This window comes from Balaenoptera musculus, chromosome 10, assembly GCF_009873245.2.
Source record: "Balaenoptera musculus isolate JJ_BM4_2016_0621 chromosome 10, mBalMus1.pri.v3, whole genome shotgun sequence".
NCBI lineage: Eukaryota > Metazoa > Chordata > Mammalia > Artiodactyla > Balaenopteridae > Balaenoptera > Balaenoptera musculus.
In genome coordinates, this window is record NC_045794.1 from 65592051 (window position 1) to 65880408 (window position 288358).

The 288358-nt window shown below is 35.8% G+C and overlaps 2 protein-coding genes and 1 non-coding gene across 4 annotated transcripts in view; 2 read left to right on the forward strand and 1 right to left on the reverse strand.

Moving 5' to 3' along the window:
• Positions 1 to 1421: 1421 nt before the first annotated feature.
• On the forward strand, positions 1422 to 149138 carry OTOGL (otogelin like). Of its 2 annotated transcripts, XM_036866495.1 has the most exons (58): positions 1422 to 1500; positions 2557 to 2596; positions 3551 to 3599; positions 10385 to 10451; positions 12107 to 12205; positions 16033 to 16187; positions 22481 to 22602; positions 25701 to 25906; positions 29198 to 29325; positions 29683 to 29789; positions 36033 to 36139; positions 36923 to 37048; positions 38300 to 38408; positions 39506 to 39552; positions 40155 to 40300; positions 42143 to 42266; positions 44161 to 44338; positions 47485 to 47609; positions 50093 to 50302; positions 52212 to 52377; positions 53137 to 53211; positions 54449 to 54501; positions 56104 to 56266; positions 60638 to 60745; positions 61491 to 61629; positions 70603 to 70737; positions 76037 to 76186; positions 79257 to 79376; positions 82016 to 82132; positions 83003 to 83159; positions 83832 to 83858; positions 89636 to 89803; positions 91554 to 91832; positions 93823 to 93940; positions 97971 to 98050; positions 98359 to 98427; positions 109140 to 109213; positions 112362 to 112539; positions 112799 to 112941; positions 113188 to 113211; positions 113304 to 113396; positions 115391 to 115580; positions 118325 to 118539; positions 122129 to 122270; positions 127646 to 127831; positions 129233 to 129445; positions 129925 to 130029; positions 130655 to 130762; positions 132131 to 132232; positions 132737 to 132841; positions 132926 to 132966; positions 137171 to 137234; positions 138321 to 138499; positions 138959 to 139063; positions 141605 to 141724; positions 143129 to 143174; positions 148181 to 148260; positions 148815 to 149138. In XM_036866495.1, the coding sequence occupies exons 1-58, from the start codon at positions 1422 to 1424 to the stop codon at positions 149013 to 149015; spliced, it is 7062 nt and encodes a 2353-aa protein (XP_036722390.1). In that variant the 3' UTR covers positions 149016 to 149138. The 2 variants fall into 2 exon arrangements, with proteins under 2 accessions (XP_036722390.1, XP_036722391.1); XM_036866496.1 differs by lacking the exon at positions 70603 to 70737.
• A 19407-nt stretch (positions 149139 to 168545) lies between these two features.
• The window catches only part of PTPRQ (protein tyrosine phosphatase receptor type Q), a 269344-nt gene continuing 149531 nt past the window's right edge, over positions 168546 to 288358 (forward strand). The window contains exons 1-33 of the mRNA XM_036865712.1: positions 168546 to 168627; positions 169045 to 169180; positions 169658 to 169915; positions 171512 to 171726; positions 175128 to 175317; positions 175425 to 175730; positions 177311 to 177586; positions 181008 to 181277; positions 194545 to 194805; positions 200777 to 200907; positions 201080 to 201209; positions 202444 to 202594; positions 203049 to 203155; positions 206190 to 206287; positions 224298 to 224463; positions 225508 to 225768; positions 232573 to 232733; positions 233548 to 233659; positions 234331 to 234557; positions 234896 to 234965; positions 239559 to 239758; positions 247118 to 247367; positions 248943 to 249071; positions 252459 to 252605; positions 258261 to 258433; positions 267102 to 267270; positions 268655 to 268816; positions 268920 to 269099; positions 269704 to 269811; positions 269956 to 270237; positions 280062 to 280244; positions 280602 to 280703; positions 284440 to 284560. Of these exons, the coding sequence (XP_036721607.1) occupies positions 169780 to 169915; positions 171512 to 171726; positions 175128 to 175317; positions 175425 to 175730; positions 177311 to 177586; positions 181008 to 181277; positions 194545 to 194805; positions 200777 to 200907; positions 201080 to 201209; positions 202444 to 202594; positions 203049 to 203155; positions 206190 to 206287; positions 224298 to 224463; positions 225508 to 225768; positions 232573 to 232733; positions 233548 to 233659; positions 234331 to 234557; positions 234896 to 234965; positions 239559 to 239758; positions 247118 to 247367; positions 248943 to 249071; positions 252459 to 252605; positions 258261 to 258433; positions 267102 to 267270; positions 268655 to 268816; positions 268920 to 269099; positions 269704 to 269811; positions 269956 to 270237; positions 280062 to 280244; positions 280602 to 280703; positions 284440 to 284560 (5474 nt within the window). The 5' untranslated portion in view covers positions 168546 to 168627; positions 169045 to 169180; positions 169658 to 169779. The remainder of the gene's footprint in view (positions 168628 to 169044; positions 169181 to 169657; positions 169916 to 171511; positions 171727 to 175127; positions 175318 to 175424; positions 175731 to 177310; positions 177587 to 181007; positions 181278 to 194544; positions 194806 to 200776; positions 200908 to 201079; positions 201210 to 202443; positions 202595 to 203048; positions 203156 to 206189; positions 206288 to 224297; positions 224464 to 225507; positions 225769 to 232572; positions 232734 to 233547; positions 233660 to 234330; positions 234558 to 234895; positions 234966 to 239558; positions 239759 to 247117; positions 247368 to 248942; positions 249072 to 252458; positions 252606 to 258260; positions 258434 to 267101; positions 267271 to 268654; positions 268817 to 268919; positions 269100 to 269703; positions 269812 to 269955; positions 270238 to 280061; positions 280245 to 280601; positions 280704 to 284439; positions 284561 to 288358) is intronic.
• On the reverse strand, positions 199071 to 199177 carry LOC118902981. Its single transcript, XR_005021691.1, has one exon. It is a non-coding gene; the product is annotated as a U6 spliceosomal RNA (small nuclear RNA).

Genomic DNA, 288358 nt, shown 5'->3' on the forward strand with positions numbered 1-288358 from the left:
CAAGTGTGTGTGTGTGTGTGTGTATGTGTGTGTGTGTGTGTAGGCATATAGCTACTTATATTTTGGGGGAATTGGTGTGGTTTTCCTGCTTTAAAAATGAATTTATAGGCAAACATCTTCTCTTGGCTCATAGAATCAGCAATTATGTAGGCAATGGAAAGGCATTAAAATCATGTAAAGCAAGAGTAAAAGATTATTGAGTTTGAGACACAGAAAAGAAACTGTTTATATAGTAGATGTTGGGCATGCAATACATCAGGATGTTAAGGATATTTTCACAGAAAGGACCAGGAAATCAGTGCACAAAAAGTGTCTGAGTACAGCAAGGTATTAAGAACTGCTGTGTGTTTTTGTCTCATAAGGTAGTTCCTGTGTAGTTAGATATTCCTTACCACTGTGCCCCCATCTGTTAAGTGAGTCTGATACTTTGCATGTAACTGATGGGATCTGCTATAGGAAATGTGCACCCATTATATAATCATGGCCTTCCCTCATTTATGGGGCTTAGATCATCTCTATGGAGTTCATTACGAAATATTAGAGCTGTTCTCTAATGCCAATCCAGGTAGTCAATCGCTTCCAGAGAAGAGTGCACTTAGTGTTGGATTAAGAAGTTCTTTTTTGTTGTCTAATTGGATACTTGTCCCAGAGGATGGAAAAACAGGGTGTGAAGGAAGGTTTTCAGGATTAGGTGAGTTACTTTATTTTCTTTTTAAAGTCAAATATTAGAATATCATCTTTTTGTGTTATTTTCTGCTTCTGTTGCAGAATGTTTAACAGAAAGATCTCTGGGCACATGTATATGTCAACTTAAACTACACTGAAATGGGACTGGAGTTGAAAATATATGCACATAATTTTAGTTTACTTATAATTCTTAAAGAAGAGTTTATGAAAACATCTAGACATTCTAGGAATGATTGATAGGATTTTATTTCAAAGGACAGTAATTATTTTATGAATAAAACAGTCTTCTTTCAAAGGACAGTAATTATTTTATGAATAAAACATGGAATAGATCACTAATTAGGAATAATGCTTATCTCTTATGACATCAGGAGATAACAGGGTTTTTTGGTTTTTTGTTTGTTTGATGCGACTGATTTTAGAAGTCATAAAAGGCTAATATAGGCTAAAAGGCGTATGATGTGCAGGAGTGGAGTAGGGTGTAACTAATACCGGCTCAGGTAAGAAGCTGCCATGCATTGCTAATGAGAGATTCAGCCAAAGGGTTGCCTGCAAGTTCTAAAGCTTCAGATGCTGTATGTGTTTAGAAATCCTGGAATTCCTTTTTGAATTACTTTATTACAAAGCTAAATTTATAAGAATTTGAGCACTCTACAAGTACTCATACTTCTAAGATGCCATCTTAGTAAAGACCAACAATTTGGTTACATTTCAGGGAGAAAGGCTATACTGAAATGAACATTGTGAGAAAACTCAATTTAATGATACCTTGGAGTATATTCTTGCTTCATATACTGCTGTTTTCATTACAAGGTAAGAACTCATATTAAACTTTTACCTTATTTTATTGTATTTTAGTCTTCCTTGTAAATTGTAGAAACTGTTTCCTCTTATACTGTAAAACATTTTGAAGTCATTAGGATGGGTATATACTAAATGACACCCAGATCATTTTTTGGGAAAATTTTTAATAATATAGATAATTTGGAACTTTTAGTTTTCATTTTCTGAGTCTCTTTTTTAAATGTTAAAATCATGATTTTATCATAATATGCAGCTGTACTGGAAGAAGCTCTGATTCTGACTTTTTCTCTTCTAAATAATGATTTTAAACAGTTGTGTAATTTAAACATTTGAAACTTTATAAAAGATAAGGAGACATTGAGTACTTAAACTTTCTTGATGCCATCAACCCAAAGAATGGTAAAGGAATGTTTTAAGAAGGACTTCAATGTTTGAGACTAAGAATTGATTTTCAATTATATTATAGCAATATTTATAAATTAATTTTTATAAAATATTTTTATGGCAGAAAGCATTTATTTACATTCAGTTGTTAATTTTTAATCCCTGAAAAGGGCTGTATATTTTGGGGCTTGTAGAGGAAGTGGGAGAAATTACTGAAGTGTAGAAGACCAGCGAGGTCACAGACACTATCTTCCAATCCTAGTAGTGACTGAAACTCCAAGGAGAAAATGTCTTAGAGCATTGAGAGCTGGAGGAGACTTTGAAGATCAACTTGGCTACCACTGTTATTTTGTGATGTGTTTGCTTAAGTTTGGCATTTACTAAGTCATAGGACTGGGAGTAAAACTTGGATCTCTGACTTCAAGACTAGTGCTTATTCCACTGTGTCATGTCTCTGTGTAAATCAAGGTACACTGCCCATTCTTTCTGAATTACTGGTCACCCTGATGTCTCACAGGGAATTTGCTGGTCAAAATCCTCTAGAAAATGTAAAATAACTAATAGCAAACTCAGTCTAAGTTTCAGAATTCAGGTTTAAATGATCTGTTTTATAATCAGATCATGTGATCAAGATATTTGGATAATTTTTTTCATTCATATATATATATTTATCTCTGGCAGGTTATATTTGTACTTCATCCATCTTGACGAGAACATCAAAGTGAGTATTTCTTGTTCTTTATGTCCTCTAAAACATAAAGATAATGGGAATGAGCAAAGCTCAGCAGGTCAATATATCTGCTTTTGAAAAAATAAATATTTTACAAAATAAGGGCATGAGATTTAGTTCTTTAAAACATTTCCACAAATTAAAAATTACTAGGCATTCAGTTCCTTATTTATGAAACAAAAATATTTCCTTTCATTTTAATTACAAGAGGAGTTTTTGGTGGTGTCCAATGACTGTAGATACTAAGGAGACATTTTCACTTCAAAGATTTGAAAAGAAGTTATATTCAGTAATTTCCTATTGTTATTATTAATATACATTGTTGATTAGAAATGTGCTGTATTCTTAACATAGAGTAAAATAGTTTTTAATGATAAAAGAATAAAATGTTTCTAGCAGTAAATAATGAAAATCATTTTTTGGACTAAACTGATCTGCTTAATGAAAAGCGGAATTCTGCTCACTGTTTGATTTTGATAACCCACAGTTTGATGTGCTTATGCACATTAATGTTAATCTGCCCTTTAAGACATGGAAAGAGGGAGAATTGAGTATTATGTTTGAAAAATGTGAACCTGCACTTGTCGAATACTTATCTCACCAGTTTTATGAAGGCATGTGGAGAAATTATCATGCATGTTAGTGCTACAGTGTTACACTATTTTGTTTATTTCTCTATCTCAAAGTTCCTTCCTAAAATTCAGTTTACATCAGAGACTGGAGAGATCTGGGGACACTCCCAAATTTTGTAAAATGAGACAGTGCCACCACCCAAATCTAACCCCTCCAAAGGGGGGAGGGGGACCTTTTCAATGTTAAACCAAGAAAGACCTCTTTGATAAAGTGATGGAAATCAGGAGGAAAACACCAGCTCTCTCTTGGGAAAGGCTTGTTCAGGTTGCCTAGGGGCCTTTGACTATACAAGTTCTTTTTGTTTTCTTCCAGAAACGGGTTTAATGAAAATCAACAGAAAAGAGCTCTTTTAGCAGCCCAGGTAGGTTATGCCTCAGATGGAGAGAGAGGCAGAGAAATAATCCATCCTGCTTTGGGCCTCTGCTGTCACTTCAACAATGAGACCTTTGTGGAGGCGAATAAAATGCTAAAAACAAGACAGGAAAGAGGAGGAAGAGGCAAAGTAACTTCTCTAGTGCTGTTCCGTGACCCTCCAGTTCAGGCTTAGCTCACATTTACTTGTTTGTGGTCAAATGCTTTTTGCTATTCACCTCGGTTCCCTACTGATAGGCTCCCAGAATCTGTGGGAGATTTAATCTCACTACTTGCCAGAACATTTTAATTGGTTTAAAAATTAAGCACAATGATAATAGGACAAGTACAAGCAAACAGGGGCAGAGAAAGGTGTACCTGATCTGAGTAAAGTACCACAAAAGGGCATCAGAGGTGTCCTAGTGTCCTGACAAATGGGTTTTATATTATCTAATAAATCTAAATTACAGGCATTGATGAAGAGGTGACCTTTCTTTTTTTAGAGGGGTGGGGTAGCACTGAATTTGAGGAGGCCTTTTTGCTTGGGTCCCTCTATATAAAGGATATTGGATAACATAATTGCAATATCTTCAAATTATGGTTGGAATGTTTAAATGGGTGGATTTTAAAAAATATTTCTCCATTAAAGATGGATGGTAAGATAGAGAATCCTAACTCAATATTAAGACATTTCTTTGGAAAGTAATATGATTTGAGTATTTATGTAGCAAACAGCTTATATATTCAAGGTCTTTGTCAAATGCTGAATTGCAGTCAGTTTCTATTAGCATTTTATGATGGATGCCTGTTTTTTTTTATATTTTGTGAACTTAAAGAGAATTGAAAAAAAGAATAGATGACAGATTTGATACGCTGTTGTGACGATTCAGAAGGCAGAACTAATTTATTCTTATCAAGAGTGGAGCTCTTTCTTTGCACTAGAATGGGCAAAGGATTGTCTATGGAAGGGAAACACTTTTTTTTTCTTAAAAAGAGTATTTTGTGTACTTAAGTACCTATGTATAATGTGAAGTGGTTAAAATGACTTTTCTCTGAGAAATGTCAAGTTGGCCAGTAGACCATATCAGCCACAAAAAGATATCAACGTGACTCAGCAGAAAATCCAATTTTGAGACAAACTGCATTCTGGTAGAACCCCCTAGATTGAAGAACCTGTGAAATATACCCCACAGGTGTCACATGAAACAGCCTGTGGATGGGCTTCTACTGTTGACCATTTGGATGTTTTTAGAATTTGTATAATTTACCCCCCCCCCCCAGAATTATCTTAATACCTCCCTTTTGTTAATAAGTGAGGAACACACTTGCCTTGATTTCCCTTTTAGAGACAATGAAGAGCTGGACACTTGCCCTTCTCTTTCCTTCAGCTAGAGAACACGCACCAACATTACTTAACATCTGAACAAATTTTAAGGGAAGAAATGTTAAAGAAGGGCAGTGAGGTTGCAATCATGCGTTTCACTGTTTAGGATTGAAATTTCATCCGTTATGAGGCCATTCTTGTCCACAGATTCACTCCCCTGCTCTAGGAAGACGGAGCACTGATGGACAGATAAATGTGCACATAAGGACTCAGGAATATGTTGGCAATGAGATAACAATGACCAGAGAAAGGGTAGACAGAGACTTCTGTCAATGGTGTAATTGTGCGCTACAGTGATTTCTCATCTAAAGACTGTATTTCTCTGTGCTTCTCACCCTCCTGTGGAGATGTAATCAGCACGGAGGAAGAATGGGTTGTCCTCTTTCATCGGTTATGTGACTATATGCACCCACTGCTTGGAATATTTTTGCAGTTGCATCACATTTCAAAATTCTTCTCCTGAAAGCAGGGGCAGATTATTTATTTATTAGAGGTTGCATGCAATTTGTATGTGCAGGAGTGAGGGAGAGAGGAAAGGGAGAGTAGGAAGGGAGAAAATCCAGCACAGCTCTGTTGATGAGGGGCCTTCGTGCTTTAGGCATCTGGGGCTCAGCCTTGCTGGTATCCCTCTGAGGAACTGTGTACAGTGTTTCAGAATTGTTTCTCCAAGGGATGGGGGAGCTGGTCTACTTATCCACCAACACCAGCCTCTCATTCATTGAGGGCAGCTTCTGGGGGGACTTAAATCCCCTGAAAGTCATTTCTCTTGTCTATCCTGCTTGGACTCTACCCTAAGGCAGAGACAAAAAGAAGCCGGTGCTTGAGGGTCTCAGTGTGCACAGAAACCCAGATGCAGGTGAAGTCCAAGGTGAGCTGAGAGGATATGTGGAGGAGCAGCAACAGAACATTTTATAGTCATGGTTCTAAACAGCTCTGGGAGGCAGATCATTCCCATTTGCATAATGTCTATTTCTGGTTTAGTTGGTATTTGTTGACAACACACAAGGGACCGTGCTAGAGGTATAACCATGAACAGCGGTGTTTGTTCTCTAGAAATTCAGTGCCTAGTGGAGGTAGACCTGTAAAGAAGTCATTTCTGTGTAACATGTTCATCGAATCTAAGACACCACCAATTTTTTGCCATTATTTGTATGATATAAAAAAATGAAAGAGCTCCCAATTATAAATGTAAGATGTGCCATTCTGAGTTCGGATCTGTTATAAAAATAAAAGCTGTGTGTCATGTCTTAGCATTAGTGAAATGTTGTAGCATGATGAGTGGAATGCTGCAGCGATTAGGATGCTGTGGTAACCAGGAGGCTGGTGTGCTAAGTACTTATTGTGATTTCCATGGAGGAGGTGTAGCCTGAGTTGGGTAAGAGGATATGGAGTGAAAAACAAATTATGTATTTCTGCCTTGGTCTAATGTTGTCAAGTGTATTCAGTTTTTGCTTAATAATAAAAGTAGGTAACATGTTTACAACACTTATGTGCCTTGCACTATTTTTGGTGATTTACTTATCCCATTTCATTTAACCCTCACAATTCCGTGAGGCAGTTATTGTCATTCTGTTTTGCAGACTGGGAAACTGAGGCTGAGCAGGTTAAATAATTTGTTCTAGTTTATAAGCCTGTATGAGACAGAGTTGAAGTCACTATACACTCTTAGTGAGCATCAGTGATGATTCGTTAGCGCCAAAGGAAGAAGAATTTGGTGCCCAGTAATATTGGTTGTTGTGTTAGATTTAGGCAGTTGCAGACAATATAGCTAAAGAGAGAATAAGACTTGTCTTGAGGGAATCCAAGTCATAGACTTTTGTGAGTCTGACTTAGTTTGAAGAGAGAGGAAAGGGAAAAAAGAGGAGATTGAACAGTGAGGACAAAACCTTGGAGGAATGAAAGCAGGAAACAATGAACTTGGAGACATGATGTGGGCCAAGGACTTTAGAAAAGAGCGTTGAAGTGGTGAGAGAGTGTGGGAGTCCTTTTGTCTGCCATGGGGCAGGTTTGCCCTTCAAAAGAAAAAGTACTGCAGTGCAAATTGCCAAAATAAAACTTTTACCATGTAAGAAGGAGACCAGAATCTGTTGAAAAGAGGTTTGTACCTGAAGTCACATTCTTTATCACCTTTTTTTTTTTTTTTACATCTTTATTGGAGTATAAATGCTTTACAGTGGTGTGTTAGTTTCTGCTTTATAACAAAGTGAATCAGCTATACATGTACATGTATCCCTGTATCTCCTCCCTCTTGCGTCTCCCTCCCACCCTCCCTATCCCACCCCTCTAGGTGGTCACAAAGCACTGAGCTGATCTCCCTGTGCTATGAGGCTGCTTCCCACTAGCTATCTGTTTTACATTTGGTAGTGTATATATGTCCATGCCACTGTCTCACTTCATCCCAGCTTACCCTTCCCCCTCCCTGTGTCCTCAAGTCCATTCTCTATGTCTGCATCTTTATTCCTGTCCTGCCCCTAGGTTCTTCAGAACCTTTTTTTTTTTTTTTTTTTTTTTAAGATTCCAAATATATGTGTTAGCATATGGTATTTGTTTTTCTTTTTCTGACTTACTTCACTCTGTATGACAGACTCTAGGTCCATCCACCTCACTACAAGTAACTCAATTTCATTTCTTTTTATGGCTGAGTAATATTCCATTGTATATATGTGCCACATCTTCTTTATGCATTGGTCTGTTGATGGGCACTTAGGTGGCTTCCATGTCCTGGCTATTGCAAATAGAGCTGCAATGAACATTTTGGTACATGACTCTTTTTGAATTATGGTTTTCTCAGAGTATATGCCCAGTAGTGGGATTGCTGGGTCGTACGGTAGTTCTATTTGTAGTTTTTTAAGGAACCTCCATACTGTTCTCCATAGTGGCTGTATCAATTTACATTCCCACCAACAGTGCAAGAGAGTTCCCTTTCTCCACACCCTCTCCAGCATTTATTGTTTGTAGATTTTTTGATGATGGCCATTCTGACTGGTGTGAGGTGATACCTCATTGTAGTTTTGATTTGCATTTCTCTGATGATTAGTGATGTTGAGCATCCTTTCATGTGTTTGTTGGCAATCTGTATATCTTCTTTGGAGAAATGTCTATTTAGGTCTACCCATTTTTGGATTTGGTTGTTTGTTTTTTTGATATTGAGCTGCATGAGCTGCTTGTATATTTTGGAGATTAATCCTTTGTCAGTTGCTTCATTTGCAAATATTTTCTCCCATTCTGAGGGTTGTCTTTTGGTCTTGTTTATGGTTTCCTTTGCTGTGCAAAAGCTTTTAAGTTTCATTAGGTCCCATTTGTTTATTTTTGTTTTTATTTCCCTTTCTCTAGGAGGTGGGTCAAAAAGGATCTTGCTGTGATTTATGTCATAGAGTGTTCTGCCTATGTTTTCCTCTAAGAGTTTGATACTGTCTGGCCTTACATTTAGGTCTTTAATCCATTTTGAGTTTATTTTTGTGTAAGGTTTTAGGGAGTGTTCTAATTTCATTTTTTACATGTAGCTGTCCAGTTTTCCCAGCACCACTTATTGAAGAGGCTTACTTTTCTCCATTGTATTTTCTTGCCTCCTTTATCAAAAATAAGGTGACCATATATGCGTGGGTTTATCTCTAGGCTTTCTATCCTGTTCCATTGATCTATATTTCTGTTTTTGTGTCAGTACCATACTGTCTTGATTACTGTCGCTTTGTAGTATAGTCTGAATTCAGGGAGCCTGATTCCTCCAGCTCCGTTTTTCTTTCTCAAGATTGCTTTGGCTGTTCGGGGTCTTTTGTGTTTCCATACAAATTGTGAAATTTTTTGTTCTAGTTCTGTGAAAAACGCCATTCGTAGTTTGATAGGGATTGCATTGAATCTGCAGATTGCTTTGGGTAGTAGAGTCATTTTCACAATGTTGATTCTTCCAATCCAAGAACATAGTATATCTCTCCACCTGTTTGTATCATCTTTAATTTCTTTCATCAGTGTCTTATAGTTTTGTGCATACAGGTCTTTTGTCTCCTTAGGTAGGTTTATTCCTAGGTATTTTATTCTTTTTGTTGCCATGGTAAATGGGAGTGTTTCCTTAATTTCTCTTTGAGATTTTTCATCATTAGTGTATAGGAATGCAAGAGATTTCTGTGCATTAATTTTGTATCCTGCTACTTTACCAGATTCATTGATTACCTCTAGTAGTTTTCTGGTAGCATCTTTAGGATTCTCTATGTATAGTATCATGTCATCTGCAAACAGTGACAGCTTTACTTCTTCTTTTCCGATTTGGATTTATTTCTTTTTCTTCTCTGATTGCTGTGGCTAAAACTTCCAAAGCTATGTTGAATAATAGTTATCACCCTTTTTTCTTATCCTTCACTCTTTCCAGTTTTTCTAACATCATCTGGTACTCAATTTGACAATTATGAGGCAAATTTTGGGAATGTGTATTCTTCTGGTGAATGTAAAAATGCTGTTGGAAAGGACATTGCCCCAGATGATACACTAAATTGGCATTAAGTTGGAGTAAAAATCTATAGTTGATTAGTTTTAATAATCCACAGTTATTTGCTACTATTCCATATTAACCTCTAAAAATCCTATGGTTTTATCTGGGTTGCTTAGATTAATGTAAATCTCTTTCTTGCTAATTTTTTATGTGTGAGGCATTATGCTGGAATCTTTATATACATTATTTTATTTATTGTCTTAACTACCCAGTGAAGTATATATGTGTCACTGTTCCCATTTTACAGACAAGTAAAAGGAGGCACTAAGCAGTTAAGAAACTTGCCTTAGAGTAAGTAATGGCAGAATCAGGACTCTAATCCAGATCTGTTTGATTCTATAATTCATGATCTTAATGATTACCCTGAAGTACCTTGGGCTCTATAAAAAGATACATTTAAATTTCTGTGAACTTTAAAGTGTCAGCTCTTTGGAGACTGAGGGTGTCACACTCACACTTCAGCAGCAGAGGCTTCTGTGGATGGTGTCTGCACAGATGGGGCTGCAGGAAGTGGGTACATCACTGTCTGTTGGTCCTTTGGTCCCATGCATTTTCTCCAGACCCATCTGCACCTGGAAGTATTAAAAAATTGCTACTCGTGCAGGCAAAGCAGTCAGTTAATGCAAAGATTAGATTCTGACCAGGCTCTTTTCCAAGGAGGGCAGGGAGGCAGAACTGAGGTCAGAGAGCATAAAGGACTTGTCAAATTCAGGTAAGAAGCAAAATCAACCTTGAAGTCAAATCTAACTACAACCTTAGAGGAGCCCGTTCTGCCTCTCCAAGATTTTGCCTCAATAACCCAAGGAAATATGGAGTCATCTCTTTATAATTTCTGTGTTTGTAGCTGTTTTCCAGATTTTCCAGTTTGCATGTTTGTGTTGAATTAAATAATTTAATTCTCTTGAATTCTGATTTCTTTCTTTTAAAGTTTGAAGCAACTTCTCCAAGATATTTCTTCCATGAAGCTATTAATTGGGGTGAGAGTAAAATAAAAGGTTAGTGCTACATCTATGTTTTTGTATTTGCTTTCTCAAAAGACCCTTTTGGGGGATATAGTGAATCACTCTCTATGATTTCCACATAATGCATGAGGGAAACTGAGCCAGGGTGGTAATAGTACTTAGTAATAGTTTGTTTACTTCATATAGAAATTTGAATTATATTTGGAAATACACAAGGTTAAGCCGTTAGACAAAGCTGATAACTATACGACCAGGAAAGGTATCACTGGGTATCAGGAGCTTTTTTTCTGAATCAATTACTGGCTCCTCGATTCTTTGACGTTGCTATTTTTGCTTACCAATTTTCCATTTCCATTTAGCAGAATGCCAATGGTAGTTTGAAATTCAATTTGAATTTTTTGTTGCATTTAAAATCGCAGGGATTTCTGACTAGTTTTGTTTTGATATCTGTTTTCAGGAGAATAAACAGGGTTGTAACTAAATTTTTGAAGGAGATACATTTGCTTACCTAATTACTTTGACACTTATTGATTGGAAAAATACAAGATTGTGACCTAAGATAAAATTTGAAGATATATATGCCCCCCTAGAAAAAGAAAACTGCATTTAAATTTATGAAAAACATCATTTTCATCTATATTTATGATTAAAGTTAAAGCAGCTCATTTCTCCTCAGTTAAGATATACTTAGGGAGTTGTATGTCTTTAAACGTAGAGACATTTTAGATCAATGAATTTTAAGGTGAAAGGATAATAGAGTTTTAAAATTCTTGCCTTCTGCAGAACTATGGTTAAAATACTGCAATTAGATAAGTGCCTTTCATGGCCTGACCATATTCCGGAGAGGGCCAATCTTTAGTAAACACTTTATGGTCACTCAGAGATGTTCTCTAGTTCTCTTGATGTGTTACTTAAATCCTTTCTGCTTGAGTTTTGCCAGTTGTCTCTTGTGTTCTCCTTATTACAGGAAAATTTTTCACTGTGATTCATTTGCAGTTTTTAAACTCACTAAGGAGCTCATAGTTTCTTTCTTCCTCTTTTCAACATAATCCTTTGGGGTGATTTTTCTTTCCATGAAAGAAAATATTTTTGGTGACAACCAGCAGTGGCGTTGGCCTCTGCCCCATTAAAATTAACTATGGGTCAGAAAGAATGCATCCATTTGTAATTAAGCCTGAGGATTAATACACAAACTTAAAATGGAATGTTTAATCATTCTCTTAAAAAAGTAGTTTCCTTGTGAGTTCTATTATATATTGTGCCTGATCCCTTGAGCTAATGATGGGCGTTTTTCTTTAATACAACACTTGCTCCTGGAGAAGTAGCTGATCAGACGTGCCTAACTCCGTCAAGGGAATCATCTGCAGCTTGTGTATTTCTGGTTCTCATCATCTGGGACAGGGATTCCTTACATGGGAACTTGACCTTTCAATTGCTTGAAGGAGGCTAACCTTTGCTCTCAGGGTAGTTTGAGATGTGAAAGCCTGTCTTTCTTGTTTCACAGCACACATAATGAAATGACCTAGATAGAGACTTAAGGGGCTTAATTCTTTAGCTCATCAAGGCAGTAGGCCCAGGGTTCTGTTTGAGTTAACAGAGGTTACTGTTAGTCCAAGCTATATCTTGACAGATTTATGTTTATAAAAACTGATGCACGCCAGAAGATAACTTATTTTTTTGCCCTTCAGGTTCTTGTCCTCATGAATGCCTTAACGGAGCTTTCTGTTCTAAGGCTGGTACATGTGACTGTCAAATATTTCAGGCACTTGGGACACGGTGCCAGATTGGTAAGTTTCAGGGATACTTATGAGAGAATTATGAGATGCCGTGGAGAGCATGAAGGCATAATTTGCTGTATTAGTGTTCATTCTTTGGGAGTTGGTACAATAATATTGTGTATTAACTAGAGTATCCACAATTTATTTCCAGTAATTTTGAAACAATGTGAAAGAAAATGAGTATGCCCACTTTACCTTCTCACTGAGCTCTATTTCCTCAAGTGTTTTTTCTTTTCTGTTTTAAAATTTTTATTTAATTTTTAAATTATAGTTGATTTACAATGTTATTTTTTCATATTCTTTTCCATTATGGTTTATTACAGAATATTGAATATAATTCCCTGTGCTACACAGTAGGACCTTGTTGTTTATCCATTCTATATACAATGGTTTGCATCTGCTGATCCCAAACTCCCAATCCATCCCTCCCCTGCCCCCCTCCCCCTTGGCAACCACAAGTCTGTTCTCTATGTCTGAGCCTGTTTCTGTTTCGTAGGTAGGTTCATTTGTGTCATATTTTAGATTCCACGTATGAGTGATATCATATGGTATTTGTCTTTCTCTTTCTAACTTACTTCACTTAATTTGATAATTTCTAGGTCCATCCACGTAGCTGCAAATGGCATTATTTCATTCTCTTTTTTTATGGCTGAGTAATATTTCATTGTGTGTGTGTGTGTGTATGTTTGTGTGTGTGTGTTTGTGTTTCACATCTTTATCCATTCATCTGTTGATGGACATTTAGGTTGTTTCCACATCTTGGCTATTGTGAATAGTGCTGCTATGAACATAGGGGTGCATGTATCTTTTTGAATTATAGTTTTGTCTGGGTATGTGCCCAGGAGTGCGACTGCTGGATCCTATGGAAACTCTATTTTTAGTTTTTTGAGGAACCTCCATACTGTTTTCCATAGTGGCCGCACCAATTTACATTCCCACGAACAGTGTAGGAGGGTTCCCTTTTCTCCACACCTTCTCCGGCATTTGTTATTTGTAGATTTTTTTAAATGATGGCCATTCTGACAGGGATGAGGTAGTACCTCATTGAAGTTTTTTTTTTTTAAACATTTAAAAAAATTTCTTTATTGTTGTATCTATTTTATTTATTTATTTTTGGCTGCATTGGGTCTTCGTTGCTGCGTGCGGGCTTTCTCTAGTTGCAGCGAGCGGAGACTACTCTTTGTTGCGGTGCATAGCCTTCTCATTGCGGTGGCTTCTCTTGTTGTGGAGCATGGGCTCTAGGCACGCGGGCTTTAGTAGTTGTGTCACATGGGCTCAGTAGTTGTGGCTCATGGGCTCTAGAGCACAGGCTCAGTAGTTGTGGCACACAACTACTTAGTTGCTTAGTTACTCCACAGCATGTGGGATCTTCCTGGACCAGGGCTGGAACCCGTGTCCCCTGCATTGGCAGGCGGACTCTTAACCACTGCACCACCAGGGAAGCCCCCTCACTGAAGTTTTGATTTGTATTTCTCTAATAATTAGCAATGTTGAGCATCTTTTCATGTGCCTATTGGCCATACATAGGTCTTCTTTGGAGAAATGTCTATTTAGGTCTTCTGCCAATTCTTTGATTTTTTTTTTCTTCTGTTATTGAGTTGTATGAGCTGTTTGTATATTTTGGAAGTTAAGCTCTTGTTAGTCACATCATTTGCAAATATTTTCTCTCAGTCCGTAGGTTGTCTTTTCATTTTGTTTATGGTTTCCTTTGCTGTGCAAAAGCTTATAAGTTTTATTAGGTCCCATTTGTTTATTTTTGTGTTATTTTTATTGCCTTGGTAGACTAACCTAAGAAAACATTGGTACGGTTTATGTCAGAGACTGTTTTGCCTTTGTTCTCTTCTAGTAGTTTCGTGGTGTCATATCTTATATTTAAGTCTTTAAGCCATTTTTGTGAGGGTGTGTTCTAACTTCATTGATTTACATGTGGCTGTCCAACTTTCCTGACACCACTTGCTGAAGAGACTATCTTTTTATCCATCGTGTATTCTTGCCTCCTTTGTCAAAGGTTAATTGACTGTAGGTGTGTGGGTTTGTTTCTGGGCTCTCTATTCTGTTCCATTGATCCATATGTCTGTTTTTGTGCCAGTACCATGCTGTTTTGATTACTGTAGCTTTGTAGTATTGTCTGAAGTCTGGGAGGGTTATGCCTCCTGCTTTGTTCTTTTTCCTCAGTATTGCTTTGGCAATTCTGGGTCTTTTATGGTTCCATATAAATTTTAGGATTATTTGTTCTAGTTCTGTGGAAAATGTCATGGGTAATTTGATAGGAATCACATTAAATCTGTATATTGCTTTGGGTAGTATGGCCGTTTTAACACTATGAATTCTTCCAACCCAAGAGCATGAGACATTTTTCCATTTCTTTAAATCATCTTCAGTTTCCTTTATCAATGTTTTATAGTTCTCAGTGTATGAGTCTTTCACCTCCTTGGTCAGGTTTATTGCTAAGTATTTTATTTTGTTTTTGATGCGATTCAAGTATTTTTTCCATTTTAAATGGTACTGGCCCATTAAAACCAGGTTTCCAATTCATCTCTCTTTTGCTTTATAAATTAGATTTGTTATTTGGAGCCACTCATTCTTTTTGACTTTGAATTAATGGAACATTCTGTACATAAAAGAGAAATAGTGTTGAGAGCTCTTCAAAGGCAGAGGGTTCTTAAAAATATTTTTATCCATGGTGTCTAGGTTAGGACCCTACATCAATAATGACTAAAAAACATTCATTTGTTTAATGAGTATTTATTGAGCATCTACTCGATCCCAGGCTGGGCACTGGGAAGAGTGAATAATATAGACATGTTTCTGCCCTCTTGGAGGTTATAGTCTAGAGGAGGGGGACCAACACATAACAGATACACAGTAATTACACTTGTGACGTGCTGTAAAGGGAAGTGCAAGATTTTATGAAAATATGCAACAGAGGTAAGGCATACTATCAGAGAAGACTGCCTGAATAATAAATAACTCTGTTTTTTCTTGAAAAGGCCAAAGTTGGCCAAGCCTAATACATTTAGGTAAATTACAAAAAGAAAAGATAAAGTGATTGTGCCTTATCTTTATGCTCCCTATAGAGTATATTAACACATTTTAATGTCTTAACCAATATGTATTACACATTTTGAGTGCTCAGTAAATGTCACTGATTTTCATATTAATCTAGAAGGAAGGGTCTACAAAATCAAAATAGAATAGAAGGTGACCCACAAAGGTATAAAGGGAGATAGGCATGAAGGCAACAGGAGATGAAGTTGTATGCTTTAAGACAAACACTGCTTACAATGTGACCAGTTTGAAGTCATGAATTCCTAAATTCCAGCATACTTTGGATGACTAATGCTCCCCATCCCCAGGTCCCAGACTTCTAAACATGACTTTTTGGTCAGTGGTTAATTTTCTCTGTGGATGCTATTATTTTCGGAAGAATTGCAGAGACTAGAACACTGTCAGTGTTAATTTTTAGAACACTTAGTGGTGACATTTCTTTCTTTCTGAGCCATTATATTTGTTTTATCACTATCACCTTCTTTTACTTTATCATTCTCTCCTCTCTTCCTCTCTTCCAGAGTCTTTGTTTGGAAGCAAAAATTAAGGAAGTTTCTAACATAAAACCTTTCTTCAAAACAACTTGGAGACCATGTTTTTCTTCAGAAGAGTTTGATAGTTTTGAGAGCAGTTGGTAATTTTGTTAGGTATTTTTCCCTGTGATATTGTCTACCTAAGAAGAAAACATTTATTTTAATGAAAATTAGAATCACCTAGCGTGACTGAACCTTGCCAGAAACAGGTATAATTTGTTTTATTCTACTAAATATTATCCTATTTCTTTTCAGTGCCAAACATGGGCAATGGCAGAGATGGGATTTGCAAAACCTGGGGACAGTACCACTTTGAAACTTTTGATGGCATCTACTATTATTTCCCAGGAAACTGTTCTTACATTTTTGCGAAGGACTGTGGTAATTTGGAGCCTCGGTACACTGTATGGGTAGGTGATCCTAGGACATAATTAACTTAAAAATTATTTCTGGCCAAGTCTGTATTTTTAAAGTACTGGACAAATCATGGAAAATATATAGTAATCATAGCATGAATACTTAGGGCCCTGACTAGGGAAGGAGAGGGGCTGGTTCTGAATGGGATGGGCCATATTTGTAGCTATTTTGAGTATATTTCTATAAAGATGGAGCCTAGGACTAGGAGAAGAAAGGTTTGCATCCATATGGTTGGGACATGTAGGCAACACAGAAATGTCTATATCATGGATGTCATAATATCAACTCCAGTTGACATACTCATTCTTCACATTTTATTTGATCATTTTGAAGAGACGGTAGGTTGGCATCAATCATATTACTCGTATATGTTTCCTTCTTGACATGTCCAGTGTGATGGCCATCTGGATTTTTTTAAATGACATACCTCAGTCTAATCTGGGGGCTGGAATTTATTAAATGGAGTGTATGAATTATATAAACACGGGCTAAAGGATGTGGAGACAGGCAGCTAATTTCTAGGTAGATTGATACTATATGATTGAGCTCAGAGAGTTAGTTCTTAGTTGCAGAGTTCTTTCTTCAAAAGAATTCATAGGAGACATCTCAAAATGCAAGCTGCAGAGTAGCTCTGGTAGAAGTAAGGAAGTAGGGACCTCTTTCCCTGCTGTTGTCTTCCTCTGAATTTTCTGGTATCTCAAAACACAGCCAGAAAACTGCAGTGCTGTCCTGTTCTAAAGCTAAAACCCTCCATAACCATCATTTGTTTGAATCTCTGTTGTTGAATCCCTCCGACTTATGTTGGAGTTGCCTAAATTTTCTTCCTCTCTTAGACGAGGCAAATATTCAAAAGTAGGCCCTAAAGCTTTTCAACAGCAACAAATCCTTGTGCCCTCAAAAGGAAATGAAGTCTATTGAAAGTTAACTTATGGGACATAAGGATAAAAAAATTGGAGGTCTCTTTAGGTCAGGAAGTTAGTGGCATGCGTTTTTAGTTCATACAGGGCTCAGTCCCCTATTGCCCTTTACTCATCCACTCTAGGAAGGAGTTGCTGGGTTTATCGCTCAAACATCTTCTGTTTCATTGAAATGTTCTTATTCAGTATCTGATCCTTTTGAGGACTAAGGTGTCAAGGAGATAATTGTGTGATCATAACACACAATGTTCAACTGTGCTTCCAGAGTTAATAGATAATTGTTTTTTTTTTTTTTTTAATTTTTTTTTTTTTTTTTATTTTTTTTTGGTTGTGTTGGGTCTTCGTTTCTGTGTGAGGGCTTTCTCTACTTGCGGCAAGTGGGGGCCACTCTTCATTGCGGTGCGCGGGCCTCTCATTATCGCGGCCTCTCTTGTTGCGGAGCACAGGCTCCAGATGCGCAGGCTCAGTAATTGTGGCTCACGGGCCTAGTTGCTCCGCGGCATGTGGGATCTTCTCAGACCAGGGCTTGAACCCATGTCCCCTGCATTGGCAGGCAGACTCTCAACCACTGCGCCACCAGGGAAGCCCTAGATAATTGTTTTTACTTGGCCCTCTTTGGTTGGTGGAATTTGCTTTCACATTAACAAATCCATTTACTTTAAATGTCATCTTTCCCCGATTGTAAAAGTTGTTCACCTCTTTTGTAGAAAATTTGAAAAAATTCAAAGAAGTCTAAAAAATACTATCAGGATGATCAGTCAAGGCTTATCAGTGCTAATGGCTTCATATATTTCCTTCTAAATTTTTTCCTCTGGATTTTATACACATAAATTTGACATTTTACTATGCATAATTTTATTTCCCGCATTTTCACCTAATATTATATGAAGAACTTTTTTTCCACGTCAGATGTTCTTGACAAACACAAATTTTGTTAGCTGTATTTGTTCCAACTATGGAATACTGAAATTATTTAATTGTACCCTGTTTTAGAAATTTAGATTTAAAAAATATTTTCAGTATTTTAAAAGATGCGTATTAATAAATATCTTTTTGCATATATCTTTTTTATGCTCTTGATTCTTTTCTTTTTCTTCTTTAAATTCAATTTTATTTTTATGAAAATAATACATGTACTTAGTTTAAAAGATTTCATCAAGATATATGAAGCCAAAAAATAGCCCCTCTTTCCTTCACTCCTTGACCCCATCTGAAGTCTGACTCCCCAAAGGCAATTACTTCAAGTTTTTTAGATGTTTCTTCTGGCTTTTACCTAACATGTCAAAATGTGCTATTATTTCTTCAAAGTTAGGACTTATTTCTTCATTTCTTACTATGGAAAATGGGAAGTCATCTGTTAAGTTATCCTTCCTGCCCCTAACACACACACACACACTTTCCTTTTCTCCTCCTAATAGAGTTATATCACCGTTATTGGTTAAATATGTGGTTTTTATATTATTGTCATTTACATATTGTACATATATGAACAATATTTATATAAATATTGTTGAGAGCTGAGCCTAATATGTTATTGTGATTTTATTTCTCTGTACAATTTTATAGAATTAACAGTTATCCCATTTTTCATTTGCTGCATTTTCTATACTTCAATCATTTTTTCCTTCAAAGTATCTCTAAACAACTGTTCTCAACATTGTCAGATACATCAGACAATCTCTCAGTTTCTCTTTCCTTCCCATGAGATGTCCCTTCCTCAGTTCTTCATTTTCCTGTTGCAACTGAGAGTGGTTGCTTTTGAGCCTACTGTACACCTAGCACTCAGGATTTTATTCACCATCTTCCTGGAGAATTTCATTCTTCTCTCTCCTATATTGGTTTCCCTGTTTCTTAGGTCCCGTGAAGTGTCTAGCAGTCCTTGAATTTTGTTCATACTTGAGAGGTAGGCTCTAAAAAGCTTATTGGATGCTCTGATCATGTGGGCAGTGCTTGTTTGTAGTGCTTTCTGGAAAGGGAAGATATTTTCCTGGAAAGAGTGTTACTGAACTAGGTTCAGTTTGCCCATCTAGCAGCAAGCCAAAATGCTGAGGTGCCGGGGTTTGCAGCAAAGAGAGGGTTTATTAGGCAGCTAAGCGAGGATACAGGAGAACAAATCTCAGATCCATCTCCCTGAAGGCAAGGGTCTTGGGGTATTTATTGGATAAAGAATAAAAAAAGCAGGGCGGCCTGAGGCGTGGGAGCCTGGGGAAAGGTGACTGGAAAAAGGTGTGGGGAAGCGTTGTTCCAAAATGGAGGCCCTTAGCATCATCTGAGGGTGTTTTCAGCCCTCTGACATCAAAAGGTCACCACACTTGCACATTGGAGCAAGTTGGAGGGGAAGGGGTCCTCTCCAGTCTTGACCCGCTAACTCAAACTAGACACCCCTGACACCAAGTTCCTGGAAAACAACTCGGGCAAACATCTTATTGTTTAGGCTACGTGCTGCTTGGAGTACATGCAAATCTTTGGTAGCAACAATTAAAACGACCTTGGTTAGTGAAGGCAGGTGAAATGGATTTGACTAATGATTACCCATGTTTCAAGAGTGCATAGGAGGGAGAATTTTGAAATCTTGATTATAGTTTGGAAATCACTTTCAGAATGTTGAAATTCAATTCATTCTGATTTCTGATCATTTTGCATATGGTCTTTTAAAATTTCCCTTCTCTTTATAGAAATTTTTAGTTGTCTTTATCCCCAGTGTTCTGAGATGTCATATGTGAATTTTTTTTTTTTTTCCATTTATCGTGCTAGGTACTTGATAGGCCCTTTCTAGCAATCCAGATCCTTCAGTTTTGGAATAATATTTCTTTCTTAATTTCCTCTCTTTCTCTCTTTCAGAAATTCTGTAATTCAGATATTGGAGCGCCTGAACTAAGTGACTGATTCCTTAATTTTCTCATGGATTTATTTCTCTTTTCCATCTTTTTGCTTTTTTGTTTTACATTGTGGGAGATTTCTTTCCAGCCTTAAATATTTATCTTCCAGGAGTTCTATTTCAGTTATAAGTTTTTCCTATCATATTGTCAATATCCAATCACTTATTTTTATTCCTTGAATTTCACTTTTAACATCATTTTATTCTTGTTTCATGAATGGCCCTTTCTCACTGTTCTCCCTGAAGATATCAATTATGGATTCTCGGAAGTTTATTTTTCTGACTTGTTTTTGATTCCTTTGATCTCCTTTCTTTTGTTTATTTGGCGCCTGCCTTTCACATTGCAGGCTTTTATCAAATGATCCATGAATGTTTATTCACATTTGAGAATTAGGCTCTAAAAGCTGGTTGGAAGATCTGAATACATGGATCGGGGCTTGCTTGCATAGTGGGAGACTGAGCAGGGAGCCTCTGGTTTCATTAAATAAGCCCCCAATATTAGTATCTGTACATCTTTTTCAATTTTGTTTCTTCAAGGAAAACTCCTCCAGTATCCTGCCTGGGGTCATATGTCTGGATTCCTGGATACTGAGAACATTTTAGTTATACTCCTACTTTAGGCTTTTTGCATTTGCTATTCCCTTTGCCTAGAATGGTCTAAATATCCATATGGCTTGCTCTTATCCCTCCTTCATCTTTACTAGAATTTCCCCTTCTCAGTGAGGCTTTTGTTGTCCATTCAGTCTAAAACTGCCCCCAACCCCCCAACAACCCTCGATACACATGCTATCTCTTTTCTCCACTTAATATTTCTTCATGTCATGTAGCATGGTGCATATTTTAGTTACATGTAGTTATTTTTTTTTATTAACTGTTCTTCTCTAATGGAATATAAGATTCATGAGGGCAGGTATTTTTGTCTATTTTGTTGACTTCTACATCTCCAGAATCTAGAACAGTGCCTGGTACATAATAAGTGATCAATAAAATTTGCTGATTAGTCACTAAATTAATATATATTACATTCTTGCAATATTAAAAATCTATCTTATCATTGGTGATTTTTCTTATCACTTTTATGCTTTGAAAGTTCTTTTCCATCTATATAGTTATATGTATTTTCTTTCAGCTATTTTCTGCTGTCATTATTTGGACCTTTTAAAGTTTATTTTGGTGGTAGGGTAAGAGAATCTAACATTCCTCTTCTCCTTTCTTACTTTCCTCTTCTCTTTTCTTCCTTGCTTTCTTTTTTATTTTTACTAGTAAACTAATTTTCCCATCAGTTTTTTGAGAAATAACCTCTCTTCCCTAAAGTGTTTGGACAATTTTATTTTTAGAGTTATAGTTACTTTTGCAACCTTTAAATATTACTTTGTGTAATATATATATTTTTAACATCTTTATTGGAGTATAATTGCTTTACAATGGTGTGTTAGTTTCTGCTTTATAACAAAGTGAATCAGCTATACATATACATGTATCCCCATATCTCTTCCCTCTTGTGTCTCCCTCCCTCCCACCCTCCCTATCCCACCCCTCTAGGTGGTCACAAAGCACCGAGCTGATCTCCCTGTGCTATGCGGCTGCTTCCCACTAGCTATCTATTTTACATTTGGTAGTATATATAAGTCCATGCCACTCTCTCACCTCGTCCCAGCTTACCCTTCCCCCTCCCCATATCCTCAAGTCCATTCTCTAGTAGGTCTGCGTCTTTATTCCCATCCTGGCCCTAGGTTCTTCATAACCATTTTTTCTGTTTTTTTTAAGATTCCATATATATGTGTTAGCATACGGTATTTGTTTTTCTCTTTCTGACTTACTTCACTCTGTATGACAGACCCTAGGTCCATCCACCTCACTACAAATAACTCAATTTCATTTCTTTTTATGGCTGAGTAATATTCCATTGTATATGTGTGCCACATCTTCTTTATCCATTCATCTGTTGATGGACACTTAGGTTGCTTCCATGTCCTGGCGATCACACCACATAGTTTTATTTTTTTATTTTTTTATTTTTTTTATTTGAGTCCTCTCCCTCTTTTTCTTGATGAGTCTGGCTAACGGCTTATCAATTTTGTTTATCTTCTCAAAGAACCAGCTTTTAGTTTTATTGATCTTTGCTATTGTTTTCTTTGTTTCTATTTCATTTATTTCCGCTCTGATCTTTATGATTTCTCTCCTTCTGCTAACTTTGAACATCACATAGTTTTAGAATATTAACATCCTGTATGTAAAGATTAAGATCATTTAAATAAATATGCTAAATTAACTTGTACTTTATGAAGTTACTTCTGTTGTCCAATTTCTGAAGCTAATATCTTTTTTTCTCTTGAAAATCCTAACTGTACTTATAATTTTGTAAAGTGTCATGGGACTAATGATGCTATAGAGCTGTAGACGTGCATTGTGGATTTAGTTAACTCAAATGAAGGCAAGTTTGTGTGTTGTTGTTGCTTTCTATGCTTTCTCTTGTTTTTCTCCCTTTAAGGTTCATAATAGCCCTAAATGCCTTGGTTCAGTGTATTATTGTTATCGGTCGATCAGCTTGTTCTTTTCAGACCAAGAGGAAATTCAAATTTATGGGCATGAAATAAAAAAGAATGGAATCAGGTAAGATATGATAAATGATATAATGAAAATAATACAACGGATTAACAGAATTTCTAAACATCTCACTCTGGAAGTGAATGTGGAGGAAGGGAGAGGATTTCTTCAATAGTAAACTTTAAGTTATAGCATAAAGACATAAAAATTTCAGTAGGCTCCAAAGCCAGCCAGGTGGCCAGGAATCTAACAGTTTAGCCTCCCTAATGTTTGTGCAGGATACAAATATACTTATATAGGTAGAGGTAAGATTATTACATCTACTTGTAAGAGAGATTCAGGAGAAATCCTCATAGTTCAACTCAAATTATTTTTGCCCCCTTTCTTAAATCTTTTCCTGTTTTTTTTTTTTTTAAACAGAAAATCAAAATAAAACTAAACCTCTGAAAATCCTTTCCAAATTTGTGTGAATGAGGTTTGGGTGTCACTTAGGATTTTCTGTTAGTGTTCTGACGAAGAGTTGAGAGTCAATAAATAACTGGTCTTCTTGAATAGATAAGAGAGGGGCCCACTTGTAGAACTGAAACTTTAGGGGAAGCAGATGTTTATTTATTTGGTGGAAGGTTTCGTACATTTTAAACTAGAAGTACTGTGGAATAATCTACCATCCAATCTAAATAAGTATAGAAATACTCAATTTTAAGTTACCCCCCATCCTTGACACACTCTCTATCCCTTTTCTCTGCTTAATATTTCTCCTTCATGTCATCTAGCATAGTACATATTTTAGTTACATTTCATCATAAATTTTATTAACTGTCTTCCTCTAATGGGATATATTTCATGAGGGCAGGTATTTTTTCTGTTTTGGCTGACTTATGCTGAGAAAAGTAAATTGTGTGATAGCTCAATTCTATCCATCATTCAGAATTCACCAGCAAGTGTTTGAACCATGGGAATTTTTTCCAGGGCAATGGCTATACCAACCTATGTGCTTTGTTTTCAGTTTAGATTCCTCAGGAGGCAGCAGATGATAGCAGGAAGGGCTTTGGATGAAGCACCAGGGGAGCCAGGCACTGACCCAGGTTTTGTCATAGTCAGGCAACCCCAAGCAGCCCCTCTGCCTCTCTTGGGCTTATTTTCTTCATCAACTGGGTTCTGTACTTTTCATTTTCTTATAAAAGAAAGATTATCCATTTGAATGGGAAGGTAATGCACTTACATATGTAGTTCTTGGAGCTGAATTTAAACAGTGGTTTAGGATTTTTATATGGGATTTGGGGTAACATAATGGGCACTTAAAAATTATTGTTTTATAAAACAAAAACTCCATTTAAGTAGATTTTCAAGAATACTAACCCTTTGTTAAATATAGGACATAATATTTAAATTTTAAGTCAGAAAAAAAATTTCTTTGAAGATTTCCATTTGTATAATAGAGAGAAGATGGTTTTCTTATTATTCAGCTAAATTGCTTATAATAATGCTATACTGGGCCTAGGGCCTATCTCATAGCAGATGCTAGAGAAATGTTTACCAAAATGAAGTCAAATGTGTTTGGCTCTGCACATCATACTTTACCTTTCTGGACTTCAGTTCTCTCCCCTGTGAAATGCAGGGTTTTGGTACATATGAACCTGTGAATAATTTTCAGTATTAATCTGTGCATTCAGTTTAGTTTGCATTGTTAATGTTTCAAGTTGCATGGAGGTTTTCTTAAACTTATGGGAGATTATCTAATTTTTAGTATCATCACCCATCTCTACTAGCATCTTTTAATGTATAGACATTTGGATAATCACAGTTATGCACCTTTTGTTTTCAAAAATTGTGTATTTAATCAAATTTACTATGAAAGAGATCAAGTGACAAATGACCAAACCAAGGAATACCTGCAAAAGAACAACTATACCTTGCCGCAGTGAACATCCCATTGCTGTGGAATATCTTTATAAAACATGACTCACTTTTTTTAAGTATAGCTTTTATAAACTTGCAAACTTAAACAATATTATTCGTACTAACTTTTACTAGGAATTGAAAATGAATTTCTTATGTTTATAATTTTTAATAAGAATAGATTATGACAGTAAAGTCATTTATTCTCTGGTATAAATTCTAGTTATTTTCCTATTCTTATAACTAAATCTTATGACTAAAAAATTATCTGTACACATACTTGTGCAAATGATTACAGATATTTTGAATTGTTTCTTTAGGGACTATCCCTTTGTTAATGAGTATGTTTAATTTTATAGTTTTTATTTCATGTAGCCATATTCTTACTGGAAAGGAACTCACTAATTTGAAGCTTTTGAGAGAAATGTATAAATGTACCTACTAACCTCTCACCTCACATTATTCAGTTAGCATGGCTAATTTTCTTCTGTCCTCTTATGTCTCTCACTTCCTCTGTATGTGTACATGCTTGTGAAAACTGGAAAGACTAGACACTGGATCAGGAGTTTAAATATTCAACGTGACCCTTGCTTAAATAGACCAAATTGTATGCAACTTAAAAATTATGAATATAACCCTTATGAATACTGTATGGAAAGTATTTTTTATTCCTAATAATGTGCTTTGCAGCATTAAAAATATAAATTATAATTAACATGCCTAGACATTTTTCTTTTGGAAAACAATGACTTGTACCAAGGTGACATTTTGGGAATAGAAGCTCTTATTTCTTTACAGCCAAGTTTAAAACAAAATTAAACAAAATCATCACTCAAAAATGGTTTACATACTTTGAGTATTGTTTGTTCTTACTTCAAAATTGTTGAGCAGCATTTTTAGATTATCTTAAACTCTCTAGATAAAAATATAAATACATTCAGCTCTCATTATTCTAAATAGACAAGGTTATTTTCCAGATTTTAAAAATCACTGATATTTAGCAGAAGTATGCTTTTGGTTGGTTGAAAGAAGCATCCAATTATAAGTATAAAATCTTAATCAGTATGCAAAAATAGGTATCATTTTTGCTGTCTTTTTATTTCAATATTAAAATTTCAAAAATGTTGAAAATCTAACTGCATAGTTTATTCAATAATTTTGAATAATAATTACCTTTAATTCTCAGTCACTTCAAGAAAGAAATAGATCATCTGTAATTGATGTTTCTTCATAATTCTTAGATTGCCTTTGTTCTATTTTTCAAGTTTAACATTGCCTCAGACAATTGGACAGGTTTTCATTGAGAAACTAGCTGACTATATTCTGGTGAAAACAACCTTTGGTTTTTCATTGGCTTGGGATGGAATATCTGGAATTTACCTGAAGCTGTCTGAGGAGCATAAAGGGAAATCATGTGGCCTATGTGCAAACTACAATGGCATTCAATCTGATGATTTCATCATTCAGCAAGGTAAGTGGAGCAGAAGAAATGGGTGGGTACTTCTGAGCTCTTCTTCCTTCACTGATCACTCTGTTTATACCCAGAAGGGTACAACTTGTCCTAGGTTGGGTAAAAATAGTAGCTATCGCTTGCCTGCTTATGTGATTTTAAGTGAAGCTTGAGCAGGAAAATATTTTTGTGTCATTCTTGAAAGCCATGAGCTAGCTTACATTTACTAAATTAATACAAGTCAGGTCTTACTCATGTAACAAATACTAACTGAGCATTTACTTTGTGTCTGGCACTGTTGTAGGAGCTTGGGATATATCAGTGGAAAAAAAAAAACTTCTCCCTTCTTGGGGCTTATATTGACATTTTAGTGATTCAGACCCATTTGGGGCAAGCTTGTCTACTTTTGGGCAACAGATATTTTGCTTCCAGTCTTGATAGGAATAAATTAAATGACTGCCACATAATAGTTTTGTAAATACAATAAAATGTGAGCAGAATTTATAAAAGTTGAGTAATAACTTGGAGTGGTTTTTGTCATGTATAATGATGTACATATCATTCATTCATCTATTCATTCTAAGTCATGAAACTAATCCCAATGAGCTGTTAAAAATGGGTTTTGTTTCAATATGGGTACTAGTTTGCAGTGGCAACAAAATAAGAGAATTACAGGACACAATCATGATTTAGGTCCACATATAAATGTGCAATAAAAAAGAATATTGTTCTTAGTACCAGAAGACCTACCTGGCTTTGAATCTTGTTCAACTCTTACAAGTTTTATAATTTGAGGCATCTTAATTAATCTCTCTGATACTCAGTTTCTTCAGCTGTAAAATAAGGATTAAAATAATTTGGAACTCAGAGCATTGTTAATAATAATAGCATAGCTTGATACCATTTAGTAGCAGTTAATATGAGTACATAGCTGTATTATTCCCAACACTTACAACATCCTGTAAGGTGGGTGTATTTTCTTAATTTTACAATGAAGACACAAGGTGGTGTGCCCAATGTAACACAGCTTGTAAATGGTGCTATCAGAGTTGAGTTACAGATCCAGCTGGCTCCCAATTCTATTCTTAGATAGATGTGAGAGAAATTGACTTTTAATCTGTAATTTAATCTGTAATAATACTGTTTGTTTTATATTATAAAATTAATAGAGAAGAGTTGCCCATATGTTGTGTTTTAAGGGAATGAAAATGCTACTTAGAGTGTGGGTTCTGGAGTCAGAATTCATATTCTGCTTTGCCACTTGTTGAACTTTCTAAGTTTAACGATATACTAGTAGTGTATACTTCATAGAGTTGCAAGGATTAAATGAGGTAATCCCTGTAAAATACTTAGTACGGTGCCTGGCTTGGCACATAGTTAATACTGAATACATTTTAGCTAATTTATAATCATCTCCAAGTGTTCTCAATCAGCCTGTAATGGAGCTAACGTGAAAATGTTTGATTAAAGACATTGCTAAATAAGAGGCCCTTGTCAAAATGCAAACATTTTCCCAGGATGCATAATGCTTCATCAGTATTAGTTTACTAGTAGCTAAAGAGCAGGGCTTCAAGGAGTCAATTTTCTTACATGCAAAATGGAGATAATAATAATGACCCTTAGAGCGTCCCAGCCTCTGAGAATCTAATGAGGAAATGTAAGTGAAAGTGTTTAAAAGTCTGTGAGCACAGTACAAATGTACAGTATTGTACATTTCATCATGAAATGGTGTTTTGCATCCAGTTGGGTATTTAGAATGAGAGAGTTCACAAACTTGGAATCTTGAGACTATATTAGGAAGTAGGGTTTTGGACCCAGGCAGAACCAATCAGATGGCAGTTATTGATTTCTTTTTCTTCTGTATCAAAGCTTTATGAAAAAAATAATACTCAATTCAATTCTCAATGTTAGAGTTAAAGACTGCCATGGGCAACTTCCCTGGGGACATCTAGGGAACATGGTATAGAAGCTGGGATAGAAAATAGCATCTGCTCTTGTTAGAGGCAGAGAGACTCAGATTAGGATTTGCGTTAAGAGTCAGACAGACTTTGATAACCTGGAACATAAAATGGTTGCTTACAGTGAGATAATTGGGCAGCACGCAAAGGAGTGTTAGCAGATTATTTGTGGGAGAAGACCGGAAGGAGGCAATTTGACTGAATTACGGCTGAACTGGCAGAAGGCAAGAAGGACCCTGGAAAGTACATGGAAGGAGCCTAAAGAGAGATTTCAGCTTTTTCACAATTTTATTTAGTGCACAGAGTAAAGCAGAATGATAAAAAAACTAACATGATAATTTATAAGGACGTGACTAGAACCTGCTTTCCGATTTTCTCTCATACCATAATAATGCAAAAATATGTCTACAGGTGAGCTGTATTACCTTTAGCTTAAAGATGCCTAGTATTTTCTTGAAACCCAGCCTGTACTTTGCTGATTAGATAAATCTTTAGAGGCAGAGAGGTAGTTTGATTGAATCCCATTGAATTAATAATTTCTTAACAGTGATTAAAATTGTATTTCTCTTTGCATTCCTATGCATTCTTCAGGCATGACTTCACAAAGAAATGAGCCTTTTCAGAATTTCTGTAGATATAGAAATAATTAAATTTGTTGTCTAGTTGAGATTCTGGTTCCATAATTCATGTCTATAGCTAGCTACTCATAGAAGCCCTGATTTACTCTTGTTTTTCCCAGCATAATAATTAATACTGCCTCTCTTTCACTCTTAGAAGTGTTCCAATATGGACAGTAAATTGCTCCGTTTGTAGTACATTTTATATGAAACATTTTAATTTTAGTTTTGCAGGCTCCCAGACCACTGACTGATATGGATTTAAAGTCTCATAGTAACCAACATTTGTGACTTTTTTGTTAATGCAATGTAGTGAAAACAGCTGAATATGTGGTTAAAAGCTGGAATTAAAGCGAACTCTAAGGGATTGCCCAGGTTGTTTAGTTACATTAAAATTTGTGCATAAATATGGAAATAGGTGGGCCTCTAGGAAATATTTTTGATTCTGCAGATCTTTAAAATATGATGATGCTTTGAAATGAAATGTGACTATAAATTTACTTAAAAGGAACATCAGTTTTTCCTTTTAAAAATAAGTATATTAGACCAGACCCATGCTTGGTTCAGGGTGTAGCATTTCCATTTTATGCTGAAGTAATGTTATAGTCTAATATCATTGGTAATTAAAAAGCTATTGAGTTGAACTTTTTGACCAGGAAGTTTATGTTGGTGAACTGTGTCTTTGTGGAAAGTGATCCTATTATACATATTTTTTTGTATGTGTTTGTGTGAAATAGAGGACTATACAGAAGACATTGCTATGTTTGCAAATAGTTGGTTGGTGCAAACTCCAGATGACACCAAATGTGTACCCACACCCTCAGATTTTCCAAATCCATGCTCCAGTGGAATGCCAGCATTTGAGGTAAATATGACGTGAAAAATTTAGGCATGTTGGATACACCACACATATACTGTATTTGTATATTTAACACTAAGCATTTTTAGCGTAAATACTACATAAACACTATTAAAATCAGGAAATGTAATGCAACAAGAATAACTTTATGATTATTTCAAAAATGGTGAATACGAGTTTCATAAAAGTAGTACTCATTATAAAAATATGTAGTTAGAAAAATGTTGTTTAAAATTTATAAGCCTACATACTTTCTCTTTCCTAGTAAGAACAGAGTGTCTTGCAAACAGATCAGTAGAAAACAATGAGAGTACAAGCATATCATTCAGTATGTTCTGCTGACCGCCATCTTTTTCTGCATAGGCAATCTTCTTCAAGTGTCAGATACTGTTGCAGTTTCCCTTTTTGAGCTGCCATGAATATATTGATCCATATTTATATATTGCTAGCTGTGTTAATGATCTTTGCAAGTAAGTGAAATGATTTTATTTGCAATAAAATTTTCTTTATCCAAAAAGAAGAGCAAAAACCATTCTATAACTTCATCATCTCAGCAGTTCACAAAATGTAATGGGAAATGTAAAACATAAGCTGTACTAACAGCTATTAAAAGCTTACTGGATAACAGGTACAGTCTGAGTGTTTTATACTAACAGCATGAACAGAATACATTAGTTCTTATACACTTTTTGTGCCACTGATCCCTTTTCGGGAATACTAGAGAGGCTATAGGCTCTTTTTCAAAATAGTGTTTTGAAATGCACAAAATAAAACATATAAGATTACAGAGGAACTAATTATATTGAAATAGAATTACTGAAATAGTAAAAGAAATGAATTTCTGATCCACGTGCTCTTTTATATGCATTTCAGGTCTAATTAATGTAGTTTGATATAGTGATGAGTATAAACAATATTTTGAGATATCTGCAACAATTAAATGAGAATTGAAAATATGGAAAAATGAGATATGAGTTACACTGATGACAAAGTTACAGATTCTGCTAAGAACATTGTGATGTGTTGCCATGTGTGTAACTGAAAGAAATGCTAAATATCAGCTGGAGATTAGCGAAAATAAACATGTAGTATTTTTCACATCCAAGGTCACAGACTCCTGCCTTCACTCCTGGGTTAAGAACACGTAGACTAAGGTGGTTGTCTAGGGAACAAATTCAGTGAGACTCATCATAATGTGTTCATCAATGTAGAACTTATAAATTACCCATTATTGAGGTGAAGTCCTTTTTATTTTAGTTTTTCAAAAATTTACGAAGTGGAAGATACAGGCACCCTGATATTCATAGCAGCACTATTAACAATTGCCAAGACATGGAATCAACGTAAGTGTCCATCGACAGATGAATGCATAAAGAAGATGTGGTATTTATATACAATGGAATACTAGCCATAAAAAGAATGAAATAAGTCTGTTTGCAGCAACATGGATGGATCTAGAGATTATCAGACTAAGTGAAGTAAGTCAGAAAGACAAATACTATATGGTATCACTTATTGTGGAACCTAAAATATGACACAGGTTAACTTACTTACGAAACAGAAACAAAGACATAGAAAACAAACTTGTGGTTACCAAAGGGGAAAGGGGGTGGGGAGGGATAAATTAGGAGTTTGGGATTAGCAGATACAAAATACTGTATATAAAATAAACAACAAGGTCCTGTACAGAGCAGGGAACTATATTTAATATCCTGTAATAAACCATAATGGAAAAGAATATGAAAAATAATATGTATATATATGTATAACTGAATCACTTTGCTGTACACCAGAAACTAACACAACATGTAAATCAACTATACTTCAATTAAAAAAAATTACCAAGTGTATGTGATTAGCTATTTTGAATGTTCAAGAATATCTCAAGAAATTTTTATGTTTGCATCTTTTAAGTATCCCAAGAAGTTTAAATTGTACATGGGAACATTGCTGTAAAGGACCAAACCAATTTTTGGTTGACTAAAACCACTGAAATTATATCTTGGGTAGCTTGTTAAGAGATCTAAGTTTATCAAAAGTGAAAACAGAGAGGAAAGGTTGAGGTAATGTGAAGTTATTTATAATCACTCTGCTTTATTTAAGTTAAGATTATTATAAAAATAATGAATGTAATAATATTTTCCAGATATTAAAATGAGATTGTTTGGGAAACTTGTTAATTTTGAGTAAAGTACAGTTATACCTTTATTTGTATGTATAGTCTCAGGGATTTGTGAACTAATGCAGGAGCTTTGAAAGAGCATTCCCTCTGCCTAAAATATTGAGTATTTTACAACATTCTGTCCTCTATTTGGTTTTATTTTTCATTTAAGTGCTATATTGTTCTACCTCTGTTCTATCACTTAGTCTTTTTTGTGGATCTCTGTAGGTAGTCCATTGTCCTGATTTAGCCATCTATATGGAATTAACAATTGTTCTTATTCCATGGTGACTCATTCTGGGACCATTCTCCAACAGTCTTTTCACTTGTCTTATCATCGTTAGCACTCATTTCTCAAGTAGGCTGAAGGGAAGGATCATTTGGCAGATCCAGAAAAGTCATTCACCATTTATTAGTTGGGATATTGTTTGGTTGCTTCAATTGCCAAAGTATCAGTGGCTTCGATTCAACTGAATGCTTATATTTCTCTCATATGAAGTCCCAGCTGGCAAGTGGTCCTGGGTTCGGACCATGTGTCTGCTCCATGAGTTTTCCATTGACTCAGTGATACTATAGCTATGTCATCCCCCAGGGCCTAGGGTATTATTTTCAATTTCATTGTCAAAACTGGCTCACCACTGCCATGCTCATATTTTAACCCTTAGGAAGGGAGAAAAGGAAATAGAGGGCTGTCAGCATTTTTAAGGAAGTGATCTGGAAGTTTCATTCACATTCTTACTTTTAACACTTTGGCCAGAACTTAGAAACATGGGCCATACCTAGAAATAAGGACAGCTGAGAAATGTTGTCCTTGGCTGGGCAGCCATATGCCCAGCAAAACCTTGCAGGTTCTAATACTAAAAAGAAGAGGGAACTGGGCATGAAAAGTAGCTGGCCATACTTACTTCATCTGAAATTTCATCATTAAGAAGTTAACATTTTTGTCTTTTGAAATTTTGTCGTATTTAGGCTTTGGATTTCAAAACCTAATTGCTTTCTTTAGGGCAAATAAAAACAGCAGGATGGTGGAACACCTTTTACTGGTTGAAATCAGCTGACACCTTAAGATACATACTTGAGGTGAAGAGGCCGGCCAGAGCAGGCAGTTAATACCAAAGAAAGGGCTTTATAATGGAATAAGTGGGCATTGATAAAATGGAAGTGAGAAGGTACCAGGGTTAGCCTTTCACTCCCCTCAATATTTCACCCAGGACTATACCTACCTACATTCTTTTTCCCCTAAAGGAGATCCTCTTCATTTCTTATGTTAAAGGACTGCCTACAGGGATCCTATACCATGATTATATAATTGTGAATCTGCTGAACAAAAATTAATTTCCTGCTTAGATAGTGTATTGAATTCAATTCAACACATTTTCTGAGTGTTTATTCCGAGTTGAGCATTGTGCCACATCTTGGTGAAATAGAAACAATTTATTGTGTTGATTTTTAATTTATTTTATTTTATTTTTAAATTTTTTCTTGAAGTATAGTTGATTTACAATATTATATTAGTTTCAGGTGTACAACATAGTGATTCAATATGTTTATAAATTATACTCCATTTAGCATTATTATAAAATATTGACTATATTCTCTATGCTGTACATTACATCCTTGTATCTTATTTATTTTATACCTAGTAGTTTATACCTCTTAATTCCCTTCTCCTATCTTGTCCTGCCCCTCATCCCTCTCCCCAGTGGTAGCCACTAGTTTGTTCTCTGTGAATCTGTTTCTGTTTTGTTATATCCATTCATTTCTTTTATTTTTTAAAATTCCACATATAAGTGAAAACACAGTATTTTCTTTTTCTGTCTTATTTCACTAAGCATAATACCCTTCAGGTCCATCCACGTTTTTGCAAATGGCAAAATTTTATTCCTTTTTATGGCTGTGTAATGTTCCATTTATAATATTCCATAATATCTTCTTTATTCATTCATCTTTGATGGACACTTAGGCTGCTTCCGTATCCTGGCAATTGTAAGTAATGCTACTATGGCAAAACAAATTTGGGGTGTTTACAGAACACAAAAAAGTGTTGCTGGAGCATGGTGAATGGGAGAGAGAGAGGAGATGAAGTTAGAGAAGTAGGCAGGGTCTAGATTACCTAGAGTCTTAGGGCTTATAGTAAGGAGTATGAATTTTTGCTTGATCTTATCTCATACAACTTGACTATTCCCAGCAGATCTGAATTTGCCCTTTGCCTTGTCTCTTATCCTACTCTGCTTATTCTGGGTAGGCTGACTGTGCTTTAGCCTGAATTATGTTGGAATGTCAGTTAGTTCATCTGGGATATAATAAATCTGGGGGGAGGCAGTAGTACAAAATGAAAATGCAAGGCCCCCTGTTAAAAAAATTGTTGCGAATTTCAAGATAGTGACAGCAGAGCGTGAAACCGAGTACAGGGTCCAGCTAAGTGAAGGGCCTTTTTAAGAGCAGGGCCTTGTGTGACTGACTACACAGGTCACATTCCCATAAAGCTGGCCCTGATCTTGATAAATGTTGCTGAAAAAAATGAATGCCTTCTACTGATGAAAAAAAATAATGCTGCTGTGAACATTGATGTGCATATATCTTTTTGAATTAGTGCTTTTGTTTTCTTCAAATATATACCCAGGAGTGGAATTGCTGGGCCATAGGGTAGTTCTATTTTTAGTTTTTTGAGGAACTTTCATTCTCTTTTCCATAGTGACTGCCCCAATTTACATTCCCACCAACAGTTTACTAGAGTTCCCTTTACTCCACATCTTTGCCAACATTTGTTATTTGTTTTTTTTGACAACAGCCATTCTGACAGGTGTGAAGTGATAATCTCATGGTTTTGATTTGCATTTCCCTGATGATTAGCGATGTTGAGCATCTTTTCATGTGTCTGTTGGCCATCGAAACAGAAACAATTTAGAAATAGTCGCTGTCCTAGGAACTCAGATTCTAATGGGGCAGAGAAACAGGCCTTCAGCAATTACACATGCTTTAAATGCAAACTGCAGTGAATGTGGAGGAGAGAACTACTAACTTTATCAGGGAGTGCCTAGAGGAGATGACAGCTGAGTTGGAATTTGAAGGATGATACAATACCAGTCCTTGAACTTGTCGTGTTTCTGCTTCTAAGAATGCTAAACTTAGCAGCAAGGAAATGCTTCTAATTTTGCCACACCCAAATCAATTGATTTATTGATAAAAACAACTATTATTTAATGCTCATTTTCCTTATTAAAGTTCACATCCAAAATGGAAAAATAAGCTTATTTTCCCCTCAGTAAATTGCGATAATAATTTCTTTCTTGCCCGATTGTTGTTTTTATGCAATGCCAAATGTAATATGCCCAGTAGAGTTCCTAGCATAACATAGTCACCGTAAATAGTAGCTATTTGAATAATAGTTGCATTGGGTTGGAAAACCAATATTCAGTTACTTTGTTAGTTTTCAGAGCCTCCATTAATTGTAGGAAACAATGCACATATTTAAAGTAAATCATAGGTTTAATGTCTTTCTAGGAATTCAACAGTTTTAACTTACCTTGTTTTTCAGAGACTTTTCTAATTCGGAGGTTTAGAATATTTTCTGAGTTTCTGAAGTTTATATGCTCAGTCCTTTTTTTCCTTCTAAAGCTCGGTTAATTGGACTAGATAAGCTGCATGACTCAATTACAGTAGCACAGGATAAGTGCAATTTGATATGGGTGGCTTTGGCTTTTACAACAGAGATACTGAAAATGCTAAGGCTCACAAAATACAACATTCATAAGGTCATTATCTTGAAAGATATTTAACTATTTAATTTGAGTTTCAGTTGGGTTGAAAAACAAGCCCACTACCTTATAAACCCTGTTTAGTTTATAGATGCCTTGTTAATCTGCTTTGGGAATTGGCAGACCTCTTATATTTGTTTGGAGGAGTTTCTAAGGTGATTATAAGAAAATACTTAGAGGTTATTCACTCTTGGCAGCATTATAAAAGTAACTAGCTTTAGTAATTTAAACCTGAAAGAATTAAAAATCTTCTTTTAAATCTTAAATTAAATGCTATTTATTTAATCTTTCAAAGGTTCTGCAGGTTATTAGTATTGGTTTTATTCCAGCATGTATACTATCAAGAGCATGGTATCTTAGAAATAATTTTCATATTTGTTGTTTTTGCTGTGATAGAATTTTATCTCCTCTAATAGGATTTGTTAAATTCTGAAAGGTCTAGGATGCTTTGTGTGGGAACAAAAAAATACATACAAGGATTCTGGGAAGAATGTCATAATTAAAATAGAAATCTTTTTCAGTGTAGGTACTCCCTTGAATCAAATGAAAAGTGGCCAAATTATTGAAAGACTTAGATGAAACAATTTACCTAGGCCTTTTTAGCTGGGATCCCATGTTTATCTGTTTTCTGCATTATTGTACATAACATATTATAATGTATTATATACAAGCTGACATCAGCTAATATTAGAATATTCACCACATACTCAGCATTTCTCGAGATCAGGAGCTCAAAGGTATGGTTTCTGTCAGTATTTCCTGTGTGATACTGGATCTGTCTTTTCACTTTTCAGAACTCACGATGATGAGACCTATTGTCGAGCAGCCACTGAGTACGCTAGAGCCTGTTCCCATGCTGGCTACCCTATTCAGGACTGGAGAGATGACTTTCCAGCATGCAGTATGTTTCATTATTTTCTAGCCCTGTGCACTTCTATTAATTTTAGGCTTATCCTAGCACTCAAAACTTACCCTAGTGCTCAAAACTAATGAATTGCAAAGACTTGTTATTGATGCAATAATGTTGGTAAACTTTTGCTTACTTTTAAAACACTGTAATCTTTGTCTTTCTGTGTCTGCCTTACTTCACTTAGTATGATAATCTCTAGGTCCATCCATGGTGCTGCAAATGGCATTATTTCATTCTTTTTTATGACTGAGTAATATTCCATTGTGTGTGTGTGTGTGTGTGTGTGTGTGTGTGTGTGTGTATATACACACCACATCTTCTTAAGACAAATATCATAGGATGTTGCTTATATGTGGAATCTAAAAGAAAAAAAAGACACAAATGAACTTATTCCAAAACAGAAGGAGAGTCACAGACACAGAAAACAAACTTATGGTTACCAAAGGGGAAAGGGAGGTGGGGGAGGGATAAATTAGAAGGCTGGGATTAACATATACACACACTACCATGTATAAAATAGATAACCAACAGGGACCTACTATAGCACAGGGAACTATACTCAATATTATGTAATAACCTATAAAGGAAAAGAATCTGAAAAAGAATATGTATATATATATCTCTGAATCACTGTGCTGTACACCTGAAATGTACACAATATTGTAAATCAACTACACTTCAATAAAAAATTTAAAAAAAACCAAAAAAACCCACTGTAATCTTTTTGAGTGTTGAATAAAGTTGATTTACAGCTTGCCTGTTTGCCCATTTTAGTTGATAAATGCGATGACAGCTTTGTCCATCGGGATTGTATCAGTTGTTGCCCACCAACCTGCACATTTGAGGAACAATGTCTTGGGAGTAATCTCCATTGTCTTGACGGATGTTACTGCGCAGATGGTAAGTGCTTCATGAAAGAAACCATGTCTGCAGTCATGGAAACTAGTACCCTGTGATCCAGAAATCATGTCTTAATGTCATCTCTCAGGATGTTAGGGCTGTTGTGATTTTCTATCCTTGCAGGATTTGATCCTTGAAGTGACTAGAAGGAATGGCTGCTTTTCTTTAATAAAAGGCTTATTCCTTTGTAAATTTCCTAGGAAGTTTGGAACTTTGTCTTGAAGTTACCCATGGCAGATCTTTTGTTCTCTTGAGTATTTAAAGATATTTAACAATTTATATACTTTCATTTTTTAAAGATGAAATCAAGTTCAGAAAAAAAAACCTTCACATTTTGGCAGTACAAGATTTTAGTCCTGATGTAGTTTTAATATTTGAAACTAGAAGTAACATAGTAAGTGATAGAAACGGGATTTAAATCTGCTATACTGATAGACATTTATAAGAACATTGAGGATTTACTCAAACCCTTTTATTTTTACAGATTAAAAAAAAAATAGAATCCCAGAGATATTAAGTGATTTTCCCGCTGTCATATACTTAATATGAGTGAGGACTACTTGGAATCAGATCTGTTGACCTCAGTCCATTGTTCTGTCAGTGCTACTCTAAGTACTTTGGACCCGTGCCAGGCCTGTTTGTTACCAGCCAATGATGAGATAAGGAGTTTGCACCAGAATATAAATCTGTGCACCAAAATATAAGTCAATGCTTCTTTCATCTAGAGAGTCTTACTCTGAAAACCAGATCAGCTGCATCAAACAGTGTGCTTAGTAACACTGGTTCGACCACCTTTCTTCATTAGAGAGAAGTACTAAATGCAGTTCTGCTGCACTAGCCCTTTGAGAAGCACTGCTTGGCTCTTTATTCTCTGTGTGATGATAGTGTAAATCTCTCACTTTGACATAAACAGAAATAAAGCCAAGAATATACGTTCTCCCTCTTCTCCTCCCCTCTTCCCTCAAAAGCAAAGAGACATTAGTTGCCCTAATTCTGTACTGTGAATCTTGAATTTCTGATGGCAAGTCATGGGATAAGAAAGTTGAAAATCACTGAAACAGACCCTTATAAGGTAGCTGTTGATTGAGACAGAGCCAGGCTGTTGGTAACCTCCTTGAAAGTAAAGAAACTTGTTATTTCCAGCACCTAGTGTAAGCAAGTGTTCAATAAAAGTTGGTTGAATTACTATATTCAAAGAATACAATCTTTATTATTTCTTTTGTGAATTTGATATGTATTTTTCTTAAATAGGCCTCATAATGGAAAATGGAACTTGCATCTCCTTGGAAAATTGCCCATGCAATTTTCATGGATTAGCTTATTCAGTTGGTTCAAAAATTGAACAAGAATGTACTGAATGGTATGTGATCAATGTACAGCTAATTATTTCTGGATACCTGACTAGTTGACTATTTTACCATGACAAATGTTTAAAGAAATATACTTTTTATTGATTTTTTCTTCCAAAAATTCCAAGACACAGTTTTCCTTTTATTTAAAGGCTTACAGGGACAGGGTGGTGGGGGGACCATCTGTATTTTCTTTTATGATGTAATTCTCCTCACTTCCCTTGGTAGTTTTATAAAATCTTATATCCATGTGATGAACGGTTGAATTGTCTTGTTATTCATAATCACCAATTTGCACAAACTTTTACTCTTAGAACTTGATGGTTCTCTTGGCCTTCTCTATTGAGTACCTTAAAAAGTGACTATCCAGTTTTTGGCCATGATTAGAGTCTTTCAGAAATTCTTCTTAAATTAGCTAACTAAGACTATTATAGCCAAAGATTAAATCCCTTCAGGGCAATCTAAAAAGAAACAGAGGTGTAAACGTTATTAGGCAATTTTCCCTTAGGTGTCTGTGTATATAACTGAAATGCAATTGAAAACTAACCCTGTTCTTAGATACTGATTTGAGTTCCTGCCATTCTGAGACTGCTTCTGTCCTCCAAAATTCATACCTGTTTGATGGTAGAAGGCAGAATTTATCTTACAAAGGGAATATCTTTTCTCTCTCCTTAATGTCTGATGATGCTCAAAGCCAGCTCATTTTAGTAGATGAGTTAACTTATTAATCTTAACTCTCTCTATATATATTTCTCTAATGATATGGGTAAATACTTTGTTGTGTGTGACCTTTTTTGGTTTAAGCAATGAGGGAAGGACAGAAACAGACGTTCTCTGCTTAGTGTTTTTGTTCTTGACTAATCTATACTCCCTTTGTGTCATCTTTATTGATTTTTAAATATGGCATGCACATACAATAAATAATAATTTAGGTGCTTGCCAGTCCAAATTTATCAGTTAACTTAACTTTTGGAGAGATATTTTTCAAGTCAGATTATTCTGAACCTAAAAAACATGATACATTTTGGTACATTTACCAATACGTTATTGCAAATATTCATACAGTTTCTCTATACAATTAGATTAATATTTTTATCATTTCATTTAGTGTATGTGTTGGTGGAGTTTGGAACTGCACTGAGCATGACTGCCCAGGTAATCTTTTAAAATGTTTTTAAAGACAATGTCTTGATTTTCTTGAAATTGAGGAGGAAGCTAGCACTGATTTTTTTAAGGTCATCTCATATAAGTGCAATGATTTCTAAATCCAGATATTAATAAGATAGTGGAAAATTGAATAAATGATAGCTCTGAGCAGACAGCTTTGGGAAAAATTTACTAAAATAGTAGAAATATTCTAAAAAATATGTGGGACAGCTATCATTTAATAAATTTTAAACTAAATTGAATAACATAATTTAGTAAGTTTGTCAAACTAATAAATTTTAAACACTTTAGTTATTCTTTTTGATACCTAAATATTTATCCTAAGTTGACCTACTTCTTTTTAAGAGTAAACATAATTTCTTCCTCCTTCTTCTCCTTTTCTCCTTCTTCTTCTCCTTCCCCTTCTTCTTCTTCTTCCTCCTCTACTTCTTCTTCCTCTTCTTCTTCTTCTACTTCTACTTCTCCTTCTTCCTCTTCTCCTTCTTCTCCTTGCTCCCCTTTGCTCCCCCTTCTCCTCCTTCTCCTCCTCTTCCACCCCCCCACCCCACCTCCTCCTCCTCCTCCTTCTTCTTCTTCTTCTTTTTTGGTAGTTCAATGCTCTGTTGTAGGTGATTCTCATTTTACTACTTTTGATGGTCGACATTATTCTTTCATTGGAATGTGCCAATACATCCTTGTAAAAGGAACTGGAAAAGATAAATTCACAATTACTTTACAGAAAGCTCACTGTGAGCAGGTAAGAACATTTCAAAATGACCAGAGGAATGTTCATTTTTTTTGACTCAAACTTCTTATCTTGGTTAAGAATGGTAACATGAATGGGTATAGTTATTTTCTTCAAAAATAAGATACCATTGATTGTTAAGATGCATCATTATTCTATATACTACAAAGAAAGAAAATGTGTTGATGATTAATCTGTTATACTATTAATTATATCATGCATCCTGATTTCAGATATAAAAAAATATATCTTAGATTAAATAGTGTGTATTTATTGTACTTTCTTTCTTAAAAATGGTATTTGTTTATGTATAGGTTTTTGGAACATTTCATGACTGCACAGTAGACAATAAGCTTTTTTTTACTTCCAAACTGCTCTCTCTTTTTTTTTTTATATTGGAGTAAAATTGCTTTACAATGGTGTGTTAGTTTCTGCTGTATAACAAAGTAAATCAGCTATACATATACATATATCCCCATATCTCCTCCCTTTTGCGTCTCCCTCCCACCCTCCCTATCCCACCTCGCTAGGTGGTCACAAAGCACAGAGCTGATCTCTCTGTGCTATGCAGCTGCTTCCCACTAGCTATCTGTTTTACATTTGGTAGTGTATATATGTCCATGCCACTCTCTCACTTCATCCCAGCTTACCCTTCCTCCTCCCCGTGTCCTCAAGTCCATTCTCTACGTCTGCGTCTTTATTCCTGTCCTGCCCCTAGGTTCTTCAGAACCATTTTTTTTTTTTTTAAGATTCCATATATATGTGTTAGCATACAGTATTTGTTTTTCTCTTTCTGACTTGCTTCACTCTGTATGACAGACTCTAGGTCCATCCATCTCACTACAAATAACTCAATTTCATTTCTTTTTATGGCTGAGTAATATTCCGTTGTATATATGTGCCACATCTTCTTTATCCATTCATCTGTTAATGGCCACTTAGGTTGCTTCCATGTCCTTGCTATTGTAAATAGAGCTGCAATGAACATTGTGGTACATGACTCTTTTTGAATTATGGTTTTCTCAGGGTATATGCCCAGTAGTGGCATTGCTGGGTCATATGGTAGTTCTGTTTTTACAAACTGCTATCCTAAAGGTGATTTTTGACAGAATTTAACAAGTTTCACATCATTCTAAATAGATATGACGGATTTTTTAGCATTCTGGAATATTTATTTTAAAGACATTTTCTTGAAATAAGCACATCAATAATTTGTAAACAAAGAAACCCAGATCTTTCATTCATCTCTCTCTAAATCAGGTAGTCAAAATTTTGCCAAAATCTTTTTTTCTACTTTCATTCCAACATAAAATGGTTGTTTCCAGCAAAATTCCAGTCTACTTTGTTAGCTTTTTTTTAGTTTGATTTTTTTTTTTTTTCTTTTGCAATATGTCAGGTCTCAGTTAACCTTCTGCACGGAACAGTAATTCTCTTTGTTCTTTTCTACATTGAATTTTTAAAATAGTTAATATACCACAAATGAATTTGGAAAGATACTTTAATTATGCACTATGGAAAACATAATTATTGGCACTTTATTGAAAACATTTCTATTTAATAATCTGTGTAAAGTGTATGTATGTATATGGTATATTTAATGTACTACATAAAGATATATTTTATTAGTAATGGGGCTACATTAGATTCACAATAAGATGTAGTAACTAGTTTATTATATTGCTTATTCTCAAGTTTTCTATATACCATAAATTTTTATCCATGTGCGCTCTCTCCTTTCTTTTCTCCTTTCTCTCCCTCATCTTCTCCCATTTCCTTCTCCCGTTGGTCCTGTCTCTTTCTATGTCTTTCTCTCTCTCTCTCACTCCTTTAATTGATAATTTGATTTTTATGCAGAACCTTGGCTTGGTCTGCCTTCAGTCTGTAACTCTAATTCTGGAGGATGATTTCAACAAACAAGTGACCCTTAGTAGGGGAGGACAGATCCTCACCAGTCCTAACCAGGGCTTCAGTCTGAATGGTAAGAAGCAATGCTGATGGTGTACTTTTCTTACATGAAAAACAACAGCAGCACAACTTCAATGGAGTCCTTTCCCATTAGCCGACTAACCTAACATTTATTGCATGACGATGTGTTGCCAGCTCCTCAGCCAGATTTAGTGGAGACCGCCATGTTTATGGGACCTAGTGTTTATCTCAAGTGGACTAGAGTTTGGAAGAGGAGAGATACAAGTAAACAGCCACTTAAAAATATGATAAACCCAAAGATATGCATAGGGACTTTGGGGGTCTAAATGATTAGGTACAACTCACTCAACCCTGCAGGTATGGTCAGGAAGTTTTCTTAAGGAAGGGACTATCTCATTGAGCATTTACAGCTGAGGAATTGCCAGGATGAAGGAGATGGGGGAAGTGTTCTAGGCATAGCAAAGAGGAGAACTATGCAGTATGTTTAGGGGGAACTGTAACTACTTTGGCATTGCTGCAGCATGAAGAGGGTGAGTGTAGAATGTCCAGAGATGAGAAGAGGGAAAGAGATGGGGATGAGAATGGGGAAGGCCTTATTTTTTAAATTGAAGTATAGTTGACTTACAATATTATATTAGTTTTAGGTATACAACATAGTGATTCAATATTTTTATAGATTGTACTTCATTTAAAGTTATTTCAAAGCAATGGTTGTTATTTCCTGTGCTGTACCATGTATCCTTCTTGCTTATCTGTTTTATACATAGTAGTTTGTATCTCTTAATTCCATGGGGAATGCCTTATATACAGGGCATCATACTTTGTGGTTTTCCTGGGAGGCCCTGTTCATGCCTGTGTTCCAGTATAGTTACTAATAATAGTCTGTTTTGCTTTCAGAAATGTCTTGAATTGTGATATAAATTACATGGTCACAGTCAATGTCGTGCCAGGATGTTGATTGAACTTGATATGAAATTGAATATGCAATTGTTATTATTTGACCATTTTTATGTACAAAGATGACAGTCTCATATGCTTCAACCAAATAAGCAATGAGTTTTAATGAGGAGACTAACTTTGTCTTTTTTTTCTTGGTAGACTACTATAACAACACTATGGAAATGGCTTTGAGAAATGTTAGACAGGAGGCACAGTTAACAGTTAGGGTATTATTAGAGGAGGGCATACAAGGAATGAGGAGGAACTGATACAAGACAGTGACAGTACAGATGGAGAGAGGAAAACAGATTGAAATTTTATTTAGAAAAAAAGTGCTGTCAACTCAGTGATGGATTGGATTGGGGTTGGTTGGGGAAGGAAAACAAGGGGAATGAAGTGATCAAAGAATGATTCTCAGATTTCTGGGTTTGGTGACCAGACTGATGGCAGAAATTGTGATAGGGATGCAGGAGCAACTCTTCTGGTTGCAAAAGTCAAATTCAGTCTTGAGCACAAGTTTCTCTTCTCTAAAGATGTCTCATAAAATGGTGCTTCTCTAGTGCTGTGCTCCCCTTTTTGCTGACAGTTTCAAAGGAATGGGGAATTTTTGAAAAAGTGCCCCTTCCTTATTGAATCATGACCAATTCGTGGGAAAACACACACACACACACACACACACACACACACACACACACACACGTTAAGGAAAAGAGATCAGATTTCAAATGTCTAAGGACTGTCCACCCCCACCATGAGATGCTTGCCAACCGAAATTACATGTGCACCTGACAATCTATTAAAAATATCTGCTGAAGACCCAGAAAGGAGGACAGAAGGGAAATGGAAGAAAAGAAAGCAGGCACAAGGTGGTGAAAATTGGCGCCGGGGCAGAGGAGCAGGAACTGGGAAGAAGTCTTTTGGAAGAAGACTCCTGATGTTGTACATTAGCATTTCAGAACACTGCCTATGAATCTCAAAGCTGATTTATGTATGTTCTTTTCCTGCAGGAATTGTTGAAATTCAGACTCTGTCATCCTTATTTATTCTTCTAAAAACCACGTTTGGTTTAAAGATTCTGTTTGCTATAGATGGGGAAAGAATTTATATTCAGCTCACTAGTGCGTGGAAAAGAAGAACGTTAGGTCTGTGTGGCACGTTTAATGGGAACATAAGGGATGATTTTCTGTAAGTATGATCTCTGTATAGCTAACATAATTTAATGACTAGTAATTTAGAGGATATAAATTCTTACATTAAAAATGTTTACTTAACTAATAATAGCTTAGTACTCACTGTTCCAAGAGCTTTACATGGATCATTGTATTTAAATTGTGTAGCAATCCCCTGATTAGTATCTCTGTTTTATAGTTAAGGAAGCTAACTGAGGCACCAAAGTGACAAATAAATAGCTCAGTTACATAGCTCAAATACAGTGGAGCTGGACTTTGGATTTAGGTAGTGAGACTCAAGAGCCTGAAGGCTACCCACAGAATAACTTCCCGTTATTCTCTCTCTGCCACCTATCCTATCAAGCTTAGTGGTATTTTATGTAGAAAAAATTTTGTTGCCTTTAAAAAGTCTTAGTATCATTTGGTATGAATGATATCTCTAAGGCAACATTGTGGCATCTAAGTTAATTGGGTTTTATGATAGTTGGTGTTTCATTAGGAGAAAAGACAATAAAATACATTTATACCCCTTGTATCAACAAAGCACTTTCACCTACATGTGATAAGACATGGTGTATAACTTAGTGTAAATGCTTTGAGCACCTGTTATTGTGCTAAGCACTGTGGGACAATAAAGGCAGTAAGACATGGTTCCCATCCTCAAGGAGCTTATATTGTGGATTGGGAGGGGACAACCCTCTTTCAGAAATAATTTGTTCTAGGTGAGGTATTAATCACAATATGTATAAAAAATACTGAGGTGAATTCAAAAAGTTAAGTGTTAACTTGTGTGGTTGTGGCTAGAAGCACAGCAAAATTTTGAGTAGGTCAGTGTGGGCGGGGTAGGCAGGGAGCATTTCCTGGAGAAGCCATTCTCCAAATGCCATTTAAAAAAACACTTCTGCATATTCTTCCTGCTTTGGGTTCTGTCCCCTTCCTAATCTTCCCCATTAACTCCTATTTATTTTTCAAACCAACTCGGTCATTATTTGCTTCAAAAAGTGAGTTTGTGTCCCACCAAAGTTAATTTTGACTCTGTTATCTATGAAAATCTGCCATTTATCTGTCTGGTTTCCACTTAAAACTGCAAAGGCTTTGAGAATAAAGACTGTGTCCTTAATCCTTATATTCTTAAGAACTAGCATAGTACCTTATATGCACTAGACAGTTGAACTGAATGGAGGTAGGACTTTTGATGTGGCACCAAGAAGAGAATTTGGATTGGCAAGGAGAAAGGGCATTTAAATTTTTTAATTTTAAAAGAGAGTTTCTTTTACCTTTTCTCCTGTGTAATTAATTTGCTTTTAGGTCATTTATGGGTTTTTTTGTTTGTTTGTTTCATTTATTGGTAGATCAGAATATTGATTTCTTATCAATTTGTGAAACAGAAACTATATTAAGTGACTTGGTTAAGATGTGCAGAGGAGACATTAAGCCTTTTCTCTTCCTGTTTGTCAGAATGGGTTAGTAGTCAATGTTTAACAGAGGGCAGATCTGTCTGCCTCTTTCTGAGGCACCAGTCTCCTCCATGTATAAACATTCAGGCCTGATAACAGTGCAGGATAATATTTCAGAGTCAGAGATAATTTTCAAACATTGTTTAGCTTTCCAGGATAAGCAGTTAAAATTCCTTGTATCACAAAAGTTAATGTGAATCTGCAAACATAATGAATGGAAAATATTAATTACTTGAAAATTTATTTTGTATGCCTTGTTTTAGTAAGTTAACTACGGTGAACTGAAAGGCTATTTTATAAAATGAACGCAATAAATAAATGGATCTACATTTCAGCTCCTTTTTTTGGTATTTATTGTTTTAAGTGAATTAAATGAAATAAGAGAGCCAAGCTCTGAGTCAGTTCCTCCTGGGAATCCTGAGTACACCTATCACCTTGACCTATTTTATTGTGCTTTGTAGGGATGAAGAGGGATGGAGAGGGAAAGAATGAGAAGAGCTAGTGCAAGTCATGAAATTTCTGTGAGTCTTCGTGTTCTCATTGGAGCAAAATTAGATTTTGGATTGGGTGTTTGTTATAATTCTATACATTTCTAGAATAGTTTCATTTTGAGGAATAGGAAAAAGAAGGAAAGGGTGGCTACAAGGGATGAGCATGGTGGAGTAGCTTGTGTGGCTCCCTCTTTTCCTCCTGTCTTTGTGGTGAGAAGCTCCATATAGCCTCATATTGGTGATTGAGGTAAATGGTAGGCAAAGTAGTTATGTTTATTTGGACACTAAGAGAGTGAAGATAAATGCTACTCTACTGTTTGGCCGTGTTGTAGCAGTTCATGCAGTTGTGGCTTGCATTAGTGAAGTTTTGCTTGGTCAAAGCTTCCTACAGGAAACCTAGTCCAACCTGATTCTCTAAGTAGTTCTGACAGTGTCTGGCACAGCTCCAGCAGGGATTGTCACTCACTATTGGCTGATGAGTTACTAAATCTTGATGACTTCTGGAGGGGGCATTTTAGTGTCTGGCTCTTAAACATTGTTGTGGTTTATAAGCCTGAAGGGTAGATATTTCTCTTCCATTTTGGTTTGCTGAGGGAACTGAAGAAGTGAGAAAACTTGGGTGAAGAGTGCCTCTTATACCATTTCTCCTTAATTTTCACTTGGTTTGTTTGCCCAACCTCACAGTGGAACCTCAGTATGTCAGGCCTCATAATGAAAATTGAAATACTGAACCAGCAGTGTAGACTATTTCTTCTTTAGGACATTTGTCTTTACCCTGAAAGGAATCACGTGAGCTCCCTAACTCCACCTCCCTAAACCACACGCATTCATGTTTTGGTTGTTTGAGTGATATTTCATCAAAGTGGTGTGGACTACGTTTGAATCTCGGCTCTGACACTTAGCAGCTGAGTGAACATTAATATTTCTCTAAGCTTCTGCTTTGCCTTCTCTCTAAAATGGGGATAATGGTGCTTCCTTCACAAGGCTGAAATGATTATTAAATAAAACCATGTATGTCTACAATTTGACACATTGTAAAGTCTTAATAATAGGAAGCTAACACCGTGTATATTTAAAAATGTAATAAAACATTTCAAGCTCTAAGATTTCTTTGTAAATTAAAAAAAGTAGTATTCTCTTTTTTCAATATTTGAAGACTCTGAAGGAAGGAAATGAATGGGAGAGGCTAAGAGAATATTATATTTGCTTTCTAGTTCTCCCTCAGGCATGATAGAAGGTACCCCACAACTTCATGCAAATGCATGGAGAGTTTCCTCCACTTGTTTTGCACCTGTTCATGTTCCTATGGTGGACCCTTGCAACATTAATCAACAAAACAGTAAGTCTTTCTGCATGTAAACCTAGGAAAAAGTCCTCTTTATTACTGTAATTTTGTAAAATTAGATAGTGATTTTAAATTCTGATTTTCTTCATTATGATAAAATCGATGCCATTCTTTATGTATTTTTGTTTAATACATATGCCTCTTTATGTAATCTAGGTTACTTTAAAAAAGAACTCCAGAAAATGACTATTTTATTTACTACTCTGCATTCATAAATTTACTTATTTTAGGTGTTCAGAAATCCCTCAACTGTTCCCAGATGTGAGCTAGCATTTTGGGTATTTCAGATTATTTAAATGCTAAAGAAAAATCTCTGGAAGTATTCTAATAATGCTCGTATAGTCTTGGGATATTCAACTTCCGTTCCATAGTGTGACAGTGCGTGTGAATTCTCCTGTTTGATGTCACCCTACGAGTTCCTACTCACAGAACGTATTATGGCTTCATAAGCAGGAAGCCAGTGATCCAGAGAAGCTTTGTGCCGTCAGGTGTGTAACAATTTGAGACGGTCATAGAGTTCCAATTTACAATGACAGTGCAACTCACGTGCCAAGAATTTTTGGCTGTATTGTTTTTCTTACTAAAGCCACAGCAGACCATGTGAAAGGCTATTTTACTGTTCAATAAAAGAAGGCGTATTTTTTTTTTTTTGTAAAATCACTTTGTGAAAGAAAATTAATGTGCATGCTTAAATGAATATTTTTATAATTTAAATTTGTTCCTTTAATTATTTTGGCTAGTTTACTGTTTTTATGTAGTTTTAAAAATTCATTATTAATATTGATTGAGTACCCATGAGAAGTTAGTAGAGTTTCTGGATTTTGTAGTGGTTGTTTGCAAGGATTCTGTTTATTGTTCTATGGTCCTTATTATTAACTTATACTTTTAGCGTCCTGGAAAGAAAACAAGATAATTTTGCTTTTAGTGATTTTTTTTTTCTTTAATCTAGGCCAACTTCTAATTTATCAGTTGGACTCTACTTCAATTTTCTCTGGTTGTTTCTTTAATGACCTCCTTTATTCCCTACCATTTTGTTATATTTTTTTTTTATCATTTTTGTCCCCATATCTTATGTCGTCTATGACATATATATTTTAGATATTATTTTTGTTCATCTTTGCCATGAACTATTATTTTTTAATTTCAAATAGGTAAATTCAAAAAGATCCCCAAAGAAAGGAAAATAAATAGATGAAAGTCAACTCTGATATGGATTCTGAAGGATATTTTTAAACAAGGATTTTCTGAGTCACCCTTTCCCTTAATGTCAGTAGGAATGTTTTTTGATCTACAAATCTTTAGGGCACGCAATAAAAGCCCTTGCTTGGAGATCCTGGGAATTAGGAGTATATATGCCAATAGTATGCTGTTATAGTCTGTCATTTGTTTTCATGTATTATGTGCATAACAATGCAAAAATATATAATACTCAGGTAATTACTTAGATAATTACCATGTGTTTCCAATAATAAATATATTTACAATGGTCAACAAAAAAAGTTCAGTATAATTCCTCAGTAGTGAAAAAATTCTGATCTCTAGCAGCTCATCTTGTCTCTCAAAGACAATGACAACTCAAAGATTGATTAATTTTATCTGTGAAGAAATCAATGCAATCAAGGTCCATTGCACCAAGAAATCACAGGACGAGGCTTTTTCAGAAAGATGAAATCCAGATTGTTTTGTCAAACTTGGTTACTCCCATAAAGAATTATATCTGATCAGTCATTCTCAAGGAAAAGTCAACACATTTCAAGAACTTATTATGCACATCCCCTCAAATGTCTTGGTAGTGATAGCTCATAGCCTTTAGCATATGTTCCATTACCAATTTCTATTCATTATTCATTTATTCATGTGTTCGTCATAGATTCATTTATCAAACATTATTGAGCTCCTAGTATTTATCAGGCATTGTGCAGATATTGCGTTCAATGGCTATGTGGCATCTACCTCATTACCATTTACCTCAGAGACTCCATTGGAGTGAGATGATTCCTAGTCCTTCCTCCTGGATAATTGTGTATCCCAGGGAATTGCCATAACAGCCACAATTGGCACTGCTTTTATTGTGTGTGGATGTCAGGAGATAAACCTTCTAATACTCATTAGTTCTTTAGAGCAGAATTATGGTGATTTCCTAAGATGGTCCTCAGGCGATGGGGTAATTGTAGCCACTTCTGTCAGTTAACCCTTCTGTTGCTCAAGTTATTCAGGTATAACACAATACTTTTTTTTTTTTTTTTGCCAGAAGAATATTAAATATGGATTAAGTGCTGTTACCAATATTACCGAAAGTAAAAACAAACCAAAAAAGTATACGCTGAAAATATTGGCTCTTATTGAAAATAATATGCAGTACAGTGTATTTCTAGGAAAGCAAGATGCTTGGATAGTGCTGGAATTTGACACTTTAGGGGTATTTGATACTAGCTAGACTAGTAAATGAAGTGCTAATGGGGTTCTTTGTCTGTTAGTTGGATATGCAGCACACTGTGATGTTATCCACCAAGAGCTCTTTGCTCCTTGCCACATCTATATTAGCCCTGGGCTGTACTATCAGCTATGCCGCCACGATGCGTGCAAGTGTGGAAGCGCCTGCCTATGCAATGCTCTTGCCCACTATGCCTACCTCTGTGGCCAGCGTGGTGTTCCCATCGATTTCAGAGCTCAGATTTCATTCTGTGGTGAGTATGATGGCATTGTCACTGATAAAGATGATCAAATAACACTTTAGAGATTTTTGTATTTGTAATTACCGCTATTTTTTTAAATAAAAAGTCAATATTTGCTTAAGTTATTTGACTTATTATAATGTGCAAACATGAAAAAAAGTGAAATACTTTATTTCTTAAAATTGGAGCTCTGTTGGATAAGACCAATGGCTTTTGACTATTTTTACCATAAGCAAAATTAGAGTGTAGTTGTATGGTTTGAAATATGCAACAGAAATAATTTGAAACATTTGAAAAAATTCTTATAGAAATGTTCTAAATATTGGAAAGTATGGGAAAACATTATGTGGTATAGTGACACAGATTTGTAGGTAAATAGGTAAATTACGCAACAGGCAATTATTATCTCAAGTTCTTAGGGCTCGAATCTTCCTGGTTATGATGTCTGTTGTTATCATGTGTGGTAGATTGTTTCCTTTCCTTACTGTTCTATAATTTCTTTTATGAGTTAATCTTTCATTATCCAGGCTGCCCATTCCCCTTACCCCTGTTAGAATCTTCTGTGACCTGGGTTTCGGGAGCATCATTCTCTCCATCTCTTCATCCCTCAGTGGTTTCAAAAAACTTTTTCCTATTATTCCAGGAGTAACACTGGCCAGTTTTGATGTTAATTTCTCAGCTTGGGCTTTCTAAGACAAAAATAATGTAAATACAAAAGTAATGTAAATTCATATACCAAACCTGTGCAGGAATTTGGTTTCTCAGAGGATACTTTATTTCATCAGAGACCCCACAGAGTTAGAGAAGCTTTCCTGGCATCTCCCTGTACTATGAGCAGATTTCTTCTAGTCCAGAAGTTGGCAAATTACACCCTTGGGCTTCCCGTGTTTTTGAAAATAAAGTTTACTGCCCATATGTTTGCATATTGTCTATGACTGCTTTTGAGCTACAAGGGTAGAGTTGAGTAGTTGTGACAGAGACTGTATGGCCAGAAAAGTTGAAACTATTTGCCATTTAGCTCTTTACAAAAAAAGTTTGCTGACCTCTGCTGTAGTCCATCTTTTCAACTGACGATGGAGATATTTTTGGAGGTCCAAGTTAAGGGTCTCCCAATTCCTTGCCCTGAAAAGGACCAACTTTCATTTTCCATTTCCTTAAGAGTTAAATATCAGGTCCAAGATTACTGGGACCCATCCTCCCTTCCTCTACTTAAAGTTCTGAATTTTATTTCTCTCTTTACTTCTGACGTATGGAGAAGTTACCCTCCAGCCCCATTTTTTTCTCACAAGATCAATTATACATTTAACATTATTTCAGTTGTGTTTTATCCAGCATTTTTGTTTGTACAAGTGTGTTTTTAGATTATTTTAGTTTGCCTACTGTAATCAGTTCAGTTTGTTCTAAAAAGAAATTGGAGGGTTTAGCAAAAAGTACAAACATGATTAAAAAGGCACAAAACAGAAGCTGTGAGTACAGATTGATAAAGTCAAGTTTTGTGTTACTTGTAGAGGACTAACAGTTTACTTAGGATTAAATAATGTCAAAGAAGAAGGTGGTGTCAATATAGCAGTAAATAAATTTAAAATGTGAGGAAAGGAAGTTTATTTAGATGGATAAAATACCTTAAAAATATTAAAAAAAAATTATAGCACAGGCTGTTAAAGAATGTTATGGAATGTCACACTTAAATATAGTTCACATAGAAATTTTGTTCTTCAGTTACACCGAGGCAAAGAATTGTTTAATTAATTAATTAATTTATTTATTTATTTACGATATAGGATTCCGTAATGTTCTAGGTTTATTGATTTAAGATGTCTTCTTTTTTCATGATTTATGTCTATCATAGACGTATAACCCAGCATAAAATGCTTCTCGGCCCTGTGGAGATCTTTCTCAACTGATGCTTCTTCGTCCTCAGGGGTGGTGTGCCAGAAAGGCATGATGTTCCATCAGTGCTCCTCCTTCTGTCGCCGCTCCTGCATCTCTCTCTCTTCCCCAGAAGAGTGTCACGATGACTGTGCTGAAGGCTGCAACTGTCCCGAAGGCAAATACTATGAAGACACACTTAGCTTTTGTGTGCCCATGTACGTCACAGGAGTGGGTTGACAGCGTCCAGTTTTTATCTCTTTTCTCCCTTACAGGATAAATGGGCTATCATGCCTCTTTCCTTTCTTTCTTTTTTTTGTCTAATTGACTCAGCACCATAAATTTTTTCCACTATTAAACAGTCACTTTTTCCATGAAATAAGTGTGCGTATATGCAAAGATCTGCTTGTGAGTTGTTTCTTTAATATTTCTTAATGTCTTTACTTTTATTTATTTGTTAGCCCTGTATGTGTTCACAAAATCTCTATAGAAAGAGCTAAGGAATCTGATGGTTAATCCTGAAGTTTATTACCACTTGCTTTTGCCATATCAATAATGATAGCAAGGTTTATGTTTCACGGTCATGTGGCAGATTTTAGTAGCAGGATTTTAATGTCTCTCAGTGCCCAGAAATTTCTCAAATCTCATATGACATAAAGACTTTTGTTGTCTACATAAGGCTAAATGATATACCAGTTGTGTTTCTCTGAAGTGCCTTCAGGGACTTTTTATTTGGTGACAAAAACAACACAGTCTGTTCTGTCACTAAAACAATACAGAGCTTGAATTTAGAAAACAAAATCTAAAGCTGCACAAGGCTTCACATTTGTATAACAGAATTGCATGGAATCTCATGGAGTAATGTTAGACTGTGCATTAAAATTACCAGTACAGAGCATATGGTCTGCTTGAATTTCAGTGTTTTTTAAAAAATTTATATCCTATTTTGTTAATTTAACCCTTTCTTTTCCTTACAGATTTCACTGTCGGTGTCATTACAGAGGCAGCATTTACCAACCTGGGGAGCTCATCCCAACGCCCTCAGGCTTATGGTAGATTTCAGTGATGGTGATTGTTCTTGACAAATAATATGTAGTCATATAACTTCTTAACCAAAACCATAAATTGAAATATGACACCTATAATTTGAAAAATACAGATAACCTTAATATATAAACTTTTAAACCATATATATTACATTTATATATATAAAACCCTAATATATACATATATATATATATTAAACCACATGTATATATTACATCTCAACGTGGAATGCCTAAGTCTTGTGCTCATAACTGCAGAAAAGAGCTATGAATTGAAGTGTCAAACAGTGAAATGGAAGGCCTTTGATCAGTTTGGTTCTCAAATAAAAGTTAAGGATGAGATGAGTGCTCAAATACTGTAAGTTCCTGAGGGGTTTTAGTTTTGTGGTTTATCCGCTGGCTTATTGAGAACTGGTGTGTTTTTCCTTATCATGATATCTTCTTAAGGGATTTTCAAGGTTCACATTGCCTGAATTTGGTTTTTGCCTTATGCCCTGACTTTCGAACTCAGGTTGCAAGATTGGACTTCACTCTATCTTCCACACTGCTGCCAGAATGACTTTTCTAGAATTCAAACCAACCATATCACATCTGTGTTTAAGGTTTTTAGTGACTCACTTCACAGATAAATTCTTAGTGTCTTAATAGGAGCTGGCCTTTGACTCTTTGCAGGTGGCCTTTGCCATCTGCATCCCCTGTCATTTCCCACATGGCACTCTGTCGCATGGAAAGCTGTCCTACCCCTCCATGGCTTTGTACTGCATCTCCACTCAGTGTGACAGCCTTCCTACTTTAATCTATATCGTAACCTCCATCCTTTCTTCAAAATCTTCCCGACTTTATCTTCTTTGACTGCCCTGATGTCAATTTTTAACAGATTTTTAAACATTTTTTGGTGCTTTACTTCTATGTCTTAAACGTTTCTATGTTGCATGTCACACTGGCTAAATTATTTATTTGTATGTCTTTCTCTCCTACTAGTATATAGTAGGCACTTGGCTAAAGACTGTGAATTTTGGTCTTTGAATTCCCCATGCCTGTCACAGTGCCCCACACATATATGAGCGTTTGATAAAAATGTGTTGAACTGAAATAGCTCTCTTCCAATTGGGCCTAAACCAATAACTTATTTGTAAAAAGGAAAAATCGTATTTGTCAATTCTTGCATGTTATATTGTTTCTGAAATACAGAAAAAACTCGAGGTTTGGTTTCATGAATTAACTATTTGTTTACTTCTACCAGCCAGTGTTCAAATGGGACTGTGAAATGTGATGAATTAGCAACACCCTCTACTGGTAAGATCTAGATAGATGTTTTCCTTAAAGAGAATGTGCCTCTAGTACTGCTCCTACTCTTAGGGCAGAAGTTATTAATCTGTCACAGCCCTCCTTGCCAATGTGCGTGGAGGAATAGCCTTAGAATGTTTCTCAACATGGTACTCTGGCGCTTCCTAACTTTTTTCACATTCGAAATTATAATATTTGTAGGACAGTGTGGGGTGGACATATAAGGCTGCTTAGGGGCAGAGCTGATCAACCCAGGGATGCTGCCTTGATGCTGCCTATCCCAGCACCACCCCAGGTGCCCCAAAGGCTTTAGGGATATGTATCCAGACACCTGTCGGAACTCACTTGTGCAACAGCAGTTGGGAAACCCTACTCCAGACCAGCAGCTTCTCATGTACACACAGTCACCTGGGGATCTTGTTAAAATGCTGATTCTGATTCAGTAGGTCAGGGGTGATGCCTGCAACATCTCTGTTGATGGCCGAAGTGATGCTAATGCTACTGGGCCCTGGGCTACATTATAAGTAGCAAAGCTTTAGCACTAGCAGCCATCAATTAAAAATGGCAGGTAAAATGACATCGACTGCCATCTCTCTTGAGAGTATCATCTCATGATTGCATATCATTCCTGAAGATCGTATATATTAGGAGACCCTTTATATTATTTATTTTCACCACACAGAAAGCCTCAAATTTTTGGTCACTGTGGAGAAATTCTAGGCAAATACTAAACAAAACTACCTTTTGTTGATTTTAATGGGCAGGAAGAGTGTAGGCTGCTAAAACTAATTGTGAGCTATTGCTCTGTTATCGATTTGCACAGTTATGTAATATATTTTATAAATTAGCTTTAAATTATATGCCCTGGATTCAATTTATGAGGATTCAGGCTGTCTAGGACTTCTTTACAGTGTATGTTCATGGACCACACACATATTCAGTAGCTACTAGGCCCTCCCTGCCTTGCCCCATTTTCGTCAGGGTGGCTCAGCATTGAAGAAAAGGATGCCCAGGTGGCCAGACTTCTCACAGAGGAATCCCCAAGATTCCTTTTGGCCCCAGATAAGGGCTGTTATTCAATCCCTCTGAGCTCAAAAGTTTCTGGAGCAATATGTAACCCCTAGCCTGCCTGTAATTATGTCCATTTTCTGCACTTCTACATTATAGTGAGGACTAATGTAAATAATGACTCAGAGGTGAAGCAAGGTCTAAAAGTATCGTGTTTGTTGTAAACATACAACTTTGTAAAGTTTAAATATACTGTACTGTCAGTCATCAAAAATTGATAATGTATGTTTGGATTAATCAAAATACCCTGGTTCTTGATCTCAGAAAATTATATACTAGTTGTTTAGTTACTGCGTTATGGAAGGCAGCTAAAGTGTTCAAACTCAAAATAGATTTTGGAAATTTAGGTGATGAAAGGAAATCTGTCTAGGGAATGTTTGTAAGCTCATGAACCAAACATCACAGAGTAAGATCAGTTATTACTGTTAAATACACTGTATTCTATGGTGAATTGTGTTTTGATGACAAATGTATGTCAATAAGATTAAATGTATGGAGCAAATACAAATTTAAGGGTATTTTATCTGCGCCTTGTCCCTGAAGTTCACATCTGCCCCGAGGGAAAACAGTATTTCGACTGTAGGTTTCCTGACCCTGAATTACCAGCTGGTGGTGTAAATTGTGAAACTACATGTGCAAACCTGGCTATGAACTTCACTTGTGCCCCATCATCACCCTGCATAAGTGGCTGTGTTTGTGCTCCAGGGTAAGCCTCTTTTTCTTGATAATACAGAACGTTTAGAATTTGATAGAAAACACAAGAGCACTTAAAAACATTATTTATAGGAATAGCTAAAATTGTGTTCTGACTAGTGGTTCACTTTGAGTTGGTAACTAGAAGACTGTTGTAATTATTTTTCTGTGCTCATGGAACATATCACATATGTTATGTGTGAGATGCATATCACATATAACACATGACTAAATAATGTCACAATATGTTACGTATACAATATAATTAAAGTAATGCAGTGAATCGAGGAGGGAACTCATTTCAGGATAGACTTGGCATTTACCTCCTAATTCAACTGCAGTTTTGGGAAAATGATAGTGAGCCACTCTGTATTCAAAACACTTGAAGTACATATCTTTTGTATATTCTGTTGTGCTGTTACTCTTGTTGATTTTAAGTTATATCATTGATGCCAACTGATCTATCTAATGGATGTTAGAGAAAATGGTGTGTTGAGGCTACTTAGGGCAGTGGCTAACAGTGGGAGCTCTGACTTCAGACACACCTGTTTCAAATCCCAGCCCTGCCGATATCAGCTGCATGATTTTTCTGCAAGTTCCTTTAAAGTCTCCGTTAGGCATTGTGAAATGTGGTGTGTGTGCCTGTGTGTGTGTGTGTGTGTGTACACTCAATAAGTATGGGTCACTATTTTATGGCAGCATAATTTACTCTTATCTTTGTAAATTTTCTTTAGTAGCAGAAATGCCTAGTATACATGGAAGGTAAATACAGAATCTGGTGGCTATTTGCTTCCTTGCAGGCACACGTGGAATCTGGCCTCACTGGCCTTCCTTCTTCTGGTAATGAATTGAGGCAGTGCACAGAGGGAGGGCCACCTAAGGCAAAGAGGTCACCCATTCTTTCTCGATGAACGTACTCACACAAAGCGATTCCTGGGCTCCATTCATATAAACCAGGAGCAAAGAAGAGAGAGGTTTTGTGGTCTGTTTCCCAGGAGAGTCACATTTGTCTAAATGGTCCCCATCTGGAATAGGTTGAAGAGCCAAGTAATGGGACTGTATCAATCTCTTTAGAAAGAAAGGACATAGAAGCAGTGTGAAAGAACAAGGCCTTGCCTGGGAAAATAAAAGCAGGTAGAAATCAGGTCATACAGCAGATGAGCAAGGAAGACATTTTAGTAAAAAGGACAAGGGAAATAAAACCTTTATTATAGTAAAATAATTGAACCCTACAACATTGCTTGATTTATTTGATTTGATTACGATTCAGGGATGCATGGCTGATTAAATAAATCTACATCCTAATTTTGTTTCATGTGCTTGTGGTTGATGCTATTATTTAAAAAAATATCTATTTGCTGTCACCTTTGACTTTTAGTTCAACAGTGATTTATTAATTTACTGGTCAAATTTTATTACAAAAACTTAAAGTAATTTCCTCCCGCCTTCTCGTATTTTATTGACATAAGTATAGTTGGAATTGACTAAGAGGCCTCTCACTGTTTGGAAATAATTTTGTTACATGGAACTTTCTATTATAAAGTTGTTCTTGGTAGTATGATGTGTATTGACTTCCACGCGACCTTGGCTGGCTTATTTTAGGACAATAAGCCTGGTGTCACTTGTTGTCATGGGGCTCCTTGTAGTGCCAGCAGTTCATCCACTACAAACGGACCACATACCTTAGTTTAGAAATCATTGTGGATTAAAGAAATGGAAAGTAATATAGTGGAAAGAGTCATATAGAAATGGGTTAAAATGTTGGCCCTCTTTCTTATTAGGTAAAGTACCTCGGGACAAATCTTAACCACTTGGAGTCTCAACTTTATCTTTTTTTTTTTTTTGAAGGATTTTAAATTTATTTATTTATTTATTTTTGGCTGTCTTGGGTCTTCGTTTTCGTGCGAGGGCTTCCTCTAGTTGCGGCAAGCGGGGGCCACTCTTCATCGCGGTGCGCGGGCCTCTCACTATCGCGGCCTCTCTTGTTGCGGAGCACAGGCTCCAGACGCGCAGGCTCAGTAATTGTGGCTCACGGGCCTAGTTGCTCCGCGCCATGTGGAATCTTCCCAGACCAGGGCTCGAACCCGTGTCCCCTGCATTGGCAGGCAGATTCTCAACCACTGTGCCACCAGGGAAGCCCCTCAACTTTATCTTTTTAAAACGGGTGTAATAATATCTACTTCATAGATGGTTGAGTATATGCAGCACACTAGTCATATGGTAGGTGCTCAGTAAATGTTTATTTTATTACTAACCCCACTTCCCAAACCTGCTTAAAGCAGACAATTCACAGTGATTTACAGCTCTCTTCCAGTTTTGATTAGTTATGAAAAACTCATCAGTCATCAGTGTAACCATTTAAAACCACTAGTTTGGCTGGTTATGTAAGAATTGTGCTTACAACATTTAATGGAGTATAACCTGTAAAAATACTGAATCACTAGGCTGTACACCAGAAGCTAATATAATATTATAAATTAACTATACTTCAATTAAAAAATTAAAAATGTGAATAATATTTTAAAAAATAAAAGAAATGAGAATTGAAAAAAAAAGAATTGTGGTTCATTTCGGTGAGGCATCCCTTATCTAAACAATTCAGCAGCCAATGTTTATGAAGCACGTAATATCTGGGACATTGTGTTAAGACACAGGGATGATGGTGCTAAAATAAATATATATAAGATAACAATAGAATCTACCTTATGGAATTGTCACTAGGATTAGATGAGTCAATGATGTATTTAAAGCAGGTGGAACAGTGGCTGGGCCATAGTTAACACTCAAAAATACTAGTTTTTGTTATTGTTCTTATTTTCTCTGTAAGACGTTTAATGAATTACTTGCAATTCATTGTGGTAAACCCTCCAATAAAGGTTTGTACATATTGCTATATATAGGGAGTGTGGTACATAAAAGATTGCACTGAAAAGATTGCACTAAACTGAGTCTTGAGTGATGAGAAAAAAATCTTTTAGTTTTCTAGGCAGAAGAGAGATGCAATGCTCAGGGAAAGTGGCTAGAAGTTTGGGAAGGTTGAGGGGAGAAATTATGGACTCTAGGGCACTGTTGTCTGAAAGAAAGAAATCTGAATGAGTTGATGCATCATTTATATAAATAGTTTCATTTCTTTACCTTTACTCAACAACTGAGTGTCTGCTATGTGCTAGGCATTGGAACACAACCATTAACAAGATATTCATGGTCTTCCGGAGTGAAACTTAAAGTCAAATGGATAACATATACATTAGATAAACTATGAGCGAGGAAGCAGAGCACTAAAGGAACATATGTGATTATTTCTATTTGAGAGAAGAGACAAGAAGTCAGGATTCCTGACTTCTATGTTAATTTTGACAACATGGAATTCTCACATTTTAAAGCAAGTTCAGAAAAAAACTATGTATTTTATCTATTTTTACTAGCTAGTTTTGAATGTTGCTATTACTATTTTATTATCCATTATTTATTATTTTAATTTCTTTTATTATTATAGTTATACTATTATATATTTAAATTATTGTATTTATTAGTATTTTATTATTATTTATGGAAGCTCTTTTTGAGAAAAGATTTTAGGAATATTGAAAAATATATGTATATATTTATATTAAGGGTATTGAAATATTTACTATATATAATATGTATTTATTTTATCTTCATATCAAAATATTTTGATAATACACCCAAATTGATTTCTCCTTGAGATTATGAATAATGATTTTGTTTTAATTTTTGTATTCAGAGATATTTTAAGATACTTTCTTATGGGGTAATCTTTCATGAAGGAATTTACACTTTGAAGAAACCAACATTCAAAACTTGATATGTTAATAATAAAATGTGAAACACTCGATACAATGGTTTCTTATTCAAGACACACCTAAAGTCTCATGGTTTTTAACTTTAAGCACTAACAAAAGAAGCTTTTGATTACTCTCTCTATCCTGTAATAGAAAAGGTTATCCAGCTCATACTTCACTATTTTGTAAAAAAATTTCTTAGACTCACAGACTCTTCTATCAAGTAGCAAATATTGAAGAAAGGGAGCCTTACTTCCTCTTTAATTGTTTTTTCAGAATATCTCACTTTACCCGGAAATTTAGGCTTCTGTCTCCCTTTTGTTGTACTAAGTGATAACAAAAAGTTTAAAATTTTGCATCCAGTCATTTGCCTGGCATTTATTTATTTCTGTGATGTGAAAGGTACTGTGTGGTAAAATAGGGGAGAAAGACTGGATTCGATCCCTCCATAGGTCAGATAGAACATGCTTTCAACAGCTGTAACAAATACAGATGGTTTGGAATATGACAAGATTGCTGATTTTTTAAAAAACCGAAATTAGTAGTTTATATTAAATAGCATTTACTTCTTCACTTGAAAGAATGGCAGAGCACAAAGGAAAGTGTTACGTTCCTGAAAGCTGTCCGTGTATCTGGAAAGATTGGGAGCACCTCTCAGGAGAAGTGATTGCTACACCATGTTATACCTGGTAATGAGATCTGTTTATTTCACAGTTTTCCTAAGAAATTGTATTAGTTTCAGTCATCTTGTGTTTCCTTAATGTGACTGATTTCAGCAAAAAGCAAACCAAGTCTGAGTACATAAGATTTTAAAGGCTTTCAGGAGTTGGTTGGGAGCTACTACCTTCAGGGGGATCATTATTTTTACTCCTATTTGTTCAACCCAGGAGAAAAAAATGAACTATGACAATTTGAAAATTTAATAGGAAAAACATATCTCAAGTTTATAAGAAAGTGATAAGTGTTCCAAAGAGAAGGTCACATTTGATGGAAAGTTTTCTGTTTGGAAATAAGCCATAAAATAAAATTGAAATACAGTTTCCTTGAAATGTGGATAAAAATTCTAAGTTCATGAACAAGTCCTGTCTAAGGTATTTAAATGGACTCCAGTAGATGAGATGGCATTGTGGTCTTCTAGCCACCAGCAGGCGTATGTTTAATTTTTCATTCCATCACCTGTTTTCTGTGTGACCGAGGCACAATTTCCAGGCTTGGTTGTGATGTCTGATAATTTATTTAGACAAAGTGGTAAATATATGCCTTATCTATCATTGTAATAAAATGTTATCAGAACGAATTGGGCATATTTATAAGGGCTATTGGCTTAGTGAATGCTTTTGAATACAAACCTTCCAATATTTATGCTGCTTGAAAAATACTAATTAGAGCCAGGTTTCTTAGAAAGGTAACAGTGTTTGTATTATTTTCTAATAGTGTTTGTCGACGAGGAATGTTCAACTGCACATATTATCCATGCCCAGCAGTGTGCACAGTATATGGGGACCGTCATTATCATTCTTTTGATGGACTGGAATATGATTATATCAGTGATTGCCAGGTATTTTTGATAAAGGTATGTCACAATTACTTCCTTTTACTTAAAATTATGTAAAGACAATGTAAAAAACAAGTATGGTGGACCATGGCATATCAAATCCACGTATCATTAGTAAAACCTATAAAAGTTATAGCAATTTTAAATTAATTTCCTTGACTCACTGTAAAGTTTTATTATGTATAAGTAATGGGCTAATTCATAAACTTTCTGTGCCTCTGTTTTCTCATTTGTAAAATGAGGATAATAATTGTACCTCTCTCCTGGGGTAGTTCTTAGGATTGAATGAAATAAATATATGTAAAACTCTCAGAGAGTGCTTGCTATTTAGTAACTGCTCAATAAATGTCAGCCATTTTTATTTTTATTGCTTTAGTTTGGTGAATACAAATATAAGACATTAAATCATGTATTGGACCACATATTGTTTATAGTTGTAGCAATCAAAACGACATTGTTCTCAATTCTAGACATGCTATTTTGATGATATGCTTTGGTAAACCCTGGACTTTGTATATCTGATAAAATCCTTAAAATTTCCCATATCTTTAATGCATTCGGATTTTCTGTATCCCTAAATTTTATTTAGATATCATTGATCCCAGAATTAAATTTCTAAATGAAAAATGTAAGCTTTAGGAAGAAGTTGCACAAGAATAAGCAAAATAACATCTTTTTCTCCAGCAAGGTAACCTGTGATTATCTTGAATGTGTGTTTTTTTCTGGGTAAGGCTTTTATGTTTTTAGAGGTTCATGTATGATCCTGTTCTTTAAGCATATGTCAAGAAAGTAGACATATTCCCATTTTGTATTAGTTATATTAAATAAAAAACAAACAGTAAAATCTATAGCCTCAATGGAAACCACTGAGTTTCCCTTTCTGTGCTATTTTTAGCCTTCTTTATGAACAATTTTAAGTTTCTTAAAGAATAAATCCCTGGGAATGAATTTGGCAGTTAGATAATTATAGAAGATGACAAGTTGCCTATAGGGGTTGTGTGTGTGGTTTTGATACTATTTGGAGCATAGGAAAAGCACAGTGATAACATATACATTCTATGAGTATTTGTCCTCTTAGAACAAGCCTTATTTAGCAAACAATTTTACATGAGAATTTTCTTGTCCCCTGAAGTTTAGGTTGTAAATTGAGAAGCTTGGAAAAGTAAATAACAATTTAGAGATTTGAATACATAAACAGATACTTTTTTTCTCAAAATGTATCAGACTGATTTTATACCAAATCCTTGCTTCCCTTGATATTTAGGTGTCTCTGACATTCCTTAAGATCCCTCTTCCTTTGACTTTCTAGATATTATGCTGTTGGAGCCCTTCAGTGTCTCTTCTGGTTTCTCCGTTGTCTCTTTGTTGCCTTTTCATTTAGCATAAGCCCCAGACCATAGATGACTGAGTTGGCTCCTTCAGGGCAAGGACCAAACCTTAGTCACCATTGTTTTACCAGTGTAGAGCATTGTGCTGGGAACATAGTTGTTCACTGAATGTTGACTGAACTGGACGTCTGTTCTTGGCTCTCTGCCCTTTTCTCCTAATGCTTGGTATGATCATCCCTCTCTACAATCTTAACCTCATCTACAAGCTGCTGAGTTCCAAATTGACATGGACAGCTCTGACCTTCAACTTCTAGGCTCTTCTGACTCAAGTTCATCCCTACAATAATACATTTTTTTCATTCTGTTAATCTTTCTAAGACTCACATTGCTATCATGTCATTGCTTTCTGAGAACTACGGTTGACTCCCAATTACCAGCTTCCATAAAATCAAATTTCCCTTGAGACCCTTTGATAATCTTTCAAGGGTCTCAGTTAGCTCCACCCCTCCTCTATGTCTTTTCTCAGGGTATTTTCCTGTACCTGATTGCCTCTACTCCCTCAAAATAACTTTTCTAGTTCACATTTACCTGTTCTGCTCTTACACATCCTATTGTATTTAATAGTCATCATGTCAAAAGTAAGCAGCCCATTATATTCTGATTATTTTATGTGTGCTCAATTAGATTGTGTATCATTTTATATCAGAGCTCTGCGTTATACTGCTTTTGGGTTCCTCATAAGGGCTAGCACAATTACGGTTGTACTATAAGAGCTGAAAAATTACGTGCTCGGTTTTTTAACCATTTTTTTAGAGGGCAGAAATCACAAGCTTACACTTAATTAGTAATCTTTGTTATAAACGCATATACATGCCTTTAACATGAAGTATGTAGAGCAGTGCTTCTTAAGCTTTAGTATGTATGCACATCACCTGGAAATCTTGTTACAATATAGATGCTGATTTTATGTGTTTGGAGCAGTATCTTGGATTCCGCAATTTTTAATAAACTACCCTGATGTTTCACGTCCATAGTCCACTCTTTGAATAGCAAGGATGTAAAGCATTTTCTTCTTTAAAAAACTAATTTTAACTATTTTTGAAATTCTCTTCTTCTGAATAGTAAACTTTGTCACATCTAGAAAAAACAAAGTATCATTGACAATATTGTATCAAACATGACATGTTCCCATTGGATATGTCACTGAGGTTAATTAATGATGCTTTTTATGGTTTCATTTTATGTAGCAAAACAAAAATTCTTCCAAACTTTGTCTTCATTTTGTGTATGGAAAAAATTATTTAGAAGTATTTACCAAAAACATTTTAAACCTTGTTCATGTATCACCGTCTTTGCAAACATTTTCCAATGTGTGACAATGGTCTTTGCTCATGCATTATCATTTCATTCATTTAATAAACAATTTTTAGGGCCTATTAAATGTAAACTGTGTTAACAAAAACATGCCTTCTCTATTTATTAAGATAGAATTTTGCAATAAACTTCTAAAGTTTTGAAACAAGGATCAGGACCTACATTTCTTTTTTCCTCCCCCCAGTCATTTTGCAAAATGCTGGGCATTCGGTGAACTCTTAACAACTATTTATTTGATCTACCTGGCTTTTCCTTAACTCCTCATTTGTCTTTGCAGTAGAGAAATCATAGTATTTACCACTGAATTTTCAAACAATGATTGTTTTTTTTTAATTGAAGTATAGTTAATTTACAATGTTGTGTTAGCTTCAAGTGTACAGAAAAGTGATTGTGCAGAAAGAATATTTGTCTCAACTCTGATTCCTGACAAAATGAAAGTATCTTCTTCTGTTTGATGCCGAATGATGGTAGCAGTCTTTTTTTATTGGTGCTGCAATATAACAGTGCCATTTTATTTAGCAGGCAAGAGCCATTAAGGTTTGGCTTTTAGGTTTTATAAACCTGATTTCTTATCATCACTTTAATTTTCTACTATATCCTTCTGTAAAAATGTATACATAATGTTCAGTCTCAGATTTTAATGAGACATGCCTACCTGTATATGAGAAGACATGTTGCAGGAAATGTTATTCCAACATTTGGATACCTAATTAAATATCTGGGTTAAGATCTGTCATTAGGGTTCATGTGGTAAAAATAAGATATAAAGAATACTAAAAGTCTAAAGCTTCAAGTTTTAGAATTGTATATGCCTTTTGTTTTTCAACATCGTTATTGGAGTATAATTGCTTTACAATGGTGTGTTAGTTTCTGCTTTATAACAAAGTGAATCAGCTATACATATACGTATATCCCCATGTCTCCTCCCTCTTTCATCTCCCTCCCACCCTCCCTATCCCACCCCGCTAGGTGGTCATGAAGCACGGAGCTGATCTCCCTGTGCTATGCAGCTGCTTCCCACTAGGAATTTTACATTTGGTAGTGTATATATGTCCATGCCACTCTCTCACTTTGTCCCAGCTTACCCTTCCCCCTCCCTGTGTCCTCAAGTCCATTCTCTTTGTCTGCGTCTTTATTCCTGTCCTGCCCCTAGGTTCTTCAGAACCTTTTTTTTTTTTTTTTTAGATTCCATATGTATGTGTTAGCATACAGTATTTGTTTTTCTCTTTCTGACTTACTTCATTCTGTATGACAGACTCTAGGTCCATCCACCTCACTACAGATAACTCAATTTCGTTTCTTTTTTATGGCTGAGTAATATTCCATTGTATATATATGTGCCACATCTTCTTTATCCATTCATCTATTGATGGACACTTAGGTTGCTTCCATGTCCTTGCTCTTGTAAATAGAACTGCAATGAACGTTGTGGTACATGACTCTTTTTAAATTATGGTTTTCTCAGGGTATATGCCCAGTAGTGGGATTGCTGGGTCATATGGTAATTCTATTTTTAGTTTTTTAAGGAACCTCCATACTGTTCTCCATAGTGGCTGTATCAATTTACATTCCCACCAACAGTACAAGAGGGTTTCCTTTTCTCCACACCCTCTCCAGCATGACCAACATATACTTGATAAGCCAAGAAATATTTTATTCGACCATGGAGTAATTATTTCATACCAAAGACAAATTAGTGATTAACCAATGCAACCTAGTAGTCATGGTTTTGAAATATTATCATTCCAGATAGTAAATTTCTCAACACTTGGAGATTTTCTGCTGCAATTTTAATTAATTAATTAATTTTTTAAGAATCAGCATTTCCTTTGAGAAGGATAGAATGGCTGCCAGCACCATTCATTTACTTGCTGCTTTTTCATAGGCAAGAATCACTTCTGTGAATATCATATTTAATTCCTTCTTCTTTGTCAAGCAGCTCTCTTTCCTCCCTGTCTTGATTACAAATTCCAGACTTTGTCATTTGTAACTCATTTTTATCTGGTAAAACTTATCATTTATTTTTTTGGGCCCTGTGAAGGATCTAGTAATAAAATTCATAAAAATTTCCATTTTATTTGCCAATTGGACTTTTAAAAATTAATACTTACTCAACTTTATCTTGAAAGTATAATGTTACTTGACTCTGACACACTGAAGGAATTGTAAAGGTTTTTGTTTTCTTCTTAATCTCTGGATTGTGGAGCTTTTTTGTTTTTTTAATGTGGACCATTTTTAAAGTCTTCACTGAACTTGTTCCAATATCGCTTCTGTTTTATGGTTTTTTTTTGGCCACAAGGCATGAGTGGTCTTAGCTCCCTGAGTAGAGATCGCACCTGCACCCTCTGCATTGAAAGGCAAAGTCTTAACCACTGGACCACCAGGGAAGTCCCTGGATTGTGGAGTTTTAAATGTAATCTGATTCCAGCGAATACTTACCCTATCTTTGTTGATGTTTATCAAACTTTAAAAATTCAAGTTCTCTGGTATTTTATTCATTTTGGAGGCTGTTTATGCTATAATTTAAATAGCACAAGGAATATAGCACATTATTTTTTAAGTGTGTTGAAGCAAATCTAGGACAAAGTTCATAATTGTATTTCCTGAGGTAAGACTTTTTTAAGAGTAAAAAGAGTTGAGAAACCAAACAGCAACTTGACCTGTGCTATAAGCTCAAAGAAAGAGAGGACACTGGATGTTTTCAGCAAAAGTGGGAAATTTAATATTCCAACTCCCAGATTTCAGAGCCAAGCTCTACTTCCATTATCTATGACAGGCCCCTGTCACTGCTAGGTTTCTTCCTGTAACTTGTTTTAGATTAGGTTTTTCAACATTCTGTTCAGTTGATAGCTCAAATGTTTGGTGCTCTCCTTAAGTCTCTGAAAACCCTTCTAATTTCATCGCTCTCAAATTTTTATACCTTGTATCATCATTTTTCATGTCAATATTTCTTGTGTGATTTCTATGTGTCAGGCCCTATACTGAGAAGTGGAGGTACAGAGTATGCAAACAGAGATATCAGTCTAGGGTCCTTTGAAACTTAGGCTGGTGGTGGAGAGTTATTAATCACCAAATCACAAAATTCATATAAAATTGCCACTGTAAAAGTTAATGATGACCTATGCAAAATCCAATTAAACCTTTTAAATGTTTATCTTCCTTTTTTGAAGTGATTCTTGCTTTGTCTCCTCTGAGGTAATTCTACTGCTTCTGCTGGTCTTTGACCACTCCTCAGTCTCCTCTGGTGGCTTCTTTCTCCAAGAGTTTCTTAGAACACTGGGTCTCACAAGTTCCATATTTTCATGTCTGTCTCCTCTATAAAACTCTTAGTTGCTTGTAATCTCATAATATCTTGAAGGATAAACCCTGTATGCATTTATGTATGTACCTAGGTATGTATTTATCCATCCATCCATCCATCTGTCCATCCAGCCACAGAAAATGAAAACAGAGAGGAAAAGAAGTCAAAGGAAATCATTACACCCTATTTAGGCAAATGTAAAGATCTAGATAGAATTAGATAGAGCTTTCTCTGTCAAATAAGAGTAAAATGCAAATTAATGGCATAGTAATTATACAATGGTATGGCACTTCAGGAAAAAAAGAAAGAGAAAGATAGAGAAGAAAGAAGGAAAGAAAGAAGTAACGTAAAAATTAGATGAAGATTTCACTCTGAATAAAATTTACTCCCCATAAAATAAAAATATTTTCTGCCTTCCAGAAGTTATGAAAGAGATGATGGAATTAACTAATAAGAATTTAAATGTATGTTAAGGGAATAAAAGTAAGTGAAAAAGGAAATGGTAAAATTAAGGAACAAATTAAAGCCCAAAACGCATTATAGAGTTGAGATATAAGCATTTCTTTTAAAAAATGATAAGTATACCATCTTTTGTTTATCTTCCCTTCCTTTTGGTTCAAATGTGAGAGATAATCTAATTGTCTAGAGTTGCCTTTTTTTTTTTTTGCCTGCATTAAAAAGTCCCTTGGCCCATCAAAGAATGTGCTGCTTTGGGGCCATTCAGCTGTGGAACATAAATCATGGCTGCCTGAGGCTACTGTATCAGCAGGGACTTTCTGTGGGATAGTTACCGTTAAAAGGGGCTGGGACTATGACAGGTCTTAGACTGACATAGCAAGTAAAATAATATACTACCTTGAGAGGTGCTGACATTTTATGTTTTGGAATCACTTGGGAGAATATTCTCTATCAGTGTTTTCAGTACCTGAGCATAAAGGGTTTGAGGAATCTATGTGGCACATTGCTGTTGACCTTTTTCCTCTAGCTTTGTGTTACTTACTGTGTTGCTTAGCAACTCTGTAGCATTATCTCCAAACCTAATATTAACTTGAAATATATATTAGAAATGGAAATTGGAGAAACGTGACTGTTAGGATTTGATAGTTTCAAGTTACTGTCAGCCTAACATGATATTACCAGGCAGACGATACAATACAATATAGAATATTTCTTGGCATTTCTGAACATGATATTACCAGGCAGACTATACAATATAGAATATTTCTTGGCATTTCTGAATTAATATAAAGACTAAAGATAACATTGGGGCACTTTGATTAATAGTAATAGAAATGTAATGGCAATAGAAATCCTTTCAGCCAGCTTTTCACATCCCTTAATCTCAAAACTCTTTCCAAGAGGAAGAGGAAAACAAAACCCTTAATTATATATATATTTCTTCTTTGAAAATTGTTCATAAAGGCAGAAAAGTGTGGCATTATTTTTTGAGTAATACAATGCCATAATCATCTTGATGACCCTTATTATTCTCCTTTTCAAAGTTTAGGCAATACTTTGGAAAAGAATTGTTTAAGAAGAAGAAAAAACTCTTGGTTCCTATGAAGTAAGGAAAATTGGGTCACAGAGGGACAAATTAATTACTCTGTCAACAGCATTCATTGAAAACCTATTCTCTAGGCACTATGTTGTAGTAATTCCTAATAAGACAGGAAGAATTTGGCCAAACCAAGAAATATATTGAGCTAGTGTTCATATTGTTGGTGATATAAAAAACTAAGTATGGAGAATTTACATCAAGACCTATATGATTTCCAAACATTTAAGGACTCTTCTCACTTTGAAAATAAACACTGACCCATATATCTAAAAATGAAAAGGATTCAGGAAATGTATGTGAGCCTTTGAAAATTGGAATTTGAGTTCAAAGAGAATTGTCACTTTCCTTCTGATGAAATTCCCACCTTCCACTAGGTAGTGGAAGGACTCATGGCAGTGTGGCTTTAACTTTTGGGGCGATAAGGACCACTTCAAAAATTTGATGAAAATCATAGACCTTCTTCCTAGAAAATACAGATACTCAAAAACAGCATTTTACAATGAACTTCCAGAGTCTGTAGAACTATTGAAGTCCATCTAGTAAAGTGGGATAAAAATTAAAAACCCTGTTTCCAGAGAGAGAGTTCTTAGTGGATGGAGAGGGGAGTGGCTGAAGGAAGGTGAGGGTGAGGTAACTGGTGAAAAGGTTAGATTTAGAGTGTGTGGGATTAAATAATAGTCTCTGGAACTAAGGATTTCCTATAACCTACAACTGAATTTTCTTCTCAACCATTACTAAACTCTTCCTAATTTCTCTGCAAGTGGCATTAAAAAAGAGGGTTTTGAACTCTGTCTCTGCCCTTATTTAGCTAAGTGACTTTGGACATTCATTTAATCCTTCTTAACCTCTGTTTCTTGATCTGTAAAATGGAGATAATACATAATTCAAGAATTATCATAAGAGACAAATGAGACAATGCATGTAAAGTTCAAAGGAAGCCCTCAAATGATATGCATCATTTTATTTACTAATACAGTGTCAAAGTTTTATATTTATTTCAGTTTTATCTTGTAGGCAAATAATTATTTAGCCAGAAAACTGGCTTAAAATAAAACAAAAGATGTTGTCTAAAATGAAAATATTTCTTTTAAAATTCCCCTAATTGACATGTCTTGTTGGGTATTTTATGAGAATAGACTGGTTGATAAATTTGAGCTGTAATAATAAAATGGAAAAAAATCCTTGTTGGAACAACATTTTAACAGGAGATATTATAGATAAATGTTTAAAGATTGAGCTATCTTGGTATACTTATATTAAATTCTTCACATTATTAGATCAAAATGATTTTTATTTTAGAGGTAAGTTGTATTTCAATTTCAATACAATTCATTGTAAATCTTGGACTTCTTTAAGATTTGTTAATGAAAAATAAGTAAACATTATATATAATATACGTTTGTATTAATATAATATTTTTGACATTTCAGAGTACAGATGATTCAGATATATCTGTCATTGGCCAGAACAAGAAATGCTTTGACAATGATATTGTTTGTTCTAGAAGTGTTTTGATTTCAGTTGGGGACACTGAAATTTACCTGAATGATACTCCTTACAAACAGGTTAGTGAATTATTTCTTGTAAATCATTTTAACTTGTCCTGAGGATACTGAAAATAAAATAGAAACATTTTGGGGGTACTTTTCTTTATAAGTGGTTACTAGGTTTGAATTTTTTTCTTTGTCATTTTATGTAGCTTCAGTAAATCATACTTGATTTGTCTCTTTTGTTTATACTCCACTTCTCCATTTGCTGATTCTTTCCTTGTCACCTGTTACCTGGAGTACTTCAACGTTCTCCAAGCTAGACGCCTGGCCTGCAGTCTTAGTTTTTCCCCTCTGATCCATCCTGCCACACTGCAGCCAGGGTGGTTTTCCTAAAATGGAAATGTAATCTCCTGACACCCTAGTGCTTCAAACTTTCAAGTGACCTCCCATTGCCCTTACAAGGCCTCACCAATCTGGCCATTGCTGCCTCTCCTGCTGTACCTCTCATCACTTTCTGCTTCAAGCCCATGTTCCAGAAGTTGGAGCTTTTATCAGTTCTTCAAATGCTCTATATTCTTTCTCTCACCTCTGGTTCTTCATGAATGTCATTGCTCCTACCTGGATCAACCTTTCCATTTAACTTATTCTTATGTGATAAGTCTCATCTTATCTTCTTCAAGGAGTTCCTGCTCTTGCCCTCAAGCTCCCTGTCAGGACATGCATCACACTTTAGTGAAATTACTTGGTGGTGGCAGTGGTCCCCAACCTTTTTGGCACCAAGGACCGGTTTTGTGGAAGACAATTTTTCCATGGACCCGGGGGTCGGGGGATGGTTTAGGGATGATTCAAGTGCATTACATTTATTGTGCACTTTATTTCTATTATTATTACACTGTAATATATAATGAAATAATTATACAACTCACCATAATACAGAATCACTGGGAGCCCTGAGCTTGTTTTCACTTGCCACTCACTGATAGGGTTTTGATATGAGTCTGCAAGCAATTGATTTATTATGGTCTCCGCACAGTCAGACCTCTCTGCTAATGATAATCTGTACTTGCAGCCGCTCCCCAGCGCTAGCATCACTGCCTCAGCTCCACCTCAGACCAGCAGGCATTAGATTCTCATAAGGAGCACACAACCTAGATCTCTCACATGCGCAGTTCATAGTAGGGCTCACGCTCCTATGAGAATCTAATGCTGCCGCTGATCAGACAGGAGGCGGAGCTCAGGTGATAATGCAAGTGATGGGGAGCGGCTGTAAATACAGATGAAGCTTCGCTCGCTCGCCCACTGCTCACCTCCTGCTGTGTGGCCTGGTTCCTAAGAGGCCACGGACCGGTACCAGTCCAAGGCCCGGGGGTTGGGGACCCCTGTGTGGTGGTCTGTGTCTTTTCTATTTGTCTATGAGTTCTGTGAGAATTGAGACCGCTGTCTTATTTGTTCATTCTTGTATACTTGGAGCCTGTGCAGTTTGAAAGAATGAATAAAGTTCATTCATTCATTCATTCGAGCATTCATTCATTTATTCATAATGTCTACTTTGTACAAAGTTACCTGTTAATTATTGGGACTACAACAGTGAAAAGACACTCACTGTGCTTGCTTTTAAGGAACTTATACTGAGGTGAGGGGTACGTTTCAAGTAAATGAGGCTGTGCAGTGTGGTGTGCTATGGTAGGAGTGTGTTTAGGAAAGCAGGAGAATCCCTAAGAAGAAGACCTAAGCCAACCTGGGATGTTCAGGGTAGTTGTGAAGAGCATAGACTGGAGTCAGTTAGTACTCACTTAGAACCTCTGTCCTGTCACCTACTAACTCTGTCACTTTGGGCAACTTTATTTAACCCCTCCAAGCTGCAGCTTTCCCATTTGTAAATTTGGGATGATTATGGAATCTACTTCCTAAGTTCACATGAGGATTAAATGAAAGAATGAATTTCAGGAAATAGCTCTCCTCCTCTCCTTCACCCTCCTTATTTTTGAAGGCTCAGAAGACATGCTTTGGGGGAGATGATTTGAACTGAGTCTTAAAGGATGAGTAGGTATTAGGCAGGTGAAGAGAGAGAGTAGGAAGGCAATCAGTACAGAGGAACAGTCATGTTGAAAGGAACAGAGTTCAAAGATAAAATGGCACGTTTGGAGAACTGCAAGCAGTTTAGTTTGGTTGAGGTGGATGGGGATAGTGGAGGGAGGGTGAGGCAAAGATCAGGGAGGAGTGTCCAGATTGACTTTCATGCAGGAAGCTTGGGGACAAGGGCAGTAGACCAGGAGGCTGTGTAATATAATATTAGAACTTACTCTACAAGGAAGAAATTTTGGAATTAAGTGACATGATCTGACATATGGCCTTTATAAAGTGACCTATTTTTGAGTTTTTAGACTAGCGTTTCTCAGTTTGGTTTGCAAAACTTCTGCATTAGAATCATCTAGAATATTTATTATAAGAGCTGGTCCCTAAGGCTCCACCTCAGGAATTAGAATGGCTGAAGTTGATGACAATCAATATTTCAATGGTTCCCCAAATTCTGCACACTAAAGTTTGAGAATCGGTGCCCTAGATCATAGCTCATGTCTCAGTAAGAAATGTTGAGACCAACCAGGCAGCAATCAAGATTTGAGCAAAACAGAGTTTGTACAAGTCATGCTAACATCTTTTTGAAGTAATTACTGCAGTTTGGTGTAGCCATCAGCTGGATATTCATTTATAGGTGAAGGTTCTCTCTAAGAGAAAGGATGTGTTAAAAAAAAAGAAAAACTGAAGAGAAAATAGTAAATGCTCTTATAAAGACTGTTTGACACATTTTTGAAGTGGTAATTGCAGTTCTGTGTAATGTTCATCTTCCAATTTTCACCTGAATGCAGGTGCTGATGAATCTCCTTCATATCAGTAGTGAAGTATAAAGTAAGATGAAGAAAAATCATGAAGATAGTTTGACCCTAACAAATCTCTGGCTAATATTTTTTCTTGAGCATCAAAAGTGAAAATAAGTACCATTTGTTTTATGGCATATGGATTGCTCATTCAGGGGAAGGAAAAAAACCTGTTATTTTTTCAATAAATGTACCACTCTAATTTTACCAAATATGTAGCATATAAACATTTTATGAATTTAAGCTGTATTTTAAAAGTTTTAATTCTCTGCTTTTTATAACTTACTTTTCTAACATCACTAGAGTTTATTTATAGTGCAATAATTCTCCCCTGAAGTGGAGGTCCAATTCATAATACCTCAATCTTATAATGAGAAACATCTTTACTTCCTAATCTGAAAAGTAAGGAGTACACCATCTCCTTTTGACCAAAGAGTATTGTTCTCTTGTAGCAAACTGCCTTGTCTAATAAAAATGAAGGATTTAGCGCTACAGGCAAATAGAGAGGATGTGCTTTTACAGCAGGATAGCTAATACAAAACCAACCTGAAGGAAGTCCAAAAATGTTGGACTTCCAACATTATGTTCCAGTGATATGTCAACCAGTCTGAGGGGAGTTTAATAGGAAAATACATGAAAGAAGTATTTCATGGATTGAAAAGGAGCTATAAGCTACAAACATTTCACTTACTTACTTTGATTATTGCTGTTCAGGCTGGAAGCTGAGAACTAAGAACAGGCCAGTGCAGGAAGGTGTTAAAAATATATGTTACCCTTGATCTAGAAGCTGCAGATACTGCCATAAACTTGACAAAGTGCGTCTTTCTAGGAACTAACGTTCATGTAGGGGGGAAGACAGATAGTAATGCCAAAGACAAATCAGATAATAGAAAGGTCCTGAAAAGTGTAATCAAAATGATAAAAATAGGTTCTATGGCAGAGGGTGATATGGGGGCCTGGCAGGCTACACATTTTATGGACCTAGTGAAAAATGAAAATGTAGAGCCCTTGATCAAACAGGGAAAATTTTTTTCCTTTGTTTTTTAGTCTTTCTTGACCTGCCGTGGTGTTTTTTATTTATTATTTAATGCCTTGCTCACTTAGGCACAGGGTACTTCCAGGTTGAGTGCAGACCCTCACAGGTACTGAGGGCATTGCCCTGTAACTCCAACTTGGCACTTGTAAGTAGAAGGAAATGAGGTTAGCTAGAGTCCATTAAGAATTCATACTGTCCTATACAATATACCGAGCGCTTATATGTATGACCTTGATCTAGGAGACTGAAAACTCCTTATGGATGTGACTGAGTTTATTTAATTTGCCCTATGAAATATTTATAAAACTGTACACTGTAGTACAGTGTTTCCAAACTATACTTTTGTTCTTACTTGGGGGAGAAAAATAACCAAAGGATTTCATATCTCCTTCACAATTCTTATTTTGCTCCTGGTTAAATTTGTTTTATTTACTTTGACTTAACCATGTATTTTTAAAGTTATTATGTGAGTTAATTTCAATGTCAGATTCAGCATAATCTTTTATAGGGTATAGCCCTTGCCCATAAAGAACATTGCATATTCTCACTTTAGGTTAAAGGTACTCTAAATTTTCCCAGTGGGTTCTGTCTCTAGTTTCTCCCTACTATTATCCTTTCTAGCACACACATTATTTTCTTTTAATATACAAACATGGTCTGTCATTTTACTATTCAAAAGCCTTTATCGAGGACATTTTGCACATGGAATAACAGCCATTGATTGTGATGGGTAACTTGATGGCAAAGGGTCTCAGACTATGCTTGTCATGGAATCCATGCTGTAGCTCTCTGGTGCTCTCCTTAGTACTGAACAAATTAAACTTCCTGCCCCTAAGCCTTTATTCAACTGATTCCCTTTGCTTGGGATGATTTCTTCCTCATTCTCTTTTCCAGCCCTTTATATCTTCCCATTATGGCCTCTTACATATCAGTAATATATGTTCCACCTCTTGCAAAGAGCCTTCCTAAGTTCCTTTCATGGAAATTCATCTCCCTGTCCTCCTTAACACCTCTTTCTCTCTGTAGACACACACACACACACACACACACTTTGTGCTTTTGTTTTTCAATTATTCAGGTAAAGTCATACATTTTTAGTACTCAATCATATTTATTCACCATCAATATAGAATGTCTGGGTCGGCAGGTATATCCCCCTAATGTACTCCATGTCCATGCCTTGTTTGTGCTCTTCTCTATAACTGAAATACCTTTTTCCCTTTGCTCATTTATCCATGTTGAGCCTATCTACCAGTTTGTATCTTGTTACCAATTTTATGATTTTCCTATTTTATACACTTGTTCTGTCTTTCACTACAAAATTCAGGAAAGACAAGGCTAAGCAAAAACACTAGTACATAGATAATTATTGATGGATATTAATTAATGTTTACATTTTGGTGAGAAAACAAGAAATTCGTTTTTTTCTTTATTATGCTTTTTCTTTCTTTTTTTTTTGAAGAAACGATCAGGTTTTTTTCTGGAAAATAAACCAACATACCAGCTTTGGAAGGCAGGGTACTACATGGTAGTATACTTTCCAGAGAAAGAGATCACTATTCTTTGGGATAAAAAGACAACCATCCATATCAAAGTTGGACCACAGTGGAGGGTAAGTCAGCCTATTTGGTAGGTCAATCCAAATGAGATGCAAAAAATGAAATTACATTTACCTTTTTGATGTTTTACAGAAATAAAATGATTGATGATTTTCTTTAAGAAATAAGTTATATTTTCAGAATTACTAACTCAGACCCCAGAGAAGAACAACTTTACCAAATGCTGTATACAGTTCTTTTTTACTTCAGCCTTACAGTATCCAGTTTTCCAAAGTTACTTAGGTCAGGTTCTTTTTTTCCCATTCCCTGCAGCATGGTTATTTGATATGTTTGTAGTAGAGTTAGATTCATTTATTACAGTTTGCATTCCATCTTTTCCTCCATATTCTGGATATTTTTTAAGTTTACATACAGTAAAATTCTAAAAAAAATGTAAAATAATTTACTTTTGTTGTCTGCAGTTCTGTGGATTTTAACAAATGCATGGAGTTGTGTATCCACCACCACAGTTCTAGATAGAACAGATCCATCAATTCCCCAATTTCTCACATGTTGCCTCTTTATTGTCAACTCCTACTTCCAACCCCTCACCCTTGGCAACCATTGATCTATTTTCCATCTGCATAGTTTTGCCTTTTCTGGATACAGTAGAAATGAAATCATGCAATCTATAGCCTTTTGGGTCTGGCTTCTTTGACTTGGCAAAATACATTCAAGATTCATCCATATTGTTGAATGAATTAATTGTTCCTATACACTGCTAAGTGGTACTCTGTTGTATGGATGTACTAGTTTGTATTATCCATTAATGGTTGAAGATTCAATCTGGGTTGTTTACAATTTTTGTCAATTTATATTTTACATTGTTTTAATTATTGTTTACTGTTAAATATTGTACTAGATATTATTAAATATTTTTATTATTTTAGATATTTAAAATTTTATTAAACATTTTAAATTTATATGTTAAGGTTGTTTTTGAAACGTTGATATAGTTTTTTTTTTTTTTTTTTAAAGAACTGACATCTTTATTTATTTATTTATTTATTTGGGCTGTGTTGGGTCTTCGTTTCTGTGCGAGGGCTTTCTCTAGTTGTGGCAAGCGGGGGCCACTCTTCATCGCGGTGCGCGGGCCTCTCACTATCGCAGCCTCTCTTGTTGCGGAGCACAGGCTCCAGGCGCGCAGGCTCAGTAGTTGTGGCTCACGGGCCTAGTTGCTCCGCGGCATGTGGGATCTTCCCAGACCAGGGCTCGACCCCGTGTCCCCTGCATTAGCAGGCAGACTCTCAACCACTGCGCTACCAGGGAAGCCCTGATATAGTTTTAAAAATCCACTTTATCTGAAATTGAAATTGAGACTCATGGATATAATCTGTGGCAAGTTAGGGAAAAATGGGGATAGTAATAACAAATTCTCATAAAACTGGAAAATATACATATTTTAAAATATTTTAAAATGTTATAAACTTAAGATATGATTGTATATTGAAGTCATTTTCTTTCAGCCCTAAGTAAAATAAAGCCCCCAAATCTATTCCTAGGTGTTTGCTGGCATCTTGCATTTCTTTGATGAAGATGAAATAATTTAGTCATTGCCATACTTCTTCAGCTATGTTTTCTGCCATTGTCTACCATGTATCCTCCCCTCCTTACTTTTTTTTTTTTTAAATTTTTTAAATTTCAGATAACGAATACTTTTTAATTTATTTTATTTTTATATTTATTTTTGGCGGTGTTGGATCTTCGTTTCTGTGCAAGGGCTTTCTCTAGTTGTGGCAAGCGGGGGCCACTCTTCATCGCGGTGTGCGGGCCTCTCATTATCGCGGCCTCTCTTGTTGCGGAGCACAGGCTCCAGACGCGCAGGCTCAGTAGTTGTGGCTCACGGGCCTAGTTGCTCCGCGACATGTGGGATCTTCCAAGACCAGGGCTCGAACCCGCGTCCTCTGCATTAGCAGGCAAATTCTCAACCACTGCGCCACCAGGGAAGCACCCCCTCCTTACTTTTTGAAAACAAATTAAACATTTATTCTTGTACATCTTCCCTTAGTGTTACTGCTGCCTTAAATTTTGGGGTGAGCAGTAGAGGAAGAGGCCACTGTCTTTGAATAGGTATTGCGGCTTCTGAGAGCAGAGGCACCATGGTAAGCAGTGGCCGTGGCAGTTGCAATCCCAAGATTATTGTCAGCTTTGCTGGAGGCATGGGCAGCCAACTTTACCATTAACAAAGGGCTGCGTTCCATTCTTCAGTACATGAGGAGAGAGGTCAGTTTGTTTAATTTCAAAGCTTGAGGAGGATTTTCATTGCTTTTGGAATCTCATTCTTCCCTGTACTCTTAATCCATCTCCCTCCCCAAGAGAAAAGTTTTTCACGTTATTTGAGAAAATGCAGTGGATATTGTTGATGTGGATAATCCATATGGCACTTTCAGTAACCACTGCATAACCCATAACAAACTTTATAAAAATGAGGTAAGATGTGGATTTCATTTATTGTGTCTCATGGTGGCATGATATATGAATATAGAGTTAACTTTTTCTTTAGAAGTTATGCTTTGAATGTTTTGGCTTTTCAAAGTACGACCTAAAGAAAGATAAATTATTTCTATGGTTTCAACATTTATAGTCTTAGAAAACCTTAAACATAACAGGAAGTGGGTCTTTCATCATTAAAATGTAAATATGTAAATATACACAGAATATGTATATATATACACATATTTGTATATACACACTCAGACATATACTGTAATGTTTGTATTATACTTGTACAGACACTGTAGTGTTTGTATTATACTTTTCCAAGTTACTTATATTATTAGTTTTATCAATGCTAAGACAATGGTAAGTGTGAAAAGATAAAATTCGGGGGATGGAAAAATATTTTTGAGAATCTAAAATAATTATAATTAAATTATAATTAAATTATAATTAAATAGACATGAAATTTCTGTTAATTATAATTAAATAGACATGAAATTCCACCTTCTTGAAACATTTTTTAAATGGTTATTGTGGAAATTCTTAAAATGTCTATTTTAAATCTATTGAAAATTTCAGTGAATATTAGTCCTTAAATGTTAAAATGAATATAGAATATTTCATGATAATTTTCTTTTACTTTAGAACAAATTATCAGGATTATGTGGAAACTTTGACAAATGTACTTCAAATGATATGACCACATCCAATAACTTAGAAGTGAGAAATGCCCAGGTATTTGGAGATAGTTGGGCATTAGGACAGGTAAGTGGAATATATGTATTTTAGAAGTAAACAAATATTTTTTGTTGTATTTATCCACTAAAACATTTTATCCTTACAGAAAAATTTATTTAGGTAACACTATTTTATGTAATATTTGTGCAGTAATCCATAGTTGACAAACTCAAACTACTTTCACATTTAATTTCTCATGTAATCAATCCTGTGACAGTCTTGTAATGTAAAGGGTGTTGACTCCATATTATAGATGAAGAAATTGAGACTCAGGAAGGTTAAATGACTTGTCTAATATTATATATCCAGAAAGCAGCAGGAGTGACTTTCCAATTCACATCTTCTAATCACATGCTTTTCCTTTCACTGCAAAATTCTCTTTCAGTGTATTTGTATTTCTAGTGATGTATCTTTTGTCAACTCAAGGTAATGAATAAATGAAGGCAGAATTTCTTAACATTTGTTCTCCAGACATGGCTGGATGTGGGATGGGGAGGGATAGGGAATGGATTTGTGGCCAACTTACCTTTGGGAGCAGTCAGAATAAATTAAGTCAGGCATATTTCTTTTTTGAAGGATTTCTTGAGGCATTATATTCCTCTAAGGGAGGGATGTGTTTGAAGGCATTCCCGAACTTACTGACACAGAACTTACGTTTTTGTGTATTAGTTATCAAGGAAATAGTTTTCTATGGGACACAATCTGAGAAATGCTGAACTAACTCAGAAAACAGTCAAACTGGAAATTTGTTATACTCTTTTCTTCTACTTTTTTTTTAACCTATTTTTTTTCTAACTGAAAGTAGTGTCTGCAACTGTAATTTCCTGGTTGGTTAGTATTTGGTTAGTTGCCTTACTATTTTGCCTAATTTACTAACATATCTAAATCTTTTTATAAAAATAAAAGGGGATTGGGGTTAAACATTCATCCAATTTAGTAAAATTTAAGCAGTATATTTCATTGTGGTCTACATTGGAAAGTATAAAGATTTTATTTTTTAAAATATAAAATGAATTAAGGAATACCTAATTTATAATAATACTTAAATATTTGGACTCATCAAAGAATTTTAGACTCATTAATACCTAATGGACAAAGCTGAAAATAAAAAAAAATTCATTCAGTAAGTTCTATTTAGCACTTAATGTTTTCCAGGATATATGAACACATAATATTATTAAAACATAGCCACTGCCCTTAGGAATTTAGAGTCTAGTTTAGCAGACGAGGTAGAAAAACTTAACAATGGAAATATGAGACAGGTGCTTGGATAGAGGTGTATACAACATGGAGTTCATGATGGTCAAAGGAAGGTTCCCCAAGAAGGTGCCATTGAGCTGACTCCTACAAGACTCATAAGAGCTATACAAGTGAAGATGATGGGAAAGAGTGCAGCAGCAAAGGAGGGAGCATCCCTTTAGAACGTGTCAGGAAGACTGGAGTGAGTATGGTGCCTAACAGGAATTTTAAGAAGTTCAATATGGCTGTGGTGGAAGGTGTGAAGTAGGGAATGGCTGGAATGCAAAATATAAAGCTGCAAGATATGTGTGCTAGGATCTGGACTCGAAGGCCCTAAATTAGTTAGGCTCTTATAATCCAGCTAAGAAATGTTAAATCAGTGAAGATTTAGAAAACTATCTAAATCTGACAGACATCTGAAACATCAGCCTCTGTTGAAAGGACTGCATAGGAAAGATGAATTTGGAGAATTCAAGAATGTCTCCGATCTTCCTGGCTTATTGCGTAGACACTGGTGCTCTTCCAGGAGACAGGGCACAGAGGAAAGTGGGTGGTAGGGGACGGTGGGGACAGGACAATGGTGTAAGATAAGTACATTTTAGAATGTGTTGAGAGAGAAGTGACAGATATTTATGTGGAAATGTCCCAATTTTTGAGATATCAGAAAAGAGATATGGGCTGGAAATATGGATTTGGTAGTTACTATTATATTCAGGTTGCTGAAGGCATGAGAAGTGTATAGAATGAAAAAAATAGAGATTTGAAGGTCAAGTCTTGCAGAGAAAAGAGGCGGAAGGAGGATGAGGAGTAGCAGCAAATGAACTAGGGGGAAACCCAGCAGAAAATGGTGCCACCGGAAACACATGCGAGACACGTGAGAAGGGTAAAGTATGAAACAGAATCAAAGACAGCGAAAGGGCAAGTGAGATAAAGACTGAAAAGTTGCCTTTTTTTTTAGTATTGAGGAGATCAATGATGGCCTTCTCCAGGCCAGTTTCAGGGAGGTGGATTCGAAGAGGCAGAGACCGAATTGTTTAGTATATGGGAGGTGAGCCTGTAGACACTTGAGTGTATGCAACTCCTCAGAGGATGGCTTGTGACAGAAATGAAGGACGTGAAAGTTAAAGGAAAGAGAATAATTTGCTTAGGCAATTTTTTTAGTCATGTAATGCTGCACTTGACAGTTTAAAAATGATTTACCTTCACTCTCTAATATTTTCATGATTTTAATAGTAAATTTAGTTGCCTTCAAAAATACTATATACTATTAACACTGAGTTGGCTGAGCACAGGTGCTTTAGGTAAAGTCTGTCTAAAAGAATGAGAATATATTAGATATGATTGTGGTGGATAAAGTCAGATTAGGTTACTCTGGTTTCAGCTTCAGAAATCACCCCTTAAAAACTTTCTTTTCTCTTTTTCCACAGTGTGAAACCCCAAGTGAATCATTTAAACCCTGTGAGGCACATCAAAACAAATTTCCTTACGCCAAGAAAGAATGCTCCATTTTGTACAGTGATGTCTTTGCTCCTTGTCGCAATGTGGTAAATGAACGCTTTACTAAACTTCCCAATTTAAACAAGTGCTGCTGTATCTATAATGTTGAGATGAACAGGACAAATAATTTAGCTACCCATTGGCTTTTCAGGTATACTACCTAACCCTTGTTAGGAAGACAAATCTGGTAGTTTGTTTTTCTGTGGCACTGACACATTTAGTTGATTTACTCTTCCTCACTCCATCCTATTTAACAGCATATATAATGCTTGTTAATGATCTGTTTCAGTTTATGAAACATTTTTACGTCCATCATCAAAGCCATAAATGACTGATCAAAGCCATAAATGCTTATCTTTCTTCAGAGGACACTACCAAATGGGCATTCTTCTCCTTAACCCAAAGTATAGTTTACAAATATTATTAGTGACACATTTAAAATGGTTTTACAAGCACATCCTAAGATTGAATGTAATTTATTTAGAAATTTAACTTTTTAAATGTCTTTCCAACATAATAATTTTAGGTTCCAATAGAAGTTTTAAAAATAGTTTAAGATATTATTAAAAACTAAGCAAAAGTACATTTGGAAGTAGAACATTCTTTTAATGCCATGCAAATATGCCAATAAAGAAACAATGAGCTTCTACAGATATTAATCTGTTGTATTGCAGATGTTGAAGTTGTATTTGTTAGTCCCGTTACCTGTGTTGCTAGTTCTTTGATCTTACATTTGCCTAATAAATTCCTTTGGATGAATAGAAGTTTGAGATATTGAGAACTCTCTAGGTGGCAGTGTTAAGCTGATAATAGCAAATTTTGAAAATCTACCAGTTAGTTTTCTTTTAGAAGGTTGAATTTTAATCAGCTGTAGTTAGTACTTTTTGAAATTAATTTATCTTTCACTTCATTTTCAGATTGATGTTACTTCTTTTGCCAAAAATTGTCATGAAGACACGTGTAACTGTAACCTTGGTGGGGATTGTGAATGTTTATGCACAAGTGTAGCAGCGTATGCGTACAAGTGTTGTCAGGAAGGGGTTTCTGTTCACTGGAGATCATCTACTATTTGTTGTGAGTACCCTCTCAGGGCATCATCATTAGGTGGGAACATTATGAAGAGATTCATATTGTCTCATCTTAGAAGCGATACCATGGACTCATGGAAATAGAATTTCTTTAAGATGAGTAAATTTTATATTCTTTTGACAATGCAGATAAATTGTAGTATAGCTAAAGGATTTATAAAAGAAACTTTGAAGTAAGTTTTTCTGTTCTGTGTTAGACTGTTGTGACTGTAACATTTGAACTACAAATTATTTACATACCATCTTCGGAGATACTGTTTATGCCTATTTCTCTTATGGCTATGAAATTCCACTGTTCTAATGATAAGAAACATAGTTTTAAAAACATCATTTTGAATTTGTGTTCAGATTTGACTCTAAACTTTTCATTTACTTGTGTAGATAGTAAGTCATCTGATGAACAGCTTATGATTTTAACACTTTCAGTGGACATTTATAAATTGGCAGATATACTTGCCTACCTATAAAATAATCTTAGGAAATTTAATGAATTATTACAGAGCACTCTTAAAGAATCCTCTTTGCTCAGAGAAAACTCCCAAATAATGATGTCATTCTGAGTTCTTTCACTTTGTCATTGATAAACCATATCTTGCATATATTCAGATAAGTGGTGAGATCCTTATTTAGTTTAACATTTCTTCTTTTTTCCTTTTAGCACTCGATTGTGAATATTACAATGAAGGTATGTGACATTTAAAGAATATCACTATAGTATTCTATTAAATATATCTTCAGATTCAAAGTTCTTGAACAAGTTTGCTGGGAACAAGGTATGAAGAGTTCATAATTTGGCATACAGTTAACCCTTGAACAAGGAGGGGGCTAGGGGTGCCAACTCTCTGCGCAATTGAGAATCCATGTATGGCTGTGTAGAGAGGAAAAGATGATTTTCAGGAGAAGAGGATACAGTCTGAAGGTAGGAAGTTGGGAACATATACATTTAGGGTATGGCAAGTGGGCCAGGAAGGATTAGAGACGTAAGAAGGAAACTGAGGTAGAGCTGAGTCCCCTGGGCTGAGTCACAGGACAGTTTCCAGGACTTTCTGAATGGAGATTTAGTGGTCTTCTAATAACGCACTACCTTTGCTGGGAACCAAAAGCTATAGTGTGGTTGTCATTAACTGCAGCTGAAGTCAGATCTGGATTAGAGTCCAGTCTCTGTCATGTATAAACATTGTGAACCTGGTTAAGTCATTTAAGTTTATTTTTTTTGTTTATTTATTTCTATGTTTGTTGTGAGCTTAAATGAGACACTGTATGTCACCTATACTGCTGGAACAAAATAAACCCTTATTAAATGGTGCTGTTATGATAACTAAAAAAAAAAAAAAAGGAAAATCCATGTATGGTTTATAGTCACCCTGCGTATCTGCAATTCTGCATCCTCAGATTCAACCAGCCATGGATTGTGTAGTACTGTAGTATTTACTCTTGAAACAAATCTGCATATAAGTGAACTTGCACAGTTCAAACCCATGTTGTTCAAGTGCCAACTGTATGACTCAATGAAAGCCATTGCCTTCTAAAATGTATCTAAATTTCTAAGTATTTGTGTTAAAATTTATTCCCTGTAAAATAAAAGTGTTGTAACTAAGTTCTCAGCACCTAGGAGGCTCTCAGTAGTTTTTGAATAATATGAATGAATGAGTGAGTAAAGCTAGCTAATTTTTTAGGTAAAAAGGATGAAAGATATATACCAAATGCATACCTTTTATCATTATGAATAAATATGGACATTATTCAAACTTTTATTATGTTGTGGAAATCAAAGAAACAAACTATAATATAGGAATTTATTTAGCCATCATTTTAGGCAAAATAATTATTTATATCTTATCAGAATGAGAACTTATTGATTTAGTAATAATGAAAATCTCCTAGTCTCCCAAGCATTCAGATTTGCAATGGGAAGTCTAAGAGGAGGTGCTGCCTAAAACTAAGGCATAGATGTAAGAGACAGGGAATTATATCCTCATTGAAAATGCCAGACATTAGCGGAATTGAAGCCTGCTTTTTGTCAAACCTATTTAATGAGGAAGGCATAGCCACTTAAACCTAATTCAGACAAATAAGATGATCCAGGGAGGTGTCCATTTTGACAGTAACTGGACAAAAACCCATGATGAGTAGGTTAGATTAATAGTTATAGGAAAGCTGATCCATTAAAGAAAAAAACCAACCAACCAATGCAAAGTATTTTCCATGACTTATTGAGCCACGAAGAAATCTGTCAGCTGTAAAAGTACAAAGAAAGCCAGAAAATTTTAGTAAAATAGAGATGATGAATTAAAAAGAAAATGGACATTTTAGTCTTTGGTTGTTTCTGTTATATCTTTGGAAGTTTGAAGAAGAAAAAAATCCCACATTAAAAAAATTCTGTGTTTGTTAAAGAAAATCTAAACCAAACATATTTCCCACACCACACCCACTCCACATCAATCCTTTGGATTCCATGCTTAAGATAAGACTGATTGCCTAATATTAAGTACCTAATAATAAAAATGGCTTTTGTTGTGTTAACTATACCTATATCATATAATTTAAGCTTCAAAATATGCCTGAAAGGCATAGCGTTATTATTATCATTATTAACACAAAGGAGGAAATTGAGGCATAGGTGAATTAAATAACTTGGTCAAAGTCGTTTAGCCAAAATGTGGTAAATGGATTTATAAACAATCTAAGTTCAGAACCCACGAGCTTGATCTCCATGCTACACTGCCTAGTAGCACATCCTAGTCTAGGAATCATCACCGCACATCGTTATCATATGCTCTACACAACGTACACAGACAGCAAGTTGAGAAAATGCTCCAATAACTTCCTCGTTTAAGAATTCCTGCCTCACACAGTTCTGCTGTGAAAGTCTCCATCTGTGCCTTTGTACTTTCTGGCGTTCCTTCTGCAGGCCCTTGGAAACAGAAGCAGAATTTTCTATGAATATTGAATTTCTACCTCTTGCTGCTTGGTACATTTTGCTTTTTGTCAGTAAGTCTGCTGCACTTCTACTGATGGTTTGTTTCCCTAATGTGTTACAAGATTCTTCAAACCAGTTCTTCTAGTTTCATTTGTAATACTGTATTGGTAGTATTCAGAGGGTGAACACGGGGCATTCGGCCTTCATGAGACCCACGAGAGACAGAGATTCTGTTTCCTGTGATCAAAGTAATAGGGAACAGAGTCAGCCTGCCAAGGAGAGGAAGAGTTGTGAAAGTAACGTGATCAAGGTAGATAATTGAAGGGGAATAAAGAATTGTGGAAGTTGTTGATAGTAATAAAAAGAAAAAAGTTTTAAATGAGTATTCTTAATTTGTTTCATCTCAAATAATTTCACAACTATTGTAAACTTACCTAGTCTTCTTTGGACATTCATAGCTGGCATTTTTCTCTGGACACTGTTATTAAAATACTTAAATTATTCAAAGCAGATGCAGAGATAAATGATTGTGATTCTGTAGGAGGAAAAAATTTTTTAAAGTAGGAAAATTCAGAGGTTACTACTGAGATAAGTTCAGTAATCCTTCACACAATGACTGTCTCTAGTATCTTCATTCTTATGGCATTTGCTAAAAATATAAAGGTTCTATTGCTGTAGGGAGTAAGACTTCAAGATCCTGCTAAAAATTGTTGTGCAAGTTTTAAGTTCAGAGTGATTTTATTAGATCAGATATTCTTTTTTTTTAATTATTTGCTTTATTCTATTTATTTATTTATTTATTTTTAAAATTTTATTTATTTATTTATGGCTGTGTTGGGTCTTCGTTTCTGTGCACGGGCTTTCTCTAGTTGTGGCAAGTGGGGGCCACTCTTAATCGCGGTGCGCGGGCCTCTCACTGTCGCGGCCTCTCTTGCTGCGGAGCACAGGCTCCAGATGTGCAGGCTCAGCAATTGTGGCTCATGGGCCCAGTTGCTCTGCGGCATGTGGGATCTTCCCAGACCAGGGCTCGAACCCGTGTCCCCTGCATTGGCAGGCAGATTCTCAACCACTGCACCACCAGGGAAGCCCTAGATCAGATATTCTTAATACTGTGCTTAAATAATCACTACAGGAAATGATTGCTTTTAGTAGACAGTGAAATTATAATTCTCCCTGCAGAAAATTAATGATAAAGTCAGTGACTTTTGTCCCTCAATTGCTAGTGAAAATGCAGGAAAACAATTCAGACACAAGATATCCATCAACTGGGAATCAATTCAGGAGCTTTCGATTTTTATACAAATGGATTTCTCAGATGACAGTTGTCTCTTCAGGTTGCTGTAGGAAGGTACTTGTGCAGTAGGGGAGAGAATATTTTGTTTAGTGGTCTATCTCCTTTCTCCTGTTCTTCTCTTGGACATCTGTGAGGGTGCTTGAAGCCCACAAGCTGTAGTTGTATATGTCGTCTTCATTTTGAATTGAATCTCATAATTTACATGTTTATATACCTATTTGTACATTATTTACATATTCACACAAATCTAAATTGGTGTGTATTTTCATCTTGGAAGCTTATGTTGCTCTTGTCTTCCCTAGAAAATGAGCTAGTAGGTGGTGGAGACTAATGATATAGTTTTCTTGGACGTTGTAGACTTTGGCTCATAGAGAAACTGTGCAGGGTATATATTTGTAACAGTGGTGGGGAGTCCATTGCTGCCAGGCTCATAGCGAAATTCTTCACTGCATCTGCTCAGTTCCATCTTGGTGTGGGGGGCAGAGGTTTTCAAAGCTCCATGTGCACGCAAGGTGTCTGAGTCCCTCCTAAAGCTCCTTCCCCATGGCTTAGAAGTGTCCCTAGCTTCTCAGTGGTGAAATGTCTCAGCTGATGAGTCAGTGGATGGGACAGCACTTGAAGATAATTCGTCCTATAATCCCTACCTTCTCCTGTTCCTCATGATGGAAATTTTGGTTCTTGCTCTCCTTCCGGTTTGGGAGACTTTGTAACCCTCTAATCCAATTATCTTCTCCCCTTCTCTTAGGCTTGGTCTTCATCCTGAAAGGGAAAAAACCCAGGTTGTGGGTTTCTTTGAATTTTTTTCCATCCATCTTAAGAATAGGCTGGGAAAGGAAAACTGTCCTTGAGATAAAAATTGGAGAAAAGAGGAAAACTGAAATTCACTGAGAGCAACCAGATTGTTCTTTTCTGAAACCACCTATATTAGCATTTTACATAACCTACAACGTAAATATCTACATATACCTGTAAAAGTACACAGCTAATAATTATGCAATTTAGATAATTCAGAAGAAACCTCAAAGTTTTATAGTACCTCACTTATTTTAAAACATTAAACGTCATAGAGGTTGTGTTGAAGGTAAACTGACGTTATTATCATAAAACTTAACGCATCAATTTATTTTTAATATCAGTGAATTTTAAAATTAATTTATATAGTTTTCTTTATAAGATGAAGTTTGTAGGAATACTACTTTGACTGAGTTTCAGGTTTGGTTCTACACTAAGTAGTTTTTTTACTATAGTATATATTTTTCACTTTATATGAAACCATTGAAGTGTATGGAAATGATAGCATAAGTAAAATGACACTTGACTTCTCTGTTCAGCATCATCTTATTTTCTTCTTTATAGACATACCTCACTGATGAAATTCAGTAATCCCCAAAATAGTAAAATATTGTATATCATGTCTGTGAATTCTGTGTTAATGTAATGCAACCTATTAAGGAGAGATGATTTTTAGAAGACTATCAAAATACCTTACCATTGATAGAACTAAGCTTAAGTTTGTTGAGAGTAGATTAGAGTCTTGGAATATTAGAGTGAAAGGTTACCTAGACAAACATCTTCAAATATGTGAGAAAATTTGAGGTCTAGAAAGCTTAAGTCAACCTTTTTTTTTTTTTTTTTAATAGGGAGCATTTTCTTTTTTCTTTTTTTTTTTAAATTTTATTTTATTTATTTTATTTATGGCTGTGTTGGGTCTTCGTTTCTGTGCAAGGGCTTTCTCTAGTTGTGGCAAGCGGGGGCCACTCTTCATCGCGGTGCGCGGGGCTCTCACTATTGCGGCCTCTCTTGTTGCGGAGCACAGGCTCCAGACGTGCAGGCTCAGTAATTGTGGCTCATGGGCCCAGTTGCTCTGCGGCATGTGGGATCTTCCCAGACCAGGGCTCGAACCCGTGTCCCCTGCATTGGCAGGCAGATTCTCAATCACTGTGCCACCAGGGAAGCCCTTAAGTCAACCTTTTATCCATCACCGCTAGGTATACATGTACATATACATATACACATACACAGTCATGTATATATATATTCTAAACTGCATATTCTAAATATGTATATATTCCAAATCAATATAATATATTCTTTTTGAAAAGAGTTGTTATTATGTTACTGATGAATGTTTAAATGCTCAGTAATTTTCGGAGTATTTTTTGGTATTAGAATTTATTCCATTGAAATGACAGCTTGAAATGTAAAAATCCTATGCCAACTTATAATTCTCTCATTTGCATTTAACTAGGGCTTGGAGAAGGACCATATATGCTGGCAAGTTATGGGCAGACTGGCCTTATTCTGGGGGCCAATATGACCAGTAGAAGCATTTTCTCTCTGCCAAGAAGTAGTATTCATGGTGATTTATTTTTTAATTTTATGATCACTCCAGGTCTTTTCAAAGAGAAGGCATCATGTAAGTATAATTTCCAACTGAAAATAAGAATTTAGTTTTCCACTGACCTTTTTTCATTTATTCATGCAGTAAATATTAATTGGGGAATCTAATATGTTTACGACATTTTTCTAGGTGCTCTAAAGGATTTGAAATAAAATAAGACACTGGTATACGAACTAGCTCTCTCTTTTGTATATAAAATCATTTCTTTGTTTATCTATTGGCATATATAGATGCAATTAGAATGTAATTGTTTGGTTGAGTTTTTGGTTCCAAATAAAGCACAGCTTCAGTTTTCATAGCATTAATCACAGAACTTAATTTGAAATTTTTGAAAAATAGTCTGCTGATAATTAACATGTGAAAGATTTTAATGCCAGATTAAAGTAAAAGAAAAAAAGTTGTGATTTAATATCAAGGAAGTTAAATTAAGACCATAAATCAAAGTCTAGATAGTCATTGAGACAGTCTGTTTTTCTTACATGGCCTTGTCTGTCGTGGCACCTGGCACCACATTTACTGGTTTGCCCCTGTAGATCTATACTGGTCGTATCCACTTGGCACCTGTTCTGCCTGGTGGTTGGTGTTCCCTTCTGATCCATGATGTTCAGGCTACATTGTTACTATTCTTACCCTGCTTAGACCCATGCATGGTGTGTTCTATAAACTTAGGAAATATTTATTGAATGAATGAATCCGACTTAAGTTTCACTTATTCAGAGAAATCTCCTGATTTTCCAGTTAAAATAAATTGCTCCATTCTTGTCAAAAGAGCTCCTTTAATTCTTTTTAATCTGTGAAAACAGCTATCACAGTCTAAAGTTCTAATTTATATATTAGTTATATATTTTTTCTCTTATAAAAATATCTTTTATTTTTCTTTGCATCTTCCAGTGCTCAGCAGAGGGGTTTGTAAGTTTTAGGACACAATAAATGCCTTTGGAATCGTTTATTGGATTTGAGAGAGCTCTTCATTGTATGATTTACAAAAATTAATTTTTTTAATAGAAAAATCCTAGTACATTTAAATTAAGGGATTGAGACCTAAAGAAATTAAGGTTTAAGAAATTAAATCTAAAATCTCAATGAAGAAACTTATGCCATGGGTTTTATAAATATAAGGGAAACTTTTAAAGCGCATAACAAAAAAGCATGACACTTCTCAAATGCTTTGTAGTTGTTCATTAGCTTTCTCATCATCTCTTGGGAAATAGACAATAATGTTGAGCAAATAGTCTTTTCTTAATGCAGTAAAATCACTTGCAAGAACATTTGCTCATTAAGAATCCAGTGATATTGAAATGCAGCACCATGTTTAAATTGATCTGTTTCTCTATTCTCTTTTTCTTTTCTATCATCCAATTTAGCCATTTGTAGATTTTGTACATTTGAAAATGTTAAAGCTTGCAAGTACAAATGTGTGTCCAATTAACTGTTCAACTATTTGTATGGGATTGTACATTCTGGGGTCCTAAGTTGATACTTCTTTTTTTCCCCCAAAGACATGATCAATTATTTTAAAAATGGAACTTATCAAAGACTGATTATTTTTGGAGCTGTCACTTTATGCATTGCATTAAAATACTATTTTTTCCTTTAGAGATCTTATAATTCATTTCTGAAATCTTTGAGATTGGCATTAACTATGTATGATAATTGTGCAGTTCTGTTTTTGTCAGCTTTATAAATGAATTTTATAATGCCAGTGCTGATGATCTGCCTTCTCCAGAGAACCCAGGGAGTTGTCAAACACTGCTCTGTTTTACAGCATTGGCACTTGTTTCCTTGGAATCTGCCGAAAGGCCAAACTACTTTCTCTATGTCCATGATGATGACACTCTTAGTCTGAAACTGTGGGAGGTGAATTCCGCCTTTCATCGGAGAGCCACATTTTTTCACCATCAGGGCCTCTGGATTCCTGGTTACAGTGCTTTTGAGTTATACAGCAAGAAAGGCTTCTTCATCATATTGACAGATTCTAGTGCCAAGGCATCAAAATATGATGATTCTGAAGAATTTAAACATTTAAGTAGCTTCAGCATAGAAGGTATGTTTCCTGAGATCTTCAAATACAGATTAAGTAGATAACTTAAATAATGACGGAATATTTATTAGGTTTTAATTTAAAAATCATTTTTAATGTGTATAATTAGTTGCATGACCTTTTATGACCTTAGTAAGTTTCTTAACCTGTCTCTCAGTTTACACATCTGTAAAATGGGAGAAATAATAATACCTACTTCATAGGGTTATAGTATTACATAAGTTAATGTGGTAAATTGTTTAGAATAGCTTTAAATGATGTTATTTTTATGATTGCCTCAATGATTACTTTCAGTGCTGTCTGGGCTTTGGAAATAGAACTTACCCATGTCTCCTTGTTGTCTAGTTTTGTATCTACCTTTTCCTTCATTAGAAGGCAACTTCTCATATAATTTGATTCTTAATGATAAAGACAATGTGTTTAACTCTGTTCTTTGAATACTACGGAGTCTGGTTCCACTGACCTCTAGAAGATTTTTCTGGTTCAGCAGAATCCTGGTCTTATTTCTAGAGATCCTTGCTGTTCTATAGCTATTGAATTTTCGAAATTTCAGAGAGGAATCCTCACTGCCTTACCCAGTGTTTAAAAGTCATGCTTTATTTTCAAAACCTAAGAGCTTGATATCTGCCTTGGGTCTCCCAAACAATTTTTTTTCATTCTAACAAACTCTTATAAGTCAGTCTAAGAGAGCTAATCATTTGCCTTTTTTTGTTGTGGATACGTTTCTATAAATGTCTTTGGATTTTAGAAAATTCAAACTGAGCTTCAAATTTTTGCCTATTGAATGGGGTTCCTGGACTCATGAGAAAAAGAGTCACTGACATGGCTATACAACATTCTATAGAGTGAGTGTGATATTTTTACTTGAATTTACTTAAAAGTTGAATTTTACAAGCCTTTATTTCCTCTCCAATACACAAATCTGCTCCATTAGAACCAGACCCAGTGGCCTTACCTGAGCTTTGGACAACTGCAGCCAATGGCATCATCAAAATCTCAGAAACTCATCTTTGTGGGCTTCCCAAACCTAGGATACACTAGGGGTTTATTCTAGTCTCGGAACCAACCCTCTCTCATGCCCCATGATCCTAGTAACCCAGGTCTAATGAGTATTTTAATATTTAGATGCATAGATGCCTTCCAGAAAGTCTTATTTTCCTTCTCATACCTTGGAATTAAATTCTATATCTGAAGTCCAAGAAACAAAACCTGCTTCCTGAACTTTCTCCCTTATGGAGTGCTCTCCTTCAGAGATAGTTTTGGACTGCTGCAGAAGGACAGGTCTATGATGTGAGAAGGGGAAAATATTAGCAGAGTGTGCAGGAGAAAAATCTTCAGTCAAGGAAGGTTTTTATAGCTACAAGCATGTATTACTAAAACCTATTCATTCATTTTTGTCATTAGATAATACTTACCATGTACAAGGCAATGAGCTAAATTCTGTGAGAAGAACAAAGATGGAGTGTTTTCCTAACGTCTGATGTCAGGCAATAAATATGTCTTTGGTCTTGCCATTTTTCCAGTTGTTTGAATTTGGCAAGTCACTTGGCTCCTCTTAGCCTCAATTTCTTCATTTATAAAATGGAGGTAATACCCACTCAACAGGATTGTTGCAAGGATAAAATAAAATTATGGACAAAAAGTTATTTTGCAAAAAATAAAATTCCGAACAAGTGTATGCTATTATCATGATACATAGATCAATGAACACCCACTAAACATAAAGAAAGGAAGAAGATTTAGAATTTTCCTTGGCCTCCTGCACCTCTTGCTTTTTTAAATGTTTGGAAGATAAACTAACATTTTGATATTCGACCTGAGCATGAAATGCTTTGATCAGCAAACAATTACAATGCTTTTTATTCCCCATAGCCCTGTCTTTTCCACAGTATTATAATCAAAGAGAGATCAAACCCTAAAGGTTTACTATCATAAATCATTATTTTTCAAGCTGTCCATTTTTGTACACAATCTAAATTTCATTTTTCCCCAGAAATCCAGGCAGCAGTGCCTTACAGGAGGATGTGTGAATGGAGATATGAACCTTGTGCCACTCCCTGTTTTAAAACGTGTAGTGACCCTGCAGCTCTAGCATGTAAATTTCTTCCACCGTAAGTCATGTTTAACCATTCATGAACAGATTCTAGCATTAGCAGATTCTGCTCTCAGTGATTTTTTTTGTTTTTAGATTAAAAAAATTCTTAACAATAATTTGTTCTAGATACTCACTCATGAATTTATTTTGTTTTATTCAAGCAGTAGTTATTGAGGGTCTGCTATATGCCAGCAATTCTTCTAGCTGTTAGGGATACAGTATTGAACAAAGTATTTACCTTTCCGCAGCTTAAACATTTTGTTGCACTGAGGCAGAGAATAAAAAATAAAAATGTAAATATATAATGCAATATATTGTTAAATGGACTTATGTATTATGGAGAAAAATAAAGGAAGGTAAGGGAAACAGGGAGCATAAGGCAGGTGTGTGTGTGTTTGCTCATTAATGTAGGGTGGTCAGGGAAGAATAGGCTGACAAGGTGACATCTAGTAAGAGATGCGAAGGAAGTGAGGGAACTAGCCATGTGGATATCTGGGGAAAGAGCCTTTCAATCTGAGAAACGTGTAAAGGTCCTGAGATGGGAATTGTTTGGTGTGCTTGAGGATGAGCAGGGAGGCCAGTTAATTGGAGCAAAGTGAACAAAATTTAGAGGTAGGAGAAGAGAGCAGAGAATCATAGTGGTGGGCGAATCATATAGGGCCTTGTAGCCTGTTGTGAGGACTTTTTGTCTCTGAGTAACGTCCTGGTGTATTTTGGGCAGAGGAGTGACAGAATCTTTTAAAATGTTTACACTGGCTATTGCACTGACTTTTGGTGAGGGGAAGAACAAGGGCAGAACTGGGTAGTAATACAGACAAGACACAAAGGGGATTTGACTAGGTTGGTAGCCCTGGAGGTTATGTGGGAAGTGAACAGATTCTGGATATATTTTGAACTTAGGGCCATAAGGGATGCTGATAGAATCAACGTCAGTTATGAGAGAAAGAGGAGTTAAGGACTCCAGTTCAGGTCTCAGCCTTTTGTAGGTTTCAGAATCATATGAAATCGCCATTTTTGTGGTCAAAACTGGTCAAATATCAACAAACTCGAATGATTCAATTTAACGGAAGGGCTGAGTTGCCATTTACTAAGATAAGGAAGATGTTAGGAGGAGCAGTTTGGAGGAAAAGCCAGGAATTTGGTTTTGAGGATTTTAAATTTCAAACTGAAAATTGTTCGTTGGATTTGGTGATCTGGAGAATAGGAAGAGGCAAAATGGAGATAAGCAATGTAACAGCTTTTTTTTTTTTTTTAAGGAGTTTTGTTGTAAAGGAGAACAGAGAAGTGCAACCGTAGTAGGAGGGAATATTTTTAAAAGAATCATTTTCTATTAGTCATTTATGAGCTTCTGCTCTACAACAAACACTGGCACCAGAAAAGGTTCTGGCATATGAGTAAATGAGATGTAGCCCTTATTTCAAGGAGCTCACAGTCTTTAGGAAGAAGACAGGAACAATAGCAGATAATTGACAATACAGGGGAAAGAGGGCTGGAGGAATAACCACCACCACAACTAGCACATTGAAGTATTTACAGCATGACACACACTGTGCTAAGTGCTGTACAACTGGTAATCTCATTATTCCCATTTTCAGAAGAGAAAACAAACCGAGGCACAGAGAAGGTAAGCAACTTGCCTCAGACCACACAGTTTGCAGGCAGTAGAGCCAGAGTTTGAACAACTACATCCTGTTGGGTAACAGGTGCTATGGGAACAGAGAGAAGGAAATGAAATTTCTGTTTATTTTCTTAAAAATGAAAACAACCAGTTCTTTCTGAAAAGAAGTCTTCACCATTCACTTGGACCCCTCACATTCACAAACCTATTTCCTGTCTCTTCTGGGAGCCATCGGGAGGAGGAGAAATAACAGGGGCCCCATAGGAAGGAGAGCACGTGGGGGAGGAAGGAAGAAAGAGGGGCAAGGCCAGCCCTGGCACTGGGGAGGAAACGGAGCTATATTCTGAAGTGGCATTTGGCTAGTTTATTTCTCGTGGCATACCCAGTCTCCAGGGTGGTGGAACCCAGATCCTCAGTGCTTCCATTGTTTGGTCTGTAGCTCCCCCGAAGTTTCCTTTTTGGTATAGTTAGAACGCAGAGAAGAGACTCGGCGTGAAACTTCACCCCTGCCAAGCTGTTTCTCATCTCTGTCTTGACCACTATTTCCTTTCTACTTCTTCCGGTTCCCTGGGCTGAGGCACCTCATTATGGCTCCTCCTGGTACTTGAGGTCCTGAGGGGAGACTCAAGTACTGAGCTGGCATGTCAACATAGCCCTGCACGCCTCCTCCAAGTCCCCAGCAGAACCACCCTGCTTGTTCTAGATGATTTCAGTTTCTGGCACATAGCAAGTGTTGAAAATAAAAATATCTAGTGGAAATGAGAACTTTTATGAGAAAAGATGCCAACTAGCGTACCACAGAGCCCATATGTAAGTAGAGCTATCCCTATTACATAATATACCTATTATAAGAACTGTTCTACATCTGAGGCATATTTATCAGTCAGACGTTGACTAGATTACCAGTTGTATGACAAAATAAAGAGCACCCTGCTGTGTGCAACCATGACGACATTTTAAAGGAACAAGTTACTGGGTTTTGGAAGATGATTTTAAAACGATAGCTGTGGTTTTGACTTGCATAAAGCAACTGCAGGATAATTGAGTTGCATAAAAAATGAAGTTTATTTAATGTGAGGATAACCAGCTGGCCCTAGTATTTTCAGTAATCTAGTAACTTTTTCTTTTTTGCTTGACAGAGTTTAGAGTAGGATAGGAATATCATATACTGGTTAAAATTTTATTATTTAAGTTCACTTTATGAAATAAATAATTGGTCTTATAAGCTGAGCTATTAATGTTTTTAAAAAAAATATGTGAAGGAAGCATCCAAGAGATGGCCAAAGGGGCTTCTGTTAAAAGAGAAATTAGCTTTTCTTGGTTTTGGATTTCCTTCCATGAACGAGTGCCCTCTGGTGGCAACACGTGCCCCTAGTGTCAAGTTAGTTCATTTCCACACTGAATTGGAAAGGGGCTGTATTTTTGGTCCAAATTTTTTACTTTATAGGTAAGGCAATTGGAAATGTTTTAAAATATTAAAATTAGTATCATAGCCTGCCGGTGTATTTGAGAGGCAGATAAGCAAGCCTTTTTTCAACTATATGTACAGTAATTCTCTCTAGTATGTATGAATCTAATAATTGGTTGTACATGAAGGATATATTTCTTTTGAATCAGAATAAACTGGACTCTGAGCCCCAACTGAACGAGAAGGAAGACTTTATCTCAGTCATTATCTTGGCTTCATTCCCTTAGAGGATAAGCATTCAGGATGGTCCTGCCCGTTTTTGGCCCCCGATTCCCAAGCCCATGCTTCTTGAAATGTGGGCCTCCTGATTTCATGTGCCCACACACAGGACCAGACGTTTTGGGGCTTGAAATTCAGTCTCCTTAGGCTCATATACAACCACCTCCTCCCAGAGCACAGCCACTATTTTGGGCACAGGCCCTGAGGCTCTTGAGAACTGCAGCCTCTGCCACCCCCTTCCCTGTTCTCAGAGAAGAGCATGTCCCACCTCCATCTCTGCCACCCAGAGATTCCTAATTACTTTTCGATGACTTCAGGGCTTAATAATCAGCAGGGAGAGCCCCTGAACATCCTGTTTTTGTTCTACCAACGTCCTTATGGATATTCAAAGAGTGTGTCTCTCTGCTTATATGTGGGGGAGTATAGGAAAGTAACAGTATGATGAATATAGAGTAAAATCACAATTACAGAACATGGCCTTAGTGTGTCCCAAACATAAGTGTATGTTTTGAATATTCTGTGTTCAGATTCTGCCTCAGTCATGAATATTTCTTTATCATCCACTAGCTTGTGATTTCATACAATGAGGTATGATGGAATAATAGCAAGCAGAGCACTGCTTAGTGCTTGACAAGGAGAACAGAAGAATTTTAGGAAAACTGTATCTTAGTTTCCTATATTAAATGTAATATATTTTTATATTAAAAGTTTTTTCTTACTTTAATTTTTTTTCATTTAAAGGGTTGAAGGATGCTTGCCCTACTGCCCTAAAAATATGATCCTTGATGAAGTCACTCTCAAGTGTGTTTACCCAGAAGACTGTAAGTGTGGACCTTACTTCACTTATTCTGAAAAGTAAAATACTTGAATATTTTTTATATGATGGCAAGTGACTATGAACAGAAGTTTTAGACAGACAATAAACCTTCATGACATTCTTATTCATTGTCCTTTTCAAAGTTTTTGGATTCTGAATTACTTTCTAAACCATGTAAGTCTTTGCTCTCACATTCTTCCTGCATCCTCTCTCCCAAAATATTTTCCTTAAAGCTAAACATCCTTATATGAACTATGTGGGCTTCACTTTAAGCAAAACAGATTAAAGAAGAGTATCTTTGCTTCTTTGTAGGCATACCTCTGATTCCCACAGAACCAGCATTAATTTCTCCAGGTAAGCCATCTCTACCCATGTTTACAGGTATCGTTACAACTTTAGACACTAAACTTAGCATCATGTAATTTAAATATTGGCACTCCTAAACAGCTGCTGGTGTTAGTACTGTCCCATCCACGAGAGAACCCAGCAGTCACTTTGGTCTCACTAAGTAGCTATTCACTGGATCAACAAGCCACATTTTCAGAATGGCTTCCACCTTTGGTCCACCTCTGTCCCATTTCAGTTAGTATAGATAATAAGAACTTCCCTCATGTCTTTGCCTAGAATTTAGCTTTTACTAAATCCTGATTAAATTTTCACAGTGACTAAGTTGACGCTGAAGAGACTTTAAGGCAAATGAAGTCATCCTTTAAGCACTTTTATTCTCATTCCTGTGTTCTCTCCCAGCCTCTGGAGGAGGCATTCTGGGCTCAAACCCTCACTTCGCTCCCTCCCTATGAAACTTGCCTCAGGAAAGGATTGAATAAATCCACTCACAGTGAGGCTTGACAAACCTAATGTATTATATCTCCTGGGGTTATAATTTAGAAAAATTCAGATATTTATTCTTTAAATATGTTTGACAAGCTTTCATTGAGTGTCAACGCTGCCAGGTACTGTCCTGACACTGGGGGTGGGGAGCGGAGAGGAAGGGAGAACGGTAAACAAGTCACAGCCCCAACCCTAAAACAGCGAATAGTCCATAGGCTGTCGTGATATTACAGTAGGAGTAAGTACAAGCGGTAAGCAGGAGGGGTCTTATACTTATTTTGGACGTGTGGTCTCAGTTGGGTAACAGAAGGTCAGAGGTGGATAGCTAGGAGAAGGAGGAAGTGTGTGCACATGCAAAGGCCTGCAGCCGAGAGGGAACCTGTCACACAGAGGGGCTCCAAGCAGGTCATCGCACCTTGAGAGTGTGGTGTGGGGGAATTGTGCCAAGAGATGGTGTGGAAGAGATGTTTAGAGGCCAGATCACAAACGGCCCATGACAGGAAATTGTTGGGTTTGTGTTTTTTTCTGAAGGCCATGGCAAATCACTGGAGGATTTTAATAAGTCCTGTGACATCTTCCAAATAATAGTCTCACTACAATCATCGCTATTACTACTATTCTTTTTCTTTTCTTTTTTTTTTTTTTAAGAAATTCACGTTCTTTTCTATTTATTTATTTATGGCTGTGTTGGGTCTTCATTTCTGTGCAAGGGCCTTCTCTAGTTGTCGCAAGTGGGGACCACTCTTCATCGCGGTGCGCGGGCCTCTCACTATCGCGGCCTCTCTTGTTGCGGAGCACAGGCTCCAGACGCGCAGGCTCAGTAATTGTGGCTCACGGGCCCAGTTGCTCTGCGGCACGTGGGATCTTCCCAGACCAGGGCTCGAACCCGTGTCCCCTGCATTGGCAGGCAGACTCTCAACCACTGCGCCACCAGGGAAGCCCTCTTTTTCTTTTTAATTATGATATTTATTTTTTATTTTTACTTTTATTTTTTTCACACACACACACTGTATTTTATTTTTACAAGAGATAAATAAACTGACACCAAGCACTGTAAATGGATGACCACGACAAAAGCAACATAGTTGCAATTACCAAACACGAAACACACTCATACTATGTCATAATATTGACATTCAGTCCAGTAATCCTCCACTGTAACAGCTCCTTTACTTTGCAGTGAAAATTGATTTGTATAGTTTTTGCCTCTGAGTCCTTGTGGGATTTTTTTTTTTTATTCAAACAGAAAGTCACAAAGATTATAATCATCCTCATCAGTTCACTCAGTCCCATGTAATTAATTTTTTTTATCTTGATCTTTTGTTAGCACTTTTATGAATTCATCAGTTTTCCATTAGAGTTCTGAAAATGCTTACTCATTCAGTTCAGCAGTATAGTCAGTTACCAGAAACCTGTACTTGTCAGAGTCTTTTCCATGAATTCCTTGAAGATGAAACCCTTTTATAGGAACATTTTTGCAAAAGCATCAGAGTACACCCAGAACTGTCTGTAAATGACAAAAGACTTAAAAATGACCACGGTTAAAGATTTGATGAAAGTTCATAATAATGCAATTGACAAGGAAATTTAGTTATTTCTGAGATATACATTTTAAAGTAATAACTAGAGTTATGACTTATAACATTATACCAGAACATATAAGATTTTTAGAAATTTCATGTAATATCTGAAACATTTATATTAACATATTTCCATACAAATAACCCAAAGAAAGTTTAGTATTAGTTGTTTTTATTGTTTGTTTGTTTTTTTATACTGCAGGTTCTTATTAGTCATCAATTTTATACACATCAGTGTATACATGTCAATCCCAATCGCCCAATTCAGCGCACCACCATCCCCACCCCACCGTGGTTTTCCCCCCTTGGTGTCCACATGTTTGTTCTCTACATCTGTGTCTCAACTTCTGCCCTGCAAACCGGCTCATCTGTACCATTTTTCTAGGTTCCACATACATGCGTTAATATACGATATTTGTTTCGCTCTTTCTGACTTACTTCACTCTGTATGACAGTCTCTAGATCCATCCACGTCTCAACAAATGACTCAATTTCATGCCTTTTTATGGCTGAGTAATATTCCACTGTATATATGTACCACATCTTCTTTATCCATTCCTCTGTCGATGGGCATTTAGGTTGCTTCCATGACCTGGCTATTTTAAATGGTGCTGCAATGAACATTGGGGTGCATGTGCCTTTTTGAATTATGGTTTTCTCTGGATATATGCCCAGTAGTGGGATTGCTGGGTCATATGGTAATTCTATTTTTAGTTTTTTCAGGAACCTCCATACTGTTCTCCATAGTGGCTGTATCAATTTACATTCCCACCAACAGTGCAAGAGGGTTCCCTTTTCTCCACATGCTCTCCAGCATTTGTTGTTTGTAGATTTACTGATGATGCCCATTCTAACTGGTGTGAGGTGATACCTCATTGTAGTTTTGATTTGCATTTCTCTAATAATTGGTGATGTTGAGCAGCTTTTCATGTGCTTCTTGGCCATCTGTATGTCTTCTTTGGAGAAATGTCTATTTAGGTCTTCTGCTCATTTTTGGATTGGGTTGTTTGTTTCTTTAATATTGAGCTGAATGAGCTGTTTATATATTTTGGAGATTAATCCTTTATCTGTTTGCAAATATTTTCTCCCATTCTGAGGGTTGTCTTTTCTTCTTGTTTATGGTTTCCTTTGCTGTGCAAAAGCTTTGAAGTTTCATTAGGTCTCATTTGTTTATTTTTGTTTTTATTTCCATTACTCTAGGAGGTGGGTCAAAAAAGATCTTGCTGTGATTTATGTCAAAGAGTGTTCTTCCTATGTTTTCCTCTAAGAGTTTTATAGTGTCCGGTCTTACATTTAGGTCTTGAATCCATTTTGAGTTTATTTTTGTGTATGGTGTCAGGGAGTGTTCTAATTTCATTCTTTTACATGTAGCTGTCCAGTTTTCCCAGCACCACTTATTGAAGAGACTGTCTTTTCTCCATTGTATATCTTTGCCTCCTTTGTCATAGAATAGTTGACCATAGATGCGTGGGTTTATCTCTGGGCTTTCTATCTTGTTCCATTGATCTATGTTTCTGTTTTTGTGCCAGTACCATATTTTCTTGATTACTGTAGCTTTGTAGTAGAGTCTGAAGTCAGGGAGTCTGATTCCTCCAGCTCTGTTTTTTTCCCTCAAGACTGCTTTGGCTATTCGGGGTCTTTGTGTCTCCATACAAATTTTAAGATGATTTGTTCTAGTTCCGTAAAAAATGCCATTGGTAATTTGATAGGGATTGCATTGAATCTGTAGATTGCTTTGGGTAGTATAGTCATTTTCACAATATTGATTCTTCCAATCCAAGAACATGATATATCTCTCCATCTGTTTTTATCATCTTTAATTTCTCTCATCAGTGTCTTATAGTTTTCTGCATACAGGTCTTTTGTCTCCCTAGGTAGGTTTATTCCTAGGTATTTTATTCTTTTTGTTGCAATGGTAAATGGGAATGTTTCCTTAATTTCTCTTTGAGATTTTTCATCATTAGTGTATAGGAATACAAGAGATTTCTGTGCATTAATTTTGTATCCTGCAACTTTACCAAATTCATTGATAGCTCTAGTAGTTTTCTGGTGGCATTTTTAGGATTCTCTACGTATAGTATCATGTCATCTGCAAACAGTGACAGTTTTAATTCTTCTTTTCCAATTTGTATTGCTTTTATTTCTTTTTGTCTCTGATTGCCATGGCTAGGACTTCCAAAACTATGTTGAATAATAGCGGTGAGAGTGGACATCCTTCTCTCATTCCTGATCTTAGAGGAAATGCTTTCAGGTTTTCACCATTCAGAATGATGTTTGCTGTGGGTTTGTCGTAAATGGCCTTTATTATGTTGAGGTAGGTTCCCTCTATGCCCACTTTCTGGAGAGTTTTTATCATAAATGGGTGTTGAATTTTGTCAAAAGCTTTTTCTGCATCTATTGAGATGATCATATCGTTTTTATTCTTCAATTTGTTAATATGGTGTATCACATTGATTGATTTGCATATATTGAAGAATCCTTGCATCCCTGGGATAAATCCCACTTGATCGTGGTGTATGATCCTTTTAATGTGTTGTTGGATTCTGTTTGCTATTATTTTGTTGAGGATTTTTGCATCTACATTCATCAGTGATATTGGTCTGTAATTTTCTTTTTTTGTAGTATCTTTGTCTGGTTTTGGTATCAGGGTGATGGTGGTCTCATAGAATGAGTTTGGGAGTGTTCCTTCCTCTGCAATTTTTTGGAAGAGTTTGAGAAGGATGGGTGTTAGCTCGTCTCTAAATGTTTGATAGAATTCACCTGTGAAGCCATCTGGTCCTGGACTTCTGTTTGTTGGAAGATTTTTAATCACAGTTTCAATTTCATTACTTGTGATTGGTCTGTTCATATTTTCTGTTTCTTCCTGGTTCAGTCTTGGAAGGTTATACCTTTCTAAGAATTTGTCCATTTCTTCCAGGTTGTCCATTTTTTTGGCATAGAGTTGCTTGTAGTAGTCTCTTAGGATGCTTTGTATTTCTGCAGTGTCTGTTGTAACTTCTCCTTTTTCATTTCTAATTTTATTGATTTGAGTCCTCTCCCTCTTTTTCTTGATGAGTCTGGCTAATGGTTTATCAATTTTGTTTACCTTCTCAAATAACCAGCTTTTAGTTTTATTGATCATTGCTATTGTTTTCTTTGTTTCTATTTCATTTATTTCTGCTCTGATCTTTATGATTTCTTTCCTTCTGCTAACTTTGGGTTTTGTTTGTTCTTCTTTCTCTAGTTCCTTTAGGTGTAAGGTTAGATTGTTTACTTGAGATTTTTCTTGTTTCTTGAGGTAGGCTTTTATAGCTATAAACTTCCCTCTTAGAACTGCTTTTGCTGCATCCCATAGGTTTTGGATCGTCGTGTTTTCATTGTCATTTGTCTCTAGGTATTTTTTGATTTCCTCTTTGGTTTCCTCAGTGATCTCTTGGTTATTCAATAACGTATTGTTTAGCCTCCATGTGTTTGTGTTTTTTACATTTTTTTCCTTGTAATTGATTTCTAATCTCATAGCGTTGTGGTCAGAAAAGATGCTTGATATGATTTCAATTTTCTTAAATTTACTGAGGCTTGTTTTGTGACCCAAGATGTGATCTATCCTGGAGAGTGTTCCATGCGCACTTGAGAAGAAAGTGTAATCTGCTGTTTTTGGATGGAATGTCCTATAAATATGAATTAAATCTATCTGACCTATTGTGTCATTTAAAGCTTGTGTTTCTTTGTTAATTTTCTGTCTGTATGATCTGTCCATTGGTGTAAGTGAGGTGTTAAAGTCCCCCACTATTACTGTGTTACTGTCTATTTCCTCTTTTATAGCTGTTAGCAGTTGCCTTATGTATTGAGGTGCTCCTATGTTGGGTGCATGTATATTTATAATTGTTATATCTTCTTCTTGGATTGATCCCTTGATCATTATGTAGTGTCCTTCCTTGTCTCTTGTAACATTCTTTATTTTAAAGTCTATTTTATCTGATATGAGTATAGCTACTCCAGCTTTCTTTTGATTTCCATTTGCATGGATTATCTTTTTCCATCCCCTCACTTTCAGTCTGTATGTGTCCCTAGGTCTGAAGTGGGTCTCTTGTAGACAGCATATATATATGGGTCTTGTTTTTGTATCCATTCAGCAAGACTGTGTCATTTGGTTGGAGCATTTAATCCATTCACGTTTAAGGTAATTATTGATATGTATGTTCCTAATACCATTTTCTTAATTTTGGGGGGCTTTGTTTTTGTAGGTCCTTTTCTTCTCTTGTGTTTCCCACTTAGAGAAGTTCCTTTAGCCTTTATTGTAGAGCTGGTTTGGTGGTGCTGAATTCTCTTAGCTTTTCCTTGTCTGTAAAGCTTTTGATTTCTCCATCAAATCTGAATGAGATCCTTGCCAGGGTAGAGTAATCTTGGTTGTAGTTTCTTCCCTTTCATCACTTTAAGTATATCATGCCACTCCCTTCTGGCTTGTAGAGTTTCTGCTGAGAAATCAGCTGTTAACTTTATGGGAGTTCCCTTGTATGTTATTTGTCGTTTTTCCCTTGCTGCTTTCAGTAATTGTTCTTTGTCTTTAATTTTTGCCAATTTGATTACTATGTGTCTCAGTGTGTTTCTCCTTGGGTTTATCCTGTATGGGACTTGCTGCGCTTCTGGGACTTGGGTGGGTATTTCCTTTCCCATGTTAGGGAAGTTTTCGACTATAATCTCTTCAAATATTTTCTCTGGTCCTTTCTCTCTCTCTTCTCCTTCTGGGACCCGTATAATGCGAATGTTGTTGCATTTAATGTTGTCCCAGAGGTCTCTTAGGCTGTCTTCATTTTTTTTCATTCTTTTTTCTTTAGTCTGTTCCACAGCAGTGAATTCCACCATTCAGTCTTCCAGGTCACTTATCCGTTCTTCTGCCTCAGTTATTTTGCTATTGATTCCTTCTAGTGTATTTTTCATTTCAGTTATTATATTGTTCATCTCTGTTTGTTTGTTCTTTAATTCTTCTAGGTCTTTGTTAAACATTTCTTGCATCTTCTTGATCTTTGCCTCCATTGTTTCTCCGAGGTCCTGGATCATCTTCACTATCATTATTCTGAATTCTTTTTCTGGAAGGTTGCCTATCTCCACTTCATTTAGTTGTTTTTCTGGGGTTTTATCTTGTTCCTTCATCTGGTACATAGCCCGCTGCCTTTTCATCTTGTCTATCTTTCTGTGAATGTGGTTTTTGTTCCACAGGCTGCAGGATTGTAGTTCTTCTTGCTTCTGCTCTCCGCCCTCTGGTGGATGAGGCTATCCAAGAGGCTTGATGGGAGAGACTGGTGGTGGGTAGAGCTGACTGTTGCTGTGGCGGTCAGAGCTCCATAAAACTTTAATCCACTTGACTGTTGATGGGTGGGGCTGGGTTCCCTCCCTGTTGGTTGTTTGGCCTGAGGCAACCCAACACTGGAGCCTACCTGGGCACTTTGGTGGGGCTAATGACAGACTCTGGGAGGGCTCACTCCAAGGAGTACTTCCCAGAACTTCTGCTGCCAATGTCCTTGTCCCCACGGTGAAACAGAGCCACCCCCTGCCTCTGCAGGAGACCCTCCAACACTAGCAGGTAGGTCTGGTTCAGTCACCCCGGGGTCACTGCTCCTTCCCCTGGGTCCCGATGTGCACACTGCTTTGTGTGTGCCCTCCATGAGTGGAGTCTCTTTTTCCCCCAGTCCTGTCGAAGTCCTGCAATCAATTCCCACTAGACTTCAAAGTCTGATTCTCTAGGAATTCCTCCTCCTGTTGCCGGACCCCCAGGTTGGGAAGCCTGACGGGGGGCTCAGAACCTTCACTCTAGTGGGTGGACTTCTGTGGTATAAGTGTTCGCCAGTCTGTGAGTCACCCACCCAGCAGTTATGGGATTTGATTTTATTGTGATAGCACCCCTCCTACCGTCTCATTGTGGCTTCTCCTTTGTCTTTGGATGTGGGGTATCTTTTTTGGTGAGTTCCAGTGTCTTCCTGTCGATGATTGTCCAGCAGCTAGTTGTGATTCTGGTGTTCTCGTAAGAGGGAGTGAGAGCACATCCTTCTACTCCGCTGTCTTGGTTCCTCCCCAACTCATTAGTCCTATTCTTAATAGCTGCCATTTACTGAGTACTTACTATGTGTCAGGCATTGGAGTACAGACTTTGCATGTATTTAATCTTTTTGAGAAAACTAAGAGAGAGGTCTTGTTATTAGCACTGTAGAGATGAGGAATTACTCTACTGCTGTAAAATTTTAGGCATCAGTGAATTTAGTATAGTTTAAAGCATATTTTGAGAGGGGCTGGTGGTACTTTCCCTGTGTTGTATAATCTACGGTGTGAATAAGTTTAGAATAACACTGCATGTACTAAATCTGGGACATACACTGTTAATTCCTCTAAGTACTGCTGTCTACTTTGCATTCTGTAATATCCCCCCAAAACAATAGTCATTGTATATTTTAAACATCTAAGACAATTTAAAGTACCGTGGTCACTATATTGGGGAGATAGATTTTACTCCATGACCCTCAGGAGTAAGAAAACTACCGTGTAAAATTATTTTTATTTGTAGATGATATGATCCTGTATACAGATTATTCTAAAGAATGCACTAAAACCTGTTAGCACTAATTAATGGGCAAATAATAATACATCAACAAACTTGCAGAAAAAGAGACCAGTGACTAAAATCAATTGTGTTTCTATGTACTAGCAATGAACAATCTAAAAATGAAATGAAGAAAGCAATTCTATTTACAGTAGCATAAAATATGTAGGAATACATTTGGCAAAAGTAGTATATGACTTGTACAGTGAAAACTACAAAATGTTATTGAAGGAATTAGGAAGATCAAAATAAATGGAAAGCCATCTCATGTTCCTGGAAGACTTAATATTGCTAAAATGACAATACTCCCGAATTTTATTTACAGATTTAATGCAATACCTATCAAAATCCCAGTTACTTCTTTGCAGAAATTGACAAACTGACCCTACATTCATATGGAAATGCAGGGAACCTAGAATAGCCAAAATAATCTTGAAAAAGGACAAAGTTGTAGGACTCATACTTTCCAATTTAAAACTTACTACAAAGCTATAGTTATTACGACAAGCTTGATTATTATAATTCTACCCCAAGACAGTGCTTATAACCCATTGATGATTTTAGAAAACAATGGACTACTTTATTGCTGAGACCACTCAGACCCCCAGTTATCAGAATTTTTCATGACTCTGTGCTTGCTCTGGGCTGGAACTTTGTCTGCTATTACTATGCTCAAACATTTATGATGATGGAAATGAAGATATTTAAGTCTGTAAAAATATCATATTCTCTAGAAGATACAACATCTAGTATACCATGAACACTGTTTATAGGACCAAGCAATGGGAATTTTTATTCTACTTCATTTATTTTGTAAGTTAGAAGCCATAAAATAAGTACAAAATTAAGGTTATTTATGGAATTTATTTAACAACAAAAAAAGTTTTGTCTAATGTCATTGTGGTAGGCTGAATAATGGCCCTCCAAAGATGTCCATGTCTTAATCCCCAGAATTTATAAATATGGGACCCTACATGCTAAAGGGACTTTGCAGATGTGATAAAGTTAACAATTTTGAGATGGGGAAGTTATCCTGGATTATCCATGTGAGCCCAATGTAATCACAAGGGTCCTTATAAAAGAGAAGGAGGAGGGTCAGAGTCAGAGAAGGTATCACATGTTAGATGTCAGAATCAGCAGGGAAGGAGAAAGGGAGGGAGGGAGAGAAAGAGAGAGAGAGAGAAATTGAGATTTGAAGATATTATTCTGTGGCTTTGAAGATGGAAGAAGGGACCATGAGTATTCAGGCAATCCATAGTTGGAAAAGGCAAGGAAACAGATTCTTCCATAGGGGCTCCAGAAGGAGTACAGCCCTTGCTGATATCTTGATTTTAGGACTTCGGACTTCCAGAACCACAAGATAATAATTTGGTAATGTTTCAAAACACTAAATTTGTAATCGTTTGTTTACAGCAGTTATAGGAAACTAATATAGTCATTTTTAGACGGTATCAACAATGGACACTGCAGTTACAGCTAGACAAAATTTCAGCCATTCATTTTCACTCTTCTACAGTCCTTCAGACTTTGAATATTTTAGAGATACCTTTAGTACTAACAAAAAGCTTTGGAAGAAGTCTTACAAATGTGTTTACCAGTTGTGTTTTCCCTTTCCATGGATAACTCCTTCGCCACACCCACCAACTGGGGTCTCCAGTGGTCCACAGCATCAACTATTCTGCTTGCAAGGAAAACATTTTAGAGATTCACCAGGGAAATGAATCAGCCTCACTACTCATTTTAGAAATGCAACAAAATTTGTAACTCCTGAGCAATCTTTAGCGATCCTATTGATATTTCTACCTGTTCAAACAATTGTGTTGACACCAACAAGGCAGTGAAGATGTTTCTAGGATGGTGCTTAAAAGCTAGTGCTCTGGAATCAAAATTGCCAAGTTCGAATTCTGCCTCTGACACCAGCTTACCTCTCTACACCTTAGTCTCCTTATCTGTAAAATGACAATAATATTATTATCTACTTCGCAGGGTTCTTGTTAGAATTAAATGAAATAATCTATATAAAATTTCTTAGCATGGTCTCTATCACAAATGAGTTTTATATATGATCAATACCACTTCACTAATGCAGGGGACCTCTTCATTTCCTTCAGGTCCAGAAATGATTACTCCATCAGACTTCACTGTGTTTGACAAGCTAACACCTACGACAGGTTTGGAATGTGAGGTATGACTGAGTAATCTCTTCAGCTATTTGTCATTTCCTTATTGTGTCTATTCATGTTTCTGTATCACTATCCAGATGCTATTAAACTTCTTTTGGTATGCTCTCTAGTCTTTCTTTGCTAAATTAAATAAGCATTACATTTTAACAATTTTATTTCCTTAACTGTCAGATATTTCTTATTAATTAGACTCTGGTCACACTAAGAAAAACAAATACAACGCAAATGAAGTCTTAAGGATGATTCCTTAATAGTAGTAATTGTGTGATAGTTAGTTGTAATAATAATTATGTGTGATAACTTAATACTTTTATTTATTGATTTATTAATTGGATAATTTATTAACTTAATAATAATTATGTTTCTTTAATAATTCTTTAATGATAATAATTCTTTATAATAATAAAGAGTATATTGTGGGCTTCTCTTTGGGCATTCAAAAATATTTATTAAGCAGCTACTATATGCCGGGCACTGTGCAAGATGACAAATATAAACTAGTAAGCAAAAAAAGATAAGGTCATTGAATCCCAGAGCTAGTAATTGTCTGGCTGAAATTTGTGAAATTATCTCCTTACTCCAAATATGCTACTTGTTCTGATAAACCAATGATTTATTCAACCAGTATTTATTTAGCACTATTTCTGGCTAGGAACTATTCAGATACCATAAATAAAACAATATAAAAGCAGGCAAAAATTCCTGCTTTTATGGAGTTTACATTTTATTGGATTCTGAAACAGCCAATAAGCAAAATAAATTACCAAGTTATGTAAAATTCTAGAGATTGCTGCTCAGGAGAAAAATAAAACTATTTTCAATGAAATGATCCTCACTGAGAAAGTGACTGTTACTTCAGAGCAGAAAATCTGAAGAAGTGAAAGAGTGAACCACACAAAGAAGCAGGGCAACAGCATTCCAGGCAGAGGGGCCAGCCAAGTGCAAAGGCCCTGAGCTGAGAATGTACCTAACATCTTAAAACAATAAAAGAATAGCAAGGAGTAAAATAGTATGGAGTAAAATAGTAGGAAATAAATTAGATTATGTAATAATAGTAGGAAATAGTAGGAAATAAACTAGATTATGTAAGGCCTGGTGGATGATTGTGAAGACTGTGGCTTTCATTCTAAATGACACAGGAAGAGAAAAGGGAGATTTCTGAGCAGAGGAATTATATGATCTGATCTGTTTCAGGATCATTTTAGCTGCTGTGTTGAGAGTAGGGTGTAAAGAGATAATAGAACCAGTTAGGAGGCTACTGCAGGAATTTAGGTAAGAGATTGATGATGATCTGGACCAGGTGATAGCATTGGAGATGGTGAGAAATGTCTGGGTTCTGGATCTATTCTGAAGGTAGAGGCTACAGAAATTGCTGAAGAATTAGATGTGAGGTGTGAATGAAAAAGAGGCATTAAGGATTCTAAGAGTTTTGCCTTGAACAACTGAAGGATAAAGTTGGCGTTAATCAGGATGGGGAAATTGTGGGAAGTGAAGGTCTGGGGTGGGTATAGCCAGGAGTTCAGTTTTGCCACGTAAAGATTAAGATTCCTCTTAGACATCAAAAAGCTATGGGTATACAGATCTGGTGAACACAAGTGGAGTTTAGGGCAGAGATCAAGTTAAGATGAAATTTTTATAATTCTCAGTGGATAAAGGGTATTTAAAATTGTGGTTAGATGAGATCACAAAGGGATTGAGTGAAGACAGGGAAGAGAGAAGGGCCACTACAACTTCAACAGATTGAGAAACAATGACAAACATGCAAAGGATAGTAACCACTGAAATAGAGAAAATGGAGGAGATTGTAGGTGATCTGGAAGCCAAGGAAAGAAAATATTAAGGAAGATGGAGTAATAAGCTATACTAAATATGTTAACAGGTCAACTAGATGAGGTCTGAGAATTGATCATTGAATTTAGCAATGTGGAGTTCATTGGTGACCTTGTTAAAGAGCTTCTTTCAGTAGAGTGGAAGGTATAGATTCTTTAGGTGGTTTAGGTGTTGTTTAGGCGTTTTAGTTTTCTTCTATCTCCTTTCATTTTCTGGGAGTTGATACAACTTATACACAGAAAATTTTGCAAGACTGAACTTGACTATTTGCCTACTTTTGGCTTTTAAATTGAGAAGTCCTCTCTTAATAGTCTCACTATTTAGAAAACTTTTTACCCTCTCTTATCCTTGTTTTTTATCATGTATAACACTGGAATGATAGAAACTGACCCACGAAATTTAGGGAGAATTAAATGAAAAGCTACTTTATTAGTGCATGATATATAATAGGTGCTAAATAGATGTTAATTTTTCTTCCTCCATCCCCTGAGATGCAGTATAGAGTAGTGGTTAAGAGCACTGGTTTTCAGAGCAACAATGCCTGAATTTAAGTTCTGACTCTACTATTTACTAGCTATGAAACTCGGGGCAAGTTAATTTGACCTTAAACCTGATTTTCTATCTATGAAATAGGGAAAAATATTAGCTCCTACCTCAGAGGGTGTTTTTGTGGGAATAAAATGGACTAATTAGAACAATGTCTGGAGCATAATAAATGTTATATTATTTATCATTGCTACAGTTATTACTATAATTTATATAGAATGTAATTTATAAAAAAATCTACCACTTATTTATTTTTTATTTATTTATCTAGAAGTCTGTGAGCTATATATAAAAAGTAATTTATAATGATTCTATCCAGGTGCTGTCAAACTGATATCACATTTGATTTTTAATGAAAAATTTGGATAATATTAAGTTGTAATTTTTTTAAACTGACATTAACAGAAGTCTTAATCATATACTAGCTTTATACAACATAATATGAAAGGTTGACTGCCACTGTATAAGTCTGCTTGCAAAACACTAATCTAGACAATTTAGGACAAGACTTCAGTTTACTCAGAAGTTGGGTATCTGGGCAATTCTGATAATCAAATCAATATTAAGGTAGAGTTTAAATGAAGTTCATACTGAGTATTTCAGAGAGGATACCTCAACAAAAAGCTGTAGTGAAATTTTAATTGTTCATCTTTCAAAAGCTTTTGTATTTAGGAAATGTACACTATAAGCAATGTGAATGGGAAGTTTAAAAATTAATTTAAAACATTAGTTGAAAATGGAAAAATATGCGTTAATTTTCTTTTTTATTAACAGCCTCAACAATTTGATCCTGTTTATAATTGTACCCAATATATATGCCTTAATATGGAATGGAAGTTGTACAACTGGTCTCTTAATTGCCCAGAGGACATAGAAGTGCCTGACTGTGGTTTCCGGGGAAGACCTGTTCAAGTGAACAGCGATATTTGCTGCCCTGAGTGGGAATGTCCGTGTAAGTCTGCATTCCTTACATGGCAATCAATTTTTAATTGGGGGAGATTATTATTTTTTTTGAAGCAATCACCTCATCAAGACAAAGTTATTGTTGAACTTTCTTCATTTGATTTATGATTTTGATTCCCAGTAACTTTTAGAGTTGCTTTTTGTCAAACATAAGGAGACTAATTTAAAAGATGTTTATAAAGGAGCAGTTATTACTGTAATACAAATAATTAGTTAATAGACTAAATCTACTCTCTACCACTTTTTAGGTCGGTGTTCCATGTTGTCAGAACTCAGCATTATTACATTTGATGGAAATAATGCAGCATTGTATAGTATGGCTTCTTATATCTTAGTAAGAATTCCTGGGGAAGTTATAGTTGCTCATATTGAAAAATGTTCCATGAATCAGGTAAGTCATAATCTATTCTTTTGTCATTTCTTCATAAATCTAGTAGCGGAAGTATGTTGCAACATTAGGTATTCCCAGAGTAAGAAAGGACTCAACAACTCACTGAGATTTATCTTCTGGTACTTAAAACAAAACGTGTTTCATGTGAATATATTTAGAGGCATATAGTATTAATCCAAATAATGTTTTTAAAAGTCAAGTAATGTATTTTTTTTAAATGTTTTTTCTGTATACTTTTTTTTTCAGAATGGAAACTCATTTAAAAAGCTAGTGAGTATCTGCAAAATGTCTAGTGAATTCCTTATGTTTATTGCTAAAATTATGTTTAACTCCATAAAGTTTCAATTTTCTTTCAAATTAAGGCTTCCTCTGGAAGAACCTCTGGACTTTGTTTTAAGAAGTTAAATTTGACCACATCTCTGCATAAAGTACTTGTCAATCGGGCAGCAAGAAAGGTAGGAACACAAAGTTAAAGCATATCCTCATAATGGATGAAATTGAGAAATTATATAAGCACACTTATTTCCAAAAAGAGGGGAAATTAAACATATCAGTGGACTTTCATTGCTATGATGTCTAATCATTCTTTTCATGGACAGTTTAAAATGTGTTTCATACTATTATATGTCTCCTACCATAACATGCCAACTGTTGCAAGTGTTTCTCCCCTTTTGAGGTTAACTGAAACGGCCATGTTAAACATGCTAAAGCTCTCTTGGATAATATGAGTGGCTAGGCTTCTTAGTGTCAGAGTTAATGTTTAGTGTTTCAAATTAGACGAAGTGGAAATGATGTGAAAGAGAGGATCATAAGGTTGCAAAGGGTAGCAGCCAAGAATACCCAAACAAAGACTACTGAGAGAAAAACAGATGGAAAGAGTAGTTTTGAAATGTTGACACCATTAATTGATAGCTTAAAAAAATGAAGGAATATTTAAATTTATTGAAATGAACTGAAGAAGAGCAATGCATCATTAAAAAGTTGGAAAGGAGCCATTTGATTTTACAGGAAAAACCTTTATCCAAAGGAATTATATTTACCAAATAGGAGTGAGTTATAAGCTGGATGCTTCACTCAGATCTACATGGTCTCTCAAAAATATAAAAAAATAATTTATAAAGATTTTGCTCAAAATGGCTGAGATGTTATATGCTTTCTGGAAATAATTCTGTTAGCACAGGCCATACATTCTGGACTGGAAACAGTGTTAAAGCGAGCCTAAAATGCAGTAAGATATCAGAAAGTTTAATTTTAAGGCAAACTTAAAATATATGAATGTGTTACTTTTTTGGACACGAGAATTTCTATATATACCTTTGATTTTAATGAGGTTGGTATATTAACAGGAAGTGGGTGGGAAATTAAACTCAAACCTGGTCCGTGCTGTTGTTGTGAATGTTTGGTTGGAAGGGCTTATTTTTGGCCTCAGCTGAACTGATGGCTGGTGATGTATTCAGTTGAAAATTTATTAACTTAAAAAATCATTTAGTGAGTTTATGTGATAAAATGACACAGGTCCTGATCTCAAGTAACTTGCAGTTGTGTGTGGGGTGCATAAATGTAATTATCTGCCAATTAAAAGGAAGTAGGAGCTATAGTGATAGAGTGATGACCAAGATACCATGGAAACAGAGATACAGGTCATTTAAAAATGCAGTTTATAGGAGGGTCAAGTGGATATTTTTGGAGGAGGTGACACCTAAGATAAATCTTAAAGAATGAGTAGAAATTAACCAGGCAAAGAAGGCTGTTTCAGCTTGAGTGTGGCAAGAGGAGGAAGATATAAAGATGAGAAATTGGATGGTTAGTCAGATAGAACTCTGAGAAATTTACTGCTAGTTACAGCTCATGGTTCCATGTCATCATTGTTATTTAAAGCACTGTTTTCAAAGTAAAAATCCTTGGATTCCTTATATTAGTATTACCAAGAAAACGTGTTAAAAATATAAGATCTAGGATCCAATCCAAACCTTGGAAGTAGAATTTTGGTAATCTTAATCTTTACCAAGCTTCACAGATGGTTATTATGAACATTATAATTAAACAAATACTGATTTAGAAGATTAAATAGAGGACCCAGATTAAAGAAAACATCCTGAAAAAAACTTTATTATCTTTAATTTATATTAGGAGGTAATGGTATAATCAACATATATTGGGGGAAACATAAAAAAGCATATATAACTTAGAAGAAAGTTAGGTTTTGAAGAGAATAAAGGGCAATGAGGTTAGAACAAATATTGACTATAGCAAGACAGCAAAAGAACAATAAAAGAATTTAGGAGTTGTGAGAAACTGGCAGCAGCAGAGAAATAGATTTTTAAGCATTGAAAAATAGTTTACATTAAATCAGAAGAAATGGAATAATCTGAATTTTCCTAATTTTTATGAGTGTATATTAGAACATAAACATTGTTCTAATAGGTGTAAATGTATTATGTAATTTTAGGTAGAAGTGGATTCTATTGCTGTACCTTTGCCTTTTTCAAATCAAGATCTGTCCATAGAGGATTCTGGTTCAATGTATGTGATTACTACTCCAGCTGGACTAATCATAAAGTGGGCTCATCTTACAGGGATTGTAGACATTCATTTTGGCTCTCAATTTAACTTGTCATCCTACACAGAAGGACTTTGTGGTGAGCACTGCTTTTCAAATCTCTATTTCTTCTTCTTTTTTTTCTGTTCACGTTACACCATCTTGACCCCTCTTACCCCATTTTTTGGGTTGGAAAAGTGATGTTAACTTTCAGTTCCCCATGTGAATACTGAAGGAAGCAATGTCTTTCCATAAATGGACTTAGAAGCAAGAAATAACAGTTCAACTTGGGTATTTTATGGAAATATATGCTTACCACTGTTTCTACAATACTGTTTGTATTCCTACTAGCTCATCTTTATTAAGCATTAATGAAGTGTCAGGCATTATTTTACATACTTTAACTCATTTAATTCTAACAGTAGCCTCAAGTAGGCACTAGTGTTAATTTATAAGTGATAAAAATGAGGCAAAGAATGATTAAAGACTTAAATAACTTTGTTTCTTATTTTTTTAAGTTTGAAATCAAAGAAAACTTAGTTAAGTCATCTTGAAAGTTATATACAGGGAACACAATGTTCTGAATATTAGTCCCAGTTTTCTTATGAAGTGTAAAGCCCAAATGTACCTTTACACTTAGGTTCCATAAGTGTAACCTAAGTGTAAAGGTACATCTTACACTTCCTTATCACAATATGTTACATAGATACATAGTGATAAGCCAAAGGAAACAAATTAGAAATATCTCTAGGTACATAACAAAATAAAAAGAACAATTCTGGCTCTGGTGTCTGCCTGAGCTATCCCCTTTACAGATGTTTAAGTGAACATCAGTTTTCTTATCTTTAAAATGGGAATAGTAAAATCTACCTTCAAAATTGTTGTTAGAGTTGAATGTGAAAGTTAACGTAAAACACTTAACACATTGCTTAATACAGTCAATAAATATTAGCTTAGTACAAATACATCTATTTTAAACTCACTAAATATTAATTGAGTAAAAGTTAATGGATCAGCTTCTGAGTGTCTGGCATTATGCTTGGTGCTGACAACTCAAAACAAATAGACCAAGTCCTTGCTCTCAACAAATTATATGAAATGCCCAAATTTCTTCTTCAAAAATGTAAAGCATTTAGTGGAAAGTTTGACTAAAATGGTTTACAATTTCCTTGCCTGTTTAGAGCATGCTAAACATAGCACAGACTTCTATGGTGACCAGGTTATCATTGTGGAAATAGTTATTGTATATACATGGTATTGGGTATACATAATAACCCAATAGATATTATTGAGTAATAACTCAGGGATTTGGGGAATGCATATTTTCTCTTCTGATTTATCACTTCTGTGTGCTATAACTTCTGCTTGATTTTCATGTTTGTTTGGTTTTTTCCTCTACTGTCAGCTCATGCTTTTATGGAGACAGTCTGCTAACTGGATTCTTAACTAATCACTATAGAGAAGGGGCTAGGGTCACCTTTTTGCTAACAAGGGTCACCCCCTAAACTTCCTGACCTCCACAATGGGAGAGCGGTGGTTTGTTAAAAGGAAAGCAGGGTGCTGGCTGATTTGAGTTGTAGTGGACAAGAGTGTGACCCAAACTGGGTATGGACACCAGAATGGGAGGTCTATATTGACAACTTGTTCTACATAGCACTGTGAAGTCTGCAGGAGTGGTGGCTGGAGTTGCAATGGAAACATATTTTTACTACCAATACCTCTTCCCAGAAGAGTTTAGACTTTAAACATAGCTGATTTACAGTATAGTTCACTTAACTTGAGTTTTATTTATTTATTTATTTTTTGCACTGTACTCAGTCTCCTGTATATTTACAAGTGTGGGGCAACTATGGCAGCAGAAACCTTTATTGATCTTGTTATAATTGCTTGAGGATTAAGATTTGATACTTGAAAAAAATGTTTAACTCATATCTTTTATAGCTAGGAGCCTTGGGAATTAAGAAAAAATTATGTCTTAAAGTAGGGTACGATTCAGGTAAGTTATGATCAGGGTCCTAGGCCCATTTCTCTGTACTTCCCTTGGCTTTTCACTTCACTAGATAAAAAGCAAGCTCTGTCCTCAGTTTGGCTTCCCTGAAGGAAGCTAGAGGCTATAGCAGGTCACAGCATCGCAGCCATCAATCGGCCATGTCATTGCAAGCAAGAGAGATTGTCTGTGTCCTAGAATTCCCCAGGTCAAGTCCTGAGCTTAACAATGGTTGTTCTAATGTTGAACAAATCTATGTGTCTAAGTGACTGCCACAAGCTGACTGGTTTATGCCTGGATTACCTGTAACAGTTGTTAATGAAAGGGAGTAAGGCTTACCTTTATGCTCACCAGGGCCCTCTGCTGGAGTGGTGTCATGTGCTAGGTAATGGGGCAGAGATAGTTCCTGAAGAGAAAAATTTAATGTTTTCAGGCAGGGTTTTCCTGGGGGAATAGATGCTTAGGAGGCAATCACGAAATGTCTACTATTCTGGGGAATACCCTGTCAGATTTAAGAACTAGTTCTTAAATTAGGAGATAGTGGTAATAGTGGAAGAGTGTAGGGACAGAATCAATCTCCTCTTTCTTCTTCTATGATCTTTTCACATATCTTGACTTCTAGGATTATAATTTCTTTCTTATCTGGTTAAGACAGTTCTACACTATTTTATCAAAGAATCAGACACATAATTAAAAAAAAAATCCATCAACGTTAAAGTCATAGGACATAAATTTGGTGCCTGATTCAGTAAATAATTTATACATTTTAAATCAGTTATTGAGATGATTTATTTCTGCTGCCTATATTTGGTTTAAGTGAAAAAAATTTTCCTTCTAAATGTCACACATCTTTTTAGGAATTTGCAATGAAGATCCAGATGATGATCTAAGGATGCAAAATGGCACAATCATTACGAATATGGAAGACATAGAATTATTTATTGAGAGCTGGGAAATTGAGAAATCATTTGAAGTAACAACAAGAAGGCCTGTTAGAAATTGTACTGAGCACGACTGCAGTCACTGCATTGAGTTATTAAATAGAAGAGTTTTCATCCCATGCCATAATGAAGTAAGTTGAAAGCAACCATAAATCAGAACTGTCATGTTAGACACGTTGAGAGTAAAAGCCAATAAATTCTTGTTCTTGCCATGATGTTCTTCTGCTGAGAATAGTTTATCCCCAAACCTCCTCTCAGTACGCTTTGGAATTCAAAATCATTTACTGTTTATTGACTTATAGAACAGGAAGGATAATTATCTTTTTCCCCCCATGTTTCTTTTTCTGAACTATATCTACAGCTTTCAAGAAAAATGAAATTTTGTCCTATGAATAAATGCCTCTAGGAGAAAGAGATGAATGCCATTTGATAACCCAGTATAGAAACCAAGACAGTGAGGCTTTAATCAATTCCTGGCCTCTTAGGTGCATACTTGTAATAGAATCTGTCATATATTCAATTCAATTGTTCTTTATTAGTCTTTAGGTGACTAGTAGATATTTTAAATAATCTGCATCGTTAAAAAAAGATCTGTTGTTAGAGACAAAAGACAGACAAATACATCATTTCGTGTATCATTAAATGAAAAGTTAGTGAGATCAAGTACCTACTAGGCACTGTGTTAAACTCCTGTGATACAAAGATGAGTAAGACCCTCTCCTTGCTCTCAAAGAGTCTAGAAGGAAGGCAAGTCTGTGAACAGATTAATCACAATATACAATATGGAGATGCATAGGAGCCCAAGTTGGGAGAAGACTTCCCAGAGTTTCAGACATCTTAATTATTTAGAAGGATGAGTTTGCCAGGAGAGAAGAGGGAGGAAGGGAGACCTAGGCCAAGAAAACAGTATGACAAGAGCAGGGTTGCTGGAAAAGGCCATGTTAGGAAAACACTGAAATAGCTTAGTGCAAGACTTACGGAGGGGCGAAGTCTGAGAAGGAGAGTGAGTGAATTGTCAAAGCAGAAGGAGTTCACTCTAGGACTTTCTGTGTTCGACCACCAAGCGTAGACGCCATAGTTCTCAGCCTGCCCTCTATGAGTTCTCTGAGGGAAAAGACAAAGGATATGAAGTCATGGGATAGAAATGGTGTATCTTTCTGGAGCTTCAGTTTTACTCAGAGATTTGCAACAAAGTAAGTTTTAAATGTTTACATTTTAAAATGCATGCATATAAAAATGAAAAAAATAGCAAATACTTTTTAACTCATTTCAGTGTCATTGTAATCTATCTTTTTAAAGCATAAGGACTTTCAAAAATTGCATTTTTAACTGGGAACTTAGAAGGTTTTTTACATCAGGAAACGTTTCAGCTTGACTATTCAAGGCATAGTGAGGAACACAGGGTACCATTTAGTCTATAATAGCTCCAGCTTTCCCTTAGGTTCCTCCCAGTGAATTTGATGGCAAAAGAAAGGAATGCTTGACATTTCATTTTTCCGCTTCTAATCTTCATCCTCATTTGCAAATCTCCACATAGCAGGCAGATGATCTTTTGAAAATGGAAACATGATTGGATTACTTCTCTACCTAAAATCCTTCAGTGTCTTTTAAACTATTTTTTTTTAAAATTTATTTATTTATTTATTTTTGGCTGTGTTGGGTCTTCGTTTCTGTGCAAGGGCTTTCTCTAGTTGCGGCGAGTGGGGGCCACTCTTCATCGCGGTGCGTGGGCCTCTCACTATCGCGGCCTCTCTTGTTGCGGAGCACAAGCTCCAGACGCATTGGATCTTCCCAGACCAGGGCTCGAACCTGTGTCTCCTGCACCGGCAGGCAGATTCCCAACCACTGCACCACCAGGGAAGCCCCCTTCAGTGTCTTTCACTTACCCTTAGAATATGCTCTAAATTTATCAGGGCTTATAATTTCCTCTATGCTTTGGCCTGCCTACTTTTCCAGCTTCCTCTTGTGCTACACTTTTCTTACTGGCTAAGCTCCAGGCATTTCAGTCTCCTTTCAACTGTTGCACTATTTCAAGGTTTTTCCTGCAAATGGGCTTTTATGCTTGCAGTGTCCTAAGCTAGAATACTTCCCTCCTGTGATCTGTTTTAGCATGGTGACTCCTCTTGATTCAACACATAGGCTTTAACTATGAGATCCACAAGGCAGAGAACAGGTCTGTTTTAGTCACCTTTATATTCCTCATGAATAGTACAGTGCCTGATATATAGTTAGGTGCTCAATAAACTGTGAAAGGATACATAAATGAATGGATGAATGGAGGATACAGGAGAATCAGCTTTTGTGGGTTTAGTAGAGAAGGGTTACAATTTTTTTTTTATATTGGAAAAATTAAGTCATGTGGGACTTAAAGGCTAAAATACCCAGAAAAAATTTGAAGCTATTCTAGATCTCAGAGGAGACCAGTTGAAGCCAGAGGTCAAGTTTGGGGAGTTATTAGTATATGGAGTTTTTAAAAATAACAGTAACTCATGTACGATGTGCCAGAGTCTGCTCTCTATACTTTCCATATATTAGCTCACAGCAATCTTAAGTAGTAGTAGGTTTATTATTAACTCTGTTTAACTTATGAAGAAACCAAGGTGAAGATGTAAATGCCCAAGATGGCGGTAGAAACTGTGGGAATGGGTGAGCCCAGGAAGAGTGTTTGTAGTGAGTAGACAGGGCAATCAAGGAAGGGGTCTAGACAAATACTCAGAATGAAGCAGGAAGAGGAGACAGCAATGAACAGATGGAAAGGCAGCAGAGTGTGGTGCTCTCAGTCAAGGGAGAGGGTTTTAAGACACAGGGGGCGTGCATGGCATCATACGCCTCTGAGAGGTTGGCGAGGTTTAGAATATCAGGGTGTTCCCTGGATTTGACAAGTAGGGGGCTCTTGATGATCATAGCAAGTATTCCATGAAAAGTGAAATGGTTGGAAACTGAGGAGATTCAACAGAGGAGACTAAAAAGGAAGTAATATCTTAGTTTTTATAGATATGGACCTTGAAGAAAAAATGATAGGATATGAAAAATATTAAGTATTTTTATCTGACACTTTGACCTGTGTCCAAATTTAACATCTGAATATAGATGCTTAGTATGTTTGCTGAATAAATGAGCAGAGAAAAGTTGGAGTGAATGTTGTTACAAGTTAAATTATTTAGATTTCAGATATCTCTAGATCAAAATGAAACATAATCTGTAGAAAAAATGAGTTTCTAATTAAGTTGAGGCATGACAAATTATATAAATTATTTGACCAATGTTCAATATTAGTACACGATTTTTTGAGAAGCTTTTATAACCTCATTTAATGGGCAGTGCCATGTATCATTACAGAAAGCTTTAGGAGCTTCCAGTTTTATCTGTAATAGATCAAAGTCTTATTCGGTATATAGAAAACATGATTGTAACCCAAAATGTAATATCAGAAATAGGTTTTTGCTAGGCCCACATACTCTGTTTCTTTTCCATCTTTATAAGATAGATTTATGTAGATTAGTAAAGACAATATTTATCTTATCTAAAACTGTGTGTTTAAAAAATTATAAATTCAGAGGTGACATCTAATATTACGAAGCTTTGAAAATCTAAGGTCAAAGAGGAACTATAATGAATATTAACTTGCTACCTTTTGATTCTCCAAATAGTTTAGTCTAGCTTAGGGCCTTCAGAGAAATAAAACAACATAACTTATCCCAAGGCACAATGTATCTCTAGGTTTCACCACAAGACTTTTGTGAAAAGATGTGGATCAATTATACCTATTTTTGGAACTATGAATGTGATGCCCTTTCTGCATATGTGGCTCTATGTAACAAGTTTGACATTTGCATTCCGTGGAGAACACCTGATTACTGCTGTAAGTAGTACACTTCAAATAATATTTTCCAACACTCAAATAACAGTCCAGTTTTTTGCATTCACTTCTTTCTTTTCCTTTTCATCACAAAATCATTTTTTAAAATTCATTTATTTATTTATTGTTGGCTGTGTTGGGACTTTGTTGCTGCGCGCGGGCTTTCTCTAGTTGCCGCGAGCGGGGGCTACTCTTCGTGGTGGTGCCTGGGCTTCTCATTGCAGTGGCTTCTCTTGTTGTGGAGCACGGGCTCTAGGCATGTGGGCTTCAGTAGTTGTGGCACGTGGGCTCAGTAGTTGTGGCTCGTGGGCTCTAGAGCGCAGGCTCAGTAGTTGCGGCGCACCGGCTTAGTTGCTCCGCGGCATGTGGGATCTTCCAGGACCAGGGATCAAACCTGTGTCCCTTGCATTGGCAGGCGGATTCTTAACCACTGCGCCACCAGGGAAGTCCACAAAATAATTTTGTAAGAATAAAACGAATGTAAGTGTAACCTATAATTAGGTCTCCCACTTAAGCAACTTCTGTTTTTATCCTGGTCTAAATTTAAAGCAAGGGTGGGGGTCAAGAAGGTGGAGTAGGAAGACCTTGAACTCACCTCCTCCAACAGACATACCAAAATTACAGTTACTTACAGGGAAACCATCTATGAGAATGACCTGAACACTAGCAGAAAAGATATTCCACAGCAAAAGTCATAAAGAAGGAACAACACCAAGATGGCTAGGAAGGGCAGAGATACGGTATAGTCAGGACCCACACCCTTTGGTTAGTGACCTATAAACAGGAGGTATATCACAATTGTAGACGTCCTTCCTAAGAAGTGAGGGGTCCAAGCCCCACATTGTCCTCCCCAGCCTAAAAGTCCTGCACCAGGAAGATGAGTCCTCAGAACTTCTGGCTTTGAAAACCAGCAGGGCTTATGTTTGGGAGAACTGGAGGACTATAGGAAACAGAGACTCTGCTCTTAAAGGGTGTGCACAAATTCTCCCATGCTCCAAGTCCCAGGGCAGAGGAAGTAGTTTGAAAGGTCACTGTGTCAGAACCACTTGCTGATCTTGGAGAGCCCACTGGAGAGGCAGGAGGCAACTGAGACTCGCCCTGGGGATGGAGATGCTGGCAGCATCCATTTTTGGGAGCTTATTCTACTGCAATAACACTGGCGCTGGCAAAAGACTGTTTTGGAATCCTCCCACTAGCCTGTTAGTTCCAGGGGCTTCTCTGCCCTCCAGGGGGTCAGCACCAGCTGCAAGCCCTCCAGGCTGTGCAGACAGCCATGCAGAAAGCCTACCCCACCCTCCAGGGGCCCCCAGTCACTGCGGCATTGCAGCCAACCAGGCCAGGGGCCAGCCCTGCCCACCAGTGCACCCACAGTAGTTGGCACTGCCACAACAGAAGCGTGCACACAGCCTACATAGGGGGCACTGCTAGAGCATGCAGCTCTGGTGACCAGAGAGGAGTGTGCCCTCACAACAAAAACCAGAGCAAGACACCAAAGAAAAGAAAATTACAGGCCAGTACCACTGAGGAAAATAGATAACAAAACTCCTCAACAAATCATTAGTAAACTGAATTCAGCAGCACAGTAAAAGGATCATATGTCATGATAAAGTGCGATTTATCCCAGGGATGCCAATGATGGTTCAGTATCTGCCAATCAGTCAGTGTGATAAACCACATTACCAAATTGAAGAATAGAAATCATCTCAATAGGTGCAAAAAAGTTTCTGACAAAATTCAACATCCACTTATGATAAAAATCTCTCAATAAAGTGGGTACAGAGGGAGCATACCTCAATATAATAAAGACCACATATGAGAAAACTACAGCTAACATCATACTCAATAGTAAAAAGCTAAAGGATTTCCTCTAAGATCAGGAAAAAAACAAGGATACCCACTCTCACCACTCTTATTCAGCATAGTATCAGAAGTCCTAGGCACAGCAGTCAGACAAGAAAAAGAGATAAAGGTGTCCAAATTGGAAAGGAACAAGTAAAACTGTCACTGTTTGCAGATGACATAATACTATACATAGAAATCCTAAAGACACCACCAAAATCTGTTAGAACTAATAAATGAATTCAGTAAAGTTGCAGGGTACAAAATTAATATACATAAATCTGTTGTGTTTCTGTACACTAATAACAAACTACCAGAAAGAGAAATTAAGAAAACAATCCCATTTGCACCTGTATCAAAAATAACAAAATACCTAGGAATAAATCTAACCAAAGAAGTAAAAGACTTGTACTTGGAAAACTATAAGACATTGATAAGAGAAATTGAAGATGACAAAAACAAATGGAAACATGCCATGCTCATGGATTGAAAGAATTAATATTGTTAAAATTATCATTTACCCAAAATAATCTAGAGATTCAATGCTAACCCTATCAAAGTACCAAAGGAATTTTTTCCAGAACTAGAACAAATAATTCTAAAATTTGTATGGAAACACAAAAGACCTCAAATAGCCAAAGTAATCTTGAGAAAGAAAAAAAAAGCTGGAGGTATCACCTTCCCTGATTTCAAACTATACTACAAAGCTATAGTAATCAGAATAGTATGCTACTGGCACAAAAACAGACATATAGATCAACAGAACAGAATAAAGAGCCCAGAAAGAAAACCACACTTATATGGTCAATTAACCTATGATAGGAAGCAAGATGTATTTGGGGAAAGAAAGCCTCTTCAATAAATGGTGTTGGTAAAACTGGACAGCGGCATGCAAAAGAATCAAACTGGACTACTTTCTCAAACCATATACAAAAATAAACTCAAAACAACTAAAGACTTAAATGTAACCCCTGAAACCATAAAATTAGACAAAGATATAGGCAGTATGCTTTTTTGACATCAGTCTTAGCAATTTTTTTGAATATGTCTCCTCAGGCAAGGGAAATAAAAGCAAAAATAAACGAATGGGACTAAATGAAACTAAAAAGCTTTTGCACAGCAAAGGAAACTATCAACAAAATGGAAAAGCATCTTAGTGAATGGGAGAAGATGTTTGCAAAATATATGTCTGCTAAGGGGTTAATATCCAAAATATCCAAAACACTCATATAACTCAACATCAAAAAACAAACAACCCAATTAAAAAATGGGTAGAGGATCTAAATAGACATTTTCCCAAAGAAGGCATACAGGTGACCAATAGACACATGAAAAGGTGCTCAATATCACTAACCATCAGAGGAATATAAATCAAAACCACAATGACATACCACCTCACACCTGTCAGAAAGGCTGTCATCAAAAAGACAAAAATAACAAGTGTTGGTGAGGGTGTGGAGAAAAGGCAACCCTCCTGCACTGTTTGTGGGTTTGTAAACTGGTACAGCCACTACTGAAAATAGTATGGAGTTTCCTCAAAAAACTAGAAATAGCATATGGTCCAGAAATTTCACTTTTGAGTATTTACCTGAAGAAAACAGAAATACTAACTCAAAAAGAAATATGCACCCCTATGTTCATTGCAGCATTATTTACAATAGCCATGAAATGGAAACAACCTAAGTGCCCATCTATAGATGAATGGATAAAGAAGATGTGGTATATATACAATGGAATACTACACAGCCATAAAAAATGACATATGGCCATTTGTGACAACATGGGTGGATCTAGAAGGAATTACGCTAAGTGAAATATGTCAGACAAAGAAAGACAAATACCGTATGATCTCATATATGGAATCTAAAAAACAAAACAAACGAACAAAACAAAAATAGATTCATAGATAATAGAGAACAAATGGGTGGTTGCCAGTGGGGAGGGGTGAAATAGGTGATAGGGATTAAGAGATACAAACCTCCAGTTATAAAGTAAATAAGCCTAGGCGATTTAATATACAGCATAAGGAATATGGTCAGTAACATTGTAATAACTTTGTATGTGGACAGATGGTTGCTAGACTTGTTGTGGTGATTATTTCATAATGTATGCAAGTGTCAAATCACTATGCAGTACACCTGAAACTAAAACGTAATATTGTACGTCAACTATATTTCAATTTGAATAAATGAATGAATGGATTTAAAGTAGGCCTCAATTCTCCCAAAAGAAAACCTAGTCCACAAATGTTAGTTAGCAAAATAGATTGAAATATTGAAGAAATCACAGAGGTTTGAAGGGGATTTTAATCTTATATCCTACAGCACACTTTGCTGGTCCTCATTCAACCTGCCTCTCTTTCCCATGCTTGTCCTTACACGTTGTATGTGGAGAGGTTGGAGATTTTTCTTCCCCCTTTTCCTTCTTCCTAACATAATATCTACATCCTAGAAACCAATCTTTCTGGCTTTCTTTGATTAATATCTAGGTTCAATATTTTTCCAGATACATGTTTGTATTTCTTTTTTCTTTTATATTTATCCTTTACCCATTTTTATACATAGGGCTCAAGCTTTCTCATCACGTTATAACTTTTCATACAAATTTTTTATTAAACTTTTCAACAATCTTGGGCACATTTTACCAAAAATATTGTTAATTTAATTATAGTCATTCAATGGTAAAAGATTTTCAAAATGAATGTTACTAAAATGCTCAAAATAAAAGATTTTCATCCCCCCCCAAAAAAGAATAAAATGCACAGATAAAGAATAATATATCATAGACACCAGTTACATGACTCCACTTCATAAATAAAGCAGCTCCTGGTGTGCCCTCTCCTGTCCCTTTCCTCTCCCTACTCCCCCAGAGGTACTCACTATTCAAGAGTGGGGTTACTTGATTCACTGGGAACATACAACATCTTCAGTTTTACTATTACAATCGTTCTCTACTGAGATGTTACCAAGTTACACCTCCACCAGCTGCATGTTCATTTTTTAACAGTATGACTTTTTAAGATCACTGAAAATCAACAAGAATTTTCTGAAACATCATTTAGAAACTGCTCAGCAATGGTAGTTTCTTTTGACAGTGAAGGATTAAGCCTAAATACGCGGGATTTTTCTTTTCTATGACTTGGTTGAGTTGCATATTTAAAACATATTTCTGTGCTTATTCTGTGTGGACTGTTGTATCTCCTCCTACTGCACAGAGCAATAACTTCATAATAGTTGACTCTATATTTATGCCAACCAAATTTGGGCTGCGTTTTGGTCATATTTATTTGATATAAGTCAGAGGAATTTTTCCTGCTATAGCATAATACTAGCTGGACACCTGGAAGATGCTCAAAAATACTCATTGATTGTTTCGTTTCTAATTTATAGTTAAGTAATACATGAAATATGGACTTTGAGGAGACTGAAAATGTGCAAAATTTATTTTCAGAAAGAAAACTAACATTTCTTACTTTTACTAGAATTCAAGTAGGTCACTTTTATCATTAGCAAATTCCACAAATCCTCTATTATTTATAGCTCTGAGTTGCCCAGAGGGGAAGGAATATCAACCCTGCGTGCGACCTTGTGAAGCAAGGACATGTCTGAACAGATGGTTCTATGGACACTCTTCATGTCTGAATTTAAGAGAAGACTGTGTGTGCAAAAATGGAACCATTCTTCACAGGCCAGAGTCAACTCAGTGCATTCCAGAGAAAGAATGTGGTAAGCAGAGAAGTACAAAATGACATCTTAGGGACCCAGCAAATAAATAATACTTTTTTAGAACTTGGAGAGATGTGCTGAGAAAGATTGAGGTCACCTAAGTGTTGGAAAGGAAGAGAGTATGTAGTTTGATTTTAATATGATTTCAGTTGAAGTTACCAGAATTAGGGGCTTTGGTGGTGATATGTTTTAATCTATACTTATGCCTATAATAACTGGAAAAGAATATGGCAAATAAGAATGAAAAGAATAGTATGTGGACTGAATTGAAAGTTCAATTATTTCATGTATTAATGATTCAGCTTTACCTCTATGAGCCTGAGGTTATGCATCTGCAAAATGGGGAAAATAATAGGACTTATCCCACAAGGTTAGTGTGGGGATACATAAAATAATAGAGTTTTGTAACAGTGCCTAGAGAAAAATAAACACTCAAGAAATTTCAGAAAGTGTTGTTATCTGGGAGAAAACATTGAGTATTTCTACTTTCATTTTCAAACCATTTTATCCTGACACATTGTCTCCGTGGTGGTTGTGGATAAAAAAGGGCCCAACTGAGAAAACTGCAGTACAGTACTTTATCTATCATAGGGCTCATTGTTATGGTCAGAAGTAACGCTAGTAATTCAAGGGAAAGGCAAGTAGAATTGAAATGCATATATCGTTTCAGAAAAAAGTTTGTGTTTGCCACTGAAGAAAGTATTTGTGGAAGAATTTGAGAATATACATGGTTATATTTGTTTTTAGGGACCTGTGAGATTGGTTTGGTAGTAAATAAAGTAAGAGAAATTCACTGGAGGCTGGGAATATGGTGGTCACTTCATTTATCTTTATTATTCCTTAAAAGAACTACTAGAGGGCCATATTTATCATTATGTAAAACATTCATAATAAAAGTAATAGAGTCACTAAATAATATTTTGCTTGACTACCTACTTTCTACATTTAGATTTTAAAGCTGAAATGTTTTGAATTTTGATATGACAAACATGTTAATATGAGGTAGAGACTACCTTGTTTTCTAATACCACTCAGTTTTAATAGTTGATATTTTAAAACCAATTAAAGTTTATGTTACTAAGTTTGTTCAAGCTAAATAAATTGTATTAATAAGACTTGAATAAAAAATAATTAACAAATCATCTTATTTATAGAAGAGGACATGCAAATTTACAGATAGCTGTAGAAGGGAAAAATATTTTCTGTGGACTATAAAAATTTCATTAAAGAAAAATGTAAGCTAGTAGCTGATGAACAAAAAAGAAGAAGCTGAGAAAGGGTAGAAATGTGACATGTTACCTGTGTCACTGGGCCAAGTCACAGTCTGAAATCAAAACATCACAGCTTGGTTTATTATCGTGCCCAGGTTCTAAGTAATATAACATTGACCATCTTTTTAAGCGTGCACTGATAGTGAAGACCAGCCTCGAACTGCTGGGGAGGTTTGGAATGGGGGCATTGACGAATGTGCCCTGTACAAATGTTTGGAGAATGGAAGTATTATTCCCATAGAACCTGATTGTGATGAAGAGCCCTCGCCAGTTTGTGAACGAGAAGCTGAAGTCGTCCTGGGCTTCTTTGATAAGTGGACCTGCTGTTCAAAGGAAGTTTGCAGTATGTATGCAGGCTGAAGCCTTACAGTCTGTTAATGCCACAAAATATGTTGATATTCTTTGTGAAAAAGCAGGGCAGGCATGATGCTTGGTGTTAAAAAAAATGTATGGGGTTAAAGTAACAATGAAAGTATTGCCATAAATGTCACCTACACTTTCTCAAAGCAAGTTTTACCTCATTATAGTTTTGTTGATTTTGCAAACAGACATGCAAAACTCTGGCTATTATCAAATAATAATATTCAGAAATACGTGAAGATAAAAGATCTGGGAATCTTTGACTTATGACAATCAGGGGTCAAAGACAACAATAGGTAACCTTAACTCTGCTGCCTTTTCACATATGACCATTCTATGAGCTGAATGGTTTAATTTGTAGTGTAAAAACATGCATAGTGAGAATCATTTCCCTGCTTTGAGTTAGAAACACAGGATTTTAGTTGTGTTCACAAATTTTTTAATACTTCTGTTTATTTCCAGGCTGTGACATGACTTTGTGTGAAACTGCCATTCCAACATGTACAAATAGTCAAAAATTGATCGTTGGCCATAGCCCTCTTTCTTGCTGTCCACAGTACCAATGTGGTGAGTAATTAATTAGGAAAAGTAAGAATGAGGTTCACTGTTCAGAGTAGTGGATTAAATTCTCATTTTTGTGTCTACAAGGAAATTTATTATAAAAGATTGTTTGCAGAGCTGTCTTGCTAAAGGTAGCCTTTTAAAAACCTGCAATTTCTTTATAAATATGTATATATATGAACTTCAAATCTATTTATTATATAAATATATATATATAACTAACTCATTTTAAAGACCTTAATTTCAGTGGAAATACGTATTTTGAATGTATGTATTTGTATATTTTAAATGTAAATAATTTGCCATTTCCTATATATTTCTGCTAAGATTTTATAGCAGGATATATATATATATATATACACACACACACACACACACACAGATGATTAGTCATATATATGATTAATAGAATGTTATATCTATTTTTAAAATGTCTATTTACATATATTTTATATGTAAAAGTATTTATTTTATATATAAATAACCTATTTCCTATATATTTCCGCTAAGATTAAGATTTTTTTAATGAGCTAATTATCACTAAATTCAAAGAGAACTGAGCCACACTATTTCATTTATTTATTGTCTCACTCTATACACATTTCCAAATATCTCTGGAATGTTTCTGCAGAATGTGACCCATTCAAATGCCCCAAAATTGCAGTGCCAGAATGCAGAGAAGACCAGTTCATGATTCAGGTTCAACAGGAAGAGACTTGCTGCTTTCCTCCTGCCTGTGGTAAGCATTCTGTGAGGTCATTTCCTGGAAGAGGGAGGATCTAGGGAAAATCTCTCATTTCATGTGAATTTCATGGGACTCAATGGTAACCAATATTCTGCTGATATACTCTTAAATTTCAACTGAACAAGAATAGCAGAAAAGAAAGTACAGCATTTTAAATGATCCTTGACAATTATTTCAATTAGTACTACTTTTCCCTATCGACAAAGACTATGTATATCATTGAAAACATGATCAAGATAATATAATCAATTAAAAAAAATAAGGCTAGCACCTAGTTCTTTTTAGAGGAAAATTTAGCCCTGGCTTTCCTGAATAACCAACTAAATAAACGACTCTGCTAAGCAGCCTACCTCTTTAAAACTTCATCTCCTGTATATCCTGTGTAAGCAGATGATCTCGAAAAGAGAATGGTAGAAATAAATGAAAGGTGTCTGGGAAATGACTGAATTTGAGCTATATATTCTGTCTGACGAACTAGACTTTGAAAAATAAAGAATTCTCTTTTCCATTTCATTGAGGAATTATATCAAAGGCTGTTGATTAATGTAGGTTTCAGATAAACCTATGTAGATCAAAGCACTTCTTTTTGTATCATTTAAGGTTCTTTGACTGCAGTGGCAACAACTGATTGATTCCGGCTAGCTTAAGCACAACCAATTATTGGGACAGTTGGGGAATCAAGATTTTGTAGAATCAAGATGAAGCATTCAGCCAAGCCCTGGGAAGGAGGGAAACCAGCTTCTCTAGGTGGCAGTCACTAATGATTGAGTCAGCAACATCCGTTTCCTGTCTTGATGTGCCTTTATTTATGATTCAAATGCTATAGAAAGACATTCTCATTCGTCTAAAGTGGGTTTTTCCTACACATGGGCCTGGTAAGAGTGAGGAACCTTTATTAAGGGTCACTCCAAGACTGCGTAGGTGAGGCATTTCCTCAAGTTCATTAAGAGAGTTGTTATCAAAGTTGGAAGAGGGAGGCTAAGAGCTCAGAAGAACAGGTGCCTACTACATTGTTCATTCATAGGAGTGATCAAGAGTAGTGAACTCAGAAAACTTAAATAAGTAAATCAATGGTATTTTGATCCTAGTAAGAACAAATTACTCCTGAAATCTTATATTTCTGGTAAGATGGTTCTTCTGTATCACTGTGCTTGGGAAAGTATAAAGCAATACACTCAGATAGTATTATTGTTTTTATGACCAAATAAGGAGATCCGTTTATTAAATCCTTATTTTCCTTGCTTCCTATTTTGTTTTACATAATGTATTTTTATTTTGATTTTATATGTGTACAGTGATCTGAACTGATAACTAGTTTGTTTTTAGCTCAGCTGTGACTTTGCCTTTTTGTTTCACCTTTAGTTTGCAAATCCTGCACTGAACCTATTCCACTATGTACTGACGGAGAATTTCTCACTGTGGATCTTAATACTACACACTTCTGTTGTCCTCAGTATTACTGTGGTAAGTATATTTTAACTAATTAAAAATATCTAGGTATGTTCAATATTTAAGAAGGCCAGTGCATGTTAATTGTACTGTTATATGAGACCTTAGTTGAGTTCTAGCATATTAAATACATGTAATGTTTCCATACATCTAAGAGTGCTTCTTGGACAGTATCGTTACTTCCCCAAAATAGATTATGACTTTTCTCATCATCCTAGACTTTCTAGATACACATGTGATTCCATACCCTCTTCACCTCCTTTCTCTTCTTGCCCCGCTGCCATTTCTCAGGGCTCTTAACCTGGTGAGGGTGTCCTAGTTCTAATACTGTTGTTGTATCTGCTTGTGAGTCATTTGTTCTGTCCTTACCAACACACTGCAATTGGGCGGTGGGAGAGGCAGCTCTGGGGAGATCCAAGTCCATGTATCACATCAGTAATGGCAGTGAACTAAATGGGAGCTAGTGAAAACTAGCAACTACATGAAGTTAATCTTTACTCATGTTATTTTTCTGTTTAGTGTGTGAGCCAAATCTTTGTCCTACGCCGCTACTCAAATGTGCCCAAGATATGAAACTTGTGAAAGAAAATGTACCTGGTCAATGCTGTCCAACATGGCACTGTGGTAACTAATTTTCATATTTTAAAGTTTTATTAGAATGTATTAATATATTTGACCAATATAAATATGTTGTTTTTTGCCTTTTAGAATGTAGCTGTGAAAATCTTGTTATGCCAACTTGTGAAGTGGTAAGAACACATATTTTTATTGAATTTTAATATAATATAAATCAGTTTATTCTTCCTTTATTGCTTTCATTTCTGATTTCTTTTCAGAGTTAATAGAATTATTCTCTTTAAGTTGTACTGAAGTAGATTAAATCTTCTCTGATATTAGGGAGCAGTCAACATTTTAAATTATACTTGAGACAGGAAAGTGCAATCAATATGTTATTTTTTTTTCCACTGGTGACTGAATCTACCAGTCTTATATCTACTTAAGTTCACTGGTCTTAAAATAAGCACAGTATTGAAAATATATTACCTCAATAATGAAAGGTTTCCCAGTGATTCTTTAAGAAAGTGCACTAACAATGCATCTGTTTCAGAGGAGGAGGGGGTATAAACATGTAACTAACTGTACCTTGTTAGGGGTTATGTATGAACATGCAAACCTTACAGAAATTCCAAAAATTTAATTTTTAGAAATAATAATTATGACTCTGGTATCACTTATTTAATCATTAGATGGAGGTTATGGTGCTTTACAAGTCTTTTTTTTTTTTTCTTTAAATATTTTCCTCCACAGTATGCCTCTAAGACTTGAGAAAGATAATATATTCCTGGCCTTATTTATCAAAGAAGACATGTTTTCTTTCACAAAGATTTTCTTTTTCTTTTCCTTCTCAAACAATGTGTATCATTAGAAACTCGTTCAGACTTTTCAGGCCAAGGCTATATTCTGGGGAATAAATGAGGCACTTTTTAAAGTAACAGAACCCTTCTTAGGATGCCACTGTTTCATTTAAAAAGCAGGGTGCAAAGTTTCAGCTATGCGGGATGGATAAATGCTGGGAGAACTGTTGTACAGCATAGTGACTATAGTTAACAGCACTGTATTGTAGACTTAAAAATTTGCCAAGAGGGTAGAGCCCACGCTAAGTGTTCTTACCACAATATAATAATAATCATAAATAAGAGAGTGGGAGGAAACTTTTGGAGTTAATGGATAGGTCTATGGCACGGTGATATTTCATGATGTATACTTATCTCAAAATTTGTCAAGTTGTATACATCAATTATGTACAGCTTTTTGTATGTCAAATAAATTAATTAAATTGTATTTTAAAAAAGCATTAATCTAACATTTACTCTAATGATGAGTTACCATCTGTGATTTGCATAGAATGTTTAAGCTTTACAAGTAACTTTCATAAAAATTCTCTTGGATTATTTTGTGTATACACTATATACATACACCTACAGAAAAGAGTAGAATTATGATATTGTATTTTTCTCAAGTTCTTCACAGTTTACATAACAAGTTTTGTATATTATTTCATTGAATCTTCACAAAGTAGATATATTTAGCTCATTTGATAAGTAAGAAAACTGAGGTCTAGAGAGAGTAAATGATAGACTGAGATCTTCAGGAATTAGACCAAGGGCTGTGTCTAAACGCCCATGCAAGGCAATTTATTTTTAACATTCCTTGTTCTACAAAAGTATTGACCTGACCCATTGTTCCTGAAATTGCTAAATATTTGTTTCAGTGTCTAAGATGATATATTTTTAAAAATCACATTAGTTTATTTGCAGAGACAACAAATGCCTTTCAACCTAAAGAGTCTGTTAGGTCTTTGTAGTATTTCTTTTTTTAATAACAGCTTTATTGAAATATAATTCACACACCATACAATTCAACCATTTAAAATGTACAATTAAATGGTTTTTATTATGTTCACAGATTGTGCAAGCATCAACACAATCAATTTTAGAACAAATTTATTACCCTCTGCCACAAGAAACTCTGTACCTTTTAGCAGTCACTTATTTTCCTCAAAACTTCCTAGACCTAGGAAATCTCTAATACATTTTCTATCTGTGTCTATAGATTTTCCTATTCTTAATATTGCATATAAATGAAATCATATAACATGTGGTCTTTTGTGATTCCTTTCACTTAGCATAACGTTTTCAAGGTTCATCTGTGTTGTAGGATGTATCAGTACTTCATTCCTTTTTTTTTTTTTTAAATGAACTTTTGATCTTCTCCTTATTTATTTATTTATTTATTTATTTTTGGCTGTGTTAGGTTTTTGTTTCTGTGCGAGGGCTTTCTCTAGTTGCGGCAAGCGGGGGCCACTCTTCATCGCGGTGCGCGGGCCTCTCACTGTCACGGTCTCTCTTGTTGCGGAGCACAGGCTCCAGACGCGCAGGCTCAGTAGTTGTGGCTCACGGGCCCAGTTGCTCCGCGGCATGTGGGATCTTCCCAGACCAGGGCTCGAACCCGTGTCCCCTGCATTGGCTTATTGACAGATTCTCAACCACTGCGCCACCAGGGAAGCCCCATTCCTTTTTACTGTTAAATAATATTCCATTTTATGTATATAACCAGACATTTGTCCAAATAAAGGTATGCAATGGCCAATAGCACATGAAAAGTTCCTTAACATCATTAGCTATCAGTTAAATGAAAATCAGAACTACAGTGAGATATCACTTCACACTCACTAAAATGACAGATATTAATACATGTTGGCAAGGATGTGGAGAAATTGGAACGCTCATACACTGCTGGTGGAAATATAAAATGGTACAGCTGCTTTAGAAGACAGCCTGGTAGTTACTCATAAGGTTAAATATATAGTTACCATATAACTCAGCAATTCCACTCCTAGGTACTTATCCACGAGAAATGAAAACATATGTCCAGACAAAAGCTTGAATGTTCATAGCAGCACTGGTCATAATAGCTAAAAAGTGAAACACTTTGAGGTGATTTTGCTACTGACTTTAAAGGAGAGGAATGCTTACTTGAGAGAAAAAAAATACCATCATATTTGATGTAATATTAAGTATTGGTAGAACAATCAGGAGTTATTTCCTCTGGGTGAAACTGGGTACTTAAGAGAATAGAAGTGTAACTAAATATGTGAATAAGATCTCAAAGGAAACAAGTTAGGAAGGAAGAATAGAAGATTTAAGCCTAAGCATGAGAGGACACAGTGGGCATTGTGGCTCTAACTATTGAAAAACAGGTAAGTGACTTAAAAGAGTTAGTGAGAGCCTAATACTTCCTTATCTAATCTTTTGGAGTAATTTATGCAGTGGGAGAGTTTGATTTATTATTATTTTTAACTTTGTATTTCTAATATTTTATTTCCAATCCCATTAGAATTGTGTAATGACTAAAAGTCATAAAACATCAAAGGCGTTAATGTCTATGAAACTACTTTACAACTCGTAAAGCACTATAAAAAGTGAGATATTATTAGCTTATGGAGAAAAGTGCCTTTTATATATTACTATGAATTTGAGTTATTTTTTGTGTCAAGAATCAAATTAGTTTTTATTACTGATGTCATATGAAAATTAAACACACCCAGGAAAAGTTGATGTTTAAAATACAATTCTTGAAACTTTAAGCCTGAGTCCTACACTTAAGAACCTATAACATTTCCCTAGTAGGAAAAAGTTTAAGCATTGGTCATGACAGCAATTTACTAACAGCTAAAGGTTATAGCACTTTCTGTACATCAGCTTGTTTTAAGCTCTTTACATATATTGATCCATTTATTTCTTTCAACAGTTCTGAGGCAGATGGTATTATTATCCCCATTTTACAGATGAGGAAGGTGAGGAGCAGACTGGCTAAGTAATCTGCCCTAGGTGACAGAGCTATTAAGTAGCAGAGCATGACTGGCACAAGGGCAGTCTTGTTCCTGTGCCTGTGCTATTAATCATTGTACTACACTCTTCTGCTCTTGTTTTATATGCTAAAGCAGCCTTGCTCTGATGCAGATATCAGAGTTCTGGACCACCTCTATAGAGCAGATCAAGAACATTTTCATCAAGAGAATTTTCTAGGGTTAGCAAGCATTCTTTTATCTCTAATTGCCCACTAGAAGCTCAGAATCTAACAATATAATTTTAAAGTTAGGACAAATCATAAAGATCATCTTATCCACCTTCACTCATTTAATAGATAAGGAAATTTAAGTTTAGAGAGATTGAGTGGTCTATGATCACATTTTTATTGTGAGTATTTTCTATAGGCTACTGATTAAATGACCACTGGGTTAATCAAAGCTTGTTCACTGTCAAATATTTTTATGAACTTGCTGTGTGGCTGTGGGGTAGGAAACTTATTAGATGTTATATTGTGCATTTTTTTACAATGGTAATATAATAAGCCATATTGATGAGTCATATAATAATATCTTTCTAATAGGGAGAATTTCCTGCAATAGACCGCAACTTTCAGAGTAACTGTGGATGTGTACAGTATCTCTGTGGTAACTATGTGTTTTGAAACTTTTAAATGATAATGAGTATTATTGATATCTGTTGTTTACTATGAATAAATTAAAAATAAGTTTTGAGATGTATTACACATTTTAAGCCATTGGCCAGTTTTTAAGTATAAAAAGTGTACTTTATATTTTTCAATTTCCTCTTTTGTAATATTCCTAAATGTTCTGAGAAACTTGATAACAGGACATAAAAATGATTCTTTTTCAGAGGTATCACAGAATTTAAAGTTGATGCCAGGGTTCTTTTTAGTGTATATAATTTAATTTAAAAATAGACAACATCTAAAAGTCAGAGATTTTTGCTCACTGTTTTATTATTATTGATATTAACACTGCAAAGCATAAGGTTGATTCTTCTATGAAATAACAAATCTTCATATTAAGTATTAGTAGGTTAATAGAAAATAAACTTTTGTTCAATAGCTTAAAACTTTTGTAGTTTTATATGAGAGAAGAGTTAAATCCAATGTTGGCAAGGCACAAAGAGCTTCTGAGCTGTATTCTTCTTCACTATTCTAGCCTACAATAAGCCACTTTTAATGATGTGATAGCACATTATATCACCTACCTTCGTCATAAAGTATGATTTATATGACTTTATTTTGCAACACAAAAAATTGAAAATTTTCTCTCAAAAGAACAAAAAACATGAAATGTTACACAATCCCTTCATGAAGAGACCTACTGTTACTGATTTAGATTTTGCCTCCATTTATATCCACTCCCCAAAATTGTCATGTTATGTTTCCAGAAGAGGGAACAGCAAGTAGCTTGATCACTTTGGGCTAAAATTCTGGAATCTGCTATAAAGTATAGTTTTCAGAGGAAGTTCATACAGTGTATAGCAGTTGAGTTTAGGAATCAATTTCTTACTCTATGTTAAGGAATAAATGCTACATTCATTATTAAGTGAACTCTTGAGCTGTTAACAATATATAAAGGTAAAAATCTTTACTGGTTTTGAAAAAATTGCACATCACAATAAAAACATAGACTTAAAAGTTCCAATGATCAATTAATAAAAAACTTAATATAGTACTTTTTGTTGACTTTTTTTTCTTTTCTTAGAAAAGGATGATGTGTGTGTGTTTCAAGAAGTATCAGTATTGAATCCTGGCCAATCTATGATAAAGTATTTGGAAGGGGACTTTTGTTACATGGTAGAGTGTCTAGAAGAGAAAGATAACCATACAGGCTTCCACACTTTGAATTTTACAATGTTGAATTGTTCAAAAGAATGTGATGTTGTAAGTATTCTTTATAAGTCATTCTGGTGAGAGTTAATTAATCTTTAAATGGCAGCTGTAGAATTTAAACGAGTGAATACTCCATAAGTTAAAAATATACACTTGAATAGTTCTTTAATAATCTGTTAATTTGTAGCATATCTATATAATGCAGTTTCCCTTTCCTGTGTATAACCTTGAGCTTCAGGAATCTTATTACCTATACAGCTTGTTTGACCTGAGCTTGTTAAATCTACTTGATGAATCTTGGCTGCTAGATGTAAAGGTTAACATCTACTTCACTTCTAATACAGCTATATAAAGTCAGTTATTATTTGAAGTGCTTCAAATTCAACTTCAGAAATGCTTTACAGGTGTTCTGAGACAGCATAGGTTATATTGGGAAGCACTTTCAGAATGAATTCATTAAAAATATCAGTATTGTTGTTGGCTAATTCAAATTATTATTATTATGCACAGCACCAGGTATACACTCCATCGCCAAGTGATTATGATTGTTGTGGTACCTGCAAAAATGTATCCTGCAAATTTCAAATGGAAAATGGAACATCAGTTATATATGAGGTATGAATTTCTTCATTCCTAAAATGTGCTGCACGGAGGGTAGCTGTCTGTGCTATTTTCTAAAGAAGCTGTTCCCATAAATTTGAAAAATATCACTCACACACACACATAGTGTTCTGCATACAACAAGCACACCCATATACAGCATGCTTACAACACACAAGACATAGTTACATTTTAAAGTATCTGATTCCTGTTGTAAAGGAGCATGTTAAAATGGTTTCTCAAACTTATTTTATCATAGATCCTTACTTTTTTCCCCAGATGTTAGGAATGGACTTCGAGAAATGTTGATTTCTAATAATTAGAACAAAGGAAAAGAACAATGTTATATTATTCACTCATTTGAAATGAAACATTTTGATAGAAATCTGAAACTCAAGTTGTTAGCACTTTATTATTTCAGGTATCAAAGGTTTCACTGGGTAAATATGACAAAAGATTAAGAGTATTTGAAAAATTTTTTAAAAAGAAGATCCCAAGAGTAATGAATGCTATACCACATCTTTCTGCCAAAAACAATAAAATTATTATTCAGAATTCTTCTGTTACCTCATAATAACTCTATGGAGGTTTGCAGACTGACCTACTCCTTTCCTTTTTTATAATAGAAGAATGGAACCATGTATTAGTACAGTTGTTAGTGATGTCATCAGATTTAGGAGGGTCACAAATTCTGTTTATAATTTACATTACCTGAAGGTAGTTCCATTTTATTATTGCTATCCTTAAATTTTTTCCATTAATAGTTTAATTATATGGAGGTCTTATTTATGGTGTTCTTAAGTACACGGGATTACTCACAGACCCAAAAGAAAAAGAGATTTCTCCAATCCTGTGCATTTTATTAAATAAGAAAAGTGAACAATTATCTTATTGTTTCATAGTCTATTGCTTTATAATTATGTGAAAAATAGTGTTATTGATTTAAATAATGTTGTTGATATTGTTTATCTGTTTAATCATAGCAATATTTGTTTCATATTATATTGTTTTAAAGAGGGAGACTTGAAAAAGGAAGCTTATAAAATGAGACATAGGTGTGAGAGAAAAGGAATCAGAGACTACTTGAAAATATACAGTCATGTGGGGATTTTAGTAAAAGAGCAACATAAACTCTATAGATGTCAATAATCCTGTGATAGCCCTGAAATTTAAATAAAAGATTAAATTATGTTTAGAATATTTTTTGAGAACACAACAAGTAATGTAATATAGGTAAACATACATCAAGATTGTTAACTCTTGGCTCTTTCAAAGATAAGCTTTAGTTATCTAGAAATCTAATTCTTATGGAACAAGTAATTTTTGATTTCAGATAAATTAGATAGTACTATTTGAATTGAATATTAGAATTAATATTCGAATTTGAATGTTTTATCTTCTTTTATACCTGGACTTGTAGATCTTTTCCAGTTGAGATTCATGGAAGACCTGACGATATTTATACATTAAAATAGAATCTACAGAAAATAAAGTTTGTCAGAATTCTTTGCTGGTTCACAAGGAATCTTCAAGTCAGAGTCTGACTAGCATTTTAAAATGCAGGTTATAAAATAAAAAAATATATCAACAATTACAGCCTAATAATTATATAATAATTGTTTTCAGCTGATTTTATTTCTAAATAGGAATTATGAAATCAAGAATGAAATAAACACTTAGGGACTCCCCTGGTGGCACAGTGGTTAGGAATCCGCCTGCCAATGCAGGGGACACGGGTTCAAGCCCTGGTCCGGGAAGACCCCACATACCACAGAGCAACTAAGCCCTTGTGCCACAACTACTGAGCCTGAGTGGCACAACTACTGAAGCCCGTGCGCCTAGAGCCTGTGCTCCGCAACAAGACAAGCCACCGCAATGAGAAGCCCGCGCACCACAACAAAGAGTAGCCCCCGTTCGCCACAACTAGAGAAAGCCCATGCGCAGCAACAAAGACCCAATGCAGCCAAAGATAAATAAATAAAATTAATTAATTAAAAAAAAAGAATGAAGTAAACACTTAGTATGTTAAAAAAGTTGTTAAAAGAATAGGGATATGTTTAAGAAGAACCAGAAGGTATAGAAAACTAGAATCATAGGTGAATAATCACTATCATCCAAAGATTTTTAAATTTTTTGGTGATAAGGGAGTAGAAGGAAAAATAAACAAACCTCAAGAGAGGAGGCGTACTAAGTAATATGATTTGTTGTTTTATAATTAGTAAGGGAATATTAGAGCAAGACCTTTGACACTTGGCCACATTAGATAATTAATTTTGTAGTAGAAAAAGATACCTATTTGCTTCTTTCCTCTCTGTTGCTTTGTTTCACATTTACATCTTGGTTCTAGTATGAAACCAAAACACCCACCCACACACATACTACATATATGTATTTTTAATTATTTTAGGTAAGTTTGGGGACATTGCCAGATGGACATTTTATGTCACAAGAAGCTCTCTGAATCTTGACTTTTGATTCAGTAGGCTAGGAAACATTCTACTTAAGAAATATAGCAGATTTTAATAAGCAAACAGTAACTTTCTCTTTTATTTTTAGGAGGGGAGTACCTGGCACTATAATTGTACCACATTTGAATGTGTTAAGACTGACGAAGGGACGATGATTCTGAACTACAGTATGGTCTGTCCCCCTTTTAATGAGACTGAATGCAAAATGGTTTGTACTTTGTTATAGCTAAGAAAATTTGGCATTAAATATAATTTAGAAAATACATATTAATATGTTTTCCAAGGTCATACATTCATACATTATGGCTTATTTATTTTGCTAAATGTTTTATTTTCATGTATACATAAAAGCTGTATTATATTTCCTCAGTTTGACACTTTGAGTTATATACGGCATTCCAAATAATTTTGAGTCTCCCTGAATGGATGTGATGCTATGTCTGGGTTTTTAATATGTAGACCAAAGGATTATTGAAAAATCCTTTTATCAGCCAACTTAGCCTCTCTTTCCATATAGATTAATAAACTAATCAATCAGAACTTGGTCAAATTTCTCTTTCTTAAACACACAGCAGATTTATGCTGTCATTCGCTGTTTAAAGCATACTAGCCTAAGTGAAATTTGCTGTAGTTTCTCTGAGCATGGGCCACTGTGAAACTCAGCACATGCCAGAGCATTGCTGATTCTTTAGTTTTGCTCTTCCAATTCCCTTTTCTCTCGTAGAAAAGCCTATTGGGAGAGTAGATTTTCGAAAGTCACACAATTTTTTTAAAAAGATTCTTTGTAGCCTTAATTATTTAGGAGATAATAACCCCTAATGAAAAGTAAGCTTTATTCTGTTGTGTGAGGCAATATTTTTCTTTAAGTGTAGAGAAATAGCATAGTTTCACTTTTTTTTCATGATGTGCCGTTTTAGTGATGACGGTTAGCTAGCTGGCTGGCTAGTGAGATACAATATGTACTAAAGTAATAGAATTTCAGCTCTTGAAAGAATCTTAGGCATCATCTTATTTCACAGATTCATTTTTATAGAATAAATTATCCTTTTATTTGAATTACAATTAGCAAGTTACTAAAAGCAATTAGCAACTTACTGTAAGAATTCCAAAAGATAATCGATGAAATTTTCTTAATTTAGCCTTTGGCAAGAGACATCCTGAAGTGGGGAATTTCTTTTGAATAATAAAATATTAAAGAAAAAGAGACATCATTTTAACATTCAGTTATATTCAGGAACTCAGTCTAGTCTCAAAAAGTAGTTCAGATTATTTCAAGGAGTTTAAAAGATATAATGGCCTCTATTTAGATTCCCTATTACTACTTTGATTTGGTAAGAAAATCTTTTGTGGTATTTAAAATGTGTTCTTTTAAGTAAGTTACTCTTTTTGCAGTTTTTCATATTACTAATGAAGAAATAACAAATTTTAAACAAAATATCTGCTCCTAATTTTACAAACAAAAATTCTTATAGAAATTGTTAAATTTCAATCATCTTTCTATAAAGTCTTTGTGATATTTAGTAAAAATACTGAGAAAGTTGGTTTTCTATTTCTAGTTTAGGATGAAATGAAAAAACACTGAATTTTAACATTATTCCTTTTTTCTTCCTAGAATGAAGGGATTGTAAAGCTTTATAACGAAGGCTGTTGCAAGATCTGTAAGTGAAGACAAATTACATACATTAATTTGATTAGTTTTAATTGCTCATGATTATTATTTTTCCCCATAAAATTCAGTTCCTATGTTGCAATGAGGGAAACAAATTTTATAATGTTTATTACTTAAATGTTTTTTGTCATGTGGTTAATTATTTTGTAATTTAATATTTATCTTCTGGCGCATAAGTTTTTAATTGAGATGAATTTTAATTTAAATATTAGAAATTTATTGTTGCATTTTTCAAAAGGTATTGCACAGGATTTCAGTAGGTTTTAAGTTTGAAAGTGCCCTATGGTCAAATGTGCTTTGAACAGGCTGAACTACACAAAGTAGGTTATGATGAGACTTCAATAAGGATATAGAAAGTGTGAAATTTTCCAAACCTATTTGAACAAATCTATGGTTCTGTATAATACATTTGAGAAATACCAGTTTAGTCAATTATATTTAAATCATATATATAAAACTTCCCATAATTATTTTGACAAAATTATGTGCATGCAATATATTTATTTGAATTATAAGGTTTATTTCATAGTGCTTTTTAATAATTTTAAGGACTGAAATAGAATAGAGGGGTATTCATGCAACCATTTTTATTTATGTGTTTATGATTTTATTTTTTGTGTTCATGAATTTATGTCAAGAAAAAAGTTTTAGAGGGGAGTGGGGGAGTGCTGCTTCATGGGTATGGGGTTTCTTTCTGGGGTGATGAAAATGTTCTGATATTGGATAAGGTGGTGGATGTACAAAATTTTGCCTGTATTAAATGCTACTAAATTGTGTATTTAAAAATGGTTAGTTTTATCGTAATGCAAATTTCACTTTAATAATAGAAAAAATGTTCAATCTCACATATAATAAAGTTATTAAAATCCAATGAAAATACTAAAACAAAACAAAAAAACAGTTTTAGGAAACTTGGCATAAATAGTAATTTTAACATTGTTTAGAGAAGCTTTTGGGAAAAAAGGCTACAACACAATTCAGGTTAATAATGCCACTGTGTAGGGCTGGATTCTTAGACACAAATTACCATGCCTCTCAAGGGAGATTTCTGAACTTCTTTCATGAAGGGCTAAATCCCATAAATATGTAAGAATAGTCTTGTCTATTTAGAGGTGTTAGTCATATTGAAAACAATATTAAAATGTATTAGGGACTTACCTGGTGGCACAGTGGTTAAGAATCTGCCTGCCAATGCAGGGGACATGGGTTTGATCCCTGGTCCGGGAAGATCCCACATGCCACGGAGCAACTAAGCCCGTGTGCCACAACTGCAGAGCCTGCGCTCTAGAGCCCATGAGGCACAACTACTGAAGCCCGCGCACCTAGAGCCTGTGCTCCACAACAAGAGAAGCCACTGCAGTGAGAAGCCCATGCACCTCAACGAAGAGTAGCCCCTGCTCACTGCAACTAGAGAAAGCCCGCGCGCAGCAACGAAGACACAACGCAGTGAAAAATAAATAATTAATTAAAAAGAAAATAAAATAATTATCTTAAAAAAATAAAATAAAATGTATTAAAATTTTGATGAAACATAAGTAAAATATATATTATTGAACATAATAACAGCTTATAAATCATAAACTCACCTGTTTTCTACTGACAATTTATTTCTCACAAAATTCCAATGATGGGTTCTGCATTTATCCTGATTTTCAGTTTAGAGAGTTTGAGTAACTCATCTAAGTCATATCTCTTGTGGGATTTCACTCCAGGCCTGATCTCAGCCTGTTTCTTAACTGCTCGTGATATTCTGGAACATCATCAGTATAAGTTTTAGGAGAGGGCAGAGTCTGACTGATGATGTCTCCTCATCAGTGCAGGGCTGGAACGACAGAGTCTATTTACATGAGGTGTGAAAAGTAAAATCCAACACATTCATACCCACCCACAACAAACATTCTGATGTCTAATTTGTTCTTGTATTCATTTGCTGGGGCTGCTGTTAACAAAATACCAGAAACTGGGTGACTTAGCAGAAATTGATTGTCTCAAAGTTCCGGAGGTTAGAAGTCTAAAACAATGGTGTCAGCAGGGTTGATACCCTCTGAGGGCTGTGAGGGAAGGGTCTCCTCCAGGCCTCTCTTCTTGGCTTGTTGTTAGACGGCCATCTTCATGTTCACATGGTGTTCTCCTTGTAAGTGGATCTGTTTCCAAATTTCCAGTCATGAGGACACCAGTCATATGAATTAGGGCCCACCCTAATGACCTCTTTTTCACTTGATTACCTCCGAAAAAACCCCTATCTCCAAATAAGGTCACATTCTGAGGCACATAGGAGTATTTGGAAGACAGAATTCAACCCATAACAGCTATATTGCCAGGACTTTAGTGGGTAATAGAGTACCACTTAATGCTTTTTAATTACTGGGGCTCTTAGACACATACTAATGAAAATTTTTTGCTCATTAGAAATGAACAATTTTTCATTGTTTTCTCTGAATCAAATATAAAGTGTATCAAGTAGTCATTGTATCAAGAACTCAAGGAGTGAAATTTTTGCTCCAGAATCTAAGGAAGTTTATATTTTTATGCTCTCATGTCTTTTTGCTTCTGCTTCCTTAGATTCTAGACTCTTCCATAGGTATGTGATATAGGCATAGAATCACATTGCAATGTAAACACCTTGAATTTTGTAACCCCATTTTAATTATTAGAGAAGTGAGTGTATTTATGTTATCTGAGGGCAGACAGGGGAAGATCTGTTTGACTTGACCGTATTGCTACTATTGATTGTCCGTCACTTGTCAACACTCTATTAAACCCATAGCAGACAGCACTGCAACAAATCTTCACCACAGTTCTGGAAGGTAGGTTGGGAGGTAGGTATGGTTTCCCTACAGGTGAGGAAATGAAGGTTCAGAAAAGTGTATCACACTAATCAGTAATACTCAATAGACTTAGGCCTCTCCAGTACCTGGCCTCAGGATATTTCAATTTTGCCAAGCTCTTTGAAGTGCAGAATAATAACAAGCCTCCTCATTTTCTCTCATCTGATGTGTAAGGCCTTGTGAAGTAGTTTCTGCTTTGGCATTAGAGAACCCCTGTCTGTAGTCTTTGCTTTGGGGTGACTAGGCTTTATCAGAGATACTGTGGATATTGGGTATTGTTGCAGGTGCTATGCTAAACAAAATGTGTTACAATAAAGTCTCTGAGGAATAAATAGGAAATGGCTCTTGGCACGAACAAATCCAGCCAACTAACAATACATTTATGCTGTCCCAGTTTCATTCATTGAATGAATGAACACAAACAGATTTTTATTACGTGCCTCTCACGTACCAGACACCCTTTTAGGCATTGGGACTATGATAGAGGATGAAACAATATCTGCATGCATAGTGTATGTTATCAAGAAGGGGAAGAAACAATAAGAGGTAAATATACATTATTATGTCAGGTAGTGATGAATGGTATAAAGAACAATAGCGCAGAATTAAAGTGATGGAGAGGGAGGGAAATTGGGTTGTTCATTTAAGTGGGTGATTAGAGAATGCCTCTGTGATGAGGTGTCATTTGAGTAGGGACTGAATGTCCTTGGGAGCCAGCCAGGTAGAGTGAAGAGTGTTCAAGGTGGAAGCAATGGCAAAGTACAGTCACAGCACAGGGATGAAAGTGATAGAAGAAGATAAGGACCTTATAGGTCATGTCAAAGATGGCTTCCTTCTTGACTATTCTTTGTTTTAAAACTTATAAGAATAGAAGGGCTAATGAAGTAACCACTGGGTGAAAGCATCATAAGGCACAAAACAGCCTGCCCTCTGCCACCGACACTGAGCCTCAGGCCACACTGTATTTGGGAGGTCGGGGAAAGAAGAAAGAACAAGCAGAGGAGATTGAGGAGAAGCCATAAAGAGATGGGAGGAAGAGCAAAGAGTACGCTCTGGAAGCCAACTGCAGAAAGTGTATCCAGGAGGAGAGAGGGAGGGACTGAGTCAACCGCTGCTGAGAAGTCAAGTAGGATGAGAACTGAGATGTGACCTTTGAAAATAGCAATTGAAAGTCATGGATGACCTTGACAAGAACAGTTTAATTTCAGGCAATCTTTGCTACCCATCTCTGCTTCAACCAGAGTGGCTTAACTTTTATATACTTCACATGTTGGGATTTCATACAAGCATTTATTTTAAATAAAGATTTTGTGACTAAACTCATTTGAAGATTGGAGCTCTAATTCCAGTCTTTTGCAAACAAGGAAACTCAATGATTTAGTCTCTTTCCTAAAGTGACAGAGCAAAGTAGTAACAGGGTGAGATGAGAACCTTGGTTGTTTTGTATCCTGATTCAGGTATTACATTCTCTATCATACAGCATTAACTATATATTATTGGGTGTATTATCAAGTGATAATACATCATGCACACAGAAGCATATTAATAGATCATTAATTGATACAAAGTGTTTTCATTAGAAATTGTGACATCATTTCAGAGCCATAAAATCAAGTATGAGTCATCCATACATTTCAACATGGTTGATAATAATTCAGTTACATTCTTGAATTTTACATTAATATCCATTAAGATAATATGATTTTAAATCTATCAGTTTATATTTTAAAATAGATTTATATATATATGTATGTATGCCTTAATTATGTACATGTATATTTACCTGTACATGTACAGGTAAACATGTATTACATTAAAATATAATGTATAAATATTACATTAAATATAATAATAAATATACACCCGACACAGGTTGATGTTAGCATTACTCCATGTGTGGAATATGTTTGATTTATGATTATGATAATTATCTAAGACAATAAGATAAAGAGATAAATATAAAGCTAGAAAATATATGAGAAAAGAAGTTGAACATAAATATTGAACATAAACTATATAAGAGTAAAATTTTCACTATCTCTTATTATAGAAATATGTTTTATATAAAATCAGTTTTCAATTATAAATATATTCATATGTTTAATTGAATTAAGAAACAATTTGATGGGGACCTTTTGAGGAATAAATACATTCTGTATTTTATCAGGCAAACGAGAAGAAAGAATATGCCAGAAAGTGATTATTAGATCAATCATAAGGAAACAGGACTGTATAAGTCAAAGCTCTGTAAGTGGAAAAATATCATTTGTTACATAAAGGGTATGTGTCTTTCCAGAAGTATATGTGTCACAGCACTAGTAAGTTTGTAAGCCAACAAAATGCCAACACTTAAAATATTTAACTTTTGGAGATTATTCCTACATTCTAATATTAAAATATTCTGTTTGTGAAGAAGTATGAATTATTCTTGGCATAAATAATCAACAGTTCTGAATGTTAATTGCAATCCAGAGAGATGGAAATTTAAACCTAAATATATTTGACCACATACTGTCTTAAGTGTGTAATTTTAATCAGCAAAAATAGTCTTAGTTCTGACTTTTCCCACTTTAATAAGACCTGTCTGATTCTATAGTCTACTTAATTGTGATACAATACAGGTTACAATAGAATCATTAGATTGTGATTACTATATTCCATAGATCTGTCTAGTTATGTGTGCACATTTCATACTTTGAGTTATGTCAGATTGCCATCTTGGACAAACAATATGCTACCTTAGTGGAATAAATATCACTGTTTTAAAATTTTTTAAACATTTTTCTCATCTCTCCTTACAGATAAATGTTGCATCTTGTGATGGAAAATGCCCATCAGCTACCATATTTAATATCAATATTGAGAGCCATCTAAGATTCTGTAAGTGTTGTCGTGAAAATGGGGTGCGCAACTTGACTGTGCCACTGTATTGCTCAGGCAATGGCACTGAAGTCCTGCACACTCTCCGGGAACCTATAGACTGCACATGCCAGTGGAATTAAATTCTTGGATTCCAAGAACTCTATGCAACATCATAAGGTCAAATGGAGTTAACTTTTATCACTCTTTTTAAGGCACTGGGCGGATTTATACTGTTTAATAATGTATTTTTCAGACTACTGGGATATGGCAATTTAACACTTGCTACAAAATAAATACAATTTCCAGGAAAAACTAGATTTATTGACTTAGTCTATTTTAGAGAATCAAATGATTTTAAGATGTTCAGCTGAAATGCTGTTACGTATATAATTGCAGCATGCAATTATATTCTCATCTATTAGAAGGTTGTTTCGTAGGATTCTTTCAGTTTCACTCAATAGTTTTTTATTTTTAATTTGAAAAGTCTGCCATAGCTATTCAAATTAAGATATTCTTTATTGCTACTGTTTATTCTGGTAAATGTAATCAGTTAATAGGGGCATCTGGATAATCATAAAGAGTGGTACGCTTAGAGACTGATCATAGAACAATAGGATTTTAGATTATTTGAAGTCTGAATGGATATTAGGAATGTTATTGCAAATTTCCCTTATTTTACAAATTTATCAGATAACCAGAGAAGCTGTGTGACTTGTACAAATTCATCCAGTGTAACAATATAGTGAATTCATGTTAACAGCTGGATTAAGTCTACATCTTTGACATTCCAGCAATATGTTCTTTCCTTTTGAACAGTATGGTAAGGTGTGTATCACAGAACCTTTTATTCTTAAAGAGTTTGCTTTGCCTAGAATTAAGAATTTTAAATTCAATGCCTTTTAAAAAAAGGAGAAAATGCCACACATACATATGTATATACATACATGTAATAGTTACCTGAATAATAAGGAACGGGGAAATGTAGCATCATTTGCTAAACAGAGGAGGGAGATCTTGGGCTTTTATTTTTTTGTACCATTAAAACTGTTTTAAAATACGTTGTTATTATTTAACATTAGCTATTTACTGTCTCATAGATGTCTGATTTTTGAGATGTATTTGCCTAACTATTGAAGTTGCATGCTATTTTTCTGTTCATGCTGCTGTTTTGCCAATGAAGGATGAAATAAAATTATTTGAATGTATTAGTAATTCTACAGTGGAATGCTGCACTTTTTAAAGACAGTAGATTATTGACATTTGCAAGGAATATATTCTAAGATCTTTGCAAACCCCCCAATTCTTTGCCGCTTATAGTATATAATTATCTGATTCTCCTCATCTGTAAAAAGGAGAGAATGCCCTACTTGGTATGATTGTTGTGAGGATCAAATTAAGTTGAACATCAATGAGAGAAGAGTAAAACTGCACTGAAAAGTGGATGTGGGAGCCTGATGGACTAGGCTGAGCTAGGTGCTTATTTTCTATTTCAAAATCATGCTACCCAGAAAAATTACAACAGATTAGATATTTTGGGACCCCCAGGGTTACTTAGAAATGGATGAAAGAATCAAATGAACATTGCATCTGCAAAGCCCCGGTATCTACTGTATATAAAAATGGATTTTATCTTATTTGTGCTTAATAACACTTATAAGTGTTCTGTCTAGACATTAACATTTCAATATTCTTTGATTTCTGTTAACATATAGATTGAATCAAATCTATTTGGTTAAAATATACTAACATTTTGCTTAAGAGAAACTGTATTTATGAGGTACATAATATTGTATACTGTCTACCACTCATTTCTTTATTTTCATGCTCTGTTAAATATCTGTTATTATATTAATAATATTAAATTGTCTTTAAACCTATTTGTGGGAAAAAGGGAAACATTTTCCTAGAACTTCATAAACATTCTCAAATACAACAAATCTATATTGAGCACTTCCTATGTGTCAGGCATTGTTCTAAGCTCTGAGAACATGGGCAATACAAAATAGATACAGGGCTCACCCTCATGCAACTTAGAGTCTAGTGAGAAAGTAGGTATTGCATAAATAAACACACCTGCGGGGAAAGTCCAGAAGGAAAACCCAAAATTCTTTGGAATGTAGTTCAAGGTGGCCATCAAATCAGCAGAGGGGTACAAATGGACCTTCCATAAATGGTGTTGGGACAACTGGATAGTAAACTGAATAAAGAGATGTTAGATCAGGGTATACGGAGTCTGGGATATTAACTTCTCAATGTAGAACAATATATTTTTTGATTTCTGAATTATGTTTGTATCACATATTCCTCATACTTAAATTAGTTATAAAATAAGTATAAGGGATCTTAGAAAAGAACAGTCAGGAAAGGAGGCTGAGAAAGAATAGTTACAGAGTTTGGAGTAAAGCCTGGAGCCTTAATGGGGGTCATAGAAGCCAAGGAAATAGAAGGTTATACAAAGAAATGGAGTTATTCTGTCGAATGCTGATGAAAAGTCATTTGATTTATAGAAATAGAGTTCATTGGTGTTTCTTATTATGAACAAAAGACATAATGAAGTGGTGTATTAGTCAGTTTGGGCTGCTATAACAAAACAGCACAAACTGGGCAACTTAAAAACATCAGACATTTATTCCTTACAGTTCTAGAGGCTGGGAATTCCAGGATCAAGGTGCCAGCAGATTTGGTGTCTGGTGAGGGCCTGCCTCCTGGTTCAAAGACAGCAGTCTTCTTGCTGTATCCTTTCATGACAGAAGGGGTAAAGGAACTTTCTGGAGTCTCTTCTAAAAGGGCACTAATCCCAATCGTGGGGCTCCACCCTCACGTTCTACTCACTGCCCAAAGGGCCCACCTCCTAATACCATCGTATGGAAGGTTAGGATTTCAACATATGAATTTTGAGGGGACATGGCCATTCAGCCCATTGCAAAGGAGTTGAAAGGTGATAAGTAGATGATAAATTGGACTCAGTATGTGCACTGCTCCTGATGTACTCATACCCAGATTCACTCAAACACATGCTTATGTTTCTGCAGCTGGTGGCACCTGCTCCCATCTTCATGACAGTTTCTCCTCCCAGGCAGCCTGAGGCAGCTAGGCAGGAACAGCACAGCACATGTGCAGCAGGCCCAGACTAAGCCATTGGCCTCCTTGCCTTACTTTGACTACTGTCTCAGTCTTCTGGGGAGGAAGGACTGCATCCCTCCCCCATGTCTGCCTTAGGGGCTCTGGTTTCTCCTACCACTTCTGAGCCTGGAAGAAGCATCATGCCCCCTGATTACCATGAAGAACTGAGTAATGCAGCCTGGAAAAAAGGAGGAATTAATACCCTGTGAAGTAAACTCTGAACAATGGACAGGTCCAGGAGCCAGCAGGTAAATTGCTCACTGTCACTCCTCATCCTCAATGACTATTCCAAGATGCAGTGGTTCCATTTGGCCTTTCCAGATATATCTGTGTTTTGTGTAAGCAGTGGCCTGCTCTCTAACAATCAGACTTGTATTAGCTTTTGTCCCTCTCCTGCCTCACTTTCCTTAAATCAGTTCCTTGAAGAGTCTTCTTCACCTCAGTAAATGACAACTGTCAAATTTAGTGTGTGTGTGTGTTGCATTAAAACTACAAGATGTGATTTTTAGCTTAGAGTTTTTCAACAGCTAACACTCTTTATTGAGTCATTTTGGAAGGGAGAAGAGTAAAAACAAACTCTCTTGTATTGTTTGTAGGAGAAAAATAATACAAAACATCCACATAAATAATTTCTATTGTCATTTTGTTTATTTTTGTTTTTCTCCCTGCCCCTCCTGATCTGGGCTTAAATTTAACAGAATTTTTAATTTCTTTAAGAATTTTTAGTGAAAGCAGTCTTGAGAAAAAAGAACAAAGCTGGAGTTATCATGCTGCCTTACTTCAGACTATACTACAAAGTTACAGTAATCAAAATAGCATGGCAGTGGCACAAAAGCAGACACATAAATCAATGTATCAGAATAGAGAGCCCAGAAATAAACCCACACACCTATGGTCAATCAATCTATGACAAAGGAGCCAATAATATACAATGGAGAAAAGACAGTCTCTTCAGTAAGTGGTACTGGGAAAACTGGACAGCTATATGTAAAAGAATAAAATTAGAACATTTTCTCACAGCATATACAAATATAAACAAAATGGATTAAAGACCTAAATGTAAGATCAGAAACCATAAAACTCCTAGAAAAAAACATAGGCAGAACACTCTTTGACATAAATCATAGCAATATTTTTTGAATCTGTCTCCTAAGGCAAAGGAAACAAAAGCAAAAATAAACAAAGAGGACTTAATTAAACTTAAAAGCTTTTGCACGGCAAAGGAAACCATCAACAAATAAAAAGACAACCTACTCTAGGGGAGAAAATATTTGCAAATGATATGACCTATAAGGGGTTGATATCCAAAATATATAGACAGCTCATACTATTCAATATCAAAAAAATGAACAACCCAATTTAAAAATAGGCAGAAGACCCCAATAGACACTTTATTCCAAAGAAGACATACAGATGGCTAACAAGCACATGAAAAAATGCTCAACACCACTGATCATCAGGGAAATGCAAATCAAAACCACAATGAGATATTACCTCACACGTGTCAGAATGGCTATCATCAAAAAGTCTATAAATGAGAAATGTTGGCAAAGATGTGGAGAAAAGGAACCCTAGTACACTGTTGGTGGGAATGTAAATTGGTGCAATCACTATGGAAAACAATATGGAGATTCCTCAAAAAACTAAAAACAGAACTACCATATGACTCAGCAATTCCACTATTGGCTATATAGCCAAAGAAAATGAAAACATGAATTTGAAAAGATACATGCATCCCAATGTTCACAGCAGTATTATTTACAATAGCTAAGATATGGGAACAACCTAAGTTTCCATCAACAGATGAATAGATAAAGAAAATGTGGTATATACATACAATGGAATATAACTCAGCCATAAAAAAGAATGAAATTCTGCTATTTGCAACAACATAGATGGACCTGGAGGGTATTTTGCTTATTGAAATAAGTCAGACAGAGAAAGACAAATACTGTATGTTATCACTTATAGGTGGAATCTAAAAAAATAAGTGAACAAATAAAACAGACTCATGGATATAGAGATCAAACTAGTGGTTACCAATGGGGAAAGGGGAAGGGGGAGGGGCAAGGTAGTGGTAGGGGATTAAGAGATACAAACTACTCTGTATAAGATAAATAAGCTACAAGGATATATTGTACAGCACAGGAAATAATAGCTTTCTGAGTTTTTCTATGCAATTACCATGCAATGTTTCAAGATTAATGTTCACATTACACAGAAAATAACACTACTGAAATCCAGATATCTCAATAATTTCTTAAAATTAATCTACTGAGAACATGTGTGGCTACAATATATAGATTCAGAAGATTTCAAGATACAGAATAAGTATGACTCTGATCAGAGGGTCTGTATGTAGCCTAAGTGGATTAGGATTCATGTTTGTGCTAATATTCCCAGACAGGGTCGCTGTGAATGATCGTACATTTTGGTCCCAGTATTAAAGTGCTCATCTGAGGGGCGAGGCTGTGCTGAAATCTGACTCAGGTTCCTCAAGCCAGGTCGTGAACCACGACAAGAGACTGTTTCTACCCAGAAGATGAAATTCCCTTTTCTTTGCACAAAGGCACTGGCCTCTTGCCAAGCCAAACACCCGTCTTTGGGACTGCATCTTCCCAGAGGGAGGAGCCTCTTTCTAATAACTCCTGAGGTAAGTAAGGGGAGGCATTTCCTAATTCATCCACCAGACACTGTGCCTTTTCCTAATACACCTGTCATGAGGAGGCACCTTTTCCTAGTTTGCACAAAGGTCAGCAACTGTCTGTTCCCAGCCTTCATTTCTTTCTAATAAAGTCTTAAAAATGACTATAGTGCTTGAAATCTTGCCTCTAGACTACACCTTTGGGGAAAAAACCCTTAACTTTCAGAGTTTTTCACTAACAACTGTTAACTAGGAAGCTTTAAGTTCTAGCTAACATAAAAGTTCTATTATTAGATTATCTATTATCAGAAAATACAGAGATTAGCAAACTTTGAGATTGATAAAAAAATAAAGAAAATTATACTTACTAAAGAGTATGGAATTTAAGTTTTCTGCTTTCTCAATCATATTTATTTTGTGTCAAAATTATCTTAAATTGTATGTCTATATTTTCTATTAAAATCTATATATGACACATATAAATAAATTTTAGTTTTGTGACCCAATTTAATAGTTCTATATGTGAGTAAACTATAATCCTTACCATCAGTGTCAGTGGCTCCATTATTTAATTCTTATGTTTGATTTATTTCTTGGTTGCTTGATTTAAATCTCCAAGTAATTCTTCTCTAGAAAAGTACATGGAGTATATATTTTCTAAGTTTTTAATCACAATGTATCATGACAGCTGAGATTTCAGGCTCTCAGACCAAGTAGGTACAAATTCAACTCCTGATACCTTTCTTTTCCCATGTGACTCTAAGTAAATTTAACAATTTTGCACTTCATATTTTTCAAATTTCTCATTGGATTAGTGTAAGGCTAATGGAATCAATGCTTGTAAAGTACTTACTATACTGTTGAACATGTAAAAAGGACTCGATATATATTAGCTGAGTATAAAAATCTGAGGTGATAGCTTGCTCCTCCTTACATCCTTTCATGCTTCTCTGATCACCCAAATTGTCAAAATTCATGAAAAACCACAATTTCCTTCTTTCAAAGCTACTGTTTTTGTTGTTAGCCATCTTTCTTCATCTATAATGTTTGTCTTGTGATGGCCACTCATAAAATACAGTGGGATACTGTTAAAACCTGTTGTTTCCTGGCACCTACTATGTCTGAATAGATATAGAAAGACCAGGGAGACAGTTGGAATGAAAGAAACTTCAGGTACTTTGGAAAGATGCACTTTTGTAATAATACGGTTTCTGACCAGTTTCTGGTATTTACAGATCTCAAAACTCCAAGTTAAGGAATTGGAAATGGGAGAGCTGTAAGTTATTTCCTTTCCCTTTTCCTGGTAGACTTTGATCTATTAATAAATAACAGAATTTCTTCCAAAATCAGTTTTGTTCTGTTAAGCAATTTTAGTTTATGAAATTTTTGTTTTTATATTTTTCTGTTTCTTCACTGTTTAGAGATACATTAGCCACGGTTACACTGAAGTGCTGGTGATACACCATTTTAAACTTGAAGATCCATTTAAACATTTTTTTTATGGTGCCCCAAATTTGGAAACAACTTAAATAATCTACAGTTCTACAGTTCAGTTATTGTTATATAAATTATATGATATTCATAACTTGGATTATTATGCACAATTCAAAATTACATTTTCAAAGATTCTTTACTGAAGCAACATGTTTTGTGAAAAAAAGCAAAATATAAAAGTAAATAATTTCAATCTTGCCAAAAAATATATATATGCATTGCATAAACAATATCCTGGGAAGAAACAGATGAATATGTTCAACACTTGCTATCTTGGGCTGATGGGATTATGGGTAAATTTATGGTAAATTATGGTACATTTTCCATGTATACAAAGATGTATACATCTTTTGTATACACCTGTGTACCAAAAATGTATACAAAATGTGTACATCTCTTTAATAAGCAAGTGTTTCTTTGGGGATTTGAAAAAACAGAATTTTTTTCTTTTTTCTTTTTAAGGAGAAAGTGAAGTCCTTAGAGAAACAATTGTGGTAGATGGGATTAAAACAACCTCAAACAAACATTGTAACACTTAATAGAAGAGAAAAATAGAAAACTGGTTAGCTTAAGTAAAGGAGTCTATATCGTGATTCATGTAGAATTTGTGGCCCATATTTTAAGAATGATGTATGTTTGTATTAAAAGAGAAACGCCCACCAGCCTTTTAAAATTTACTACAGTGGTAATTGTTTCTCTTCACTTAAGAATTAGAAAACATTGAAAAGGAACACTGCTTGTATCTATCATTGTCAAAAAATGACCATCTTCAGCAGCTTGATTTTGGCTAAAATAACATGCATATACTACGTGTTTATGTGGCACACATAGTTGAAATAAAGCACTACATTTTCTCGTCATCTGTGGAACACTTATTTTTTGTGCCCTTTTCTTTCCTGGATAAGAATTATATATTTTGTAATACATATAGTATACTTTTAGCACCCAAATCTTATCACTGGTTTTATTTTAGAATAGTACAAACTCCGAGATCAGATATCAACTTGAAATAAAATGTCTATAAAATTTTGCAAAGAAGTCTTAAGGAAATAAACTGACTATAATATTAGGATAATAAATACTTAACCAAATATATGAGAATTATTCAATGATGAGAACAGTACAATAAAATCAACATTTAGAAAATGATTTAACTTCAGAAATAAAGTACATAGGTTACAAATATATTAGACCTTTTGCTAAAAGTAGTACCTAAATACCTGTACTTTTTAAGTTATATTCATTTCCTTGATCTAGCCTCAGCTGCTCTAAACTATATCAAATAAGACAAAATTATTTAGTCAGTGAGCAAGGAGATTCTATAGCTCTTTATGTAATTAATGGTTAGGAGAACAGACTGGCGCTAGAGTGTCTGGGTTCAAATCCCAGTGATGTTACTTACTAATCTGGGGGAGGAGCTGTAGCATGAGTGCCAGTCCGATGGATTCCTTCAAAGAATTTGAGAATCTGAGATAACCGGACTTTGAGATGCGCAAGAGAGAATGAAATGCTGGGACTTGAATGCATTAACCTCTGCTTCCCTTACTCTGCTAGCTTCATCTTTCCCACTGCATCCCAGGTTGTTCCATGGGCAGCTTTGATAACTGCAACCTTGCATACAGCCACGGCCACGCAGCTCTGGTGAAATCATCTTTATTATGTTTGCCAACAAAGAGGAAGGGGCATCTGTCTCTGAGCTCTAGTTAGGAAATCCTGTGCAATGATTGGTCAGGCTTGCTTATCACCTGATCAATCACATTGAGTGTTGGGTGTGTATTAGCTTTCTATTGCCATGAAACAAATTACCACAAATTTTGTGGCTTCAAGAAAAGTGTTTATTATCTGACGGTTTCTGTGGGTCAGGAGTCTGGACAGCGTTTAGCTGGGCTCTCAGGATCTCACCAGGCTGAAATTAAGTTGTTAGGTGGGATTGTGATCCATCATCTGAGGTTTTGGGTTCTCTTCTTCCAGGCTCATTCAGGTTGTTGGCAGAAATTAAGTTCCTTGTGATTGCAGAAAACTGAGGCCTGTTTTCTTGCTGGCTGTGGGCTGAGGCACACCCTTAGCTACCGGAGGTGATGCTTATATTCTAACCACTTGGCCTTCTCACATCATGGCTGCTTACTTCTTAAAAGCCAGCAGGAGGATCCCTCTTTTGTTCTGCTACGGTGAAGTCTTATATAATGTAACACAGCCATGGAAGTGACTGTTATTTTACAGGTCCCACCAACCCTCAGAGGAGGGGGATGGTACAGGGTGTGACTACCTGTGGTGAGAATATTAGGTGTCATCCTAGAATTCTGCCTACAGTAAGGGTTAGAGTATTATGCTTGGAGCAGCCAGTATCACTGGCCATCCCTATGAGCTCACAGAGCTCCGTCATCCTCTACTCTCCTATGAAGGGAGACAAAAACAGTACCACTAATTTATCCAGCTTAGGAGATTTAAGGAAGGATGTTTTTATGTTGGTCTTTTTTTTTTTTTTTTTTTTTTTTGTGTTATACATTTATGTGTGACTTATAAATCATAGCATGCAATCATTAAGCATATGTCATATATTTGTCCAGATTAATACCAACATTTTAAAGACTATTAGATGGTTGGCATTGTAGTAGACTCTCTACTTTATGTTGGTCTTTAATCTTCTTCTTTAATTTTTCAAGGTGTAAGGATAATGGACCTTCCCCTCTGGATATAAAGCCCTCGCAGTAAGTCAGGATTTCACTCTGCCTCTCCTTTTCTTTCCCTCCACCTAAGATACTTTCTGCATCCAAGTTTCTCAGTAAAAGTTTACTGAACTGAATTCGTTACATGTTAAATGTGCTGATAATCTCATTTAGAAAAAAATTCCCACCCATCCTGGCATACTTGTTAACAAATCTAGCAGGAAAGCCATAAACTTAATGGACCAGACCTCTGAATTACTTCACAACCACCCCTATTCTGGAGATGAAGATCCTTTTTGTTTAGTCCTGATTCTCAACATGACATTTGCATTTTTGTCCACACCAATGGATATAGATAAACCCAATTTCTAATCTTGGATTCTGAAGCACAGCCAATAACACTTTATTAAACATAACATTTTCACTCAAAGTAAATTAATTTGGATTATTTTGGATAATTATTTTCATAAAAGATCAAAATAACTACTTTTCATATTGTATAAATGAACATGCTAAAAGAGACTACCACCCATTTTAAGGAAGTTTTACATTGTAGAAAAGGCCAATCCTACTTATAGAACCAAAAAGCCAATCTTTTTGGCACCACATTTAAGAAATCAAATACAGATGAAAAAATGCTGCTAATCCATCTTTTATTTTCTTTCTCTTTTAACTCATGCCAGCAAAATAAAGCTTAGGAATTCTACAGCAACAATAGCTTCCCATTAAATAGTGATAGAAATATGGCTCACTTTGATTACATATCAGCTTGTAAAAGTGTTATTTTTGTGAGAAAAGTTTAAGTAAAATATCTTCTTTCAAAGAGGAAATTTGAAAAGATCTGTAAGAACAGGAAACATGAGACAAGGAAAGACAAAACATAGTGCCACTAGTTTTCCAGTTCAGAAGATTTAAGGGAGAATGTTTTTATGTTGGTCTTTAATTTTTAAGTATGGTTCCATTTAAATCTTAAAACAGTACACTTTTCTACACTCTGGAATGTGACAGATCTTGGCCACTCTAAAGGTTAACACATAGTTTAAAAAACAAAATACAACTGAGCAAAGTTTACAGATCTTGTTGGCTTATTCAAGGATGCATGAAAGGGGCAACATCCAACCTAGCAGACAGAAAGGAGCTCCAAGGAGCTGTATGAAATGAAAGACTTTTACAGGCAGAAGGGGTCAGGAACAAGGAAGTTATACTAGATGAAAAAAAGCAGTTGGTTATGACAAGGTCACTTTCCTTTAGGGAATGGCAGGAGTCTATCAGGCAGATTACCTAACTAGTGCTAATCTGGAGATTCCTGATTGACTGGTGTAAGATTCCAGTCAATCTGGGAGAGCTGCAACTGTAATTAAGTCTCAGTTTGGTGATGTGGGGCTTAGCATAAGTGACTCCATTTGGGGCCTGTTGTCTTGTTTTTAACAACATTAAGAAAGATTCTCATGAATATTGCAAAGGACTCTGAAAAAGACTCTTTAAGAGTTCAGGGCAAAGCCAGAAGTTTACAATAATATTATAAATCACGCATGGGTTTTTCCAGAGTGGCATGATTCATGTTAAAATTTCTATTCACTATTTCCAAAAACATTTTTAACCTTTACATTGTGGTAAGTCCCAAGTGCCACCTAGAAAAGGGAGAGAGTAGAGTTTTATAATATTCCGTCAACAAGTATTTATTCAAAAAATATTTGTAGAATGCCTACTATATAAGGTATCATGATTGGCTCCACAGGTAATATGAAGATCAATGGGACATAAATTTTACCTTTGGGCAGATTATAGTCTGGTAGAGGTACTAAGATGTCCACAGATATCTATATAAAAAATATAATTCAGTGAACCATCCATCAGAGGCATTAAGTGCCACAGAAGCACAGAGGAGGAGGGTATGACTCTTGTTAGGAGTACCCAGGAAAAGTTTCATGAAAAAGGTAAAACAGAAGGGAACTTTTAAGGACAAAAACAAAAATGTATGAAGTGAACTGAAAATGTTTCTGGAAGACTTCAATGGGCAGAGTAAGGAATTAGGAAGCCTGAGGAGCCATCAAAGACACTGTGAGTAGGAAATTAACATTATCAGAACTGACTACTTTAGGAAGATTAATCTGAAGACAGTTGAAAATGGATTGAAGTAGGGGAAAAACTAGAGATAGAGAGGCCTGTTTTAGATCAATCTAATATAAAGAGATGAAGGGATGTCAAATATCTAGATGTGATATTGTGATTTGTATTAGGAAATACATATTTGGTCTTAGTCCTCATTTCTGGCACAGAGCTCCTAAAACCTTTGGAATTTCCTAAGTGGTGAGAGCCATAAAAGTGTCTCTTGTTACATTAATAAGGTAATTTTGGGGCCTAAGGATGGGAACTGGTTGCCAGGAGAACCAATCATGTGATTAGATGGTTTGATCTTTCAAGCTGGCCCCCAGCCTCTGGAGGGGGGTGGGGGCTGGGGGTTGAATCAATCACCAGTGGCCAATGATTTAATCAGTCATGCCCATGTAATGAAGCCTCCATAAAACCCAAAAAAGACAGGGTTTGAAGAGCTTCTGGGTTGGTGAACACTTGGAGATTTGGGGAGAATGGCTTGCTCCAAGAGGGTATGGAAACTCCACACCCATTCCCACATACCTTACCTTATTCATCTCTTCAATCCGGCTGTTCCTAAATTATATCCTCTTATAATAAACCAGTAATCTAGTAAACGGGTTTCCTGAGTTCTGTGAGTCGTTCTAGCAAATAAATCGAACCCAAGGAAGGGTTTGTGGCAACCTCCAATCTGTAGCTCGTTGGTCAGAAGCACAGTTAACAACCTGGGCTTGCGACTGGCATCTGGGGGCAGGGGTCAGTCTTGTAGGACTGAACCCTTAACCTGTGGAATCTGATGCTATCTCTGAGTAGATAGTGTCAGATTGAACTGAACTGTAGGACACCCAGCTGGTGTCCCAAGCTTTGCTTGGTGTTATGGAGGTGTCCCCCCCTTAACACACACACACACACACACACACCTCACATGTTGGAATTAGATTCAGGAACCCAAAAGATTAGATGACAGGGAAAGAGGGCCCAGATTGAGATAGTAACAGCAGAAACCAAGAGGAGTAAGTTTATGCACAGAGTCAGAGTATACAACACGTAGCAGCTCCTTCACTAGAACTGAAGCTCCATGAAGGGGAGGACTTACTGCACCTGTTGCTAGTCCTCAGTGCTTAGCACTGTGCTTGCCCATAATATGCACTCAATATTTCTGACTGAATAAATGACTGGAATTTAAATGTGAGGAAGGGGCGGGTATTGTGTTTACTTGTATATTTGCCATGTTTCCACCAGGGATGTGGTTAATGCACATATGTCCACCCAACTTCTGGTAAAGACAACGGTTACCTTTCATAACAGATACATAAATATGACCCCAAACAACACATTTCCTAATAGGGAATTCACGTTGTAAGATGTTAGTCATCTCCATTATTGCTTAAATGACTTTTGTTTGTGTTTCTCCATCTGAAAAATAAATTATTTTCCTTGAGAATAAATGCCCTGAAATTGTAGTAAATCTACACTTTCCGTTTTCTCAAAAGAAAAGATCCATGATTTTCTTGAATCTTTCACTTCATTTCTCTATAACTAAGTTCGTAGGTCAAGAAAAGGGTAAGGCAGGAACAAGGCCATACTATTTGATGGGATAACCCTTCAGGAAGGAGAGCTTTTTAGGAAAGCTCCTTGATTAACTTGCTACCAAGTTTATTGACCTAGTGGAGAGACTGATGTAAACTACAGAAGGTGATAGTGTTTTTGACGGCTGCTTATTTAAAATGCAGTTGTTTGCACAGCAAATGTATGACAAAAAAGCCATTTTGAAATATATACACTTTATTTTTTATTTAATTCACTTGATGGATTTTAATTTTATTTATTTTTTAGACCAGTTTCCTGATTTTTCTATCCCAAGTTTTATAACACTGTATAAGTTTAAGGTGTACAGCAAAATGATTTGATATATGTGTATATTGTCAGGTGATTACCACAATAAGTTTAGTTAACATCCTTGATGGATTTTTAATTTGATCATATTTCTCAAAGACTAAAAGCTAATTCATTGGCAATGAAATCGTTTGTGATATATTGCCTTGACACTTTCCACTTTTAAAGACTAAAGATATGTAGGGCCCTCAGGAATTAAAACAACATAAATATAGTTCACATGTGTAACTGCTTGAATTAAGACATAGTCTGTGTCATCATGAAGTTCCTAATCTGGCTGAGAATATATATAAATACATAAAAAGTGAATTTTGGTGTTACAATGTAAACAAAGTTCTATAGGAAAACAGAAGTGCAAAGGTTTATGGCCTGTTACTTCACTGAGGGTATAAATTAGGGTGCCAAGGAAGAGGAGAGAGGTGAAGTTGGAAAAGTGAATTTGGCCAGAGGTACATTGTAAGCAACCAAGAGTCAGAAGAGACTTTTAAGTAAGCACCTAAAAAGTAAGCTTTTTTTTGTTTTGTTTTTCAAACCATTCTTATTTATTTACTTATTTAGGCTGCTCTGGGTCTTAGTTGCGGCATCTGGACTCTTGGTTGCAGTATGCAGCCTCTTAGTTGCGGCATGCATGCAGGATCTAGTACCAGGGATCAAACCCGGGCCCCCTGCACTGGGAGCGTGAAGTCTTACCCACTGGGCCACCAGGAAAGTCCCAAAGTAAGTTTTTAAGTATGCTCATGTGTGTATTTCAGAAAGATCACACTAGCTAACAGTGTATAGGAGAGACTGGGGATATCAGATAAAGAGACAGTCCAAGTATGAGTTTATTTGCATTAATCCAGTGAACCAATATTAGTTGTCACTCTATTAAGTGTTTACACTTTACTAAGCACTGTTTAAGCTTACTTTTGGCCACAGGCAACTTTTCAGAGAGATGATCAGCTAGTAAATGGAGCCATAGGATCTGAACTGAGTTTCCAACTCTTAAACATGGCACACACTTTCTAGAGAGAAAGATAATTTGGTTTTCAGTTAAGCCCATGACTGTGGGAATAGAGAGGAAGTAATCAACCTAAGAAATATTTTAGAAGGAGAACCAAAGGGATTTTTGAGGACAAACTGGCTTTGAGTAGTGAGGGAAAGGATCTGAGGATGTAGAGTTGGTGATTTTTTTGTTTGGTTGGCTGACCCTCTGCTCAGGAAAGTCTGGGAGAGGCAAGATCATGAATTTAGTTTTGGAAAGATGTTTTTGAGTTGCCTGTGGGGGACATCCATGTGGAAGTGGCCAACGCAGACCTGTAAATACTTCTCTGAAGCCCTGGAAAGAAATGAGATCCAAGATGGAATGACTGGGAGTCTGAATATGACTGAAAAACATAAAAGTGAATGAAATAACCCCGACTTATGAAGGGTGAGATAGGATGGGACCTGGGAGTGCTTGCACATGCACCTAGACCAATGTCTTCTCGAGCAACAAAATACATAGAAACTGTAAGGGACTAAAAATAATTGCTTGAATGCACAGATGGGGCTAATATTAACAATAAGATACAAAAAGGCCACAAATCAACAGCCATTTCTGAGGTGCCAAGAGCAAAAGCAGAGTACTGTGCATGATCCCTGCACACAGAACCACCAACAGGGTGGGCAGACCACCTAAGCTACCCCTGTGCCAGACCCACCAATCCTCCCTCACCCCCATTTAAGGAACCAGCTCACCACCCCGCCCCTGCAGGAATGGGCAAGGGCACCTGTTTCTTGTACTCACTCACTCCAGCTGTAGCAGGACTCCCAATGAAGCCCAATAAAGCCTTACCTGAATTCTTCGTCCGGCCTCTTACCAATTTCTATTGATCATGAGACAGGCTGGGGCCTGAAACCTGGGATCTGGGACCCTTTGCTGCAGTGCTTGCACCTGAACAAAGGTCTCCTTCCGTAACAAAATACAAAGAAACTATAAGGGACTAAAAATAACTTCCCGCATGCGCAGTTGGGAAAAATTAAGAACAACAACATACACAAAGATCAAAAACCCAACTGCCCCTTCTGAGGAGTCAGGAGCAAAAGCAGGGTACTGGGCATGCACCCTGCACACAGCACCAAGGGGGTGGTCAGACCACCTAAGTCATCCCTGCATCCTGACCCCTAGACCCTCACCCTATATGAGGAACCAGCTCATGCACCCCACCCCCTAAGGGAGCGAGCAAGGACACCTGTTACTTAATTTCGCTCCTTCCTGCTGAAACAATAAAGCCTTGCCTGAATTTCTTATCTGGCCTCTCATCAAATTCTATTGATTAAGGAGTCCAAGAACCCTGGCCTGTAACAAACATAGAGTCCAAAGACCCTAGGGGTAAAAAAGGCACCATGGGTCAATTTTTAAGTTGCAAATATCAAGGATGATGTGGACTTAAGAAGACAGAAGAACCATGTGAGGGTGATGTCAGGGAAGCTAACTGAGAAGATCTCAGGATGGAGGAAAGGTTCAGTCAATTCTGTCAAACACTACAAAAAACAAGTAAGCAGACCACACAACTGTTACCAATGAAAGAAAGCGGCTTCATACACAGCCACATTGGATGAACTTAACACAAAACTGGGCCCAGCCAGGATTCTTCGCAGCCACGGCGGTCGACTTCTGTTTCTCCTAAGAGGCCAATTTGAGTCCTCCTTCATCGCCCTACCCTTTCCTCCCTTCTTGCATGTACTGTAAGTCTCCTCCACATGTCAATGTTTGGGCACTTGCCTCCCACTCCTCTCCCTTCCCGCAGCTTACCGTTTCCATGGAGACCTTCACTTAATTAACACCGCGGAGAGAAGAGGGCGTTGCTGGCGGGAACGAAATCCACCAGAACAGCTGCGAGAAGAGCTGGAGCGGAGCGGAGGCTTGCTGAGAGGCGCCGGGAGGAGAAGCGCGGAGCAGCCGCGAGGTGGGGGCGATGGCGAGCTCCTTCCCCTGCCCCCCCCGCCCCGACCCCGTCACCCCGGCGCAACACGCGGCGCACGAAACTTGCAAAGTGCTGGCTGCGCGGCTGGGGTCAGGGTCTGGTAGTGTCAAGGGCGGGCTGCGCGGGGCACCCGGCACCCACAGGCTTCCTCCACTGAGCACCCGTCGCGCTTCGGCTTCCAGGTCCCTGGTCTTTTTCCTTTCCCCACCAGTCTAACCATTCTTAAAACCGCCGCCCTTCTCTTTAAACTCTGTTCTTTTCTCCATTGGTCAAAAGTTTGGGACTCTTTCTAAAACCGCGCGGCCGTGGCCAGTTGCTCTCTTTTTACACTTTGGGAGCAAACCCTGACTGAGACCTGTATTTGAATGGGGATTTGGACTTCAACAGGCAGCAGGGAGCGATCTATCCACTTCGGCGTTCTTATTATGCAGCACCCAAACCTTCAAAATTCTACCTGACAGCTTAGATTTGGGGGAAAAAATTAATACCCCAACCCCGCGAATGGAACGCTTATAACAGGTTGCTGAGAATAAAGAACAGGGTTAAAGCTTTGCAGTTTTGTGGAGGAGTCTGTGGATTGAATGATTAGGTATTTCTTTTTAACTGGGTTGCATTTTATTCGAGGTGAACACCTGCTACAGAGGATTTTGTAGGAAGAAACCTGCTTTAGAGTGGGCTTTAGAGAGCTTTAAAATTGATCCTGGGGACCTGTTTACTATTAAAATGATATTTTTCAGGTTCAGAAATATGTATTTAAAAAAAAATACAGAGGTGTTTATTTTTTTCTTTATACCTTAAGTTGAACGTGACAGTTCCTAAGTCCCCAGGGGCCTCAAGGTTCCTGGGAAAAGTTATACAAGCTTTTTGGATCAATGCATTTTAAAAATAAATTCAGTTGAAACGAATGTCGAATGTTTTTTCCATTTAAGTTTCAATTTCATCCACTGTATTTGAAATATTTTTTATAATGATGGTATAATTTTAAAATGTGAGGAATTACTTCCAACAAAGTAGCAGTGTGTAGGTGTTCTAGATTTTTATCCATTAAGCTTAAATAGTTTCACACAGTGCAATGTAATTGCCTAATTCATTTTATTGCTAACATCTCCTTTATATTTAATTATAGCAGCTTCTAGAAACAAATTGTTTTGCTGTTTGTTATTAGTTGAAAAGTACTGATGTTTTCCAGTTTTATTGGGTGGACAATATTATGAAGCACCTACTTATTAATGCCTTCACATTCGGTTGGATGAGCAGTCTAAATTGAAAAGACATCACATTAAAGTGATGTACGCACACACAACCTAAAGAATTTCCAATAGTTTAGTTCTGAAACTAAAAATATACATGCTTAATTGAGCTGAATATACTTTATTTTCCAGATGGAGAAATCAGTTATTCTACTGCTCTGGATACAATATGTTTTTAAGGTAAGACATTTTTGAATGTACTCTTTCTGGGATAATTAGTGGGCAAGATGCTATTGCATTGGGTCTCTCCATTTTGGAATATAAAGGGTGTGTTGAAGACAAGTAACACTAAACATGAGATTTAGTTCCTAAGAAAAGTTTTCTTTGCTAGGCGCTGCACAAATATATGCATATTGGTGGCAGCTGTTTTCACTGCTTGCAAATTGTTTTGGGGGATGATCAGTGCAGAGGGAGAGAGATCAGAATTTGGTAAAAGACAAAGTATAGTGAGGCATTTTAAAGTTGTTTTTGGTAGGAATTTTGATGAATGTATCATTCTCTTGGGAGCTGAATTATTTTTTTTGTCATCTAGGGAACATAAAGGGTCTCTGATAATGTGGTCTGGCTATTTTGCCTCAGTTGCTAACATTTTCTTTACCTACAAAAGAACCAAGGTTTTAAAATAATTCAGAGTCAAACATTTTGCACTCAAACTTATTTTCATTCTAAGTGCTTTGTCAAGAATCCATTATCATCAGGGTACACAGTTTGACATGCTAAGAGGGTGTGCTGTGACTTTGTTTCTTCCTTCTCCCTGACCCCAGGATCCTGGTGATTCCTAGTTTGAGAGATATGCATCTAAAATTTCCCTGCTCTTATTTTACTTGCCTTTCTTTTTTTTTAAATTTATATTGGAGTATAGTTGATTTACAGTGTTGTGTTAGTTTCTGCTGTACAGCAAAGTGAATTGGTTGTACATATACATGTATCCACTCTTCTTTAGATTCTTTTCCCATATAGGTCATTACAGAGCATTGAGTAGAGTTCCCTGTGCTATACAGTAGGTCCTTATTAGTTATCTATTTTATATGTGGGAGTGTGTACAGGTCAATCCCAATCTCCTAATTTATCCCTTCCCCACCTTTCCTCCCTAGTAACCATAAATTTGTTTTCTACATCTGTGACTCCATTTCTGTTTTGTAAATAAGTTCATTTGTATCATTTTTTTGGATTCCACATATAAGCGATATCATATGATATTTGTCTTTCTTTGACTTACTTCACTTAGTATGATAATATCTAGGTCCATCCTGTTGCTGCAAATGGCATTATTTCATTCTTTTTTATGTTTACTTGCCTTTCTTAAGTTATTTCCTGAACTATGCTTATAAATAGAGTATCCAATGGATGTTATTTAATTTATGTGTAGAAATCAATGTTACTGAAATATTTTTCAATCATAATTTGGTATATTTTAGGTTTCATTTTTTGTAAATTTGCTTATAAAAAATAACAAAAAAGACATTTTTATTTACCGTTACTTTTCTTTCCCATTTCAGATCTCAAAAAGTTTCCATTATATACCAAAGAATAAACAAACAACAACAATTTTTATTGAATGGGATGAATTTCCTAAGGGAGGAAGTCCTGAATTTTATTTTTTAAAATACCAACTTGTTAATAATTTTGCTCAAAAAGTAAGGCATCTTTTATTTTTTGGCTCTGATAAAAGTGAGCACAGTGTAAATTTGTTGTAACTGAATGCCACATCATAAACAGGAATTTAATAGTCATTGCAATATCTTACTTTAATTTTACTAATATATAAAATGCTAGCATTATATGAAATATCTTCAATAACTAGTTGATCAAAATAATATTTGACTGTTTCATCATCGGAATGGTTATGTATTTTCCTTTTTAGAATTTATGTACTACACAGAGAGCAACTTAAAAGGTAATATTTTATGTAAAAAATAGTTTACGTATGTTTGCATTTCATATTGGAAAAACTGCTTTTTATGAAGATGTAGAGAAGTCAAACCTCTAATTATAATGCATCTTACAAAGAGTTAATAAACATTTCTTAAGCAGATGAATCTCATTATTTACAGAATGTGAAAAGGATTCTCGCAGACCCACAAAAGCTTCCAAAATCAATAATAACACTAGAAGAAAGTGAAGACTGTCACATCATTATACAGTCCATAAAATATGGACAAATTTTAAGTGAAAAGTCATTTCAAACCCGTAAGTAATATGTATGTGTTGTTCAGCTATCTTACCTAATTATAAAAGGGAAAATTTTTTATTACCAGATCATTTGAATTTTACAGTGATTAATAGATATACAGTGGTAATTAAAAATCACATCCCGATAGTATTTTGTTTTTTGATTATAATTTAAATTTCAAAATTTAAAGGAAATTGTAAACTAAAGTAAGAATATGATTTTCAGTTTTGACATTTAATGTGTGCTAATATGAATAGATAGGTATAGTGGAGATATTACATATAATCCAGATTATTCTTAAAAATCCTATAATGTGGATTGTAATCTAATTCATTCATTCTAAGCAGAGTGCAAGAAACTCCCATATAGTCTAGAAAAGGTTTTATAGTTAGGTAGTATTTTCCCATCATGGTGAATATTTTGTAATTCAATATCATTTGTGTTTCATTCAGTTTTATTTGAAACCATACTAATTATTCTCCCTGATCTTTTAGGTGGAATATCAACTAGAAATATTAAAACAACAGCAACAAGTACGAGTGTTTCTTTTAACTGGAGTGTTCTGTCTTCCAATGACACTTTAGTGTCAATATCGCTTAATAATTCTTCACAAATTATGCAAAATAATGTCATGTTTTATGAGTGGGATGATTTGAAACCTGCCACCTTATATGTTTTTACATTTGAATTTAAACAATTGCATTTGGATTTTATAAATATATTTCAGAGACTGGATGTTCAAATTGAAACAGGTATGTAGATATTTATTATTAACTTATATATTTATTATATATTTTGTAGATAACTTGGCAGCTTTTAAAAAGCGATTCAGCCAAGTATTAACCACTGTACACTGCTTGTAAATGAATTAGCATAGTCCTCTTTTTCTAACTATATTATTCTGATATTTGACTGATTTACTGAACAAGCTGGATTTAGCAGGGTAAAGGTAAGAACCAACTTTTTCTTCCACCACTTCTTTTAAACTGAACCAAGTGGGTTCTCTTTTCTTTAACTCTGGCAATGGCTCATATAGATTCCATGGCTTTTTTTGGTGACTTCAGTGTATCAATAAACATTCTCATTTTCAGATATTAAAAGATCATTAAAATCTAGTATAAAAATGTAAATCTTTCATCAGCATATCCAGAATGCAATGGACCCTCATATATAATAAAAGGTGAAAAGTATAGCTCAGCAGACTTAGAGAGCTAACTCATTTGGTCTCAAGTTATTTTTTAGAAACATAGCATCAAATTGTATGCTATGGAATTTAGAGATATTCTAGTCCAGAGTCGTTGGTTTATGGTATGTCAATGGACTGTTATCTCCAAAAAGAAAGTTGTTTTAAGAAACTGAGTCAAATAAATCTCTCTTTACTGAAGGAAAAAATATATATATATAAATCCTTCATCCTATTTAAAGTTTCTCCATTACTCATCCCTGATCAGACCTGACCCAAATTTGGAATACTGCAAGGGGGAGGTGAATGTGTTCAATATTTTGGTGTTTTCCTATTTCCTATTCCTTCCCTCATATAGTAGGAAAAGATATGAGAAGAAGACAGAGTCATAGACGGCTAGTGGGGGCAGTGCACTTTCTGTGATGGGCTAAGAGTCCCATTTTAATACCCTCTATAGGAATAATCAATGAACTGCAATATTTTTTATAATATTTTGGTAATAAAAAGGCAATAAGGTATTTAAGCATTCCCTCTCCCCATTCTTCTTTTTCCCCTATGAAAAAAAAGACAACATCTTCTTACATCTTCCTAATATGTTGGGTTGGGCACTGATGAAGCATAAGCATGAGTTGAAGTACAGTTTCTACTCTGAACAGGCTAATATTTTCCTATCTTTCTGTGATGTGTAATCTTGGAGAAAAAGGCTAAGTGGCTGGCCATTCAGTTTTTTCTGGAACGTGAACCCATTCGAAGTCAAGTAACAGCAGAATTCTAAGCAAGCATGATGTCTAGTTCTCTAAATTAAAAAGAAGCCTGAAATATACTTTAAAAGTTCTCTACCAGTGCAAGAGTAAGGGAAAGGAAAGGTAACTTAAAGTAATTTAGAAAGAAAAACATCTGTGGTTTTGTGTTAAGTTCTAATTGGATGATAATTCTGCATAATTAATTCTTACAGCTACTTAAAACTGTTTTAGTTGGTGGTAATTCATTTACTACTCGAATAATGACAGCTTTAGCACTTTTATTGGTTTGGGAGAAACAGAGGGAAAGTGCACAGTTAATACTATGAGGTTTTCACAGTTAACTTATGTAGATGTTAAGAAATGTAATTATGAAATGCTATATTGCTGAATCCATCTTTAACAAAGCATTTTTCTTTTGGTAGGTTCATGTTCACAAGGATGGGTAGCATTAAAAAATAACTGTTATAGAATTAGCAAAGAGAGTAAGCCATGGAATATAGCCCAGCAACATTGTAAGTTATCTTTAATTTCTGCACACCTTGTGGATATAAAAAATGAAGAGGAAAAAAAATTTATGTTTTCACATCTCAGGTCAAAGAATCAAATAATAATATGGACTGGTCTTAATGATTTGAAGGTCAGTAGATATAAAGAAATATGTATATTGTGATAAAACTGTTTTATCTATATTCATTGATTCATTGATTCCTTACTTTCATTCATTCAGTAAGTATTTATTGAGTACTTCTTTTTTTTTTAAAGATTTTTTTTGATGTGGACCATTTTTTAAAGTCTTTATTGAATCTGTTACAACATAGCTTCTGTTTTATGTTTTGGTTTTTTGGCCACGAGGCATGTGGAGTCTTAGCTCCCCGACCAGGGATCAAACCCACACCCCCTGGACCGCTAGGGAAGTCCCATTTTTGAGTACTTCTTATAAGCCAGACACTATTTCTCTTTTTATTTTTCCAATCTCTCTCTGTTTTAGAGTAGTCATCGGTTCACAGAAAAATTGAGGGGAAGGTACAGAGGTTTCCCATATACCTCCTGCCCCCAGGCATGCACAGCCCCCCGTTAGTGACCTCCCCCACCAGAGTAGTAACTTGTTAGAACCCCTGGACCTACACTGGTACGTCATTATAGCCCGAAGTCTAAGGTTTACATGATGCTGCACTCTTGGTGGTGTTCATTCTGTGGGTTTGGACAAATATAAAATAATATGTATCCATCATTTTGGTGTGGTACAGAATATTTTCACTGCCCTAAGAATCCTCTGTACCGTGTCTGTTCATTCCTTCCCCACCTCCTTCAATCTCTTTTGTAGGCATTTATTTCTTTACCTAATTTCTCTTTCGTTTTGGTCTTTCCCAGACCCCTCTTAAATTCATTTGATTCATCTTATCTATTTCTTCACTTAATTTACTACCTAAACCAGATAGTCTCAAATGTTTATCTAGTCCACTTTCCTCTTATGACTACCAGACACCTGTCTAATTTTCCTCTACTTGTCCCTTTTGGAATTTTCCACGGACACTTCAACATGGCTAAAACTGACTTGTTACCTCCTTCCCATCAAACCTGCTCCGCTTCCTCTATTACTCACCTCTGTGAACAATACCATAATATGGACCCCAAAACATGGAGGTCTTCATTTTATTTTTTTCACTGTAGACATCCAGGTTTATGAAGTTCAGTTTCACTAAGAGAGATACAGAAAGATCTGAAGATTTTAGTCAATACCAGTGAAATAAGGAATGTGTGACATTTTTCTCCCAAAATTCCTAATACTATGGAATAGCTAAGGAAATCTCATTTTGGTGACCGTTTCGTAGGAAAACTTGAGACCTAACACAATTATCTTGTCTAGTCTGTGTTTTCTTCTTGATGATCCATTTACTTTTATTTCCTGCCATTCAAAAATAAATCAATTCTCCATGAGATATGCTGATCTCTAGTGACCCAAGGCAAATTCTCTCAGTTTGATACCAATTTTTCTTTGGAACTTTGCATAAGCTTGGGAGAAACTATTGGCAATCTTTGATTGCATTTTCATCATCCTCTTAATGAGCTTCCTTTATCTTTTAATAGGAAGTGAATGAAATTCTAATAAAGCTTCCTCAAACCACAGTTCAACTCAGAAGTCCCCCTCCCAGAGTGCCAGTGTCTTTCCAAGTAGGCCAGTGAGTGTATATATAGTTGTTTCCTGCTGTTAGTTATGGTGGTTATAAACTGTTTAAATTAGAATGTTCTCTTCCAATAGTTATGGTTCCTGGTTTCTGTTATAAAGTTAGGTCACATGGTCATGACAGCTAAAGTGAGGCTCTCAAGGCATCCTCGTGGTTGCTGTGAATTTTTCTAAGGTGTCTTAAGATACATACTCTGCTTCAAGATTCTTAAAAATAATTTGGGAAGCAAATGAAACATCAAAGTAACTATTAAAAAAAAAAAACTTCCTTTGTAGTAATAACTGAGTCCTATAGTGTCTCCTAAGTGCTAAGCGCAATTCTACGTGATTTACTTGTATGACGTAAGAGGAAATTGGGGCACATGTGGACAGGCATCAGAGTCTGATCTTAACCACTGTACTCTATGACCTCTGCATGAAGCTGGTCTCTTGAGGTTGACATCAGAGTTAGCTGCTGGATCTTAATCCTTGTGGTAGATTAAGAAAGTAATCACCCCTTTAAGTAAACCCATGCTGAGTAAGTGTGAATTTGTTATTGGATGTCAAGGATAAAGACTGTCTTACTCATCATTGCATTCCCAGCTTCCAATTGGGATCTTGCCACTCAGTAGGAACTTAATGAATGAAAGATTAATAGTTTCTTTATTCTGCTTTGGGAGGGTTACATAGGTAAATCTCACTGAGTTCTCACAACAACCTAATGAGATAGGCAGTATCATTATTCTCATTTTATAGATAAGGAAAAAACTCAGAAAGATCCTGGGTCACATAGCTAATAAATAGCCATGCCAGGCCTTGAACCTGTATCTGTTTGACCAACCCTCATGCCCTAATCACTTGACCATACTGCCTCTGAGCTTCTGTCTGTTTTCAAAATGGCAGTACAGTATATGCAATAAAGCAGACTCTTTGAGGAAACGATACTCCTCCATTCTATTTGGTGAAATTGGAATGTACTGTTTTAAAATCTCTTTAGGAGGGAGCAGGTCTCTTTAGTCCTCACCCAAGCAACTAGCTTGGCACCATGCTTGATGTTGGGGATAGTGTCATAGTCACAATACGGACATAGTCTCTGTTTCACCGAGCTCATTATAAGAATTATATTTGTTTTTGAGATGCTGTTATGTGCCTGGCGTTTTACATACGTATTTTCTAAACCTGTTGAGAGAGGTCTTCTCTAAACCATGCAGAGTAGTCATGATTAGTTCCATTGCATAGGTGAAAACATTTCATTTCTAAGAGGTTAGCAGTTATCTGGGAGTAGATAGTAAGTGGCAGAAATACTGATTAGAATCCAGATATATCTTGGAAGCTTCTATTTTTCCTACTCAAGGAGAGTAGCCACGTGACTATCTAAAGATAGATTCATTACCTGTGAGAGTTGAGGTTGATGATATTCACCAGTGGCATCCTTAGTAGAAAGGTAACAACAACCTCTTCTGATGCTTAAGACTTACTTGTTGACTTGAAACAAAATAACTAACATCTAAGGAATAACGGGTCTGTGCCTGGCATTGTGTTGAGCCCTTCACATGCTGCACTGCCTGTGATCCTCACAACAACTTAGATGTAGGTTCTATCATTATACCCATTTTATAGATGAGAAAATAGAGGTTTAATGTGAAATTTAGCAATTCTGAAGACATGGCTAATGAGTGAATGCAAATGAACTCTGTCTGCAGCTCAGAATCTTTATCATGAAGGAAATCCACATAAAAATGTGAAACTGGTTGATGATTTAACAGTCTTAGAAAATGTTATAATATAGATGTGTCTAATAAAAATCTTATACACATATTTGAAGACATGACACTTTTCCTTTAAATTGGCTTAATTTGTACATCTTATTACAGAAAGAAGGTCATCTCACATGGACAGATGGATCATCTTTTGGTCTTAAGAAAAATGAAATTTTGTCTTTTCCACTGCTACCCAAGAATGAAACAGATTGCTACATTTTACAGCAAAATGCAACTGGATCAAACTATTTCTTTACAAGATTTTTCTGTTATGTTCCCCTGCCATATATTTGTGAATATGAATGTAATTATTTTATTAGTATTCTTATATTCACACATCTTACTCTTTTATTACTTTAAAGACAGAATTATAATTTCTAATAAAAATAATTCTCCTTTATATTTTTTCAGCACCTTCTCCACAGGAAAACCTTTTATTTTATGTAAAGGATGTTGGAACAACTGAGGTTGTATTCAGTTGGAATAATTTGAATGGTTGGAATAATTTGAATAAGTGGCTGAAACTGGGGTATAAAATTATCATTAAATATTATTTAGATTATACAGAAGAACAACATTTTGAAAGCGTGCCCCCAAATACTACAGAAAAAGCAATTACCCAACTGTCTCCTGGCCGTGTTTACAGATTTTTATTCTCTGCAATAAGTGAATGGGAGGCAAAGACTACTTTAAGTCCAGTATTCATTGTTGAAACATGTAAGTTACAAGACATCTGAAAGTATAATTTTTCAAATATTTAATATCATCATTAGCACATAATTCCTGAGGGTCTGCTATTTTCTCATAACATTCTGGGAAATCTCTCTCTTTAACCATTTTAGGTTACAATGAATCTGTTTACGTGTTTGACTTTCCTATTAAATTAAACACCCAGAAGGACAGGAACTGTATCTTATTTGTTTTATAGTACCAACTAGACTGGTGTCCAGTTCATAGTAGATAATCAGTAAATTTGGGGAAAGCTGAATTTTCGGTATGTGCCAATAGCAGGAGATAAACAGACATGCATCCCAGACTTTAAGGGACTTACAATGGAGAGAATTAGTAAGGAATAAAATTAAATGCAAATAAAACTGTATAGAAAAATATAATTACCTAAATTCCCATTCAGTGGTACATTTGATAAATGCTTTCTAGAATTCAGAAGGTGGGTGACGGGAAGACTCGTGGAAAGGAGAGGCTTAGATTCACACTTGAAGGAAGAAAAGCACGTTTTGAGCAAAAGTGTGGAGATAGGAATTTGTAGGAAAAGAACAGTGTGGATTGACTGGAGATCCTCAGGCATGAGGGTGAAATCAGTTTGACTGGTAGGTGGTGTCAGATTTGGGCATGCCAGGGGTCTCTGTCGTAGATGGTTGGACTTGACCTTAGAAACAAAGGAAATCCATGAAGACTATAGTTTCTAAGACTTGTTTTACCTTTTACAAACACTTTTAATGCATTCTTTCCCCTTTTGCCTTTTAAAAACAGTTTTAATGCATTATTTCACAGTCTTTATCTCAACCTTTGGAGTAGCTATATAGAAATGAAAAAACTGAGCTTCAGAAAGGTTAAGTAAACTGACTAGGTTAACATGCTTTGTTAAGCCACACAGGAGTCCAGGAACCCAGATGGTCTTGTTTTAACTCCAGCTATTGCTTCTAAAGAAAGAATCAAAAAGAATGTGTGTGCATATCTGTGAGTTGGGAGGGTAGGGAACAGATATAGGTTTGAGACTGATACGTGCAAGGTGCTGTTTTAAGAAAATTAATCCGGAGGGATTAACTAGGAAAATCACTGGCACTGGATGAAACAGTTTGGAGTTGGGAAACATTTCTGTAAGAGGATGAATGCCTGAGTTCTGGTGATGTTGGGAATGAAGAATAAATAATATGAAGTCCCTGCCCTCTGGTCTGATAAGACAAGTAAAAGACATATATAATGTATGATCACTGAATGCCAGAAGTACCATTGTGGTGGTGCTTATAATAAAATTGATTGAACAGTAGTGTGTGTCAAACAATTTGCCAAGTGGTTTACCCTCCTTATCTCATTTAATCTTCATAATTACTCCTATAATTCCCATTTTATAGTAAAAAACAAAAACAAAAACAAAAACGAGGCTCAAGAAAATAATTTACTCAGGAAGTTGGAGATATAAATTGGTGCAGGGCTCAAATCCAGTGTTCCTTTTCTCTCCAAATTAGAGTATCATGGAAGTACTGAGAAGTGAGAGATTACTCTCCAAACCATCTCACTAGTATAATGTATTTTTCTGGTTTCTTTTCATCTACTAGGTCCATTATCAGCCCAAAATGTCACAGTTACTCATGTGACCCCAACGGAAATATTTTTACACTGGGATGCTCCAGATCTTGTATCTTTTCACCATTATTTTGTGGCTATTTTGGATGTTGTAAACAATAAATCAGAAGAGGTGTTTGTTGAAAAATTCAACACATCAACAACAATTGGAAATCTAAGATCTTTCCATCATTATCTGATCTATCTATTCAGTGTAGCAGAAAGAGGAACTTTAAGCTGCTTTGAGAAACCTATTTCAGCCATTACAGGTAAGTGTGGGCACGTTTTGCCTTTTGATCAAAATTACAAACTGCATATTTAGAAATACTATTTTGCCAAAATTTAATTGTGTCGATCCTTTCATAGGTACAAATAATTGGGGTTGAACATTTGTTTGGTTGTTGAATCAATGCTAAGCATGGATTCTAAAGACTAAATTTATTTAGATTTACATGAATCCCTTAAACATCTGCGTTGTTCTTCCCAGAGTTCCTAGAAGACATATTTCGTATCATAACCTTTGCTGGAAAATAAATTATCTTAAGAGATGAAGATTAGTTCACCCAGCTCTCTTTAACAGCACTAGATCCAACAAGTAGATCTGCACATTTAATGTTTTACCTGGTCCTTCTTTCTTTCCTCACGCAGTGTTATGAGTTGACCTCTAGGGGGCAGTGTCATCCCAGGACTTGGCAAATGCATTTCTAATCTCCACTCACCTCCACATGGCAGTTTTTGAATCATTGTCTAGAATATAATCATTAAAGTACTCTATCTTTTAATTAAGCATTCTATTTACCCCATTAAGTATAAGTCAATCTTTTTTGAAAAGCGAAAACACTATTTATGAAAGTACGTAACTAAGCGCATTTTGGCAGTATATCTCTGTGTGTGTGTTAACACATGTATTGTCTGTGCATGTGTATTTTACATGTCTATATGAAAAGTTCTTTGAAATTTCACCAGCTAAAATTTAAATGCACTAGAACTGAGGGAGGAGGAATGGAAAACTTGCACGTGCACAGACGTAGATTAATTAACCTTCTCATATTTGCCGGGAATACTTGGGATTCTTTGAATAACAATAATAAATTGTAAAGTAAGTAATAAAATATATTATTTCATGCTTACTGAATGCAAATGCTTAAGATACATGCATTCACTGTTGCACATCCTAATCAAAAGTATTTTTCCAGTTGGATACTAGAGAGCAGATGCTTTCTCTTTTCTGAGCTCAGAGCATGTGTCAATTGGTAAATGCTTGATTGACTCCCTTACACTTTAGGGAGGTGCTTTCATTTTTAACTGACAGGCAGACTAGGAGGATTTCTCAAAGATTCATTAATTTTGAAGTCACATTAAAATCTTCCATGGTAGAGGCAGAGAAATTGACATCTTCCTGTACTAATGGTGGGAATGTACAATGGTACAGTGATTTTGTAAAGCAGTTTGACAGTTTCTCAAAAATTTAAACATAGTGTTATTATATGACTCAGATATTCCTCTCCTAGTTATATATCCGAGAGAATTGGAAACAGTTGTTCACAAAGGAAACTTTATATGGATGTTCATAGCATATAGGCAAAACATGGAAACAACCCTAACGTCTATCAGTTGATGAATAGATAAACACAACATGGTATATCTCTACAGTGGAGCATTATTCAGCAATTAAAAAGACTGAAGTACTGATACATGCTACAACATAGATGAACCTTGAAACGACATTAAGGAAATCAGTTACATAAGACCACATGTAGTATGTATCAATTTATATGAAATCCATAGGCACATCCATAGCGACAGTAATTAGATTAGTGGTTGCCAAGAATGGGAAAGAGAGAAAGAAGGGAGTGGTGGGTGACAGCTCGTGGGTATAGGGTTTATTCTGGGGGTGATGAAAATGTTCTAGAATTAGATAATAGTGATGCTTTCAAAACCTTGTCAATATATTAAAAATCATTTAATTATATACTTTGAAATGGTGTTTTGGGTACCTGAATTAAGTCACAATAAAGCTTTAAAAAAAAATCTTCCATGGTATGTACCTATTTGTTTAATAGAGGGACAGGAGAAAGGTACATGTGAGTCTGCACATTTAATTATGTCATTTGCTATGTATGTTGACTCTAAACTGACACAGCTGTGCATGTCTAGGATTTAGTAATCCAGTGCTCTTTTACTTTCGTGAGGTTGAAGCAATATGCATTGTTTTCATTTGTTACTCACTCAGTAGATTGTTTTAGTGTCAGGAATTGCAATGGGTACTAGAAATGCAAAGATGAATAAGACTAGTATCTACCTTCAGAGAGCTTACATATTAATGGAATGAGGCAAATTTTTAAAAAAGGATGATGCTGTATTATAATTGCTATTATATGGCTTAGGCTCTCGGTACTGTGGGAGCATAGAGAGGGGTCATTTAACCCAGACTCGGGGTACAGGGATGGCCGTGAAAATCTTCCTGGAGGAGTGATGCACTGAGTCACGAAGGAAGAGTAAGAGTGAACCAGGTGGGAGTGGGGAGGCAGAAGGATGTTGTGAGTAGGGCAAACAGCATGTGCACAGACGGTGAAGACCGAGGAAGAGACATCTATCTAACCATACCTGGGAAAGTCAGAGAAGGCTTTTTGATGAGACTGACAACTGAACATTAGGAAATGGGGAGTAGGTTGGCATGGCTAGAGGACAGGGGAAATGTAGTGAGAGTTTAGAAAATGTAAGCTAGGCACACAACATGAAGGGCCTTGATATAGAGAGTATATTTTATTCAATAAAATCTAACTCTTCTGGGTAAATGGAGCCTTTGAGAATGTGGAAAAAATAATGGACTTTTCTCCGATAAAAATGCACAGGCATGGATAGAAAATTCTTTGAGTAATTATAGGACTATAACAGACTCACAAGTTTTGTAGGTATGTAAGAAACAAATATCTGAAGCTGTTTCACCATGGAATCTTGTAAACAGTTTTTCTAATTGGACTATTCTGGCATTTTCTGATAACTTTATATACATAATCAATTTCAACACCTAAAGTCAGGCTGGCTCCAATTTTGTGAATTGAAGGTATGGAATGAATAGACTATGGGTCTGACCCAGAATATTTTACTAAGAAATTAAAATGTAGTGTTTAATTGTGTTGCTAAGGAGGTGAACTTCAAAACAGAGTAAAAATCACCTTATAGTTTCTGAAAACAAAGTAATTTTGAAAATCATAGAGAATTCTTTAAAGATTATTTAAATTAAACTGTTGAACAGCTTAAAATTGCATAATTATCCTTATAGACCTGAACTAATGATTGATCATTGTACCTGAGAACTATCAAAAGTTTAGGGGAGGCATGTAACACAAGACAATGAGACTAAAAGGAAGGCATTACAATGCCCAGAGAATTGTATAGTAGTGAAAATCCCCAGGCCTGATATTCAAATAAATTGTGTAAGGAGATAAGCCAAAGTATTTTCTTTGGTTATTACAAAAGAGTATCAAGAAAATTCTCCAATACTTGCATGGTAATCACAAAGACATATTTTTCTCTAAAATTTAGTCCTTTTCAAGACATGGTGACATGAGGATTTGTTACATTTTAGACATGAATTAATATTGAACTGAGATATTTTTACTCAATAGCATGAGTAATGCTGACAGTAAACTAAAATGTATGTATCCATTTATCTATTTCTCAAAGGTATTAATCCACCTCAGAAAGTTTATGCTAAACTTGAAGATGTGGGAGAAGACAGTATAATTCTTCAGTGGGGATCCCCACAAGACGGCCACGAGGTCTACATTCAAATCGAATCCATATCAGATAGAAGAGAAGTCAGGAAGCTTTTTGTAAAGGATGCTAATAGAGTCAAGGTTGATCACTTAATCCCTGGAATGACATATGACATTGGAATGGCAACAGTAATGAATGGGAACTTCAGCGAGCTGGTCACTATTCAACAAACTCTAAGTGAGAATCAAGAACTTTTCATTCTTAACAGATATTTGCTGATTTGGGGGTATTGTAAAATAGTTTCTGAAAGAGCCCTCTGGTAGCAGGTTTTATCTTTTTGCAATAAATAGATTGTTAGTGTGCTTCAGGATCTGGAGCAATTCGCATCTCTTGTAGCCTGAAAATGTCCTGTGCTTGTATAAAGGCAGCATTGTTTATGATTAAGATCCTAAAGCCACACTACCTAGGTTTGAATCTGGGTTCAGCTATTTGAGTAACCCTGGGCAATGTGTTCAACCTGTTTATGACTCAGTTTCCACATTTGTAAAGCGGGAGAAAATAATAGTGTGTGTTTCATAGGTTGTCCTGACAATAACTGATTTAATAAATGTAAGGACTTAGAACAGTGCCTGACAGATAGCTGGACGTGTTTATAATTTTTATTGCATCCACAAAGGCATGCTGTAGCACATTGGAGGGAAATATTAACAGTGTATAAAAGGTTTAGGACTAACAAAAATTTTCCATTTTCTTTCTCAAATAAAATTAATATACTCAATAAGTAATTATTGAAAATTTAATGAGGAAGAAAGAAAAGGAAAAAATGAAAAATACATGAAATAATGTTTATAGATATTTATAAATTATGGTAAATATTAAGAAGGAAGAGAGAAAAGTGATGTCAGAGAGTGTCAACTGAAATAAAAACATAAAGCATAAGAACAGTGAGTTTCAGTGTCATTTGGGGATCTTACTGAGGACTGTAGCCTGGGAGACAGCCTCTCAGAGAGCCTTGAGGAACTGCTCCAAAGAGGTAGGGGGGAGAGGCCAGTATAGCGTATGTGATTTTTGGCTAAGAGGTATGTGCAATCAAGCATACATCTTGGTAGAAGGTTACTGCTAGTCATGAGGAACAGATATATCTCAGTTAATGATTGTAGTGCTTTTCTAAGTATGGGAAGATGTAAGAATATGGGCTCATAAAAATTTTTCCGGAAATATATCTAACTGCTTAAGGGCCTGTTTTGCCTGTTTTCCCAAAGCACAGAGTGCTTCATCCTATTCTTTATCCTGAATTCCTTTCAGGGTGTATTGTAGGTCAGCGACTGCAGTGGCTAATGACTTAATCCTGGTGTAACAGTATGGCAAGTGACATTCCTTGTTTTACATTACAATTACATTCCTTGAGTAATTGAAGAGGGATGGAGGGTCCTACTGGAGATGGGCTGTAACAGAAGGAGTTACATTTGAATGGAGGCTTAAACCGTGAGAAGGCGCCAGAGCAGAACAAGATGGAGGAAGGGTACCTTAGGCATGAACAGCTGGCATGAAGGCTGTAAAGCAGGAAAAAGCTTGGTGTGTCTGAGAACAAAAAGGCCAGGATAAGTGTTGTCTAAGGAAGAGGGAGAAGGGTAGAAGGAAATGATATTGGAGAGGTAGTCAGGGGTCAGAGCACATAGAGCTTGGAGGCCATGCTTTTTTGTTTTGGATAAATCTCGACATTATTATTTTGAGGAACAGAGCAAGTTATAGTATATATACAGTATGTGTTCATTTATACAACATGAAGAGCATGCGAAATTGGACAAACTCAGGCATACAAATTTAATTTTTAAACATATGAGGAAAAGTGATGAAGTAATAAACACACAACTCAGGGAGGCAGTCCTTTCTGATAGAAAAGGGAAGCAATGGAATGAAGGAAGGTTACACAAATGAATTCAAAGTAATGATAATTTTTTGTTTACTTAAATTAGGTAGTAAGTAGATGTTCTTCGTACCTTATGTATCAGTCATAAATATTTATTTGTATATTCTTAGCATTAAATAACAATAATTTAAACTTGTTTAATCTTGAATGCCACTGTGTGCATCTTTGAAAATTGGGGTTGTGCGAAAAGACCCAAAACCCTGCAGAGAGAGGAGGCTGGAAGGATGAAGATATTTGTCCTTCAGTTGTTGAGTATAACAGCACTGACAGCACTAACTTAATGGAGCTCATGGATAGCAACCAATTTAAAATAATTTTATTTGAAAATTTGTTTCTTCAAACACTTTTGCAGCAAGAAAATTAGTGTGAGAATGTTGAACAGAGACAGAAGAGTAGTCAGTCAAGCAGAGTGATGTTGTCATTGGTCCATAATTACACTTCTGTTATCCAAATCTGACTATATTATCTCCTCTTCAGTACTCATAAATAGTCTATGTTCTTTATTACATATAATATTAATGCTACTTATAAACTCATATTAAAAATTAATACTATTAAATGTTTACTATGTTCCAAGTTCCTATCTAAATGCTACATGTAAGAGCTCATTTCATCATCATGGCAACCCCATGAAGTATTATCAACACTTTAGCAAATAGAAAATTAGGGCAGCTCTTTGAATCCAGGAGACTTAACATTCTATTTACTAATGCATTTGATTTGGGCAATGATAATTAGCTTTTTTTTTTTTTCACACACACACACTGTATTTTATTTTTACAAGAGATAAATAGACTGACACCAAGCATTGTAAATGGATGACCACAACAAAAGCAACAATGATTGCAATTACCAAACACGAAACACACTCATGCTATGTCATAATACTGACATTCAGTCCAGTAATCCTCCACTGTAACAGCTCCTTTACTTTGCAGTGAAAATTGATTTGTATATTCTTTGCCTCTGAGTCCTTGTGGGATTTTTTTTTTTTTTAATTCAGACAGAAAGTCACAAAAATTATACTCATCCTCATCAGTTCACTCAGTCCCATGTAATTAATTTTTTTTTTCATCTTGATCTTTTGTTAGCACTTTTATGAGTTCATCAGTTTTTCATTAGAGTTCTGAAAATGCTTATTCATTCAGTTCAGCAGTACAGTCAGTTACCAGAAACCTGTACTTGTCAGAGTCTTTTCCATGAATTTCTTGAAGATGAAACCCTTTTATAGGAACATATTTGCAAAAGCATCAGAGTACACCCAGAACTGTCTGTAAATGACAAAAGACTTAAAAATGACCACGGTTAAAGATTTGATGAAAGTTCACAATAATGCAATTGACAAGGAAATTTAGTTATTTCTGAGATATACATTTTAAAGTAATAACTAGAATTATGACATAACATTATACCAGAACATATAAGATTTTTAGAAATTTCATGTAATGTCTGAAACATTTATATTAACATATTTCCATACAAATAACCCAAAGAAAGTTTAGTATTAGTTGTTTTGTTTGTTTGTTTGTTTTATACTGCAGGTTCTTATTAGTCATCAATTTTATACACATCAGTGTATACATGTCAATCCCAATCGCCCAATTCAGCACACCACCATCCCCACCCCACCGCAGTTTTCCCCCCTTGGTGTCCATATGTCTGTTCTCTACATCTGTGTCTCAACTTCTGCCCTGCAAACTGACTCATCTGTGCCATTTTTCTAGGTTCCACATACATGTGTTAATATACGATATTTGTTTTTCTCTTTCTGACTTACTTCACTCTGTATGACAGTCTGTAGATCCATCCACGCCTCAGCAAATGACTCAATTTCGTTCCTTTTTATGGCTGAGTAATATTCCATTGTATATATGTACCACATGTTCTTTATCCATTCGTCTGTTGATGGGCATTTAGGTTGCTTCCATGACCTGGCTATTGTAAATAGTGCTTCAGTGAACATTGGGGTGCATGTGTCTTTTTGAATTATGGTTTTCTCTGGGTATACGCCCAGTAGTGGGATTGCTGGGTCATATGGTAATTATATTTTTAGTTTTTTAAGGAACCTCCATACTGTTCTCCATAGTGGCTGTATCAATTTACATTCCCACCAACAGTGCAAGAGGGTTCCCTTTTCTCCACACCCTCTCCAGCATTTGTTGTTTGTAGATTTTCTGATGATGCCCATTCTAACTGGTGTGAGGTGATACCTCATTGTAGTTTTGATTTGCATTTCTCTAATAATTAGTGACGTTGAGCATCTTTTCATGTGCTTCTTGGCCATCTGTATGTCTTCTTTGGAGAAATGTCTATTTAGGTCTTCTGCTCATTTTTGGATTGGGTTGTTTGTTTCTTTAATATTGAGCTGAATGAGCTGTTTATATATTTTGGAGAGTAATCCTTTGTCCGTTGCTTTGTTTGCAAATATTTTCTCCCATTCTGAGGGTTGTCTTTTCGTCTTGTTTATGGTTTCCTTTGCTGTGCAAAAGCTTTGAAGTTTCATTAGGTCCCATTTGTTTATTTTTGTTTTTATTTCCATTACCCTAGGAGGTGGATCAAAAAAGATCTTGCTGTGATTGATGTCAAAGAACGTTCTTCCTATGTTTTCCTCTAAGAGTTTTATAGTGTCTGGTCTTACATTTAGGTCTCGAATCCGTTTTGAGTTTATTTTTGTGTATGGTGTTAGGGAGTGTTCTAATTTCATTCTTTTACATGGAGCTGTCCAGTTTTCCCAGCACCACTTATTGAAGAGACTGTCTTTTCTCCATTGTATATCTTTGCCTCCTTTGTCATAGATTAGTTGACCATACGTACATGGGTTTATCTCTGGGCTTTCTATCTTGTTTCATTGATCTATGTTTCTGTTTTTTGTGCCAGTACCATATTGTCTTGATTACTGTAGCTTTGTAGTATAGTCTGAAGTCAGGGAGTCTGATTCCTCCAGCTCCGTTTTTTTCCCTCAAGACTGCTTTGGCTATTCAGGGTCTTTTGTGTCTCCATACAAATTTTAAGATGATTTGTTCTAGTTCCGTAAAAAATGCCATTGGTAATTTGATAGGGATTGCATTGAATCTGTAGATTGCTTTGGGTAGTATAGTCATTTTCACAATATTGATTCTTCCAATCCAAGAACATGGTATATCTCTCCACCTGTTGGTATCATCTTTCATTTCTTTCATCAGTGTCTTATAGTTTTCTGCATACAGGTTTTTGTCTCCCTAGGTAGGTTTATTCCTAGATATTTTATTCTTTTTGTTGCAGTGGTAAATGGGAGTGTTTCCATAATTTCTCTTTCAGATTTTTCATAATTGGTGTATAGGAATGCAAGAGATTTCTGTGCATTAATTTTGTGTTCTGCAACTTTACCAAATTCATTGATTAGCTCTAGTAGTTTTCTGGTAGCATTTTTGGATTCTCTATGTATAGTATCATGGCATCTGCAAACAGTGACAGTTTTACTTATTCTTTTCCAATTTGTATTCCTTTTATTTCTTTTTCTTCTCTGATTGCCATGGCTAGGACTTCCAAAACTATGTTGAATAATAGTGGTGAGAGTGGACATCCTTGTCTCCTTCCTGATCTTAGAGGAAATGCTTCCAGTTTTTCACCATTGAGAATGATGTTTGCTGTGGGTTTGTCATATATGGCCTTTATTATGTTGAGGTAGGTTCCCTCTATGCCCACTTTCTGGAGAGTTTTTATCATAAATGGGTGTTGAATTTTGTCAAAAGCTTTTTCTGCATCTATTGAGATGATCATATGGTTTTTATTCTTCAGTTTATTAATATGGTGTATCACATTGATTGATTTGTGTATATTGAAGAATCCTTGCATCCCTGGGATAAATCCCACTTGATCATGGTGTATGATCCTTTTAATGTGTTGTTGGATTCTGTTTGCCAGTATTTTGTTGAGGATTTTTGCATGTATATTCATGAGTCATATTGGTCTGTAATTTTCTTTTTTTGTAGTGTCTTTGTCCGGTTTTGGTATCAGGGTGATGGTGGCCTCATAGAATGAGTTTGGGAGTGTTCCTTTCTTTGCAATTTTTTGGAAGAGTTTGAGAAGGATGGGTGTTAGCTCTTCTCTAAATGTTTGATAGAATTCACCTGTGAAGCCATCTGGTCCTGGGCTTTTGTTTGTTGGAAGATTTTTAATCACAGTTTCAATTTCATTACTTGTGATTGGTCTGTTCATATTTTCTATTTCTTCCTGGTTCAGTCTTGGAAGGTTATACCTTTGTAAGAATTTGTCCACTTCTTCCAGGTTGTCCATTTTATTGGCATAGAGTTGCTTGTAGTAGTCTCAGGATGCCTTGTATTTCTGCGGTGTCTGTTGTAACTTCTCCTTTTTCATTTCTAATTTTATTGATATGAGTCCTCTCCCTCTTTTTCTTGATGAGTCTGGCTAATGGTTTATCAATTTTGTTTATCTTCTCAAAGAACCAACTTTTAGTTTTATTGATCTTTGCTATTGTTTTCTTTGTTTCTATTTCAGTTATTTCTGCCTGATCTTTATGATTTCTTTCCTTAGGCTAACATTGTGTTTTGTTTGTTCTTCTTTCTCTAGTTCCATTAGGTGTAAGGTTAGATTGTTTGAGATTTTTCTTGTTTCTTGAGGTAGACTTATATAGCTATAAACTTCCCTCTTAGAACTACTTTTGCTGCATCCCATGGGTTTTCGATCGTTGTGTTTTCATTGTCATTTGTCTCTAGGTGTTTTTTGATTTCCTCTTTGATTTCTTCAGTGATCTCTTGGTTATTTAGTAACGTATTGTTTAGCCTCCATGTGTTTGTGTTTTTTACGTTTTTTCCCCGTAATTGATTTCCAATCTCATAGTGCTGTGGTCAGAAAAGATGCTTGATATGATTTCAATTTTATTAAATTTACTGAGGCTTGTTTTGTGACCCAAGATGTGATCTGTCCTGGAGAGTGTTCCGTGCACACTTGAGAAGAAAGTGTAATCTGCTGTTTTTGGATGGAATGTCCTATAAATATCAATTAAATCTATCTGGTGTGTTGTGTCATTTAAAGCTTGTGTTTCCTTATTTATTTTCATTTTGGATGATCTGTCCATTGGTGTAAGTGAGGTGTTAAAGTCCCCCACTATTACTGTGTTACTGTCGATTTCCTCTTTTATAGCTGTTAGCAGTTGCCTTATGTATTGAGGTGCTCCTATGTTGGGTGCATATATATTTATAATTGTTATATCTTCTTCTTGGATTGATCCCTTGATCATTATGTAGTGTCCTTCCTTATCTCTTGTAACATTCTTTATTTTAAAGTCTATTTTGTCTGATATGAGTGTAGCTACTCCAGCTTTCTTTTGATTTCCATTTGCATAGAATATCTTTTTCCATCCCCTCACTTTCAGTCTGAATGTGTCCCTAAGTCTGAAGTGGGTGTCTAGTAGACAGCATATAGATGGGTCTTGTCTTTGTATCCATTCAGCAAGTCTGTGTCTTTTGGTTGGAGCATTTAATCCATTCACGTTTAAGGTAATTATTGATATGTATGTTCCTAATACCATTTTCTTAATTTTGGGGGGGTTTGTTTTTGTAGGTCCTTTTCTTCTCTTGTGTTTCCCACTTAGAGAAGTTCCTTTAGCATTTGTTGTAGAGCTGGTTTGGTGGTGCTGAATTCTCTTAGCTTTTGCTTGTCTGTAAAGCTTTTGATTTCTCCATCGAGTCTGAATGAGACCCTTGCCAGGTAGAGTAATCTTGGTTGTAGGTTATTCCCTTTCATCACTTTAAGTATATCATACCACTCCCTTCTGGCTTGTAGAGTTTCTGCTGAGAAATCAGCTGTTAACCTTATGGGAGTTCCCTTGTATGTTATTTGTCGTTTTTCCCTTGCTGATTTCAATAATTTTTCTTTGTCTTCAATTTTTGCCAATTTGATTACTATGTGTCTCGGCGTGTTTCTCCTTGGGTTTATCCTGTATGGGACTCTCTGCGCTTCCTGGACTTGGGTGGCTATTTCCTTTCCCATGTTAGGGAAGTTTTCGATTATAATCTCTTCAAATATTTTCTCTGGTCCTTTCTCTCTCTCTTCTCCTTCTGCGACCCCTATAATGCAAATGTTGTTGCGTTTAATGTTGTCCCAGAGGTCTCTTAGGCTGTCTTCATTTCTTTTCATTGTTTTTTCTTTAGTCTGTTCCACAGCAGTGAATTCCACCATTCAGTCTTCCAGGTCACTTATCCATTCTTCTGCCTCAGTTATTCTGCTATTGATTCCTTCTAGTGTAGTTTCCATTTCAGTTATTGTATTGTTCATCTCTGTTTGTGTGTTCTTTAATTCTTCTAGGTCTTTGTTAAACATTTCTTGCATCTTCTCAATCTTTGCCTCCATTCTTTTTCCGAGGTCCTGGATCATCTTCACTATCATTATTCTGAATTCTTTTTCTGGAAGGTTGCCTATCTCCACTTCATTTAGTTGTTTTTCTGGGGTTTTGTCTTGTTCCTTCATCTGGTATATAGCCCTCTGCCTTTTCATCTTGTCTATCTTTCTGTGAATGTGGTTTTTGTTCCACAGGCTGCAGGATTATAGTTTTTCTTGCTTCTGCTGTCTGCCCTCTGGTGGTTGAGGCTATCTAAGAGGCTTGATGGGAGGGTCTGGTGGTGGGTAGAGCTGACTGTTGCTTTGGTGGGCAGAGCTCAGTAAATCTTTAATCCGATTGACTGTTGATGGGTGGGGCTGGGTTCCCTCCCTGTTGGTTGTTTGGCCTGAGGCAACCCAACACTGGAGCCTACCTGGGCTCTTTGGTGGGGCTAATGACAGACTCTGGGAGGGCTCACACCAAGGAGTAAGTACTTCCCAGAACTTCTGCTGCCAATGTCCTTGTCCCCACGGTGAAACAGAGCCACCCCCCGCCTCTGCAGGAGACCTTCCAACACTAGAAGGTAGGTCTGGTTCAGTCTCCTATGTGGTCACTGCTCCTTCCCCTGGGTCCTGATGCACACACTAGTTTGTGTGCACCCTCCAAGAGTGGGGTCTCTGTTTCCCCCAGGCCTGTCGAGGTCCTGCAGTCAATTCCCACAAAGCTTCAGAGTCTGATTCTCTATGAATTCCTCCTCCCGTTGCCGGACCCCCAGGTTGGGAAGCCTGACGTGGAGCTCAGAACCTTCACTCCAGTGGGTGGACTTCTGTGGTATAAGTGTTCTCCAGTCTGTGAGTCACCCACCCACCAGTTATGGGATTTGATTTTACTCTGATTGCGCCCCTCCTACCATCTCATTGCGGCTTTTCCTTTGTCTTTCGATGTGGGGTATCTTCTTTGGTGAGTTCCAGTGTCTTCCTGTCGATGATTGTCCAGCAGCTAGTTGTGATTCTGGTGTTCTCGCAAGAGGGAGTGAGAGCACGTCCTTCTACTCCACCATCTTGGTTCCAGAGGCCACGCTTTTGAGTTTGTTCTGAGGGCAATGGGAAGCCGTTGAGGGGTTTATGCAGGAGAGTGACAAAGTGACCTATGTTACAAAAATGTTTCTCCTGATATGTGCAAAGAATGATTTGTATAGGGGTGAGAGTGGAAGTAGGGAAACTGGGTAAGAGGGTGTTGTAGAATATAGGCAAAATTTTATGGTGGACACGATGAGGAAGTGCAGATGGAAAATAGGAGACACATTTTATATTATGGAAGTAAGAAGTCTGAGCTTTCACACTGGAGTGCTTGTGATAAGTAAGGGAGAAACTGGGGTTTTGACTTGACTAATTTGGGTGGATAGTGGTGACTGTGAGGAAGGAAAGCTCACTGGACCTCACAGGCCTTTTGGCTAACAAAAAGGGCAGCCTGATGGAAAAAGTGAATTGGTTCAAAAAATTGTGTCTTAGCAGGGTCTGCACTCAACCAGCATCAGATCTTCCTGTTTTAACTTCCAAAGACTAAACCTAAATTTAGTTCCATAACTTTCAAGCTTAAATTTTTGAGAAAACCTACCTAAAGATAAATATCATAGGAAACAGTTGTGAAAAAGGAGGCAACTAAGAAAGAGACATTGCTAAAAAAAAACTGTTTCATGTCTATTAAACGACCCAATGCAAATTTATAGTCAGAACAAAAGTACTAAAATTAAAATGCATAAGTGGAAAATGAACTGTAGTCTTAGAGCCACCAATCATTACAAGTTATTACCAGTATGAGGTTAGATTTTCCCCATATTTTCTCAGGGCCTAGGTCTTTGCTCCACAAGATTTAAATCACTGAGCGTGTGTATGTGTGTATGTGTGTGTATATATATATATATATATATATATATATATATATATATACACACACATTTTATTTTTTAATATTTTTAAAATTTATTTTATTTTTTAAATTTTTGGCTGCGTTGGGTCTTCATTGCTGCGTGTGGGCTTTCTCTAGTTGCAGCAAGCGGGGGCTGCTCTTCGTTGCGGTGCATGGGCTTCTCATTGTGGTAGCTTCTTTTGTTGTGGAGCGTGGACTCTAGGCACATGGGCTTCAGTAGTTTCAGCACTTGGGCTCAGTAGTTGTGGCACGCGGGCTTCAGTAGTTGCAGCGCGCGGTCTCGGTTGTGGCTCACAGGCTCTGGAGCGCAGGCTCAGTAGTTGAGGCGCACAGGCTTAGTTGCTCTGTGGCATGTGGGATCTTCCCGGACTAGGGATTGAACCCGTGTCGCCTGCATTGGCAGGCAGATTCTTAACCACTGTGCCACCAGGGGAGTCCCCACTGAATATATTTTTAAATTGGTTTTCATCTCTAAAGTCCTATTCTTCTTTGACTGTAGGGAACTTAACATATTTCAGCCCATCTACCATCTAAAACCAAATTTTGCCATCCTTTCTATATAGTGAGCTCTTTTGAAATCTTATTAGGTTCTCTGTCTTCAGGTGTATGCATAGTTCTCGACTCTGGTTAATTCAAGTACTTATTTATAAAGTCACCATCCAAATGGATGCTAAAACATGGATTAATATATATAAATCCTAGGAAGAATAATAGAATTTTAGGGTTTGAAGTTAGAACAGAGATTTTCTGGCCAATCCAAGTTTTCTTGAGGGAAGGAGATCTATAGGAGAGCTGGTGTTTGAGTTTTCTTTTTTTCCTCTCATTTTAGAAGAATAAATTTTAAGATAGACTGGGCATCTCTGAGGCCTCATTCTACCTTACCTATCATAAAAAGCTTTGAATTTGGCCTGGCCTAGTTCAGTTTATCTCATATTGAAAAACCTCATACAGCCCTCAGGGCTGCCACTTCTTCTGAAAAAGCTTTTGCAGGAAAATAGGTAAGGATGGAGGTCATGGTCACAGAGGTGGAGACCCACTGGAATCCACCAGAAATGGCAAAATCTTCTTCCAGTTGAGTTTTCAGAAGTTCAGGGTATAGTTTTGAAGAGAAAGAATAACTTTATCCTATTCTACACCTGTCCAGCCTTGGTGTCCCTCTGCTTTAACATGTCATGTGTTAACACCGTTGACTACATCTCCTTGGACAAGTGGAGTTGGTGTAAAACCTTATATTTACCCACTGGAGGGAATGTTGCTGACTCTGTATACTTTTAGAACCTAGAGTAAACTATGCCTATTTAAAGCCTTGTCTCTCCCTAGAAGATGTTTTCAGCACCGAAGAGCATGCAAGTGAATTTTTTCCATGAGTGCACCAGTTACTCATTTCCAATCCGCAGATCTTTAATTGTTGCTCAAAGTACATTTAGAAGCTTTCATAGATCATTGCCCACACATTCAGATGGATTGGATACTTGTGGAATGTCATGCTAGTCTTGCAAAACCATGCTTACTGTGAGAGCTTTGTAGCCGAAGAAAGCTGTAAGGAATTTAAAGAGGAAACCCACCAAAAATGTTAGTGATGACAGAAAAAGAAAAGTAAACATAACTGGAAAAAGAAAAACATGGTAAAAGTGCCTTGAAACCTAGTAATATACCATATAGAATGTGTTATGGTTAGTATATTGAACGTTTCCTCATAACCACCAAGAACATAAAAGGAAAGTTATATATTACAGCTGAATGAATTGGGGGAGATATTGTGCAGATTTTGTGTTCTATATTTCTAATTATAGATGTGTGCTTAAATCTTTTTAGACAGTACTGGCTCTGGGTAAAGTGACAGAATCACATTGTCAGATCATATTGTCACTGTTCTAACAGTGACTTAGAACACGTTCCATCGCATCAAACCAGATGTCACCAAAAAAAAAAAAAACGAAAAAAAAAAGAAATGAAAAGGAAAGGCCATCTCATTTTTTGGAAGGAAAAAATACTTTGTCAGAATGTATATGTTAGAAGGAGATAGAAGATATCTATTTGGAAGAAAGACAGACTTAAGGATATACTAGATGGTATCCCAATAATCTAAAAATAGAATTGAAATTAAAATTGACCTGAGGAAAAATAATGTGAATAGAAGTTATCTAAAATTTCAAATCTGCTCTGAATAGCAGAATAGAGGATTGTGGTACAATAAAGCTCTTGAATAGAGGTCAGGGAGAGTATAAAATGTAAATGAATCCTTCCACCAAACTGTTGCCAGAACCATGTTCCTAAAAATGAAATGAAACGTCTGTTCACAATTGCTGTGCAGACAGGGTAAAGTCTGACCTCGAGAGCATGGCATGCAAAGCCTCTCACGGACAGCGGCCAGCCTCAGAGGTGGCCCGTTCATTCCCGGTCCCTGTTCCTCACACACACCCTGTGCTTGAACCACCCTGAGTGCCTGCCCTGTGCCTGGAACTGCTCTGAGCACTTTATGCATAAATGCAGTCTCTCACTTAATTGTCACAGGAACCCTGCAAAGTAGATGTCCTTCCCATTTTAGGGATGAAAAAGCCAAGGCACAGAGTGACTAAGTAACTTACCAAAGACTAGAAGTTGGAAGCTAGTTGCCAAGGACTAGTGACTTGCCCTGCTAGTAAAGAGTTAGAAGAACTTGGTATTCCCTGAATACACGATGATGCCCATTTTGGTTTCCAGGCCTTGCTGATGCTTTTCTCTTGGTCCGGGATTCCCTCCTGACTACCTCTCCCCACCACGCACACTCTTTCCGGTAGACTTGTACTATCCTATGAGACTCAGATAAAACATCATCATCGACTCTGGAAAGCCTTCCCCAATTACTTCTGCTAGAATTGTGGATTTTTTCCTCTATTCTCAACAGCCTTTTGTTCATGTCACTCTAACCATTTGGGACTCTAGTTAGCGATCAGTGCATGTCTTTTCTGAGATCGGGAACTCTTTGAAAGCAGGAATCTGGCCTTATTTATTTGAGCACTCCTCCTAGTATATAGGTTTTCAAAAGTATTTTCTTAATAAATAGATAAAAAGGAAAAAATGGGAAAATCTCAGATTTTTATGTTTTTTTCAGACTGTTAATGTGAATCAAAAAATGAAAGTTAATTAGGTCCTTTCAATACATATGTACATAGTCTTTCAGAATGTACACCTTATTCCTCTGTCCAGTGGTGACCTAGTAAACATAAGTTTCATATTTAGGCATTTAATTTTTTCACAAATTCTAGAACATGCTAGACATAATATAGAGAAATATGAAAGTTTTAAGAAAATACTAATTATAAATATCTCTTTTTATCTTTCAGAGCCGAAACCAGTTCAAATTGTTATCCCTTATGAAAGTCATAGCACCTCTGTAATCTTATTTGTTCAGATGCCTGATATTGGAGTGTTTGATGGCATACATATTGCAAGCGACAGAGGGCCAAATGTAACCAAGTTTTTGAAACAGGACAATAAAATAACTGTTGACAATTTAACCCCAGGCACAGAATATAATTTCTTTGTTTCTACCATCAGTGGGACTATATTAAGTAATATGTATTATGTGCCTGCAGTAAAAACATGTAAGTATTTTAGGAATTCTCTAAGTTGCTTCTTTTTTAATTTTTAAAATTTTTATTTATTTATTTATTTTTAAACATCTTTATTGGAGTATGATTGCTTTACAATGGTGTGTTAGTTTCTGCTTTATAACAAAGTGAATCAGCTATACATATACATATATCTCCATATCTCTTCCCTCTTGCGTCTCCCTCCCTCCCACCCGCCATATCCCACCCCTCTAGGTGGTCACAAAGCACTGAGCTGATCTCCCTGTGCTATGCGGCTGCTTCCCACTAGCTATCTGTTTTACATTTGGTAGTGTATATATGTCCATGCCACTCTCTCACTTTGTCCCAGCTTACCCTTCCCCCTTCCCGTGTCCTCAAGTCCATTCTCTAGTTGGTCTGCGTCTTTATTCCCATCCTGCCCCTAGGTTCTTCATGACAATTTTTTTTTTTTTTAGATTCCATATATCTGTGTTAGCATATGGTATTTGTTTTTCTCTTTCTGACTTACTTCACTCTGTAGGACAGACTCTAGGTCCATCCACCTCACTACAAAATAACTCAGTTTCGTTTCTTTTTATGGCTGAGTAATATTCCATTGTATATGTATGCCACATCTTCTTTATCCATTCATCTGTCGATGGGCACTTAGGTTGCTTCCATGTCCTGGCTATTGTAAATAGAGCTGCCATGAACATTTTGGTACATGACTCTTCTTGAATTATGGTTTTCTCAGGGTATATGCCCAGTAGTGGGATTGCTGGGTCGTATGGTAGTTCTATTTTTAGTTTTTTCAGGAACCTCCATACTGTTCTCCATAGTGGCTGTATCAATTTACATTCCCACCAACAGTGCAAGAGGGTTCCCTTTTCTCCACACCCTCTCCAGCATTTATTGTTTGCAGACTTTTTGATGATGGCCATTCTGACTGATGTGAGATGATATCTCATTGTAGTTTTGATTTGCATTTCTCTAATGATTAATGATGTTGAGCATTCTTTCATGTGTTTGTTGGCAGTCTGTATATCTTCTTTGGAGAAATGTCTATTTAGGTCTTCCGCCCATTTTTCGATTGGGTTGTTTGTGTTTTTGTTATTGAGCTGCATGAGCTGCTTGTAAATTTTAGAGATAAATCCTTTGTCAGTTGCTTCATTTGCAAATATTTTCTCCCATTCTGAGGGTTGTCTTTTGGTCTTGTTTATGGTTTCCTTTGCTGTGCAAAAGCTTTGAAGTTTCATTAGGTCCCATTTGTTTATTTGTGTTTTTATTTCCATTTCTCTAGGAGCTGGGTCAAAAAGGATCTTGCTGTGATGTATGTCATAGAGTGTTCGGCCTATGTTTTCCTCTAAGAGTTTTATAGTGTCTGGCATTACATTTAGGTCCTTAATCCATTTTGAGTTTATTTTTGTGTATGGTGTTAGGGAGAGTTCTAATTTCATTCTTTTACATGTAGCTGTCCAGTTTTCCCAGCACCACTTATTGAAGAGGCTGTCTTTTCTCCATTGTATATTCTTGCCTCCTTTATCAAAAATAAGGTGACCTTATGTGTGTGAGTTTATTTCTGGGCTTTCTATCCTGTTCCATTGATCCATATTTCTGTTTTTGTGCCAGTAGCATACTGTCTTGATTACTGTAGCTTTGTAGTATAGTCTGAAGTCAGGGTGCCTGATTCCTCCAGCTCAGTTTTTCTTTCTCAAGATTGCTTTGGCTATTCGGGGTCTTTTGTGTTTCCATACAAATTGTGAAATTTTGTGTTCTAGTTCTGTGAAAAATGCCATTGGTAGTTTGATAGGGATTGCATTGAATCTGTAGATTGCTTTGGGTAGTACAGTTATTTTCACAATGTTGACTCTTCCCATCCAAGAACATGGTATATCTCTCCATCTGTTTGTATCATCTTTAATTTCTTTCATCAGTGTCTTATAGTTTTCTGCATACAGGTCTTTTGTCTCCTTAGGTAGGTTTATTCCTAGGTATTTTATTCTTTTTGTTGCCATGGTAAATGGGAGTGTTTTCTTAATTTCACTTTCAGATTTTTCATGATTAGTGTATAGGAATGCAAGAGATTTCTGTGCATTAATTTTGTATCCTGCTACTTTACCAAATTCATTGATTAGCTCTAGTAGTTTTCTGGTAGCATCTTTAGGATTCTCTATGTATAGTATCATGTCATCTGCAAACAGTGACAGTTTTATTTCTTCTTTTCCGATTTGGATTCCTTTTATTTCTTTTTCGTCTCTGATTGCTGTGGCTAAAACTTCCAAAACTGTGTTGAATAGTAGTGGTGAGAGTGGGCAACCTTGTCTTGCTCCTGATCTTAGTGGATATGGTTTCAGTTTTTCACCATTGAGGATGATGTTGGCTGTGGGTTTGTCATATATGGCCTTTATTATGTTGAGGTAAGTTCCCTCTGTGCCTACTTTCTGGAGGGTTTTTATCATAAATGGATGTTGAATTTTGTCAAAAGCTTTTTCTGCATCTGTTGAGATGATCATATGGTTTTTATTCTTCAGTTTGTTAATATGGTGTATCACGTTGATTGATTTGCATATATTGAAGAATCCTTGCATTCCTGGGATAAACCCCACTTGATCATGGTGTATGATTCTTTTAATGTGCTGTTGGATTCTGTTTGCTAGTATTTTGTTGAGGATTTTTGCATCTATGTTCATCAGTGATATTGGCCTGTAGTTTTCTTTCTTTTTGACATCTTTGTCTGGTTTTGGTATCAGGGGGATGGTGGCCTCGTAGAATGAGTTTGGGAGTGTTCCTCCCTCTGCTATATTTTGGAAGAATTTGAGAAGGATAGGTGTTAGCTCTTCTCTAAATGTTTGATAGAATTCACCTGTGAAGCCATCTGGTCCTGGGCTTTTGTTTGTTGAAAGATTTTTAATCAGTTTCAATTTCAGTGCTTATGATTGGTCTCTTTATATTTTCTCTTTCTTCCTGGTTCAGTCTCAGAAGGTTGTGCTTTTCGAAGAATTTGTCCATTTCTTCCAGGTTGTCCATTTTATTGCCATATAGTTGCTTGTAGTAATCTCTCATGATCCTTTGTATTTCTGCAGTGTTAGTTGATACTTCTTTTTCATTTCTAATTCTATTGATTTTAGTCTTCTCCCTTTTTTTCTTGATGAGTCTGGCTAATGGTTTATCAGTTTTGTTTATCTTCTCAAAGAACCAGCTTTTAGTTTTATTGATCTTTGCTATTGTTTCCTTCATTTCTTTCTCATTTATATCTGATCTCATCTTTATGATTTCTTTCCTTCTGCTAACTTTGGGGTTTTTTTGTTCTTCTTTCTCTAATTGCTTTTTTAGGTGTAAGGTTAGGTTGTTTATTTGAGATGTTTCTTGTTCCTTAAGGTAGGCTTGTATTGCTGTAAACTTCCCTCTTAGAACTGCTTTTGCTGCATCCCATAGGTTTTGCATCATCGTGTTTTCATTGTCGTTTGTTTCTAGGTACTTTTTGATTTCCTCTTTGATTTCTTCAGTGATCTCTTGGTTATTAAGTAGTGTATTGTTTAGCCTCCATGTGTTTGTATTTTTTACAGATTTTTTTCCTGTAATTGATATCTAGTGTCATAGCGTTGTGGTCAGAAAAGATACTTGATACAATTTCAGTTTTCTTAAATTTACCATGGCTTGATTTGTGACCCAAGGTATGATCTATCCTGGAGAATGATCCATGAGCACTTGAGAAGAAAGTGTATTCTGTTGTTTTTGGATGGAATGTCCTATAAATATCAATTAAGTCCATCTTGTTTAATGTGTCATTTAAAGCTTGTGTTTCCTTATTTATTTTCATTTTGGATGATCTGTCCATTGGTGAAAGTGGGGTGTTAAAAGTCCCCTTCGATGATTGTGCTACTGTCGATTTCCCCTTTTATGGCTGTTAGCATTTGCCTTATGTATTGAGGTGCTCCTATGTTGGGTGCATAAATATTTACAATTGTTATATCTTCTTCTTGGATTGATCCCTTGATCATTATGTAGTGTCCTTCTTTGTCTCTTGTAATAGTCTTTGTTTTAAAGTCTCTTTTGTCTGATATGAGAATGGCTACTCTAGCTTTCTTTTGATTTCCATTTTCATGGAATATCTTTTTCCATCCCCTCACTTTCAGTCTGTGTGTGTCCCTAGGTCTGAAGTGGGTCTCTTGTAGACAGCATATATATGGGTCTTGTTTTTGTATCCATTCAGCCAGTCTCTGTCTTTTGGTTGGAACATTTAATCCATTTACATTTAAGGTAATTATCGATATGTATGTTCCTATTACCATTTTCTTAAAAATATGGAATGCTTCACAAATTTGCATGTCATCCTTGCATGGAGGCCATACTAATCTTCTCTGTATCATTCCAATTTTAGTTTGTGTGCTGCCGAAGCGAGCACCTGAGTTGCTTCTTGATTTTGATTTTGTGTGTCATTTCAAATTAGTAGCCTACATTCACTTTAACACAATTGTTTTCAAAGATCCTTTAAAACAGTTGCAAAAACCTCATTACTGAGCCTGATCTTTAATTACCCAAGTATGCAGATAGAGCTAACCTTGTTTAAAATTGGTAAGTCATGAATTTTTTCTTATGTATTAACAGAAAAAAAAATACTTGCTTATTAATCGGAATTTTCAATGACTTAATCCGAGTGAGGAATGTGAGTTATATTTAGGCAGATTATGAAATCTAGATCATATTTTTTGAGTCTAGGGGCCCTGATAGTGTCTCTCAAAGCATATAATCTCTGTGTGTGTTTGCTCATCCCATGCTGCCATTTGTCTGGAAAGAACTAGCTTGTATTTTCTTTACCTCTTTGAATATTTTAAATTAATATGTTTAATATTTGTTCATACCAATACTTACATTTTGAGATTCATGTTGATTTTGATTTATCTTTAAGTCACTCAAAAATTCTACAGATATTAATTTCGAAATTTTGGGATACTTGAAATTTATCTAAGGCATCCATCTACTTTATGTAGAAATAAATGGCAAAGAATAATAAATGCCATATAAAAATCACGTGGTGTCCTAAAAACATATTTCTGAGTATATATATAAATAAATGTCCAGGTTCTTAATGATTTGCTCTTCCTGACTATAAATCTTCATATATGTAATTATACCACTACGAGTCTTCTTCCCCCAAATTGTAATCCTTCCCTTACTGTTTAAACTCAATTTTTTCCACAAAACAATCTCAAATTGATGTCACAAATCATGTTTTTCCAATAGCATTTTAACATGTTCATAATCAGCTCAGTATATGTTTATTTTACTTTTGCTTGTAATTTTTGTAACTTTTTATATCTGTGTTCTCTGCCTCTCTTTCTTATATTATGAATCATTGTGGGCAACATTCTATTTGACAGTTCTTCTCTTTAAAAATAAGTAATACTTGATCATCTATATCAATATCATTATATCAATCAGAAATACCAATATATGCGATGATTGTCTAAAGTTGACATTTTTCAGGTTTTCTAAATTAATTGTTTTCCTTTATGCTAGATGAGATCTTTAAACTGGGAAAACTAAACACTAAAACTCATCAGATAAAATTTGTTTTTAACTTCAGCCAATGTTTGATACAAAGGGATTCTTTTACTTCTTTGTGTAGACTACATATTTCTCTCTCTGTTGTCTTTTCAGCTTATGCTAATAGTTTCAGAAAGCTTTAATTCTTTTTTACTCCTTTGAATATTGTACATTTACTGCTGTGAATTTGCTCTTCTGTAGTTTTTACTGCAACATCAAAGTTAGCTGCATGTAATGGTATTTACAATAATTCTGAGTATTGCAATTGATTATCATATTTTATAAGCTGTCATATGTGTAAACAGCTATTTTTAATTAGGACAGATAATTCATTAATAAACTATTGTCCTTTTTTACACTGTGGTTTTTATTCCCTTTAAAGGGGTAAATAAAAAAAAACAAAACCCGGTTAGAAAACATGCAGGAGGAATTTAAGTGTTTTGTGTATTTTGGGTAGGTCTGGAAGCACCATCAAATATCCATGAGGGCAAAGTTACAAACTCTTCCATTGAAATTCTCTGGAATCGAGCTGATGGGAATTTTCAGCATTATGAAATCACATGCATAAACTGTGCTGCTGCTTTCATGGTACGTTATAAGGGGTTCTCAGAGGAATAACTTTTATTCTGAAGCCAGTATTGCTGCATTCTTATATTAGGTAGTAGTGAAACTAAATAACCCCCAACCTTTTTTTGCTTGTGTTTGATTGTGGAGCATTTCTTAAATGAACACTTGGTAAGTTATTCTTTTGGATTGATAGGTCCAGAAGGTATTTCAAGAAGCAGCAACATTCTCTAACCTGGATCCTGGCACAGTGTACACCTTTTCAATTTGCACTGAAAAAGAAGGTTTTAAAGACAGTTCTCCCTACATAAAAGAAATACAGACAGGTATAGCTCATGTAAGCACTTTAGGTATTATTCAGTGTTCAAATATTTTTTTAAAATTTCCAATTTTCTAAAATATTTTATTGTTAATATAATCAGAAGGATTCCATAAAAATGCTTTGGTTTTATGTATTATTTTCTTTCTTTTTTAAAAAAATTCATTTATTCTTTGATTGAGGTACCATTGACATATAAGTTTCAATGTTCAAATATTCATTTGGTTCTTATAGAGAAGATTTAATAAATAGTTCATTCTTCTCAAATTTTCTTAATGGGCAGGCAGTATTTCCTCTTGTCCCTTTTTCTATTTCCCCTTGTATGAATTAGCACAATCTCTTTTGTGTGTCTGTTTCCAGACAATAGAGTTGCTAACTGTCTGGGTTCTGGCCAGAGTCTCCATTTGTGATTTAATTTTTCCATTGTTCAGTTAAACAGACAATGAAGTGCCATTTCCCCAGCGTTAGCAACTTACTCCCAATGGCAGATGGTGATTTATTCCATGGTAGTCATATGAAATAAAGGATGATTGGGAAGGGTGTATGCAAAATGTGTGCGTTTTCAAATGTAGGTGAAGTAAAATTGTCAACTATTCTACTAATGTAACTATTTTAGATATTCTTGACATGGATGGTATGGGAACATTGATTTATGTATTTAGAAACTGGTCATGTCTGGTATTCTTGTACTGTAATAACAGAATGGAATTGAGAGAGAATATCGTGGCAATTTTGTTCCTTTCTTATACATGGGAGAATTTTAAAGGGGAAACAAAATACATATTTTACACTATTTTAACTTTTTTTTTTCAGAAAATAAGGGAAGCATTTCATATTTAGATTGCAGTTAACTTTCCTGCTGATTAACCTTGTCACTATTTGGTATTTAATTAGGGTGAGTCCTAAAAATCATTAAATATTTCTGAGGTTCATGATTACACAAGACCAAGATATCACCTCTTCCTACATTATAGAGGCAGGGGAAATATTGAGTACAACACTGCTGGGGTACATATCGACTCTGTTTCAAAATTTACAATGATTCTTGTTTTTTGGGGTTTTTTTTCCCCCCACTCTTTTAACTTCGCATATCTACCAGGAAGAATAAAAGGAATGTCTTGGTTACCCTCAGAGTTTGCAAAGAGTCAAACAAATCCTGAGAGTATTTCAGGGTGGTTTTAAAAATAGGTGCTTTGTACGGTAGAAAATGTTATTTTACGTGTATGTTTTAAATGATATAGCCCCAAGTGCGGTTGAATTTCTGAATCACAGTAGGAATTCAAATGCAGTAACCGTTAGCTGGCCTTCAGCTAGAAGTCTTCTGGATGGATACATTATTTCAATATCCAGTGAAAGCTTAATGAAAGAAGAAATCCTGCCTTCCACAAAAAGGTATGAAAATATTGAAAAGAAATTATATCAAGGTACATGGAACACAAGATGAACATTTTACATGTGTTATTAGAAAGCCATGTTAGTGGTTTAGTATAAATAGAAATTAGAAAACTTTGCAGGAGAACTTTTTGGACTATAGTGTGATAAGAATAACTAAATCTGATATACAGTACCAAATTATTTATGCTAATAGATAGTAATGAATTAATTCATGATTTCATCATGCTTGTATGTATGACATACACACTTCTTGACTTAAATTTCTCCACGTAAGAAGCTATGCTTTCTCAATAACTGTTTGTGTGTAAGCATAGCGAATTGTTTGCATAACAGACAATAAAAAACCAAAACTTATATATAAAATTCTTTCTGCAAGTAGTGTGAGAAGATGGAGTTTTCCAAATGTTTCTGAGCTAAGTATCTTAATATGTGATTTTTCTTTAATGTGTAGGACATTCTCATTTAACAGCCTTTCTCCAGGGACTGACTTTCTAATTAGCATTATAGCTACCAAGGGACTAAAGAGAAGCCATCCTACTGTCCTCATGGTTAGCACTTGTAAGTTCATTTTATATTTAATTAACTTTTCATGGGTTAAGGGAAAATAAGGGAAGTAGTTGTGTTTAAAGGCAATGTCTAGTTAACAATCAATATAGAAGTGGTTTATGACATTATGGCTTGAAGAGAAGGAGCGTCTCATTTACATGGAGAATGCCTGCATTATGTTGCTTTCTCTATCATGTATTGTGACCTTGGGCAAGACTATGTGACCTTGGGCAAAACTATGAGGTTCTCACTTAAATGATGAGAATAATTATTCCTGCCTAGGTATAAAATCTTGTTACTAAAATCAAATGCAAAGCTCTTTGTGAAAAGAGCAAAGTACTCTAAAACTCTAAGGTATTGTCATCTTGAAATACTCAATATTTTTCTAATATTTTGACTCTATCTGTTAACATTTTATGAAAAACAAAACTTTGGAACTAGAAAAATAGATGGCACTGCCTTTTTTTTTAATAAATTTATTTATTCATTTATTTAATTTTTGGGTGCATTGGGTCTTTGCTGCTGCACGTGGGCTTTCTCTAGTTACTGAGAGCGGGGGCTACTCTTTGTTGCGGTGTGCAGGCTTCTCATTGCGGTGGCTTCTCTTGTTGCGGAGCACGGGCTCTAGGCACGTGGGCTTCAGTAGTTGTGGCCTGAGGGCTCTAGAGCGCAGGCTCAGTGGTTGTGGCGCACGGGCTTAGTTGCTCCGCGGCATGTGGGATCTTCCTGGACCAGGGCTCGAACCCGTGTTCCCTGCATTGGCAGGCGGATTCTTAACCACTGCACCACCATGGAAGTCCGGCACTGTCTTTTCAGTTGCATTTCTTGGGTTCAGTTTGCCTCTTCTGACCTTATTAGCATCACTTACACGTATGCCTGCCCTGAACATATACAGATGTTCCAAAGAGCCCTGTCACTTGTGGGTCACAGTCACGTGAACGTGTGCTCAAGTACCCATGCCCTATCAGTGTGAGAGGAGGCTTCCTCTCAGGATTTGCAGTGTGGAGGATGGGAAAGCACTGTAAAATGCAGCAACAGTCAAATCAATTCCCGGAAAATAAACTAAAAAAATTTGAGCACTTATTATATACCAGCAGTGGTACTATGTGCTTAAGTTACTGTGTTGAATCTCCCGGAGTTATCTAAAATGTAAGTTAAGGCTCATAGGCGTTCATAACTCATTACTGAAGGTGAGATTTAACCCAGGTATCTAACTCTCAAACTGATATGACACTCTGCTGCCTCTCATAAAGACCATCCTAAGAACCATCAGCAATAGATGAGAAAAGGCTTTTTTAAAAAAATGGTAATTCATGTTTTATATCAGTGAAAGCGTCTTAGTTTCCTGCTTAGATTTGGTTGTGTTATTATCATTGTCAGCATCATCATCGCCATTGTCATCATCATCACGTTGAGTGCTTGTTCTTTGTCAGGCACTTTGCCTAGAATTTTCTATGCTTTATGTCCCTGAATTCTCAATCATGATATTCATTCTACTAATCATGATGAGATGCATGTTGTTTTACGAATGAGGAAACTGAGGCTTAGAGAATTTCAGTAGCTTATACAGGATGACGGATTTCAACCCATATTTCCCTGACATCAAATTCTGTCCTTGTAACCACTCTGCTTTGGTGGAAAGGCCACTATGCTATAGGAAGGACTGACACTACCCATTCTTAGCTCTATGGCTTTGTACAAATCATTATTCTATTTGGACCTCAAGCTCCTCATTTCTACCCTAGGTTTAATAGTACATTCTGTATTTTTAAAAAAATTTTTATTTTATTTTATATTTACTTATTTATTTTTGGTTCCATTGGGTCTTCGTTGCTGTGCACGGGCTTTCTCTAGTTGCGGTGAGCGGGGGCTACTCTTCGTTGCGGTGCGTGGGCTTCTCATTGTGGTGGCTTCTCTTGTTGTGGAGCACAGGCTCTAGGTGTGCAGGCTTCAGTAGTTGTGGCTCACGGGCTTAGTTGCTCCGTGGCATGTGGGATCTTCCTGGGCCAGGGCTCGACCCTCTGTCCCCTGCATTGGCAGGCAGATTCTTAACCACTGCACCACCAGAAAAGTCCCTACATTCTGTATTTTAAGAGGTTGTTGCTTTGGCTGTGTTTTCCCAAACAAACCTGGCAACTTTTTCCCTCCAACCTTCCCACTTTACAATTTGACTTTTGTCTTCTACTGTATATTAATAATTTTTCGTCTTTTTTGTACCTCTCTTTCTTTGCAAGCCACCTCAAATCCATTTGGAAGTAGATGGAATATTAATAAATGTAAAAAATAAAGCTAAAATATTATGGGACTCTGGGGAAATAGTAAGTTAATTCCAGTTGAAAGGGAATATACATCAAAGAAAAATAGAATAAAAAGGATTGTGAATCAGTGACACAGGTTTAAATCTACCACTGGATTGAATTCTAATAGACTTAAATCAATAAGTAAGTAAGGACAAAAAAAATCTCACACAGAATTTGAATATTAGATATGAGATTATTCCAATAAAATTTTAATATGGCATTTCTTCCAGTTAAGGAAAGAAATGCTACATTTCAGTTTGAAATATAAATTAGAAATAGAGACATGCTACTGAATTGAAAAAATAAGTTTCTAGAACCTTCTTAGATAAAATGTTTAAAGGGAAAAGGAGTTTGGAAACAAGGAAGGGGGCTGGATATATCTCTTAATTTATGCAGTGCATAAAATTCTAAGTTAAAAATCTCACTTGTAATAACTTCATACTGAATTCTGCTATGACAAAAATAAATATGAAAATCCATACTTTATATAATTTTATTGTGGAAAAAGGCTTTCTAGAAAATTTGTTTCCCTGTTGCATTGTGGATATGAGGAGACTGAGACTCACGGTAAATAGCCTGCACAAGATCACATAGTGCTAAAACTGACTAGAAAAGCCTATGTATCATGTCTGTCTTCCATAGTGTGAGAGTCAAGTTTATCAGTCCAGTACAGGTAACATGACGATAGAAATGTTTTGGGTTTTTTTTCAAAGCTTTCATTCCCGTGTCTTATTTCCTTGCCCTAGATCCAGACCCACCATCAGATTTGCTGATTTTGGGGCAGGAAGAACACACAATATATTTGTCTTGGAAACTCCCACAAGGAGGCTTTGAAAGGTTTCAGGTAAAGTTGCTATCATGCAACCTTGATGTTTATTGAGGCCTTTATTTCACTCCTTTTTGTCCTTCATTTTACATTTCTTAATAGTTTAGGAAATTTTGGTACCACTCCTTTACTGTAAGGTTTCCCTCCAAAGTAAATTTTCTGTTTGTTGCTTTAAAAGACAAAGTTGTCATGGGAGGTTTTCAAATTTGAGTAAAAGCTGGTACTTGACTTTAAATGAGTTCGGGTTTTCAATGGAGATAGACACGTGCTTATGTAGTACAAAAGCCTGAATAAAGGAGTGCTGGTGCTGGAAGATAGTGCTTCTGTGACAGCGCTGGCCACAACGAAGATTCCAGAAGTTAAAGACAGGTAATGTGCCACAGGCTCCCTTTCAACTCCATTCTACAGATTTAGTTGAGAGTGGAGACTTGCAGCCCAGAGGGTAGGAGATAAAGATGTACAGAGAGGCCGCTTTTCAACTGTGTCTGTGAAGTAAATGCGTACGTTTTTGTTGCTTTTGTTGTTAATAATGTGACCTGGCGTCACGTGAGGACATATTATACACACCCTACGTCCTGCTTTGTGTGTCTTGCAGAGAGAGTAAGCTTCTGGGGATAGCACTATTGCTTTGTATTCTACGTGGGCAAACGAGTTTTCTATACTTTCATAGTGGTAGGAGACGGTCATTTTAGTTGTAAATAACAGAAAACAACCTGAAATAGTTTAAGAACTAAAAATTTATTGTATTAATGAAAGAGTGCGTTATGGACACCAAGGCAAAGAATATAACAAAGTGTTGGGGAGAACTGGAATCCATATGTTTAAGGCTACTGAGGCCCCATGGATTATTTTCTTACCGTCTACTTCTTTCTGCTCATCAGCCGTAGTTTATTTTTATTTATTTATTTTTCCTGATGACCAACTTTCTCTGTTAAGCAATCCATGTGGTGAGTGGAAAAATGCCATGTACAACTTCTAAGCACAAATGATGCATTATGAGCCTCAGAGAAAGACAGATGCTCCCTGAATTCCCGAGGAAGGGTCTGTGATTATTCCGTGTTGTAGACACCAAGTCCAGTTCCAGTCAACTGTGGTTGTAGCCCCCATGTTGTGTAAAAGTGGTGGCCATGGGTCTGGGGGTGATGGGGGTTATAGAGTCATTAGAATTTGAGCAGATACAACAAAAGGTGTTTCCTGTAAATGAAAAAAAATATGAAATTTAATAATTTATAGAATCAATACAGCCTAAAAGGAACCAGGGTAGTAAAATTACCAGACATTTGAAATGAACTAATTAGTACATCTGGGTTTTATATTTGAATATGAACTTCTTAACAATTACAGTTCATAAGAGAAACAAGATAATAGGCATTATATGATAGATATAAAAAAATCCACACTTATGTAAGGTATCTGGTACTAAAGACAAAGAGGGATGTAGTGGGCAGAATAATGGCCTTCCGAAGATCCACAGCCTAATTCACAGAACCTGAAATATGTTATATTACATGGCAAAGGGGAAGCAGATGGAATTAAGTTTGCTAATTAGCAGGTTTTAAAATAAGGAGATTATAGAGAGTCTAGATCCAGATGGTGGAGTAGGAAGATCCTGAGCTCACCTCCTCCCATAGACACACAAAAACTACAACTACATACGGAATAACTGTCTCTAGAATGACCTAAAGACTAGCAGAACACATTTTCTACAACCAAGGATATAAAGAATAGGCCACAGTGAGACGGGTAAGAGGGGCAGAGGTGCAGTCTAGTGAGAACCCACACCCGCAGTGTGGTGACCCACAAGTGGGAGGGCTATCACAACCACAGAGGTCCGCCCTGAGGAGTGAGAGGTCCAAGTCCCATGTTGGGCTTCCCAGCCTGAGGGGCCTGCACTGAGTAGAAGAGCCCCATAACATCTGGCTTTGAAAACCAGCGGGGCTTATGTATGGGAGAGCCAGAGGGTCATGGGATATGGAGGCTCTGCTCTAGAAGGGCTCACACACAAACTCGCTGACTCTTGAGTCCCAGTGCAGAGGAAGCAGCTTGAAAAGCAGCTAAGTCATAAGACAAGAAGATTCATTGACTAGTATTAGGGTGTGTGCTGGAGGGGCAGGGATCTGGTGGAGCTTTCTCTGGGAATAGAAGTGCTGGCGGGTGCAATTTCTTTTTTTTAACTCTCCTTCCACCTACCTGGCAGGTGCTGGCAGGCACCATTTCTATCACCCTCAATCAGCCTAATCAACACCATGTGCCTGCCCAGTATTCCCCGAAGGCCAATCCTGCCCAGCCACGCACCCTGGCTAGATTTTCCAAAGTAGCTCCTAGCCCACCCCACCCAGCAGGTGACCTTGGCTGGCCCAGTGCCCCTCCAAAGCAGCTCCCACTCTGGGGTGCCAGTTCTGCATACCAGTATACCTGCAACAGTCACAGCTGGGCCTCACAGCTGGTCACACTGGGGCCAGTCCCACCCATCAGTGGGCCTGCAGCAAGCACGGCCCAACCACCAAAGGAGGGCACACACAGCTCACATGGGAGATACTCCTGGGGCACCTGGCTCCGGTGACCAAGGAGAACTGCACCACTGGGCATCACAGGACACCTTCTAAATAAAGCCACTCGTTCGGGCTTCCCTGGTGGCGCAGTGGTTGAGAGTCTGCCTGCCAATGCAGGGGACGCGGGTTCGAGCCCTGGTCTGGGAGGATCCCACATGCCGCGAAGCAACTGGGCCTGTGAGCCACAATTACTGAGCCTGTGCGTCTGGAGCCTGTGCTCCGCAGCAAGAGAGGCCGCGATAGTGAGAGGCCTGCGCACCGCGATGAAGAGTGGCCCCCACTCGCCGCAACTAGAGAAAGTCCTCGCATAGAAACGAAGATCCAACACAGCCATAAATAAATAAATAAATATTAAAAAAAAAAAAAGCCACTCTTTCAAGACTGGGAGATTAGCTGATATAACTTACACATAGAAACAAACACAGAGAGTTAGGAAAAATTAGGAGACAATGAAAAACCTTCCAAACAAAAGAACAAGACACAACCTCAGAAAAAGAATAAAATGAAATGGAGATGAACGATTTACCAAGTAGAGTTGAATGTAATAGTCATAAAGATGCTTACTGAACTAAGGAGAAGAATGGATGTATACAGTGATAACTTGAACAAAAAAGTAGAAAATATAAAAAAGAACCAGGCAGAACTGAAGAATGCAATAACTGAAATTTAAAATACCCTAGAGGGGAATGCTTAACATCACTAATCATTAGAGAAATGCAAATCAAAACTACAATGAGGTATGACCTCACACCAGTCAGAATGGCCAGCATCAAAAAATCTACAAACAATGAATGCTGGAGAAGGTGTGGAGAAAAGGGAACCCTCTTGCACTGTTGGTGGGAATGTAAATTGATACAGCCACTATGGAGAACAGTATGGAGGTTCCTGAAAAAACTAAAAATAGAACTACCATACGACCCAGCAATCCCACTACTGGGCATATACCCTGAGAAAACCATAATTCAAAAAGAGTTGTGTACCACAATGTTCATTGCAGCCCTATTTACAATAGCCAGGACGTGGAAGCAACCTAAGTGTCCATCGACAGATGAATACATAAAGAAGATGTGGCACATATATACAATGGAATATTACTCAGCCATAAAAAGAAATGAAATTGAGTTATTTGTAGTGAGGTGTATGGACCTAGAGTCTGTCCTACAGAGTGAAGTAAGTCAGAAAGAGAAAAACAAATACCATATGCTAACACAGATATATGGAATCTAAAAAAAAAAAAAAATTGTCATGAAGAACCTGGGGCAAGACGGGAATAAAGACGCAGACCTACTAGATAACGGACTTGAGGACACGGGAAGGGGGAAGGGTAAGCTGGGACAAAGTGAGAGAGTGGCATGGACATATATACACTACCAAATGTAAAATAGATAGCTAGTGGGAAGCAGCCACATAGCACAGAGAGATCAGCTCAGTGCTTTGTGACCACCTAGAGGGGTGGAATATGGCGGGTGGGAGGGAGGGAGACGCAAGAGGGAAGAGATATGGAGATATATGTATAGGTATAGCTGATTCACTTTGTTATAAAGCAGAAACTAACACACCATTGTAAAGCAATTATACTCCAATAAAGATGTTAGAGGGACTCAATAGCTCATTAGAGGAGCACATACAGAAGAATGGATCAGCACCTGGAAGACAGGGTAGTGGAAAATCACCCAATCAGAACATAAAAAGAATTTTAAAAAATGAGGATAGTTTAAGGAACCTCTAGGATAACACCAAGTATACCAATATTTGCATTTTAAGGGGTCCCAGTAGGAGAAAGAGAGAAAGTTCTAGTAGACCTATTTGAAGAAATAATGGCTGAAAAAAATTTTAACATGGTAAAGGAAACAGACATCCAAGTCCAGGAAGCATGGACTCTGAAACAAGATGAACCCAAAGAGATCCACACCAAGACACATTATAATTAAAATGTCAGAAGTTAAAGAGAGAAATTTAAAAGCAGCAAGAGGAAAACAAGTAGTTACGTACAAGGGAGCCCTCTTTTGAGCTGATTTTTTTTAGCAGAAACTTTACAGGCCAAAAGGGACTGGCATGATATATTCAAAGTGCTGAAAGGAAAAAACTTACAACCATGAATGCTTTACTCAGCAAGTTATTAATCAGAATTTAAGGAGAGATAAAAACTATCCCAGACAAGCAAAAGCTAAAGAAATTCATCACCACTAAAGCAGCCTTACAAGAATTGTTAAATGGAGTTCTTTAAACATAAAAGAAAAGGCCATAACTAGAAACAAGAAAATTATGAAAAAAAATTCCACTGGTAAAGGCAAACGTGTAGTAAAGGTAGTGTACCAACTACCTGTAAAAACTACTATGAAAGTTTAATGACAAAAGAAATAAAATATATCTAAAATACTTAGTTAAGCAATACATAAAATAAAAAGATGTAAAAAATTACATCAAAAGCGTAAAGTGCTTGTTGGGGGAGGTAATAAAATGTGCTTTTAGGATGCTCTAAGCTTAAGTGACCATTAACTTAAAATAGACTTTTTTTTTTAAACATCTTTATTGGAGTATAATTGCTTTACAACGTTGTGTTAGTTGCTGCTTTATAACAGAATGAATCAGCTATACATATACATATATCCCCATATCTCCTCCCTATTCCACCCCTCTAGGTGGACCCAAAGCACGAAGCTGATCTCCCTGTGCTATGCAGCTGCTTCCCACTAGCTATCTGTTTTACATTTGGTAGTGTATATATGTCCATGCCACTCTCTCACTTTGTCCCAGCTTACCCTTCCCCCTCCCCATGTCCTCAAGTCCATTGTCTACGTCTGCATCTTTATTCCTGTCCTGCCCCTAGGTTCTTCAGAACCATTTTTTTTTTTAGATTTCATATATATGTGTTAGCATATGGTATTTGTTTTTCTCTTTCTGACTGACTTCACTCTGTATGACAGACTCTAGGTCCATCCACCTCACTACAAATAGCTCAATTTCATTTCTTTTTATGGCTGAGTAATATTCCATTGCATATATGTGCCACATCTTCTTTATCCATTCATCTGTCATGGACATTTAGGTTGCTTCCATGTCCTGGCTGTTGTAAATAGAGCTGCCATGAACATTTTGGTACATGACTCTTCTTGAATTATGGTTTTCTCAGGGTATATGCCCAGTAGTGGGATTGCTGGGTCGTATGGTAGTTCTATTTTTAGTTTTTTCAGGAACCTCCATACTGTTCTCCATAGTGGCTGTATCAATTTACATTCCCACCAACAGTGCAAGAGGGTTCCCTTTTCTCCACACCCTCTCCAGCATTTATTGTTTGCAGACTTTTTGATGATGGCCATTCTGACTGATGTGAGATGATATCTCATTGTAGATTTGATTTGCATTTCTCAGATGATTAGTGATGTTGAGCATCCTTTCATGTGTTTGTTGGCAATCTGTATATCTTCTTTGGAGAAATGTCTATTTAGGTCTTCTGCCCATTTTTGGATTAGGTTGTTTGTTTTCTTGATATTGAGTGGCATGAGCTGCTTGTAAATTTTGGAGATAAATCCTTTGTCAGTTGTTTCATTTGCAAATATTTTCTCCCATTCTGAGGGAGAAAGGTTTATGGTTTCCTCTGCTGTGCAAAAGATTTTAAGTTTCATTAGGTCCCGTTTGTTTATTTTTATTTTTATTTCCATTTCTCTAGGAGCTGGGTCAAAAAGGATCTTGCTGTGATGTATGTCATAGAGTGTTCTGCCTATGTTTTCCTCTAAGAGTTTTATAGTGTCTGAACTTACATTTAGGTCTTTAATCCATTTTGAGTTTATTTTTGTTTATGGTGTTAGGGAGAGTTCTAATTTCATTCTTTTACATGTAGCTGTCCAGTTTTCCCAGCACCACTTATTGAAGAGACTGTCTTTTCTCCATTGTATATTCTTGCCTCCTTTACCAAAGATAAGGTGACCATATGTGCGTGGGTTTATCTCTGGGCTTTCTATCCTGTTCCATTGATCTATATTTCTGTTTTTGTGCCAGTAGCATACTGTCTTGATTACTGTAGCTTTGTAGTATAGTCTGAAGTCAGGGAGCCTGGTTCCTCCAGCTCCGTTTTTCTTTCTCAAGATTGCTTTGGCTATTCGGGGTCATTTGTGTTTCCATACAAATTGTGAAATTTTTTGTTCTAGTTCTGTGAAAAATGCCATTGGTAGTTTGATAGGGGTTGCATTGTATCTGTAGATTGCTTTGGGTAGTATAGTCATTTTCACAATGTTGATTTTTCCAATCCAAGAACATGGTATATCTCTCCATCTATTTGTATCATCTTTAATTTCTTTCATCAGTGTCTTATAGTTTTGTGCATACAGGTCTTTTGTCTCCTTAGGTAGGTTTATTCCTAGGTATTTTATTCTTTTTGTTGCCATGGTAAGTGGGAGTGTTTCCTTAATTTCTCTTTCAGATTTTTCATCATTAGTGTATAGGAGTGCAAGAGATTTCTGTGCATTAAATTTTGTATCCTGGTACTTTACCAAATTCATTGATTAGCTCTAGTAGTTTTCTGGTAGCATCTTTAGGATTCTCTAAGTATAGTGTCAAGTCATCTGCAAACAGTGGCAGTTTTACTTCTTCTTTTCCGATTTGGATTCCTTTTATTTCTTTTTCGTCTCTGATAGCTGTGGCTAAAACTTCCAAAACTGTGTTGATTAATAGTGGTGAGAGGGAACAACCTTGTCTTGTTCATGATCTTAGTGGAAATGGTTTCAGTTTTTCACCATTGAGAACGATGTTGGCTGTGGGTTTGTCATGTATGGCCTTTATTCTGTTGAGGTAAGTTCCCTCTGTGCCTACTTTCTGGAGGGTTTTTATCATAAATGGGTGTTGAATTTTGTCGAAAGCTTTTTCTGCATCTGTTGAGATGATCGTATGCTTTTTATTCTTCAGTTAATATGGTGTATCACGTTGATTGATTTGCATGTATTGAAGAATTCTTGCATTCCTGGGATAAACCCCACTTGATCATGGTGTATGATTCTTTTAATGTGCTGTTGGAGTCTGTTTGCTAGTATTTTGCTGGGGATTTTTGCATCTATGTTCATCAGTGATATTGACCTGTAGTTTTCTGTTTTTATGAAAGCTTTGTCTGGTTTTGGTATCTGGGTGATGGTGGCCTCATAGAAATAGTTTGGGAGTGTTCTTCCCTCTGCTATATTTTGGAAGAGTTTGAGAAGAATAGGTGTTAGCTCTTCTCTTAATGTTTGATAGAATTTGCCTGTGAAGCCATCTGGTCCTGGGCTTTTGTTTGTTGGAAGATTTTTAATCAGTTTCAATTTCAGTGCTTGTGATTGGTCTCTTTATATTTTCTATTTCTTCCTGGTTCAGTCTCAGAAGGTTGTGCTTTTCGAAGAATTTGTCCATTTCTTCCAGGTTGTCCATTTTATTGGCATATAGTTGCTTGTAGTAATCTCTCATGATCCTTTGTATTTCTTCAGTGTCAGTTGTTACTTCTCCTTTTTCATCTCTAATTCTATTGATTTGAGTGTTCTCCCTTTTTTTATTGATGAGTCTGGCTAATGGTTTATCAATTTTATCTTCTCAAAGAACCAGCTTTTAGTTTTTTTGATCTTTGCTATTGTTTCCTTCATTTCTTTTTCATTTATTTCTGATCTGATCTTTATGATTTCTTTCCTTCTGCTAACTTTGGGTTTTTTGTTCTTTCTCTAATTGCTTTAGGTGTAAGGTTAGGTTGTTTATTTGTGATGTTTCTTGTTTCTTGAGGTAGGATTGTATTGCTATAAACTTCCCTCTTAGAACTGCATTTGCTGCATCCCATAGGTTTTGGTTTGTCGTGTTTTCATTGTTGTTTGTTTCTAGGTATTTTTTGATTTCCTCTTTGATTTCTTCAATGGTCTCTTGGTTATTTAGTGGTGTATTGTTTAGCCTCCATGTGTTTGTAATTTTTACAGATTTTTTTCTTGTAATTGATATCTAGTGTCACAGCGTTGTGGTCAGAAAAGATACTTGATACGATTTCAGTTTTCTTAAATTTACCAAGGCTTGATTTGTGACCCAAGGTATGATCTGTCCTGGAGAGTGTCCCATGAGCACTTGAGAAGAAAGTTTATTCTGTTGTTTTTGGTTGGAATGTCCTATAAATATCAATTAAGTCCATCTTGTTTAATGTATCATTTAAAGCTTGTGTTTCCTTATTTATTTTCATTTTGGATATCTGTCCATTGGTAAAAGTGGGGTGTTAAAAAGTCCCCTACTATTGTGTGTTCCTGTCGATTTCCCCTTTTATGGCTGTTAGCATTTGCCTTATGTATTGAGGTGCTCCTATGTTGGGTGCATAAATATTTACAATTGTTATATCTTCTTCTTGGATTGATCCCTTGATCATTTTGTAGTGTCTTTCTTTGTCTCTTGTAATAGTCTTTATTTTAAAGTTTATTTTGTCTGATACGAGAATTGCTACTCCAGCTTTCTTTTGATTTCCATTTGCATGGAATCTCTTTTTCCATCACTCACTTTCAGTCTTTATGCATCCCGAGGTCTGAAGTGGGTCTCTGGCAGATGTCATATATACGGGTCTTGTTTTTGTATCCATTCAGCCAGTTAAAATAGACTGTTATATGCATAAGTTGTTATGTATGAACATTGTGCTAACCACAAACTGAAAATCTATAACAGATACACAGAAAATTAAAAGAAAGCAATACAAACATAACACTAAAGAAATTCATCAAATCACAAGGGAAGAGAACAAGACAAGCAGAAAGAAACCAAAAATAATTTACAAAAACAACCATAAAACAATTTAAAAAATGGCAGTAAGTATATCCCTATCAATAATTACTTTAAATGTAAATGTACTAAATGCTCCAATCAAAAGACAAAGGGTGGCTGAATGGTTAAAAAAGAAAACCAAGATCCAAGTATATACTGCCCACAAGAGACTTACTTCAGATCTAAAGACACACACAGACTGGAATTAAGGAGATGGAAAAAGATGTTCCATGCATATAAAATGAAAAGAAATCTGGGGTAACAATGCTTATATCAGACATAATAGACTTTAAAACAAAGACTGTAATGGAGCAAATAAGGACATTACATAATGATCAAGGGATCAATCCAAGAAGACGATATAACATTTGTAAATACCTATGCAGCCAATATAGGAGCACCTAAATACATAAATATTAACAGACATAAAGGGACGTATTGAAAGTAATACAATAATAGTAGGGGACTTTAACTCCCCACTTACAACAATGAATAGATCATCTAGATGGAAAGTCAGTAAGGGAACATTGACCTTTAAGTACACATTAGACCAGATGGACTTAATAGATAAATCTATATAGAACATTTTACTCCAGAAGAACAGAATACACATTCTTTTCACACAGGAACATTCGCCAGGATAGATCACATGTTAGGCCACAAGGCAAGTGTCAACAAATTTAAGAAGATCCAGATCACATCAAGCATCTTTTCTGACCACAACAGTACAGAACTAGAAGCCAGTTACAAGATGAAAACTGGAAAAAACACAAACACCTGGAGGTTAAGTAACATACTACTAAACAACCAGTGGGTCAATGAAAAAATCAAAGAGGAGAGTTAAAAATACCTGGAGACAAATGATAATGGAAATACAGCAATGCAAAATCTACGGGACTCAGTAAAAGCAGTTTTAAGAGGAATGTTTATAGCAATACAGGCCTACATCAGGAAACAAGAAAAATCTCAAACAATCTAACTTTATATCTAAAGGAGCTAGAAAAAGAAGAACAAAACCCAAAGTTAGTAGAAGGAAGGAAATAATAAAGATCAGAGCAGAAATAAGTGAAATAGAGACTAAAAAACCAATAGAAAAGATCAGTGATACTAAAAACTGGTTCATTGAAAAGATAAAGGAACTTGATAAACCTTTAGTTACATTCATCAAGAAAAAAAAGAGAGAGGGCCAAATAAATAAAATCAGAAGTGAAAGAAAGAGGAGAGTTACAATCAACCACACAGAAATAGAGGATCGTAAGAGATTACTATGAACAACTATATATCAACAAATTTAATAACCTAGAAGAAATGGATAAATTCCTAGAAACACACAATCTTCAAAGACCAAATCAGGAAGAAATAGAAAATATGAACAGACTGATTATGAGTAATGAAATTGAGTCAGTAATAAGAAAACTAACAAACAAAAGTCCTGAACCAGACTGCTTCACGATGAATTCTACCAAACACTTGAAAAGTTAGCACCTACTTTTTTCAAACTATTCCAGAAAAACTGGAGATGAAGGAATACTTCCAAACTCATTCTAGGAGGCCAGCATTACCCAGATACCAAAATCAGATAAAGACACTACAAGAAAAGAAAATTACAGGCCATTGTCACTGATGAACAGAGATGCAAAAATCCTCAACAGAATATTAGCAAACTGAATTGAACAATACATTAAAAGGATCATACACCATAATCAAGTGGGATATATCCCAGTGTTGCAAGATGGTTCAACATCCACAAATCAATCAGTGTGATACATCACAATAACAAAATGAAGGATAAAAATCATATGATCATCTCAGTAGATGCAGAAAAAGCGTTTGACAAAATTCAACATCCATTTATGATAAAAACTCTCAACAAAGTGTGTATAGAGAGAACTTAACTTCACATAATAAAGGTCATATTTGACAATCCCACAGCTAACATTATACTCAACAGTGAAAAGCTGAAAGCATTTCCTCTAAGATCAGGAACAAGTCAAGGATGCCGACTCCTACCACTTTTATTCAACATAATATTGAAAGTCCTAGCCACAGAAGTCGGACACATGAACAAAATTAAAGGCATCCAGATTGGAAAAAAAGTAAAACTGTCACTATTTGCTGATGACATGATATTATATATAGAAAACCCTAATGATTCCACCAAAAAACTATTAGAATTAATCAATGAATTCAGTAAAGTTGCAGGATACAAAATTAATATACATTAATCTGTGATATTTTTATACACTAATAATCTCTCAGAAAGAGAAATTAAGAAAATTTTATTTACAATTGTATCAAAAAGATTGAAATACATACTGAGGAATAAATTTAACCAAGGAGGCAAAAGACTTGTGTGCTGAAAACTATAAGACACTGATGAAAGAAAATGAAAATGACACCAATAAATGGAAGGGTATATCATTTTCATGGATAAGAATTTATATTGTTAAAATGTTCATACTACCCAAAGCAATCTATAGATTCAGTGCAATGCCTATCAAAATACCAGTGGCATTTTTCACATAAATGAAACCACAAAAGACCATAAATAGCCAAAGCAGTATTAAGAAAGAAAGAAAAAGTTGGAAGTTGTATGTGCTCTGATTTCAAACTATACTACAAAGCTATAGTAGTCAAAACTGTATGGTACTGGCACAAAAAGTAACACAGATCAGTGGAAAGAAATAAAGGACCCAACCCTCATTTATATGGTCAATTAATTTACAGCAAAGGAGCCAAGAATACACAATGGGGAACAGACAGTCTGTTCAATAAATGGTGTTGGGAAAATTGGACAGCTACATGCTAAAGAGTGAAACTGGCCCACTTTTTTACACTATATTCAAAGAAAAACTCACAATGGATTAAAAACTTAAATGTAAGACCTGAAACCATAAAAATTCCAGAAAAAAATCATAGTGTGCCCTTTGACACTGGTCTTAGCAATATTTTTTGGATCTGACTCCTCATGCAAGGAAAACAAAAGCAAAAATAAACAAATGGGACCACATCAAACTAAAAAGTTTTTACACAGCAAAGGAAACCATCAACAAAATGGAAAGGCAACCTATGGAATGGAAGAAGATATTTGAAATGATATATCTGCTAAGGGGTTAATATCCAAAATATGTTAATAACTCACACAACTCAATATCAAAAAAACAAACAATCCATTTAGAACATGGACAGAGGACCTGTTTAGGCATTTTTCCAAGGAGGACATACAGATGGCCAAAAGGCCCATGAAAAGATGCTTAGCATCACTAATCATCAGGGAAATGCAAATCAAATCCACGGTTAGATACCACCTCATACTTGTCAGAATGGCTATCAAAAAGAGAACAAATAACAGGTGTTGATGAGGATGTGGAGTAAAGGGAACCCTTGTGTACTGTTGGTGGGGATGTAAATTGGTGCAGCCACTATGGAAAAGTATGGAAATTCCTCAAAAAATTAAAAATAGAACTGCCATATGATCTACTATTTCTCTCCTGGATATTTATCCAAAGAAAATGAAAACACTAATTTGATGCAACTTTGATATACATGCCTATGTTCAGTTTCCTGTGATTTTATAAGGTGTGGTAGGCAGTATGGTGCAATGGAAGGATTAAGGCCCTGGAATTCCTTGCTTTGAACCCTAACTTCACCTCTGTTGTGAGACCTTGGGCAAATTTTGATCTTCTTTGGTCCTGTTTCCTCATCTGTCAATGAAGATTATTATTATTCTGTAGAATTGTTTAGGGGATTCAGTTAGATCATGTGTTTGGCAAGTGTTCTGGCATGCAAATTCTGTGAGGACAGGGCTTTTATTATCTGCTTTGGTCACCATTTTTTACATTATTGAGACCAGTATCTGACATACAGCAGAAGTCAGTAAATATTTTGATGACTGAATGAATTAGTAGTTTTCTTTTTTTTAGTTTTCTCAGTTCATATTTCACAATCAAGGAAGCTTAGTGTTTTAAAATTTTTAAAAAATTAATTAATTTTTTAATTGAAGTATGGTTGATTTACAGTGTTGCAGTAGTTTCAGGTGTTTAGCAAAGTGATTCAGTTATACATACATATATGTATTTGTTTTCAGATTCTTCTCCCTTACAAGTTATTAAAAAATATTGAGTATAGTTCCCTGTGCTATATGATAGGTCCCTGTTGGTTATCTATTTTATATATAGTAGTGTGCATATGTTAATCCCAAACTCCTAATTTATTCCTCCCCACCCTGTCCCCTTTGGTAACCATAAATTTGCTTTCTATGTCTGTGGGCCTATTTCTGTTTTGTATATGAGTTCATTTGTATCATTTTTTTTAGATTCCACGTATAAGCAATATCATATGATATTTGTCTTTCTCTGACTTCACTTAATATAACAGGTCCATCCATGTTGCTGCAAATGGCATTATTTCTTTCTTTTTTATGGCTGAGTAATGTTCCATTGTGTACCTGTATCATATCTTCTTTATCTATTCATCTGTTGATGGACATTTAGGTTGAAGGAAGGTTAATTTTGATGTGAATCCCTCCTTACCCTCTCCCTTGCCACACAGCCATCAGAGTGCTCTTTCTTAAAAGTAAATAAAATGTCATTCTTGTGCTTGAAAGATTCCTTACCATGGCTCAAGGCTCTCCCTGTCCCTTGTGACTCCACCCTAGCTCCTCCCAATCTCTCCCATCTCAGGAAAGGACCCTGTCCTGAAATCACTTGCTCAGTTATCTTTGATTCTTCCCATTCCTTCATTCCTCAATCCATCACCTGGTTCTGTCACTTCTACCTCTGAAATGGATCATTAATGTGTCCAATTCTCTTCATCTCCCCTACACCACCCTTGTCCTAGTTACTCTCGTTTCTTATGGAGACCAGCAGCCTAGGTGACAGACAATAGCCTCTCATATCCTAACTGGTTTCTCTGTTTCCATTCTTGATTTCCATATAATCTACTTTGCACACACAACAGCCAGAAAGAGGGAGAGAGAAACAGAGAGAGAGCGAGAGAGCACTGTTAAAAACATAGTATCTCTCATTGGTTTAACAACCTCCATTAGATTTCCATTGCCCTCAAATGAAGTCTAAACTCCTTGCCATGGTCTCCAAGAGCTCACCTGATTGGATCTTCATCTAATTATGCTGCCTGCTTGGTTACCATGTTGCTACCATATTGGGCTCTCTTTCTGTTCCTTTAGCATGGCAAGCACTTCCCCATTGCAGGGTTTTTGTGCTTGACATTCATTTTGCATGGATATCTTGCCGCCAGTTTTGATCGACCTTTTCCTATCATTGGGTTCTCAGCTCAAGAATCATCTAGTCAACTAAAAGAAAAATGCACATTGTAAGAGTTGTGACTTTCAGTTTTACTCAGGGAATTTAATGAGGACTATAGCCTAGGAAACAGCCTCTCAAGTCGGTCGAGGGGACTGCTCTGCGGAGGTAGGGGAGAAGCCAGTAGGTATATGATTTGGGGCTAGGAAATACATGTAGTCAAGCATACATCTCAGTAAAAGGTTACTGTTAGTCACAAGACACAGATAATGATTTTAGTGCTTTTCTGTGTATGGGGAAATGTAAGAATCTGGGTTCATTAAAATTCTTCCTGAGATATACATCTAACTTTCTGAGGGGCCTGTTTTTCCAAAGCACAGAGTGCCTCATTCTGTTTTACATCCCAAATTCCTTTCAGGGTGTACTGTAAGTCAGCAACTGCAGTGGCTAATGACTTAATCCTTGTAGAATTAAATGGTGAGCAACATTCTGTTTTATATTCTCATCTCCTTCCTTGATTACCTAATCTAAATAGAATCACTCTTTCTATTCACTCTGTGATGTAGCTGAGTTATCTCATTCATTTGTTAATATTGAGTAGCTTGCTGTTTGGCGTCACCACTAGAATGTAAGTTCCCTATAATCAGAAGCCTTACCTGTCTTGTTTACCATAAAATACCTAGTACCGATAATAATGCTTTCCCTGTAATAGATGCTCAATAAATATTGGGTTGGCCAAAAAGTTCTTTCTGGTTTTTCCATAAGATATTATGGAACGAACTTTTTGGCCAGCCCAGTATTTGGTAAATAAATAAAACTTTGCATAACAGTGTTCCCATATATGATTGGGGTGATTATGGAGGGAGGATATCAATACTGAATATAGTTACCAGCAAAGGGTAGAACTTGAGGTGAACTTTTAGGAATGGGTAGTGTTCAGACTCATGGAAAAGAGGAGAGGATATTCTACACGAGCAAGTTCACAGTCAGGAGAGAGCGTTCTATCTGTCATTCGTAAATGTCATTCAATGATAGGGGCATCTTGAATAATAAATGATTCATGAAAAATTCCAGCCTTTCTAGAATGATTTAATTCATTCCTGTATTTAGTGTAGGTATTCTCTAGAGAAAATTCTAGGCACTTATAATGTTAATTGTAAAAGATCCACATTTTTTACCCTTATCTGTTTGTCCTAATTCTTATATTTCAAGGCAAATGCCTAAAAAGATGATCTTTCCTTGGGGTTAACTGAGGCCATAAATTTATTTGTTGTCAGATAAAATATATTCCCCTAGAATTACGTTTTTACTATTTTTATGTGAACACATTTTTTTTCAGAGACTGTAATTTATGTATTTCTTAAGTAAAACTTATTTTAAGAAATCACATTAATCTTTTGGATTCAGATTGTTTATTAAATATATTGTATCACTAATGATTATTCTAGTGTTTCTCAACCAATGAAATTATTTGTTAAATTTTAATGAATTAAGCAACAGTATCCTGGTTGCTTAGCAAAGTGTACTTGCACAATTGGGATCATTTTCCTAATCATTTAAAATTAATCATCCCAGGTCTTCAAACTATGCTTTAGAAGTAGAAATAAAGCACAAATTATGTTTTCTTCAATTGATTTCTATTAGATGTATGAAGTCCACATAGTTGGGGAAACAAATCTCTATTTTACAAATTTATTTTTAAAAATTTACATCATTTTATCATGAGATCACTGCAGTCAATTTCTTTTTCTTTTAACCCTTCATTGATGCCTTACTATGATTCTTTGTATGTCTGAATTTAGCACTTCATTAAGATTATATTCTTCCTCTGCTACATGGTACTTTTCCCTACCATTTCATACCAGAAGTTCTCAGCATTCTATTCACTATTCCTATATTCCCATATGCCAGACAAGCAAGGTAATTGCCAGTGACACCTTATAAATCAATAAGCAATGATATGCTTCTAGATCTCATGATTATCTTCCTTCAGTAACAAAACACTCTTCCCACAAGACAGTGATAAACATGTTTGCCTAGGAAATTTGTTTCTCTGACTCTTACCACATAACAAGTGTTTTTTAAAGCATAGTGTAATTTAAATTATAAAATTAATGCGATTACTTTCATTTAGATGTATCTTTTCTTTTACAACATGAAATATGGAGTAAAGAAGAGTAAAGATTGTTATAAGTAGCTTTTACTGACTTAAAAAATCCCCAAGGTATTGGAACTATCAGATCAGTTCACTGAAAATTTCTAAAGGCAATGCCAAGTCTCAAAGCTTTAATGAATAATTGGCTATAATGAAAGATGGTTATAATGAAAGATGGAATGTGACACCATTCATTCATTCAACAAAAATTAAAGTGCCTCCTCTGTTCCAGGTGTTTATTTTTGCTGTTTTCTCTCTTGCTGGTCTTGTTTGTTTGTTTGTTTGTTTTTTACTACGCCCTTGACTAACACTGGTTGGCTTCCAATGACATCTGTTTAGCAGCCCTCCAAATACTGGCTCTCTCCTGAAGCATATATATGAGTTCTCTGGAGGGGCTTGGGGTTATCCCACTACCCTTGAAATGACAGACCAGCTCTAGCTCAGTCTTTTCCAATTACTCTCGGCTCTTTCCACTGGCATTGTATCCCACTACTTTTTGCTGCTTGGGTGTGTTTGCACGAGGGCCAGCCTTCTTGGGTGGGGCACTGGTAAGATGGTTCAAGCCTGATCACTCTCTCTGGTCATACTTGACCCATGGGAGACTGTGGCATCTTTGTCAGGGCAAAGGTGGGTATGCAGAATGCTCCTCAGCTCTCCCCAATTTCCTTTTTCTCTGATCAACCAGATACATGAGCCAAAAGTCTGCTTCCACCTGGAATGTGTCATTCTCCCCAGCAGGCCCCTCCGTTTATGATAGTGATGCACGTGGGGCCTTCCTCATTTAGCTGGAGTGCAGTTTATGGGCAGAAGCACCCTCTTTCCAATCTCTTAGGCAGCCAGGAGAAAGCCTTGGTGTTCTCCACAAGGTCAGAGTCTAGGAACTTCAGTGATATCTGCTTTCACTTCCTCTAGTCTTCTGCTTATATGGAGTTGGGGGAGTGGGCATGCCTGAAATTTTACAAAACAGTTTTTGTTTTCAGGTGACCAACAGGTAAAGTCCCATTCATATCTATTATATTATGCATATGTACAAATAAATCGTGTATATATACATAAATATATGAAATTTGGAAATACTTGGAGACCATTGGTCTTTTAGTATGTAAACTATGTTATTTCACTGTACTTATTACTATGTGAACTTCACTAAGTTATTCAGCCTCAACTAGCTCCAAATTACTTCTTGGTGAAGATAGGACAGATCACAAATTCTGCCTTGCAGTATTAATTTATGTGATGTGACTGGTATCGAGTTCATGACAAATAAATCATTTTTAAATCATGAAAAACATGCATTTCTCTCTCTCTTTCTCTAGATATCCTATTGTATGACATCTAGAAAGGAAAAACTATTTAAAGTAATTGTTTATAGCAACAAAGCCAAAGTAAAGAATTTGACTCCGGGTATGGAATACCTGTTCCACGTGAAGACAGTTAGAGGCAAAGATTACAGCATATCTGTAATGAAAAAAGTGGCTACAAGTAAGGAAATATCATAAATAAAATTTTTGCTTTATAGTTTTATAAGAACTGAAAGTATTTTGGCCCAGCATAATTAAAGCTAGTTTTAAACATAAAGCTTGATAATTAAGGAATGATGATGATCATAATATGATTAAGAGAACTCTCAAGATATATGTGAACTTAAAAAAGTCTTTGTCTAAATGTATTGGGAACTACATAGAGTTTTTTTTTCTAATCTGAAGCAAACATGTATATATATGTATGTACATACATATCATGTTTATCACATATGGAATATATGTATACATATACACACATTATATATACCGTGTCATAATGATATAAATGCAATTCATTTTCTGTTGGGGTGGGGGTTTGATAAGCAGAGAACTTCTAGTTTTTCTTCCCTGATGGTTGTAAATTCATTGTAAATCAGTTTCATAATGTTTTGGAGTGGGGTGGAGTAATAGTATTTGTCACCAACAAGTCTTGTGAAAGTTTATGATGTTTACAGGATCCCCTCTCGGTGGAGACCAAATGATAATGCAAGAAACAATATTACTTCACCTGATGAATGGATTAAAAATGCAGGGATATAGGCATGCTGAATACTTTGATGTAGCTGAAAGAACCACATTTGAAAATGTCCTTACTTCTGGCCCTCACACCCTCTCTAACTTATTCTGTTTCATCTTCAACCAACATCTAGCTATCTGCTAGGTGGTAGCTAATGAACCTATAACGTGTCATATAAGGATACTTCTGGTTACAAGCACTCAGGAGGCACGATTCTAAAGGAATGACTATTGGAAGTGATTAATGATTGATTAAGGAAAGATATTTGGGAACTAGGGAGGATGTTAATGTGTCACTTAAAATAAAACTCTTGTATATATAATAGCCTATTTCTCTATTTGCAGAGCTGAACATGTAAGACATTATATTGTACATGAATAAATTCAAGGATTATTATGTAGATGTTTAAATTATACTATTTATGTTTGCTTTATTTTTACATATATGTGTGCAGTTTTTATTTACATATATTTACCTTTTCAATAGAACCATCCAGGATATGTGGCTTAACGTTGAAAGCTGTGAATACTTCTTCTGCAAATTTAATGTGGAATCCAACAGAGACTAACTTCACTCATTACAAGATTTATATATCAAACAGAACATTTGCAAAAGAATATCTTATTTGGGAAATGATGACTGAGCACACAGTTACAGATCTGACTCCTGGTAGAACATATAACATCACAGTACATAGAGTGAGCAGCAGTGTTGAAGGATCTGGCACATTTATCAGAGTTGTTGCAGGTATACAAATTCTTTTTGATATTTAAAAAATTTACATTTATATTGCATATTATACTGTTCAAGATAAAATTTCAATGCATTTGTTGAAATTTGAAATTTTACAGTCTATAGAATATTTCAGAGGGTAAAAATACTCATTTTACTGGGATATTCTGAGGATTTTTGAGATAATATATGTAAGATGTAAATTGGATAACATAGTATCTGACACATAGTCAGTGCTCAATAAATGTAGCTAATACTATACATAGTTTCACATCAGGTGAGAGGTCCAGCTAATGAAATTAGGTGGTTGATTTGGGGATCATCCATTCTCCTAAAACCTTGTTCTTTGTCTTTGATATTGTACTATGTGCTATACACATGAAAAAGCATAGTCTTAGGGTGTGTGGAGAGTAATAAAGGATACAAGCATGGAAATACATATAGTGTAAGTCAAATTAATAGGTGAAGCAATGGAAGTATCTAAGTATTATTGTGGTTGCACAGAAAAGGGAATGATTACCTTCATAGAATGGATGGAAAAGGCTCTCTGGGGCTGCAAAAGGATAAGGAGTCTCCTAATCAGATTAGAGGGCATGTGGGGTGTGTGGAAAGGAGGACTCACAGAGAGAGGGAACAGTCTGTGCAAAATTGTGGAGGTGTAAATGACATGGTGTATTTGTGGAACTGTAAGCAATTCAACATTGCAAGATTTTATTGTTTTTATATGAGAAGAGAACAAAATCCTATTCTGAATAACTTAAAGCATCACTTTTATATCCGAATGAAGTTGTGAAACCTATTAATATTTAAATTTTTTCAAAAGAGAACAAGATTGCAGCAATAATTAATGAGATTACTCTTAAATGATCTTTAAGGCTATGGATCTGACAGATAACCCAAAGCAGACATATGATGATAACTCAGTCTATAGACATTTGTTATGTGGGTGTCATACTGTATTAGTTTCTTATTGGTGGTGTAACAAATTGCCACAAGCTTTGTGGCTTAAAATAACACAAATTGATTGTGTCAGAGTTCTGTAGGTCATAAGTCTGATATGACATGGTTCCCATCAGGCTAAAATCAAGATATTGGGAGGGCTGTGTTCCTTTCTGTAGGCTCTTTGATCATTCAGGTCGTTGCAGAATTCTGTTCCTTGTGGCTGTAGGACTGAGGTCACAATTTCCTTGCTGGCTGTCAGCTGAGATCTGATCCCCTTCTAGAGAACGTCTCATTCCTTGGCTTGTGATCTTCTTCCTCCATCTTCAAAGACAACAAAGGAGGGTTGTCTTGCACTCATGATTCAACTCTCTTTTTCCTTTTTTCCCCATTACTTCAGACTCCTCTTTCTCTTCTCTTTTAAGGGCCTTGTGATTAGATTGGATCCACCTGGATAATCTAGGTTGCTCTTCCTGTTTTAAGGTTCATAATCTTAATTCCATCTGCAAAGTCCCTTTGCCATTGTAATGTAACATTTTCACAGGTTCCAAGGTTTAGAATGTGGAAATCTTGGGAGGCCATTATTCTATGTGTCTTACATACTATTGTTCTCCTAAATGTGGTATATATATATGTGATCATGCAAAGCAAGCAGAGTTTAGAAGTCATACACCAACTTTACTCCTGGATTTGATGCTTGCTAGCTGAGTACTATTGGGCAAGTTACTTAGTAAACTTAGAGTCGATGATCTCTGAGATTCCTTATGGCTCTTAAACACTCTATTACACTTTATTTTTATATTATATATCAATGTATAAGACACATCTTTATTTCTTAAAAAGCATGTGCGTTAAATGATGAATGTCTTTTTCTTCAGGATTTTGCAGTAGGTAAAGTATACAATCAAACGCATTAAAACTGGACTCACTGTAGAAGTTTTAGTCTATGGCAAGGTTTCTTAACCTCAGTACTATGCCATTTTGGGCTGGGTGATTCCGTCTTGTGGGGATCTGTACATTTTAGGATGTTCAGCAGCATCCCTGACCTCTACCTACTAGATACCAGTAGGATCCTCTTAATTGTGACAATCAAATTTTTTTCTAGAAATCCCCAGAAGTCCAGAAATTGCCATAAGTTGGCAAAAATCACAACAGATGTATGGTAAGCACCGATCTGTATGGTTGGATAGAAAAATCAAATAATCCACTGAACAAAGGTTGAAAAAAGATGTGATAAATAAGATGTTTTGCTTATGCACAAGTCAAGGAGACAGTGGGGTTAGTGTGAGTGACAGGATTCGCTCACTTAGATTTTGATCAGAGGAAGAAGTGAGCAAGGTAATGCCAATATCAGGAAAGTTTCATGGAAGATATAGAATATCAATGGTCATTTTAGTTAAAGAAGAGAGCACTTTATGAAATAGCAGTAACTTGATGTTCTGGTTGGATCGTGTGGTTTAGCTGATGGTTTTGAGAGATTAGAGGTAGGTAATGGAGAGCTGTGATTTGGGAGGTGAGCTGATAAGAGGAAATGGGAAAGGGTGGTAATCTAGGTTTTCTGATGGACCTCTGGAGCAGAAAGAGGTTTTACTGCCCTACTTTTTACAAAGGAGAGAGTGGTGATCATGGAGCGATGCTGGGCAGAGCACTGAGTGGATATGGGGAGGGAGCTAAAGCTAAGAAATGAAATAGCAGTAATGCATGGTTTTACTAAGAGATGACCAGGGTTTATAGGGAAAGACAGCAGAATGAACAATAGCTTTAATTATAGCTTGCATTTATTAAGATTTTGCTATGTTCAAACCACTCTTCTAAGCACTTTATATGTGTTAACTTATTTTATTCCCACAACAGTGTGTGGGATAGGAGGATTATTATCTTCAGGTTGATGAGGCCAGAGAGAAGTAGAGAGGTTAAGAGTTTTGCCTAAATTCTTAATTTATGTGGCAAAACTAGGATTTGAACCTAGTTATCCAATTATAGGACCTGTGACCAGTGCCTTACTAAAAATTGTTTTTTTTAGACACTTGTGGCACCTAATATGATGCTGACTTATTAGAGGATGTTTATTTTACTATACCTAGCCCATTTCCAAAGTGTGAGGAAGCTACAAGAACTTGATAAAAAAATGTTGCCTTGACATAGGACATATTTGGATGGAGTCCCCTAAAATTAAATTGGAGGTCACTTCAACTAATAATCTTAAACTTTAAAGAAAAATTATAGATCATCCTATTAATGCTTGAATCCTTTCTAAAATGTTAATACATTTAGTATTTTTCGATGTGCTATTTTTCATAAGCCACTTTGTGAAGGTTAGAGGGACGCAAAGTTATCAAGGTGATTAAACCTTGAGCTCTGAAGCTATTGCTCCTGGATCCAAATCCTGGCTCTACTATTTACCTATTTGCTTTGAGACCTTGGTGAAGTTACTTAAATTCTTTGTTCCTCAGTTTTCTCATTTTTAAATGACAATAATCATAGTGTCTCCTTATGATTTGTTACAGCTGTTACATAAAACAATGAGTGAAAAAGCTTAGTGCAGTGCATAGTGTATCATAAACTTGATATGAGTTACTTCTTAATATTCTACATGTCTGGTATCTCCTCGGTCAGAACATATATTATGCCCAACTTGTGATAAATCATGAAAAGTCTTAAACGTGATATTGAAAGCATATCATATACAGTGTTGGTACATATGAATTATAAATAAAACTTAATAATAATGGTGATGGGACTTCTAAGTCTTCACATTTTATTTTAAAATATCTGTCCATTGTAGGCTTTGTTTCCTTGATACTGTTCTGATAGGTTTGTTTGACTCTTTTGTGGGTATTCTGAAGGATGTAACATTTTGGTCTCATTTTGTACACACTCTTTTAAGAATCAGAATCTACTGAGGAACTCCCTAAGAAGCTTGCTTTTCCATTTTGAATCTCTTCTTACTCTCTGTCTCAAAGGTTAATCCACCATAGTTTGTATCAGAACTTTGTATGTGAGGTCCTTTTAACTCTTTTGAGCTGTTTTCCTGTATAGACATCATAGGATCATACTTCCATTTTTTTTCTCAGTTTCTCGAAATGCAGTTGAAGTACATTCACTGAAATGCCAAGGAGAAAAGTTGAGAGATGCTTTAGAGCTGCACTGTCCAGTAGACAGTGATTAGCAACACGTGACTGTTGAGCCTTGAAACAGGACTAGTCCAAATTCAGATGTGCTCTAAGTGCCAAAGACACATGGCATTTCAAAGACTTAGTATGAAAAAAAAGTGATATTATCATCTCATTAATAATTTCATATTGATTATGTGTGAAATGATGCTTTTGATATGTTGTGTTAGATAAAATATATTAAATTAATTTTACATGTTTCTTTTTACTTTTTTAATGTGGCTTACATTGTATTTTTATCAGTGTTGCTTAAGTATGAATCACAAGACTCATACTTGAGCCTATTTAGGGCTCTGAGTTACCCTGCAATAAAAGAAGATGTTTAACTTAGAAAAGGAATTATTTAACAAAATGGTTTGATCACAGGACATCTATTCAATTCTAGGGATTTAGGGTACTAAGGATTAATTTTTGGAAAATTCTGGTCTTAAAAAAACTGACTAGGCCTAGAATTCCTCTTGCTAGCCCTAATTAAATTGAACATTATGTGATATTTTTTCTTTTAGAACTCAAAATCCACCTCATGATCTGATTTTTGTTGGTTAGTAACAATTAGATTGAGAGTGATATTTTTGCTTCATATTTTCCTACCTTTTGAGAGATTAAATTCCATGGAGTGCAAATCATGTACTTATTATGGAATCTGTTTCAGTTAATTGAATCTTCCAGTTCATATTCAGGAAGCTACACTCTTTCACAAGGACTTAAGCATTACTTCATCTCTACTACCTTTTCCTGAGGGCAAGCCTCCCTCCTCTCTGCTCAGACTACCGCAATATCCTACTAATTGGCCTCGTGCTGCCACTTTTGCTTCTGTCCAATTCATAGCCCATATTCTAGAGTAATCTTTTAAAATTAAAAAAAAAGTCAGATTGTTTTTCTGCTTAAAATTTTTCAATGTTTTCCATTGCATTTAGGGGAAAAAAATCTAAAATGTTTATTGTGGCCTACATTATCATCAGACTGTTCTTCTTTCTTAGATGATCCCACAACCCAGGCTGGTTTTCTCAGTCACTTTAAATTCTGTCCATTTCCAGGGCTTCTATTCACTCTGCTTTGAAAGGTCTTTACCAAACTGTCCTGAAGTTTCCAGGCCTTCCCTTTTTATCAGATTGGCAAATTTCCAGACAAATATATTCTTCCTCCTCTTGGTGAGACACACTTCATCCTTGGCCAAGGGTTCTTCAGTGTGTAATCTTAAGCCACAGTCTAGGAAACTACATCCTATCTCACCACCATCTCAGTAAACAGCCCTTCACTTCTGTCTTCATTTTTCTTCCAAAGTCTCATCCCAGCTCTTTTTCTAGTTTCTTGCCTAAGACGTCATAAATGTTAGTTACTTTTTAGGACTCTTGAAGAAATAGTATCAGCCCTTACATAAACCAGTAAGTGTGAGTAGTGGTCGGACTTCTGTCATGTTAGACTTTTGTCCATTTTAAAGTGGGCTGGCGAGGAGAATCAAGCTCTTTTCTCTCAAGCCTGAAAATACAGAAGACATAGGTCTGTGTGCAGAATCATCCAGGAAAAATGCCAGCAGCTATGTACAACAAAGAAATTCTACCCATCACAAACGGGGTATTTCTCTGATCTTTCACCTTAGGTTTGCAGCATTTCTAAAGAGGTATTATAAAACTGTAGTGCTCACTGCATGGACAACTTGGAGATGATGCCAAGAGAATGTTTGTCTCTTTGAGGATGTCATGTGAAAATTAATTGATCAATATTAGCTTTGGCCACTAGGGAGACAGTTGTATTATAAGCATTAAAGGAATTTTTCAAAGGAGATAAGGAAAACCATTCTAAAAGTATATCCCCCCCAAAAATACTAGGAAACTGACCTGTTAAGATATCTATTTTATGCAATGTGCCCTATCAGTTTTGTTAGGAAATGTACACTTTATTTTTTTTTAATATATCGATTTCCAAATCATCTCTGGTGGCGGGGGGCGGGAGTGTTTAAAATGATAAATGGAGTTCAGTGACTAATTCCAGACTACTTTATTTTGGAAATAGTGTTAGATTGGATCTGTATCAGGATGTTTTTTGCATGCTTGGCTTCATAATCTCTCTCCCTCCCTGTATATTGTTTGGAATCTGCACTAAAGATAAGAAGAGTGCGAATCTGACTCATTGGCAATCAATCCAAAGAACTTTACATAGAAAACGCCCTTCAAGCAGGTACAGGCAGCATAAACAAAACTTTGGAAACAGTGGAAGCAAAGGTAGAAAAAATATGGTTGAAATGGCTAGGACACTTACTACTTACTGTTTAAAAACTATCTTTTTTTCATTTCCAATATGAAATTTTGGCAGATTTTGATATTTTTTGGATATTTATTTCTGTTTGATAAATATCCAGGTAATTGGATAGTAGTTTGTACTTATCTTTAAAATGATTCAGTTTTTCAATTAGAGCATAAACTTTAAAAAAAACAGTCTGGTCAACCAAAAGGTTTCAGTAGGTAAGGAATATCCCAGAAATAGATACATGAATTGCTGTATCACTTTTGATAATTAAGCTTAGAAACTAGGTATTTTTAAAGATATACATGCCTAACACCTACATAGAGCTAGAGATAATCTAAAGGATCTGATGCTTTCTGACAATTTGGTTATTTTGAAACCTGGCCCTTAGACTATTGATTTTCCTTTTTTCTTTGAAGGTTTAGGAGAATAACTATTTTAAACCTCTGTTTTTCAATATCAGAACCGGAAAAACCTGAGAAACTTAAAGCCTTCAATATTTCTGCACATTCCTTTTCTCTGCTCTGGAGCCTACCCTCTGGCCATGTGGACGGGTTTCACGTGGATCTTGTTCCTGACAGTGGCTTTGTTACTATCAAAGATCTTGGAGGTGGAGAATATCAGGTATAGTTTTCATTATCGTACTTGCCAAACTAACTTGTATTTATATTTGGTCCAAATAGGAAAGTTCTTTATGAAACTCATCCACCATGAAAACTTACTCCTTTGAGACTTTTTAAAAGCATAAGATGAAGACAAAAACACGGATGCCGAATTGATGAGTTTAAGTTTCAGCATTGGTGGACTGTTACCTTAGTAACGTCTGTGTCTCTTTTTTTAAGTCTACCCTGAACCTACAGCCATCGATCCGAGGGTTCATGAATAGTTTAACAATGAAAGGGCAGAGCTATTGAGTAATCCACGCTCATTAATTGTGCACTTGCCAGGGGGATCTGTCTTTAAATCATTAATGCAGGCAACATTTCTCTCTAGAGCCATCAATGTGATTCCACTGCCTGAAAAATGTAATAATGATGGATTTTCTTATGATTTTTCTTTTACTTTTTATTGGAACTTCAGAGACACAGGTATTTTGTACACACCCTTAAATACCAGGGCTAAGCAATGGACTGTAATTTTCTTAACACTCTTAAATAGTTGTTACTTGTGACAATGAACTAGGATAGATAGAAATACTGATTTAGTCTTTGATAATGCAGTATGTTTTGTTAAGTTTTTGTTATCTGTTATTTGGTAAATAGTTATGTGATATAACAAATTTATATTTTACAGTGATAGGAAACATATTGTGATATCTTAAATAGTGCAGAGTTATGTAGTGAAATGTTACTTTATTTTATTGATTGTGATAGATTTATGGTTTCAACTTTCTTGCTTTTCAGAATTTTAACACAATCACTTGCTTTTGGTGTTCCAGGGTGATGTTTCTAATGCTGTTCCTGGTACGCGGTATGATGTAACCATCTCTTCCATTTCTGCTACAACATACAGCTTACCTGTTAGTAGAACAGTGACAACGAATGTGACAAGTAAGTATATGTTTTCCTTTTTTTTTTTTACAAAGTATTTGGAACCATTATAAATCTATTGGATGGAAATATTTACATTGGCGATATGTGCATTGTATGCATGAGAACAGTTTAGTAATTAAAGCAAAATGGAAACTTAAGAAAGTGATCTGTTTAGAACCTGCGTTCTACTGGTTATCTTCCATTACTTTCAAAGAGCAAAGATAATCTTTCTATACTTGTTTGTGAAATGGATCAGAAACACTGTTAATGGTAACATTTAAATAATACAAAGCCATGAAAATAAACTCACTATAGTTGCTCTGAAAGAGTTATTCAGTTTGTAAGACTGGTTCCTGTTTTCTTAGTGTTTGTGTATAAGCCTTGCATCAAGTAAGTTTTTTAAAAAAATGATTTGGCATTAAAAGTATATTTGGCATGTAGTATTTAGTAGCATTCCGTTTTTTACATTCTTATAAGAGACTATTTTTGGTATTTCCCAAAGCATTTAATCTTTTTTTTTTCTTGTGGTAGCAAAGCTCTAGGGAGGATAAACTTACACTTAGAAGACCGTTAGTCTTTGGGAACTTCAGAAGTCTACAATTTGTAGATATTTTTCTTACATATGATTGTGAAAATACAATAGTTGTTTGATTTTATAACAACATGAATTTTTTCAAAAAAAAAAATAGAACCAGGGCCTCCAGTCTTCCTAGCAGGGGAAAGAGTCGGATCTGCTGGGATTCTTCTGTCTTGGAATACACCACCTAATCCGAATGGAAGGATTATATCTTACATTGTAAAATATAAGGAAGTTTGTCCATGGATGCAAGCAGCGTATACACAAGTTAGAGCAAAGCCAGACAGTCTGGAAGTTCTTCTTACTAATCTTAATCCTGGAACAACATATGAAATCAAGGTAATTCTTTTGTAAATAGTTAGTATTAAAATATTCATTCATTTTAAAAGTGAAGGAGCTTTATCCCACCAGGTCAAGCCTTTGCAGCAAGTGACTGAAGAATGATCATCTGAGTCTTGGCCTCATTGCCTATCTGGGCTTTTAAAACTTGAACAAATTTTATAATCTCTTTTCATGTTTATGTGTATTTATATGATTTATTTTTCTTATTGATATTGAACCTACTGACAGTCAGATCTTTATCATTTATCTTCTGGACAAATCAAAGTTTTATTATTTCAGATTCTGTTTAATTAGAGAGTATAAAGCTTGAATGTAATTCTTTTGGTCTATTCTAGGTTGCTGCTGAAAACAGTGCTGGCATTGGAGTGTTTAGTGACCCATTTCTCTTCCAAACTGCAGAAAGTGGTAATTTTCCTAAATCATTTATTCTGAATTAACTTCATTATGAGTTTTTGTCATTGAAAATAAATAGGGATATAAACAAAATCCGGCACTAAAATGCATAAAATTTTCAACAGCATGGCCATTCAATTACTTTTAGAGTCTTCTTGGATAGTAAATTCACTCATTAAAATGTATATTGTTCTTTCTGATTATAAAAACACTAAGTGTTATCTTAGAAAACTTTGAAAAAAGCAGAAATAAAAAAAACCCTAAATAAAAGTTATCCATGGCCCTGTTATATAAAAAATGCTGTTACCCTTTTGGTCCATTTCTGGCTGATCTTTTTTTTCCTATGAATATATGTCTTTGTGACTATATATTAGTAAAAGTAGGCTTGTGCCATTTATGCAAGTTTATAGCCTGCCTTTTCCTCTTAACATCAAATCATAAGTATTATTATGACATTAGACTTTTGGAAATACAGATTATAATGGTTATCATATTATTCCATAACATGCAATCATTACCAAACCAACTTAAGCTACCTCCATTCTCCCAATGGCTGAGAGGAAAAATGTGATATCATCCTGATTCGTCTCTCTCATAGTACACTCTAATCTATCAACAAACCCTGCCAACATTATATCAAAATATATCCTGAATCTCACCCCTATTGTTAATCACCCTATGTAATCCATTATCATTTCTCCCCTGAACAATCGAAAGTCTCCTCACTGGTTTTCCTGTTTCCAGCTTACCTGCCTATAGTTTACTCTACCGACAATAGCCACATAATCTTTTGAAACAGAAGCTAGACTATGTTACTTCTCTCCTCCTAAGATGGCTCCTGTCTTATTCAGAGCAAGAACCTAAGTCCTTCCCATGAGCTACAGTGCTCTGTATGCCCTTTCCCCTCTCTGACTTCATCTCTTACCTTTCTTCTCTCCCTCTGTCTACTCCAGCCATACTGATCTTCCATCTTAGGGTCTTTTCTCTTGCTATTCCTTCTGCCTGGAATACTCTTTCACTAAATATCTGTAGAACTCTTTCCCCAGTTGATCCAGATCTCACTTTACCTTTCCTGACTACACCTTCTAAAATAGCCCCTAATTCCTTCTGTCCATCTTTATTTCCAACAGATTTATTTTTCTCCATTGGACAAGCCTGACATGTAACACATTTACTTGCCTACTTTTTATTGTATGTATTAGCCTAGTAGAACATAAGCTTTGTGATAAGAATAAGTTGTTATGGAATGGAGGTAATTTTATTTATTTAGTAATTCAGCTGTTTATAATAGCAAACAGTCGGAACCAATAAATAGAAAAATGGCACAAAGAATGGCATCTCCAATCAATAGCAAATATTTTCTGTGGAGCTTATATTCTAGTGGGCTAAGATAAATAAATGAGTTACTAAGTAATATACTAGATTGGTGAGAAGTGCTATAAAAACAATTTCTGTAATTTTGTGCAACTATAAATGTTCTGTATAAAGATACAGATAAAGATAAAAATATCCAGTGGTTCACTGCCAAAGGGATACATTGAAATGGGCCCTGTATATCTAGAGGGGATTATGCAATTATAGTGTTAAACATGTGCCGAGCTTTATGGCCCAGTTTTTATTTGAGACCCCATCAAGAGAAGCATGTGAATACATGCTCTATGCCATAGAAAGAATTAAGATAAAATTCTAGAGTTTATTTAATATTAGAAATTAATGACTCATGAGGTCTTTTTCCTATTGATATTGACCCTACTGACATTCAGATTATTAGCACAACTAAAAATTGAGAAAATTATTATTTTAAATTAAATGTTCACTAGGATATAAAAGAAAAATTTATTACTTATGTTTTTAGCTTCAGGGAAAATAACTGGAATAATTTTTTAATGACTTACCAAATAGTTTGTTCTTTTTTTAAAACTCTCATCTTGATACAGCTTCTGATAAAGCCTGGTACATGCAGATTATGATTTCAACTTGACAGTATTTTGAACTTTATATATTTTATACTCTACTAACTGACATAATTTCTGGAGTTATTTGCTCTCTTGGCAAATTATGATTGGGACAGACTAACACTCTAGGATGGCGTGAAAATAATACCGGAACAGAAGTTTCACTCTGTTTCTGACTTGCTGTGTTTTCTTGGGGAAATTACATAATCACATAATCAGTCTTGCCTTATCTTTTTTTTTAAAAAAAATGTTAAGTGGTAAAAATATAAACCTAAATTTAGTTAGATCAGTTATGTCCAAGTTTTCCCCCAAGGACTCCTTTTTATTATTTATGCTACACAGAACTAAATTTAAGGAAAATTTCTGTGGAATAAATAAATTGCATTTATTATTATTAAACCAGAAATAATTTCTTTCTCCATGAATAAAAATACTCCTAAAGTATAAAGTTAACCCATTATACCATACTGAGCTGATATCACATCCACAAGCACAAAAATCTCAACTTTCTTACTTCTCACACAACATTGTTTCAGACAAATGTAGAATTTTAGCTTTAAAATATTAGAAATATCTCTTGTACCTTCATTTTTAACTTGATGGATCCTTAGAAATGTAGAAGATTCTTTTAGAAGTCTCTGTATTTGATTTAGAAAGGTTTTTTTTTTCCTGGCTCAAGAATATGTATGTTTTGTATAGTATACACTTCGAAAAGTTTTAATTAGTTTCACATACTTATATATTTACGCAAGTCACTTGTTTACCTATGCCCTCAAAGTGTGTGGAAGACTTATCTGAAAGGTGAAGTGATTTATAAACAGAATTTTTTGGTGCTTTAGTGTCAGATCTTTACTTGGACCAAGATGGATAAATTCACTATAAAAATCAAAAGATGATGGGATTTCGGTACCTAAAAATCCAGAAGTAGAAACTAGAATATTTAAAGTAGGGGAAGACCTGTCAGCTACAGAAAAGAGCCAGAATTAGTCTTCAGACACCACGAAGTCACAAAAGGAAAACATAAAGATTTTACTGAGGCAAAAATAGTGTAATTTTAAGTTAATAAAAATAACCTCTTTTTCACTAAATGTTGTTTAACAGATTTAATTAATTTTTATCTAAGATATTTTGTGTACTTTAAAAGATATTTTGAAATCATGTTTTGGAATGTAATAAAGGTTTTGTTACCTTGTAAATTTAAATTTCTCTACACTTGGGCAGTTCCTCATGATTGTTGTTAAGGCCGATTTGGAAATGTGCCAGCTTGTATGCAGTCTGTTACTGATATATATTTCAGGCATTCTTATAAAATTTGCATACTTTAGATAAATAAGAAATTTAAAACAATGATTAAGATTAATGATAAAAGGTTTGATTCTTATAATTCCATAGCATCACGTATTTAACAAACTTTTTGCTTTATTATATTTATCCACTCAAAAGAAATTTTGGTGCTAAATCTTTAGTATCAGAGAGTTTTCATATTGTCATTGTCCTTCTTAAGCTTTAATTCCATTGATCAGTTTCTCTTGAAGAAAAAAATTTCTATCCATTATGACATCCATTATTAATGATTAATCATCTTCCCAAATTGTTGTATTTTACTTTTTTCCATTAAAATGCAGCTGTTGTTAAGTTTCTTAATTTCTGTTTAACTCATATCATTCACATACAGCTCTCTTACCCATTCACATACAGCTCTCCTGCCCAGGACCTAACTTTCTTATATACTTTATATGGCTTTCATTTACAAATCACATTTTGGTATTCTTCTCTACAATGTATACCTAAACTCTGGTTATTTGATTTCTCAATACTAGGCACTTCTACTATCATTTATATTGTTTTACCCCAAACATCTTGTTTTGTTTTTATTTCTTTCAGTAGTGACTTGTCATGGTTGTTCTATATTCTAAAGGACCTTGATTATTTACTCTACTTGGTCAATTTTGCATAATTAACCTTGAATTAATAAGTATCATTTTTCTTCACTCTGGCCTCATGTTTATCTCATTCCAACTAAGATAGTATATAGCTTATTATTATGCAGATTATTAATAATTAATAAAGTATCATGAATTCTGATGAAAGTTGATTTTGAGGGTATATGAAAGTCAAAATATAATAACCACAATCATTTGGGTGGTATCCATTTTATATTAGACACTAAATATTTACATACATTCTAGAAATGTGCTTTTTGGTGCAAATGGTTGTATAATTGTTTGAATTTGCCACTTCTTCATTATCTAAGGAATTTATGTAATTCCAAAGTATTTCAGAAAGTAAGATATTCATTATTCAAATTTCTATAACCACAAACAACTACTGACTGAATATTTTTTCAGACTTATTTGAAATAGTTTATTGATGGATGTATTGGCCAAATAATCCTGAAGTAAATCTTATGTGCCTCTTAAACACAACTCTATGGGTCCAATTTCCAGTTCTTTATTTTTGGCAAAAGTCAATTCAAAAAGTATACCCAAGTATATATTTCAAAAAGTATTACCCAAGTAGATTTTATACAATGTATTATACATTTAATTTCATATAACATGGGAAATGTAACATCCCAAAGTTATATAAATGCCATTCTAAGTTTTATAACAATGTTTTTCCTCTCCTTCAATCCCTCTCACTTCGCCAGCTCCAGGAAAAGTGGTGAATCTCACAGTCGAAGCCTTTAACTATTCAGCAGTAAGCCTGATTTGGTATTTACCTCGGCAACCAAATGGCAAAATTACCAGCTTCAAGATTAGTGTCAAACATGCCAGAAGTGGGATAGTAGTGGAAGATGTTTCAATCAGAGTAGAGGACATTTTGACCGGGAGATTGCCAGAATGTATTGTAAGTATCATGAAACATCTTCTATGTCTCAAAAATTTTAGGTAAATTACATCTTGAAGTTTTGGTAAAATTTCCATTTTACCAAAATGATTCTTAGCTATTTGATTACTTATAGTATCATATGATATACAATTGGCTGTAGTCAAGGCAGAGTAAGAGACAGGTTTGAGAATTCAGCAGTGAGATGTCAGATCACTTAGGGAGCTCTGGAAAGACTACATGATAGGCATGGCATTTGTGATAGGCCTTGGAGTAACGATAGGTGGAGATTATGTGGAGGTAGAGGATACTTTATAAGCCCTGAAGTAGGAAATCGTAGGATATCACTGGAAAAAAGATAATACTTCCGTGTGACAGGAGGGGAGGGGAGGGGAATAGTTAAGGTTAAGTTTGTGGAAGTAGATTGTTTTTGTTGTGTATATCTTTAGTGAAGAGTTTGTTACTACTCTAGTCATAGATGGGAAATCCCTGGAAGTACTGTAATAATGCTTTTTTTTTTTTAGATTTCTTTTTTTATTTTTATTTTTATTTTTATTTTTTTTAACATCTTTATTGAAGTATAATTGCTTTACAATGGTGTGTTAGTTTCTGCTTTATAACAAAGTGAATCAGTTATACATATACATATGTTCCCATATCTCTTCCCTCTTGCATCTCCCTCCCTCCCACCCTCCCCATCCCACCCCTCTAGGTGGTCACAAAGCACCGAGCTGATCTCCTGTGCTATGCGGCTGCTTCCCACTAGCTATCTATTTTACATTTGGTAGTGTATATATGTCCATGACACTCTCTCACCCTGTCACATCTCACCCCTCCCCCTCCCCATATCCTCAAGTCCATTCTTTAGTAGGTCTGTGTCTTTATTCCCATCTTGCCACTAGGTTCTTCATGACCTTTTTTTTTTTTTTTCCTTAGATTCCATATATATGTGTTAGCATACTGTATTTGTTTTTCTCTTTCTGACTTACTTCACTCTGTATGACAGACTCTAACTCCATCCACCTCATTACAAATACCTCCATTTCATTTCTTTTTATGGCTGAGTAATATTCCATTGTATATATGTGCCACATCTTCTTTATCCATTCATCCGATGATGGACACTTAGGTTGCTTCCATGTCCTGGCTATTGTAAATAGAGCTGCAGTGAACATTTTGGTACATGACTCTTTTTGAATTATGGTTTTCTCAGGGTATATGCCCAGTAGTGGGATTGCTGGGTCGTATGGTAGTTCTATTTTTAGTTTTTTCAGGAACCTCCATACTGTTCTCCATAGTGGCTGTATCAATTTACATTCCCACCAACAGTGCAAGAGGGTTCCCTTTCCTCCACACCCTCTCCAGCATTTATTGTTTCTAGATTTTTTGATGATGGTCATTCTGACCGGTGTGAGATGATACCTCATTGTAGTTTTGATTTGCATTTCTCTAATGATTAAGGATGTTGAGCATTCTTTCATGTGTCTGTTGGCCATCTGTATATCTTCTTTGGAGAAATGTCTATTTAGGTCTTCTGCCCATTTTTGGATTGGGTTGTTTGTTTTTTTGTTATTGAGCTGCATGAGCTGCTTGTAAATCTTGGAGATTAATCCTTTGTCAGTTGCTTCATTTGCAAATATTTTCTCCCATTCTGAGGGTTGTCTTTTGGTCTTGCTTATGGTTTCCTTTGCTGTGCAAAAGCTTTTAAGTTTCATTAGGTCCCATTTGTTTATTTGTGTTTTTATTTCCATTTCTCTAGGAGCTGGGTCAAAAAGGATCTTACTGCGATTTATGGCATAGGGTGTTCGGCCTATGTTTTCCTCTAAGAGTTTGATAGTGTCTGGCTTTACACTTAGGTCTTTAATCCATTTTGAGTTTATTTTTGTGTATGGTGTCAGGGAGTGTTCTAATTTCATACTTTTACATGTACCTCTCCAATTTTCCCAGCACCACTTATTGAAGAGGCTGTCTTTTCTCCACTGTATATGCTTGCCTCCTTTATCAAAGATAAGGTGACCATATGTGCGTGGGTTTATCTCTGGGCTTTCTATCCTGTTCCATTGATCTATATTTCTGTTTTTGTGCCAGTACCAAACTGTCTTGATTACTGTAGCTTTGTAATATAGTCTGAAGTCAGGGAGCCTGATTCCTCCAACTCCATTTTTCGTTCTCAAGATTGCTTTGGCTATTTGGGGTCTTTTGTGTCTCCATACAAATTGTGAAATTTTTTGTTCTAGTTCTGTGAAAAATGCCAGTGGTAGTTTGATAGGGATTGCATTGAATCTGTAGATTGCTTTGGGTAGTCGAGTCATTTTCACAATGTTGATTCTTCCAATCCAAGAACATGGTATATCTCTCCATCTATTTGTATCATCTTTAATTTCCTTCATCAGTGTCCTATAATTTTCTGCATACAGGTCTTTTGTCTCCTTAGGTAGGTTTATTCCTAGATATTTTATTCTTTTAGTTGCAATGGTAAACGGGAGTGTTTTCTTTTTTTTTTTAATTTTATTTATTTATTTATTTATGGCTGTGTTGGGTCTTCGTTTCTGTACGAGGACTTTCTCTAGTTGTGGCGAGCGGGGGCCACTCCTCATCACGGTGCGCGGGCCTCTCACTATCGCGGCCTCTCTTGTTGAGGAGCACAGGCTCCAGATGCACAGGCTCAGTAGTTGTGGCTCACGGGCCCAGTTGCTCCGCGGCATGTGGAATCTTCCCAGACCAGGGCTCGAACCTGTGTCCCCTGCATTGGCAGGCAGATTCTCGACCACTGTGCCACCAGGGAAGCCCGGGAGTGTTTTCTTAATTTCACTTTCAGATTTTTCATCATTAGTATATAGGAATGCAAGAGATTTCTGTGCATTAATTTTGTATCCTGCTACTTTACCAAATTCATTGATTAGCTCTAGTAGTTTTCTGGTGGCAGTTTTAGGATTCTTTATGTATAGTATCATGTCATCTGCAAACAGTGACAGCTTTACTTCTTCTTTTCCGATTTGGATTCCTTTTATTTCTTTGTCTTCTCTGATTGCTGTGGCTAACACTTCCAAAACTATGTTGAATAATAGTGGTGAGAGTGGGCAACCTTGTCTTGTTCCTGATCTTAGTGGAAATGGTTTCAGTTTTTCACCATTGAGGACAATGTTGGCTGTGGGTTTGTCATATATGGCCTTTATTATGTTGAGAAAAGTTCCCTCTATGCCTACTTTCTGCAGGGCTTTTATCATAAATGGGTGTTAAATTTTGTCGAAAGCTTTCTCTGCATCTATTGAGATGATCATATGGTTTTTCTCCTTCAATTTGTTAATATGATGTATCACGTTGATTGATTTGTGTATATTGAAGAATCCTTGCATTCCTGGAATAAACCCCACTTGATCATGGTGTATAATCCTTTTAATGTGCTGTTGGATTCTGTTTGCTAGTATTTTGTTGAGGATTTTTGCATCTATGTTCATCAGTGATATTGGCCTGTAGTTTTCTTTCTTTGTGACATCTTTGTCTGGTTTTGGTATCAGGGTGATGGTGGCCTCGTAGAATGAGTTTGGGAGTGTTCCTCCCTCTGCAATATTTTGGAAGAGTTTGAGAAGGATAGGTGTTAGCTCTTCTCTAAGTGTTTGATAGAATTCGCCAGTGAAGCCATCTGGTCCTGGGCTTTTGCTTGTTGGAAGATTTTTAATCACAGTTTCAATTTCAGTGCTTGTGATTGGTCTGTTCATATTTTCTATTTCTTCCTGGTTCAGTCTCGGTAGGTTGTGCATTTCTAAGAATCTGTCCATTTCTTCCAAGTTGTCCATTTTATTGGCATAGAGTTGCTTGTAGTAATCTCTCATGATCGTTTGTATTTCTGCAGTGTCAGTGGTTACTTCTCCTTTTTCATTTCTAATTCTATTGATTTGAGTCTTCTCCCTTTTTCTCTTGATGAGTCTGGCTAATGGTTTATCAATTTTGTTTATCTTCTCGAAGAACCAGCTTTTAGTTTCATTGATTTTTGCTATTGTTTCCTTCATTTCTTTTTCATTTATTTCTAATCTGATCTTTATGATTTCTTTCCTTCTGCTAGCTTTGGGGTTTTTTGCTCTTCTTTCTCTAATTGCTTTAGGTACAATGTTAGGTTGTTTATTCGAGATGTTTCCTGTTTCTTGAGGTAGGCTTGTATTGCTATAAACTTCCCTCTTAGAACAGCTTTTGCTGCATCCCATAGGTTTTGGGTTGTCGTGTCTCCATTGTCATTTGTTTCTAAGTATTTTTTGATTTCCCCTTTGATTTCTTCAGTGATCACTTCGTTATTAAGTAGTGTATTGTGTAGCCTCCATGTGTTTGTATTTTTTACATGTCTTTTCCTGTAATTGATATCTAGTCTCATAGCGTTGTGGTCGGAAAAGATACTTGATACGATTTCAATTTTCTTAAATTTACCAAGGCTTGATTTGTGACCCAAGATATGATCTATCCTGGAGAATGTTCCATGAGCACTTGAGAAAAATGTGTATTCTGTTGTTTTTGGGTGGAATGTCCTATAAATATCAATTAAATCCATCTTGTTTAATGTATCATTTAAAGCTTGTGTTTCCTTATTTATTTTCATTTTGGATGATCTGTCCATTGGTGAAAGTGGGGTGTTAAAGTCCCCTACCATGAGTGTGTTACTGTCGGCTTCCCCTTTTATGGCTGTTAGTATTTGCCTTATGTATTGAGGTGCTCCTATGTTGGGTGCATAAATATTTACAATTGTTATACCTTCCTCTTGGATCGATCCCTTGATCACTATATAGTATCCTTCTCTGTCTCTTGTAATAGTCTTTATTTTAAAGTCTATTTTGTCTGATATGAGAATTGCTACTCCAGCTTTCTTTTGATTTCCATTTGCATGGAATATCTTTTTCCATCCCCTCACTTTCAGTCTGTATGTGTCTCTAGGTCTGAAGTGGGTCTCTTGTAGACAGCATATATATGGGTCTTGTTTTTGTATCCATTCAGCCAGTCTGTGTCTTTTGGTGGGAGCATTTAATCCATTTACATTTAAGGTAATTATTGATATGTATGTTCCTATTCCCATTTTCTTAAATATTTTCTGTTTGTTATTGTAGGTGTTTTCCTTCTCTTGTGTTTCTTGCCTAGAGAAGTTCCTTTAGCATTTGTTGTGAAGCTGGTTTGGTGGTGCTGAACTCTCTCAGCTTTTGCTTGTCTGTAAAGTTTTTAATTTCTCCATCAAATCTGAATTAGATCCTTGCTGGGTAGAGTAACCTTGGTTGTAGGTTTTTCTCCTTCATGACTTTAAGTATATCCTGCCACTCCCTTCTGGCTTGCAGAGTTTCTGCTGAAAGATCAGCTGTTAACCTTATGGGGATTCCCTTGTGTGTTATTTGTTGTTTTTCCCTTGCTGCTTTTAATATGTTTTCTTTATATTTAATTTTTGATAGTTTGATTAATATGTGTCTTGACGTGTTTCTCCTTGGATTTATCCTGTATGGGACTCTCTGTGCTTCCAGGACTTGATTAACTATTTCCTTTCCCATATTAGGGAAGTTTTCAACTATCATCTCTTCAAATATTTTCTCAGTCCCTTTCTTTTTCTCTTCTTCTTCTGGGACCCCTATAATTCGAATGTTGGTGCGTTTAATGTTGTCCCAGAGGTCTCTGAGACTGTCCTCAGTTCTTTTCATTCTTTTTTCTTTATTCTGCTCTGCAGTAGTTATTTCCACTATTTTATCTTCCAGGTCACTTATCCGTTCTTCTGCCTCAGTTATTCTGCTATTGATCCCGTCTAGAGTATTTTTAATTTCATTTATTGTGTTTTTCATCGTTGCTTGGTTTCTCTTTAGTTCTTCTACATCCTTGTTAAATGTTTCTTGCATTTTGTCTATTCTATTTCCAAGATTTTGGATCATCTTTACTGTCATTATTCTGAATTCTTTTTCAGGTAGACTGCCTATTTCCTCTTCATTTGTTAGGTCTGGTGTGTTTTGACCCTGCTCCTTCACCTGCTGTGTGTTTTTTTGTCTTCTCATTTTGCTTATCTTACTGTGTTTGGGGTCTCCTTTTCACAGGCTGCAGGTTCGTAGTTCCCGTTGTTTTTGGTATCTGTCCCCAGTGGCTAAGGTTGGTTCAGTGGGTTGTGTAGGCTTCCTGGTGGAGGGGACTAGTGCCTGTGTTCTGGTGGATGAGGTTGGATCTGGTCTTTCTGGTGGGCACGTCCACGTCTGGTGGTGTGTTTTTGGGTGTCTGTGGCCTTATTATGATTTTAGGCAGCCTCTCTGCTAATGGATGCGGCTGTGTTCGTGTCTTGCTAGTTGTTTGGCATAGGGTGTGCAGCACTGTAGCTTGCTGGTCGTTGAGTGAAGCTGGGTCTTGATGTTGAGATGGAGATCTCTGAGAGATTTTCGCCGTTTGGTATTACGTGGAGCTGGGAGGTCTCTTGTGGACCAGTGTCCTGAAGTTGGCTCTCCCACCTCAGAGGCACAGCCCTGATGCCTGGCTGGAGCACCAAGAGCCTTTCATCCACATGGCTCAGAATAAAAGGGAGAAAAAAATAGAAAGAAAGAGGATAAAATAAAATAAAATAAAGCTTTTGGGAGGTCTGACGTCTTCTGCCAGCGTTCAGTGGGTGTTCTGTAGGAGCAGTTCCACGTGTAGATGTATTTCTACTGTATCTGTGGGAAGGAAGGTGATCTCCGCGTCTTACTCTTCCGCCATCTTGCCCCAAGTCTCTAATAATGCTTTTTTAAAGTTAATATTGGTTATCTTTGTGATATTATTGATGAGAAAACAACCAAAATTACTTTTCTTTTAAATGCTTTAAGTTGTAGAAGTCACAAAATTTTTTTTTAATTTAGATATCTAATACACATAAACACATATACACATGTGCCCATATACACACAAACACATGTTCTATGAGCTTTGTCTTTTGAATACTGTTGCAGAAAAAATGATCATAACGGTAAGAAAGCGACATTATGTTTGAAATTTCACAATAGGGAAAACATTTCATCTCTTTGGCTCTTGCACTTTTAATATGAATTTTTAAAATTCTTAAAATGATTTTGCTATAGTTATACCTTTATTCAAAGCCACATGAAATCCTACTTATAAGAAAGATTAAGGTGTAAAGAATGCAGTAAATACATTCTGTTCTAAAACTGTGGACAATGGTATTGATGGAATAACTTTAGACAGTAAATGGGTATAATTAAAATCTAGCAGATTTGTCTGTAGCTATAATGGGTAAGTGAATCTGTTAAACTCTTACCCAATCATACACATACACACACAAATTAAGAATAATATTTGTAGTATAAAGAAAAAATGAATTACCGTTATCATTGCCATCAAGTGATACCACATTATTTTCCCACTGATGTTTATTTTTTTCACTAGGAGAATAATGAATCCTTTTTATGGAGTACAACCAGCCCTTCTCCAACCCTCGGGAGGGTGACACCTCCATCACGTACCACCTACCCATCGAGCATGTTGCCCGGGAGGAAGATTAGCTCTGTGTGGAAAGAACCTATCAGTTTTGTAGTGACACATTTGCAACCTTATACGACGTATCTTTTTGAAGTTTCTGCTGTTACAACTGAAGCAGGTTATATTGATAGTACGATTGTCAGAACACCAGAATCAGGTATGGTTTCTTTCTTTCTTTTTTTTTTGGTAGGAAAAGAAGTTGAATTATTCATAGAATAACCTTTCATTTTTTTCATGTAGATATTTTTGTTAAAATCTTCCTTCCCTTTCAGTAACTTTTTTTGCCCTAATAACAGATAATAGGTATCCCTTCTGGAGCATCTTCAATTCCAATACTCTTTTACATAAGCATCTAAAATGAGAAAGGAGATTTGAGAGAAGAGACTCCTGAGCTAATAGCCTTGATCTTAAGATCAGCTTTTATCATTCTGTGACCCCAGCAATTTTTCGTAATCATCCTGTCCTTCATCTTCTATAGTCATGTGTAGATGACTTCTCTCACTGATATTGCTATTGCCAGATGTGGAGATAACACCTGCAGTAGCAGAAATATCATGCGATTAACATTCAGCATCAGATAAAAACAGTAGTTAAAAAATACCTACCTGTATCCTCTTTGTATTTCAGTTTCCTTTTGTGAAAAATGGAGACAGTAATAGTATCTTCCTTATGGAGATGGTGTTAGTACTAAATGAGTATGATTAGATATTATTATTACTACTAAATTCTAAGAGTACATATTTCTAGGTATGGTATTTATATATTTAATTATAATATGTTAGCATCCATATATACACATATATATATATAGACAAACACATCTAAACATACTACATAATGCCATACTAAATATATAGTATCAGAAATTCAGTTAGATTGATGATTTTTAAGGCTACTGGAAATTATTACTTGTAGGGTAATTTCACTTAAGCATAGTATTTTTTTCTGATTACATAGGTGTCATTTAAGTACATGTAAATTTGAAGATTTTTCTTGAATTAAACATCTTTGAATCAGACCATTTCCTCTTCCATACTCCTTACTTCTTTTCATACAAAAAAAGAAAGAAAGAATTTCATGAAGGTCACACAAAGTGAAATTTGGTAGACAAGAACTTTGTTTTAAAAAATATTTGGAATGTTTCATTTCAATTAAAAGAAAGTTTTTTTTTTAAATATAGAAACATCTATGAAAAAGACTATTTTTAAATAGCATTATTATTTTTATATGTTACCAATGTTACATTAGAATATAGGTTATAAATTTCCTCTCAGAGCCAAATACAGATATTGATATAAAAAGTAAAATCACTGCCAACAGATTCTGAAGGTTGAGTTATTTCTTTGCCCCTTCCACCTGTGTACACCAGAGGGAGAGCTTTTATCAAGCCAGTTGCCCAGGGCTTGTTGAATGCAATACGTATAAATGCTTCAAGACAATGTAAGTGTACAATGAGCTATATAGGAATAAAACACCCTGTGCAATCATATACAGCATTAAGTAAAAATAGTAATTGTTGCAAATAAGGAGTTTATCTAATGGTCCACCACTTATTCAAATTCTTCAATTATAGCCTATCTTTTCTTTTTGTAGGTTGAAAAAACAAACACTTTACCGTGTGACCTTTTATTTTTTCTCTGATTCTGTGTTTTATTTTGTGTATTTAATAAGGTGCTTTTAAATTTTAAATATATATCTATTATTTATTCATTTTTTTCTGTAATCATTTTAGTGCCTGAAGGACCACCACAAAACTTTGTAACAGGTAACATTACAGGGAAGTCCTTTTCAGTTTCATGGGACCCACCAACTACAGTTACAGGAAAATTTAGTTACAGAGTTGAATTATATGGACCATCAGGTAAGTCTTAGTTTTGTGTTTACCTTTTGGAGTAAGAATTATATAAAATATGTTACTGTGATCAAACTTTTAAAAAGTATTTAACTGTTTTTAAAAGACCCTGTAGTTGAAGTAAACAGTAAAAAAGTAATAAGGAAGTGAGGCTCTTTGAACTTTTTGTTTAAAATCATAAATAAGTATAAGGAGGGTAAAACATTGTCCATGTTCCATATTTCATGACAAGGAGCTGAAAGAACAAAGGATAACCCCTCAAGAAGAGAAGTATTAGAGGAGATACATGTCTTCACATATTTGAACAGGAGGACCTTGACTTACTCTGATTGCAAATATATGAAGAACAATGGGCTTCCGTTATATTAAATCAGATTTCTGCTTAGAAGAAAGAGACTATTTCTAATAATTGGGCTCTCTAAAAGTAATATGGGCAACTTCATAATGTAGCGAGTTCACCATCTTTATGAACAAGGAGGAGCTGGACATCGACTTGTCGAATATTTTAAGAGGTTCAAATACTATATTAGTATAAGTTAATTAAGTAAACTCTACAATTCTTTCATAATCTGCATTCTATGGTTCTATGAAATAAGTTTATTTCAGATAGTAATGAAATAACATAAACTCACATATTATCATTTATTTGGAAGAGTGGAAAAATCGACAAATGTCCAAATTATTCACTTGGGAACTTCTAGGAATCTATCGTGAAACACATGAGTAAACTTTATTTCTCATCCCTGAGTACCTTATGCTCCTAAAATTCTGAAATATTTGCAGGCCTAAAGATATGGTAGTCTGTTTTTCCCCCTCCCTCCTCAATACATAGACACACATGGATACCCAAACATACCTTTTCTATCGGTACTATTTTACAAAATTTTGACAAAGTACTCTTGTATCTGTGAGGCTGGTAAGTCAAGAGAATGTATTTAGTAACTATAGAATTTAGCAACCTGGAAGTCATTAGCGATCTTATCGAGAGCAGTTATGATGGAGTATGTGGGGTAAATGCCTGCTTGGAGTAGACTGAAGAGAGAATGGGAGAAGAGAATTGGAGCAGTGGGTAATGGACAACTCTTGAGTTCTGATGCAAAGTGAAGCAGTGAATGGAAGTGGGTAGTGGGGGTGAGGGGTAAGCAGCATCAACAGGTTTTCTTTTCAGAGGGAACAAACAAAGCATGTTTGTTTGCTGATGGGAATAAATTAAAAAAAGGATATGTTGATGATATAAGAAAGGCAGGAATTATTGGAAAGATATCTTTGTGTAGGCAGAAAATGAGATCTTTTGCTCAAATGTAGGGATTGGTTTGAGATAAGAATCCAGATGGTTTATCCATTGTAACAGGTTATAAGGCAGAGTCTGTGGGTGCAGATGCTGTAAATAGGTACTTGCGTTGGTGGGAGTATGTGGCACATGTCTTCTGAATGATTAATTTTTCCAGTTAATCAACTGGGAAGAAAAAGTGTAAATATTCATCTAGAAGAGTAGAGAGTGACTGTACTACTGAAGTTAAGTAAGGTGCTGAGTACCATTTAGGGCTCATTTGAAGTGCAGTAATGAATAAAGTGATACCAGTCAGAGTGGATTTGTGTTTTTCTCCAGTTCCCTTCAACAAGAGAGGGCTTATGTAAGGCAGTGTTTATTACTGACAATGACACTGAGGCTGGATAAAGAGTAGACATCAAGTGGTGAGGAACCAAACAAAATAAAATAAAGTAGGTGGTAAGATCAATGGATTGGAGGTCCCGAAGAATTGTTGGTTCTGGCTTCTAGAGTAGTGATCAGGAGACAGGAAGTGTGGTCAGAGACAGCTGCATGAAATTGAGATAATTTAGGATTTGCAGTTATTGGTAATAGCGATGTCTATTATGACTGTGAGGGAGTGGCTGAGATCAGGTGGAGGACTAGATTATTTAAGGAGAGCTTGAAGTAGTTTAAGGATGATCTCTAAGGATATTGAAATCACCACAAATTAAGATGGTAGCATTGAAGAAAATGCCATTGAAGCAGGAGCTAAACCATCCAGAATGAGAGTGAGTGACCCTGGGGTCCACAGATCACTACAACACTGAGAGTCAGTGGATGTCACCGATTGCATGAGAGCTGAAGCTGTGGGCTTTTCTAAGGAGGAGCTAGAATTGTCTAAGAGCAAAGAGGAGCAAGGAGAACACATGCCACACCTGCCCGCCTAGTCACTTGAGGGCTGCGGGGAAAAATCAGTCACCACCATTCAGGGTGGCTGTAGGGAACAGAAGCAGTGGTCTCAGGGGAGAGCTAGGTTTCAGTTAGAGCAAGAAGGGGAAAAGACTATTCGGAGATAAAGTTGAGGATTTAAGGAATTTTGATGATGGCCCAGTTAAGAAATTTTGCTCAGAAGCTAAGCTACAGAAATTTTCTAAATATATCTTTTTATAGAAGATAGTGAGAATATTTAGCATTTTAATTGAATGAATTTGAGTATCAAACACTGTCACTGTTTTTATATTGGTAAAATCTAATGTGTGGGCTTCCCTGGTGGTGCAGTGGTTGAGAAGCTGCCTGCTAATGCAGGGGACACGGGTTTGAGCCCTGGTCTGGGAAGATCCCACATGCCGCGGAGCAACTAGGCCCGTGAGCCACAACTACTGAGCCTGCGCATCTGGAGCCTTTGCTCCGCAACAAGAGAGGCCGCGATAGTGAGAGGCCCGCGCACCACAATGAAGAGTGGCCCCCGCTTGCCACAACTAGAGGAAGCCCTCACACAGAAACGAAGACCCAACACAGCCAAATAAATAAATAAATAAATAATAATTAAAAAAAAAACAAAACCCTGATGTGTTCATTTTAACGATGTCAAAAAATAACACTATGGTTCAATAGGGCTTTATATAAAAGTAATTTTAAGTACTGCAAGATTTTCATTTTTTTTCCATTTTAAATAAATTGACACCAGTGTGATACTAAGCTAAATGTTTAAGATATATTCACTTTTTTTTTTTTTTTTAGTTTATTTTTGGCTGTGTTGGGTCTTCGTTTCTGTGCGAGGGCTTTCTCTAGTTGCAGCAAGCGGGGGCCACTCTTCATCGCGGTGCGCGGGCCTTTTACTGTCGCGGCCTCTCTTGTTGCGGGGCACAGGCTCCAGACGCGCAGACTCAGTAGTTGTGGCTCACGGGCTTAGTTGCTCTGTGGCATGTGGGATCTTCCCAGACCAGGGTTCGAACCCATGTCCCCAGCATTGGCAGGCAGATTCTCAACCACTGCACCACCAGGGAAGCCCTATATTCACTTTTAAAATTGTAATAGTGAATGTTAGTGCATATGTTAACACTTTAATTGCTCTATACTTAAATGTAAGAATGATTACATGCTTGAAGAGTAAATAATCCACAATTATCTTTTGCTTTTTGCAGGTCAGATTTTGGATAATAGCACAAAAGACCTTAAGTTTGCATTCACTAATCTAACACCATTTACAAAGTATGACGTGTGTGTTGCGGCTGAAACCAGTGCAGGGATTGGACCCAAGTCAAATATTTCAGTGTTCACTCCTCCAGGAGGTAAGAACGCCTCCTCTAGTGTGTTAATGAGAATTTTATTGCATCGGTTAAACATTGTATTAGAAGCTATTTCGTTGATATTTACCTAATTCATGTTATTTCCTTATCAGATTACTACCTAGTACATTCTGAACATGTGTTCCTTAGAACACTAAACCCATAGCATGCTTCATAATAAGAGGGACCAAAGATCAAGTAAACATTATAGGAAACATTACATGCAGTATCAGCCTGCATAATTCACAATGAATAGTACTGGCAAAATCTCAAGAATACTTAAACAAATGAACACATTTAACATGGTTTAAACCACATTATTTAATGTTGACTCTATCTTCCCACAGAATAACGTTCAGAGAAATCCATGTATCCCACAATACCTATAACAAAGTATGTTTATAATCAAAAGAATATTCTAAGGAAGTGAGGATTTCTGGAAGGTGCATAATATAAATTTACCAGAATATACTGAAATTATTTTAAAAAGTTTCTCCTGAAGAAATTTTTTATTTGTATATATTAAACGTCACAGTCTAAGGCAAACTGTAGTGTTTAAAAAAATGTTACCATGCCATTTCACAGCCTGTTTTCTGGGCCCACACCAAACTTGCTCAAAGCCTTCATTTCTATTTAGATATTGTAATTATTTAGGAGAATACAATAATTTTTTTACAGTCATACTAACACTTGAAAAAGTTTTCAGATTTTGTTTGTGTGATAGCTAACATACAGTAACTTGTGAATTAAGTACACAGTGTGCACACATGCACGTGCATACACACACACGAGGCTGGGCATACCTTCATCAGATAAATCATTCAAGTGTTTCACCATGAGAGGGCAGCAACTATTAGGGAATTTTGTACTTCTCCCCCATTTCAAAGAACAACCCTTGATAATATTTTGCTATTGAAAGAACGTAAAAATTATGTTACATCGATTTCAAATGAAAATTCTAATGTGTATACAGTTTCAATACACAGGTTAAAAAAGAGAGGCACGCTCATTAACAAAATGTTCTCATTTTTTCATATCAAAACTTTTTCCATTGTATTTCTATCAGAAGAGTCTTAGCATTGTATGTCTTCTCCATTAGACCCGAAATTTCTCCCACCTCCACCTAAACCTGCTCTTAAGCATTTTCAAGAAATCTAGACAGATTTATGGATGGTTGTCAAATACCACAGAGCAATCTGGCCTTCATCAGACTTAGAGCCCTTGAATTTGGTCTTTTCTCAACCAACCCAACTGACCAATTTCTATTCTCATGTTATGCAGTTAAATAAATTCAGTCTTCTTTCAAGCCAAGCCGATTTTGGTGCTCCTAAACTGAATCCACAATTTAAGATTATTGTTTTATTGTCATCATTCTTGGCCTACAGCATCTGACCAAAATAGGGAAATAGATAATACATTGCCACATACAGTGCCATTTTGTTTATTTGGGATATCGTTTAAGCATTTATTTCCCTTTCTTTATATCTGTACTTTTTATTGACAAAATAATAAGTAGAATTTTAAGGACATTGTTCAACATATTTCACATGGGTTATTTTTCACACCAAGTTATTTTGAATAGATGGCTCTACTTGCCCTGTGTAATGAGCAGTGTATCCTGAGTTTTATCCTACTGCCTCCTGAACTACTCACCATGTAGACCACATCCAGGTGGCTTTCAGGAGAACCCACTGGCAACAGGTGGGTTTCTCTAAGGGCAGGTGTGGCACAGTTCTTACCTCTGCATGCCTGCTTCTCCATGGAGTTCTCAGGGAGTTTCAGTGGAATGCTGGGGCAAATGCAGTGAATGTAGACTCTGACAACACTAATTAATCCTGGTCCCACTAATTAAAACTTTGCCATAAAGGAATCTTTAGACTATATGAGAACAATCTAATAACTCATTAGAACTATATACTTTCAATTAAAATTTATACCTTAGTTTTAGATTATTCTTTTTATTCATTAATACAACAGGGTTCTTTGTATTCTAATTAAAGTTACTCAATTTATTTTTTTCTCCATATTTAAAAGTAGTCTATAGTCTATTTAAAAAATTAATTAGGACCAGCTTTTAAATTAATATACTTTAAAACAACCGACGTTCTAACAAATCTCCAGATATTCATAGAAAAATATTGAATTGCTTTCTTATAGAAAATATGTGCTATCACATTTTAATAGGGCTGATTTCTCTACTACTGAGAATCATATGGTCCATGGTCTACTTTGATTATCAAAGAAAATCAACATGATGTTGTTAAAGCAGTTATCCTATGTATTTCATAATGTTTCTACATATCCGTTAATATTTTACTGAGCAGATTTCTACGTAGGCATGAAGAAGAGATGGTTTTGGAAAAAAATGATAATTTAATAATCTCTAATGTTATAAAACATCATAGTTGCCTATTCCAAAATGAGGTAATCTGCTGAATATAACATAAGCAACAGAATTTTCTTATTATTTGTATCGGGATTAAAGAAACTTAAGTAAATTTTGTTGCTTCAATATCCCCTAAAACTTCTCTGCCACTAGTGTCAAGTATCTTTTAAGGAGGTTAACATCATTTCTTAAAAGCAAACAAAGTATTGAAATCCATATTTATTCCCCCATAAATAAACTATGGAAGTGAAGACATTTGTCCTTAGTAGTTTCAATTTGCTACGTTCTGCAAATAGTAGCAACATCTTTGTAGGGAGATCACTGAGAAACTCTGAACTTTGTGTTTTTCACGATTCTCCATGACTTTTATTTTTCAGTAGATTTTTGCAAAAGTCACTTCTAATGGAAGTTTAATTTGCTAGATAATGGCAGACTTATTTTAATGTATTTTCTCTACCCCAGAGCCATTTGTCTCCATTTCATTTTTTTCTAAGAATTTTTCATCTGCAAACTCCAAATCATTTGGAATATATTTTTACCAATCATATGTGTACTCTGTTTCCCATTTCTTAGTAAAATTTATAGATGTATTGACTTGAGAATGATTCTTAGGTCATCCCCATGGACAACACCTTCAGAATTGATGCTGAACCATGAATAATTGCTTTGTGTGTTTGATTTTCTTTAGTTAATTTGGTATCAATATTAAAGAAGTTTGATCTAATCCACACTTCTCTGGTTTCCCCATAAGAATTTGTGGTGTAACATATCAAGTATCTTTCTAAAGACAAGATACAATGCTGTCTACTCCATTTCCTTTATCCCCTAAGCTTTTTCTTCTTTCATAAAAAAAAGAGACAGCCTTAGAATCATTCTTCACAAGTTTGGGGTACATTTTTAGGGTAACATAGAACCACTTAAAGTTGGATTGTAACTTTAGGCATTAGTGTCATGGGGCAATACTTACTAAGTTATATTGAAAAGTATAAATCAAAAGATAGAGAAACAGTGTCTGCTACTATTTTTAGGTTTGGCTAACAGAATAAGAGACAGTACATTTTAAATATACTGCTGTACTGGGTAATGTTTGGTATCCTACTACATTATTATGTTATATCACATGGGACTGACCATTTCACTTATTTTATAGTAGGCGGGGTTTAGTTATCTGACTATTCTGATCAATGTAGTTATTAAACTGGCTTTTTCAGTTAAGATTCTACATGAGTTCAAATTAGATGGAAAAGTGCCAGGTCTCTTCTTTGATTTATGTTATGCAATACTGAGAGTTTGTCTACATAGCGCCCCCAAAATAAAATGTCAAAGAAAGGTGGAATTGGAGTTTTGCTATTTAAATAGCTGTGTTGTTCTCATACTACATGGTTAATTAGAAAGGTCCTCTACTCTTGAAAAATGTATATTGACATATATGATGATAGAAACATAAGCTTTAGGAACAGTGTATGTTAATGAAATAAAACATGTAAGAGGTGACCTATGCAAAGGATTTTATCTGTTTTATTCCTTCCTCTATCCTCAAGCGCCTAGAACAGTGACTGTATGATGAGTCCTCAGTCTGTTGAATGATGAATGAATCAATCAGTGATTGTAGGGTTCTAGCCTAGAACTCTTCCTCAGTCTTTCAAAGGTCAAACTATTTTTCCTTCAGATTAGAACACCTTTGGGGAAATCAATCTAAAGAGTTATCCTTCTATATAGAGATATACCAAAATGTTTTTAGAAAAGGAGATGCAAATAATTGGCAAATTATAGGTGTACCCATGTTATGTTTATTTCAGTTTTGAGCACAGGTTTTACCGATACTGGACACTGGAAATTTGACTGCAGTAATCAGATATGCTCTTAGTCCAGAATTCATCCACCTAGCCATTAACTAGTCAACAAACATTAAGAAATATTTACATTGTTATAATATCCAGGGAGTTTTTTTTTTTACTGATTACTTCATAGAGACAAAAAAAAAAAAAAACCCAACTCTTAATCTACTGGATAAAATACTACATGGTTACAGGAGCTTACTACATGGTTAACATAAGCATAATTAGGTTCATTAATTATAATAATATTTATAGGAGTTGTGACATTAATTTTCAATTCCTTTTTGTTATCTTAAAGGAGAACAGAGTCATTCTTCATTTGTATTATACCCCTAATATGTCTTTCTTCTAACTGGAATTTGATAAACCTGTACTACTGTGAAATATCTCAGCTTAGGGAAACAGGGAAATTAGGGAAATGAATTTAATGTGTGACCACGTCCTAATCATAAAGGACAATATTTTTACATCTCATTTTCTCTTTCTTGAACCAACATATTATAAAGTCTTTTGAATTTGTTCCTAACTTTGTATAGTGATAGGAAAGTTTTAATCACACCCATTTTATAGTTAGGGAAACTAAAGGTGGAGGGGTGAATTGGTTATTTATAATCATACAGTGAACTATAGACAGAAAGTGGACAAGTGCCCAGAGCAGGTTTACTCTTGGTTCATTACTCCTGTGGCCCTGGGAGGTTTCCTAGAGTTTGCTTTTGGTGACATACATAGATTCATTCATTCATTCATTCATTTATTTATTTAGTGATTTTATACTTTTGTACATTACAAAATGATTACCACTTGATGACTTTCTAACTAGAATTTAAGTACTTCTTGCTTTATCTTAAACCAATTGTCAGTTTTTCTCTTTTTCTTTACTATTGCAAAGATTGAGGGCATCGGAAATTTGAGATTCACATAATTAATTTGTAAAATCAGCAGGAAAATATCAATCAACTCTTCAAACAATTTAATATAATGAATTAAAATTTGCCTAATTGATTTTTACCAACTACATGTAATTTCATTCACGGTATTCTGGATATTATCTTTTGGTATGTTGTAATTTTTGTAAAGTCTTCAGGATTTCTACTGGGCATTCATCAGTCATAAACAACTTTCCCTGGGAAGTTATTTTTATTAATTAATTTGTTTCGAACAAATGTTGTGACATTTTGATTTGGGAAAATTATTCCATGTTATTCTGTTTCTTGTGTACATTTTGAGAACAACGTGTAGAAATTTAACTTTAAATATCTGTATATTTTAAACGATCAGATACAAATTTAATTATTAATAAATTAGCAAATTGTTTTAGTCTGTTTTCTGATAGAATTGCTTATATATCTTCAATCGTGAACTAAGAATTAAGGGAATTTTAAAAAATTTGAGAATGTATTTTTAAATTTCCCTTTTCCTATTCTCTTTTTTTAGTTCCAGGTACAGTATTTGATTTGCAAGTTGCAGAAGTAGAAGCCACAGAAATAAGCATTACTTGGAAGAAACCACGACAACCAAATGGAATCATTAACCAATATCGAGTGAAAGTATTAGTTTCTGAGACAGGAGTAACATTGGAAAATACTCTGCTCACAGGAAAAGATGAGGTATTGCACTTTAATTTCTTATCTTGGTGAGCCCTTTCTACTTGGTTTTGACCCTGATAACTTGGAAGATTTGCCAACATGCAAACGTAAAATATTTGATGAGCTTCAAAGTACAAAATGAAGTAAATTTAGGCTATGTTGATAATCTAGCTCATCATATTTCATTTTAGGACATATATTATTAAATGCTATTCTTTTTCAGCAATGAAAAATGTTAATTGAGCAATTAAGCAGGGACTAAAGGTACTTCCATAAGTGAATATTATTATGGTAATTAAGTTAATGAATTGTTTGGAAACTCCTGTTATGATTTAAGTACTCCTTCTAAGGCTGTGCTTGTAATTTGGAATAGTTGCCAAAGGAAGGCACAGTAATTTTAGTAGCTGTTGTTGACAAATGATTTGACCTACTTAGGAAGCCAAATTTCTCAAAGCTGCCTCATATAAAAACAAACAAACAATATACATTTGATTAAAGAAATCAAATAAATAAAAGAGATGAAATCATTTCATAGATATAAAATAAGAGGACAATGTTTGTTTCTGTTCACACCGGGAGTCTTTTTTCCCCCTTTGTTTCTGTTTGGAAGCAGTGATTTTCCTTCACTGTCTTCATTCACCTCATCCAGCCAGCTGTTCACCTGTGAGTTCCCTCTAAGGCTGCAGACTAGTTGTATCCAGATATTGGTGGCTCCTGGGGCTCACAAAAATTAAATATACTTGGGACCAGTGAGTGTAGCAATCTCTGTACCTTGGAGGTACTACCTGATGGTTATTCAGTAATTAGGTTCCACTCCTTTGGTCCAGAATCACTGTTTTTTCCTATCTCCACATATATTATCTATTCTATTTCTAGTCCCAGCTCTCCTCCATTTCTGACACCTACCTGAAAGTTGACCTCACTATGTGCTTAATGCATTCTGGCCACCCAGGACTTATTACTCCAAGTCGTTTGACATCTCTGGCCCAGGGTTAAATTTTAATCCAATGTTGACTCCATTCCTCTGTGCAAAAATGGTGAGTTATGATTTCTCTGATACTTTAGTTGACAACTCAGGCAAAGGGCAAAAGCTTAATCCTCTGCTCCTGCTGAGAAGGCCTTAAATTAGATACTTCACTATTTTAGGACTGGGTGACAGGTCTCTCACTTGTAATGACATCTACTGAATGGCAAGCCACACCTCTTTTTCTCTTGAAACTAAGAGATTCTGGAATGACTTCTTTGTGATTCTGCCTATATCTATATGATCTGCAGTCTCTGTGACATAGTAGAGAGAACATGAGCTTTGGTACTGTACAAATCTGGGCTTATATCCTAATTTGGTCACTTACTGGGCTGTACAGCAGAGAGGTTAAATGCATAGGCCTAGGAGAAAATATGCTTGGGTTTAAACCTTGGTTTTGCCCGTAGTGATGGTTTAACCTTGAGAAAGTAGGCTTGACCTCTCTGAATTTCAGTTTCCTCTTCTCTAAGATAGGGACTATAAGAGTCCCTATAACACAGGATTGTTAATGAAGGTTTAGTGGATTCATGTGTGTAAAGAGCTTAGACCTTGTTCCCTGGCATATGGTAAGTTTGGTGCTAAATAATTGTGACCTGTTGTAATTGTTAATCATGGCACTGGACCTTTCACCCTCATTGGAACTCAATATTAGTTTCCTTAGGTCTCAATAAAAGGAGACATTATACTTCTCTTTATTTCTGTGATTGTATCTTTCTTCATTAGCTCAGGAGCTTTATTAATATTTCTGCTTCCCCATGTGATTGGTGTTTGGGTTCACCTTTCAAGAGGTTGATGTGGGGAGACATATGGCAGAGGCTCTAAATCCAAATGAACCAGGGTCCTAGACCGGGCTCTGCCCTTTTCTAGATCTATGACTTTGGTCAAGTCAACTTTTGGAGACTTGCTGCCCTTATTTTTAAAGCAGAGCTTATATAAGCACCTTATATGATGAGGAGTAAAGGAGATAACAGATAAAACCTCTGGCTTAGTGTATTCATTTATTATCCTCTTCCTTGACCTTGATGTAGGATAAGGACTCTTCTATTCACTCTTCAACTTCTCACAGTATAGCCTCCACACCCTGTCTCAAGAATTGTTTAAATCCTTGAAATCTTGTTGAAAGTCACCAGTGGCCTCCTAAGTGTCAGATAAGGTGGTAATATAGTTTTAGCTGTCCTCATCTTCCCTGTCTCCTCCAAAATCCATTCGTTTGCCTCCTACTCTTCAGCTTTTGATACAACCATTTTCTCCCTAATACTTGCTCCACTTTCATATACTGTGAGTATGCAAAAATTTTGGCCTTGTGCAATGAAAAATGAATAAAATAAAAAAGCTCTTTTACAATTTTCTAACTTCTTCATTATAAGGGTATTGCAGAGAGTTCTGTTTTCAGCCATGTCATTACACTTTTTTTTGATAACTGCACAGTTTCAATCACTGCTTCCTATTTTCATGACTCTTTTGCCTTGTTTTCCATGATGATTTTTCTCTCTGACACTCTGCCTCCCTAATTCAAATCATTTGTGGTGAAGTTCTGCCAGGGCTCATCACATTTAAACTCATAAAACAGAACAAAACAAAACAAGCATCCTTTTTGGGATAACAGGACTTGGTTCTTGATTGGAAGGAGGAGATGAAGTTGGAATGAAGAAGAGATACTAGACAGAGGTTCTGGGACAGTGATGGGGGCATATAAAGTTTCCCACAGGACACAAGAAGAAAGTCTGTAAAGGCAATTAATAGTTTTTAGTGGTCAAGAACAAGGCCTGGAGAGAGGCTGACTTGAAACCCAGATACTAAATAACAGGCTTAGAATTCCTAACCCCTTGGACTGGGCACACCACAGATCTCCGATCTGAAGGTCATTGTTTAAGCATTTGGAAGGCTTTCATGGCATTTTTATATGCCTGATGTCTCTCTTTTTGGTTCATGGTACCATTATCCTCTCTTCATGAGGGCTTGAAACCTTGGAATTACCTCTGACTTTGGTTATACTTAGCATTTAATAGCCACTCAATGTTAAGGCCAGTTATTTCTGCCTCCACAGTGTGACCTTCATACCTCTATATTCCATTCCTGTGTCCCCACCCCAGCTCAGGATTGAATAGTCTCTTGCCTGGACTATTTTTGTTAACTTACTACGTTAGTTTTCCATTGTTATATAACAATTTGCCACAAGCTTAAAACAACTCACATTTATCATCTCACAGTTTCTGTAGGTCAGGAATCCAGACAGCTTAGATGGGTTCCCTACTTAGGGTCTCATACAGCTGCAGTTAAGTGGCTTACTGTCCTGTGTTCTCATCTGGAGCCTTGACTGGGGAAGAATCTACTTCTAGGCTCATGTAGAATTTTGGCAGATTTCATTTCCTTTTGATTGTAGAACTGAGGGCCTTGGATTCTTGCTGGCCCTTTGACTAGAGACTACCCTTAGCTCTAGCTCATGGGGATCCCCCACATTTTCTTGCTAGAAAACTTTCCCAACGTGGCCATTTGCCTCATCAAGCCAGCGAGGAGAGTCTGTATAATATAACTGTGAGAGTGACATCACATCACCTTCGCCTTATTCCATTGGTTAGATGCAAACCCCAGTTCCCACCCAAGAGGAAGGGATTATACAAAAGCATGAACAACAGGAGGTAGGGATAGTGGAGGGATCACGAGAGAGGCTATCCACTGTAGTCTCTTCACTGTTTTGTGTTTCACGTGTCTATGAGAATAATCCTTCCAGATTTAAGTATATTACTTAAACTAAAAAAGTAACTAAATAAAAAATGAGAATGGACTGGGAACGGGAATATGCATCTATTTAAGTAATCTAGCTTTCCTGTCGTAGCAGAAAGTCAGTTGATACTGTCTAAAGTGAGTGAGCCTTAACAGAACAGTATAAGCATGCTATCTAGTGACTTTAGAAGTAACGCCATAAGAACTGAAAACAGAAATGATTAAAGGTGTTGCTTCCAACAAATATACAAATATTGAATTATTATGTTGTACACTTGAAAGTAATATGATGTTATATGTCAGTTATATCTCAATTAAAATAAACAATTGATTTCAAAATCTCAAAAAAAAAGTGTTGCTTCTGCAGTGTAAGACTTGCAACTGGAAAAGTACAGACAGGGAAGTATTTCCATTGTAAATCCTTCATCACCTCTTGCATTTTTAGCCATGTACATATATCATGATGATGACACTTTAAAAAAAGTATTAAAATATAATCATCCTATGCTAGGCTTGACCTGATCTCATCATCCTTATTGAAATTTTTTCCAGTGACCTCTCATGAGTTGTTTGTTTCTTAATAAACAGAGGTTATTTAAGCATGCTGAAATACATATAAGATTTTACTCTCGATATTTAAAAACATATTTGAAGAAATACATTAGAAAATTTAATCTCAGGGTTTGAGGACTGTTATTTCAACTTCCAAGCTTATATATGAATGTCATTTATAACATACCTAATAAATGATTGGGAATCCAGCCTCTGGTAAAATATGTGATCAACTCTGACAATAGGGTATCAGCTACTACAAAAGCAGCTCCTGTTCTATAAGCTTTAAACCATGCTTCCTTATGGTCTCAGACATGCATTTATTAGGTAACTATAAAGTTCTAGGCACTGTGATAGGTCCAGAATATACATAGATAAATAAGAAACTACCCTGTTCTTTAACTGTTTTGGACTGAAATATTCGTCCACTAATGTTTAGCAGTTTGTCCCATCTCTCCTCTATAGACCCACACAGTAGCTTATAATGACTTTGAGTTTGGGATTTGCAACCAGGAAAATGTGTTCCAATCCCACCTCTGCTATGACTAGCTTTGTGAACTTGAACAGATGACTGTAAAATGGAGATAATAATATCTTTCCCTTTAGGTTATAATGAAGTGATATCACATGGGAAAAAGTATTTAGCACTGTACTTGACACAGAGTAGCTTTAAATGTTAGTCTCTGCAGTAGTAATAACAGTACACAGTGATTTAACTTTTTATCATTTGAAGATAATGGTCATGGCTTCCCTAAGGCTTAACATCCTCAGTTTCTCATCAGTCATGGTTTCCAGATCCTTCATATTATTGATAACTCTTCTGTGTATATTTTCCAATTTGTCAATGAGCCTCTTTCTCAGCTGAACACAATATTCCATATGTAGTTTGACTAGAGCCAAATTGAGCAGAATTATTTTCTCCTTTTGTGTAAACTTTCTACTTCTGTCAATGCAAAGAATAAAATTAATTTCTTTGGGAGACTCATTCTGCCGAGACAAAAGTTAGAAAATCCCTGAAGTCATCTCTCCATGGATTGCTCTCTAGCTGAATTTCACACTAAAATCTCATCCTGTACTTGTTATTCTACTCGAACCCTGGGACATTTTATCCCCAAAGACACTGCTTTGCTATGTAGTGTTACAAATTTCTGAGATTTGTATAGATACATCCTTTCATCCAACCTATTTCTCAAGTATATCAGTGTTTGTCAGTGATGAGTATGAGAAGAAAGCCAGCTAAATGCTTGGACAGTTGCTTCAGATTGAGGCTGAGGACAGGACTTGAAGGTAGTTAAGGAATGCTTGAGACAAGTTTACTTCATTGATTATTAGGAACATAAATAGAATCAAGTCTTAAGGATTTATCACCCAAATAATGTGCAAAATGATATAGTATCCATTAGAAGGTTTCCAAACATATGCTAATTGTAAACTTCTTTTTACCACTGGTTGATAATAGTACAAATCATGTTATAGTTTATAATAAAATAGAGAAGCATTTCTTAAGAATAAGTCAGAATTTTCATTAATTCAATTGAGCAGACTTCTAGTGAGTGGAAGTTGATAGATGTACTAGAGTTTTTTCGTTTTTTTTTTTTTTAAATCACATTAGTTATGATGAAGACTGTTACATGTAGAATCAGGTTGGTTTATTCAGGCAGATTAGGAACTTAACTCTGAAGACTTCTAATTCTGTCACATAAATTCTGAAGATTCCTAAGTAGCATATGAGAAGCTTTTCATGTTGATGAATTGTGACATCCCCTAAGTCAGTTGTCCTCAACCAGGGGCACTTTTGCTCTCCAGGAGACATTTGGCAATCTCTGAAGACAGCTTTCACTGTCACTGCTGGGAAGATGCTTCTAGTGGGTAGGGACCAGGGATGCTGCTAAACTTCCTACAATGCCCGGGACAGCTCCCTATAACAAAAAATTATCCAACACAGAATGTTATTACTGCTGAGGTTGAGGATGCTGGGCTAACTCAATGAGTCCAAGCTTTTGGGAGTTGTGATGGGCCTTTATTCCCTTCTGTATCCCTCATTTCCACTCCTACTTCTCAGCCCCTTCTCATTACTCTCTTAAGTTCTGGTTCTTTCCCATCATTTTTGCTCTTAAAATTATTTCTTTTTCATCCTTTGAAAAACCTAATACTTAATACCTTTTTAGAGAGGCAAAGTGTGGGAAATATTCACAACATGGCACACTTGGTGATAATTAGTAACATTCTGGGTTTTTACAAAACCAATGTTCAAATCATTTGTAGTTAGGGAGGGTCTTTCCAATGAATTTGGGAAAATTCAGATAGAATTAACTCAGGTCAGCTCTTAGGCTGAAACAGCAGTTTGTCAACAGAGATGCTTAACTTAGTTAATTGATAGGGTACGATGGTTTAACTCTCAAAAGCTTATCTGACATTGGTATAAAATATGAGAGATTTAATGCAAAATCATAGTTCAGGGGAAATTCTTTGTATTACCCCGTCGTACCCTTTATAGTGCTTTGTACACTGGATTCTCAAAGGGTGGCTGATTGATAGTGGAAACAGCTGTGTGGTTCAGGCATTAAATATTGACTGGACTACCAGAGCATCTCTGAATTATGTGTTTGTGATTCATGCCTTCTCTGATTTCCCAGTGGAGAGAGAGCTGAAGTGTGCCTTGAAAGATGGAAGAGCTTTAGTTTGTTCCATATAGGGTTCCTTATCCAGAGTGCTTTATCACAATATTCTTAGAGTAAATCTTATTGGTGTCTCCCTACTTTTTATCACAATACTTTTCTGGCTAAAGATGTAACAAGATTTAGATAATTTTATTTTATAAATATCATTTGGAGAACTAGAGATATCCTTGCATCTTTTCTCCATTTTTTTATTTTTCAGAAAAGTTAATATTTAAATGAGCTGTCTTTGTAGCTAGTTAAATAAGTAAACTGCCTTAAAATTTCTTGCCATCCCGATATTTTTCCTGAGTATCTACTACTTTTTTAACAATACTAAGTGCTTTATGTTAATAAGGAATTAAAAGCCTGTTTTTGGCTCTCGGAGTAAACACAATCCCAAAACATGTAAGATAATTAAAACACAGGTGTACCAGAATTTTATAAATAAATAAAACCTATACTATGAATTAATTACAAATTCTGAGGGTACGAGAGCAGGGAATTGAGAAGGAATAGAATAATTTTCTTTTTTTAAAAAAAGGGTTTGGAGTGAGTTTTGAAACTGAACTTGAAAAGGAATTGACAAAAAGAGAGTAGTTTTTGCAACAGTTTCTTTTTTTCCCCAAACTATTTCATTTTGGAAAATTTTGAACTGGTATAAATGGAGAAAAAAAGAGTATTATAAAATGTGTGCCCATTAACCCATCACCTGGATTCAGTAATTAGCAGCATGCTGCCATTCTTGCCCCAGCTGTCTCTCGTTGTTGTTGCTGTTGATTACGGCTATTTTGAAATAAATTCCAGACTTCATATCTTTTTGCTCTTAGGTGCCTAAGTATGGATTCCTACAAAACATGGACATTTTAATTTATTCAATAATTCCGTTACCACAATTGACACAATTACTGATATTGTCTTGGTACCATCTGAAACCTAGACCATATTCAAATTTTCTCATTCTCTTTCAATCCATTATGCTATGTGGGAAAGAAAGGAGAGAGTCCTCCTGTTGTCCCAACATAAAACTCTACCGTGTATATCTGTAATCTGCTCCTGATATTTTGTTTTCACTTCATTATTTGCCACTTTGGTGAACTCGACACTTGTGAGATACACTATGGCATCTAGGAACAATCACAGTTACCCAAAATATTCCTTAAATCCAGAGCCTTGGATAGGTCTGCCTTGAACTCTGAAAATTATTGCCATGTAATTTTGTTCATGTCTGTAACTTTTCTCGATGACAGATTAAACTATTATTAGTGACGTGTATCTACCAGGCATGCAGGCTGCTCACACCTCATGTACAAATGAGGACATATAGACGGCAAAGCAAAACACATATTAATAAAGCAGTAAGCCTAGAACACTTATTTTTGGGGGGTGAGCAGTTAAAATATTTTAGTCATGAAACCTTTGCATGAGGATGTCTAATTTTACCATAAAGAAGCTAACTTAAGTCAGAAACGAATTATCTTCTTTTTCCCACAATACAGTATTGGTCTCTTAAGATACGGAATTGATCACAATGGGTACAATGATGCAGGATTTTAGTAGCTTCAGGATGAAATCTTGGAATGTGAAAGAGACAGCAGTCAGGGAAATAATATTATTTAAAAAAAAACCATGATTCCAGAATTACTAGTTTTTGAAACTAGTCCTTGAGTGAAGCCATTATTAAACTTAACTGTCACGAGCAGTCTTTGTAAATATCTATTTTCAATTGCAGTATATAAAAGACCCCATGGCTCCAGAAACTGTGAACATAGTAGAGTCAATGGCAGGATTATTTGAGGGTTCAGCAGAGATGTCTTCTGACCTGTACTCGATTGCTTCAGCTATGTATAACAGTCGTCCACATAATAACTTTCCTGTGAGGAGCAGAGCTTCAACAGTTGGTAGGTACATTTTTGTTGTTGTTGTTCTGTGAAATGTATTTAAACCACCGGTACTAGCTAGCACAGATATGAACCTTAGCTGGGAGTTCAACCCAATTATTAATGGTCCATGTGCTGGAGTCAGATTTTTTCTTCTTTAACTGTCGGATAACCTCATACAGCAAATGGAAATGCCACACAGGCAGGAGCTGGCCCCTCCTAACCCATCTGACCTTCCTCGGAGAGAAAGTAGCACCCTAGAGTCTCTAGCCAAGCTGCATAGACAATCGGTTATTACAGTTGCCAAAGCAGGTGTGATGGGAAGGGATTAACATATCTTCAAATCATTTACAGGCCTCACACTCTCTGCAGTTTTTGACTAATAGGTTTTCAAATGTCACTGAAGGTAAATAGGTCAGAAAGTTACAACTCTAGTGCATGGGGTGATAAACAGGTGTAGGTGACCCCAATGATGTGGTGATGTCATTAGTGTATACACTTGCTCTTCAGGGTCAATGGATCTTATTGTCTCTAAAAAGAGAATGTCATATATAGCGAATTAAAAATACTTGGTTAGAAGACACAAATCTAAATGATCTCTCTGGTTTTTCTAAAATGCTAAGTGAGAAAAAAATTTTTTCTTACTGTTTTTTCTCTGATTTGTTCCGTTCCAAATTAAAAGTGTTATATTATTTTGTTGATGATGGAATTAGGCAGAAGTATCACATTGCATTTAATATATGTTTATTTCATTCATTGATCTGTTTTTCCTGAGCAAAGAAGACTTAAATTTTAGAAGACACTAAAAATTAAGAGGCCCATGATTTCTGATGTAGATGTTTCCTTAAATACTTTGTTTGGCCTAGATGCTAATTAACATTGTAAGCTCAAGTTCTAAAAAACTAAAAAAACTAACATTTTCTGAAATCCTTGTCCAGACATATTTATGTGGCAGTTTTATAAGCATGCTTGCTTTAAATCACTAATGGATTTAGCAAATGTGTGGGGAATTTTGAGTCCAAATAAAACCTTATTTCTATGATTTTCAAATTATAACACAGCATTGACTTATAATATTTAAATTTGATATTATTGCCTAATGGTCTTCTCAGAAAAAACTCCTAGCCTGTATTTTTTAGAAAGTTATATTTTCTCAAAACACTAATCTCTTGTTCTGGGATAGTGTATAACAACTAGCAAAACTATATTATGATCACAAACTATTTATGTATATTGTTGGGGTATATTTGGCATATTTATTATTAATTATATATCTACCTTTCATATAAAGGATTACATGGAGAGACTAATGAATAATGTGAAATTGGGTTTAAAATTTCACTGTGTGAGCAAGAATGATCTTGATCACAAAGCCAAACATTTTTTAAAAACTGATTTCAAATAGGAACTTCAAGGAGTCAGTATATCGCTGACATTGCTGCTGAACAGCTGTCTTACGTTATCAGGAGACTTGTACCTTTCACTGAGCACATGATTAGTGTATCTGCTTTCACCATCATGGGAGAAGGACCACCAACGGTTCTCAATGTTAGGACACGTGAGCAAGGTAAGAATGTATTTCCCTTGAAATAATTACCTGCAAATATTGCTCTTGTACACTGTAATACTTTTCTTTTCATTCATATTAATTGTTCACTCTTCTTCTCAAGTGCCAAGCTCCATTCAAGTTATAAACTATAAAAATATTAGTTCTTCATCTATTTTGTTATATTGGGATCCTCCAGAATATCCTAATGGAAAAATAACTCATTATACAATTTATGCAATGGAACTGGATACAAACAGAGCATTCCAGATGACTACTATAGATAACAGCTTTCTCATAACAGGTAGAACAAAGTTTTGTTTGGACATTCTTTTTCTGATGGAAAATACACATCTCTCTATGCCGTTAAACACAGCAGGGCACGTGTTGCATCATTCCAGATTTTGTTGTGCTGTGCTCCCATGGATATCTTGAAAAATACTTGCAGAAATTACTTGATTAGATGTGTTTTTCTTTAACTATATTTGTCTGCAAATAAAGTCATCAGATAACAGGTATCCTAAGAATATACTCTTAACCTAGGGGATTTTATGCCTGGTACATCAAAATAACTCAGTATTGATGGCTTGATTGATTGTATGTGACAATCAGCTGAAGTAATTGAGCTGACATGGTGTTTGTGCCAAATCAACTGTACTCCTTGCAGTGTGCCAAAAATGATTTCTTCAGCCTCACATGATTGCCTTAATATTTTAGGAAAAAACTAAAACGTCATCAAGATGGAAAGGCTCTCATCCCAAGGAAGTTTGGGAGATTGGGATTATAAGGAGGCTGATTTAGAGAACCAGTCTCCCGAATAAGTTATTTTCACTAGTCCTGTGTTAAATGGCACTAATACAAGAATATTATTTTAAGGACTTTAAACAAATTGCCTGTTGTCCTTATAGGGTTAAAGAAATATACAAAATATAAAATGAGAGTGGCTGCCTCAACCAGTGTTGGAGAAAGTTCTTTGTCCGAAGCAAATGACATCTTTGTGAGAACTCCAGAAGATGGTAAGAGTATCGGGTGCAGTTTTAATAAAAAGAAGCAAATGGTGTTGCATGCTTATTGCCATCTACCTCATGCTGCCTTTAGTGTCTGAAGTAATAAGCATGAAAAAATAACATGTATTTAAAGTTTTGGTTTTTTCCCCACAGAACCAGAATCATCACCTCAAGATGTTGAAGTTATTGATGTTACTGCTAGTGAAATAAGTTTGAAGTGGTCACCACCTGAGAAACCCAGTGGGATTATTGTTGCTTATGAAGTGCTCTATAAAAATATAGACGCCTTATTCATGAAGAACACCTCAACAACAAACATAATTTTAAGAGACTTAAAACCTTACACCCTCTATAACATTTCTGTAAGGTCATATACCAGATTTGGTCATGGCAATCAGTTATCTTCTTTACTCTCTGTAAGGACTTCTGAGACTGGTAAGTTTTTGTTTGTTTAATACATAGTAAGGAAGTAAACATGGCTGATAATTGCCATATTGTTTATATTTTACATAACCTAAAGTCTGTCATTCTGTTTTGTATAATCCAGGAATTTATATACTCTTTCTGGTAAAGTACGGGAAAAGACTTGCTGTGCAAATTTTTTAAGTCTGATTTACATATAAGGGAACTCCAGAATAAAAATCAGTGATTTTTTTTCAAATGAAATACCTTGAGAAATCAAAGGTCTTTTCAGTGTACCTATAAATTTGGTTGCTTTCAAATTAGGTAATAGCAGAGACACGTTCATAAGAGTAGACTCCTATACTATATATAATCTATATACATTCTCTATACATCCGTATACATCTATCTATAGATGTAGATATATCTATATTTATACATATATATGTATAGATGTACATATATGTAAAGCTGAATGTAGGTGTATATCTATAGATAGAGGTATATAGATGTATAGAGACTATATAAATTCTATACATATATATGTACGTGTGTGTATAGACACATACATATATCTACATACATTGTTTTTTTAAAAATAAATTTATTTATTTATTTATTTAATTTTTGGCTGCATTGGGTCTTTGTTGCTGCGCATGGGCTTTCTGTAGTTGTGGCGAGCAGGGACTACTCTTTGTTGTGGTGCGTGGGCTTCTCATTGCAGTGGGTTCTCTTGTTGTGGAGCACAGGCTCTAGGTGCGCGACCTTCAGTAGTTGTAGTGCATGGGCTCAGTAGTTGTGGCTCATGGGCTCTAGAGCGCAGGCTCAGTAGTTGTGGCGCACGGGCTTAGTTGCTCCGTGGCATGTGGGATCTTCCCGGACCAGGACTTGAACCCGTGTCCCCTGCATTGGCAGGCAGATTCTTAACCACTGCCCCACGAGGGAAGTCCCTACATTCTTTTTTTTGGTAATTAAACTTGTTTTTATTTAGAAATTGTAATATCAGTTATGTTAACACAGTACATAAGCCATCTCAAAGTTGGATAACATAAACTCTTCTTTAAAATAGAGAAAAATAAGATTTCTTTAAATATATTTTAAATAAAAATAATTTGATTATTTTGGGAATATATTCTTTGATGAAGCTGTTACAGTCTATATACATTCTTGAGGTACGTGTATAGACAGAGGTGCAGAGTCTGAGCACAGAAAGGACATGCCTGGAGAAGCCTTACAGAGGAGGTAGCGTTTGACCTGAGTCTTAAGGAGTCGGTGGAATGGACATTATAGAGGTTGTTGTGTGGCCAGGGGATATATCCCATATAAAGGAAATAATGCAAGCAAAGAATTAATTGTGTTTCAGTGATGCAAGAGCAAATAGCACAAAGCAAGACATTTGCCTGATGATCTTAGTGCACTGTTTATATTATGTTTATAGTCATATATTGCAGCATCACTTTTAGGCCAACTCTATAAAGTTACTGTTTTATCCCTGCATTGTAAAAAATAAATATTTATTGCCTAGCTACTGGCTGAACCATATGGAGTTGCTATTCCTATATGTCATAATTGGCCAAATATCAACAATTTCTTATGATTCAGACAGATGCTATAGGTGAGGCCTTGTCCTTGACCTTGAGGAACTAGGAATCTAGTAAAGTAGCTTACCTTTGAGCAAAGTATCCTTTGAGACTGGTCACAGAAATTAATAAAATGGACCATAGAGGATGACAATAGTTGTAATGGCAGGAATAAGAGTGTAATGAAAAGAGCATTTTTTATTATCATAAGTTATCCATTATAGTGCAATTTAATTGATATTATATATATTGGCATGCTTCATTACTTTTATAAATATTGTACTTAAAATAAGTATTTTTGAGAAAAATATCTACTCTACCTGGTTTCATTTTACACCATGTCAAGGAATGAAGCATATTTTAAGCACCTGCAACATACCATTGTGGGCTCTTCTATTGGCTTTCACAAAAATTGCCTATTTAATTCCAGAATAAAGCAATAAGGTATTATTATCTTCATTCCTAATGAAAAACTGAGGTCTGAGAAGTTCATCCTTTCAACAAATATTCAACAAATAATTTACAGTATACCAACCCTTACTGGGCTATATTAGCTGTGTAAAAGAAAATGAATTTCCACCCTCCTAAAGTTAATATAAATTACTGGGTGTTTCATAGGCAATGGAATCTACATTAATGACTTTTCCTAGATCATGTTTGCTACAGTTGAACCACTGAGTTGAGTTCTTTTTGCAAAAGAGGAAGCTATAATTTTAAGCAGTCTCAAGGTGTCATTTGAAGCAGGATGTGCTCAGGAGCAACTATCTGTTTGTTCCCAGGGCTCAATATTCTTATTAAATATAATAAATACACCCTCTACTCTTACTATAAAAAATAAGATCCCACTTTTCAATATTGTTTCATGAGAAATTGAGAGCTATGCTAACTCAGTAATGTGTTAATGCTGCTAATTACAAATAGGAGTACATTATTTGTTCAGATGTTTTATCTTGATTATTTTACTAATGCTTGGAAGTAAAATACTCTTGTGTTCAAGCAGGAAAGATCAATGTAAGGTTGCTCGTGTGTGTGTGTGTGTGTGTGTGTGTGTGTGTGTGTGGATTGAATGTGTGTCTGTGTGTTTATGTAAGTTTTAAGTATAGAATGTGCAGTTGATAAACAAACTTGAGATTAGCTTATATTTTCTCATAATTAGGGCACAATAACCACATGAAGAACATTAAGTTCCCGTACAAATTACCCTTTGATGATCCATATATGTATATTTTCTTACCTTTTTTAAGACATAACTTTCTTTACAGTAAAGCCTTTAACCGAATGCCTTGAATAAGTCTGATTTGGGGCAACAACCACTAATGGATAGTAACTTAGATGTTGGTCAAAGCTCTGTGTAGGACTGTATACATTTATTCATGTTAATGAATGGCATTTATTACTTTCTCTGTATAACACTAAAACTATGTATGCCAAACAACAATCTTTTGGCGTACTCAGGGTAACTTCCCACTTTCTATTTTAGGATCTTCATGACCTAAATTATTTTTTTTTAATTTTTTAATAGATCCAGCTTATTCCAACTGTTATAATAATTTTTATTCATGGGTTGTCTATTTTACGTGGTACTTCTACAATTGGAAACACCATGCTATTTCAGAAAACTTTTTTTAAAGACATTTTATTATAGAAAACAATAAAAACAATAAAATATAAACAAAAATAACAGTATAATGAACTCTTTTGTATCCATCATCCAGGCTCAACTCATAGTTAATCTTTTTTTTTTTAATTTCTGAGATATACATTTTAAAGTAATAACTAGAATTATGACTTATAACATTATACCAGAACATATAAGATTTTTAGAAATTTCATGTAATGTCTGAAACATTTATATTAACATATTCAGAAAACTTTAAGTGCATCATTACTCTCCAAAATCACTGTCATTAAGTCTGTCTTGCTTTATTTTTCCCTGAAGATCCAGCATTGGTTATCCCCTAAGGATAAAAGAATAAAAATGCAAAGGATATCAGCCTGGGGTCAGGGATGCATATTTGTATCCTGACTACTGGTGGAAGGCAGTTAACTCCAGAGGGACAATTTAGCAAATTCCAATGAGAATTTTTCAAAATCAGAAGTTATACTGAGTTGTAAAATTCAAGCACAGCATCACTAATTCCTTTTTTTCTTGCAATTAAAGAGCTCTTCAATTCAGTCTTACTTATTTTCCTTAGCTGTAAATTTCTTTCTTGTTTTAAATATATTCTGTATCATTTTGAGCATATTTATTCATTCACTGAACAGATTTTTATGGATTCCATATCACGTGCTACCACTGAACTAGGCGCTGTAGTTACAGCAATAAATAAGGCAAAATTTCTATCTTCCTGGAACTTAACATTCTAGAAGGCTCACAGAACATAAACCAGTAAACAGATAATATTTATGATTTTTTGTACTGGCAAATTCCTTGAAGAAAAAATATCGGGGAAAGAAAAGAGAGAGTTATAGAATAGGAGCAGGCTATTTGAGATAGAAGACTGAGAAAAGGCCTCTCTGAGGTTATATTTACCTAGAGATATTAATAATGTATGAGATTTAATTAGATGAGGATAAGGAAGAAAAGTGTTCCAGAAAGAGGAATAGCAATTACCAAGTTCTTGAAGTGGGAAGGCACTTTATGTGTTTGAGGAAAAGCAGAACATTTCTGTCATTTGAGCAGTATGAGCTATGGGATAGGATTAGCAGATAAGGAGGGAGAGAGGCAGGCAGAGGTGGACAATGCCAATTCTTAGGTGCCATACTAAGACGTTTAGTGTTTAATTTTCATGTGAAGCTATTGGAGAATTATGAGACAAGAACATGATATGATTTGCAATTTTAGAAGATTGCTGCTGAATATATTGGATGTGGGAATAAAGAGGAAACTCAAGATTTATTATTAGGTTTTTGGGCTGAGTATCTTGGTGAATGAGGTGCCATTTACTGAGATGAGGAAGTCTGGGGAAGAGATCAGGTTGAAAAATTCAGAAGTCCATGTTTTGAACATGTTTGAAATAGTCAAGTGCCTATCATGAAAGCAATTGGCCATATAAGCTTAAAACTCAGGGAAAGGATCCAGGGTTGAATATACAATTTAAAGGCATCATCACATCTCTGGTATTCAAAGTCAAGGGATGAGGTACACTACATCAGGGTGAGCGTAGATAGATATGAAAAGAAGCATACAACTATGTCCTCGAGCAATAGGACATGGAGACTTTGGGAAGTCAAGGAGGAGCCAGTCAGGTAGGAGGAAAATCAGGAGAAGGTCATGTCTTGGAAGTCAAATGAATAGATATTTTAAAGGAGAAGCAATTTATTTCCTATGTCAAATGCTGCTGACAGTGAAGTAAGATGAGGGCATGCAGTTGATTCGTGGTTTGGCAAGATGGAGTTCACTGATGACTCCATGACAGTAGGTTTCATGGTTAAAAATGGGGGGGAAATGCCTAATTGAAGTGGGACTTAAGAGAGCATGATAGACAAAGTGGAGAAAATGAGGAAAGGCAAATTTTGAGGAATGTTGATATAAAGTGGAGGATAGAATGGAGCAATAGCTGATGTGTGTTTACATGTATACAATGATAGAAATAATTCAGTGAAGAGAGAAAAACTAAAAATACAACAGAGAGGAAAGAATGTCAAGTCTAAAGTCTGACTAGGTAGATGGAGTGGAATCTAGTGCTGAAGTGGGCTAGGTTTTAGAAAGGAGTAAGGAGAGAAGGCAGTTAAAGGAAGAGGGGTGGTAGGAACGTATGTAGTCCTCTTCTGAAGGTTTTTATTTTCTCAATGAAATTAGAAGCAAGTTTATCAGCTTCGAATAAGGAGGGGGAGGAGATATTGGATGTTTGTGGAGAGAGAATATGGTGAAAACATACATAACAGAGGAGACTGAATTAACTAAAAAATAGATAGGCTGCCAAGCAGTGAAAAAGATTGATTTGAGATTTGAGGTTATAAATTAAAGTAAGGCTAGTGAGCATGGAGTGGTATTTTATTCAGACATTTTTAGCTGTTATATTGCAGATGTAGAACTAGCCCTGAGTTCAGTTTAACCTAAGTTGGAATCTTGCAAGAAAAGTAAGATAGAAAAGGAGTTTCTGGAGATTGCTAGGGAGTGATTTTAGTGATAGACTGTGGACTCTGACCTGAGTAAGTAGGGAGATGAGGACATAAGGGAGGTGATGGACAGTGAAGATTTGATGAGGGTCAAAGACTTGTTGGATTGGCCATACAAGGGTCAGTCAGCTGGAAAGATAGGTGGTTGCCAAAGAGAGGAATACTGACAGTTATTGGTAATGACAAGCCCTCAGGTGTTGCCATGAAAGCTAATGGTTAAAGTGAGGTGGAGGAAAAGATTATTGAAATTATGGAGCTCGAAGAATACAGAGTCCACGGAATAGCACAGATCATTTCCCATCAATGTTGACATCTCTGAGAATGGTAGAGAGGAAGTCAGTCATACAGGTGATAAACTTTTAAGACGTGTGGAGAAGTGGAAGAGTACCACTAGGTGATTGTCCTTAAAGGAGGGGTAACACCTCGAGTTTTTCAGGAAGAAGAAGAGATCTGGATATGGCAAAGAAAAGCATGAATACTTGACTTCCAGGCCCTATGGTTATAGGAATGATGAGAGAAAAACAAATAGCTATCTGTTACCCAAGAGTGCTGAGTTTTAGTGTTCTCAAGCAGTTCCAAGATTTCACTTAGAGCCAGAAGGCTAAGAAAGCATTCAGAGTAGTTGTTGAGGATTTTTCTCAATTTAATGGTTTGGCTTGGAAAGATAGTAGAGAAGATTTTGAGTCTTTGGGAAGGGATAGTAGGATTATATTGCTATATATTATTATATCAAGTTATGTATTGAATTACAGTTCTTCCCAAAGTTTTAGAAATATTAACATTCTTATCTCAGTTTTTCCTCTTAAGTCTGCTTTAGATGCAATGCACTTCATAACAGGTAACAGTGAGGGTGAGGGGGTACTGTTTCTACATTTTTAAGGCTTTTGAATTTTCTCTACTATATTTATTAGTAGCATTTTTTATATCCATTGTATTTAGACTACCAGTAATAAAGGTTCTATTCTTTCTTTTGAAAGGAAAGGACTTATATCAGGACTCTATAATGGCAAAAATATGCACATATTTAGTTTATGTTGTTTAACTGTCAAGTTAGTCATTATTGTTACTTGTCTATGAAGGCAATTTTTAAACCAGTATCTTTCCAACTGTGATCTTTCATCTCCAGCAAATATTTTTCTGCTTAAAGTGCATTGTTTACAGTTTCATCTGTTGAGGTTGCATTGATGGCTTTCTCTCTGTTTTTGATTGTCTGAATATGCTTTTATTTTGCTATTGTTAATTTTTCTGGGTTTAGAATTCCATTAGTTTTTCAACTGAGGTCACTTTTCTGTCTAATTGTCATTCCTATGTAGATGATCTGTTTTCTTCTGGTGCTGTTAAGATCTTCTCTTCTTTGGTATTCTGTACTTTCACAATGATGTGTCTAAATATGAGTTTTTAAAATTTATTTATTTTATTTATTTATTTTTGGCTGCATTGGGTCTTCGTTGCTGCGTGCGGGCTTTCTCTAGTTGCAGTGAGCGGGGGCTACTCTTCGTTGCGGTTTGCGGGCTTCTCATTGCGGTGGCTTCTCTTGCTGTGGAGCACGGGTTCTAGGCACGTGGCTTCAGTAGTTGTAGCACGCGGGCCCAGTAGTTGTGGCTCACGAGCTCTAGAGTGCAGGCTCAGTAGTTGTGGTGCATGGGCTTAGTTGCTTCGCGGCACGTGGGATCTTCTGGACCAGGACTCGAACCCGTGTCCCCTGCATTGGCAAGCAGATTCTTACCACTGCCCCAACAGGGAAGCCCCTAAATATGATTTTTTAAAGAAAATTTTGCTGAGATTTATTGGAATTCCTTGTTCTGAGATTGATATCTTTCAACAATTTTGATCAGTCCCAGCCATTATCCCTTCAAATATTTCTTCTTCTTCTTTTCTCTACTTTCTTAGACCCCCTTAGTATATCCTTTATGTCTCTTAACTGCCATTTTATATTCTCTACATTTTCTTTCTCTGAGTTACTTTTTGATAATTTATTCAATACTGTAAATTTTTTTTGCTAAAATTTTCACTATATCTAATCTGCTTTTTTGTGCATCAAGAGAATTTTAATTTTAGTTATTATTTTTCTATTCTACAAGTCCTATATGGTTCTCTTTCAAGTCTGCTTGGTTATTTACATTATTTATTATTATCTAAAGAATTCTTTGCTCATACTTTCAAATGTTTGATTTCTTGAGATATATTAAACATTTGTATTTTTATTCTTTGATAACTTAAGTGTCTAAAGTCTTTTGAAGTCTGACTGCTGTGTGTGTGTGTTGTGTTTTCTTGGTCTTTGCTGGCTTTAACTATTGGTGCCTGATATTGCCTGTGTGTTTTGTGACTTTATCAGTGAGTTCATATTCCTTGAAACTCATCTGTGGGAAATTTATGTAGACTGAGTTGAAGTTGAGTTTCTTCCAAGAAAATGTGTGTTTGCTTCTAGTTGCTTTTGAGTAATGGCAACTCAAATTCATTTTAATTTATATTCTGAAGTAGAGGTCTTTTCAGGCTATATGGGTAGCATGTATTTAGGCCACATATGCTCATAGGGATAGGCTTACAGTTCCAAAAACGTGTAATTTTTCTTTCTATTCCACCTCTTCATCCAGAGGAGTGGCAAGAGGAAAAAAGTTACTTTTCTGGCCTCTTTTGCACGGTGGGCTTACTTCTCACCCCCTAGTCCTTGAGAGTGAATACACCACATTGCACAAGCCTAGGAGTTACCACTCACATTGAGTTCTGTGGTACTCTGCAGAAGAATTCAAGGTGCCCCCCAGAGATGGCCAATATCATGGCACTAGTTGAAATTGCATTCTTTTGGGGTTCCAATTCTTGATGCAAGGGTATCCTTTATCATTCTTCTGGCCCAAGGTTTTATACTCTTTTTCTGGCACTCTACACAGCTGTTAATACAGAAACTCAAAGTCACCAGGATTGACCAGTACCCTCCAAGGCAGAGCAGGCTTTAGTACCAGCTTCCATCTCAGGATTCTTGTTTTTACTTTGTTTTTTGTTTGTTTGTTTGATTTTATTTTGTTTGTTTTTTGCATTTGTTTTTGGACCACCAGAAATTTCTAACTCCCTTGTCAGCTGTGCAATTCCTTACGTGACAAGAAAAATGTTAATTTTATGCAGAGTTTTACTTCTTTTAATTATAATAGTCATTCAATTTAGTGTTTATCTATTCCAGTATTTTGGCAGAATTGGAATCCCACATGTAGTATTAGTATTTGAATATATGTAGAAAACCATTTTGTGACCATTACATTCAATATAATAAGAACATTAGTAGATACAGAAAACTAGTGTTTCATTTATTGATATCCTGTATCCTTAGTAGACTGTTTTGTTACCAGGTTATTATATGCAACCTTATATCTAGGAGAGGATCCTTGTCTTGTCATAGATCTTGTTGTATATCAAAACTAATCTATTAATCATTTATGTATTATTATCATTATTAATGAAAGGCAGAATCAATTTTTAAGTGTTTTTCAGTCCTCCTTCTTGTACAGTTAGCCCTTTGTATCTGTGGACCCTGTATCCACAGATTCAACCAACTGTGGGTTGAAAATATTTGAAAAAAATTGCAGCAAGTTCCAAAAAGCAAAACTTGAATTTACTGCATGCTGGCAGGCAACTATTTACATAGCATTTCCATTGTATTCACAATTATTTACATAACATTTATATCGTATTAGGTATTATAAGTAAACTAGAGATGATTTAAAGTATACAGGAGAATGTCCATGGGTTATAACTGCAAATACTATGCCATTTTATATAAGACTTGAGCATCCTTGAATTTTGGTATCCATGAAGGGGGTGGGGGTGAGGGTCCAATTCACTGCAGACACCAAGGGACCACTTTATCTGCATGTACTGCAATGTAAGACAGTTTAATATAGTCTCAGGTATTTTAATAAAAATATCATCCTATAAACATTAGTCTGTAGAGTTGTAGTATGAATTTTCTTTGAAATGAAATTTGTCTTATACAGTTGTAAGTGCTATAATTTACCCATATTTTACTGCATTTAGGATGTTTATTATAATCGCACTCTAATGAATGTTCATGTATACATATCCTTATCCACTGGAGCGAAAACTTCAGCAAAATGCACTATTAGGGTGGAATTGTTTTATGCATGTATATTTTGTTTTTTTCAGTGCCTGATAGTGCACCAGAAAATATTACTTACAAAAACATTTCCTCTGGAGAGATTGAGCTATCATTTCTTCCCCCAAATAGTCCCAATGGAATTATACAAAAATATACAATTTATCTCAAGAAAAGTAATGGAAGTGAGGAAAGAATTATAAATACAACCTCTTTGACCCAGAACATTAAAGGTAAAAATATATATAATATTGGATATTTACATTTATATTGACAGAGTGGCCACAAAATATTAGCTTGTTGTTATATTAGAAATGTTAAGTGTGATTAGCTTTATACAGGGTGTGACAATTCTGGCCTTCTGGTAAAAAAACTAGAAGTTTATGGCAGGTCATATGAAAGACTACTCTAAGTCAGTTCTTTCCCACATTTTTTAATATTTTGTCTTCAGAATAGGAGTTACTATTCCAAGAACTACATTTTCATTTAGTTTTTACTTTTGAAAGAGTGTTAAGAGACATTTCATAGTTTGCTTCTTGCATATAATTAAGGGACATTTTGTAAGTCTTATCTATTTTATTTCTATTTAGGACTGAAGAAGTATACGCAATATATAATTGAGGTGTCAGCTAGTACACTCAAAGGTGAAGGAGTTCGGAGTGCACCCATAAGTGTGCTGACTGAAGAAGATGGTAAATATAGCAGTGAATAGTGATATATTTTGAATCCATCACATTTCAAAAAACATGTATACAGAATGAAGATATAATATAAGAATTCTCCAGCCTTGGGTAGCACTTGTGTGCTGCACCAGCTTTATACAGAGATTTCATTGTCATGATTTAAAAGAAGCTTGCAAAGTCAGATTTATGTTCAGTAAAATCAGATATAAAATGCATTTTTTAAAATTCTGAAGTCATCCATGCTCTGTAAAAAAGAAATCAGTAATATTTTTTTCCATGGGAATTTTTTCATCCATGCTCTGTAAAAAAAAATCAGTAATATTTTTTTCCATGGGAATTTTTAAGGCTAAAATTTTGGTGCGAATAGTTTGAACATCAATCAGTATATGTTATGACTGTGTTTTTCAACTTTAACATTCATAAGAATAGACATTTACATAAGTTTTGTAGTAGATTCTGTTATGTCAACCTGCAACATTTTTTATTGTTATTAGGATTAGCTTGCTAATCACTTCAGGCTATTTTCCAGATTTCTCTACGTAATTTGCCAAGATGCTATTCCTGAATGTTAATAGCCTTCATATTGAATATTTAAGCCTACATTTTCCTAACCTGAATAAAATCAACTTTACTACTGAGCCCACTTTACAATACTCCTTCATCAAGTTATAGGCATATATCATGCTAAGAAAATTACTTTTGAGAGATACATTTGGGATTTGGATTTACATTTTATGTTTTTTACATTGGGTATTTTGAGAATGTTATTTTTCTTCTGTAAAAGAAAGTCCCGTTGCGAAGAGGGGTAGGTCTGGCTGTAACATGTGTTTGTAGAATATCTTTTTTCACCCTCTCAGGTTTCCCCAACTTCACACTAAGCTGTGCTCTGTGGTTCAGATTCTAGTCATTCACCAGGACAAAATGTATGTTACGTACTTCTAGAAGAAGAAAGGCTTTTCTCTGCATTCTTCTTACTTTACTCCAAGTAATAAAGTCTTCAGAAACCCTCTTCCCCCATTTCAGGTCCCTCTATGTTTTCCCCTCCACCAAAATACTTCACCAAAGCATCCTGGTAAGGTGATCTACCAGGGTCAGAAACTGGTAGATCTTAGTTTCTACCGCCAGTTCTAGAAACTTAGAACGGGTTGCCCCAGTTTCTAAGTCTTCTCATGGGTTAGTCTTCCTTAGTTATTGACTCTACTTTCCATGCTTTTTTCTTCAGCAAAACTCACCTGTCCAAATTTTCATTTTTTTCATAGATTCTTCTTGCTCTCAAAGTGAAAATTAACCAAATAAAAAAGTTCTCCCAAAGAGACAATGGCTAAAGGCTAGGGAAGAAGGTTAGCTCTCCTTCTCTCTTAGGTAATGTCTAAGAAAGATGTATTAAATCATTTTAGCAATGCCCTAATAGACATAGTACCCTCTTTATTTCCAATCTAATGAAATAGTCCCTATAGTAAGAATCTGAGGTCTTATATGAAGGACCCTAGACCAGTAGTGAACGTATATTTTGAACAGGCAGAGTTTATTACCACTCAAGTCAATAGTTTCAAATTATACTATGCATCCAAATTACCTGGGCTGTTAAAAATGCAGAGTCATGGTAAACTTCCATCTAAGTCCTTGGCCCAGTTATTGATATAATTGCTAAGGAATAGGGTGAAGAACAAGACCTCTTTTAGAAAAATTATAGCAAATCTAGAATGGATAAAGGCCTGAGAAGCTTTGCTTTATTGGGTAGTAGGAGCTCCTTGCCTTCATGGAGCTTGAAGTTCAGCAGAAGAGATCTAAATTTGACAAATGTGTAGACAAGTAATTTTTATTATTCTAATTACTGGTTTACGTGTTCACCAGGACCAAAAACAAGGAACTTTAGCTACTCTGAAGCATCCAGGAAAATGTAGCTGATTAAGTTATGTTTAAACTGTGACCTGAAGACAGACGAGTAGAGGGAGGGTGAGGGATAGGAAAGATCATGCCAAGCAGAGTGAGTAAGAGCCTTACGAAGACCCTTATCTATCCTCATATGCTCTGTCTTGATGACTTGGATAGATTGCAAAAGATATTGCATTTATTTAACCTAATTTTTCCCATTTCATTTTTTAAAACTGCAATTCTGAATACAAAGGTTATTTTAACAAATGCTAAAATGGTTGAAACTTAGTCTGCTGTAGTAGATATTCAGTATTTTATTTAAAAAGGCATGTTAATTACATTTATTTAGCAATAAAATGTTTTACATAAAAAAATACCCAAGAATGTATTGAAGATTAAATATAAAACACCAAGAACTGATATTCCACATAAACATCTTAAAGCATATTATAGAGGAAAAATGCTTAGTTACAACATATAATATTCTATATCAGTACTAGTTTTGATTAAAATCCTTTTTTTCCAATAATAAACAAAAGTTAAGTTTGGCAATGATATTCAGAAAAAAAATATTCTAGGTTTTTGTTTTGACAGATGAAAGAGAGTTCTTGGTTAGAGGTAATTCATATCTTGGGAAACAGACATCTCCAAATGAGATGGATTTTCTTATGGATTCTTGCGATAATCAATATTTGTTAGCATTTTTATTATAGTGCCAGTGAGAATACCAACTGAAAATATAAATTAGCTGTCACTGTTATTCTATAGAACTCATCTCATAAAGCTTTTCTCTGCTCAATAAATTTATTAAAAAAAACTGTTGTTACCAAAATAATGAAAACACACACATGTATGTGTACACTATAGTGGAGATTACTTAGAAAATCAGAAAGAAAATATAATAGGCAGCATTTTCTCCAAATTATTGGAAAAACTGATTTGCACAAATACTAATCTATAACATTGTTCAAAGATCTGAATAAATTCTCAGAATTTCTATTAGCTATGAGTTCACTTTCCATGCATAACTAAAACAATGATCAAAATTGTAGTAATTTATACCCTTTTACATGCAAAAAAATTGTGTTAATATTCTAAGACATTACTATGCTGTTATACAGGAGCTGAGAAGTGCCATTCTAAATGTTTTATCTAAGTGGAAATATAAACTTGCTAATTAGTTTACAGTAATTTTTTTAGTGTTTATTCAATTCAGAATGGCTAAAATATTTAAATCCTTACACTATTATAGCACAATTAGAAGTAGACCCTAAAATGTCTATATTCTTGTTTATGTGCTACATTGGCATTTCCTTTGTAACCCATTCAATTTTGAAGACTCAGTGAACAGATTTTGATATTATTTTGCAGTTTAATGACACTACTGAAATTGAGGAGTGTAGTTTTCATTTGTGAGGTCCGTCATTTTAATTGCTCTCACAATGTTATACTTATCACTTTCCCACTTCTTGGATGCGTGTTTTTTTCCCATCTCTTTTTATTGTTTGTGGAGCTCTTTTATTGTATATTTATTCACCCCAACCAATAGTTTTATTTTTATTAGAGGATGATAATTTACCAAGATGTACTTGAACAGTAGGTAAATCACAATGACATAGCCCTTGTTCTTTTTTTCTCATGAAATATTTTTTTCCATTGAATCACAGAAACAGATGTTCTAACACCACCATGCAAAATCTTCTTTTATCATCTCATTTTGAAAGTAAACAGTCTCTCAAGCCCATGGAGAAAGGCACTGTACCTGATTCATTTACCAGAAAGTTCATAATAAAAATTTTGTGCATTTCTATTTTAACTTTTTCTTATATATGTTTAATAAAATGCATTATCATATATTCTAACTTTTCAGCTCCTGATTCTCCCCCACAAGACTTCTCTGTAAAACAGTTGTCTGGTGTCATGGTACAGTTGTCATGGCAACCACCCCTGGAGCCAAATGGAATTATCCTCTATTACACAGTTTATGTCTGGTAAGAATTTTTTTCTTTTTTGGAAATAGTTCTGAGAACAAGTATTAATCTGTAACATAATAGGAATGCAGTTTTTAAATTTCAGATTGTGAAGGTACGTTAGGAATCTGATTATTAATAGGCTAGTTAATATGCCTTTATTAAGAAACAACTTTTTCCTATATTATGTAGAGGTCCAAGCATAGATAATGATTTTTGTAACCAAAACAAAAAAATGTGTATTATGTGCAATTACACTAAAATTCTGCTCTTCAGAGTCATGGACTGGTCAGCTTATGTGAATACAAGTGAATACAAAGGCTTTCAGTTTTACTCCAATATTCTCTATGCCACTGTCTCTTTAAGTTTCCTTGAGCAGAATAATTTAACTAAAATTTAACTAAAAAGATATTTCTCCAGAAATCTATTATTTAAGGTCAATTTTCCATTGAAATGTAAGCAGTATATTTATTTTTTACTGATCACCTTTACCCTAATTGCCTATTTATGAGTCAATCATGAAAAGGATGTAATCCTATAGTGCTTCTCATCAATTAACAACGTGGCTGTATTGCTTCATGAAAACTCAATAGATAAAAATGCTCACTTTGATCTAATATAAATCCTTGTAAAAGGATTCACCACTCACTAACATATTTCCTAGTGTATTTTAAATATTTCAACTCAGAAAATACAATTTACATAATGCTTTATAGAACACAGGCATTTCTTACTTTTGTATTCCTCACTTGGAAGGTCCATCATTGAGTAAGAGGCTATGGTGTTTTTAAAAAGTCTATTCTTCTCTTTCCTAAATTAAGATCCCCCCCCCCCCAATACCTGTTTATACCCTTTGCATACTGCTCCTTAGGACATGTCCTGTATTCTTCGTTGCCTGATTCCTAGTCATTTTGCTTACTCTTTGGCAAAATTGGGAGTGACATGAGGGATGTTAGTGGGAAGAGAAGCAGTGAGAAGAAGGTAACCATTCCCCTCTATTACCCTACTCATTCATTTATCGATTCAGTTTTTCATTCCTTCATTCAGTAATATTGATAGAGTATCTATGTACCTGTGGACAAGGCCCCTGCCCTCAAGGAGCTCATATTCTAAAGAGATAAGTGGATTATATACCCAGAAATTTAAAAATGAGGGGAAATCGGGGGAAAGAGGGCTACTTTTCATAGAGTGCTTTGGAAGTCCTCTTTGAAGAAGTGGCATTGAGTTGTGGTCTGAATGCCAAGAAGGAGCTTCTTGTCAAGAGAAGATCTGCAAGAGGAGGGAACATCAACTACATAGGCTCTGTGGGGGACACACTTGTCGTTTTGAAGACCATGGAGGAGGTCAGTGTTGCCGGAGAGAGAGACAGAGGAGAGTTATCCTGGAGGGTAGGAGGCCAACAAAGGTCAGGAGCTAAGCCACCATAAGGATTTCATTTTCATTTCAGTTGTAATGGGACTTACTAGAGAATTTCAAGCACCTTGGATACTTTATGGAGAATGAATTGCAGGAGGCAAAAGTGTTAACAGGGTTACTAGGTAGGAGATTAGGAGTCTGGGCCATGGATGTGCTGGGATGAAGGAAAGAAGCGGGTAGCTTTTTATAACATTTAGGAAGAAGAGTTGATAGGATTTGGTGAATGGATTGGCTGTGAGAATGAAAAAAAAAAAGAGAAAGAAATCATTGGAATCAATGATGACTTCTAGATTTTTCTTTTTCTTTCTTTTTAATGTTTATTTATTTTCTTATTAGTCATCCATTTTATACACATCAGTGTATACATGTCAATCCCAATCTCCCAATTCATCACATCACCACCCCCACCCCCACCCCCCCACCGCTTTCCCCACTTGGTGTCCATACGTTTGTTCTCTACATCTGTGTCTCAATTTCTGCTCTGCAAACCGGATCATCTGTATCATTTTCTAGGTTCCACATATATGCATTAATATACGATATTTGTTTTTCTCTTTGACTTACTTCACTCTGTATTGCAGTCTATAGATGCATCCCCATCCCTACAAATGACCCAATTTTGTTCCTTTTTATGGCTGAGTAATATTCCATTGTATATATGTACCACATCTTCTTTATCCATTCCTCTGTCGATGGGCATTTAGGTTGCTTCCATGACCTGGCTGTTGTAAATAGTGCTGCAGTGAACATTTTGGTACATGACTCTTTTTGAATTATGGTTTTCTCAGGGTATATGTTCAGTAGTGGGATTGCTGGGTCATATGCTAATTCTATTTTTAGTTTTTTAAGGAACCTCCATACTGTTCTCCATAATGGCTGTATCAATTTACATTCCCACCAACAGTGCAAGAGGGTTCCCTTTTCTCCACACCTTCTCCAGCATTTGTTGTTTGTAGCTTTTCTGATGATGCCCATTGTAACCACTGTGAGGTGATACCTCATTGTAGTTTTGATTTGCATTTCTCTGATAATTAGTGATGTTGAGCAGCTTTTCATGTGCTTCTTGGCCATCTGTATGTCTTCTTTAGAGAAATGTCTATTTAGGTCTTCTGCCCATTTTTGGATTGGGTTGTTTGCTTTTTTAATATTGAGCTGCATGAGCTGTTTATATATTTTGGAGATTAATCCTTTGTCCGATGATTCATTTGCAAATATTTTCTCCCATTCTGAGGGTTGTCTTTTGGTCTTGTTTATGGTTTCCTTTGCTGTGCAAAAGCTTTTAAGTTTCATTAGGTCCCATTAGTTTATTTTTATTTCCATTACTCTAGGAGGTGGATCAAAAAAGATCTTGCTGTGATTTATGTCAAAGTGTTCTTCCTGTGTTTTCCCCTAAGGGTTTTATAGTGCCCAGTCTTACATTTAGGTCTCTAATCCATTTTCAGTTTATTTTTGTGTATGGTGTTAGGGAGTGTTCTAATTTCATTCTTTTACACGTAGCTGTCCAGTTTTCCCAGCACCACTTATTGAAGAGACTGTCTTTTCTCCATTGTATATCCTTGCCTCCTTTATCATAGATTAGTTGACCATAGGTCGTGGGTTTATCTCTGGGCTTTCTGTCCTGTTCCATTGATCTATATTTCTGTTTTTGTGCCAGTACCATATTGTCTTGATTACTGTAGCTTTCTGGTATAGTCTGAAGTCAGGGAGTCTGATTCCTCCAGCTCTGTTTTTTTCCCTCAAGACTGCTTTGGCTATTCGGGGTCTTTTGTGTCTCCATACAAATTTTAAGATTTTTTGTTCTAGTTCTGTAAAAAATTCCATTGGTAATTTGATAGGGATTGCATTGAATCTGTAGATTGCTTTGGGTAGTATAGTCATTTTCACAATGTTGATTCTTCCAATCCAAGAACATGGTATATCTCTCCATCTGTTGGCATCATCTTTAATTACTTTAATCAGTGTCTTATAGTTTTCTGCATACAGGTCTTTTATCTCCCTAGGTAGATTTATTCTTTTTGTTGCAGTGGTAAATGGGAGTGTTTCCTTAATTTCTCTTTCAGATTTTTCATCATTAGTGTATAGGAATGCAAGAGATTTCTATGCATTAATTTTGTATCCTGCAGCTTTACCAAATTCATTGATTAGCTCTAGTAGTTTTCTGGTGGCATCTTTAGGATTCTCTTTGTATAGTATCATGTCATCTGCAAACAGTGACAGTTTTACTTCTTCTTCTCTAATTTGTATTCCATTTATTTCTTTTTCTTCTCTGATTGCCGGGGCTAGGACTTCCAAAACTGTGTTGAATAACAGTGGTGAGAGTGGACATCCTTGTTTCATTCCTGATCTTAGAGGAAATGCTTTCAGTTTCTCACCATTGAGAATGATGTTTGCTGTGGGTTTGTC

Excerpts from the sequence above, each read along its gene's own strand:
- OTOGL (XM_036866495.1), top strand. The coding sequence starts at position 1,422 with ATGAACATTGTGAGAAAACTCAATTTAATGATACCTTGGAGTATATTC. Across the intron at positions 29,790-36,032 it reads TGTGTTAATGATCTTTGCAA|AACTCACGATGATGAGACCT; the intron begins GTAAGTGAAATG and ends TTCACTTTTCAG. Across the intron at positions 83,859-89,635 it reads TTGTGAATATTACAATGAAG|GGCTTGGAGAAGGACCATAT; the intron begins GTATGTGACATT and ends GCATTTAACTAG.